Source organism: Psammomys obesus, unplaced genomic scaffold (genome assembly GCF_907164565.1).
Source record: "Psammomys obesus unplaced genomic scaffold, mPsaObe1.curated_primary_1811, whole genome shotgun sequence".
NCBI lineage: Eukaryota > Metazoa > Chordata > Mammalia > Rodentia > Muridae > Psammomys > Psammomys obesus.
This window is the reverse complement of record NW_026585895.1, coordinates 12,033,817-12,286,518: the sequence shown is the minus strand read 5'-3', so window position 1 is coordinate 12,286,518 and position 252,702 is coordinate 12,033,817. Positions and strand designations below refer to the sequence as shown.

Genomic DNA, 252,702 nt, shown 5'->3' with positions numbered 1-252,702 from the left:
ACACACACACACACACACACACACACACACACACACACACACACACAGTCACCTATAGGAAGCAAAGCAGGACACAGAGATGCCAGGTTCGCCTCATGCGCTTAGTTGGTCCAGGTGAGGAATTGATGCTTTGAGAGCAAATGCCGTTTCTAAGGAGACCTGATGAGGTCCAGAGGCAGTCTGCTGGGAAGGTCCATTCTTTGTGGGAGAAGCTGGTCATCTTCTTCTTTGTAGGTATCTTTCACTGATTACATGAGACACAACTACATCAGGATGCCTCTGTCTGCTTTACCCAGACTCCCCCGATTCAAAGATCAATCTTATTTCCAAAATACCCGTTGAGCTGGCACAATTAAACACCACAGAGTAGAGCAAACCACTTTAAACAGTGACTTTTAAAAACAGCCATGGATAATGGGTTGCCTGCTCAGCCAAGCCTCATCTCTGCCACGTGATCTCTTCCACTCCAGCGGGCCTGTTCAGGCTTAGCTTAGCCACATGGCTGAGAAAGTCTCACAAAAAGCAAGGAGGTAACTGAGGGCTCCGTAGGGCCCAGCTCCAAATGAGGGACCAACACTGTACAGCACCATGGGAGTCAAAGGGGATCGGGAGGCCAGCCAGAGACAGAAGGTGGAAAAATATTTGTCTCTGCCCCACTCTGAGCTTCAAGTTCATACTGCCCAAGTGGTAGAAGCAGGGAATGGAATGTCATTGCCATCTTGCAAACTATCTGCTAGAGTGAAGGCAGCATGTGGGAGAAACGGTTGGGGAATCTGCCACTCCTGTTTGTCGGGAGCTTTTCAGACCTGGTGTGGCCTGCCTGTTCAAAGTATTTGTCTCAGTTGGCTTTAGCAGTCCCAGGACAGGCAACAAAGGACAAAAAGAATCAAGCTTGTGTGTTGCTAGATCTGGGTTTAACTTAGAACCCCCCCAACACACACACACACACACACACACACACACACACACACACACACACACACCAGCACTTCATTTGCCCAGTTGGGGTGGGCTTCTTTCTGGCTACTACTACCTCACTGGAGTGTCCCTCAGGCAGACTTCCCTGTGAATGCTACAGTCTGCATTATAGGCTGAGGAGGAGAGAGCGGGGCTGCAAACTTTGCGTCATATATTCCAAAAAGATGGAAAAGAGAAACTTCTCTGAGAGCTTTGGGTCCTTAAATATGACTTGGGAATAAGGGGTGATTTGGGAATTGTGTCAAACACCTGCCCTTTGCACCCCAAATTTGTGTTTGTAACAGTTACACAGACCTTGCCGCCCCGGGACATCTCTATACTCACAGATACCTGTGTGTAGGTAAACATGGCTTAAACATTCTTTGCAGCTAATAGACAGCATTGTCTTAAAGTTACTGGGTGAAAAGGGGGAGAGGTGAAGACAGGATAAAAGGCTCGTGTTTCCTTTTAAAAATGATTCCAAAAAGTATGTGTTGATATGTATGCCTGCGTGAGCTTATGTGCAACACCTGCACGGAGATGCCTAAGAAGGCCAGAAGAAGATGGTGGGTCCCCCGGCAGGTGGCCATTGTGAGCCTCCTGATGTGGGTGCTGAGAACTGAGCCCTGGTCCTCTGCAAGGGCAGTGAGCACTATTACTCTCCGAATTGTCTCTCCATCCCCAAGACCCATACTTTCTACCTACAGATCAAATGATCAAAGATGAAAATAGGAAAGAGCTTAAATTAAAGCACAAGTCATACACGTGCAAATCATACTAGGCAACTAGGTTTTCCTGTGGCCTGGGTGTTCAGCCCACACAGTCTAGAATCAATTCGTCATGGTTATGAGATTTCGCCTAAAAAGCAATCTCTTCATCAGCAATCCTAACCTTCTCTTATCTAACACACACGGGCCATTATAAAAGCCATTTGTATTTCTGGCTTCAGAAATTAAATCCTAAGTACGAAGCAAAGTATACATTAAGTCAGGGATTATCGCTTGTGGCTCTCTATGTGAGCTGGGTGATGCTGGGCCGTTTTAATTAAGAATTCCTCCTCAATAACAGTACAAGCAAATGAATGACGTTAAGTCAACATGGAAACAGTTGCGAGTGGCGGGGGTGGTGGCAGCGCCTGAGATACACAGCCATATTACGGGGTTGTCGTGCACAGTTCGCTAACGCGTTTAAAGAGCATATCTTGCCGGGCATGGGGGTAGTGGTGCACGCCTTTAATCCCAGCATTCAGGAGAAAGAAGCAGGCAGATCTTCGTGAGTTCGAGGCCAGCCTGGTCTACAAAGTGAATCTGGGACAGCCAGAGCTATTACACAGAGAAACCCTGTCTTGAAAAAGAAAAACAAAAACCATAAAAAGCCTTTCTTGAGCAACGGGAAAGTCTAGAACATGAATAGGGAGCGGTTTGGCATGGCAAGAGATGCCTGCTAGACAGGAGGAAAGAAAATTCTTATCTTTTCCCTACTTAGGGAACAAGAAAGGCCACTAAGGAATTCAGAGCTTTAAATATGAAGGTTTTGGGGAAGAGAATTTGCTGGTTTAGGCTGACCCAGTCATCAGAGCTTCTTTCCCACCAGACCCAGCATTTATTGAACACGCACTCTGTGCCAGGTGCATATGTGTGGCATTTTACTCTCAGTAGATGAACAATGCCACTACCTACTGGTGAGGGGACACAGAAGTAAAATAGCTTGCCCGAGTTTGCGTGCTTAGATTATGACAGAGCTGGGGTGATCAGCCGATAGATCTGATTCTGCTGCACCCATTCACTTTGAGGGTGCCCTGTGTGCCTGTGTTTCTGCCCCAGAGGACTGAGTCTGTATACTTTTGATGCCACAAAGAAAAATCAATGGAGTGCAGTCAGGAGCTCGAGCCTGAGCCTCGGTCATTGGGATTTTGTGTACATATGTGCGCGTGTATGTATGCCTCTGTCGATTTCCAGGTGGGGGTCTGTCTGTGTTGCCCACTCTGGCCTCAAATGGTGCAGCTGTAATGGTACTCCTCCTGCCTCATCCTCCTCAATAGCTGGGACCACATGCAAGACTCCTCAGTGAGGTGTTTTAAGAAGTAATTTATCTGCTAGCCGGACAAGATTTTTTCTTCCTTTTTTTTATTATCATTTTTCCTTCTTTTCTTTTGTGAAAGAATATAATTACATCATTTCCTCATTCCCTTTCCTCCCTCCAAAAACTCCCATATACCTGCTCCTCCTTGCTCTTTCAAACTCATGACCTCTTTTTTTTCATCGTTGCTATATACACATAAATATACATATACATATATATCCCTGAATACAACCTGCTCAGTCTGTATAAGGTCACTTGTATATGTTTTTAGGGCAGACCAGTTGGGAAGAGCACACCTATTGACCGGTTATCCAATACCAAATGGTCAGTGAGGTTGAGTGAGCTGTAGTTATGCCCCTGGAATTTTACCTTTAAGATAGAAGTGTGCATGTGTGTGTGTGTGTGTGTGTGTGTGTGTGTGTGTGTACAGTAAAACTTCCATGTGTCCTACATTTATCATAAGCCAGCTTCAGACAAGATCAGAGAGCGCTCCGCATTCCCGGAAAAGGAAAGGGCTCCACGGCGCTTGCAGTACTTTCTCGTGGGCAGTGTGGTGGGTCCGCGTGTGCTTCCTGCTGTTCTCTCTGCTTTACTTGTTCATCGACGCCACTGAAACCACCGCATAACTGACCTGTGTGTGTGCCGGCCTCTGTGGAGAAGATGGACAAGGGGTTTCATTACACAGCCCCGGGGTATTTTATGTTGAGATGTCCTCATTGGACACAATCTTGTTTGGCAGTTATGGCTGCCAGTCATTTGGTTTCTTTCTCCTTTTCTGCATTCCATCTTACAGGCTGACATGTCATTCAAGATAAGTCAACATGAAACTTTCTGCCTTGCTAAAGACTGTTGTTCATGCTGCCAAACAGGAAACCCTCCTGTTATGAGGCTTCATTTGTTTGAAATGAGTATTAATGGCCACGAATAAGTAAACAAATGACTAAGTCACTAATGAGCTGTTATGAATCTGGTCATGGTGGTACATGGTTATAATCTCAGACATGTGTAAAATTGAGCCAGTGATCACAGGAAGGGCTGGGAGCAATTGCCAGTGTATAATCAGGACACTTCGGAAGCAGAAAGCAGAGAAACAAGGATGGCTAACGGAAGCCTGGTTTACATTGTGACTTCCAGGACAGCCAAGGCTACATAGCCAGGCACCTCCTCAGAAAAATGAGGGAGGAAAAATGAACAACATAGTGATGATAACTTGAGCCTATAGGGTGAGACCAGCCTGGGTAACAAGACCCCAACTCAGAACAAGCCAAGCAGTTCTGATCTGATATGAAATAGGGAAAACACACTTAAAACCCACTGTCTCCTCCTCTTCCTGCCTTGTTATTATTGTGGGGTGTGTGTGTGTGTGTGTGTGTGTGTGTGTGTGTGTGTGACAGACAGAGACAGAGACAGAGACAGAGAGATTAGGATTCCTGTTAGGAGCAGTAGATATCTTTCCTGTGTGCTTTATTCAGAGATTGGTGGAGAATAAAGAGTGAAGAGTCAAAACCCTCCTGAGCCAGGCTGTGCCCAGGCACATTCTCAGCCTGGGGACATGCTCGCAGAAATAGGAGCCTCACCAAATCACTGCCACTCTCCGCCTGGAGACAAACTCCCAGAATACACACTGAGGTCACTCTTCCTTTCTCTTTAAAGACACCAAGTCATAATGAGTTTTCATTAAGGGGTAGGTTGTTTCCCCCCTGCTATTTTTGGTAATTACTCAGAGGCAAGAGCGATATTTTTGTGCCCTTCATCAGGTCAAAATATTTGTGCCAACTCGGAATCTCCCCTGATCTTTACCTTCTTAATACACAGTCATTTTTGAAGCTGGAGAGATTGCTCAGTGGTTAAGAGCACACATTGTTCCTGCAGAGAACCCTATTCCGAGCCCCAGCACTTACACCAGGCAACTCGCAACACCCTGTAACTCCAGCTCCCGGGGGAGCCGACACCTCTCACTCATGCATGTGTACACATGCACACACACACATAGGCACACACACACACACACACACAAATAAATAAATAATTATTAAAAAAATGTTAGTCATTTTAATACAGGCTTCTCAACTCCCAGAGAAATCTTCACTTATTTATACAGTGAGATAACTGCCTGACACTGTTTTCTGTCACCTTCAGCACCACCTTGCACATGTTTTCATTGGCCATGTGGAGTATAACTCACAAAATGACCTTGAGTGGTATGAGGCGCAACAGGATTGACACAATCATACCAAGAAAAAAAATGTGTTTGTTAATGAATTAGTCAGCTTTCTTTTATTGTAAGAAAATACCTGAAGCAATCATCTTATGAAGAAAAAAGGTCACAGAATGTTTGTCTTTTCCTTTCCTTTCCTTTTTCCTTTCCTTTTTCCTTTCCTTTCCTTTCCTTTCCTTTCCTTTCCTTTCCTTTCCTTTCCTTTCCTTTCCTTTCCTTTCCTTTCCTTTCCTTTTCCCTTTCCTTTCCTTTCCTGACTTCCTGTAGCCCTGCTCTTGACCTCAGGTTTCCCGAGTTGTGGGATGCAGGTGGGCGCTACCCAGGTGGCTTTGCTCACTTTTGAAGGTGGGAGCGCACAGTTGGTTGGGCCATGGCTTTGGGCCTGTGGTGAAGCAGCAGAAACACATGGTACAGCAAAATTCCTCACCTGATGGCCAGGACAGGAAAGTGCAAGAAAGAAAAAGACGGGTCCCATGGACTCCTCCAAAGACACCCTGGTTATTAAACTAGAAACCCTTCTGCCGAGCCCCTCCAAGCCTTGGGCCTTTGGGAACTTCATGGCACAGCTCTAGCAGTTTTCCTAAAGTAAGCCTGTCAATCAGCATGCCCTACCACATACTAGACACTCTTAGGGAAGGGCCATAGGAGAAATCTACATCACAATAGCGAAGAAAATCCATGCCAACTCCCTAAATTGCCAGAATAGTAATTCCTTCTTATATAGGAACAATAACTAATAATCACTAGAGATATCTGAGAATGTAGTACTGTAAAATTGAAACAAAAAAAAAACCGACTCCTGGGAAAACAAGTAACAATGACAGCAAATGCTTAGCATGTGAACTACAGCCAGCCATAGCAGGAGCAGCTTCACCGAAGATGGACTGTGGACCAGGTCCTGTTGTAAGTGTTGTATGTGTATTGATTTATTAGCTGAAACAAAACCCAATTATTACCCTCAAATTATAGATGAAGAAATGAGCTCCAGAGAGGCTAAGTATAATAGGCAAGGTATTATAGAAAATTAAAATGGCTAATAATGTTTATTATTAAATTCCTGCAAATATTACGGCAGTTTTATTTAACCTGCTATTAAATCAATAAAAGACACAGACACCTGACAGATTTTAGATAACCTTTATTTTACCTGGGGCTGGGCAGATAGTAACCCCTTAAACTACCTTCATCTCCCAGCCCCACACCCCATGCCAATTGCTCTAATACTTTTTATCTGGGCTACCTTCCACCCATCATTCCATAAAAACTTGCTTTCGCTTTCCACCAGGACCACTTTTCTCTACACTCAGGAATAACTCAAGCCACGTGTTTTTTCTCCTATCTGTCTCTGCTTCTCTTTGTCCTTCTATCCCCGAGAAGCTTAGCTCCGCCTCTTACTTCTGCTCTGTCAGGCTTCAGCAATTTTTATTAACCAATCAACTTTAAATTATGTAGCACAAGGTTTACACAACAAGGACAGGTGTACATGAGAATGTGCTCACCCGGGCAGCAACCAGATCTCGGGAGCAAAATAATTAACAATCAGATAGAAAGCACCAGACCACGCTGCTACACCAAGGTCCTGGAGTTCAAACGAAGACGGCCTGGTACTTCTTCCAGTTTACCTAGTGCCACAGCCCTTCTTTAAAAGTCCCTATCCAACAATGCCTCCAACTATTAATTTTTGGTATGTGTGTATGTGTGAAAAGGTCAAAGGTCAATGTCAGATGTTGCGTTGTTCCTCCAGTCCTGTCCATCTTGGTTTTGGTTTCGTCTTACAATGGCCTGGAGCTTGCCACTGTATTGAGGCCCAAGGTCCCAGGAATCCACGCATCTCTATTGTGGTTACAAGTACATGCTACCACGCTTGGCTTTGCCATGCAGGTTCTGGAGAGAAAACTCAAGTCCTCATGCTTGCTCAGCAAGTATGTCACCAGTAGAGCCACCTCCGCAGCCCCCACGTTGTCATTAACATTTATCCTCAGGGATCCATTCAAGTCTCAAGTTCTCTTGTAGTAAGACCAACCAAGGTTCATCCTGACTTGCCTAACCTGGGAAAGAGGGAGAGCATGGATGTGTTTCCTACTGACATGTCTGTTTCAGATAATTGCACTAGAAGGCTGCAATCAGGCCCAGGATGTGAAGATGTCTAGGAATCCTGTTCTGTAATAGCATGTCAGCACTAAAACTGACCGTATCCTGATCCACCAGAACCAGACATGATGTCCACCATCGAGAGAAATGTCTAAGGCAACTTTCTCCAGAGATGAGAACGTTGGCCACATCCTCAAGCCATGTAATCTCACACTGAAACTTGTGGGAAGGTTTGTGTAACTAATTTTCATGGCAAAGGGACCTAGACAAACTGGTTATCTAGACAGTTGTAGACTGGCTAAGTGAGGGTGAGGTTTGATTACTCAGCTGAAATAACTCGCTGGAATTTTGTAAATCTGACTTAGGATGACTCTGAAATGGCTGCCACGAAGATTTAATAAGACTTGTTCTACCTTAATGGAGTGAGAAACTAAAACAATTATCCAGTTATTTCAACTCATTTGCAACTTTCTTGACCTCTGGCCACAAGAGAATCTTGAGTGAAATGTTTAAGAAATGGAGGCAAAAATGTATTTGCACACTTCAGTGTGTTGGGAAGGAAGTGTCTGTGCTCGCAGGAACATGCAGGATAATTAGCTGTGCTCTCTACTTCACTGTGAAGGAACAACAACAATGACAACCACACACACACACACACACACACACACACACACACACACAGCTGAAGTACCTTTGTATCAGTCGAGCCTCCTGGAACAAAATGCTTCCTGCTTACTTGCTATGTCCTAGCACGTGACACGTGTGTTTGATCTTTCTTCTTCCACCAGGAAATAGTGACTTTACCACTACCTAAGGCGAGTTCAAAGAAAAATCTGAAAATGGGGGTAATTACGTGAAGAATTACCATAAAGTACGATGGGAAATGAAGAGCAGACATGTCCAGAAGATGGATACTAAGCACAGCGGCCAGTCAAGTGTCTGCTGGAATCAACTGTCATCGCAGCTGGCAGCCCTCTCTTTTCAGTCCAGCATTCAGGAGGCTGAGGCAGCAAAACCATACACTTCAGGCCAGCCGAGGCTGTGTGTGGAGGCTGGGGCTGTGGGTGGGACCCCGTCCCAAACAAACATGATATAAGGCAAGTCGTTCTAAACAGAAAATGAAGCTAATAAATGGCCCAATCAATGCAAAGTTCAACTCTTCAAAGTTTCAAAACTTACCACACACACAGACACACACACACACACAAACACACACACGAAGAATTGAAAAAGAAAAGGAACAAGTTTCCTTGAGGGAACAAGACTTATTTATTTATTTATTTATTTATGAAAGAATCTTATTGTGTAGCTCTGGCTGGCCTAGAATTATGTAGATCATGCTAGCCTCTAACTCACAGAGATTCTCTTACTTCTGCATTCCAAGTGCTGGGATTAAAGAAATGTGCCATCAAACCAGGTTTCTACCTGGTTTATTATTTTATCTCTTTAATCTCCTGTGTCTACTATGAAATTGTTTTTAAATATGATGAATAAAATTATGTTAAGACATGGAAATTCCAAAATACTGAAAAATTTCTCTCCAAATCATAGCTTCAGTATTTGACTGTATCCAAAACCAGCTATGAAATGACTTTTGGCACTTACTGAGAAAATGGGCATTTTCTCTGGAAATGCTTGGAAACAAATCTAGAAATACAGCCTTACCTCTCAGTAAAAGCGATATAAGTATTTGTCTTTTAATGAAGACAAATGCATGTTATTTGCTTCTTACAAGACGAATAAGCCACTTTTTCAGCGAGATGGCTGAATAACCCAGAGCATTTACAGAGGACCAGGGCTCAGTTCCCAGCACCAATATCGGTGGCTCCCAGTTCCCTGTTCCCCAGCTCCAGGGGATCCAACACCTTCTTCTGGCCTCCACAGGCATCTGCAGTCAGGTGCACACACCCTCACACACGTACATAATGAAAACAATAAATCTTCAGGTTACGTGGAAACTTCACGACAGCACCCGAGGTGACCGGCACAGCTCTTAGGAGAACGGCTCACATCTGGAAGCTGCATTTTAGAAGTCAAAATAAAACTTCCAAGTTGTAAAATAAAAGGTCCCCCCGGGGGGATGGTGCCGTGAGGACACCACAGGAAGAAAGAAGAATAACGAGATGGAGAGAGAAAGGGAAGGTGTTTCCTAAAAAATAATTTGGAGGACACAAGGACTAATTGGGTGTGTAATGGTTTAACACTGCCTCATGTGACCAGAAGTCTGGTGTCACTGAAAGTGCAAGCTATAGTTGTAGAACACTAATAAACAGGGGGCTGTCTGACAAGAAGTGAACTGAAGGCCTAATAAATCTCACATGCTCCCTTGAAAGTGGGTTGCTGGAAAAAAAACCACGTCACTTCAGATTTTCTAGGAGTCAGCAGACATACTTAAAAAAATACATAAATATGTATGCATGCCCGTCTTTATTTATATAAATATACAGAATATTAAATGAATTTTATTAGATATATAAAGCATTATATGTACTGTTTCTTTGCTTACAAAAATATATCTACTTCATGTTAGAACACTGATACTATGCAGAGGAAAAACAAATATTATGATTATGAATTAGAGATCTTAATGTAGAACATTTCTCAAATCAATGGAAGATCATTCACTGAGGAAAAAAAAGGCTTAATTTCCCTTTATAAATAGATGTGGATTATAGTACAACAATGGCTAGCTCTGCTATTGCTGTGCATTTAAAGCCAAGATGATGACTGTATTGAAAAAGAGGGATGAGAAAATCAATAGATTATGGCTTCAATGGAGCTCACAACAGTGCTGATTAAAGAACACAAATGGATTGCATATTAGTAAAATAACTATAAACTGGGTATGGATTTAAGCCTATGTTAAGACCATTCTTAACTGCATTGTGTCTTTAGAAAACATGCATTGAAATTACAACAGCAAATTAAACCTATTCGACCGAAAAATTTAATACATAAGCAATTGCATTTTTTTTAATGATCTGGAAGAGGAAGTAAATAGCATGTTAATGAAATTTGCAGATGCCACTAAATTAGAAGGTGTTACAAACAACAGTGTGGATAGGGGCTCAATACAAATGGACTTTATAAAGTCAGAGAAGAGCCAATGGTGCCCCCCCCAAAGGGCAATTAGAACTTAACAAAAGTATTTGTTGGGTAAATTTTAACATGAGGAAGAATAATACAAAAGAAGTATAGAAAAAAAGAGTTTAATGTTTGGCCAGAATATTCTGATCATATAAGCTAATATGGTACGTCTATATCAGCAAGGTCCAGGCACAGGTTGTGAGGAGCAATCATTCCTTACAGCCTGAAGGGAAGCAGGTTAGAGGACCTATGTTTCTTACTTGTATACTTTTCTTGGGAGCAAGTGAAATGGAAACACACATGCAGACACAGATCAATCTTACCAGTAAAACATAAATGCAGATGAACATTGCAGAATATTTGATCCCCCTGTGAACCCTGAGATTGTGAACTGTAAAAACCTGTTTGTTGTGGCTCAGCCCTAACACACACCTTTAATCCTAGAGCTTTCTGTGCACCGGATTTAATAAAGTTAACCCTAGGTCAAGAGGTGGAGCAAGTAACCAGCCGACAGGGATTAACAGAAAGGAGAGACTTCGAGAGAAGAGTATTTAAGACAGTTTAGAGGAGGAGGAGGAAGCAGAAGGGTGCTTCAGCTCTTTAGCTCTTGGGCTCTTTAGCTCTTTGGCCTCGAGCTTTTGGTTTTCTCCTCCTGGGCTCTCCTCTTGGTGAGCTATCAGGCTTTTGGCTTTTTCCATCTGGGATGTGAGTTGAGTAAGAAAGGCTTTTTTGGGGGGTGGGGGTGGAATTGAGTTGAATAGTAAGGTCAGCTGCCTCTCTGAGCTAGCAGGTTTTCACCCCAGCAACTGGCTCCTGAGTCTTCATTGGTAAAATAGAATGGTTAGGATTTTCATTTTTTATAACAACAGATGAGAGAGAAAACAATTGTTATTGGTAATAAGTAATGATGAGCCAGCCTGTTTCCATCTTAGGCTTAAAAGTCATCTTACAGTAAAGACAAACTAGGTTCATTCCTGTTTATGATTAAATCTGTTTCTCAAGGATTGGGCTATGTACCACATGTAACCTTAACTACAAATGGTCTGTACTGCCTGTTCCAGGAGACAGCAACCATGACTTTGCCGATAACATTTATTTATTTTAACCATCTTGCAACCCTACCTTTGCCTCAAAAGGTTGTTATGACTACCTGTTGTTATGACTACCTGGTTATGAGCACCTTGCAACCATGTCTTTGTTTCAGAAGTTGTTATGACCAACTTGTTATGTATATGCTCTGCTGCTGTAACCCCGCTTATTTTGCCTGCCAACCTCCCCATTTGGAAACTCCTTACCCCTGAGCTATAAAATCATGTCTTCCTCACATCCAATGCTGACCTCTTGAATCCTGCCTTAGAGGAATACAGCCCATGTACATGAATAAAAATGCTTACTTTAATTACTTGCTTGCTTTAACTAATTTGTCCCCATGGTCTTTCTCTTTGCATATTTGGGACTAACAGCTATTATATGCTACTATTATTTAATGATGTATATAATGAAAAAAGGCCACGAGGTTGGGCATAGTTGGCTAACATCTGCAATCCCAGCACTTGCAAGTCTGATGCAAGAGCAGTACTCTGACCAGGTTGGCCTGGGCAACACAGTGAGTTTCAGGCCAACTTGACCTAAAGAGCAAGACTGTCTCAAAAAGAAAGAAAGGTATAAATGATGTATAGATGCCTGATTTTATATGAGGCTATTGATATCACTTGATTTATGCACAATTATTAAATGCATATGGAATTGGAATAGAATTTCTGTTTTTCTGATACCAACAAAAGAATTTTTTCCCCTACTCCTATGGAAAACATGACTCCAACTCCAAGAAACTGGTAATAAAACTCAATGTTATATGGGATTATACTGTTTGACTTTTTACAATATCTAGAAATTTGAATCTGAGAATTTACTTTATCCATGAAAATGGGGGAAAATTTCTGGTAGAAACGGATAGTACAAAACATATTAATGGGTCTTTCCAGCTCACCTGGGCTAAGAGATAGGCATCCAAGGATGAAACCTCATCTCTATTACAACTGTTGACACAGAATCCTCAATTTCAGAACTTGACTATTTTCACTATATTTTGGGTTTAGGTAATTATATTCTGCATGCTGCCCTTTTAGATTTCAATAACATTCTCTGTAAATAGAGTTTCCCACCACCATCTCTGTGGTGGAGGCAGAGTGTGTTTGGTTGTGAGGTACCGTGATGAGGCTGAGAACTGATACGGAAGGTGAAGATGCTGGCGGGGGGTGGTGGGGTGGTGGGTAGACAGTGGTAGAGGGACCCAAGGTGGTGAGCAGACATGCTGTGTGGGTGTTTCACTCTCTCGACTTCCTCAGTTGTGCTGAGGGTTCACATATAGGAAGATAATCTTTACAGAACTCTGGGACTCTGCTCCTGAATCATTACAGTGAGAAACTGTGGCAGTCACACTGAGAAACACCCTGCCAGATGGATGTCCAGGCCCTTTGCAGTTATGTTGATTAGTTGGTAAGTTTAATTTTAATAAGTGACACCAAAAAAGCTTCAAGTCTTTCAGAAAAATCTTGAAGGCAGGGAATATATGGATTTTTTTGTTTTCTGCTTATACACAAAAGCCTTTGGGTACACACACAACACGCCACTTTATCTGTTTTCATGTTCCCCCCACTTTGGGGAAAAAAAGTTGCACAAATGACAAATGCTGTTAGAGCAGTGGGTCTCAACCTTCCTAGCACCGTGACCCTTTAATAATGTTCCTCATCTGGTGACCACCAAGCATAAAATGATTCTCGTTGCTACTTCCTAACTGTAATTCTGCTACTGTTATGAATCATAATGTAGATATTTGTGTCTTCTGATGCTCTTAGATGACCCCTGTGGAAAGACTGGTTGGCAACCCCCAAAGGGGCCACAACCCACAGGTTGAGAACCACTGTGCTAAACTCTTCATTTTATGAGACATTTCTAAAAGTGCATTTCCTCTAATGTATAGTGCAATGTCAAGGAAATGAGCTCCAATATCAGGGTGACTGGAGTTTACTCAGAACTCAGTTTGACTCACAAGTTATGTGATCCTGAGAAAATTGGGTAGCATCATTTGGGCCTGTATCTCCTCTTTTATGGATTAAATTCATTCAACTTTCCATGTATTTGCAAAACGTCTAGTGATTTGCCTAAGATAATGATTGTTCATTTCCATCCTCCTCTAGTCTCTGATCACTAGAGATGTAACTCATTGACTCATAAACGCATTGTAATTCATTTTCTTTTCCTCATTACATATCTGAGTGCTTTCAAATGCTGCCTTGTGTCCTTTAGGGTAGGTATAGGACACAGACATAATCATGATATCCATGGATCTTGTTTTTAAGGTTCATGAAGAACAGGAAATGACAGGCAGGTAAATCATTAAGTGATTCTATTGTGGAGTAAAACCCTAGTGTAAAGTATCATGAGGACCCACAGATGAGGTGTGTTGGGGAGGGGGGGATGTTACTAATTCACAGAAGACTGGAAAAGGCCTTGGGGAAGCAGAGGCTTTAGCTGATCCTTAAAAATGGAAATACTAGAAGGGAAACAGAACAGAGAGGAGAAGCACACAGTTCAGGTTGGAACAGGTATGAAGCTCATGAACAGGGTAGATAATTTGGGGACAGGCAAATTTGGCTTAGGTGACTGAAAGTTTTGAATGTGCTCCCGGAAACTTGTACCTGATGTAGTAAGGTGTCCATAAAAGATTTCAATGGTTTTAGACATGTTGGTTTTTGAGACAAGATCTCACTGTGGAGCTCAAGCTGGTGTCAGACTCATGATTCCCAAATGCTGGAGTTATAAGCATGTGCCACCATGCCCAGAAGCTTTGGGATTTTGAAATGAGTATTTTAAAAAATATTTTTAATTAAATGTATGTGCCTGCACCCATGATTGCAGATTTCCGCAGATGACAAGGGCATCAGATGTCCTAGAGCTGGAGTTACAGATGGCTGTTGGCTGACTGAAGTGGGTGCTGGGAATTGAACTCAGATCTTCTGGAAGAGCAGTACTTGTGCTTAACCACTGAGCCATCTCGCCAGCCTCTGAAATGATTCTTCTATCAAATATGTTGGCTGTGCCTTCTAAACTCATGTTACTCCATCACTAAATGGGCATGTCACCCAGGGCTTCATACAAACTGCTAAGATGCTGAATGGGCAGATGGGTTCGAGGACTCCATCAGGGTACCTTGGTAAACCCCTCCATCCGCACTGGCGTTTCAGCACTTGTGGCTCAACTTAACTGCTCCTAGATCTTAGAGCAAGCCATTATGTTGTATTGTCACCAGCTAAAATCTCTCTGATTTATAAAATCATGTTTAAAACTCTGTCAAAGGGCTCACCGAAATTGAGCTACACCACTCTCCCCGATCCCAGGAAGGGAAAACAAAGCACATCCTGGCTTCATTGAGCGAGCGCTGGTGTTCACACACAAGGTATAACACGTAGCAACAACCCCAGGATTCCTGCAGGAAGCCACAGCAAGTCATATCTTTTGTGAGGAGATGATCAGTTTCTTACCATAAAGTAAGGCAGAGGGGGACCTGGAGATGACAAGGCTTGCCGCTGGAGGGCTGTGACAAACTCAGTTCTAGATCTCCCATCTGACTGGCTGGCATGGCAAACATCGGTAACGAGTAAGCCTGAGTAGGACTGAAGATACCAGTAAGTGGGCTTCTAGCGCCTCACGGGACCACTAGGTAGTATAGACCCCAGAGGGGGCAGCATCCCTAAGGACAAGGACGGGATGACATTCCATGCGCTCTAATGTCTAGCAAAGGCCTTTCTTCCCCTGCTCAGTGCAGCTGTGACATTGTCCCGGGATGGTCTGAACAACTAACTCCCTCCAGCTTAGGGAGCATCCCTGGCTCTACAGCAGTAGTCACAGCCCGTTCAGAGGCTTGACCAAGACTACCAGCATAGGGCTTTCCAGAGGGCACATGTTTGATGTTTGTAATATATTAAAATGCAGAAGCAGAACGAGAACCCATGTCTTCTACTTCAGCCAGGCATTCAGGAGATTTTCCAAAAGAGAAAGAGAGGGAGGCGGAGAAGAGATGCTTCTTCCGATTTTTGAAGGGGTTTGGACAGTGGTTATTTTCATTTGGTTCTGGTTTTTGAAACAGGGTCTCCCTCTGTAGCCTAGGCTGGCTGAACCTCACGAGAGCATCCCAGATGCTGGGATTACAGTCACGAGCCACTACACCTGGCTGCTTTTCAACAGAATCCATTACATAGGGCCACAAGATGGTGCAGCAGAGAAAAGTGCTACCAACCCTGTGATGGAGGAGCAGAAGCATCTCCGGCCATGATGTAGGCTCCATTTACGATGCTAAGGTAATGACTATGCTTACCCCAGACCATGTTAGGTTGTGCACCTTAATTTCCTAGGGACTCACATCTGTACGGCGCTGGCCTCTGTAGACAAGTTGGGTAATTCTTAGCTGGGACACTGTGATCCAGACATCGAAGACTTCTAGTCTGAGATGAAGAACGAAGATGGCTGGTGAAAATGCCCTAGGTACCAGCCTGGGTGGCAGATGTTATCACTTTGAGAGGAGGAGGAGGAGGAGGAGGAGGAGGAGGAGGAGGAGGAGGAGGAGGAGGAGGAGGAGGACTGCTCTCTTCTTTCTAAGCCACCTGCTTGTTCTTGCCCTGATAGCTTGTAGCATTTCCAGGATCTCTATTAAAGAGAGTTTAGTTGAATAAGGAGTTAGGTAACATTTTTGTTAAACTGTATTTTAACAGCACTTTATTATTATGATTTTACTTAGAATGCATGCTTACTTTGGAGGGTGTCCTTGGCTATAAGAGGGTGCTAAGAACTTCCAAGCCACCCCACAGCTGAGAGTACATCTATTTTTAGTGTGGAAGCCGTTGAAGTAAAAAAAAAAAAAAAAAAAAAAACAAGGTTTGATAGGGGTTTTGACTGGGACTCTCTTGTTATCACTGTTTACATTTGTAAATCTATTGTCTGCCCGATGAGGATTAACCAAGAAACAAACTTGCAAGAAGATTTTTTTTTTCTAAGTTGATTAAGTGAAAGGAGTAAGCACAGCAATAGACTATCTTAGCTCTGGGGCCTACAGAGATCAATACAGTCACAAGTAAACAAGCAGTTTGACTTAAAAAAAAAATCAAAAGTTGAAGCGATGGGACTAGAGAGATGGCTAGTGGGTTAAGAGCACTTTCTGCTCTTGCGATGGCCCTGGTTCAATTATAAACATATATAACTCCAGTCTAATGAATCTGACACCCTCTTCTGACCTCTGTGGGCACCAGGCATGCATATGGTGCATATACATACATGTGGGTGAAATACAGCCCTGGCCCCACACAATAAAGTATCGCCTTGAAAACCTTGCAATATAAATGGGAAGACAGGAGGATGTCTGCGAGGCGTTCCTTCAAGTGTGGATTTAAAAAAAAATATATTAATTTTTACATGTTCTGGTGTTTTGCCTGCATACATGTCTTTGTGAATGGGCCACATTCCCTGGAACTGGAGTTTCAGATCAGACAGTTGTGAGCTGCCGTGTAGGTGCCTGGAATTGAACCCCGGGTCCTCTGGAAGAGCAACCAATGCTCATAACCACCAAGCCATTGCTCCAGGCCCCTTCAAGTATGTTTTTTAAATTCCTTGCATTTATTGTTCCTGTTTGCTACTCTCTGAACCTAATTATAGAAGGAAATTAGAATGTAGGAAATGAAGAGGACAGGTAAGTATCTAAAAATCCTGAGGCTTTAAGGCTCCGTGCCCCCAGGACGAAGCAATGCACGGCTGTGCCGGTTGGCTAGCAAGCTCAGAGTCGGTAGCTACCTCTTTATTTTAGAGAGCAGGAAACTGAGGTCCGTCCCTGAGTGTTCCAGATGGTAAACCAGAGGACCAAGGGTAAAGCCCGGTTCTCCGACACCAGAATAAGGACACAACCAAAAGCTTAAAGCCATCTTAAAGCTAAGATGACTGCAGAAATGTTTCAGTGTGACAGTTTCCATGAGTCTTCTCAGTTACCAAGATGTAATTTATTAATCTAAAATCATCAGTTCTTGTAATAATGGACCAAAAAGTGTTTTTTTTCATTAATTTATATTTACTCACCTTTCATATGTCAAATACACACACACACACACACACACACACACATATGTGCATATGAATATATAGAACGGCTTTCAAAATTTCTAATTCTCTTTTGGCCTCTTTTCTGGTTTCCATTTCTTGTTTCATCTCTACCTGTTTTTCCTCTCATGACTTCAAAACTCAGCAGGAAGCCAGATTTCTATTTCTGTCACTGACACCATCATCCTTCCAGTCACCCAGGTCTCAGATCCTGGCACCATCGCTTTCTTCTTTCCCAACCGAATGGGTCACCAATTTCTGTGGCCTCTTTCTGAAACATGTCTCTCAATTCCAATTTACTTTTTTTTTTTAAAGAGATTCCGTGTTGTACCCTCTAACTTGGATCCTCGCGATTCTGTCTGTAACACTTATCCTGTTTCCATCCCTAGGCAGCTCTCTAAGTCACCACTAAAATGGATGGGGAGGAAAGAGAACGTGGCTTAAAAAATCTTAAGGCTTGTAAGCCATGTGCTCCAATATAACGCAATGCACTAAAACACAAACACTTGTTTTACTCGATTTCAAGTTTCCTCAATTTTTTCCACGTGTGTGCACGACTAAATTCTAATTCAGAATATGCCTCCCCTACTTTTGCGACCTCTTCTCTTTTTCTTCTCTAGCTCCATCCTCCCCAATCAATTCTTTTCTTCCTGAAGCCCGGTGCCACGTTTTGGTTTTGTTTGTTTGTTTGTTTGTTTGATTCATTTATTTTTCACACTTGCAATGGACTTCGGTCTCCTCCTTGTGAAATCACAGGCACTTCGTCTTAAAGTCACCAACCAGAGCAGCAGGCCTTAACAACTCCTCAAAATCCCCCAAAGTACCTGTGCATGTTCCCATCGAGGCATCTTGCAACCCTGAAATCGACTTCCCCGCTGTCCCCTTCCCAGCCAGAGCATCCAAGTCCCACAGGCGCCGACCAGCAGCCGGGGTCTCTGTGACCCCGCGCCCCGGCCTCCCCGCTGGGCGCCGGGCCGGGCGTGCCCGGGAGGCTGGCCGGCCCGCGGTTCCGCGCCCGGAGGTAGGTGGTGCTGTTGGCCCGACGTCTTCCCCATTGGCGCCGCGCGGAGAGGCGGAATGTTCAACTCCTGACTCCGGCGGAAGCGTGGGAGCCGCGCGGGCCGCCGTCCCCGACCCCCGCTGCCGCTCGCGCCCTGCCCGGGAGCCAGGTAAGGGTCGCGGGGGACCCGGGAGGCGGGAGGGAGCTCCACCGGAGGAGCGGCGGGGCCGGGGCCTGCGGGGGCCGGGACAGCGCGGGGGCGGGAGGCCGGGGCTCGGCGGGCGGCTGGCCTCGGCCCGGTGGTGCCCTGGCGTCCCGCAGCCCCCGGAGCCCGCAGTCCCCCGGGCCGCAGCCCCCTGCCGCCGGACCGAGGACAGCTTGGGCAAGTCCGGGCCAGTCCCGCCGGGCTCGCGGTGCCCGGAAGAGCCCGGCCTGGCACAGGCGATCGCGGGGAGCCCGAGGCGGCCGCCCTCCCCGGGCACCCTTCCCTTCCGTAGGAGCACGCGCGGGGGGCGCGGGGCGCGGGGGGTCTGTACCGGGCTTGGCGGCTGAGTGACCCCGGCCGCAGCCACGCCTCGCCCCGCGCGTGACAGCTCTCAAGACAAACTTTAATTCTAAACTGCCCAGATGACATGGAACTGCCTGAAAAACAATGGCACGTCACTGTTGGGTTGCTGAAAAATGTATGTTTCTCATGCGCCTGGAGATCCCGCATAAGCACTGTTTATGGAGAACATAATTACTATTTTTGTTAGTTTCGTTAATAATGAAAGCACACCATTTGGTGGCCCGTTCCAGCGATTTCACAATAAGCAGCCTTCATTAATGATGCGTGTGAGAACCGGCTTCCAGAATGGATTGGAGGACATCTGAGTTCGGATTGTTGTTCGACTGTGTTCCTGTTTTACCCCTAATGTTGTTGTAGGGAATCTTCTGGCTTTCTTGGCCGTAGATGAAACCAACTGCCAGCATTTAGTGGGTCCAAACTTACTAAAATATTTAACGATAAAAATAAACAATTGAGTCAAGACCAGACATATTTGCCGTAGGCCTGTGTCTACAGTGAAATTTCATTCCTTCTCTGATTGCTAAAAAAAGTGACGGCTGTGCTTTAATTATGGTTTTGGTCATTTGTAGAGTCTTTGTTTTAGATTTCTGCTACAATAGTGAGAAATTACAATAGTGAGATTGGAAATGAACATGAATTTAACTTGTTTGGAAAGAGAGAATTAAGATAGAGAAAAATGGTCTTTTGGAGCACTGTTTATACTTTCACAATATAATTTTTACAAGAACTTTGGGGGGTTGTTTTGAAGTTTTCTTTTCTTTTTTTTTTTTTTTTTAAACTGGAGAATGTGCAAGTCCAAAGTTTAAGTGGGAAACGTTTTGTTGTCTAGGAAAGCAAGTAGATGATTGTTCTTTTAAAACTTTTTTTGAGCGGGGGGGGGGGGGTAATACATAAGAACACATTAAGAGAAATAATAACCAAATATTAGGCACACAGATTTAGATCTAAAAATGGATGGTCAAAGATCTTGGGAACTGAGGGACCTTCTTGCCAAATAAGGAAACCTGGCAAGCTGCACTGTGTATTTTAAGTTAGTGCAGCGTGAGTGCGATCAGCAATACATTGGCTCAGTGCCTATCTGGGGTGAGCGGTGAAACTGAGTCTGAAAGGGCCGCAGAATGGTAATCAGGAGTTACAGAGGGTATGGGGCGAATAATCGACTCAACAAGGGAGACACTGGAGAAATTACAGGGACGTTTTCTGAAAGAGGCGAGATAAAACCCCTAGTGTGAGTCAACGGGCACTTTCTTCCGTTAACCTGGGAAAAGGTATTTGTGGTGAGACAGTATTGTTGGGACAAGGAGAGCCTCCGAGCCCCCCGATGTTGGAAGTAAAAGTTTGGATCATTTGCTTTCCATTTTATCCTGCCCAGGACAGATGGACAAGGTAGGAGATTGCTCTAGCTAAATAGAATAGCAACAGCTGAGACACCTTCCGTCTTAGTGTGGGTAAATTTAGGTTACTTCCTTTGTGGCTACTAACCTTGGCCCATTCCACGTTTACAAGCACAGTTACAGCTGCAGCCAGAAAGTTCTTACCTGTGCAAGGATGACAATGGCAGCCGTCAACACCAGAGCCTAATGGCTTGACTTCAGGGCCTTTTGTGTCAGACCCTCCGAGAGACAGCAGAACCACTGAGTATAACAGGAGGTAGATGACCCCAACCCAGTAAAAGACTGTGAGAACAAGGAGCTGCACATCTGACCCTTACTTAAACCCATTGATACCATTGCTGATGGGAAGTTAAATATGTGAGCAGTAAGCAGTCCACTCATTATGGTAACAAGAAATGGATCTTTAAAAAAAAAAAAGAAGGAAAATTAGGAGGCAGTAAGTGATGGAGTAGGAAAAAAAAAAAAAGTATTCTGTAGGAGAAGAGGAGGTGACCCAAATTGAATCCCAGTTGTGTCATTTGGAAAGCAGGCTTGGCCTACATTTATGACCTTGGGGGCCAGTAATACCTGCTTCCCAGGGAGAGGTCTGTGAGGCAGCATGTGCAAACGCTTGGGCTAGTCCCGGAAGCCCCAGCTACTGTGACTGGGTGCAGCGAGGGCTTCCTCCCGTTTCTCAAGCTGTGCACTTGTCTCACCTCTCCCAGCCAAGGCTTGCCCACGCTGTTTTGCCCTGTTGCTGTCATTCTGAAATGTGTATGCTGAGAGTAGATAGAGCTTTTCCTAACCCCTGTTCTCTGAGTGTAAGGGTTTCCAGAGCAGCTCTGTGTGTAGCTTTGTAAAACTGTGTGTTGGGGAAGAATCTGAAAAGCAGTACACCGAAGCATATGTAGGAAGAGTTGGGAAGTTAGGGAACCACGGGCAGGCTATGACCAAGAAGCCAGAACTAAGATCCCTGTGTACTGCCTATATGGGAATAAGCACATGGGAAGGTTTGTAGCCCCTGGTCTGATGGAAGAGGTAACGTGATTCCTTTTTGCTAGGAAAAGTCTCAGATTATGTCATCATCCCGAGAGCATGCATCGTCCGGGTTATCCTTATGGTCAAGAGCTCTTTGCTTTGGGCATGGGAGAGAAGTGTGTAGGACAGGCCTCGGAACATGGCCCTCCCCTAGCTGTGTGAGAGGAATGTCAAGAGGCCCTTCATGATTTTATTTTATTATTTCAAAGATGCAGGTCACCGAGCATCCCCTCACATTTGCTGTCAGGTAGGTGACTGCATCTCCTAGGAAAGGAAGATAGTCAGCACGTCACACTAGCTTGGTTAGTCATCAGGCTGGTGAGGCTGAGGCAGACCTTAGACACGTCCATTCCTGTCTCGCTGATGCAGGCTCTCCGCTCCTCACCCCCACCTCCTGTCAGGGATGTGCCACTCACTGCTGAGAGAGCAGAATGGCTTCGGGAGGGGGCGCTACACTGGTCACCGGAAATTCTGTAATTTGTATCCACAGATAATTTTGCCTCTCAGCAAAGCATGATACAGGTGTTGCTTCTGGCCGATTTTAATCTCCCCGTGTCTTTTTTATCTTTCACCTTCCTTCAGGTGACCCGGTTCTGACCCACACATTGACATTAGGAAACATTCCTTCTAGGTAACCAGTCTGAGGTTGCACCTTGTTTGGTTGGGTATTTCCTATTTGACCAGGACAGTTCTGCGGTAGAGAATGTACCTCAAAACCCCCAGGGTGAGTGGGAGGTTAGCTCAGGAAGTAGCCTCTTGCCCAGATGAGCACCACCCCCAGGCAGCTGTGCATTCTTTTAGGCAGCCCCAGAAATCTGCCCTCTTCATGGTCACCCTCTTTACTTGATGGCGGTCCCACCTCTTCTCTTTCCACAAGGAGCCCCTCCGGTGGCAGGACATGGGCATACTCACTTCTTGCTTCCTAGTTGGGCTCAGTTCGAGCACAGACTCTTTCTCTACCGACTGCTTTCCTGGTTCTTCCTTATTTCATTTCTGCTGACAGCATTTCTGGCACAGAAGCATGCCATGGAACTTGGTTTTCATTTATTGGGATATTAATGGATGGATAAGAATGTTTCATTTAACTAGCTTGTTTTTATTTTAACCTTTGCTCCAACTAGAGAGTCATATTACTTATATGGTAAAGCACAAACAGAGAGGGGAATCGTCTGTCCTCTCTTAGACTCCCATTTAAAGTTGGATTTTCTCAGATAGGGCTAGGCCGGAAGAAGTCCTGTTTCCTGGACCCACGATATTTTGTGTCAGGCCTGCTTTTATGAAAGCAGGTTTGATGAAAATAGCAAGGTAGACATGGTTCTAGTTAGTTTTATTCCTAAACCTGGTCTTGCAGCTTTTATCATTAATGATTTTCTCTTTAAGAGGAGGCAACAGTCTGTTTAGGAATTACTTTTTAAATCTCTGACCCTGACATTATGAAGAAATACATCAAATCAAAGCTTCCCCTTTCTTAAAAAGAAAGAAAGAAAGAAACACAGTTCTTAAAAGAATACAGGGCAGTGATTCCAAATAGCATTGTAAAGTACTTGAGGTTAAGTGGTTTTGATTAATTTATTTACTGATTTGCATGAAGACGTAAGCATCAGAGTAAGGTTTGTTAGAGGCTGAGGGTACCTTTGAGAATTGTCCTTAAATAGATTTTTTTGTTTTGTTTTTTAGTTTCTTTGTTGTTTCAGTTTTTCAAGACAGGGTTTCTCTGTGTAGCCTTGGCTGTCTTGGACTGGCTTTGTGTTGGCCTTGAACTCACATTGATCCTCCTGTCTCTGCCTCCCCATGTGTTGGGATTATGGGCCTGGCTAGTTTAGTGTGTGTGTGTGTGTGTGTGTGTGTGTGTGCGCATGCGTGCGTGCGTGCGTGCGTGCGTGTGTGTGTGTGTGTGTGTGTGTGTGTGTGTTTGGACATGCACAATGCACTGAGGTCAGAGGACAGCTTAAGGGAGTCAGTTCTTGTCTACCTACCCTGTAGGTTCCTGGTATCAAACCCGACACTGGGTACCATCTTGCTGGCCCCCAGATCCTTTCTTCTCTTTCTGCCCTCTCCTCCTTCCTTGTGCATGTGCAGCGTGGGTAAGTGGAGAGGCCGGGGAGATGTTGGAGGTCTTCTCTCTCTCCTCGTTAGCTTTTTGAGACAAGGTCTCTCTGTGAACGTAAAATTTGCCATTTTGGCTAGACTGGCTGGCCAGCAAGATCCCAGAATCCTCTTGTCTCTGCCCACCCTGGTCTTCCCGCCTCCCCCTTCCACAGTATTGGCATTACAGGCATACATTGCCATTCATGACTTTTGCATCGGTGCCAGGGATTTGAACCTAGGTCCTCTTGCTTACACAGCAAGTGATCTTACCTACTGAGCCATCTCCTCAGCCTGAGAAATCTCTTTAAAAGTTTATCTTTATCACAATGACACAAGTTAGTTTCTCTTTTTATGTTGTTCTAGAAATAAACTTACAACTGCTTTTGTAAAGAAAGACCAAAGGAAAGTATAAATTATGGGTGGAGAAATCAGAACTATCCAAAAGAGAAAAATCCAGAGAAATTCCAAAGACTTTATTTGTAAAATTAATTTTAAAAAATTACTTTCATTATGATGTGGAGGTTTTTAATAAAGCAGGATATAGTTTTCTTGAGTTAGGTGCCCATGCGATAAGAGTAGATAAGATCAGGAAGAAGACAGTGGCCCTGTGGAAGGGGGATACTCTAGGACCCTACCAAGATGAGTGCTGTCATTGAATAAATACAATTATTTTTATCTATTATAAAAATAGGTACTAGAAATACTATTATCTAAAAAGCACAAAGGAAAAAATATCTTTTAGTAACTTGAATAGGATCCATCTCTATGGAAAACAGTTGGAAAGGAAAAAAAAATTATAGTTACAGCTAGATATGCTGGTGTTGATCCTTAATTTTGGCACTTGGGAAGCTGAGGCAGAGAGATCTCAAGTTCAAGGCCACCTGGACGACATAACAAGACCTCATCTTGGAAATAAATGATCCTTGCTAGTAAGATAGATCTTACAAAATGACCCAACCCCAAAGGGAGAGCAAACAGAAGGGTGAGAAGAAATGAAGACAAATAAACACAGATGAAAAGGGCTTAGAAATCAATACGCCATTTATTTGCTAATGTTTGTGCCAGCAAAAGTGATTGAAGTATAAAAACGGGAAGAGGAAAACATCCCTGATGTGAGGGCTGAAAGGATAGATGGGTAAGCATGGCCTCAGAGCTTGTGACCCGAGGTGGAAAGCCACAGTTTCCACCTGTTATGTGTAAATTTCTTGCTGGGCTCTGGGCAAGGCCTTCCCACCCCTCATCTGCTTCCCCTTGCAGAGCAGGCATGGGGGAAGCCTGTGGGAAGTCTGAATTGCAGAGGGCACAGTCCTTTGCCTGAGTGCTGGCAGCTTGTACTTTGGCTCGACTTTCTCTCTCTCTGTCTGTCTCTCCCTGGTACTAATGATTTAACATTTTCTGGTGATGTCAGGCCAGACCCTGCACACATGATAACTTTGGGGCTATCAAATGAAAGTGATTTTAAAATTCTTATTTATGAGGTTTACAAGGGTCATAATTGGAGGAAAAGTGATTTTTTTGATAGAGGAGGAAGCAAAATTCAACTTAATGCCATCTAATTTTAAAACTTTACTTTTTAAATATTAGAAGTTTGAGTAGCCTTTTGTTGCTGTTTTAAATTTGTGACAAAAATAAAGTGGAGTATATAGACAGATGACTGACTGGAGATCAATACCATTTTGAAAAATCAAGAAACAAAATAAAGACCTGTGAGTTAAGTCCTGACTGCCCCCTTTTTGAAAAGATGAGAAACTTTAAAAAGTAAAATAGTGCTCCGATTAAGGTTTTTCTACCTTTATGTGTTCGGCTTTTATACTAACTATATTATATATGCTTTTATCAGTTTAGTTAATAGTTAAAATCATTTTTGTTTTTAATTTAGGGACATTTTTAAAATCACAAAGTTTTGGCTTCTGCTCAAATAAGCCGATGATTGAGTATAGCCAACTTTTTGTTTTCAAATTTTTGAGCCCTTATTACGTTTTGATTTTTGTGATATTCCTGTTCTGAGTCCATCTGCAGTGCTGTGTGATTGGCTGTAGGGGGTAAGAGCCAGTCTCCAGACATAGTGGGTTGAAAGCACTGTATGTGAACTTTGTAAGCAAATGGGTAAAAATGCTCCCCCCCCCCCCCCCGTTTTATGGATGGCTCCACTGGTCTAGACAGTAGAGAGACTTCTGAAAGACTGGAGCATAATTTGATCAGGTCTTGCTGCTGTAATTTGATCAGAATCTTTCCCAAGATGCTGTGGGCTTGATTAGCAGCAACTCATCATTCTTCTCCTACCTTGATCTTCTTCTAATAGTGACTTGAAATGAAAAGGGAAACAATACACATATGTAGCCTACGTAGACGCACACGCATACATGTGTGCACACACATGCACACACACACACAAACATATATTTCTATGTATATGGAGGAGGGAAGTTAAGCCAAGTTTCTCAGCTGAAGGGTGTGATGCTTTGCTGAGCTCGGTGTACTGAGACACTCTAAAATTATTAATCTCTTCAGAAAACAGAAGGGACTTAATTTTTTACAGTCTCAGTAAAATATCCGAGTAATAGCACCGTTCATTTATATAGAGCCAATTCCCAAATGGCAGAGTGTATAATAATGAGAATACTTAATCTGGAAGAATGTACCCTGTTGCCTCTCATTAGGGATGGCAATCATGGTTAAGGGTTATTTGTTTTGGAAAGTGTTTCTCCACCCCTCCCCTAACAACCCAAACTGAGAAGCACCCAGTACTAGAGGCACCAGGTTTCCCAAGAAGCCAGTGGAAACTTCTCGAAACAGGATTGGATTTAGAATTCTCTTTGGGCAGTTGGAAAAATGGCAAAGTAGAGTTTACTCAGTTGGACTGAAATCCTTGCAACTCCAGGAGTTATAATGGGAAAATTAACTAAAAACTATAATTCAACAATAGTTTGGAGTGGAAAAGGAACATACTGTATGTTTGGTTAAAAGTGAGGTGCTGAAAATCCAGGTATAGAGAGAAATGAATTTCGGGTTTAGGGAATTTGTGTTCCTGTGGGAATTTGATGGGAAAGATGAATAGGTAAAAGTGCTGTGGGAGAATGCAGTTTTATTTATGGGCTTCAAAACTGTGGTTAGGGACAGCTTTGCTGGGTCGAGATGGGTATTTGAAGCAGGCATGTTGCCTGCACCAAGCGTGGAGGTGTGAGGTCAGCACATAAGGGCTACTCTAAGCAGTGCTTCACGCCTGTGTGAGAAAGAAGACGGCACAGATTGGCCCCGGCAGGGAAAGAACACCACCAGACAATTGGGATCCAGGTTGAGAGTCAAAGATTGGAGCGGAGTGTCCTACCAGTGAATAAAAAGAAGAAAATCATCTCTAAGGACATCCTAACAAAAGGCAGAATCCTGCAGATGAAGAAATGATTCCAAAAGCTTTTAGAAAAAAAATGTGAAAAGGTTTAGAAATCAGAGTGGCATCAGACTGCCCTACAGTGTCATTAGAAATGAGAAGAGGGGCTACAGAGATGGCCCAGCGGTTAAGAGCATTTGCTGCTCTTTCAGAGAATGTGGGTTCAATTTCCTGCACCCACATGGCTGCTGACAGCTGACTAAACTAATTCCAGAGGATTTGATGCCTTCCTCAGAGTGCTGCAGGCCCCAGGCATGGATGTGGTACACATTCATACATACAGGCAAAACACTTATGCACATAAAACACACACACACACACACACACACACACACACACACACACACATACATCTTGTGTGGGGGGATGGAAAATCAGATGAGGGGGCTGGAGAGATGGCTCAGCAGTACTTGCTGCTCTTGGGAAGGACCCAGGTTCTGTTCTCAGCATTCAAATGTGATTCCATTTCCGGGAGATTTGATGACCCTTCTAAGCCTCTGTGTGCCGCAGGCACACTAGGAGTGCACATATATACATGTGGGCAAAACATTCACACTCAAAATGAGTGAATAAGTTATTTTTAAAATGATAAGGAAATGAAGTAATGCCCTCACAGTGACACAAAGGATAACATCCTTCCTAGACCAATGTATGCAGATGGTCAGGACTCAAACACCTACGTTCTGAGCCCTTTGCTCAGAGAGCCAGTGGGAGATGTGTGTTGTTAAGGTGAAGCAGCAAACCAAGAAAGGGAAGCTGAAGGTCCAGGGGCAGGGTTCTCCTCAGAGGGTGAAGGAGAGGGGATGTCTTTGAATGGAAGAGGAATTGAAATCCCAGTACAGTGAGGCCTGGCGAGCAGCCACTCCAACTAGATCAAATCAATTTCAAGTGTTTAGAAGGAATGTCTCCGTGAAAACCAGTCTCCTCCTTCCTTCAGGATACAAGATAATGAAGGAAGGAAGAACCTGTTTTGTTGTTGTTGTTTTGTTTTTTTAAACTTTGTTTGGAGTTTTGTAGTTCTTAGGGGAATTTGATGAGTTGGATAAATTTATCAATAGTATAAAAAGCTAAACAGGCAATAGAAGACAAAAACAGGGCAACTAATAATTCTAGGAGAAACAAAAAGTTGTCCAAGTAAAATATAGTAATTGCTGCACAGCAGTGCTGGGAATAATATTGACTTTGCAAGTCTACTATACACCATGACTGTTGACTTAGGCCAATGTTACAGTTGTAAACGGAGGGCTAGGCCAGTGTGGCCCTTGAATGTATGGAGGGTGTGTAGGGGCGAACCCCTTTCTCACCAGGGAATGGCCTATAACAAGATCTGAAAGTGGGAAAAGAAAAAAGTGACAGTGTTGAAACACATTATTTAGCAATACGATAAAAAAGAGAAGATGCTCAAGAGAGTTGTTTCTCAGCAGTGAGAGGGGAACAGCGAGGAAGCATTGTCTCAGAAGCTTTGTAGCCCTGCTTCAATTACTATACTTGGATAAAATCAATTATACAAACAGACTCAGCCGTCCTCCGCTATCCTGTGGCGATCTAGCACACAGTGTTTGACATTTGTTGTACCAGCCTTTTGCCTTGCACACTCTATCTTCACTTGTCTGGCACTTTCCCTACATTTTCTATAAACCTTCTTTTCTACGGTTAACTGTGAGTTGCAGTAAGTCTGCATGGAAAACCGCTGGATTAAATGTAGCCACAGAGTGTATCTGTGTTCCTCACAGCTGTCCTGCTCCTTCTGTTTTCTCGTCAACTCAGTCTTCTAAACATTACAAGGCTCTAAACATTAGAGGATAAACAAATCGCTTCATTTTTCTTCCTTGCCTTCTCCCCAAAGAGGAGCAGAAATAAGAAATCAACATTCTTCAGTGAGTTGACGTTCCTAAAATGGGATGGCTAAGCCAGCTGCGCCTGAGACCTCTGAGCTGCCTGCGTGCCGCATTCCGCCAAGCCTGGAGATGTCGATGGAGAAACTGTGAATTTATAGTGACACAGACAGACGGCTTCCTTCTGCCTTTTATTTTGGAAGAAAAGAAATCCAGACTCCATAGAAAATGGCCAGGATAGCAAAAATGCCCACTCAGCTTTCTGATTTGTCGCTCTTGGTTCTGTCATGTTGTTTTCCCCCTCCGACAACTGCGCTCCGATCCTCTCTCCTCGTGGGCTTCTGCGGGTGGGGTCAGGATCATCTTCAAGTAAGTTGCAGGCGCCATATTAAATATGTCTAAGTATTTATAGAGGATGAATGCAGAAAGTGGTCATATGTTGCATTTCATCAAAGTTCTCACGTAGATGTTTTACTTTTTCTTTGTTAAGTTTTTGATGATGGTGATCATTAGCAGGGAAAGCCAGCTGTTCTATAGAATGGCCTCAAATATAGGGCCATCTTTTTGCTCTGTGATTATAATATTCTGGCCTACAGTTACAGAAAGGATGTGGCGTACACATATTCTTTAATCCACCACCTGCAGCTTTTTACGTTTGCTCAAAAGCTTACTCCATCAGTTGCGTGTTGTGTGTTGTGTTTTCCCTGATAATTTATGGTTTGGCGTAGAGGATTAGGAACGGGCACTTACCTGGGGAAGAGTGAGAACCCTCCAATCATAGAGAATCTCACTGCAGTGATCTCGGGAGGGGTCATCTGTTCCTCTGGAAACAAGCATAATATTTTCTTAAACATCTTTGGCAGTGTTCCCCGGATGACTTAACATACTGTAATCAGGGACAATGTCTCTCAGAAAATCGGTTCTGCTCTGGCGTGCAGGCTGCTGGGACACGTTTGGAAGCGCTTGGCCAGCATTTCTCTCACCCCTAAGCGAAGGCTTGTTTGGAGTCTAAACACTGAACGTGTGTTTACTTTGCAGCGTTGGGGCTGCGCCGGTGCCAGGATGCGCGGGGTTTAGGCTGTGTATGCTTCCTGTGAAGCAAGGGCAGCATGGGGAGACGGCGTGCCACACATGCCAGAAGAGCTGTGTAAGCCTGCTGTTGAAAGCATGGCTCCTGTGTGTCAGGCCTTCCTGGTGGGAGACCTGGTGACACAGTAGCCTTTGAGGCAGAGCTCCTCGGGATGTGCAGGAAGTGCTGTGACAGGTCTCATAGGGTGGAAGTCTGAGCCCTTTCCAAGCCTGGACAAGTTGCTGTCGAATTTCGCGCTGGCTGGCAGGGTGAGCGTTTCCGTTCCGATTTGTTTGTCTTGCTTTTCTTTCTCAAGTCGTCACTGTCTTTCTGGACGTGTCACAGGACTTGTTATAAATATTTACAGCCAGACCCTAATGTATTTGTGATTCAGCACTTCTTCTTTCTCTCTGCAGATTTTGTGGACGTTTACTGCTTTGTCATTATGAGATGTCGTCTCTCGGTGCCTCCTTTGTGCAAATTAAATTTGATGACTTGCAGTTTTTTGAAAACTGCGGTGGAGGAAGTTTTGGGAGTGTTTATCGAGCCAAATGGATATCACAGGACAAGGAGGTGGCTGTAAAGAAGTTACTCAAAATAGAGAAAGAGGTAAGATCTGCTACCAGAGGCCCTCACAGCAGCTCTTATATAAGCCTTTTAGCCCAGAGTTAGAGGGTCACTGCGCTGTAAGGGACCTGGCTGGTCCCTTGGGGCTGGTCCATGAAGCTCCTTCCCAACTCCCATTCTGGGAACCCCATAAATAGAAAATATTGCAGTGTGTGCTTTAGGATTGAATTCTACTAGGGGTCATCTGAAGCTAGAGGATTTCTTTCCGTGTTATAAATGTGAGCTGGCTGTCCTACGGAAACAGGCGGGTTTGAGTTTTTCGCTTCTCCGGGGCAACGGAGAGGGGGCAGTAAAGAGCAACAGGTAACATTTTCACTGCTGTTTTCTCCCCTTGCGTTGGGGGTGGTCCCTAGATGTTGTCTTTAAAAGATAAGAGTGTTATTTTTCAGCTGAATTAAGCAACGCTAGCTTCTTAGGTTTCTTTCACCTCTACTGGCTCACAGCGGTGCGTTTGTGCAATAACGAATGAGGCGCTAGATGGAGTTGCCTTTCCTTGTAAAATCAGAATAAGGTCTTGGCTTTTAGAACTCTTGGAACTCTTGTTGAAGTCGATGGGCCCTGAACTGATTCTTCATCTTTCATAGGAGTGTCACACACACACACACACACACCACACACACACACACACACCACACACATACACACACCACACACACACACACACACACACACACACACACACACACACACACACCCTGCCACCGTCGCTGCCGCCAATACTATGTTCAGTTTGGTTCAAGAGTGAAATAATTTGTATAGCTGACCCATAGGAGTTAAACCTTGGTAACCTTCTCTTTAAAGTACTTTAAAAATTTTTAAATGTCCTTTTAACTGATTCTAAGAACATACAAAAAAAAAAAAAAAAAAAAAGAACATCTATGAGCCATGTTAATGTTTCAGTACATGTGTGCATTGTATGTATAAGTCATTATATCCATTGCCTTGTTTTGACGTTGTCTGTATGGTGCAAACATTCAAATGTTTGGCTTTTTGAAGCATGCAATGTATTACCACTGTCTGTAGTTGTCCTGCTGGTGGCTTGCAATACCTTATCTTGCCCATTTTCTTAATGTCTGCTTTCCACTAAGTACTGTTCCTCTCTGTAGACATGCTTTGTACTCCCCAAATGATCTTGCTGTTATCATTAATTGCCACCAGCGAACCACCCTGGCCATCCAAGATGAGAACCCAGGGTTAGCATTCCAGGCTCACCCGTCTGTAGGTTCTACATGAAGTACAAGGGTACGAAGTAAAGATCAGTACTTGCATTAGAACCATTTCTGATGCCAAACTCTTTGATCTAGTAAGTTTGCATTATTGTCTCCATTTTATAGATTGGGAAATAGAGCACTGAGAAATGTGTTGGCCGCTCCAGTCGGGGCCCATAGAATTCAGGAGGCCAGACTTCCTGTTCTTCAGTAGTTCACTCTGAGGCTTTGAGTAAGAACAGAAAACAAGCCAATTCCTCTATAGGAATGTTAAGTGGAAGGCGGTGGGACTTTGATACACAAAGCTTCTTATGTGGCTGTTGAATGGGAACAGGAAACTGTGAAGGGAAACGTTAGTTGGGGCCCAGTCGCTTCCTACCTCCCAGCATATGTGCGTACACTGCGCCTTTGCTACGGCTTGAGAGGCCAGGAAAATGACACAGGAAGCACAGGGTGAAAGCTGCCAGGTCCTGCTTTCCTATTGTAAGATCACAACCCATAAGGTTGGGAGTAGGAAAAAGCAGAAACTCCATTGCCACTCAGGAGCCTGTTGTCGTCAGAGACAGTCACTATCCGTCCCCATGCCAGGCACCGCACATTGCTACATCCGCAGGAGCCTGTGTGGATGTCTGACGAGGCGGTGGCGGTTACCAGAGAGGAAGTATTCGTCCCTCTCGGAGTTGAATTTTGTAAGCTGTGTATTGGCTGCTGATGCTTTGAAGTGTTAAGATAAAGGTGGTGAACTCTAGGGTCCCCCCGCCACCCATTTATACCCTCAGTCCTGTACTTTCGGGTCATTGTTTTTCCAGGGAGTTTTTGGAGGAACAGACCCCATAACAACGTGCCTGCCTCACTTCACAAGATGGTCTGAGAATTACCTGCTCTCTGATGAAACGTTTGTTTTGTGAACTTAGTCAAATGTGCAGAATGTGTGAGCCAAATTTTTAAACCCGGCTTATGTGACTAATTGCTTGTGCTACATGTGTGTCCTTAGCACAGTGAGGGCATGGTACATCCCTCTATTTTAGAAAGTGTGTGTTACCTTTCTACTAAAAAGAACAAAAAACACACTTAGTTAAAGTGTGTTTAAAAACTATTTAGAGCAAACACCAAGAAAAATTACAAGATCTCTATAATGCCAGGTAAGCCAACCACTTAGGGACAGTTTGTGGCGTCTGCCCTTTCTCTTTATTTCTATTACTGATTTATATGCAGTTATAATTATTTTTGCTGACGGTGAGAATAGATGACAGGTGCCAAATGTGTTTACTCAGAGTACTCAAGCATCTCTTAAACAGCCAGGTAACAAGGTCAGGAAATTGAGCGGTTCTATTACTGTATTGGTTAGTCCACCTTCAGATTTTTCCACTTGTCCCGAGCGACTTTTATGGGAACTTTTCCTTACACAGGGTGCACTCCAGGGAAACAAATGGCATCTAGCTGATGCGTCTGTTTAGTCTGTTTTGTTCTGGAACAGTTTCTCTGCCTTTCTTTGCCTTTTAAGACTTCGGCAGTTTGGAAGAGCTGAGAACACTTGTTTGTTTTGCAGACTACCCCTTGCCTGGGACTTACAGATTCAGTGGTTGTGTGGCCTTAGTGGCTCTTGGTGCTGTGTGAGGAGTATCCCGGGTCTGTATTGGTTTTGGTGATGTTACTTTTGAACCTCTGCTTAAGAGGTTAAGAGTTCACTCAGTTCCTCTACAGCGAAAATACCTGTTTTTCTTTTGTATTTAGCTGTTAGGACCTACTTTGAGGCTATGCAAATATCTTTCCTCAGCTTAAGCATCCCTTTGTGGTTCTGTCTTAGAACATTACCATGATAGTGTAGTGTGCAAAGAACAGAAGTTCCTTCCTTCTGAGCTTTTCTTCCCTATTCCTCCTTCTGTCCTCACTTTATTTATATACTGGCCAATTTATTTTTTTATAGACCCTAAACCCTTTTACAATTCAGAGTGATTTGATCCATTAAGTTATGTACTTTCGCGTTTTAAGTTACGCCCAGCTTGACAAGTAAGAGCTCCTTCAGGCTGGCATCTGTGTCTTTTGTCATGTTGATCTTTGGTGACTTCCTTACTTCCTGACACAGAAAGTCACCCCAAGCTCACTTAGCTCCGGCCAGCCATTTCTTCAGGGAGTCCTGAGTTAACACCCCTTGACTTGGTAGTTGGTATTTCAGAGCCACAGTGGGAGTCCTAGGGGTGCCTGTTTTAGGCTTTTTGTGAAAGAATCCTTGTTTGTTTTTGTTTTTTGTTTTTTTTTTTGTTTTTTGTTTTTTTGTAGAAATGAAATTCGCACATTTTGTTTTACTCATGAGAGTGTTTAAAGTTTAGAGTCAAACCTCTGGGTAGACAGGGTCTGTGAGACATTCCCTTCTGGAGAAGAGTTTAGAAAACTGTAGCACACGGAAGCAGGTCTCAAGACAGTAAGTAGCATTCCCTACGTCCCTACGTACATGGAAGCTGTACTTCCATGCCAGTTGTCAGAGGTATGGAGCAGGGATTCATGCCAAGTGGGTGACAGAGACACTCGGAGGCGATGCAGTGCCACTGGCGCGGGGATGTCGCGCGCTTTCGGAAAACGCTGTTACTGGAAGTGAGGCGGGAAGACGGACAGTAAAACACATGCGTGCGTGGCGTCTGTGTGTGCTGCTTCTGTTTTACCTGGATGTCTGTGGTTTTCTAGGATTTCATGTTTTCCTCCAATGTTTTATTATGAAAATTTTCAGACATAAAGTGAATTTTGCAGTGAACATACAGCATACAGAATTCATAATACATACAGAATGCAGAGTTAACAGAAGGTATCTTATCACACGTGGCCATCTCTCTACCCTGTCACCCTTCAACCCGTCTGATGCATTTCTCCCCAGCAGCCAGCGTCTGTACCCTTCCCCTTAAACACGTCATCATGGATGTTACTGCTCAAGCTCAGTTGGTGCTGCAGTTTAATTTTCTTCTGTGGTAGAAACACGTGCCACTAAGTTTTTGGAAATGTGGATTGACTGTGACACATATTTACATTTCTAATCAGGAAAATACAATTTTAAAAGCATAGTTTTGACAGTCTGTTGCACTGTCTTAGGAATATCAAGCGAACTGATTTTTATAAACTGTTAGCGGAACATACAACACTAAGTTTTCAGGTTCACTGAATGTCTCTGAAATGTGAGTGTGTGTGGGGGGGGTTTCTTTCGAGTTGCTGTCCCATAGCAGTACTCCCAGACCTCAGGACTCAACTGTTTACATATTTTTACAGATGTGCTTACAGTGTACTGTTTCTTTCTGTTTGAAATGTTTTCAATGGGGAAAAAAAATACCGTCTTAAGACTATGTACCAAAGGTAGGGAAAGAAGCCATGAGCATGTCCTCCTGGTACTTGCTCCTTGACTTGGGTGAAGCCGAGCTGCTCAGGCAGTTTAGCGAGGAGTGGAAGTGCCAGAGAAAGCCATTTGATCTCAGTGTCTTACTTAGAACCACTGGTCCAGAGAACCATCCCCAGACAAGCCAGGCTTCACCAGTCTCATGATGTGAACTTTGAAAAGGGATTAAACATGGCAGCTTAGATCTGGTGACTCGTTGACACAATCGTGTTTACATCTGTCTTGTCCCTCTGTCTGGTGCAGACGGCAGCCCGTCAGCTTTCGTGTTCATTGTTTGCTGCTCTTGGAAAATACCTGGGCTCACAACTTAACGGAGGAAGGACTTATAATGCTCACGGCTTCTAGTCCATAGTTCCCCATGGCAGAAAGGCCTGGTGGGACAGGACAACCCACAGTGAAGGAATGAAGGGATTGGGGAGAAGAGGGATGGGAAGGGGAGGAAGGAGAGAGAAGAAGGGGAAAGAAAGAGAGGGGGAGGAAGAGGGAGAAGGAAATATTGATTGAGAGTTTGGCCACGTTAGCTGGCTTTCCCATTTCCCTGTTGTAGCCCGGCCTGTAGGATGGGCTAATCTCCTGGGCAGGCCTCAGGACAACCAGAATGACACTAACCATGACATGACTGTCTTTATGATACCTTGAACTCTGTTGATACTCAACAATGTTCACACACTACAGATAAATATTAGGGATGGAGGAGACGTTGCTTTTATTCCACTGCCTCCCAAACTGAAAGAAGTCAGAATCCTCAAGGAAAATAGAAGGTCTTTTTTTTCCCTCTGGCCTTGGTTTATGCCAGTGTCCCCCCCCCCCTCCCCGAGGAAAATATGAATCCTACCAAGTTTTAGAAATGTTGAGAGCTGGGTAAGTTCACATTCAAAAATTGATCCATGTTGTACACATTTATGAGTCCAGGACATCTGAATGTCAACTGGTCATAATAATGGGAGTTATCAGTGATGTGTATGTAGAGAAAAGTTATCTGGATTAATTAGAAAGTAGAATATTGGAGCTGACATGACTCAGATCAAGATAAAAAGGCTTATTATGCTCAGTGTATCCACGTGTTGGTCCTTACACTTGGAAAAAAAAAAAAACTAGTTAAATATTATTGTTTATTAGCCCAAGGGGGCCTTGCTTCCTGTCTGTGCGATTCTGTAGCATCTTTATTAATGGATTCTGTTTGTGGTTTTAATATTTTCTCTGTACCTGAACGTAACAAAGAATAAGACCATACAAAGGACTCACTTCCTTTGTAAGTCTTTTCAATACTTAAATATGTTGCTAGGTCGAACAGAAATAAAACCTCAGTACTGCAGATAACCAGCAGTGCTGCTGAATGCTGGCAGAGTTTCTGTGACATCTTGTGTTGGGCACTTGTCACGTGGTATCATTAGACTCTGGGCTACCCTTAACTCTCCCTGCTCAGATGAGCTCCTGTGCCCAGGCCCTGCTGGGCAGCCTCATGCAGCATAGAGGCAACAAAGCCTCAGGGCCTTGCCCCTGCCCAGCCCCTCAACCTCGTGCTGCCCTGACTCCTCAGCTTTGCTTTCTATCTGCTGGCCTGAGCTCCCCAGCCTGTCAGCTAACCTTCTGTCCTGCTTTCTCATCTCTGGCTGCATTCTTTCCTTTACCTGTCATACCATTGTTGTCTCTACCTAGGCAGGCCTTACTCATTTTTCAGGTCTAATTTCTTCGTTTTTCATGAACATTCTCAGTCCCATAATAATTTCCTGTTTCTTCTTGAGTTAATACCATTTAGCATCCAAGCCTCTAATTTGACAGAGGATTAGAACTGCCCTGTGATGCTAACATTCCTGGAAGGAATGGTCACTTAGCTTTCCACCTGCACATGCTGTGGCTTCTCAGACGAAAAGTGGGGCTAATTATAGTGCCTATGTCCTAGGGCTGTTCGAAAGGATTAAATGAGATAATACGTGTCAAATAAGTGGAAGAGCACTGGACACAAGGGAAGGCTTGGGTAACTGGCAGCCATTGGTTTATCGATAACTGTACTCCAAAGTGAGAATAGCAGGGAGGGATCATCTTTTAGGAAGATTCTAACGACCTCGTACCTAGGATCTTATACTGGGCAGGGGACTGGGTGCTCCATTTACAACTAACAGGAAAGAGAGCCTTGGCAAGGCCCAGGTAACTAATTGTGTTTGGGAGGGCACGGGTGTTGTGGTCGTTGTGAGAGTGTCAGGAAGATGGGCTGCTGGGTGTATCTGTGGAGGGGCCATCTGGATGACGTCAGTTGAGATGGGAAGACCCGCCCACTGTGGATGGCACCATTCCCTAGGCAGGGCGTCTTGGATTGTAGAGAGCAGACCTGGGGCTACTCACTGCAACGTACACACGTGCTGCCGTCTGTTTCCTCAGAGTCACTTTGCAGGATTATACTCTCTAGGTGATGCCCTGCATGCAGGCCTCCAGAGGCCAGGCAGGCTGGCCAAGCCACCCAGCCAACACATGTAGCGTCCTTCATGTGGGTCTCTTTGCTAAGCCCCCTGGTGCAGAGCCCTGTGCTTGCTTGCAGTAAACTGAAATATTTGTGCAGATATTTGGAAGCTGCAGAGGACCCCCTCTCAGTGTTGCTCATCCTGAGGAGGCATCTGGTACTGATGTTCCTCCATGCTCCACACGGAAGCTCTGCTTTCAGCCCTGGCTGTGGTAGAACACACTCCTCCGCACTGGGTCACCGTGCGGGCCATAACACGCTTGCATTTAGCTACGTAGTGACCAGATTCCTGGTTGTGCCTTTGCTGTAGGGGACCTGACCTTTGAATCTGTAAGGGCTCTTGATTTTTACGCCTTTTACACTGACATGCCATTTCTGTTCAAGAACTTTGAAACACCCCATAATGTTTCTACTTCGACTACATGTAAAATCACTAATTTGGATTGAAAATTAAACAGCTTAAACTAACGGGTCGTTTTAGTGGTGATTGATATGGACATCTTCCAGAAGCACGGACCGAATAGCATCTCTCCCTCGGCTTTCCTTTGTGAGACAGCCCTGTTACTAGGAGCTTATAAGCAGAGCTGCTCCGAGGTGAACTGCAATAAAAGAGATAGTGAAAATTGGCCACGTGTTGAACAAATATAGAGACTAAATGAGTGACCAGTTATTGTCAATATGTCTGAAGATAACTTAAACCTTACGGGAGCAGTTGGTAAGGAAACACCACAGAATGGCCTTCCTGGGCCAAGACTTACAAAGTCCCCCACCACCGTCTGCGAAATGCCTGGAGACAAACACCACTCATTGCTACTTTGGAGATCATTGAGAGGACTGTAGAAGTGATTTATCTGCTAGCAAAAGCCCATTTCTTTATTTTGCTACTTACTCTCTTAAAAGTTTAAAAAGCCTTCCATCACTTTGTCAAGCTTTCACGTTTACTCATGTGGAGACTACTTTCATTTGTCACAGACGGAAAATGATTACGACTGTTATATCAGTTTCTCATTAAGGTATTATTGATCTTGCTATATTGAGCAATAAACATTTCGGTTAGTTAATGTTTATACTTCAGCCATGCTCTAAATATTGTGGTGAAATCAAATCAATTAATGTATCCCAGTAAAAATGTTATGTCCGGACTAACTGATTTGACATAAAGTCAGGCTCTTGCTACAGAAGAAAAATGGCATTCACTGTGACTCAAGAATCTGAGAAAGCTGAAGCTGAATAGAGAAGAGTAAGAAAGTTGAAAAACTGGAGGAGAAAAAGCAATACCTTCAAGTCTCTAAGAGCTTCAGAAAGCTCCCTGTGAGCATATCACAGTAGAGGTGATCAACCAGTAAGATGGCTCAGAAGGGAAAGACACTCTGACCACTGGGTCCCATGTGGGTCCTGGACCCACATGTAGAAGGGGAAAACAGACACTCCAAGTTGTCCTCTGACCTCCACACGGCACAAGTGTTAATGCATTCTCTTGCCTCTTCTCTCTTGATAATTAGATAGGCAGGTAGCTAAGTAGACAGACAGGCAGGCAGATAAAATTTTAAATAGATATGATTGCTTTTTATCTTCAAAAACAAAATTCTCTCACTTGGGCGTTAAAGGTGCCTGTGACTTCTTGGTCTGTGATGGAGACAGGAAGTCACTATCATCATGGTACCCACATTACCAAGTGTGTTTCACTGACGCCGGACTCCCACTCCTCAGCAGGACATACGGTTGCTTTTTGAACATGCTGTCAATGTTGCGTGCTGTCACTGCACACTTTTAGAGTATTTCCACCCCCCAACAGTTCTTCATAATGGATCTTCTGGGATTGGCACTGGCTCCTGCATTCGGGGCAACAGAGGCTTTGTTCAGACATCAGTTTCCTGAGGGCAGGAGCTGTGTCTTCATCATGGTATTCTGGACAGCACAGTGTGCCTGGCCCACCATAAAACAGTCAGTCGGCGCAGCGATGATTGAGTAGAGCTATGCACACAGGGGTCTCAGCTCAGCCTTGGCTTGTGAAGTTTATAGGAAGGTCGCGCTGGTTCTTACTCTCTAGCCCTCTGTCTACTCATGTCTCTATCCTTTCCACGTGTGGTTGAATTTTCCTTTTTGTAGCTCTTAGTGAATTACTTTGTCTTTGAATGAAAGGCTGTTTCTATAGCCAGGCGGAATAGTTTTCATGGCCACAGTTCTTTGTATGTTTGGGGTTTGGCTGTATTTGCAAAAAGAATCTAACATGTTCTTTCTCGGCCCCGTTAACATCAGATAGATGGTCGTTCATTCACGACCTGGGACAATGAGTGTCCCCATGACACGTGCCTGACAAGATTTTAGTGACTTGAGAAGTGTGAATTCTTTCCTCGATGAGTCGTTCAGGAAGAGAGTGCTTGACAACATTAGCAGCTTTAGATGAGCCACCCTGAAAAGAGTGGAACTTTGTGGCCAGCTTTTGTGCATTCTCAGTCAGAGAGGAAGGAGGCTGTAAAGCTATGGTCTGCTCCAGGGGTTGTACTCAGCCACTAATGCACAAAATCTGCTTAAATCACTACATTAACTTTTTGTTTACAGTTATTTAGTGTGTGTGTGTGTGTGTGTGTGTGTGTGTGTGTGTGTGTGTGTGTGTACAAGACAACTTTGGAGGTTCGACTCTTTCCTTCTCCTGACAGGTTCTGGGAACTGGACTCATGTGCTCAGGCTTGGCAGCAAGTGCCTTTACCCACTGAGTCATCTCGCTGGCCGTAACTCAGTACATTTTTAAAGTGTGCAGGGCAGTACGTCCTTTGGTGGGAACTGACTTGCTACTGTTATTGGAATGTAGAGCTTACTTTAAAAAATACATATTCATTTTCATCACTGGGTATGTATTTTTAAATATGAGTCAACATTTTATTAACATCTGCTGCTAGGCATTTTTTTTTTCTTTTTAAGGTGTGTTCTCCATGTGTTTCAGACTGACCTTGAGCTCAGCATCCTCCTGTGTCAGCCTCCTCAGTGCTGGGATTGCAGGCTTGTGTCTCTGTGCTGCCAGGAATAGTAATGAGGGATTGTGGCAGTGATTCAGGTTGATGGCAGAAGAGTCAGCTTCTAGGGAGAGGTGAAGACCACATCCGCAGTAGTGACGCTGATTCTGGTCCAGGGGAACAACTGCTAAGAGCCACAGTAGCTGGTGAGAGGCCAGCCTTGGGGACCAGCTTCTAGCTGAGGAGAGGTGGGAAGGTGAGAAGAAAGGTTCAAGCTGTGGGTGTGTAGCTGATGGTAGAGTGAGAGCAAGCAGTAGAAGGAAAATGGAAATGTGGGAGATTGGGACCACAGAAGAGTTCATGGGCTCAGGCCCCAGGGTTCGCTGGCCGTTCTGTCGTGGTTATGCAAGCAGGGAGAAAGAGGAACAGGGAGGTCGGCACTGGGCAGCCAGAGAGGGACAGTGTAGGGCAGTTTTAGGGCTCTCTGGCCTCAGGAACTGGACATGAGAGATCGGCCACGAGTGTATGGACTGAAAAAACTCTCCGAAGACAAGATTTCCCTAATTTCACATGCTGGGATTTGTGTGATCTGGGTTTTCAGTGACTCTTAGCAATAACCAAGAGCTAGACAATTAGTGAGAAACTAGGAAATTCGAACTCAACAAAACCTTGTCTATATGTTTATGAGAAATGACTCTGTTGGCAGAGATTGCAGACACATATTTGTGAAGACTACAGATTGATTGCCGCTTGCACATTTGAAAATAAAACATACATTCTAAATAGTCACTTCCATCTTCTGGTGAAAGCAGGCATTGGATCCCTAGGGCATTGAGAAGTGTGGTATTTAAGACAGAGCTCAGGCTCTGTCTGGCTTCATTCAGACAGTAGAGTTTGAAGTCCCAGCTCCCCAGCTTGTTTGGCATATTGTCAAGTTAAGCAAGCGTTGGTTTTCTCTGCCATAAAATGCAGATAATAATGGGGTTGGCTTCACAAAGTTGCTGTGAGGACCAGTTGAGGTAATCCGTGTGGGTACATGCACATGGTTTCTGGCACCTAGCCAGGGCTCATGTATGGGACAACTGTTAGTGCTCTTGTTTCAGCAGCCTCATGTCTGAACACACCCAGTGTTCCACTCTGTGACTTGTTAGCAGACATTGCTCTGGAGCTTTCCTTCTCAAGGCTTGTGAATAACCACCTGTTTACATCATTCTGCAGAACAGTATTCCCAAACTCTAAATCTCCATGTTCTCAAAGATGATTTTTTTTGATCCTATTTTTTTTTTTTTTACCAGCAAACAATATTTTGTTACTTACCGCCTTTTGTCTTATAAACTGGATTATTTTCAAGCACCTTAACTATACGTGTCCCTCGTCCACTGGAAATTGAGTCTCCTTCTACTTGAGAGTCAGTCATATAGCACATTCTGTGTCATAGAACATGTGAGCTGGGGGGGGATACTGGATAATGGATACTGGATAATGGATAATGGATACTGAATCTGAAATGGTGGGACCTTCTAGAAGGTAGCTTGAGAGACTGAGAAGTCAAAAAGAAATGCTCTTTGACCTATCAAGTCCCTGTAGGAACTTGTTGTTAGGGAAGAAAATGTTGGTAAGAATTATTGATTGATGCAAATTGGAAACAGTATGGATATTCTTTTTGAGTGTACACGTTCCTTGTCTACAGGTATGTGAAGGGTAAGGGGAGTATGCGGGTCAGAGGTAGATGCTGGATGTCTTTCTCAATCACTCTCCACTTTAATTTTTTGAGGCAGGGGTTCTCACTGAAGTAGAGCTCACTGATGGGCTAAACTGTGTGATGACAGAGCCCCTGGACCCTCCTATCTTTTCCTACCTGCTCGGATTATAGGCATGAGGCTCCACTCTTGGCTTTTCTTGTGAGTGTTGGTGGAAAGAAAGGAAGGAAGGAAGGAGGAAAGGAAAGAAAGATAGGAAAGAAAGTAAGAAAGAGAGGGGAAGGAGGGAAGGAGAGAGGGAAAGAAATCAAATGCACACTGTCTGGGGCAGAAACTACAAAAGGAAATTATATAATTCTGTTCCATATAGATGGACAGTCATTCTCCTGTTTAGTTTTAAATCATACAGAATGCCTCCAGAGTAGACTTCTGCGCTTTGAGTGTTTTCTCCTCCAGCTCTCCTAGAATGTCAGTGATGCCCTAGAGTTCTGCTCTCTGTTTCTCCCACCCCCTCCGGTCTCTTTGCCATCAGGAAGACCTGCACACGTGTAGTGGGAAGTCAGCATGGTCCATGAACGTTTCTGCTGGTCTTAGTGGATTGCTGAGGAAATGCTGGAGATTGTAGGCTGTATCATTAGCGTTGTCTGGGCACTGGGCGCTTCTCTTCTGTCTTTGGAGTGCAGCTTGAACAGCCAGCGCTTTTGGTTACTAGCAAGCAAGGCTTTGGAGTTTACCTTTGTTTATAGATTACTCCAGATCTGAATCCGTATTTGCTCTGTAAGTGAAACAGAAAAAAAATGTATAACCAGTACTTGGGTAGTATTTGCATCAATCTTTTTTCCCTTTTATTATGGCTCCTACCGCCCACACCCCCTGTTTGTTTTAGCAAACCGATAAAAAGCTTGGAGTGTTTACCCACAGCCACTTGTCAGGATGAGTAGGAAGAAATTTTCCTTTTGAAGAATTCAGTATAAAGAGAGAAAAGCGGGCACACCTGCTTATGGGAACATGGCCTACAGAGGAGGAGTCTCCATAAACGCCCGTGTTCAGAGAAGCCGAGGCCTGGGGCCTGACTGGGTAAGAGTGCGCAGACGCCGAGGGAAGGTTTCATCTAGGGACACAAGCCTTGACCCCCTCAGTGCCCCTCTGTTTGGCCGAGTCCACCTGTTCTGTTACCTCAATTCCCTATCAGAGGAGTAACGATCAGGTTCTTCCTAGAATGTACTTTCTGGGAATCGGGCTTTAGGATTTTTTTTAACCGGTTCTGGTGCCCACTGGACTCAGCCCTGATAGCTTAGGAAGTCCCTGAGGTTGGCTGCCAGGACTGTGCCTCAGGGGGTCGTTAAGATCTTCCCCTCTTTTAACTAGAGTTCAGCTCAGTAGAAAGTAGGATAAAAGTAAAATTGCTATGCTCTCGATTCTTAAAGAGAAGCAAAACTATTTTCATTGTGTTGGACAATTAAAAATAATTCTCTCCCGCTTTGAAACCCGTGCATCCCATAGAGCTAAATCAGCTGTTTCACATGGATGCCGCCTTACGTACCTATTTGTGGTGAGGGCATTTAAGAATAAGTTGACTGTGGTCGCCACGGCGTGCAGGAGGTGGTTTAGCACCTTCCAGGCAGAATCCTGAGCAGCAGCTTCCCATCCTCACCAGCGTTGGTTTTATGTAACTTCTAAAGGAAAATGAGTGGTGTCATCTTGGCTGAGTCAGGTCCTGAACCGTTAAGGAAGTAATCCGTTAAATGTTTCTCTTGTACCACCCCTCATTACTGTGTGCATACGTTTATGCCAGGGTACATAGTAGAGACCAGATGACAACTTATGGGAATCATTTCTCTCCTTCTACCATGTGAGTACCAGGGATCGAACTTAGATCCTCAGGCTTGGCAGCAGGTACTTTTAGCCACTGAGCTGTCTCTACAGCTCCCCTAAAGATTGTCAAAATACTTTGGCTGCAGTGTCTTTGATTTCAGTACCAAAATAGTTCTTTGTCGATAGCAGCATAGCGGTCCACTGTAATGACCTCTTGCCCACTGCAGGCTGTCACCGTCACCACTTGCAACTCCACCTACCTTCAGCCCCTTGACGGAAAGAGCTGTCACCCTCTACCTTCAAATGAGAAGCCTAGCTTCTGTACTCCGCCTGTATCAATCTACAGCTTCATCCTCATCATGGCCTCCAGCCGTGATTCCCAAGTTTGCCTTCCCTTCTGGATTTCCTCGCCTCCACACCTGTGTTTCCCATCATGCATTTGTTTCAGTGCTCACATACTACTTGTATGTATCTCCTTCAGCCTCTGTTCTCTCAGGGCAAACACAGGAACTTCATGTGCATCTCCTAGCTCAGTGTTCTCTCTCTCTTTTCAAAAGAAAAGTAAGTGTTAGCATGTTCACAAGTTCAGTTTCAGTAACTTTCCACTTAGGTCAAAAGCTAAACTCGCCATCTGACAAACGTTACAACATTGAGAAGTCCAAGAATTGGAATGCCATCTTAATCAGGGCTATAAACCACAGCGTCTCCACGCAGCAGTGTAAAGAGTAAGGCCCGCCGAGCGTTGCGCAATGAGGAGTGCTAGGAATTGTGGGAAAGTGCAGAGGGCGCCGCTACTGCACGCAGCTGTGTGCTGGCCCTTCGTTTAAACAGGACGAAGAGCGGTGCTACAGAGCACACCTCTGCTCCTCTCCATGTGTGTTCTGCTCTAAACGTGCATCACGGATCTTCAGAACGCAGATGATTCTGCAGACGATCCCAGGTTGCCAGCTTGAAGTGGAAGCAGGGCGAGTCCTTTTCTTGAGTGGTTCTGCCGAGATCACCATTGCTGGCAGCAAATACTGTCTAAAAGATTTCAGAAAGAGCAGCTCTAGTCTTTTAAGTACAGGTCATTTGATAGGGGATTTTTTTGTTAGTACTTAGCAATGTAGACAGGTCAAGAAAAGAGTTAGTTCCTTCAAAATTTATCTATAAAATATATCTGAAAGACTGAGAAATGTTTCAGTTGATCTTAAGAATGAAGCTGGCGAGATGGCTCACTGGGTAAAGGTGCTTGCCACCAAACCTGATGACCTCAGTTCAGTCTCCGGAGCCCCAACACTGAGAGGAGAAGACCAAAGCTCTACATGAGTGCTGTGGGTCCCTGCTCCTTCACAGTGCACACCCATCCACCCACTCCCACACAAATAGATATAATTTTAAAGTTAAATTAAAGTCAGGTGTGCTAGTGCACACCTTTAATCCCAGCACTCAGGAGGCAGAGACAGGCAAATATCTGTGAGTTCAAGGCCAGCCTGGTCTACAGAGTTCTGGGACAGCCAGCGCTACACAGAGAAACCCTGTTTCATATAAATAAATAAACTTTTAAAAAACCAAAAGAAAGCACATACAAAGCCCCGTGTTCCATTTATAGCACAGCCAAACAAAACAAAACAAAACAAAAACCTAAACAAGTTATGTCAGAAGTTCGTTTCTTATAAACTTTTAATCTCCCTCATTTATGTTTTCCTTAATAAATCATAATGAAGTTTACTCTTAATTGCAGGAGAATTGGCTAATAATTTCAAGACTCCACCACTCAGAAGTTGGGGTGCTCTAACAGAGAGCTCCTCCAGAGAGCATGTCTGAACGAGACAGACAGAAACCATGTTAGTGACTCATTCCTGGCACTTCCTAGCAGGGACGCTCTTCCGCCGTAGGTTAGGTAAAGGCACATAAGTTAGACAAAGGCCTTCCCCGTCTCAGGTGATGTGTCTGTCACTCTGCACACAGTGGAGGGAGGGCAGGGGCTAGTGGATGCCTGCAGGTGTTGTAAATGGAAAGACTCGGCCAGGCTCCTGCATCTAAATCTTTATGTTGGCAGAAGACCAACCCCAGGGGTTTTCAGGTCTTTGTACAATGAAAATTAGGAAATTCTGAGGCCAGATGCATGTCATCTGCAGCAGGCTGCTGCTTCTGTCATCTCACAGAGAACTGGAATATTTAGCAAGGCTGTGAGAATAGTTGTGTTTCATGGTAGCCTGCAGCAGGGCCTCAGGTCAATTCACACTGTAAGCCAAGGAGGACTTTGAACTCCCCATCCTCTGATGCTGTTTGTTTGGGGGGGGAGTGGTTGTTGTTGTTTTATTGGGTTTTTTGTTTGTTTGTTTGTTTGTATGTATGTTTTGTTTTCTGAGACAGTTTTTTTTTGTTTTGTTTTGTTTTTGTTTTTTGTTTTTTTCTGTGTATCCCTGGCTGTCCTGGAACTCACTCTGTAGACGAGGCCAGCCTTGAACTCACAGAGATCTGCCTGCCTCTGCCTCCCAAGTACCACCCCCACCCCACCCCCGCTCTCTGCTGCTGTTATCTAAGGAGATAAATATTATCTGCTTTTAGAACTTAGTAACATTAATGAATTAGTCATAGGAGCAAGAACTTGGTACAGGCGTTCATTCATGGGCCAGGTTAATATTTTGAGATGCTTCCCTGGTTTTTGTCTGTCTGTTCCAACTTTATCATAGAGAATCAACTTGGAGAAAAATCAACAGGTTTAAAAAATGCAACTATTTTATGTGTTGGCTACAGAGGACTTGAACGCTAGGGGGCCACAGTCATGTACATAGAGGGCTTTAAAGGGTTAGGTGGAGCATGGGCTGCAGAATATAATTGAGGATTTTTTGATGATGACAGAGCTCTTAATGACCAGGCTCAGTTTAGCAGTTAACGATAATTATGAGAGTTCACCAGCATTTTTGTATTTACATCATCATAGTGCATTGAACTCGATTGCTCTCATCTTTCATTCAAGGAGTTATATCCTCTCCTGCCCTTTCCTTAAAATATTTTAAAACGAAGACTCCTAGAAGTAACTGTAATTAAGCTTAGGGCATAAAGCGAGTGTCTCGGTCATATATTCTTCACGTGAATAGTACCATGACACAACAGACTGTTCAGTAGAGAAACAGTAGATTATATCACTCAGGGTCCAGTCAGGAAACAGCAAGATAGTTAAGTGCTAAAGACTGTTGAGATTGTGGGACTAGGAAAACCAGAGGGCAGTGCTTCCTGCACAGTGGAGGAAGTCTGTCTCACACTTATACCACATACACACCCATCCTGAAATCTGACTCTTATCTGGGAGGATGCGCTACAGCCCACTGGGTAGCAGGAAGCTTTGTTGTGGTGTCACCTTGACCTTCTCAGCTGCTGTTGGCATGTGGGATGTTACCTACTGGGAGGCGAGAGCTGGCCTACAAGAATCTCCCGTGAGGTGCTGACAGAGCTCACCAAAGGGTGTGTGTGGCAATGGGTCTTGCACATGTTTCTGGCCTCTGGAGGGAAACCTACCACACCAGAAATACTTCTCCCTTTGCCTGTGCCTTCCAATGTCTTTAGAGCCATGTATTGACACAAGCTAACAGGGTGCCATCTGGCAGAGAAAAATTATCTATAGAAATGTCACAGAGCAGGACGAAAGGTGATGTGTCTCACTACTCAGCTTCCACACAGGCCCCGCACGTACATTTGCACTTTTACATAAATAATTCTGGGCTTTCACCTACGGAGGTCAGCTGTCCTTTGTACACGTGAGGTTCTCATCACTCCCCCAAATGAGATGCACAGTCCTGAGAGTCATTTCATTACTATCAGCTTCTCCTCAGATTCCATTGCAGTGCCCTTGAATATCATTATTATCATGTCTGACTCCAGCTTATGTCTGGAGTTGTAAGGGAAAGAAAGAGTAATGAGAAGTCAATAGTATACACATATGTCCACGAACATACAAAGAACAAGCAAAGGAAGATGCCAGAAGCTAGTGAGGTTTTCACTCCTGAACTGACTTCTTTCAAGTGACTCTTTCAATACTCATTCCGTATTTCTGTTTTCCCTCAGCCTGAACCTCAGCTGGCTGGGAGGACTTTACCTGGTGAGGGGACCTGAACTTGTATTCTTGAAAGTTCTCAGTCCCTCTTACTCTTGTTTGTCTTTGACTCTTGTAGGTTTTATTAACACTTATTATTGAGTGTGGCGGTCCTAGAAGACTCCTGGAGAATTCCGTGGGTTTCAGACATAGATTTACTTCTCTTCTGCTTTGTGTCTTGGTTGTCCTCCAAAGGCCACACGCTAAGGCTTGGCCACTACCTTGTGCTGCTGCCTGGAGCAGGTGGAAACGTTCAGACTGGACCTCGCAGAAGGAAGTTAGTTAGGTCTCAGGGGTATGCCTTTCAAGGGAATCCTGGGGTCCTACCCCTTCCTTTCTTCCCTTTTTGTTTGCTGGCACCCAGGAGTTGAGTGGCTTTGTGTTGTCATGAGCTCCTGCCGTGATGTTCCCATCTGCCACAGTTCCCAAAACACCAGAGCCTACTGTAAAACCAAGAGCCAAAGCAAACATTTCTTTAGGTGAGTTCTCTTAGGGATTCTGTGCCAGGGACAAAGCTGATCTTGTAAAAGATCAGAAAAGAAAAGATCTTTAAAACAGCCAAGTGGCATTCTCATATTCTAATTCAGTAGTATCATTATGTCCTCTAGTAGGATTTACATTCTGTCCTTGGGGGCTACGGTCTCCAAACTAGCAGAGGTCACTGTTACTGGAATAGGGAGTAAAATCTGAGAGTGGGTCATTAAACATCATGGTGATAGGAACCACTGTCCCCTCCAGATCCATGTGCATAGAGGACACAGTGCTTGGGGCAGAGTGCATGTAGTTCACCCTGGAAATGAACTGGAAATGCTCTCAGATGCCCTTCCTCAGCTGCTTCTGAAACGGAGTCTCCAGTGAGCTGATCCACCTCTCTGCTACTCAGTGGCTGCTTGAGGGGAGGGCTGTGTGGTGAGTTTAGCTGAGTTAATCCCGCTGCTATGAGGCGATTGCGTCACTTCCTGTGTTGTGAGTGGTTCCCCTCAGCAGCAGCCTACAGTGGAATGTTGACATAGTGAATAAGGACTTCTGGGAGGCAGTGGGTGAAGAGGCTGTCAGCAGCATTACAGACAGGGATGGCAGATTCTTATCCAGGAGACGTGTTTATGCCAGGGAAGATAAATGCCTCCCCCGTGTCCAGTGCCCTCACTCTGTCCTCTTTGGAATGGTGACAGTTGGGCTTAGAGTCTCTTATGAACAGATCTGATACAAACTCACTGGAATCAGCAGACAGTTCAACCTTGTTAAGGGGAAGTTGCATTTATTAACCTTACATCTGGGCTCCAGCCTCTCATGGTCATTTTATTCATGGGCCCATTGAGTATGCCTTTGGGTAACTAGAAAAAAGGTTGAGTGGCATCCGCAGAACATACAATTTTGTTCACTTGCTGTCTGAACGCTCCTCTCTAATAGATGCCCATTCCTGAGCTTTCACATGGGACACAGTCTGCCCAAGGTGTCTGCACACATCTTCCCCAGGTTCTTTGTCCTGAGTCTTCTAACCCTTACCTACCAGAATGCCGTCCAGCCAAACTGTAAGCATTAAGCTGGGAGTTAGTATGAATTCATAGTCTGGGTCATTTCACATTCCAGACCAAGTGAGTCACCAAATAAATGGTCAAAGCATTTTTCCGAAATGCTCTTTTTTGGGGTCATCCCTAGCAGGGATAGAACACTTAAGATAAACACTTTGATCCATTTGGTATTAACATATTATATTGTCATTTGAGCTCACGTTTTATTCTTCCTCAGTCTGTTAACTTAGAGGTGATTCAAGGCTAGTGGTTAGTAATCCATGAAATTCTGAATAGTCCCCCTTCTTGCACTCTCTGTCAGATAGAGGGCAGCAAGTTTGTTTGCTGATGACCTGGAGGATTTGTGCTGTACCCCTGGATGACCTCACCAGCTCTTCCTCACGGCCTTCTGGCATTCCTTTCCATCAAAGGGTTCAAGATCTTGACACTGGCCTGTGCCTACATACTGAGCATTACACTGTGGTTCTCCACTGAGGTGACTCAGTGACCATCAGACATAACAGGCTTTTTTGTTTGTTTTCTATTATGTAGATATTACAACCTTCTAAAAGGTTCTGCACTGATTTTACTCCTGGGGAATCAGGATAAATTAACTCCCAGTGGAGATTCCTGTGGGCCAAAGCATTTGCTTAGTGTGTCCGTGCTGCCTTTGATGGTAAATGCACCAACCATGTCTTTAGTACCTAACTTCTGCTGTTCTGATATAGTCAATCGTACCAAGGGAAATAATGAAGCCACTGGAGTGTTTGTTGGAAACCCTTTTGGTCATATCTGGACTACAAAAGAGAATAACAGGAACTTTTAAGAGATCCAGTGACCCCTGATAAATGTGTTTTTCAGGGTCTTCATGCAGAGAGTGTCTCTGGTCTTTCTTAGAAGTATAATTTTGAGATGTTTGTTGAGATGTCAACTTAGTTTCATTTCCTGTTGCTGTCATGACATACCCTGACAAAACCAACCTGGGGAAAGCTTTAGCTCACAACTGCTCACAACTCCAGGCGATGGGCCATCATAACTGGAAAGTCATGGTGTTTGATGGAGTTGGTCATAGCATGTCCATCATCAGAGATGGCGAGCAATGAATGTGTGCATGTTTGCACTCAGCTCCCCCTTCCACGTTTTACAGTCTTCTGCTTAGGGAATGGTGGCACCTCAAGAATCGTAATCACGACAACCCACTACAGATATGCCCACAGGCCAACCTGATGTAGACAATCCCTCATTGAGACCCTCTTCCTCTGTGATTCTAGATTATGTCAAGTTAACAAAACTGACCGTAACAGGCAGGTACATATGTAGTTCACACATGATTAATGACGTCAACAGTCATACATTCCTAAGCCTTCAGATTTTTCTCCTCAGCTATGTCAGGGGAGGTCTGGCATCTCAATCTCATGACATGTTGGCTACACTGAGTTCAAGTTTCAGTCACTTAGACATATGGACTGTTAGAGACACTTCCAGTTCACATTTTCCATTAACTATGGAATTTGATACGCATTTTTTAGGTGTGAAAGCAGCTTAATCTAGTGTATATTCTAACACCACTCATATTTCCCAAACACACATCCAGATTTTTGGGTTTGGAGGTTTTTGGTGTTTGCTTGTTTGTTTTGGTGTCTGAGTTACATACTTCTAGGTAATACTGTGTGTGCCCCCTGGAGCATGTTGAGTTACAGGCAGTTGTGAGCAGCCCAGCATGAGTACTGAGTACCAAATGCAGACCTTCTGCAAAGAGTGACATGTGCTCTAACCACTGAGATATCTCCCCAACCCCACAGTTGTTTTCTTTAGGTAAATGCTCCTTTGTATGCAAAAGGATTCATACCAACTGTATTCCCAGTCATAATAATTCAGGACAGAAGCTTTTTGACTCTAGGACTTGATTTCAGATCATCAGAGGTGCTGACTTGATACATTTGATTCTACTTTGAAGCATCCCATTTTCCACCAGGAGGGAAGTGGTACTGCACTCTAGTCAAAGCTCACAGCCAACTAATCCCCAAGTTCTCTTGTTGAGGCCCTCTGGGATCATCTAATGGCCAGTCCGGCTTTGCTCCGCTTCAGTCAGGACAATTAGTACAGATAATTATCAACCCGTAAAGGTAAATAACTACCAAATAGAATAAAAGAGACCGAGCAGGACAGGGATGCCAGATACAGAGAACAGCTATAAACTGTAGCATTGATGAAATATATCCAAAGATGTTGGGGAGGACCCGGGCCCACATTGTGACCGAGACTCTTAAAGACGTCGTAGCTGTGAATGGATGGTACAGGAGTTTGTTAGGCGTTGGCTCACAGGCTACCTGCTAGGTTGCTAGGGACATTTGGTATATGGCCCGGATTGGATTTGAACACAGAGCCACGTCACTTGGGTACAGCAGTCCAGAGCTGGTAGAAAGAACACTCCCCATCGAGGCTGTGACATATAGCTGGTATCCAAGAATGCAGCAGCTAGGGAGTCAGGAACTTCCTGGAAGATTTGCTGGACCAGCTCTCTTTCACACCATTGGCAGCAATGCCAAAAGAGCAGAAAAAGGCAGCAGTGACAGGAGAGTCTCTGGGATGACCTCCCGTGCCTGTGGTAACAACGCCTGGAATTGCACTGACAGGAAGAAATGTTCGTGGGGTCCAGCTGAGGGACCACACAGGGAACAAGGCGTAGATTCACAACTAAGGGCAAATAATTCACCACTGGCACATTTTATAAAGTAGGAGAAGAAGTGAATATGTTGAAAAATCGCCACGTGGTCATCTTATACGTTCTGTGGAAGATAGATGTGTTTAATCCACTCTGAAAAATGCCTCTTGTGGACTGTCACATGCATTACTCTCTGAAGAAGAACACTTCCTTAGGGCAAGATAGTCTTGTCTGGCATTTCTGTTTCCATTAATGTGGCTACAAATCCTGAGAGTGAGCTCCTGCTGTGGGGGTCCCCCTTTTTACCCCAGCAGGGCGAGGAGCCCAGTCCCTCTGGCAGCCTCCCATGCTTGTGTCTCCTGCTCATCCCTCTTTATCCCTCAGTTAAATCTCATGCCTGCTCTGTGAAAACAGGACCTTATGCTGTGGAACACACTAGCATTTCCTGTCAAGCACTGAAAACATCAGTGCTCCAAGGGGTGGAAGGGGCGATGCATTTCATTCCAGAAGGGTTTCTCAGAAAGTCCTGTCTTTGTTTCCTTTTCTTATTAAATTGAAGGGCGTATGCTTCCCAAGACTGTTTCTCAGTACTCTGTCCATTATAAGAGCAGGAAATTATACCACTAGAATGATTTAGGACAAATGCTTTGAAGCAATGTAATTACATTTTTTATGCTTACTGCAAAGAAGGAGGCATTGTTTCAGAATATATATATTTAAAAAACACTTGGTGTGCTGATTTTGCCAGTGGCACTTAGTAGGATTTATATAAATCAGAGTGGGTGTAGGCATTTCAGAGTTTTGTGCTAGATAGCTGGGTCAGGAGAAAGAATGATAAACATAAGGTGAGAACATGACATGGTCATCCAGCTGTGACATGGGGAAGGTGGTATATAAGGTCACAAAGAATGGGGCAAAGGTGAGAATACTCATTTCTGGTTTTGTGGTCAGTTTCAAGCAAGGAGGTGTCGGGACAATTCGGGTTGCAGAATGCTCTCACAAGCTCTCTTGGCAGGCTTAAAAGAGCAGGATAGTTGTTTAGATAGGCAGTGCTTGCCTAGCTCAGGTCAGAGCTGACCTCAGCCACACCCCAGGCCATTCGGCTCCTCTAAACCTCAGATGCAGGAGCAGAGACAGCCGAACTGTGACCACCATGTGGTTGTAGAATGGACACTTATTTCCTTACCAAACCACAATCCTATTTGGTTTGGTTTTGTGGTTTTCTTCCAACACACAGCAGGAAGTAAGGACTAGCATTATGACCACTTCGTAAACATGAGGACTGTGGTTATAAAAAGAATAAAACGGTCATCAGAAAGCAACTTTCTACTGGAGAGGACCACCCAGTGGCCATCTGCCCCTCTGATTGATTACCTCGGGAAGGCTAGGTAGGCAGAGGCAGATGGACGGGCATGGGCTATGAAACCCTCTAGAGATTTCCTTTTCCACTTAAGAAATCTATTTAAAATTATTGATTTAGATCTTTAATTAACAATTTACTACTTTCTTGGGTCTTCATCTAAGATTTGCCAGGCTTCTCCTAACGAGGGAAAGAACCATCATGCCACTTCTCTGAGGCTTCAGAAACGGCAGTTTTGCTTTTCTGAGGATTCTGTTAAAAAGATGGCATTTCAAATTTAGGACCTCAGCTGAAAACAAACCTGGTTTCATTTTGAAGAGTTTTTGGTGGGGAAGGAAAACGATGAGAAGCAGCTGGTGTGTGAGATGAGAAAAAGCTGAAGTTCACTGCATTTCCAGTAAACCAGACCAGGTTTGGGGGAATTTTCTTTTTTAATATTCAAACCGCCTAATTCCTAAATGATACGGGAGTGGAGCTGGAAAGGAAAATGCTAATTTGAGAATTTGTGTGTTGGTCGGAAACATGTTGGTAAGATTTATTCTAAATTAGAGCAGAAATAGTAACAGATAAAATCAGTACCATACAGCATGCACATACAAACGAGTGTTAACATGATGGTCCCTTCAGCCCTTCGCTGATGGCTCGTGTTGAGTGTCTGTGCATAGGGGACACCCTCTGTGAGTTTGGGGGTTATTGCCAAGGCACAGATTACAAAATGCAGGGCAGTGAACTTGGAAGCCCGAACTATGGCCAATAGCATGATCAATCTAGAACTGCAGTGGGCTTGCTTGGCTTCTTGCGCATACATCTTCACTGTCTGCCTCAGCTGAAACACGCCTCGCCTTTGCTCCTTTCTCGCGCCGGTTGACGCCTCCCACACCCTGTTAACATATTTTTCTGTGACTAACAAGATAAATATAATGACTTTGTGTAGAGACAAAAGCATCGTGCAGATTATGAAATAAATTTATTTCCCCTATGTTACTTTCAACTCCTGTTCCTGCCAGATGCTATCGCTGTTATTTTCAGTGGTGGTTTTTCTATTCTGTCTCCCAAGAAATGATGTTGAGTTCTGCAGCTGCAGAAGATTGTATGACAGAGCAGCACATGGAAAACATTACGGTCGAGTCGACCTTAATCAAAAGTTCCCATGCTGTTCTTTGTGTTATTTCTCCCACAACTGCTGGGAGGCTGGGCCTCAGATCCTGGCGGTGGGATGCTGCAGGACAGGGCTTCTTTCCTGGAAGTGCAGAATAATAGATCACTTCCTGCTCAAACAGAATTCCCTCTAGGTTGCTTTAAATAATATCCTGTTGTATCTGTGGCTATCTGAAAATGAAATTTCAAACGTGTTAGATAAAACCCAGGAACTAAGTTTTGCGTATTTTAAACATTGAAATCAAATTGGAGAGTTTTATAAGAATAAGAACATGTGGGGCACGAGCTAAGCTCATTTCCTCCCAGCACAGTCCTGTGAGGTGAGCACTGCCCTATTCTGTCAAATCTGAGGGGGCTTTGGCTTAAAATGATCATTATTGTATGCACCACTAAGAAACCAAAATCTTGCCAGTGAAAACAGTATGATCTGTAGTTACCATGCACAACAATTTCAGTGACACCAGAAGAAACATGCATCATAGAATCTGCAATGCAGCTACAGTAAGTGGATTTTATATCCAAAGAACCCAGGACTGAAGATGTTGGTGACTCACCAAAGTTCTTGGGCAGCAGAGCTGGGCTGCAAGCCTAGTTCTCTGGCTACAACCAGAGAACTGAGGTCACTACATTTGTGCATTCAGAGACAAGAATCCCTTTAGTTAAAGTGAGGTTGAGATGTTTAGAAATGAAACTTCATTAGATAGTTATTTGTATTTGAAATATTAAAAGCATATAGAAATTGCCTTTTCTAGGACCTGAAGTTATAATGAAGACCCACTTAACTGAAGTGGAGATCAGAGTGATACAGGCACTGTTATAAAAATGGGAAAAGGATGTGGAGGAACATTTCACAAAAGAATAGATTATTCACTGTTAATAAAGAGGGAGCAAGTATAGCTACTATCGACCAGGCCTGGGAAACAGACACTCTTCATTTCGATATAATCACAAATTGACTTTTCTGGAGTCCTTGCATTAGCTATTGGAATGTTCATATTTTTGACCTTAACATTTCACAGTTAGTTATATATCATAGTTGTGAGCAAACAAGTCCACCTGGGAAATGTGGAGCAATGTTCATATAATTGTTTTATTGTAAGAAATATTCAACACAACCTAAATGTCTGTTCAGGATTAAGTATATAAATTCTGGTATCCTCTGTCAATGAAGAGTAACCAGGTACAGAAAATGGTGGTTTACACCAGAATCTGCTGCCGTGAAATGATGCCTGTTCAGTTTTTAAAATAGCAGGGTTGCTTTGAGATGTTATCTGCTTCAGTTCTCAGAAAGGACAGTGAGCATGGCAGTGTTTTTAAGCTGTCAGGGCACAGGAGCATTCACATGTTTATCCTAGACTTTGAGATGAGCCGCCTCTCCTGGCTGGTTGTTTTTCTTTCTTTCTTTTTTTTTTCTTGTGTAAAATTGGACAATTATGATTAAAATCCTTCCTTCCGGTTTGAAACATAAATGCAGATTTACAAAAGTGCAGCTTGAATATGACAGGAGAACGCTCGTCCTGTGAGTGCCAGGGAACGGCGGGTTCTGGGATGCTGAGGTATGGTCAGGGGAGAAGGAGCTCTGGAGGTCTCCCTAGGAAACTGCTCTCTAAAGGACTGGCTGTGTTCCTGCCCTGGCTGCTGGCTACTGCCATACGAGTATCACTATACCAGCAAAAAGTCAGGATCTTAAAAACATCAAGATTCAGACCGTGTCAAGGCTTTCAAACCTACCAAAAGTCTACAGGAACAAATAGTTTTAACCACACAAGTACAAAGCTTCTAAAATCACATTTGGATGGGTTTATGGGCACCTTGGAAAATGCGTACACGCAGCTGTGAGAGACTATAATTATTCCATGGAGTAGTAGCATTTATGTTTTATGCAGAGAAAAAACCTTGCCTCTGTCTTCTGACTCAGTGAAAACAGCAGAAACAGCAGCAGCCCCACATCTTAAATCATCCCGGGTGCATGCTCTCACTTTGTTTTTCTGCTCTGGCTTTTCTCCACTAGAGGGGATAATGCTTTGTCTCCAGGGAGTCCAAGGCTGCCTGTGGGCCTTTGAGAATATAAAGGAGATTAAGTAACACACACACACATAAAGTTATATGTATAGTAATTGACATTAGGTGCTCCATTAAACAATGAAATGCCACAGTATACCAGTTCTTCAAGCCTTGTTGCCATGGATACCCAGTGTGATGGAGATGGGGAAAGAGTTGCTTAGGAATTCGGCAATTTCATTTTGAGGTGATGCGAAAAATAAACTATCCAGAGGTAGGAGCCATTAAACCATTCCTGTATGCATGCAGTTTCCAAAATAGTCCAAAGGAAAACACGCTTCAAAATGAATATTAACTCATGTCAGTCACTTAATATCGTTTATTGTTTTATAAGCCAAAGCACTTGGACAGTTTTTACTTAGCTAGGAAATTATGTGGCATGTTAGATACGTTAGAAAGGAAATATTTTAATCAAAGATGAGTAAAATCTAGCAACTACTCTAGAAATACGGAAGGGTGGCAGTCAGTCAGGCAGCCAGGGGCTGTTAGGTACACTCAGTAGCCTCTGAACTGATGACAAAGCAAACGCTGGGAATAGAGCTGATTTAAGAGAGCTGTCATGTTACAGAGGCAGAGCGCCAGACGGCAGCTAGGGCTGGGGTGACGGCTGGTAAGGTGCCTGCCATGCCAGCATGAGGACCCAGGTTTGGGCTCCCCAGCCCCCACGTGGAAGAGCTGGGCATGAGCAGTATTTAACTGTGATCCTGAACTTGGAGGCGGGACAGCAGGATCCAGATGGCTGCGGCTTAGCCGAGTTGGTGAGTTCTGGGTTCACTGAGAGACTCTTTCCTGAAAACAAGATGGAGAATGATTGAGGAGGATAGCTGCCCTTGGCCCGGTGCGCACACCTGTGAGCCTGTACACGCATAGGCACACATGATGTCAGCCAGCTGTTTCGATGGGAGCTTATAACTTCCTAGTTCTGTGAGCAGTTAGCAACCAGTGTCAGGTGTCTAAGGCTTTGATTTATGGAAACAGCCCCGATCTCACCCCATACTGTTGCGGTGGGAATCCAGTGGGTTGTAGAACGCTGCCATTGGGATGTGAAAGGGACCGGGCTGGACTGTCTGTCACCCCTTTGATCACCAGGGTTAATTTGGATAACCGGGTTGGCTAGGTCATATCCCCTTCCCTCATTCCTCCATGTGTCCCTCTTGAAGCTGCATGCTTGGTTGAAAAGTTGGTCTTTCCTAAAAGAAGAGGACAGTTTCCTGGCCAAGGATATCTGTGTAGCTCATTCCTTTGCTAGAACCTTCAAACTACCAAAGAAAATCTGTAGAGACTAGAAGAACTTTATTTTCAGAGTCCTGAAGGCACGGGTGTTCACACAGCTGTATTCCCAACCAGGTAAGCTTTGTCAATAATGGAGACAGTTTTAAAAATTAGTGCTGTCCTACTTCTCTCCCTGCTAACCTTAACTCAAGCTACCATCACCAACTAACAGTTCTTCTCTGATCCGTCATGTGGACACCAAATGTAAGATAGAGGAAAGCCAGATCTGGTTATGTCAGTTCTGGACCAGACCTTTGATGACAATCCGTGTCTTCGACAAAAAGACAAAAAAAAAAAAGAAAGAAACACAAAAAACCCCTCATCCCTGCATCAGGCATTTATGCCCTCTTAAAAATCAAGCCCCAGGAAAATGTTTCTGCCTTTGCTCACCCCTCATCAGGGTGAAGATGAGCCTCAGGGCACAGCAGGACGTTCTCCAGATGGGCAGACTGTGTCTGCCTGCTCCTTGGCTGTCTGTAGGACATCCCTGCTTCATAGCTGTGCTGCTTGTTGTCAGAGAGGATCATCCGAAAAGAGAAAACCTCAGTCAAAAAAAAAAAAAAAAATTCCCCTATCATTGGCTTGTAGGCAAGTTTGTGGGGTGTGTTCTTCATTAATGATTGATTGGGAGATGGGGAGTGCAGCCCACTGGGCCATGCCTGGGCACACGGTCCTGGCTTGAGAAAGCAGGCTGAACGAGCAAAAAATGAGAGCAAGCCAGTAAGTAGCATTCCTCTATGGTCTCTGCGTAAGCTCCTCCAACCAGGTGCCTGCCTTCAGTTCCTGCCTTTAGGCTTTCCCTGATGATAGTTGTAACCTGTAAATCAAATAAACCCATTCTGCTCCAACTTGCTTTTGGTCATGGTGTATATATGAGAAATAGAAAGCAAGCTAAAACAACAACTGCCCTGCCCTCTCTCATCCCGAAGCAGAAAAACACCTGTGTGTTTTCATAGTGATTATTCCTCCACAAAGTCCTTGTCTTGGGGTGTGTTTGTACGCTTCTGACCCAACCTGTTCCTCCTTAGTTAGCACTGCAAGCCCAGGCTCCAAGGTGGCTGTCCTTGGCTTGAATCTGCCTCACCGAAACCACTTCATCAGCTTTGTGACCCACAGCCAGTTACAGAGCCATTAAATCTCACATTCTACAAAGTGGACAAGTTGATGTGATTGGATAGGCTTATTAATGGGACTAAGCTAGTAGCAAGAGGAATTTAACACAGTGTCTAGCACACGGAAGTAAAGCTCATGTATATATATGAGCTGTTTTCCCCCTCTTCTTTTTACTTCCAAACTCCCTACAGCATTATATTTTACAGATAGTAATAGAAGTATTTATTGACTTTGAAATTAGTGTCTGTCTGTCTGTCTTTCTAGGTAATCCTGAGTAAGTGTTTCTCTATTAAGTTGGTATTGGAGACAAATACAGTCTAGGGATTTTGTAGTTTTAAAGACTGTCTCTCTATCCAGCCCAGGGTGGCTTTCAAACCTTACTTCTCCTGCCTCTGCCTCTCAAGTACTGGAAGCATGGTCTTGTGCCACAATAACCATCTTAGGGATCAGTCTTTTTTAATGCTTTCTCTAGTCCCTACCCCCACCCCAACTGTGTATTTTAAGATGAAGAATTCATCATTTTTATTTCATTCTATAAGTTTATGAATCCAGCACAGTAGCAGAGTACTGTAAACTCTTAGGCTCTTTTACTGCCAGAAGCTAATATCCAGTGTTTTTATCCACGGTGATAAACACACGTATGTCCTGAAAGCTGACATGGTAATATAGGGAGAGGCGATGAGCAAACTGGGGACCACCGTCTCCAAACTGACCTCTGGAAGAGCTTCTCTCCTGATAACTGCAGCCAGATGGCTACAGTGAAGTGAGAGGAGAGGCCAGAGTTCAATGCAGAGGGTGAGTCCTTCAGGCTAGGGTTTGATGATTTGAAATATCATAAAATTAAGAGACAGCTGAGAACAAGCTTCATAGGCCATAGAATCTTATAGCCTAAAAGGACCTCAGCAGATCAGTTTCCCTAATTAACTCATATGACCCGGTGGGCTTATGAAAGTATGCTACAAAGATTCTGATTAACTACTCAGGCCAGAGTAGGAGAGAGAGAGAGCCATTTTCACCCTTTTGAACATTCACGTGTCACATGGCAGATGAAAGGACAGGCGTTTGAGGACCACCATGACGAGAGACTCAATATGACCGTGATGCTTTTTGCCATATTGTTTAGTTATCTGGACACTTGAATTATTTCTTGTTGTGGGAAGAAATAATTTCTGTGAGGACATCTTTTGAATTGTTCTCTTTTAATGGTCTTTGTTGGTTTAACTGTAGAATTTCCTTCAACTTAATTCTATTGGTTCTAGTCTATCCCTTGTACTACATAAATTAGCTCTGCTGCCTCTTGCAGCCATTAAATACTATCTTTGAAGGCAGCCATGGTATTCCTTTTTTATTTAGACTGCAGAGACCTCTGCATCCTTACTGTGCAAACTCCAACTTAATCCAGAAGGCAATCACTAAGTGCTGAATTCATTCTAGACCTGTGCTGAAGGCTGGGAGACTCACAGGGACCAGGCAGGTGAACTTGGCATATTTTAAAACATAGGCGAGGTTCTAAGATGTTGGCTCTAGACCTAACCGACCTATTTTGAACTCTCTGGATCGTCTGCTTGACTAGGTCGACATACAGGCAAGCTCTCTTACAGCTTCGCCTTGGATTTCTTGTTTTGAAGACACAGCTCATCTCAGCACAGCGTTTGGGTCATAATAAGTGTTCAATACATTTTATCAACTTTTTTAAAAAAAATGTTGAAGTATATGTTCATGATGAGAGCAAAGAGTCTGGCTTACTGTTTGAAAGACAATTTTTTTCTGGTCCTGTAATTCAAATCCTGAAATAAAGTTTCTATAGACAAATTAGCTGCTTTGTAAGTAAATTTTCTAGTGCATAAAGAACACTTATTTCTTGCATAGTAAGTAATTTCACTGTCTCCTGTTGAGTGCCTCCAATGATAAGTTAGTTAGTATATGCCTCTCTCTCTGCTGCTGTGATAGCAGGAGGACCAGTTGCTGTGTTCATAGATTCAGTATGAGCTCAAAAGGATGTCAACAGATCAGAGCAAGAGCCCAGTAGGTGGAAATAGGAAAAAAACAAGAAAACAAAACAACAACAACAAAACCAAACAAACCTCATGTAGATTCTGGAAAAGTGAGTATAAGTAGAATATGGGGAAGATGTGGTTTTATGGGACATTTTACACTTGGTTTATATGTTAAAATGTGAGCTGTTGGCCAGACAAGTGACTGTGACTTTCCCACTCTGGTGGACAGCTGGAGCCCAAAGCCAGGTCAACTGTGCCCCTTCATCTCTGTTCCAGGTCTGTCTCCACTTTCCCTCTGTGCTTGTTAGCTAGGATGTAGCTTGCTTGCCTGAACTCATACAATGGCTGTAATTCTGTCCAGTAAATCCCCTAAGCTGTGAGGCTATATTGTCACTCCAGCCAACTTCGTCACATTTACTCATTGGTTTTTAATGCACCTGGAATTTCATTTAACTGGAACTTCAAATAATTAAAACCCTAAGTATTGCAGCAGATAGATCATTGTTACATTCGCTTTGTGTTCTGTAGGAGTGTTGCCACTAGCATGGATGATCAGTAGTGAGTTCTCTTGCACATTCACTGACAGAGGTAATTGTGCTAAGCTGATCATGGTACTTTAGAAAGTTGTACTGGATACATTAGCAAAAGTATCTGTGCAAAATTAGCCGATACAAAAGCAGTGTAAGACCTGTGTTGAGTGTGCCTGTATTCCACATTTAGGGAGAAAGGATACCCCAGGAGGAAGGGGATCCAAATGGTATCTTCTTGCTCTATTTGCTGATGGTAGCATGTCTGTCTGTCTGCCTACCTGTCTGTCTATCTCTCTATCATCTATCTATCTCCCCTCATTCAGTGTCATAATGACAAAAATTCATACTACGGAGATCAATATCCCGCAGATGACTGTTTTTCTAACCATGTTTTGAAACCAAACACGAACATTAGAAGCCTTTGACACACAACATGACAGTCTCCACCAGCCTTAAATTGGAACCTTGGGATGGTGTGCTCTGCGGCACCTGAAGAGCCTTGCAGAGCAGGAAAGAGGCAGAGGGTGTGATGGACAGGGGGATTCTAATGACGATCTTTTGAATAGTGCCAGTTCAATCCCTAAAACAAAAAGCCGGATCTTTTTTTCCCCCAAATAATGTGCTCTCCAGCTTCACCTCTCATCCTGAGAAACATGAAAGAGGAAGTGAAAGAGGTGACCCAAATCACAGCGCGCCTTTGATAGGAGGGATTCGGCTGTTTTGAACACTTACAATCAAAGGAAGTGCTTTCCCTAATTACATGAACTATGTGAAATCTCTCAGAATAGCTCTTCCACCCCAGGATTCCTTGCACTTTAGAAGTTTGCATAAAAGCTCACATGGAGAATCAGATGCAAAGTGTTTGATTCAGATTTTATTAGGCAGAAGTGTGCCCACATCTCTCCTGCAGCTTGCCAGCTGCTTGGGTTTAGGACCACTCTACCTGGTTTTGATGTGGCTGGCTTTCAGACCTGCAGCACTAGGATCTTTGTTCCATCTTTTTCTTGCAGGAAGGGCTAGTTTTTAGGGATAGTGGCTACAGAAATACCCAGAGGGTTGCCGCCTTGCCAGTTTATCTCCCAACCTAAGAAGGGGTTAATAGGTCCGTGCGTGAACTTTGCCTGGGAGTGTATATTTTCTTGTGTTTGCTGCAGCTGAATGTCTGGATGCTTCACATTACGGGCCTTATTCTGTCTTTCATACATTTTAAATGTAGGAATGCTTTACCGTGAAATCTATATGCAGAATTCCTCATATACTGCCAGAATCTAGACTAGGAAATCTGCCAGCACCCTTAACCCAAAGGATAATAGAGGTTCTGGCTGTGTTAGCTTTCTGCATTGGGAAAGTGTCCTTGGCACTGAGGTAGAGTGTGATGCAAATACGAGGAGAAAATCGTAAATACCCTCAGCTCTCTGTTTGGGAAGGCGGGCATCCGCATCATAGCCTGAGGAAAGGAAGAAACGCTTGTTTCCACTAACCTGTCAGGCTGAGATGTATTTCTGTATAAGCAATTTTATATGTTAAGGAGATTGTCTGGTATTTATATTTAATAGTGAGAAGGAAGTGTTTTCCATCAATCACTGTGTGGCTGTTACTGTATTTTATAAACTAGTTGGGTGAAAGTCTGTGTGTCCTGAGGGAGAAAATCGCAACCCCTGAGCAAAAGCAGAAAGTTCTACTTCGTTTTGTCCAGTACTGAGAGTGCTGGCTGGAACTGTAGCCTGTATAGCGTTTCCTAACAGTTGGCTCTTGACCAACAAGATCTAAGTTAAGAGGAATTAAAAATGATCTTCAGCCAGCCACCCTACACAAACGTTATCAAGCAGTTTCCATCTGCTCTAATAATTCTCATTGATTTCAGGTAGGTGGCTTATTTTAAAGACATCTAGAAAGCTGAACGTGAATGACTACACCCTTAATCCAGCCTCAGGAAGCTAAGGCAGGAAGAGCCCTGCAGCTACCTACCTCTGCTTGTTACAAGAGAGAAACCTGAATAATATCGAGTGACAGGCATTTAGTAATACTCCAGCATTACCAGCTAAAAAGCACCTGGTTGCTTTCTGGTATTTCAAGCCCTTGGGGACCGAGTGCCCACAGGTCACAATTCAGCTCTTTGTTCTAGATCAGGATTCTATTTAATTCACCCTAGGTACTAAGAATTATATACTTTTTGCTACAGTTCCACAGGCTCTCTACAAAATGAATTTCATAGTCCTTACCATCCAGTTCTCCTTAGTGGCTGGCTGATGTGAATTCTGCTAAGACTCAAACCTGGCATGCCTCACATCATTCCCAATGCTGAGCGACATTATTCAGATAGTGTTTTCTCATTTAGAAAGCTCTGTAGTTACAGTCTCCCCTCGACAGATGATGGGGTGAGCTCTATTATGCCCAACATCACACTGGAAAAACCAGAACTTGATCTAAAGTCCTCTGGCCACAGGCCCGGTGCTCTTTGCCCTTGGTAGGCTCTTGGCATTGGAGAAGCCCTTTCTTAATGGCAGATCTCATTCCTGAATGTCCTCTCAAGCATTCCTGCCACAAATGGGCATTCTGTCTTGGTTGGAATTCTGGTGGCTAATGATGGGAACTCACTAACCTCCTGGGGCATCCATTTCATCCTTGGAAAACTCTAATGTTAGATAGTTCTCTGCCCTTCTGAGTTTCTGTACATGCTGCCTAACAGCTCTTTTTGGGTCAAGGAGAAAAGTATTGTAAAGCGATTTTTTTTTTTAACCAACATTAAAATTAGACTCCATGGAAACACTTATAAAAAGACACATGCTGTGTGTCCATTTCCCTTAATTCTTATTTGCAAGTAAAAAACCTACATTTACTTTAGCTTTTTAGCTTTTCTGCATATGTTTTTGGTCTTTTTGTTGCTTTTTAGAATCACTCTCAGAAACCAAGCCACTCTCAGCCAACTTCTTACTTAATAAAGGAAGTTAATGTGTGTGTGGCAGTTACAGCAAAGTAGATTCCTAAATAATGTATTTAATGCAGAGCATTAATAACCAGGGTCTTTTGGATGACTTGTTCATGGGCTGCACTGGTTACAATCATATATGTCCATATTATGTACATCTTCCAGGCTCTTATGTTAAAGGGTGACGTCATTGTGGCCAAAAGTCTTTGCAAACATACATGTTAAACTCACCAGCTTGTAACGTTTTTTTCACTGTGTTTTTAACTGTTACTGTCACCTCTCCCCATAAGAATGGATGCTTCGAAAAGAACACTACCATGCAACTGTGTGGTTCTGGTTTGTATCTTGACCATGGTGGTGGCCACCAAATACACACAGGTGACAAAGGGGACCTACACAGGTGCAGGAGACACACAGGTGCAGGGAAAGCGGGATGGACTCTGCTGCAGCTGGCAGGTTTCCTCAACCAGCTGAAAATACGGGACGCCTTTTTGCTATTTCTGACTACAGTAATCCACAGTCACCTTAAAAGACAAGATGAGAACATAGTATTTCATATACACAGACACTCTATCTGCATAGCTTTGAGTTTTAAACTTAGGATAGTTCAGCATCTTTTCACGTATCTACATGTAGAACTACCTCATTCCTTTTTAAACAACCTTCAGGTTTTTACTTAGTATCCGTTTGCCTTTATTTTACAAAATTATATTCCTGTCCCTTGTATAATAAATAATAGACACATGAAATTGCATTTATCATAGTCTTTAGAGCAGCTTCCATTAATGTTCAAGAACTTAAAGGAAATGTGGTTTAAAATGAGAGAACAATGTGGAATTCAACAGTCTGCAAATGAAACCTCTCAGACTATGCAGCTACCATATTTGAAATGTAACTTCTACCGAGTCAGGCTTAACAGCTGATTGAGGACCCCAAAAGGAAAGCTAAGTGCAGTGGAGGACAATAATAGAAATGGTCAGATCTGAGGAAGGAAAGGGAAAAGGTTGGGAGAAATATCCAACACTCAGTTTTGGCATACTCCTGTAATCCTGTAAAGGCTGAGGCAGGAGAATCATAGGTTGGAGGTCTAAGCTACATAGTGAAACCCATCTCAACAAAATAAAACAAGCAAACAAAAACAAAATATTCAGTTACGTGTTGGATGTAGAATCTAATTAATATGTGATTGGAGATACAGAAGGAAGAGGCAAGAAGGGAGGGGAAAGAGAAAAAGAAAAGATGGGCAGTAGAATATTGAAAATAAATAATAGCTTTTGATTCCCTCATTTTGGTGAAAAACACACAGCTAGCTCAAACAAGCTCAGCCAAGCCTAAGCAGGATAAGCTTAAAGCAAAAATAAAAATGCCATACCCAGTTACTGCCTAGTTAGAGTTAAGAGAAATAAATTTAAAAAGAAGTTAAACATAAAGAGAAAATAATATTGAAAGAGAAAAAAAATAATAGAAAAACCTGCTGGGACAGGGAGAGGGGATGACACATTACATCAAGGAAGAAGATGCAGAAGTGGTAGAAGCCAGAGGCAATGGAGGACCATTTGAGTGCTAGCAGACAGAAAAAGGCTGCCAGTCAGAATTCTGTATACAGCCAGGGTATCCTGGAAAAGGAGGGCGAGGTGTGTGACAGTGGCTCTTTTTTAGATAAAATCTAAAGTCTTCAGCACAAGTAGTGACAAAGTGTGGAAATGCAAATGACGGTAAATGCAAACGTATTTTTTATTGTATTAATTGCTTTGAAAAAAACCCAGTAACTAGTTGAAAGAATATTTGTAGCGTTATAGTATGGGCTATACATCCATCAGAATATACAACAAGAAGCCACAGCGTATGAAGAGGTCTTACATTTACAAAATTAAGCAGACTCTTTTACTGTTGGGAGTCTTAGAGCAGCTACTGAACAACCCCCCAAAGCAGGTAACAGAACTACAAAGCCAGTAAAATGTTTTTTTTTTAAATGTAATGTTAAAAAACAGAACAAAAGAAACAAACAAAAACAAAACAGGGAGAACAGGACAACAAGGAAACCCAGGTGAATCAGATGGAAAGACAAGATTATCAGCTTCAACCCAACAACACAGAACTGTGTCGAGCACGTTAATTGCACAGCAGAGATCATGGGCTGAATCCAGCTGTGTGCTGCCTATAGGAAAAGTTAAGTATAAGACACAGATCGCCTGAAAGCACAAAGGTACAGAGAGGGAAAACATGGTTAAGGGTCACACGTAGAACCTCAAAGCATGCACCGAAAGCCAAGAGTTTCATCAGAGATAGCGTGGGTGATGTAAGTGAGTCACTTACGAAATGTAACAATCATTCATGTCTAATAGCAGAGCTTCAAAACCGAGGGAAACAGATGTAATGGAACCCAGCAAGAAACAGACAAGCCCACACTTGTTATTTGTGAACCCTGTTCTTCTTTATTTACTTATTGTTATTAATTTGGACAGGCCCCTCTGTGTGACCCAGATCAGCCGATAGCTCCTAGACTCACGTGACATCCCTCCCCTCTCCTCAGGTTCCCCAGTACTGGGAACCACAGAGATACGACACCATGACTGGCTTATATTTGTAAACTTTAAATGTCTCCCTTTAAGCCACTTGGAACATTACCCCCAACACCTATAAAAATAAGTACACATTCTTGTCAGTTTCAATGATTTTCAATGACTTTGAAATTAATAATAATAATAATAATAATAATAATAATAATTTTCAATAATTTCCAGTCTTCTGCATGGCATGTACCACCAAACCTATAGTCAACATTTTCTCCTGACAGTGAGATTCTGGATGTTTTTCTCTCTAAGATCAAGAGTGAGACAAGGCCGTGTGTTCTCACCATTCCTGCTCAGGGTGGTAGAGGAGGCTTCTTTGATCCTCCGCTGAGATCAAAGAACTAAAAGGTGTAAAAGACTAGAGGGATCAAAATAAAATTTTATTTGCAGACTAACTCATTGAGCCTGTGTAGAGCACCTTGAGAGGTGTGTATAAACTGCTCTGTGGCTCCCCTTTTCCTTTCTCGGTGATACCTACTCGGGCTCGGCTCTTTTAAGTCCGTGAAAGTCCAATTTATCTTTCTCTTTTTTCTTATACTTTGTGTGACGTCTAAGAAGGTCATCAAAACTTAGTCTTAAATTTTCTTCAGAAGGTTTTACTGTTTTAGCTCCTACCTTTACACTTGTGATCCATTCAAGTTGAATTTTTGTTTATTCAAGGAAGGGGTCCAGGACCTCTCCTTTTCTGTATGTAGAAAGTAGCTTCAAAAAAGATTTGGGATGTGAACTTTAAAAAAAAAAAAGATTTATTAATTTTTGTGTTTTGTGTATGCATTTTGCTTGCATGTGTCTCTGTGCACTCTGTGTGTGTAGTGTCCAAAGAGGCCAGCAGAGGGCACTAGAACACCGGAACCAGAGTTACAGACTGGTTACGGCGTTACCACGTGGGTGCTGGGCACTGAAGCCACATCCTCTGGAAGAACAGAACTCTGAAATTCTTGTTTGGTGCTTTTCCTACCCCAGTCAGAACAGAATGAGCAGCACAGCATGTGAGACTAGGCGTCATGGGTTTTCTTAACCTTTCTGAAATACGAATCTGACCCAAAGGCATCTTCAATCATCAGCTTAAAAGGGACTACGGAATATCTAGTTAACATGATTTTACCGCAACCTCTAAAACTACGAGCTTGATCGAGGAGTATCCAGGGCTGCTGAGATGGCTCCGCAGATAAAGGTGCTTGCTTCCAAGCCAGACACCCTGAGTTCTTTGTCCTGGGCCCACAGAGTGGAAGGGGCCTGCAAATTGTCCCCTGACCTCTGACACTTACCCACAAAACAATAAATAAATATAGCAAAAATATTTTGAAGAAGTGGTATTCCTAAGTAGCCTCACAAAAAAAAGAAAAAAGAAAAAAGCCTTTGTAAGATTTTTTTTTTTCTTTGAGTCTAAGGATGTAACTGATGGGAAGGCCAGATTCTTGGCACGTACAGGCCGAGGCCCAGCTCTTAGGCACAGAAAATAGGTTTTTGTTCTTTTTATTGAATGCGCTTGTTCGCAAAGGTAATGCTGGAAACTAAACGAGAATGACATTTGCCATAATTTTGAAAATTTATTTCGCTGTTTCCTGTGTTCCACTCAACCATTTTCCCTTAACGCCCAGACCCGCTGCAGCCCTTGTCCATTTGCTGACATTGTTTAATGGGCTTGACAAACTTACCTTAAGCGGACATGCTGGCCTCTCTGCTCAGAAATGATTTAGTACTCTCCCTACCGCCTGGGTCTTAAAGACCTCCGAGAACTTTCAGTTAAAATGTTAGCTCTAAGAGGCAGGGCGCCGAGAGACCTCGGTGCAGGCTTCGCTGCACAGAGCCTTTCTGAGTTTTACTGCTCCAAAGGGATGAAGGCGGAGCTGACCACTCTGGTCCCCACGTTCAGGTGCCGAGAAAAGAGTAACCGGTGGCCCTCCCCTCCCTCCCATCTTTTCTGCCCTCCTGGCCGTGCTTGCGTGCTGAGTGTGGGCGGTGTGACGAGATGCCCCTTCGCCCTGCTGCTGTCTGTGGGTTATCCCCGCTTTTATGTCAAGCCCTGTCAAGCTTGCCCGAGTGCCCTGCGTCTTTGACCGGGTAACGCTGGGGCATAGACTGAGATGCGATGAAGCGGAGCCTAAGCGGCCTCTGAGGTCGGTCCTCACCGCACCCTGCGTTTCTCCTTCTCCCAGATTGCTCAAAGTGCTCAGAAAGGTCTGGTCGGGGGCTGACATTCCAAGACCGACTTCGTCAGGAAACAGAATCTGTGCTCACAGTTGACATTCTGAGCTCCAAAACATATTAGAGACACATGGAGGTCGCCACACTATAGGAATAAATATGCGCGTGTGTTCTTTGTGGAGCTGAGTGGCTCAACGTGTGCTTTGTGTGCCGGAACTCATTCAGTCTTTAGCAACAGGAAGTAGCATTCCAGGGTACGTCATATTTTACAAAGTGTCTTCACATCCATTTAAACTTATGAACACTTCTGATTACGAGAATAGAGGACACAAGGAACACGTGACAACTACTGGGATCCTGGAAAACAAAGAAGACATTAAGGAGACATCGTTAAAAATATCAATCAAGGGGTGGGAGTGGCAGCTCTGTGAGACAGCCCTCGCCTAACAAAAGGGCCTAGGAAGGCCCTGAGTTTGATTCCCAGAACTGCCAGAAAGTTTACATAAAGCCCTAACTTCAGTCTATAGTAATGTTCTGTTGTGGCAGAAGATGTAACAGTGTGAGAATCGGATGGCAAGGACGTGAGGACTGAACCTTCTACAAAACATAACGATTCTTTTTAAAATTATCAGCTAATGAAAACGTGTTATTCTCAGGTGGCTAGACTCTTCCAGTCCCATGGATCCTGCCTTAGTTAGACACATGCAGCCTGTGGGCAGTTTCATTGCACGTCCCTGTGGTTTCTGGGGGTTCGTGATACTTCCTGTGAGTCATCCATCTGTGTGCACATGTGTGTGTGCGGCCTGAGGGTGGCCTTGAACGAAATCACCACGTAGCTAAGGCTAACCCTGACTGAACTCTTGACCCTTCTGCCTTTCCCCCTCCAGGGCTTCTGCCTCCCCCTCTCAAGTATGCCACACTGTTTCCGGCCTGTTCTGTGCTTTCCTTTCTGTTACTTATGGACAAGGTGATCATCTCATACTCGTGTAATGAGCAAACTATGGTTAGCTTTCCGGCTCCTTACACGTTTGTCATTTCGTGGCAGATAAGAGCTCGTGATGAGAACATCACAAATGTTTCTTTTGCCGAGATCATTCAGCTAATGCTGTAACTTTACATATGACTGAATTGAAGACTGCCCACTGTGCTAATCAGGGTTCCCTGTTAGCAGTGGAGTCTACTAAAGGAGGCTGCAGGCAAAGACGAGGAAGGGGAAGAGCGGAGGCTGGCTATCTTCTTCATCCTCAAGATTCTGTCTTTCATTTCATTAAATGTCTAAAGTTAGCATATAAAACACCAGGCTTCATTACGACACCTTCCTACATGCCTCTCATTGCACTTTGCTCACATTCGCCGTCTTTTACCCTCTCCTTATTCTCAGTTCCTTTCTCCCCCAAAGCAATCGCCCTTCTGCTTTTGTAGATATATGCACACATGTTCTGTATGTGTAATGCGTGTACTGTGTGTAAGAGAAAACACAACACATTTGTCTTTCTTCCCCGCTAACTTTTTGTGTTCCTCCTTCCTTCCGCCAAACAATTGTTTTTCTATTTCATGTCGTATACTTTTAAAAATCTAGATTCTGCATATGAAACTGTGATTATTTGTCTTCTGAATCTGGCTTGTCTTATTTAACATGGTGTGCTTCTGTTCCATCCAGTTCTATTTAAATGTCAAAATTGTGTCTGCATCTGCTTCGATCCCCTGCTGGGTGGAGTCTTATGGAAGAAGGAGCATGGGGTGGGGGGAAATAGAAGGACCTGGAGAGGACAGGAGCCCCACAAGGAGACCAACAAAGCCAAAAAAAAAAAAAAAAAAGAAAAAAGGCTGGGCCTCGGGAGACTACAGAGACTGAGTCATCAACCAAAGACCATGCATAGAGAAGACCTAGATCCCCTGCTCAGATGTGGCCCATAGACAGCCCAGTCTCCATGTAGGTCCCCTAGTGAGGGGAGAAGAGCCAGTCTCTGAAATGAACTCAGTTGCCTGCTCCTTGATCACTTCTCCCTGGTAGGGCCACCTAGCCGGCCCACAGAGGAAGAGGATCCTGCTAGTCCTGATGGGCCCTGATAGGCTAGGGTCAGACACTAGGGGAGGAGGACCTCCCCAATCGGTGGACTAGGGGAGAGGAATAGGGGAGGAAAAAGGAGGGAGGGTGAGACCAAAAGGAGATGAGGGAGGGGGCCACAATCAGGATAAAAAGTGAATAAATTGTAATACAAAAAAAAAAAAAAAAAAAAGCGACGATAATAAAAAAAAAAGAAAAAGGAAAAAATGTCAAAATTGTTTTTTCTTTGGTTGAGTGAAAACTTCATTGTGTATGAATACACCTCCTTTTCTTTATCCGTTCACCTCTCTCCTTATGTATGTGTGCCCACGTGTGCAGGTGCACGTGAACACAGGCGGTGCAGGTGGAGTCCAGAAGGGGTGTTCCCTCAGGAGCCGTCCATCTTGTTGGTCTTCGTATTTTGTTTGTTTTGAGACTGAGGCAGGATTTCGCTCTTGGAACTGTCTGATACCCGATTAGGCCAGACCAACTAGCCAGTGAGCCCCGGGGAATCTGCCTGTTTGCCTCCTGAGTGCTGAGCACACCACTACACCCAGTTCATTTCGTGGGTTCTGCAGATCAAACCCAAGTTCTGAAGCTACAAGCACTTGACTGACCAAGACATCTCTCCACCCTGTATCCATTCACCTCTTTTCTCAAAGAGATTTATTTTTACTTTATGTGTATGTGTGCTTGCCTGCAGTATGTATGTGCACTGTAAGCCTGTGCCTGCAGAGGCTGGAGAAGGCTCTCAGATCCCAGGAACTAGAGTCGTAGGTGGTTGTGACTTGCCATGTGGGTGGTGGGGCTAGAACCCACGTCCTCGACAAGAGCAGCAAGTGCCCTTAACCACTGAACCGTCTCTCCCCCACCCCCATTCACCTCTTGATGGGTTTCCACATTACATATCTTGGCTGTTGTGAGCAGTGACACGGTAAACATGGGTTTGCAAGTGTGCGGCCGTGTTGACTTAGATTCCCTTGGAGCCACACCCTGGAGATACTCTGTATAGACCCGCATGGTGTGATTGCTCTATTTTTAGTTCTTGTGTGACCCTCCTCCGGACAGATTTCCATAGCCGCTGCACCAGCAGTGTGGAAAAGTTTCTTCTCCTGTAACCTCTCAAGCATTTCTTGTGATTAATTTTCTTAATGATAGTTATTCTGACTGAGGTGAGATGGAATCCCAATAAACTTCTGATATTCATTTCTCTGATGACTAAGGATGTTGTGCGTTTTCTCGAATATGGATTCTTTCTGCACCTTGATGTGGAGACCAGAGGTTAACACTGATGTCCTCCTCAGTCATTTCTTGAATTTAATTTTTGAGATAGGGTGTCTCGCTGAGCCTGGAGCTCACCAGTTTGTCTAGACTGCAAGTAAGCCCCAGAGATTCTCCTGCCTCGTGTCTTCCCAGCACTGAGATCACAGGCACACCCCTCCATCCTGGTCTTTCCTCTAGTCATAGTCATGACTATCCAAACTCAAGTCTTCAGCTTTGCATAAAAAGCACTTTACCCAGAAGCCATCTCCCCAGCACCTGAATTTCTTCTTTTGAGAACTGTTCAGTTTATTTGCCTATTGAGTGATTGATTAGATGCTTTGGGGGATGTTTTTCATGTTTAATTTTTTCAGTTCTTTATATATTCTAGATATTAATCCCCTGTCAGCTAGCTGCAGAAGTTTTCTCCTATTCTGTCGATTGTCTCTTCACTGTGTTAATTGTTCTCTCTGCTGTGTAGAAGCCTTTTGATCCCCCAGACTTCATTCTGCCAGTTCTTGCAAGTATTTCCTGAGCCATTGAAGCCCTTTTCTGAAAGCCTTTGCTTGTGCCTATGCCTATGCCGTGAAATATTTTCTTCTACAAGTTGCAAGGTTTGGGGCTTACATTAAGGTCTTCGATCTATTTTTAAGTTCAGTTGTGTGCAGCGTGAGAGGGAGGGCTCTCACTTTATTCTTCTACTGGTAGAAACCCACTTTTCCAAGCATTATTTGTTGAAGTTGTTGTCATTTCTCCAGTGTATGTTTTTGGCACCTTTATAGGAAACCAGTATTGGGATGTGTGTATTTCCGAGTCCTCTGTTAGTGTGCACATCTGTTTGTCTCTTGGTGTTCTATATAGCTCTTAAAATCCTGTGATTTCAAATTATATGTGTAAGGTTTGGTGCTGTTGATTTTCAGTCAATAAAGGCAGGTATCAAACATGTTTTTAACCTTTAGTTACTGAGTATGCTATCAGAACATCAAAAGAGTAAAATCGCTATTAATTTAGCTGAAATATCCAAGTATTCAAGATACTTTCTAATTGGAGTGTGAAAGATGTTAAGGGACTTCTCAGACTATTTTAAAATTAAATTTGCCTAAATTCTTCTAAGTGATTTCGTAGATTTCCATAATAAATGTGGCAAACATTTCTCTTATGGGATGTAAATAATCAAACTCTGTTGCACTGTAGAGTAATATTATAAAGCACTTAGCTAATCAGATTGTGAAGTTGCTCAAAATTCCAACCATGTAATTTTTGCATAGAGAGAGGCTGCCTCATGCTGTGCAATTAACGGGTTTTATTAGCTATAAATTCAGTTGTTGCTGGCTGGCCTTATGCCCCAGCCCCTGGGGAGAATTAGATCTTGCTTATCGACCGGATCTTGCACAGTGGAATGTCAAGAAGGTGTGGACACGTTGCAGTAGGGACAATGGCCCAGCCTCTGAGAGGAAGCCACTGAGAGGTTTCCTTAAGCTTTTGTAACTAGGAGCACTCTTGTAATGTAAACTCATGCTCCTTTCTGTTCTCAAATCAGGTTTGAGGGTAAAGCCCTGTGGTTTGCTGATGATAAGCAGGGCTCTGAGATCACATGACTTGTGTCAAAAGTCTGGCTTTGTCATTCACTGCGTCCTGTGTCCTTGTCACTGTGTCCACTGTGTCCTTGTCATTCATTGCATCCTTTCAACTTGCCTCCTTGTCTAGGCTTCTTCCCCTGTAGAACGTGTGATGCTAGACACTAGCCCATGGTTTGTTAGGGGAAAATGAAAGCATTGTCTAGTTCGTAATGGGCACTCAGTGATAGCCTGAGGTATGGGCACTCTACAAATTCACATCCATGTAAGCAAGGCAGTTCTTAATAAATATTTTATCTCAATAAAGTTTTAAATAGTTTATTCATTTTGGTTTTGTTGGGTTTTGTTTGTTTGTTTGTGAGGTAGGGTCTCATGTAGTCCAGCCTAACCTTGAACTGCCTACATAGCTCAGGATGACTTTGAACTTCTGCTCCTCCTACCTTACTGCAAGTAAGCCCCAGAGTGCCAGGATAGACAGATTTGCTGGATATTCTTTAAACAGAGCAAGGACCAGGAATATACTTAAAAGAGGCAGAAGTGGGAGAGCTGGGATCAGATTTTAGTCCTGATATTTAGTAGGCTCCCGACAAGCGAACTAAAAAACCTATCTAAAACAGTTTCCCCAACATTTAAATACAATAAAATATCTTCCTGGGAGAAAAGATAAAAGCTTTGGAAATGTTGTGTTGCGTCTAGGTAAAATCATAAGTAAATGTGGAAAAACAAATATAAGTATATGAAACTAAATCAAGCAACTCCTATCAGTGGAATCCACTGTTAGAAGAGATGAGTCAAGTGGCCTGGAGATGTGGATCGACTAACGATGAGTTATTGACGAATAATGACTAATAATGAGCAGCAGAGAGGCCAGGGAAGACTGGCCAAGCACCAGCGTTTGCTGGAACAGGGGTGACTTCCTGTCCCTGTGTTGCAAGTAAGAAGAATGAATCTCAGTCATAATTTCTTCAGGATCCTTGTGGGATTTGGGGCCCAGGCCCATCTCCAGGTGGTGAGTCAGCTGCTGTTCCCCCCCGGGAAAACCACTGAGCAACTAGAGACTGACTAGTTCTGCTGACCTGTCTGGTGAAAGCCTTGTGTGACTTCCTGGCAGCTTTCAAGAAACAAGGAGAACTTGTTTAGTTTTTCTTAGCATCCGTAGCCAGTTTCCTAGTCAGGGGGGGGGCTATTGTGTTAAATCTCTTTAGGAATATAGGATTCATATTATGGAGCCTGACTTCAATTCACTTAGCCTTCCTTACTTCCCTGAAAATCCGGGGTAGCATCACTGGAAAGAGAAGCTACAGAACTGTAGAGCTTACTGCTTGTCATGTGACTGGTCTCATTAAACCCAAAACGACTCAAAAGTGTGATCTGTACCCAATACTCTGGTGATTAAATCTCCCCTCCCCCCTTTTGGAAGGTGTTCTTGTAACAGCATTTTCAAAGTCAAGGGCTAATTTTCCTTTTTACTGTAGTATATGAATCACATTTTTAAAAAAGGTTTTCTTTTGGGAAAATGCTCAAAGCCATGAATGCAGTCAATCAAATGTGTTCCTGGGCTGGGTCCATTCGGGCCCCTGGGAACTCGATGCATGCAAACCTTATAACTGAGGTTGAGAACTTTGCCTCATTTGTCTCAGTGATCAGAATGTGATGTAATCAACAGAGAAGAGATTGGAAGGGAAGGTCTTATCTGTGGACATAAGGACAAATGCCTCTAAATTGTTGTTGGTGATTATGCTGGTTTAGTAAATTGGTGATTGATGACCCTCCTCCCATGGCCGTTACTTCACCAGCAGTGAGCAGTTAGGTTTTCTGTACAAGTGCCTGAAAGGTTCACTACTGGTGCAAGGCATGTTCAGAGAACGAAAGATGAGCAAGAACTCCCCAGTGGAGGTGCTTGTTTGTCTTGGACAGCAACTGAGCTGAAGCGCAGCCATCAAATCCTGTCTATCCAAGGTTTAAGTCAACAGTGAAGCGGTAGAGCATAAATTTCAACCTGCATGGCTAGACAGTCATTCTTTTGAAGTCTAGCCCAAGTTACCCTTCCAAGTACCTTAGGTAAAAGAAGAGATTGACTACTGAAGCCAATACCAGTTGTCTGGTATTTTATTCTTGTCTGTGTTAACTCCATGCCAGCCCCCAAACCTCTGTTTTCTGCCCCATTACTAGTTGCAGAGGGTGTTTTTAATGAGGTAGCAACTCTTACTTTATAAGAATAAATGTGTAGCAACCCTCCCCCCACTAATTCATGGGGCCTTTTCTGATGTTCTTCTTGGTATCCCCTTTCTGGGCTGGAGAACTAAAAGTCTATTTTCTGGTTGCCAACAGTATACCGTACACTTAAAATATTAAATCTTTTCTGTATATTTAACTTATGCCTCCTTATGTTTTAAATTTCTTGATTAGCCAGCTTATTCCTAGATAGTAATGAGATTTTAGTATATGTGGTTTATATACACAGTGTCCTAACCACAGCCAACCTCTCAGCCCCAGCTACTAGAATCACAGAATTCCAATGCAAAATACCAAATGGCCCTAGAAGTCTTTAAACTTTCCTTTGAGACTTCATAAGCCAGGCTGCCATCCTCCACATTGCCCTCAACACTTCCATCTTCCAAACTCTCACAAAACATTGAACACTTAATGGTTCCTCTTGCCCAAAGCTCCAGAGTCCCTCACACACATCCACAATATAGCATGGTCAGTTCTATCACAGAAATAACCCACAATCCTACTTGGGGTTACTTTTGCTGTGATTAAATGCCATGACCAAAACAACCTGGGAAGGAAAGAGTTTATTTCAGCTTCCATCACTGAGAGAAGTCAGGCAGGCAGGAACTCAAGCAGGACAGGAACCTGGTGGCAGGAACCGATACAGAGGCCGTGGAGGAGTGCTGCTTACTGGCTTGCTCCCATGACAAGTTTAATAAATATAACTTATTTTTTGTCATGCCATTCTTTTAAAGCTTTCTAGTATTAACATATTTCACACTGTACCAATATGGCCTCCAGGGGACATCAGGAATCTCCCTTTCTGTGTTTACATGGAAGGACAGGAATAATGTATTTCTAATTACTTATCAGAAAATCGCCATAAAGGGGGATGATATAAATAACAGAATGTAAGTGAATCTGTTCCATTAGTGCAGCGGTTCTCCACCTGGGGGTCACACATCAGATATCCTGCATATCAGATATTTATGTTATGATTCATAACAGTAGCAAAATTACACTTATGAAATAGCAGCAAACTAATTTTATGGTTGGGGTCACCACAGCACTGTGTTAAAGGGTTTGAGAACTGCTGACTTAGCGCTTCAGTACCTCTAGCTTAGCTTTGATTCGCTCAACTGATGACAGCCCAGGCTTGCTGCCCCGTCAGAGCTCTTATACAGAAAAAACATATGTGACTACCAAGAAGGGCTTTCACTGAAAGTAAATACACTGTCTACTTCATCCTCCACCGTCGCCACGTAGACTTATGAGTAGCTGAGACTTTTTAGAAAGTGTTAGACTTTCGAGCATGCGTCTGCAGGAAGTCTTGTCCCCGTCACATCCCGTTGAGCGTGCAAATGTCTTTGTAAATGTTAAGTGAAGGAGAAGTGACTGTGAGGCCTACGCAGTGAGACTCGTCTTACACGTGACACTTTACGAAGCTTTGCGTTTGATTTTCGTACAGGCAGAAATCCTGAGCGTGCTGAGTCACAGGAACATCATCCAGTTCTACGGAGTCATCCTGGAACCTCCCAACTATGGCATCGTCACAGGTAGGGACTCCCTGTTGGACTGCCGTCCTTCCCGGCGGCCTGGCTTCCCACTCCTTCCTAGGCTCAAAGGCTGCCTGTTCGGTTCTGCTGAGGTTTGTGCCCTACTGTCAGGCGTCACTTCTGTTGCCATAAAGCATTAATAAAACTGATTATATCAATATAATTAAGAATGGTGCTTCCACCTCTACCCATGTTTAATTGAGCTAATTAGACCCGTGTAGATGTTGCTCAAATGCACCTGCAGCTGCCATGCCAGTACTTAAGGTGCCGTTTAACTAAAATTTCATTTAATTAGTTGAAGTGAGAGATGTTTTTTGTAACTCTGTGACCTTTTATAAATTAAGATTTCTTGAGCCGTTCATGTTGTAACTCTTGCAGTGCGTTCTAATCCCATTAGAGCTCTCTATTCAGGTCTCTGATGCGAGAACCGTATTTTTCAGGTCTGGTCATTTGCACTAATAGCGACCTTGAGCTAATACCACGTAATTTTGAGCAGAACTTTTTAGCTGATGGAAATGGCCTTTTTGAAAAAAAATGAGCACATGGAAAATTTTGCCACAAGAAACTACAAAGACATATATTTTAAGACATTTTCTACTTACATTTGTACATCCTAGTGAGGCATGTTAGGCCCACTGTAACTGTAATGTTGGATTTTACAGTAAATAACTTTGATCAGGTCCCTTATCATGGCAACTCTTTGACTGCCACGAAACCCCAATAAGAAAACCTTAAGGCATTTACCCTGTTTTCTTGCACTATAATGAGAAGGAGTTGGATTGTTTTTAGAGAAAAACAACAGAACATCCAAAACAGAAAGAACTGTACTGGGTGCTTATAAATTTCTTATAAAAAACCCTGCAAAGTAAACAAAGTAATTCTAATTTTGTAAGACAGAAACTGAAACTCTAAGTTAAGTGCCTTTGGCACATGGCCACCCAGCTGGCAGCAGACCCAGAGGGGCACAAATCCCTTCCCAGGATTTTCCAGGGCTCCTCCTGCCTGCAAGCCAGGTTTTGGAAGGGTCACTGGTTCTCCACAGGGACAGGTGGCTCTTATGTCCTCCTCTGCTCTTGAATAGCAGTTTGTACATTCTTATTACATGGAGGGATTTGAATCCCTCAGTTTGCAATCTGTTGTCTTGGTAATATCTGTCTTGGACCTGTGTGCCCTATAATGTGCAAACTCCAGGATAAGTTCTACTATTATGAGTAAACCATGCCTCACCCTGGGTGTCATGTTTCTGATTCAATGTTAAGTTTTTCTCTGACTCAGTTACCCTTCAGCTCCCTTCCAAGGGCATCACATTTACTTTTGACTAGTTAAGTTCCTGGTACAGATCAGAATCCAGTTTCCTGAGCCTCGCTTGAACCAGGGCCAATGAATAGAAGGGTGCCCTTTGCTTTGGTCCTCGTTGCTTGCTCAGGTCACTTTCTTATACAGCCTGTGACAACCTGCCAAGGGTGGCACTGTCCCAGCTCTGAGCTAAGCCTGCCCACATCAGGCATTAAGAAAATTCCCTACAGATGTGCCTACCTGATTGGGGCATTTTCTCAATTGAGATTCCTCTTCCCAAATAACTCTAGGTTGTGACTAAACAAACAAACAAGCTAACTAACTAACCCAAGGTTACTCAGGGAGTTTTTCCAAGTTCCTGAGGTGAGGATAAAGAAAAGAGATGTGAATCACTTTCCAAGGTTTTACTGTCAGTGTCCAGGAAAGCAAGAAGTGTGGTAAGCTAGCATAGCAGCCTGAGCCATTGCATCCAATAGAAAGAATCCGAATCAGTTCGAGGCAGTTTGGTTTCATTTGCATGCTTCTCTGATTAGCCAGGAAAAATTCTGTCTCCCTTCAGCAGGAATTTCTTCTTATAGCCTTACCTAGACAAATTCTTTGGTTCCCTTATGTGTTTATGTCTGAAAGACAATAAGTAAGCAACAGCTAACATTAAATACTTCTTTAAGTTTGGAATTATGACAGAATAGCACACTGTACATTTCCAGCTGTCTTACTGAACCTGTGAGGTTGATCACTGAAAAGATTACTTAACCAGTTTTGTTGCTTGAAAGCATGTCACTCTAATATGCTTATCTTTATGCCCAGAGATTGAATTTGAGCTAATTATTTGTTTTTTCAAGCCAGTTAAGCCAAACTTCTGCAGTACTCGCTCAGTGTGTAGGTAACCAGTGCGTGTGCCAGCCACGCCATGTTGAGGGCCAACACATCAATTGTGTGAGGCTCATGATCTGTTTCAAATGTTGGAGACTCCGAGGGAAGAAGTTTGAATGGCCTGAGTTCATTCAGCTTGAGATTTTTTTTTTCCTTGAAAAGGGCAAGCAGCTGCTGTCACTCATACTTGAAAGAATGATTTATCAGTGGAGTGGCCAAGAGCTGGAATGCAAACTGGAAGGTGTGAGACCTTGTCCAGACTCTGCCAAAGCTCCATAGATACATCACTGCGACTCCTTCTGAGTTACCTGGCGCGTGAAGGGGTCCCAGTGATGCTGTCTGGGAGAGCGTGTGTGCATCTGTGCACGCTTCTGCGTGTATATTTGCGGGGAGTTCCATCATAGACTTACAGAACTCCTGATGAGGGAGCTCTGTAGAGCTTAGAAATTACCTAACAGGCAGCTGTCAATTGTTTCCTTTAAGGAGAAATGAACATCTTCCCCAGATCCATAAAGCAGTGGAATAGCTAGAAACTTGGATGCCAAGGTCAAAAGAAAAGACACAATAATGATTTTCTCTGGTCCTTAGAAACCTCTTAATACTCTGATATTTGTAAATCTCTGGGACAGGAAAACAGAATGATTCGATACTAGACCAAATGCCTCTTCTATAGCAAGCCGTATCAGAGGAACATCCCATTGAAGGGTCTAGTAGTTCAAGAGTGATGGAAGGGTGCCACACTTGGTCCCCGTGTTCCAGGGGAAGCATGATTTAGGATCCCAGAAGTATAGAGAGTTGCACCTTTGGGCTCAATGGCTGCTTCCACCCCTTGGTTATCATGTGTCTATGTTAATTCATCCTATTGCGGCAAGAGGATATGCTAGTTCTACTAGCTTATCACCAGGCCCAAGTCCTCATTCGATTCAACCAAAGCACACGCTAAGTACCAAACTCATCTCCTTCAACTTGATCCTGATTTACTTTAATTACAGACACATCTAATTTGCAGTTCTGATATTGGCTGGTCCTTCTTGCTAGCCAATTGAAGACAAGTGTCACATTTTATAACAGATTGCAGACATTTGCCCAAATTCATTTGTTCTGCTGGTCATAATCTAAACTAAGGTTTATATTGATGGTACTATATTATAAAGAAATCTCATGATAGTGATATGTGTTTCAACAATAGTGCGCTGGGCCGTCCATATGCAAATGTTCCCCATTCATGGATTTAACCAACTGAGGCTAGAAAGAGCAGATGGAAGGGGGTTGGTGATGGAAAGCAATATAATATAACTACTATCTACAGAGCGCCTACATTGTATTTGCTAGTAGGGCTGATTCTAAGTACAGATACTCCTCTACCTACAGTGGGCTCCTATCTCCATAAACCCACCATAAATTGCCAGGATCGAAAGCAAAAGTGCATTTAGTACACCAAACCTGTGGAACATCAGAGCTTAGCAACACAGGACACTGCAAACTTTGAGGGGCTCCTTCTGTGACCCTGGTAACTGACTGGAGCCCATGGCTTGCTGTTGCTGTTGTTCAGTGTGCCATATTGCATATGACCAGCGAGAAGAAACCATAATTCCAAATGGGTTTTCTAAGGAATGTGTGTCAGTTTTCACACCATCTGAAATTTTAAGATATATCAATTTAAAAAACACATTTGTTTACAGAACAGTGTGGGGAGGGACTACATACATATTTATACCCTGTGTTATTTTATAGAAGAGGCCTAAGCATCCGGAGATTTTAGTGCCGGGATGGGAGGACTCAATCACCTAAGGATTCCAAGGGATAACCGTCTGTATTTGCATTTTCAGCGCCTGCTATCATTACCATAAAACTCAGACAGGGGAAAAGCACCTTATAAATCAAAGGGCATATTTGCTTAATGTGTTAATGACTTTTTAGAAGGAATTAAAACAATGGTGTCTATGCTGCTATGGCTCCTGTGAACATGGTAGACGTTTCTAACTCCCACCAGACATTCTGTGGAACGCAGGGACCCCGCAAAGGGACACGGTACAAGAAGGGCAAGGAGTCTCCTTTTCCCCAGGGAAGAGGGAAGAGTGGCTGCCGAGGCCAGACTAAGCCTACTTTCCACAGAGAGGCTAAAGTTACAGAGACGATTGTGCTGAGCGTGTTGAGCCCAGCTGCAGATCTGAGAGAAGGCTGGCGAGTAAGAAATGTGAGCGTTCTGACCTGGGAGGCAATGAGATGAGAAAGGGCCACATGATCCAGTTCTGAGCTGATTTTTGTTATGAAGACAATGAAATCATGAACTTTACTCTCTTACACACAAAGAATTAAAACAAATACTTAGACTGAAGTTCTGTAAGCTTCTGGCTAGAGATACATTAAGTGATTTGACAGGCAGAGAACTATATGGACTTATGGTGAGTCTTTAGTTCCCAAGGAGACGCCCCAAAAGGTAGAAGAGGTCACTTCCTTGGTAGAGTAGTTAAGAATATTGGTCTTGCTACCACGGATTTAAAGCTATCTGATGTGAACTATAAAAGAGCTCATACCCAAACTATGTCAAACCATTGATTAGCCAAAGTGACAATTCTGGATGTAGTAAGGGGAAAACAACTCATGTACATATAAAGGACAGTATGATCAGTGGTGACTTTTCATCCTAACCAAAAGGTTAAGACTGCTCATATTTAGGAGGTCATGGGGGAGCAATGAAATGGTACTACTGAAATGGTATCTACTGAAAGAAAAGACTATATCAAGAAAAGGAATGGGGTTTTAATGATGAAATAACTAAAGATGTTCTTGGACAGAGAATGAGTGGATTTATAGCAGGTATATCTGCTTTACAAGAAACAGCCAGACTTAGGGAATAGCTTAGAACATGTAGTTAAGCACAAAGGCCGTCAGTGTGAGCCCTAGTATGAAAACAACCAACCAATGAAATCAATATTAAAGGGAGTCCTTTCAGCTTAAATAAGACACTCAGCAATAAAAAAACTTAAGGAAAATATTCACGAGTAGGAGAAATGGTAAAAATGTGACTTGATATAAAAGATTGTTTAACTACATTTTCATTTCTCTCCCATAACATGTTTAAAAACAAGTTTATAGAGCAATAAATGTTTTATTGAGATTTGTACAGATTTAGCATATTACAATAATACTATAAAGGATCAGGGAGAAATAGTCATAGTGGAAGCATATAAAGGACTTTATATTTTAGAGTAGCATTCTGAAATTGCTGCGCTATAAAATGTGTTTTATCATTGTTTGAGTCACCACAAAAAAAAGTCGTTCAAGAAATTAAAAACACGTTGATTGGGGGCGGCAGGAATCTATAAGCCTAGTGCACAGGAAACTGAGGCACACCATTGTAAATCTGGGACCAGCCCAAGCTGTATATGGGGAACTTATTTAAAGAAGAAAGCAAGAGGGCTGTAGAGCGGGTTCAGCGGCTAAGCGCTGGTCTGCTGACACACGCCTGTCACCCCAGCACTCAGGAGGCTAGGAGGCAGATCTCTATGAACTTGAAGCCAGCCTGTGAGCTGGGAGCCTGCCGAGGAAACATGATGGGAGCCTGGATAAAAAGACCATGCATACTGCTCTCACGGAGGGTGTGAGGTCAGCTCCCAGCACCTGCGACTGGCGGCTCATAACTGCCTGCAACTTCAGCTCCAGCTCCAGGGTTTGTCTCACACCTCTGGCCTCTTCGCGCATACATATCTACACACGGGTGCGCGTGCGCATACACACACGCAATCTTGAAAGTAAATCTCTAAAATATCACGGAGTTAAGATGATATATTAGGGTACAGTAAATAGGGAACATCTGACTGAGGACGGGCGACATACAGAAAAGAAGATGGCAGGCGTCAACCCAATTACGTCATTAATTACATTAAATGTGGGCATTCTTAATATTCCAATCAAAAGGCAGACATTTCTCAGGTAGGATGACACAGCAGGGCTAAAGTGTACACTGTCTACAATACACAAATCTTAGAGTCGAAGGCACAGGCTGAAAATAAGAGGAAAGCGAGGGATACTCTATGCTAATAATACCCATTAGAAAACTGGAACAGATGAAAGGGGAGGGGGTTCTCCCCAATCAGTGGACTTTGAAAGGGGCAGGGAGGAGATGAGGGAGGGAGGGTGGGATTGGGAGGGAATGAGGGAGCGGGATACAGCTGAGATACAGAGTTAATAAAATGTAACTAATAATAAAAATTAAAAAAAAAAACAACCTGGGGTTTTCTATACTGCCTTCACGAAAAATAGACTTGATATGATACTAGAAAAAAAGGAAGGCCATTTTGTAATGATAAAGGGGTCAGTATACTAGAGGTCTATAATAGCTGTACCAATTCAACACCAATTAATTTCAATCTTTCTTTCAATAAGTAGTAGAATAACTAAACAGAATTGGCAGAGGTAGAGACAAGTTGAAGACCATTCTCAACTAATTCTCCCTAACTCACATATGTATACCATCTGACAAGGGCATTTGTCAGAGTACAGCATACATGAGGCCATTAAATAATATTCATTGTGTCAAAAACAATTGATATAACTATTTTGTATATATTCCTTATGCCTATAAATATGTTCTCCGATGCATTATAATGCATGGTCTCCAACCCAGTTGAATTATATTAGAAGTGAGTGACCAAAGCCCTTGGTGAAAAGCACCAAGAATTTGCAAATAACATTCTTCTAGACCCAAAAGAAATCACAATGGACCCTTAAAGGTTTGAAGTAGAAGAAAATGAAATGAAAACATGCCAGAACATAGAACATAGCACTGAGCAGGGAGTGTGCATTCTCCTGAAGCTATACCATAAGAAAGCAAGTTTGATCTTAGTCATACAGCATCTTCATCCTGAAGACACAGTATTTAAAACACAGTATTTAAAAAAAAAAAAAGGAATCAAATAGGACCAAAGTAACCCATGGAAAAGAAAGGGTGAAATGTTAGAACAGGGGCAGTAAAAGAGAAGAGTGAAATGGCAGAGGAAAAAAAAATCTACAAAAGGCTTGGTTTTTAAACATTCAATAAGATTGATGAATCTTTAGCAAGGCTGGCTAAGAAAAAAGAAGATGGACATTGGCCAAGTCCCAGATGGAGAGAAGAAGTGCTGTGACTCCTAAAGGATCCTCAGAAGAGCTCAGTGTGTGGCGTGAGCAGCTGTGCTAATAAATTAGTTGGCATGTATGCAGTCAGCCATCTCCTAAAGTGACGCGCTGATCTAAACTGACTCAACAGCTGGACCTTTGTAATGATACCAGCCCTTAGAGGTGCAAGCAAGAGTGTCAGGAGTTCAAGGCCAGCTTCACATAGCAAGCCTGAGTCTAGCCTGGACTACCTGAGATCCTGTCTCAAATAGACAAAAGAAAACAACAAAATTCACTAAAAAAATCTGGCTCTCTGTATAAGAAAAACTTAATAGTTGAAAATATTTCCATATAGAAAAAATGTTTGTCAGATGTTTCTAGAGGAAATAATATCAACTCTTCTTTCCCATACTCTTTCTGAAGACAGAGGTCGGTTAGGCTGTAAAGCCAATTATCATTCCCACACTGAAGCCACACAAAGGCATGATCATGAAACTACAAGTCAGTTTCCCTCATGCATGCAGTACAAACTTTGTAACCATATTATCATACAGAATCCAGCCACAAATGAGGTGATTATACTCCACCACAGGGCTGTCTAAGCAAGACCTGAACAATTCCAACAACAATAGGCACCCCAAGGTAGAAATCTCACTGACCAAACCCATAGATGAAGAGCTACAGGCGGTTAACAACTGCCGATGGAGGGAGAATTCCTCTTGGATGAGCCAGCACAGAATGCTCAGCTCTAGGAATATAAACATGCAGGCAGCCCTGAAAGGACTCAGCAGCTTGTGTTTATATGTTTGTTCCTTTATACGTATATATAACAACAGTGGTTAAAGAAGAGAGAGCTAGGAGTTTGAGCAAGGCCAGAAGGGTGTAAGGGAGGTGAGAGATAAAATGATGTAATTTTATTTTAATTAAATTTAAAAAATAACAATATTAAAAGACTCTACTCCATGACAAATGGGATATTTTCCAGAAATGCAAGGTGTTGGCTTAACATCTGAAGTCGGTTAATATAAGGTACAATGACAGGTAATAGAACAAGAGACAAAAACTTAAAATATGACCATTTCAAAAGATGCAGAAGAAGGGTTTGATTGTTGTTTCGGTGTGACTGTTTTTGTTTGTTTTTTTTGTGGTATTAGGGATTGAACATAGGGCCTCAGGCAAGCTAACAGAGGACCCTGTCACCGAGCTATATCCCCAGTCCTTAGAGAAAGCACTTGAGCGCCTACGACATCTATTGATAATGATAAATCTCCTCAGGAAAAAAAAAAAAGGATTATTTCTTTGAATAAATAACATCTACAAAAGTCTGCAATTAACATCATTACTTAATGATTGAAAAGCTCAGTTTCCCTCAAGGCTGGGCACAAGATGAATTCTGTTCTTACCACATTTATCTAGCATCATACTAAGGCTCCAGACAGGCTACTCAGGCAAGAAAGAGATAAAAATACGTAAGTTGGAAAAAAAGAATAAAATTGCTTTAGTTGCTCTTCTATTAGTGTGAAGAGGAACCATGACCAAGGCGACTCTTACGCAATCTTAATATAATCTCTTGTGAGGCCCTTTGACATGTTTTCTCAGTGAAAATGCAGTCTCGTTTCTGAGGCAGAGCTTTAAGTGTTGCTTCTTCCTTTTAAAACAGAATATGCGTCCCTGGGATCCCTGTATGATTACATTAACAGCAACAGAAGTGAGGAAATGGACATGGCCCACATCATGACCTGGGCCACCGACGTCGCCAAAGGTAACGATGCTTGCTGGGCACCTGCAGAGGTGGCCAGTGTCTTCCCACCCTGACCTGGGGTATTAGGTTGCAAGGTTTCCATTCTACGTCCGTAGATACTCTTTTTTGCAGATCAAATAGAGCAAAGCCTTTCAACTCCCTGTACAGATGATATTGTAAGTCATTGCCTTTCCATTACTGAATCCCCTTTGTCTTTTTCTGTTTTCTTCATTTCTTTTTCCCCTAAAATCAGGTTTCACAAAGTCAGTAAGCTTCAGGGCAGAGATTTTTGCTCTGCTTTGTGACATGGTAATTAACAAACTCACTTGCCATATTAAGTGGAAAAATTGTGTTCCTGTGGTCTTGAAATTCTCTCTGGGTGTCTCTAAAAATGTAACTATGATAGGATTGGTCATATTTGTTTTGAAAACATAATAATGTGCTAAAATAGTAACCACTGACCTGCATGGAGAGTAGCTCAGATTTTATTTTATATGTAATGGAACCTGAATGTTACTCCGGAAACTAAAGTATTTTAAGCAGCTACAATCCCAAGCCAGTTTCCTGATTCTTTTCCCTCCCCAGAAATTCCTGCATAGATTAATGCTTTCTAAAGCATTTCAGGTTCTATTAACTTTCCTCCTGTTTTGCACTTTTCTACCGGAAAAGTTTGAGGTTTTCTTCAGAACTGTTGGAATTACCTTGGAAGCAGCTTTATCTAAATAATGGCTGCGGTCGTCATGGTGGTTTCTGGGATCCTCTAGGCAGTGTGTGCACTTTACCTGGGCAGTTAGCGCCTTTGCATCCCAACGCTCTCCTCCTGCAGACATCTCTTTACAAAGGAACTAGAGAGTGTTACCTAGTGTTCAGTAAGGGAGCAGCTTATGTTTTGTTTTCATGACAGAAGTGACTTCAGCAGGAGCCTGTTCTGTGGGGGGTTATCTCAAATGCTGGAAGTCCCGCCAGTGCCCGCCAAATTCCTCAAGCAGGAAAAGGGAAAGAGAGCAAATTGAGTTTTAAGCTAACGCTGCCACTCACTATCTATGAGCTAGCAATAAGCAGCCCTATGTTTGCTTGGGATGGTTAATTCTTGAGCTGTGGTGGTCAACTTCACGGTGTACTCATGCACTAGACACCTTAACCTTGTCTTAACACTCCATGTTTCTGAAGAAGCGTCACGTCACGTAATACATTGTCACTTCTCTGCGTACCCATAGTACACACGGAGCACCTGTGAGTGGGCATAGTGACGTGCTGAGGCTGGCACTTGTCTGCAGCACTGTGGAAACGCTTACCCGGATGGAAACACTGTCCTCACAGCACTTTACTGACGTTCTGTTTTGGGTGCTCTGCTAATTACACTCCTGCTATTACTTAATGGTGCTTAGGATGGATAGACAGCAAACAAATCAAGTAACAGACTCCAGCTGCGCCCTCTCCACCTTGGCGTTCCGGGTTCCTCGCTGCAGCACCCACTCTGCCCTCTGTCACATGGTCCTGTCTGAGGGCCAGATCTCTTGGCTCTCTCCACTTACTCAAGAGAGCTGCTTCTCCGCTCTAGAAGAATAGGGAGGCAAAGGAACAGAATTAAGAAGCAACATGGAAGCAGAGGCGCAGGCTAGGGAAGGTAGAAGAGTACATGCCCACAGCTGATAAGATAGATCCCTCTTCACGATTAGAGAATTAATTTGAAAGACAAATTCTCAAGTGTTTGTCCTCAGTAAATGAGGCCCTTTCACCCATAATCCTAGGTGGTGTATAATATGTAGGAATTATTTCAGATTGTCTGTAAAAGGAAAAAGGAATCAATACTTTAAGATTGACTTCAACCCTCTTCCCTGCAAGTGTAAACTTTCAATAGGAAAGCTTGACTCGTGTTGATTCTCTTTCAAATTCAGCCTGTGCATCTTTTGGTTTGACCATGATTGAAGCCACTGAAGCAATACTATGTTGAGACATTAGAGAATGAATAATTCATTCTGAGAGTTGACTCATGCATTTGGAAGTAGGCATTGCTCAACGTCCTTCTGTTGACAGCCCTCAGAGATTCGAGGATCCTCTTCCTCCGGGAAAGGAAGAGGGGCGGGAGTGTGTGAGCACGCACATCTGCCATTGTAAGCAAGGAACAATCAGAGTGCCTTAGTCTAACAATTAGAAATCTAGCCTCAGTCCAAAGCTCTCCCAGCCCTCCACCATGGTCCAGATCAGAGCTTATAAAGAATTCACATAGATAAACCCGATGAAAATATTTTTCAGCCCTTTTCAATGGCTTGCAATAAAAACAAAGATACTATACACTGTGTACCAATAATGTATGGGGCTTTTTTTCTGATGGGCTGACACAGTAGAAAAATGCCTGTATTTTAAGATTGTATAGTCAGATCTTCCCTTTTGAAGTCTTTGTCAGCAAGTATGAAAATGACCTATTCTTGCTTCTACTCATAGTCAGATAGACTATACCTGGAAATTATTCGGAAATTTGATTTTAATGCTAGGAAGCCATAACTATGAAAGTCAGTCATGTAGATTATTAAGTGCCACACACGTAACAGCTATTGAACTTTCCAGTTTGCATATGTAAAACTTGCTATTAAATGAGACCCTTTATCCCAGTTACATCGTGTAAGATCATCTAAGTTACTAATGCTTCTGTTAGCTTGACTCTTTTCAGTGATATCATTATGTGATGGGAGTTAAGACTTTTTTTCTTAACTTCTTTGTTCTTTTGATTTCTCGGCATATAATAACCAGAGTAGTAGAGGAAGACTAGCTATTAATAAATTCGCCTTTATAAAAATGTAATGTTCTATGTACTTTACAAAAAACAGGGTACTTAATAAATTACTTTCACGGGCATCTCATCAAAAAGGGGGAGTCCTGTTTGCTTTGATGCGAGGGAGGACGGTTTCTTCCACTCTTTGAAAAAGAAAAATACAAGAAATGAGAGGAAGGACTTGTAGAAAATGCATTTCCTCTATATTCTCTGCTTTTGCCTAAAACAGAAAAGACTGAACACTTTTAAGGTGGTAACCAAGAACTATATCTTAGACTATCATTTCTCATTTAAAATAATAAAATTACTTACATTTGATGCACCCAGTACATAGAGTGCCTTAAGTCATATTATCACTATATCAGAGTGAACGTGGGGTGTTGTTCTTGTGAGAGGAAACTGTTTTGTAAGCATTGCACATCTATTAGAGGATGGCAACCCCTTTGCTCACCAGCAAGGTGCCTGCCCCGTGCTATCCTCACTCCCAGGCCTTGGAGAAGAGTAATGGTGCCCAGTGGCTATCGCCCAGGAGCCTAGGCTTGGGTGGACAGCACACGGTTGATAGTGGGATGCTCGGTGACCGTTAACGGTCATTTTGCTGTCCTCTTCTCATGCATTTCAGAAAATCATGGCACTCTTGTTAGGCATGGTAAGAAACGAGGTCTCCCACAGGAAAGCTCTGTATCAGCTTAGCTGGAAAGAATGCTGCTAATGTAGACATATGAGGTTTTTCTTTGATCAAGGATGGAAGAGCAGAACATATAGATTTTCTTTTTTTTTTTTGGCTATAGATTTCTTTGCAAAATTGTGAATGGTCATACTGATGCAATATGGCAAACCATTAATGTAACTCTTTCCCTCTCGTACACAAGGAATGCACTACTTACACATGGAGGCTCCGGTCAAGGTGATCCACAGAGATCTCAAGTCAAGAAATGGTAAGTGGTCAGCCTTTCAGCCTCACTATTTTACTGCTGTGTACAGGCACCCACAAATAAAATCAGCATAGCGCTTTCCATTGCTTTTGTAATTCGGTTCATGCTCTACAGTGAGCACATTTTCACTGTCAGTAAATACTAAAATCTGTATGTTAGTCGAGGAAGTTGCATAGCTTTCTACCATGTGACTCTAACACAGGATGGAGACAACTGGATTGCTTACATTTTTTTTTTCTAAAATAAGAAATGTTTAGTTTAATGCCTTTTGGCCAAGTTTTTTAACACACCTCTAATTATTTCCTTAGAATCTCTTTCTAAAATTGGCATTGCCAGGTCAAAGTGTGTAGTCATGTATTTTAAGCATCTTATTTTTAGATGCTTCCTTCTGCCAGCAATTTTGAATTTTATTTCTGAATTACATGGTATGCATCTTTTGGTCAGTTGTGCCCATATTACCTGGAGTAGGGCCAGAAGACGAACAGCGTGCTTGAGGGTTCAGAACACAAAAGCCTTCTGGTTTGTTTCCCCTCTTCTGTACTTTCTATACTTTATGAGCCTATATTTATCATTTGGAAAGTACGTGTTTTAAAATAGCATGCAGGATTAGACGCTACCTTCTTCCATTACATCACGCCAGAGCTATCAGAAAGGCAGTGGGGCTGGTCAGCTTTAGTAGGGCTCTCGAAGTAAGCACAGACTTTGCCACTGAAGAGAAGGTTGGGAGGAGAGCAGCCCTTGTGATCACTTATCTCTCCACTTTTCAGTGGTACTCAGGAGGGAGAAGGAGAAGCATTTATTTTTAGAAATCTTAAGATCACAGCAGCTAAAACTTGAATTTACCAAGAGTGTGGTCCTTAGAATGGCTGGCAATGGTGAGAGGAGCTTGGGCAGGGCCTTGTGTGCCCTGCTCATACCCAGGCCCTCCAGGCTGAGCTCTGACAGGTGGAGAACAGGAAGGGCAGGAAGGTGTAGGCAGCTGCCACCGTCGGAATCCAGGCTGTCCCCTCCTGAACCTGGTCAGCTGGCTCTGCTCACTGCCCCACCCTCTCCTCTGTCCTCTCTTACTCTTTGGCGCTTCCGAGACAGACACTTCCGGGAACTAAAATCATGTGACGTATAGCTGGCTAATAGGAAGTCCTTAGAAAATAATCTCTAATCAGGTAGGAAGTAGCAGCTTTGTAACTAACATGTCAGTTCATGCTATTAATTTCAAGTTATTTGATTTTTTTTTTAAACCCACATAGTTAGCATGAAAACTATGTGACAATGGAGAATTCCTCATTTAAAAAATATTGCAAGTTATGTAGTTAATAGGAAGGAGAGTATAATTAACATCAAAAGAATATTAGATTAATAATAATAAAAAAAACAAGGAAAAAAAAGAATATTAGCCTGACTTTGGCAATTTGTTTTTACTGGGAGACTTTGTTTTCTGTAATATTTTTGGAAACGTTAGTTATGGGCTGGCAAGATGGCTCAGTAGAGGAAGGCACCAAACTTGATAACCTGAGTTCAGTCTCCAGAGACCACATGATTGGAGGGCAGCACCGACTTCCACAAGCTGTCCTGACTCCCACGTGCACACCATGGCCTGGGGGCACCCACACACAAACACACACACACACACTAAATAAATAAATATACGGGATCTTTTTTAAAACCTGTATTAGTGTGTACGTGTGTCTGTTGTGTATTTGTGTGCATGCATGTGCTATGATGTGCTTCTAAAAGTCAGAGGACAACTTGGTGGAGTCAGTTTTCTCCTTCCACCTTTATATGGTCTCCGGGATCCAGCCCTAGACACCAGGCTTTCCTGACAAGTTCTACCCACTGAACCATCTCCCCAGCCCACATATTAAGTGAAGTTTGTAATGTTACTATTAGCACTTGCTAATATTACATCAAGAAAGAGGGATAGGGAAGTGTTTTAAGAACAACTGAATACAACTATAATATTTATTCACATTTTTATTTGCAAAAGCGTGTTGCTCATTACTCCCAACCCCATGTTTGCTTTGAGGCTATTTTATGTATCAGATCACACAGGGTACTTTCTCCAGTCACCAAAACCACTAGTGACAGCTACTATACTGGTGATCTACCATGCTCAAGGCACTGCGTAGCTTACTAAACAAACTTCCTCTTTCGTCTTCCCACTCCCATAAAAAGCCTACATTCATGTCAGCACTCCCAAGCTGATGTCCACTTTGAAACTGTCTGTTAGACATACCTGCATAGATACTTTCCATGAGCTTAAAATGTATTCTGTCCAAACTGATCTCTTCATCTTCTCCCCCCTGCCTGCATTTTCTTTCTGGGTGAAATACCAGTTGCCGAAGCCAGAAGTTTCTGGATTGCGTCTGTGAGTCCTCCTCGCCGACATACAGCTACTCATCAGGCCCGCTGATCTGTGGCCCGCACATTTCTCAATTCATCCCGCTGGACTCCCATTCTTTCTCACGGTCTGAGCACTGACAGCCCATGTCTCTCTCAGACCACAATCGCTGGCGTGCACAGCCCCCTCCTTGCCTCGCATTCCGCTCTGTGATACAGCCCCTGGCCATGATCTTGCTCCTGTCGTTCCTCTACATCCAATTCTTTGCAGCCTTTCATTTCTCACAAGGCCTCTTCTTGGATTCCTGCCTTCCAGAATCCCTGTGCCTTCACCCTGCACCTGAATGTTTCATAGGCAAACTGCTTCCCTCCTTCCCTCACCCCCCCCAGATCTCCTCTCCCTGTCATCAGGTCTTAGTATAAGCACCGATTCCTGCCAGAACCCTCACCCAACCTCCGCAGACTTAGATGTTCCTCTTGGTTGGTTCTTAATAACTCTCCTTCTCTCATCATGGCTTTGCCCCCACTTCACTGCAGATGCTTAATGGTCTCTCTGAGCGACTACAAACCTCATGAGAGGAGAGCCCATGGCAACCTTTGACCCCAGCAGAGGCGCAACACATTGTATATGAATAAAAGAATGAATGCTGTCTTCACTTTTCAAGAAATGGTTCCTCAACTGGGAAGAAAAAACATACACACACACACACTCATACACACATATACACACAGTCATGCACTCACACACTCACACACACTCATACATACACACACATCGTGAAGTAATAATTCAGTGACTTCCTCAATGTTGTATTGGCGCTCAGCCTGAAGAATCCAGGTCAAAGTTTTGTTTTCTTAACTACCCTAGTGCAGCATTTTTTGCTTCCCTCATTGCATTTGTACAAAGTAAGGATCTTAAAAGCCATTTTGAGCAATATCTCATTAGTGAAGCTTTTTTTTAAAATGGTATCTCTGTTATACAAACTCTCCAATTCAATAAATATTTTTTAGCTTTTATAATATAAAATTCTCTCTCTGTGTGTGTGTGTGTGTGTGTGTGTGTGTGTGTGTGTGTGTGTGTGTTTGGAACAGGATCATTATTTATCCCTGACATGTTTAGCTCTTGCTATATAGCCTGGTCCTGACTCAAACTCATGGTAGTCCTCCTGCCTCAGGCTGGGGTTATGGGTGAAGTTAGAAATGTAGTAATATCAAAATTGGAAACACAAAGCTGTGCTTTTCTTCAATGTGATGCAATTCAAACAAAAATGATTATCCTAATTCCTTTCTGTTTCCCTTTAGTCGTCATTGCCGCTGACGGAGTACTGAAGGTAAGACTGTTTTCGTTTGAAGAAAGTTGTTCATTTCTGATAAACGTCTGTGACTGACAGCCTTCCTTCAGCACTGGGTAGAAAGCTGATGTCGGTTCCTGTGTCCTCAGATCTGTGACTTCGGTGCCTCTCGCTTCCATAACCACACCACACACATGTCCCTGGTGGGAACGTTCCCGTGGATGGCTCCAGAAGTTATCCAGAGCCTCCCTGTGTCTGAGACCTGTGACACGTATTCCTATGGTGTGGTGAGTAGCTTCCTCGATTTTTGTTTACCAAAGGACTTATGAAGGGCAGACAGCCTAGGCAAAAATAAAAAATAAAAAGTGGCCACAGATTAGCCTGCTCGTGCCTGAGTGGGGAGGATCACCAACAGGCAAAGGGAAAGGGCTTTCTAGCTGTCATGCGTGCTTTCATCACTTAGATATTAATCTGTCCTGCATTGAGAAGAACCATCACCACTTCCAAGAAGCCAAGAATACAGAGCCTGCTAGGCTACAGGAATTCCTGCTACAGGAATGCTGTTGTGACCACCAGTAGCTCCCAGTAGCACAAGTGAGCCAAACTTGTGCATTTCCAAACTACAGCAGAGCGCGCAGTTAAACCAGCCAGCCTTGCCCGCGTCTGCTGCAAGACTGGCAGAAACAAGTGGTGAGGTTAAGGTGTTACACAAGAACGACAGCTGATGGGACCTCGGGGAGAGTTGGGGAAGGAACCAGCTAAGGCAGGAAGAAGCCTCGGTAGGGAAGTTCCTGCTACAGGAAGGACTTCCCTGTGGCCCTCTGTTTGAAGATGTTTTTCCCTAAAGTGTTGTTATATCCTTTAGAAAGCGCAGAGCATCATGGGGAATGGTGCCTCTCTGGGCCTTGTTGCCATCACTGCTGTGTACACTACCTTCCATTTACATATTACCATGTAAAAAGAACGCTGTCACTGTGAAACAGCTCAAACCCCCTCCACACGTCCTTATTCCTGAGGTGGGAGGCAGCGGCCCTAGGGGCCCACGTGTCAGGCACACCCCTTTCCCTTATCAGTCTGCTGGCTTCCGTATGTGTGCTCTGTGTCAGGAGCTAGTCAGTCTAATCACCACACACTCATCCAGAAATTCTGAAAACAGGAGATTCCTTACAACTTAAGACTTTTTGTGCTGGGGCTTCGCTGCATGGTGGAGCACTTCCCTGGCCCTGGGTTCAATCCCCAGCACTACACAAGAAGACAGTTAAGCCTTTTGTGAAAGTGTTTTCTTTTACCAAGTTATGTCCCTTCACTTCAGGAAAATGTTCACTTCTAGTCTCTGGGCTAGACTCAAACGCAGGTTGACATAAATTTTACATGTTTGATGATGCCAGTACCTCATTTCACTCTGCTGAACAGGAGCCAGTGTGCTTTTTCTATAAGGAACCAGGCAGCACATGGCTTTGGCCTTGAAGACTCCTTATATTCTCTGGCAGCTGAGGCTGCCTCCTAGCTCTTGACAGATCCTCCTGTGGAACAAGGGGGGTCCAGGAAGACAGCGACAAAGCTGGAACACATGGGTCATTTGGCCACGGTCCAGCTGATCAGGTGCCTGAGCAGGGCGCCAGCTCTCCTTGAATATACAGGTGTACATAAAAATAGAGACATGTTTAGATAGCCACGCTTTGGGGTTAGCTGGCACAGCCTGGCTGACCAGATGGCTTCTGAGGCTTATTCTCTGCTCCACAAGTCCATGTGTTAGTTTTACTTTGACAATTCTCCCCACGTCTTGGAATTTCCCTGTTAGAAATTTTTGACCTAAAGTCATAGCTATGAGTTGTGCACAGATTGAACTTTCAGTTTCAATATTATTACATTTGTGAAAATGAACTCCATAGTACTTTCTTTAAAAGGCTTCCCAATGCCTGGGACTTTGTGTGAAATACACTGGTCAGCAACCCTCTTGGTGTCTGTAACGGAGAACTGAAGCCTTCTCCAAGGAGAGCTTAGCTGCTGGGCATGGCTTCTGGGAGCGAGCTAAGGATCACTCCTATGGGGTTAAATCCCTTTGGCAGTCCTCTCTGGTCACTTCCTAAAGCACAGCCTGAGTCCATCTTTCTGGATCTGTAAAATTTCCACTTGTTTATAATAAAAACCTTGCACTTTCCCAGAGCCTATGCCGCTTTTGAGAGTGGGGCCTGTACATGGGAACCACCAACCTTTGCTTACTTTGATTGGCTTACTTGGGGGAAAGGATGGTCTGTTAGGTTTGGGTTTTTTTGTTTTCTTTGTTTGTTTGTTTTAATTCAAGGGCTCACTATGTAGCCGTGGCTGACCTGGAGTTTCCTATGTAGGCTAGCCTCACCCACACCCACCCCACTCTGGATCCTGGGTCACACAGAGATCTGTCAGTCATCTGGCCTCTGGTATTAAAGATGTGGGCCGTCCTGCTGGCTGGGAAGGGATTTAACAGGCACCTAACAAACCACTTCCTAAACCAAATCAACGCTGCCAGAACCACAGGTGTTGCTCAGAACCTAACTGTCCAGTGCCCTGATGGTATCAGTCTCAATTCTGAGTCCATTCGAGATCCTTCTTGCCCTTGAGTAGCAGAAAGAGAAGGTGTTTCTGAAACAGCTTATAGGGGGCTGAAGAGATGGCTGCTGCTCCAGAGGGCCTCATTCAGTTCCCAGTACCCACACAGGGGCCTGCAACTGTCTGTGGTTCACAGTCCCAGGGATCTGACGCCCTCCTCTGGCCTCTCCAGACACTGCACATGTGTCGTGCACAGACATACATGCAAGCAAACGTATCATAAAACAAGTAAAAATCTCAAAACAACAACAAAGCCAGCATCTGGGCCTGATAAATGGCTCAGTGTGGATAAAGGTGCTTGCTAGCAGGCCTGACAGTCTTGAGTTTAATCCCTAGGAGGACCCACATGGTAGAAGAGAACAGGCTCTCAAAAGTGGCCATCTGACCCCCACTTGCATGTCATGCACAAAAGAGATAAACGTAAAACCATCTTCTGTTACTAGTTTCTCCTTAAGTGAAGTTTGAGTGAGAATGCTGGCTTGCCTCACTCAGAGAACTCTGTCCGCACAACTCCAGAGAAGTGCGTTCATGCTGATTTCACGAGAAGAATTCAGGATTGCATTTAACACCATCCCTTCTCATTCTGTCCATTCTAAATAAGCATCATCAGTGAAAGGAAAATTACAAGTCTAGCTCTCCAGAACCCTTTTTTAAAAACAACCATCTATACAAACAAAAAACAAAAAGCCATTATGAGTTCCAGTAGGTTGGGCATCAGAGAAAGCTAATAGAAAGTAGATAGCTGTTCCAATTGAGGTCATGTTTTACGTTTAGACATTTGTGACCCTCAGACTTCAAAATTGGCACTAACTTAAGAAAACAATGCAGTCATACAGAATCGTAGTGTCCCTTGAGAAGGGAGAGCATTGTTCTAACATGAAGCTTCCCATAGCTCATTAAGGTTGAGAGAACAGGACCATCAAAAAGTTGGGTTTTGAAAGTCATTCAAAAAATATTTTTTGCTTTTGGTCTTTCTTGACTTGATAAACTTGCTGGCCTCTTGCTGACTTCAAAGAAACTTCTTGTTTCTAAGCAGATTGACGGTGCTAGGCAGGTGTCCTTTTCCCACTTTACAGAAGGGAGACGTTTGTACACCCCAAGGGCAGCTTCTCGTGAAGTATGGTTAGTGTATGATATGCTAAAAAGAAGGTCAGCCTTGTGAGAACACACAGCCTGTCTCCCTCCACAAACCAAGCTCTCCCAGTGACAGCACCTAAGGGTTCCCTTCCCAGGAGCTTCGAGCCAAAGCCAGCTTGGACTGCGGTAGCTGCAGAGGCAGCCTCTGTGATTTGTCTGGAGCTGTCTGTGTTCCAGAACCAGGCAGTGTCAGGTAATGGCTTCTCATTGTTTGTGAGAGAAAAGGCAGAAATACACAGCCTCCAACTTTCTGTTCTGTAAACTGAAAATAGAAATTTTCCTTGTGAGTGCAGTTTAACTGGGAGGACGTCTCGATATACAATGAGCTGGAAAATATTTTTAAGGTGAAAGATCAAAGCAGTATTTGGCCTGTGTCCTCGGAGCTGGTATTTTAAGGCATCGACTTAATGTATTTTTAGACCTCCGAGTGACTTCCTCAACAAACTTACTTTTTGTGCCAAATGTCGTTTTTGTTGAATGTAGGAAAAAGCCACCCTAGCTCATTCTGCTTTGATTTGGGTACATTCCCAAGTAGGGGGACATAAAGGGAAATCATGGGAGGTGCTGAGACAGGAACCAAATCGGGGACCTTGTTTGGGTTCCCGAACCTCAGGCTTCTGGTGGCGGGTGCCTCTGTTCCCACAGTCTCCAAACCCCTCAAGCCCTCCCTTGACTGTCGTAGCTATTCAGAGACACAGGCGGAGTGGTACTGTCCAGTTTCAGGGTCACACCTCTTAACTTACTAGACTTTTGATATTTTCCAGCCAACTATCTGGGTCTTTAAAAAAAATGAAGAATACCTTTCTGATGTTGTTTCCTGAGACTCCTGGGGGCTGCGTTTTACTCTGTAGAATCCAGGCAGATCCGTCCTGCGGGCACATATTTCTGTGGGTGTCGTGCTTGTCCCCAGACTAAGAAAAGGGGAAGCATGAGTTGTCCACCTTAATGTGTGGGGGCCTGGAGCATTTGATTTCTTTGAGGCTGCCTCCTTATCTTCGTTTTCCTCAGGAATGCCAAATAGAACGATGTTCCCACTCTTCATCTCCTTTCTCCTTCTGTCCCCAGCACCAACAGAGGGTGGTAATCACAGCAAAATGAGGGACTTCATTTCCTGCTCAGCCTAGAGCCGCCCCCTCCCTGCACAGGCCGGGTGGCGGGTGACTGCGTACCTGTACTGACTCCTCCCCTCCCTCGCTTACAGCCGGCACTGGAACCCTCTCCTTCTGGGATGCCCCTTACCTTTTCCTAATCACTTGTGCAAGTCAAATGGAATTATTCAGCAGCCCTTCTGAAGAGGTATCTTACACACTTGATTAAAAGCCCAAAGAGGCTACAGGGATTTTTTTTTTTTTCCTTCCCCTCCTACTTGAGTTGCATCTGCCAATTTCCCTGATTTTCTTGCTAATTATCTTTGTATTAGCCAGCATTCACCTAACAAGTTATGGCTTGAACAAGACAGCAGGCTGGCTGAGGACATAATGACTCTACAGTTAAAGGCTTACAGGACTTACTCAGACAGAGTCATGCCTTCCTCCAGACTCCTATTTAGAAATGGGCTTTTGGGCTTGCAGCAGGAAAGAGCAAAATGTACCTTGCAGAGCTGTCACCCCAAGTCTGCCTTGGCTCCACACCTACGACAGAGCCCGTTCTATTCTCCTCAGCCCTGGAGTGTCCTCATCCCTAGAATTACATAGCGTGAGCACACAGCTGCCGAGGAAGAAAGCCGTTGTCCCTGCCGTCCCACTTGATGGCCGAGTGCGGGTGGGCAGGCTTATCTGACCAAATACCATTGGCCTCGTCTGTAAACTGTGCATGACATCTAAGGGCTTCAGAACGGTCAAGGCCAGACACGCGATGGGGATTCGGAGCACACTAGGCACTCAAATTAGAGTGGATGCCATCGTATGATTATTAGCAAAATTAACACTGCTCTTATGCTTTGCAAAGTACTGGTAGACTACACTTTGTGATGTCAGGCTGACTGTAATGCTAGCACTTGGGAGGCTGAGGCAGGAGGATCATGAATTCAAGGCTAGCCTGAGCTACAAAGCGAGACTCTGCCTCAAAAAAAAATTATTTTGGATGCCTATTAAAACAACTCTTCAAATCCCCAGTACACAGTGTTTAAGAAGGAACCAAGATCACCATTCCAGCACTAGTTCACTTTTCTTGTTGGTCGATGTTCATTTCCATGCTTACCTTGACTTTTGCACAAAGTTGGGTGCACGTATTCTCTCACGCACACAGTCAGCTTACATGTGTATCAAGTGTGCGCTACGCTTTAGAACATGGCATAACCTATGTATGTAGGAATGGATCCCTTAGGCTGACTCACTCTGAGGGAAATTTGCCCAAATCACAAAATCTAAATGTCATCATCTCACAGACATCCATCAGTATGTGGCAGATGAGTTCGCTGGTGATGTGAACTGGGGACTTGGCTGCTTTAATGTGGCCATTATAGAACTTTAAAAAAATGCTGTCCAAAAATTACTATCTAATAAAAAACTGTGTCTGAGATTCAAGGCAGAAAAGATTGTTCTCTAACAAAATATAAAACCCAGTTTATGGGAATATGTGAAAATACCAGTGAGCCATAAGATCAAGTTTAATTGCTGATATAAAATTTTAAATGTAGATACTCCAATTTCTAAAACAAGTTTTTTTTCTTTATATACAAAGAATATAAAAGTATATAACATATGGTAAAAGTCCGATGTATGAATATATACATATATTGTCGAAGTTTCTATAGATGGTTGACTATGTCTAGTAACTGGATACAATTAAATGCTAGCTACATTTTCAGTAATATACCAATATGAAGAACCAGAATAAAAATTCCATTTTTCTTTTTGTTATAGGTTCTCTGGGAGATGCTAACAAGGGAGGTCCCCTTTAAAGGTTTGGAAGGATTACAAGTAGCTTGGCTTGTAGTGGAAAAAAACGAGGTAAGACTCCGTTTCTCCATTCAGGTGCATAGATCAGAAAACAGTATTGGGGTTTTGCAAAAGACTTTTTCATCTTCTTCAAATTGAAAGTAAGTTCACGCTTATGGAAAGATTAGCAGTAGGAGCTAACACAAAGGGTCAAAGTGATGTTATTCCTCATGAATGGACCCTTTACATCTAATTGTTGCAGCCTCACGTCGTGATGCTGTAGATCAAAAATTGTACAAGTACTGTACTAGTTTCTCAGTCTCAATTGTAAAACCTGGGGGTTTGTTCTTAGTGATGAAAGAAGCCATTGCGTCCAAGGTAGGGGAACAGTTTAACTGCATCTCCTGCGTTTAGGACATCTTTTTTACTGGCCGGGAGTTGATATATCTGTAAGAGACCTTCAGCTACTTCAACTTACCTCTCCCAGCAGGAGTCACTGTAGTACAAGAAACTGTCGCTTAGATGAGAATTTCAAAAATAAAAGAAGAAAAAATAGTTTCAAAAAGGGGAAAAATTACAGTTTTGCCACCTACGTTGAACACTACATTGAAGATGAGCCCCTCACTGGAATTGGCGAGGCAGTGGCACGAGTGCCGGCTTCCTCATGCAGAGTCGTTCCATTTCAAAGGGACTTCAGTGGCGTAAACACCGTTTGTGCTTCGTCCCCAGCCTCGCTTTTCTTCCTCCCACAAATTGAGGCTTTCAGCTAGTTGGACCTATGAGCCTACATCAGAGACCATGGCACATCCATATCAAAGAGAGCAACTACATTTTGAAAGGTTTCAAATTGTCACTGAACCGCACAGCCATGGAAATCTCTCAGCATACGGATGAAGCCTCCACTCTCACGGCCTTAGGAGAACTTAGATGGCACTGCGGCCTGGGCACGCTTGTGTCTGCAGGGCAAAGCAACTTATTCCCCAGAACTTCTTCATTTTCCCGTCCGTATACAAAGCCTGAGTGTAACCTTAAAGCAAAATAATCTCCAGGAGACCATATAAAGAGAGCCCCGCTTAGCGCTTTAGCAGACCTGAATTGACCTGGCCTCGGCAGAGTACAGAACAAGCCAGGTTAATCAGAAAGCCAGTGTTGACCAGGAGAAACCAAGATTCTGTCTCCCAGATCCCAGTAACCCAGAGCCACCTGACTGGTTTGTCTTCCTGACTCATTGGGGATGGGTGGCATGTAGCGGTGGCTGGATTTGATGGGAGAGGGCTGCCCAGCCTAAGAGATGAAAGGGGGCTCCGTGCAAGGCCAGGCCCCACTCATTGCTCCACAAGAGCTGTTAGGTTTTAATCAGATGGTAGTCACTCCCCATGCACTGTTCAGTGAGGCCTCGCACGGGGTGGCTGATCATTTTGCACAGGAGGCCCCACTTGTTTCTGTTCTGTATCTTTTGCCAGTCAGATGATTGGATGCTTAGCTCAGGTTTTAACAAAGCCAAGTGAAGACAGCATGGACCTTCAGCTGACCCAGAAGCAGGGCACCCCGTGCAATCTCTACACTACAAGGACTGGACCAGGCAAAGTGTCTAGAAAGCTGCCCAGATCCTCCAGAGTTGACAGAATAATTGCTATTATTTTGCAATAATGTTTTTTTTTCTAGAGAAAGGCAGAGTAGGTGCGATCCAGAGCATTTTCAAAGCCTTGGGTATTTAAACACAAAGAGAGTGATGGGCTCCCCTCCTGCCTGAGGGCTGGGGAGCTCCCACCAACACCCCTCAGAACTGAACATCACACACAAGGAAGCCATCTCCTGCCCCGAGAGCCCACAGGACACACTGTGGTGTGCCGTGATGAGCTGCTAAAAGGCTTCCTGAACTGTTCAGTTAAAGAAGGAGAAAGTTGAGAGAACCCACATGGTGACATAAGTTCTCTGAGCTTGCCAATGAACTGAAGCAGAACTGGTTAATTTAAGGAGAATTATCTGCCATTCCCATTCTGCACAGTTACTTGTCAAAAAAAAAAAAAAAGTGGAAATTAAGCCTGGATAGGATTTCCAGTGTTACTATTCAAGAATTTTTTTTTTTCATTTTTGCCACATTAGAGGCACTGGTTTTCCAAACATGTCTCGCTCACATTGTGTTCAGGCAATTGCCAAAGATTGAGTTCACTTAATAACAAAACTAAGACTTCAGGAAACATAACCCATAAAACCTCTTCAACTTCCATTCTTTTATTTCTCTTCATTGTTGAATACTTTCGGTTATTGGGTTGGAGAAAGGTTTCCATATTTCCAACAGTCTTCTTTTAAATAAGAATGATGTCTTTAAACTGCCAAGACAGATTGTTAATGTGTTCTACCTGGCCATTCTCTAACATCCATACCCAGTTTCTAGGGCTGCATTTCAGAAAAGCTTTTTATTTTGAAATAATTACGGGCTCCTAGGAGTCTGTAAAAATATTACAGAGAACCCTGTGTCCCCAGCTTTCCCGCTGCGGAAACCTTATCTAGCTGCAGAGGCGTCCGAGCTGGGCGGTTCGGGGTGCCCAGCACCCCTAAACTAGGCGGGAGCCCTTCTACACACAGCAGCCCATCTGAGCCACAGGAAAAGCGTGCTTTCTAGCACTGCATCTGGGACCTTTGCCTCTAAGCGCTTACTCTGAAGGCTTTTCACTAGCTGCTTTCTGACATTAACTTCTATTAAAAATAGATCCATAAACGCTGTCACACTTCACCAAGTGACCAGTGAGCCTGTATGGAAGGCAATAGCATAAAAGGGCATTACTAAACACCTTTTTTTTTTTAATATAAAAGGTACATATATTCGCCTTTTTTTATTTCCATAAAAATCAGTGAGCCTTCCGAATGTTCTAGAGTTTAATTTCTACTTTTATAAATACTTGGATTCGTATGTAAAATGTGTTTCGTTGTAAATACCAAATTAATTAATTTAAAAAATCTTCATGAAATTTAAATCTTCATTGGGACCAGTGAGATGGCCCAGCAGGTGAAGGCACTTGCTACCAAGCCTGACAACCAGAGTTCACTTCCCAGGACCCACATGGCAGAAGGAGAGAACCAGCCTTCTTGAATTGTCTTCTCCCTTCCACACGCACACCACAGCACAGGTGCGCGCACACACACACACACACACACACACACACACACTTACATAACAAATAAAACATAATACCAAGTTTTTAAACTTAAACTTAATCTACTATTTTAACTTTAGAAAGAGAAAAACATTTTTTATAAAAATGCGTATGTGGTATAAAAACTATTTTTTTAAAAATACACTAAAATTAAAAATTAAAAAAAATAAATACACTACCTAATTAAGTTATTGGGAGATACTGTACTTTTCTATGTGAAGACTTTATTCGTGTAAGCTGGAAGTAGTGCTACCACAGAGTACAAAGATCGGGCTGTTTCGGGGTGTTTGGGTGCATCGAGACTGCACTAAAGTTGAATAATCGGGACACACCTACTTCAGGTCCTATCTTGAGGTACTTTGTAATGCACTAAAGAAATCCCTTACACAAAGTGTCTGAGTCCGTGCTTACCTAATTCTTGACAAGATTATATATTTAAGATTATTTTCCTTGAAATGTTGTATCCAGAAAGGTTTCTCAGTAAGAGGAGACAAGGGATAGGTATGTGGCCTCTTGACAGTGGTAAACCCTGGGATAAGGCTCTGGGCTCTGCTTATCTTCTGACACGCATCCTTCGGAAACCCACCCTGCTAATGTGCGCAGAGTACACACAGGCGTGTGTGTGCGTGTGACTATAGCGTGCCCTTATTCATTCTCCCTCCCAACCATCTTCTTGCATTTTAAGCAAACAACCGACTTCTTTAGATCTCCATCAAAAAGGTGCAGTTCCCAGTATAGTAGAGCAACAGCTGAAGACATATTGTTCTGCTCTCTGAGGTCAAAAGCCTAGAGGTTCGAAAGCCTTGGCCCAGCTTTAATTTGGAGAGGCTGCTCGTTTGTTGACCCCACTTTGACTTGAAGATTACCTGTAATTCTAGCTGTAATCGATCAGCTTTCCTGCCCAGACACCTATTTCTCTAGCTCTCTTTGTAGTCTCACCCAACCCCAGCCAAATTCCATTTTAAATCTTCTATTCATAAAATTTCCTTTGCAGACAGTTTTAGGGACTTAAACCTTAGTGCTTTTAGCTTCACAGTTCTCCACTCCAGTACACCCAACACTCACTCACACACACACACACACACACACACACGCACACACACGCACACACACACCCTCCGCACTGGCGATGCAGCCCAGAGCTGCTTCTTGTGTGCCCGTTGCTTGACCACTGCTCTGTCTCCAACCCCAGTGCTCTCTTTGTAACAACTACACTGACCACTGTGGCCCTGCGGAAAGGAAAACCAGAAACCCTCAGCTCACCTCGTGCGTCATGCTTCAAGTCCGTGTAACCCTGTAATGTGACGAATAAATGAAAACACGACAGTACACACGTGTTCAAACGTGGCCTTACTATACAAGGTGACGAGGCCCTGTAAGGCACTTCGCCTTGTGGCTGCAAATACCACCTGATAGACGTAAGCCAGGTTAACAACTTGATTCCAAGACCAGTACAGTTGCGAGTAACAGTCCTTAGAATCATAGCTAGCTTAGGAATAGTGACACACACCTGAAACCCCAGTACTCTGGGAAGCAGAATCTCCATGAGTGTGAGGCCAGCCTGGTCTACAAAGCGAGTTCAGGACAGCCAACGCTACACAGAGAAACCCTGTCTCCAAAAAATCTAAAGAATAATGTAAAAAGCAGTCCTCTCTCATTTCTGCAGTGGCTGTTGCACTCTTAGAAGTTTGGTGGCTTTGGAAACTGTTACACATTTTTCCTGTTTATTTGTAACTCATTTAGATGCTAAGGCCAGAAAGTTACAAACTTCACTTTGTTGACTTGGCTTACATAAATAAATATGCATGGAACATTCGAGATTTTGTGGCTTGCAGGAGAGTTCTTGGCTGTATGACACTTGGTGGCATATTGAAGGTTGTCCGGCCATCATTTATCTTTACAGTGCTGAGCGCCAACCCATCGCCTCATACATACCAGGCCATTCTGTTGCTGCCTATAAGCTGTTCGCTGGCCCAGCAAGCCTTTTAAAACAAAATTCCTCCTCGAGATAAAGGCGTGTCAAGTTCTATGAGAACCAGAACTACAGAATGTGCAAGTAGGATTGATCGTCATGAGCTACTTTGTTTTGTATCAAGTCTGTTTCGGTACACAGGTGTAACCAAAAGTAACATAAGGATGAGTCATGCGCTCTGAATGGCACGTTCAGAATTGCCAACGAGAACATGCAGAGTGCTCTTCTGGGCCAAAGACATCTTCAGAACTGCACACCCATTGCCAACACTCGCCCTGTCTCCTAGTTACCTGGCTGGCATGCAGAAACCTTATGTTGCCTATAGAAACAGTCATAAATCTGCGGTTTTGAATCCAGCAGTCTGTCTCGGCTTGCCCTCCTGTCACTGTGGTTCTTTGTAGACAGGACTGCTCCGTCGCATTTGTCATAACGAACCTGCTTTCCATCCACCATGATTCCCATGTGAGAAAGCCCAATCCTTTGGAGAACAGATGGGATAAACCGGAATGTGAATTTCTGCCGTCATATATTCATCCACAGGAGCTTTAACTTCCATGTCTTGCTTAGGCTCCTGAATGAAGTTTTTGATGATCCTTCACAGCGCGTTTCCTGGTCTCAAAGAGTAAACCCTTGTTTTTTCTTCTGCTTTCCTCCCTGTTGCAGAGATTAACCATTCCCAGCAGCTGCCCCAGAAGCTTTGCTGAACTGTTACATCAGTGCTGGGAAGCTGATGCCAAGGTACGTTTGTTACTGTTCAGATTTCTGAAATTTCACCTCTTCATTTTTAAACCCTGGGGTAGCAAGTGAATTGTCAAGCCCTTGAGCCCCAGGGTGATTGCTAAGACCCCATGTTGATACCTCCGTATCTTGACCAAGTAACGATTAGCAACATTTTTTTTTTTTTCAGCATTCTTTGGGATTCTTGTTTCAAAAGCAATTTTCTTCTTTTGCTTTTAATCATGATCATTGTGCCTTGTAAAGAACAGCTAACATGGTACACACTATCTGTGAGGCTGTTTCAAGCACTTTCTATGAAGTCTTGGATATAGGGGCTGATCTTACCCTTGACTCACTGATGGAGACGAGGCAGACACAGGTTAAATGCTGAGCCAAGGCCACATGGCCAGTGCTAATGGGATGCATGCGGTCCCAGACAGTCTGCTGTGGCTCCCTGCTCCAAGCATCTTCATTGCCTCTCTCTAACGGAGGAACAACAGGAGCCATACCTCAGTAGAATCACAGCGTGTCCTTCCTGGACAGTTCCAGTGGTGGTTTTGAGCTGTGACAATAAAACTGAAGAAGTTCCAATCCTAGGCTTTCGTGTATTTATCACATGAAAGCATGGATAGCCCGTCTCCTTTCCCCACAAAGATCAGCTTTAAGAAAATACTCTTGGCTAAATGGTGTTGGCACAGCGCTCAGGAGGTAGAGGCAGGTGGATCTCCGTGAGTTCGAGGCCAGCCTGGTCCACAGAGCGAGTTCCAGGACAGCCAGGGCTACACAGAGAAACCCTGTCTCTGGAAAAAAAAGAAAAAGAAAATATTCTTGGATACATATGGAAATAGTTATGGATACAATGATAGCTAGTCTTGGATTTGCTCCACAGTAAAGTGAAGGGCAACAGACAGCTATACAAATTAAGCACTATTGGCAGAGACAAGTTTTTAAGTCCATCATAGGCTATAGAGACACACCATGTTGTTTTGTGTATGCTGAGGTTTTCATAGTAAAGATTACAATTTTAAAATGAGCATTGTAGGTTAAACCTTGAAACAACTGAGCAGTCAAACTCAAGAAACAAAATTCACAACCCAAATTTGTGTAGGCTTTTTTTTTTCCCATGGAATTTGAGGTCTTACTACTGACTCAAAAGTAGAGGCCCTAAAAAAATAACAAACCTAGAAAAATACGGAATTCTTCCATAATTTACACCCATCTCCAGTGAGAGCCCTGAGAATGGATGGTGATGACGCAAGTCTGTCCTTGGGTGGCGTGCTTCTTTCGTGGAAAGGGCTTTAGAGACAGAGGGGTCATCTGGACAGAATTCTTGTTGGTTCGTGCAGAATCTTTGTGACACATTGTCCCAGTCTGAGGGCAAAATACAGTGGCATGGCAGCAGGAGCCCACTGGGAAGCCTCCCTCACAGCCATGCGCCTTACTTCTGCAGCTGGGAAGACTCACTCCCCGGCTCCCCGGCCACTGGTTCCCCCGCCACCAGCTCCCCTGCCATGGTTTTAAGCATTAAAAGAGATGTACATTTTACCACTGATTAGGTTAAATTATAAGCAGATGTTTGTAAGTTTATTGTCAAACATGTCCTGTTTAAATGCTGTCATGACCCCTCTACTTTTGTGTCTGTTGCAACATAGACAATGATACAATAGTGTTCTCTCTCTTGTGTTTAGAAATTTCACTTGAAATTATTGACATTGAACTAGATTCCTGCAACCAGATCTCTAGAACTATAATTATATTTCAGTATGATTTAATTCCTTGGTGAAAATCTTGCTACTGCTTTAGTTAAAATCCTAAGAGTGTGCACTCAAATGATATTATGATCATGTCATGCAACAAGGAATTTAAGCCCAGAGCAATAGCCATGAAACTGTCATGTCTTTAACATGTAGGAAGATGAACACTTTTTAGAACCAAAACATCTTGTGTTCCAGCCACATGAAGTAGAAAGAAAGTCTGAAACTGATTTTTGTTTCCTACGTTCATGACATTTTATTCTGATAAAAGTATCCCAGGCCACTGTGTTTGATTTGATTGGACAGCGGCTGCAGCCCACACTTGAATCCTCATGGCTAATCCGCAGGCACACCTCACAGGCTCCGTTTCCCAAGCGTGCACTCTCTCCGCTAATACACTACTGAGCCCTGACACCCTGTGAGCCCCTGCCCAGACCCAGAGTTGACCTGGGTTACTGCCCTAGCTTGTAAAGCGATGTCTTTTCTCGCTAAATGGATTGCAGGTTCTGCGAGGGAGTATCTGCAGTTGCTATAGCACTTTTCAGCAATGGAAAGTAGATGCGGAAGCCGTAACACAGTAAAGCTTCTGAGAGGTACCTTTTCTTTCCATGGCTCGGAGTTGGTGCCAGTCCTGTGCTGTATGGAGAGCAGTAGTTGAAGTATTTTATTTCCTTCTTCAGTCCTTAGACTTTAGAGTATTAACACTTAGACCGAAATATTCAGCTTCCCTGTAGGGCTGCTGTTCTGCAGCGAGGAAGGGAGACATACAAGAAAAACCTAGCACTGTGCAAGTGACAGAGCACTCTGGTGGCCTAAATCATATGTTCAAATAGTTTCTTGGAGTTGGAAGTGTGGCTTAGTTGGTAGAGTTCTTGCCTAGTATGTATAAAGCCCCAGGTTCAACCCCCAGCCCTGTATAAACCAAGTATGGCTGGGCATGTCTGTAATCCCAGCCCTAGGGAAGCAGAGGCTGAGAATTAGAAGTCTACAAAGTAAATTCAAGACCAGCCTGGAATATTCAAAACCCTGTGTCCAAAGTAAAATTTTATATATATGTATATATATGTGTGTGTGTGTGTGTGTGTGTGTGTGTGTGTGTGTATATATATATGTGTGTGTGTGTGTGTGTGTGTGTGTGTATATACACATATATATACATATACACATATATATACATATATACATATATATACATATATGTATGTATAGATATACATATGTATACATTTATACACAATATCTATACACCTATATGAATGAAAATTTAGTATTGCTTTGTCTTAAATGGCATCTCTGAAGCTGAGAATTGGAAGGAATTAGTATCATGTTCTATGAGATAAAGGATTTGACGTTTAAAAACACAACCTAGCAGATTTCTATGTAATGCTGGATAACATATACCTTTCTAAACTAGTTGTCCTATGTATAAAATGGAGATAGAAAATAGATACAGAAGATAGGAAGATGCTTAATAGGCTGTGACTTCTTTTCGTGATAAGCAATCTGTACATGACACTCCAAAGGCCTGTCAGAGGAGCGCCCACAGTTCCTAGCCCAGCGCCATGTTCTGCAGCCAGCACACCTAAGAGCATTGCTGAAGAATTCTGCATTGTTGGGGGGAAAGGGGAGTGTCCATTTTTCCCGGGCTGGTTTTGGACTACTGACTCCAGTAGCTGAGACCACTGAAATTTACCACCTCAGGCACAGCACGTGGGAGGGAGAAGGAGGATTGGGAGTTCAGGGTGATCCTCATCCACACAGAGTTGGAGGCTAGCCTGGGATCCATGAGACCAGGTCTTTAAAAAAGAAAAAAATCATTAGCCCTTCTTGCTGCTTTTCCTTGCAAAATGAAAATTCTGCATTTTTTGAATAATCAGTCCCTGTGCAAAGTTGCACCTTTTTTTATTATTATTTAAAACCTGACACATGGTGGGAGACATGAAGATGGGAACGAAGTTTTAAAACTCAGGTTCATGTTCATGTGCCCTATTTAAAGCTTTTTCCTTTGTTGATTAGTAATGTTTAAATGGGATTTCTTTTACACACATACACACACACACACACACACTATCTGTATATGCACACACATGTGTGTTTGCCCTTGAAATAAATGAAGACAGAAGTCAATAAATAGCCTAGATTTGTGTTTCTGAGATATGGATAAAGTGCTTTTTTTTTTTTTTCCTTAATAATGTCAAAAGCACCAGGTCCTGAGAGCATGACACCTCAACATTGTTCCTTCCTGTTTTTGTGCTCCTAAATTAAAATGCGTGTTTTAATTGCTGTAGCTGTAATTTGTTCTTAAATGGTGTAATTAGGAGACACGATGAGGAGAGAGCGTGCGGCTCCTTTATTATCTTCCTCCATTTTTGTTTTCACCTTTTGTCTCAGCCTTGGCTGGAGTGAAAGGAGGTGAGCATAGAGAGTGGCTGCTAGACACCAACCAAGCGAGCTTTTTTCAGTAGCTGCCTTCAGAGCCCTCCGGAGTCCCAGAACCAGAGCTGGCTTCCATGTGGGGCAGAGAACAATGACGTTATCCTGGCTTAAAATTCAACCCCCCCCCCCCATATACACACACATCCCCGCCTCGGGCCAACTGATTTGGGAAATTTTCTTATTTCCAGTAGGTTGGTAAGCAGATATTGCCGGCCCACACACATTTTATAAAAACAGAAAAGAGGAAACGTTTAGTGAATAGCAGAATGCTCCGAGTGTGCATAGTCTGCTGAAGTTTTCACTCGGTCTACCACACAGGGCGGTCCCTAAGGACTTAAGATTTCTCATAGGAGTTCCTGGCTGTACCTCAAGGTAGGGCTTGGAATCTCTCTCCTTACCCACAGAAGAGTAGGCCCAACCTGACGCCTTGTGGTTAAAAGTCAACAGGTAAAGAATAAGACTCCCAGACCCGCATAATCCGATGCTTCCACGCCAAGTCAGACCCCTGTCACGTTTTTTCATCTGTTGTGGCTGCACTTTCTCCTGTCGCTTCGTTTCTTAAGTCTCACAGTGGTTCCTCTTTGTCTTCTTCAGAAGCGGCCATCGTTCAAGCAGATCATTTCAATCCTGGAGTCGATGTCAAATGACACGAACCTTCCTGACCAGTGTAATTCATTCTTACACAACAAAGCGGAATGGAGGTGGGTAGCCACAGCCTGAGTGCCAGCCCGAGGCTTCATTGGTGGGAGCCAGACACCAGGACAGTCCTGGCCTCTAAGCACAGCTTGGAGGAGGTGGCAAGCCTGAGATCCAGAGCCCTGCATTCATACAAGAGTTTCTCTACACTTGCTGTCTTTGCGCTGTCTAAGCATTTGGGAAGAGTATTGAACGCATATTTTCTGAAACAGAGGCCATGTCCATTTCTGCTCTGTACACACACTCTGTTTTAGGAAGCGTTGGCCTCTGTCCAGAAAAGGAAGTTGTTTTGAAAAATAGATTCGTACAGTGTCAGCCCTGCCACTTGGAGCGCTCTGTCTGCTGGAGCAAGGGCCGGGGAACCTATGAAAACTCCTTACATGTTATCAATGCTAGGGAAACAGATCGGTAAAGAGAGCATTGTATTGTGTGAGTGGAAAAAGTCAGTCCGAGATGAAACAGTTGGACCAGGTCGAATGACGCAGGGAATATAAATAGCATGTTTGGGAGCTGGACACCATTCCTCCCCTGACTCAGCAGAGATTTGAAGTAACTTCATCCCTGCTTGTGATAGCCCTGGCAGTAACGTGATGCCCTCCGCCACCTGCTGGTGATAAGTCAGTACTGCATGCGCTTGGAGCCCCTCTTGTTCTCAACTCCTTTCTGATTTTTACAGTGACCTTGTTTATTTTCATTCCTTTGAAATAGCTATCTAGTGCCAATGACGTTCACGAATTTTTCTTAGCAATACAAGATTGATGTAGTGGGCTCAAATCTAGATCCAAGGGCTTTTGTTTTCTGGTCTAAAATAACTAAGAAAAGCCTGGTGTGCCATTGTCTCCTACAGTGCACATGTAATCAGATCATTCCCCTCAAACTCTGTGTGTGGGTAGAAGACCTGCCTTGTCTTGAGCATGCCCTGAGCTTTCCGTTCCCCATGGAGCCTCTGCAATGCAGTCTCCTTTTTATAGCCTCCCTGTTTCAGCTGCACACTCCTGCCCCACCTCCCCCAGCTCCCAGCCAGCATACAGCTGCTGTCCTAGCACATCTGCAAGGGCACAGCCTCCACTCCCTGGCCAGGTCAGTTCCACAGCACTCTGGGGTCACAAAGTGAAAGGGTCTCACTGATGGAGTGTTGGAAAAGCAAACAGCCATTTGGAGTATCTCTGTCTCCATCACTTCCAACAGCAATTGCTCAGTAAACATATGGGGAAGGAAGGAGAGGAGAAGGAAGGAGGGAAAAGAAGAAGGAAGGAAGGGAAGGAGGGAGGGAGGAAGGGAAGGAGGAAGGCAGGCGGGCAGCATGATGGTAGTGATATAAACAACAGCGCTCTTATCCTGGAAGGTAAATGCTTTTGCCCAAGCAGAAGGCTTCTAGTCACATTCCTGAGCTGTCCCCTGGTGAGGAAGAGGCCGCTGCTCCTCTGGCACTGGGCGGCAGCAGTTAGTACAATGTCCCCACATGTGGGACACGCCAGCAGCCTCGGAACATCCATGTTAAAGTGCTAAATATGAGCACACAAATTACCATCCGCATTCTGTCCTGACAAGCCGTATGACAGAGAAAAGCAGTGGCTAACAGAGCACTGACAATCAAATCGGATCCGATCTAAGTATATAATGCAGGGGTTCCCTGAGGAAATGCTATTTGATCTATTATCCAACGGATTAGAGGGATTTTAAAATTGTAAGTATCAACGTGTTTGAGATAGCGCTCTTTAAGTGTGCCAACAAAGAAAACAAAGTTTGTACATTTTCTGCAAAAAAAAAAAAAAAAAGAAATTTCCTAAAGCCAAAACCAACACTCATCCTAAATAAGTTTACAAACGAAATGGCATGCATGCAGTTATAACTCTCTTCCCCAGTGTGGTAAACTAGAGCTTGTACCTAGGACTCCAGTTCACTTCTCATGTGTGTGTGTGCATGGCGGTGTTAGAGATGGTGCGTGCGTGTGCACGGGGAGTTGTGTGCATGTGTGTGTTCAAGTGCCGCTGTGCATGTGTGTGCAGAAACAGAAGGAGGGTGTTGAGGAACCTGCTCTGTCACACTCTTTCCTTGCTCCTTGGAGCAGGAGCTGGCTGTGGCCAGCAAGGCCCAGTGGGCTCTCGACAAGCACTGCCACGCCCAGCTTTGTGTGTGTGCCAGGACCCCAACCCAGGTCCTTGTGCTTGCACAGCCCATACCCCTACCCAGAGAGCCAGCTCGCCAACGTCTCTCCTTCACTCTTAAAAATTACTGGGGATCCCCAGAAAAACTTTTGTTTGAATCAATTGTACCTGATAATATTTATTATGTTAAAATTAGATCTGAGAAAAAAATTAAAATGTATTTTTCAGTTTGTTAAAAAAAAAAATAGTAAACTCATGTTGCTGAAAAGATGGCTCAGCAGCTGAGAGCACTTGCTGCTCATTCAGATGACTGCAGTTAGCTCGCAGCACCGGAATCAGGAGGCTCAGACACACAGTAACTGCAGCTTCAGGCTTCCCACTGCCCTCGGTCTCTTTGGGCACCCACACACATGCATGCATGAACAGACACACATACATACAGGTAGGTAGGTAGGTAGGTAGATAGATAGATAGATAGATAGATAGATAGATAGATAGATAGATAGATAGAAATCTTTTAAGCTGGTTATAAATTCTGCCTCTGCCTTCATCCCATGGCCCATATACCATAAAACATGTGAAAAAATTATACATTCTTCTGAAGAATGAGAGTAGAAAAGCCAGTTCTGTCGTGGTGCCATCTTGCAAACCAGTTAGGCCTCAAGAATCCTCTGAGAAGCTCTCCTAGGTTCCCAAGCATGCTACAGTTACTGCCTTTCCAGGAACATTTTAATTAAAACAACTGTAATGAGCAGACCTGTCACAAGAAGAAATCGAATACTACCAACAAGTAAGATGATGGTGCTGCTGAGGATGTGGGGTATGAGGATACCCACTCACTGCACTGGGCACTGAACGTGTGTGGCCGCTGTGGAAACCAGTACAGAGATTCCTCCAAAGGACAAAATTAGAACTTCCATGTGACCGAGCTGTTTCTACACGTGTATGCACTGCCCTAGTGTTCTATTGGTATGAAGAGACACCGTGACCACAGCAACTCTTTTAAAAGAAAGCCTTTAACTGGGGCTGCCTTACAGTTCAGAGGTCCAGTCCATTTTCATCATGGCGGGAGGAAGGCGGCACACAGGCAGACACCGTGCTGGAGAAGAAGCTCAGAGCTCTCCATCCACATCCACAGGCAGCAGGAAGAGAGAGCCATTTGACCTGGCTTGGGCTTTTGAAGTGTCAGAACCCACTCCCAGTGACACACTTCCTCCAGCAAGGCCACACCTCCTAATCCTTTCAAATAGTGCCACTCCCGGATGACTAAACATTCAGATGTCTGAATGGGGTCCTTCTTACTCAGACCACCACAACAGCCGAAGGACAAAGCAGGCACGTCACTAAGATACTTGCGCATCCACCTGTATCACTGCCATATACACGTGTCCAGGAAATGGAGCCCACGCAGGTGTTCATCAGCAGGTAAGGAAAACGTGACACAATGGAATTTCACGTAGTTATAAAGAAAAATGAAATCATGGCTTTTTCAGGAAGTTGAATAGAACTGAGTATCATTATGTTAAGTGACACATGACTGACAGACACCACTGTCTGTCATATATGGAGAACGTGTGTGTGTATGTGTGTGTGTGTGTGTGTGTGTGTGTATGTGTGTGTGTGAGTGTGTGAAGATGGCTCAGTGTGATGTGTGTGACATCCGCCTGCTGGGGAGGCAGAGACAGGCAGATCTCTGCTGCTCACTGGCCAGGCAGCCTCATCAAATCAGTGGGAGGCTCTCTCTCAGAAAATAGTGGAGAGGGATTGAGGGACATCCCTGACATCAACCTCCTGTTTACACACACACCCACATGCACACACACACACACACACACACACACACACCTGTGTACACCCACTAGAACAGATGGTAAACCACAATACCACACACACACACACACACACACACACACACACACACACAAATAAAATTATATGTGTATCTTTATATGTGCATATGAGTGGGTGGTGGAAAAAGCTTCCTGGCGGAGTGGAAGAATTTTCTAGTAGGATGGGAAACAGAGAAGGCAGTGGAGTTTGTGGGAGAAGGGAGCACAAGCAGGGATGAGCTGGGCGGTTTAGGGCATGGAGGAGGGCACAGAGAGAGGAAGGAGCAAGTGAGAACAAAGAACAGTGATTCGTGTGTGAAGACACCATGAGAAAACTCATTGTTTTGCATGCTAACCTGACAAATTAATTTAAAAGGAGGTCAAATGGATAATAAGCACACGGAAAATATTCAACTTCATTTGCAAACAAGTAAGTAAAAGGGAGAATAACTCGTCTATGAGATTTTCAAATTTTCACATTATAAAATCAAGTGGTGCTGATAGGTTTCTCATACATTCGTTTATTTTTTATAGAACAATTAGATGACCTCAAAATGTGCATACACTTTGCCCCTGACGTCCTTCTTCTACGACTTTATTAGAGAGCAAACCAATGGGAAGGCTTTGACAGAATCTTGTTCAGACAGCCCCATTTAGAATGCCAAATCTAGAAACAGAGCCTTGTGTAATAAAAAAATAAAAAAGAATGGCTTTCAAAAACAGTGTCCTCGCATCTAGTATGATGCAGCCCTACCCGTGAGCTCTGATCGATGGATCTGAGAAATGAGCTTAGGATGGAGGCTACAGGCCCATTTATTCAAAATGGTCGGCTCCTAAGCATAAAACACTGCATTAATGTGGAGGCATATGCACGCTAGAAAATGCAGCAGCGTCTGTGGGCCACTGAGTAATGACATTTTTCTCCTTGAAAACGTCTACATTAAGTCTGGATTAATTGAATGATAAATGTAATGTTTAAAATACTTCAAGGCGAAAGCTGGGTAGAGTAGTACATGCCTGTAGGCCCACCTACTCAGAGGCTGAGGTCAGAGGACCACAAGTTCAAGCCCAGCCTGGACGACAGAACAGAACTCCATCTCAGCAGCAAACACAGAAACCCCACATCTTCAAGGTGGGGAATTAAGAGAACTGATGCTGAAGAATTGCGGGGAGGGTGCCTTGATCGGTAAGAGGGCACCATTTCTCGAGGCCTCTCAGGAGCTGTTAGCTCTGCTCTGACAGCGTATGTGTCTCACCCGAGCCACCTGACTGGTTCGAGGCGGCAGAGCTGTGGTAACTGAATGTGACCACTGGGTAAGCCACAGGGGGTGACGGGAATAATACTTGTAACCCCCGTTGTTCATTAGGTTCCTCCAGGTGCCCGTGCTCCATCTGGGTTTTCTTTCTCAGTCCCCTCAGCACTCCAGTCACATCCCAGGAGCTAGCCTGAAGCCTCAGCAGCTTGGGGAACTTGCCGGAGCTCACACCGCACTGCAGTGGAGCCAGAAGGAGGCCCAGGCAGACTGTGGCCATCCGGTCATGACAGCTGCCCGTTAGCATACAGTATGCTTTTTACCTCAGAAGCGAATTGCAGGGTGTGATCACTTTATGTTATCAATCAAGTCAAAAAGCTGGCATTCAGTGTGCCGCATGCCAGAAAGAATGGTGTGGGTTCAAAGGACAGGACATCTGTGCCACTACTTCCTTTGCCCTTACTTTTTCCAGAGTCCAGAGACTTTGAGCGAATGGAAGTGTGAAGTGTGAGTCCAGGCAGCTGGGCTACTTGCAAATGATGGCCTCCTGCCCAGGCTTTCTCTCCACACACGCAGAAGAAGCACCCAATTCAGAAAGTCCATGATTCTGAGACTCTTCTGTAAGCCTAGCATACTTACAGCCACTCAAACTGGAAGGAAAGGGAGTCAGTATCCAATTCGGCTTCTCAAACCACCCGCTGCTCCTCCCTTTGACCTATGAGCAGAACCTGCATCCTGGCGCTCCTGCTGTGAGCTCTTGTTTCCTCTTGGGGCCCTGCAGACCTGCAGCAGTGTATGTGAACGAGCTACACGGGCCGAAACGGAGCATTCAGGCTTCGCCTGTTAGCAAAGCACCTGGTTGGTTGTCTCTCCCCGGCGGACAAAGTACTGTCACAGTGACACGCCTTCTGGGGACACAAAGTAGAGATCAATAATGTAATCTTTGCAGATTGGGTGGTTAGGACCGTCACGGGTTCATACCACACCTTTACCACGTGTCTACTTACAATGTAATACGAAAAGCCGTATGGCTATATATTTTTTTCAGTTTGACCTATGATTTCACAGTGAATCTGTTTAAGGAAAGAATAATAATTATAGTTTATTTCCTAGAAAGGGAAAATCGATATGATTGAAATCAACCTTGGCTGGATTTGGTTTGAGAGAGTTTTAGAATGGGAAGGTTTTCTAAATGCATCAACAAATGCATGGAAGGTGATGCAGCCATATCAAAAACAAACAAACAAACAAAAGGAACAACAAGGAGCGATGTCTTTTCATGTCCTTGGGTTTGAGTCACTCTCTCTTGGAGCTTAAGAGCGCTGGGACGCTGGGCCTCAGGACCAATCAAGGGAAGGCTATCTTCCCAGTTGGTATGTGTTTCTCTCACAGCTTTCCGCTTACTTAACTGTTGATCTGTTCTCCACAAGGGCTCAAAATCACAGTGGGCTGCCTGAGCCAGAATTTGAGATGAGGCCTTGGATTTAATTACAAGGAAAACAGACTGTGTTTTCATCCTGACTGACAGGAGCAAGCTGTCATCCCACTGGCAGGGGAGTTAGGACTTATCTGGTGTCACACAGACAAGTGGCCCAGGCTATCCCATCACTAAGTACACCTAGCTGACACCTAGCTGACACCTAGCATCCTGCTGACCGCCCTCACACCCTCTCAGTGGCTCAAAGTGGCTCCTCACCTTTTGTTTGGATGATTACTGTAAGGTTTTCCACACTGAGTTTTTCTCTTCAATCCTCTATATGAAAAGTTAAAACAAACTTGCTCATTAATTGGCATATTTCTGTCAAATATTAAGGATTAAGCTTAGATTTGATGATAAAGTCGTAATTCTAAAAGATTCTGCTTTTGTGACTTTAGTGTCCCTTCATGCTCTGTCACACGGCCCCAGTGAAAGGGACCATGGGACACAGAGCTACCCTGGAAGTCTCACATGTGAGGGACTTTTCATACAGACCCCCCTGCAAACTGTTCCGTGAGTTAAGCAACAGATCCTTCGTCCGTAACAAGTAGAATGAGCTGGCCACTTACCCTGACTTTCCCCTGGAAACACAAGGGCAGGTTTTGCTTAGACGTCTCTATTAACTGAGCTCCAGGGCTCATGCCTTCTTTCCACTCACAAGGTCTCCCCGTGACGCTCTAATATGTGTGTAGTGCGGGCTTGTCTCAGCAGAAAGTCCTTTCAGGACAGCAGAGGTGCTGACCTCCAGCCTTCCTGTCTTCCTTTGCCTCTCTCACGCCCCGCCCCGCCCCGCCCCAGACCTTCTCATCTCTTTATCTGTGTGGCAGCTCTTCAGAAACTCAAGGCGGAGAACTTCCAGTTCTCAGAGCATAAATTTAGACAGGAAAGTTTGTGTGCCCAGCCATCTTGCCAGTTTCAGTGTCTGTAGGGAACAGTCTCTGCTACTGGGCAGAGTGTTCTGAGTGGCCTAGACAGGAGGAAAAGCGCTTCCTTTAAAAGTATAGATGCTAAAAGAAACTCGGGATTTCTCTGGGCAAGTATCCCAGATTATAAAAATCATGTGTCGGGATCCCTGTGTGTACAAATGTGTGTGTGCATCTTTCTGTGTTTCTTGTGCTTTTTCTTTGGCTTTTTTCCCTTCTGTTTGAGTGTCATATTCCAGTTATCATGTTTTTGTTTTTAATCTCATGTTATTTTACAATTATTCTTTGGATGCCTGTTTGTTTTCTAAGGATAGGCAGAAGGGGTGTGGATTTGGATGAGGAGGGGGGATCTCAGAGGAGTTAGGGGAGGAGAAACCATAATCAAAATATATTGCTGGAAAATGTCTATTTTCATTCAATAAAAGAAAAACAGAGAAAAAAACAATTACCTGTGTTTGTTACATAGTGGAAACAGCCTCACCACCCAGCAATCCATGTGCTTTCTCTAAAGTTTTAGGTATGTGTGTTTCACTGTTTTCAACAAGCAGGCCCAGGAATTCTTAGGATGAAGCCCATTTTCGAACCCTGGCATGTGATGACTACCACCCCTACAGGCAAAGAAATCCCAGGTTGCTCATGGTCGCTGAGCCACTCCGTGGGCAGGAGCGCCAGCTCGGTAGCGCCAACCTGGTGCCATTTTCACATCCACAGCACAGACCCCTGCCATTTCGTGGGGCTGTGGTGGGAGTCGGATAAGAGGCCAGGCAGCGGTGCTCTGTGAGCTTCATAAACCCTGAGCAGGGACTAAATGGCTAGCCCACGAGGCCAGCTCCCGACGCGTACCACGTGGGTCACTCTTCAGTGCTTTGCCGAAATGCTCTGAGTTTGTTTTTTTTTTTTTCCCCAACTAGAAACCATCTGTTGATTTTGAAGGGTAAGAAAGAGTCCTGCTGCTGCGGTCGGTTCCTGGCCAGTTTCAAAGCCCACACGTCAGCTTGGAGTCTGGTTAGGACTCCCGTGGACCCACCGAGCGTCTGCAGCCCAGGCAGGAGCGCAGACTCACAGAGTTCTCTCTCTGCAGGTGTGAAATTGAGGCGACCCTTGAGAGGCTGAAGAAACTGGAGCGCGATCTCAGCTTTAAAGAGCAGGAGCTCAAAGAACGGGAGAGACGTTTGAAGATGTGGGAGCAGAAGCTGACGGAGCAGTCCAACACCCCGGTGAGTACCCCACCTAGCGGCTTCCTGCGGCACTTCCTGAGCATGGCGGCATGGCTACGCTCCTCCCCGGCCCTGCTCCCCACCCTTCAAGGCCTGCGTTGGTAGAGAGGAGGCCATGCGAACCACCAAAACGCCAGAGATTTAAAGAAACAAAACAAAACAAAACAAAAAAACCATTTAAAGGAAAATTCCTCCTTCTAGATCTTTCCTTTAGAACTGTCGTTTCCTGGAGAACCGCAATTGTCTGTTAAGGTTACAAGAGTAAAATCTGATGTATTTTTAGGCATCTGTTAGGTCCTCAGAACACTGCGAGGATGCCGCAGTTCAGCTGCACCTAGAGGCCACCCGTAATTAATAACTGTAACTGCAAGGCAGCCAGGAATGTCTTGGGTGGGTCAGAGCTTAACCACGTTTTCTTTCTAAGATTGAGCTGGCCTGCTGACATGGTGATGACAAGCATTAATATTCCTTATTAATTTAGTGCCAAGATTATGAGCAGCATAAAATGGGGCGAAGGCTTCTCCTGGGACAGGCAGCCTGCTTGCTCTACCTCTGGGAAGACCCTTGCTCTTTCCCAGGTCTAGAAGAGCACTGGCTGTTTCTCTTTTAACCTTGAACTTAAGCTGTATATTAAATTTTACATCGTGGTTTGGCATTCTCCTAGATTTTAGATAAGAGTTACTTTTAGGAAGCAAGTAAGAGCTTAGGCTCGGTTTTTCTAGGATTTCCAGTGGACAGTATTTGTCCACTTAGAATCACGAGGAATGAAAGATTTAAAAATAAAGTTATTGACAAACATACCAAGACAAAAGTTAAACGCCCTTCATTTTGTGTTCCTCAAAGACCTTTCCTATCTAGTCTTAATCTCCACTGTGCAGCCAATGAGTGACAGGTTGCAAAAGGTCTTCCAGTGTCTAAAGAATAAGGGAGTCCGTCTCTTATTTTCAGTTCCTCTGGACACCCAATCTAGCACCCCCCTCACCTCAGAAAGGAGGATGAATTTAAGTGTTACTCATTTACCCTTTTCAAAAATGACTTTGGTAATCCCAGGAATGCTAAGGTAAGAACTGAATAGCTGTCCATAATTCTGTCATGAGATATTAAAAGGGCACCTCCCCTTTGCTAGCGAGTACCAGGAAGTTAACCAGACTCTCAAAGAAGGGATAAAAGAGAGAGTTTCCTGTTTAGACTGAGTCGGTGCCAGCGGGCTGCAGCGCCCAGGGCTCCCTGGAAGAGCCCTGTTCTGGCAGGCAGGTGGGAGCAGGAGCTAGAACGCAGCCTTGTCCCACAGCCCATCTGCGGAGGGCCAGGAGGCTCTTTTTTTTTTGCTTTTTAAGTACTTTCAAACCCTAACTGTAAAGCACTGCATGGCTTGACTCCTTTTAAATGTGGTATTGTCAGGAAAACTTTCAGCCGTCTATTACAGTACACTTCAGAACCTTGCCTTGGTTTATTGGCATCAGTTTTGCTAAGAAATTATGGGCTGCCTTGCGCATATGATTGCCGCTGGTAACACAGTTGTGTGATAAAGAATAAAACGCTACGGGTGCTTAGTAGGTTGTACGCTTGCGTTTTAACTCCAGAAAACTTGGTTTAAAGAAAGTGCTTTGCAGGCCACCAGCTAACACTGGACAGCATGGCGCAATCCACGAGGTTTCCTCCCTTTTCGTATATGAGGCCCAAATTTTCTCTGTTTATAATACTTGCTTTCAGTGTTTCCCCTGCCTGGAGCTGGTATTTCTAAGGAACAGGGTTTATGCTCAGGTATTTTATAAGTAGCTGTTTTCTTTCATCCTCTCTTCAGTTTCTAGCTGGTTTTAAACTAGACTGCTGAGAAAAAGAGAAATCTTTTTTTTTTTAAAGTAGCAAAACTGGGCTTTTTTATAGGCAGTTTCATCTTAAATATAAGAGTCAAACATTTACACAACGGCATAAAAATACTATCAGATCTATTTCAAGGATGCCATTTTCCTTTCTAAAACTAAAATATTAATGATGCTTGGAAAGATGGGCTCTCTGTGCTTAAATAGGGGTAATGTTTATTCTTAATTCTTAGTTCAGCTTGTTGTAAAAAATTTAGAGATAAACTTTTATTTGAGAAATATTTGTGGAACTCTTTAGAGTCTAACATAACGTGAGAAGGGAACTTGGCAATGATGAGATAAATGAGCAACAAAGTGGAAAACCACTTTGAGGATGTGAGAAGGGGGACCTCCGTGAGTGAGGCCCTGCTCCATGAGTGAGGCTCTCAAGCTGGCTGGACCACATGACCTTGAGAGTGAGCCCACAGTGCCAAAATTCTCTCCTAATAGAATGAGCTGGCTTCTGAAAACTGAGCTCCAGCAGTAACTGAAATTAGGAAATGGGACCATCAAGATGGCTAGTCGCCAAGAGCACTTGCCAGTACAAGCCTGAAAACCTGAGCTGAGTCCCCAGAACCTACAGGGTTGGGAGAGAACTGACCTCAGAAGTTGTCCTCTGACCTCCACACATACACACACACACATCTGCCAGCAACAATAGTAGATACGTTTGTTTGCTTGTTTTTTAATCTTAAAATTTTTTTAAAGTAGTAAATACTCAGTATCTTCACACCCAGAATGCAAAGTTCATCTAAGAGTTCCATTATTTGTGCATTATACTTGCGAAAAGCATGAACCTTTATTTGCGTTGTTCTCAGAAGAAGATGTAAAAACATTGTTTTTGCACCCGGACAGTTGTAGCATGAAAGAATTAGAACCAAACATTATAGATTAGGTTGGCTGTGGAAAATAATTGCAGAAGGAAGAGGATAAATGTTTGTCTGCACTGTGACACTATGAGAAAGGCCTCACAGACAGGAATCCCATTGAAAGGAGACTTGGGTGTTAGTGGCTACAGGAAGGAGACTTTCTCAGTGGATGCTGAGCAGTGTCCGCACAGCTTCCATGTGTTCCTGCAATTGACTTAAAGCTTGGAGACAGGACCTCGAATTTATTCCCATGTGACTTATACAGTAACTTGAATATATTAAACAGCGCCAGATCTGGCCAAAGTCAGTCATAAATGGAAGCAAGCAAAGTTGTCTTCAGAGTGTGTGCAGGCACTGGCCCAGTGGGAGAGTAGGGTCACCCCGTTCCTCAGCCGCACGCACAGCCAAACTGCTTTTATCCTTCTTCTGCACTCTTCCTTGGAACAGGGTTTCTGAATTTCTTTTTTTTTTTTTTTAACTTGAGATTTAATCTCCACTTAATTCTTCCTTTTTTAAATTAATATAATGGTTACTCAAATGTTTCTGTATGGAAGTGAAATTGGGAAAAATTAAGAGACATCCTAAAAACTATTTTATTTTAAGCAAAGTGAGGACTTGAAACTGGTACCTTCCTGTCCATTTGAAATCCGGCTCAGTGTGGTGCTTTGCAAGCTTTTGGTTTTGATTTACCCTATCACTTATAAACTATGGCCAATACACCAGCGCCAAATCTGCCGTTAAATAAGTCCTCATCATTCACCTCTTGCATGATACCAAATCATTTTGTGGTATCTGTCCCCTGATTTAAATTGGTACTAATTTCTCTTTTCACTTCTGTCCTTTCTTCCCCTTTGATAGCTTCTTTTGCCTCTCTCTGCAAGAATGTCTGAGGAGTCTTACTTTGAATCTAAAACAGAGGAATCAAACAGTGCAGAGATGTCATGTCAGATCACAGCAGCAAGTAACGGGGAGGGCCATGGCATGAACCCAAGTCTGCAGGCCATGATGCTCATGGGCTTTGGGGATGTCTTCTCAATGAACAAAGCAGGAGCTGTGCTGCATTCTGGGATGCAGATAAACATGCAAGCCAAGCAGAATTCATCCAAAACCACGTGTAAGAGGAGGGGCAAGAAGGTCAACATGGCCCTGGGGTTCAGTGATTTTGACTTGTCAGAAGGTGATGATGATGATGATGATGACGGTGAGGAGGAGGAGAATGATGTGGATAATAGCGAATGACAGTGGAAAGGAATAAAATTTAAAATGTTTAAAAAAAAAACAGAAAAAAAAATGTATTATCTCGGTCTGTGCAAAAAAGCAGCATAGGGAGGCAGAGCACTGAGCAGTGCACCGTAGGCTGAACTCATTTGGGGTGGTTTCCTCATCCGTCTGACTTTACTTTTGCATTCAGAAAAGCAAGGCAGGCAATTAAGCTAAAGGCATATTTATCAGCGAGTGTGGTGCCTGGTTATAGAAATATGTGATTACATGCATATCATGTGCTTAAGCTAACGGTATCGGGCCTTTTCTTTCAAAAGTGTGTCTTTGTATTTTGTATTTGGCTGTATTTAAACCCCTTCATTCAGTTGATTTTGACCATGTCCATTTGGAACAAGCATTCTACTGCCGGCTCCATCTGACCCTTGATTCTTCCCCAGCATGCCAAGGTCTCTTTCTTGTACACACACACACACACACACACACACACACACACACACACACACACACCAAGTGAGGTGAAAGAAGATTATAACACAATGCTTCTTCAGAAATACCTAAACACCAAGAGATTTTAATGCCAAATAGCACACAGCCCCTCAAAGTAAAACCCAAGTTGGTGTTCTCAGTAGCAGCATTTGAAGGAGACATGCTCTGGTCGCAAGCTTGCATCCCCATGCTGGCTGGAAGCATCCTGACAAGAACACACTGTCACTGTCGCCCTAGGCTTAGCTCAGCCCTTACACGGAAGCACAAGCTCCCAAAGGGGCGTGTCTAGGTGTGAGCAGGCTGAGCGTGCGCTTTACAGCCAATAAAGGCACTCTGTTTCTTTGTTTCCCAGAGGTACATAATAATAGCAATAGATTTTAATCTGTGTGTAGAAAAAAAAATAAACATTGTAGGTAGGAAAGACAAATTATACTTCTTAAACACAAGTGCATTCTAAAGGGGTCTTCCTGTTAAATGTGGCTGTGTGCCATCGCCTCCCCCCACCACACACACAAACACACTTTCTCTTCTTTTTACTGTGCTCTGTGATGCTGGCTTGACAAGTAGATTCAGGTGGTACTTACTATGAAGGCCAGGGTCCCCAGAGACACGCCCAGAAGATGAGCATATCAGTCCAAACCCATCTAAACTATAAACTATTATAAAAATTACAACTAGATAAAGGCAAAACAAAATAAAACAAAACACTTTATCATACTAGCTCAGAAATTGGCATCATGCATTTGACAATGAAAGTGAAAGACTTTTGGTGGGCTTTTTATTTAGAAGGTCTACCATCACATGGGCAAGGTGGCTTAGTGCATAATCCTGGCCCTCGGAGGCTGAGGCAGGAGAATAGCAAGTTTAGTATTAGCCTGTAGGAGCTATGTAGCAAGACTGTGTCCCAGTGGTATAGGTGGTTTTACATCATCTGCTAGCGTTTCCAAGTATGTTTGGTCATATAGTCTTTTGGAATCTGAGATAGGACGTGCTTCTACTCCTCAGTGAGAATTGAAAAGTGCCATGAAAAATGAAAAGCACGTGCCACCACTTTATTTGGTGAGAAATAGCTAGTAGGGTGTTCTGGGTGTCTGTTTGCTGTGCAGTCTTGGGTAGACCGTTTAATCTCTGAGCCTGTTTGCCCTTGGTTACCGTGACAGGAATGCTAGCCTACTTCAAAGAGAAAGGTTCGGAACAGAGTGTGTGACCGTGTGGCATAGTGCCAGGCCATGGCAGGTGCCACGTAGCACCAGCTGCAGTTAACTGCCAAGCAAAAGAGACACTGAGAGGAAAGTGGGTTCCATAGCCTTCCAGAACACCACCCTGTCTATTGCAGGTGACACTTGCTCAGAGGTGTGAGGTTCAGAGTGGATAGATTTCAAGAAAAAATAAAGAGAGCAATTCTTAGAGTGTAAAGTATACAACCACATTGAACTCAGTTGCTCTTGAAGCCCATGTGCCACGGCCAGACTCACCTGCAGTGGGTGTTTATAGACAGGTAAACTGTGCTTGAGAAGATGGGTTCCCCCCTCGTGCCCATCCTGTTATAATCCTCTGCACATGCGTACTCTAGGTATGTAGCCAGGCTGCTCAAACACGTCTTGGGAGGGGAGAGAGGCAGAAGGGCTGCTTGGCAACTCCTGATTTCCCAGCATGTCCTGGGTACCTAAAGGAGACAGTGGGAGGGCACAGGCTCTTAGAGCTTCTCGCACAGCTGCCCGGGCACAACTGAAGTCAAGCATTCAGTGGGACCCTGGTGTCGACCGAGTTCCAGAGAACAGCTGGATGACAGTTTTGTGGAGCGTGCATGCTAGTGAGCAGGAGTGAACAACCAGGAAGTTATGCATCACAGAATGTTAGGGTCTGCTGAGGGCCTGCTGGAAAGTGAAGCAGGGGAGGAAGATGAGGCTGGTGGGAGAGGTCTTCAATGGTCAAGAAAGGCCTGGCTGCATTTGCAGCAAGACAAATGTTACATGAGCATGTGCCATTTGCAGAGCCGAACAAGGTAAAGGGGTCTGTGCGGGTGGCGAGTTCTGCCCTATATGTAGGAACACAGACCTTACCGCCCCCTTGTCAGGAGTTGCTTTAGACATAATGTATTGCCTAATTCATACCTCAATTCATATTCTGTATAAAAATTTCAGTGTGTCAAAATAAGCCAGCTAGTGCCAGTAGGGAAAAGTTACTAGATTGATTCTCCACCCAGGCCTAGGTTGACCATCTCCCTGGCACGTTTCTCCCATCTCCTCACTGCTGCCTTTTCCAAGAGTGCAGCCACGCTCACATCTCAGTATCCCGAAACCACAGGACTCAGGATAGAGCAGAAGCAGCCTCAGCCAAGAGCTTCCAACTGCTCTACCTAGAACCACATAAGACACCATTGGCCGTTTTACTTCTGCTCCAAATTAGTGACTTTAAAAATGCTCAAACGCACCTGAAGTCTGACTCATATAAAGTCCTACAGAGTTCTCCCCCATCTGTAAAAATTGCTAGAAGGCCTTAGATCCAATTACTTTTATAAAGAAATGTCTACTAGCTGCATGCAAGATTGCTAATGATGCTGATGTAGAAAGTCTAGCTCACTTCTTAGACCAGTTTTTGAAATGGCCAAGTATCACTGTTTGATTTTGTTCCAATGACCTGACTCAAAGGAACACAAGTCAAAAGTTAAACCCTGAAAAATGGAGAGGTTCAGAATGAGAATTAGAACTGTGGGCTGTGGTCATAAGTAGCAGCCAGACACCCAAGAACATTGCTTTTTACCTTTTCTTCTTGTTCGTAAAGCGAACATGAAGAATTTGAGGCTATCTGTAGTGGTTCTCAGCAGAGAGGTTACCTCCACCAGCCAGCACTCACTGTAGGCTCGGGCCATCCTGCCTGCCAGGGACAGTCCTACCTTGCAAAGATTTCAATCCAAAATCCCCATAGCATCGTCCTTTCCCCAAACAAAATTATGCACGCCTTTTCAGAACAATACTGACACCCTCTGCATGTTGGGAAGGTGTAGCTTTTTCTCAGATCACTGTTTGTGGAAATGATTCCCCTCCACACACACACACAGACCCTTAATGTTGGTGACAGGAACACAATGAAATAACTGTGTCCACCTTAGGGAAGGGCGATACCCCGTTAGATAACTCCACCATAGTACAGCTCTGGTGAACATGCCATTTTGCAGAGTCGTTTAAAAGGAATTTTTCCTAACCTTTTTTTTTAAAGCAAAAATCGCATTTTAATGTTTCACAAATAGCCAGTGGGATAAGGCTGAAGACACACAGCACACTGCTTTTGATGCTCTGAAAATACCGAAGACTGTTTTTTTTTTTTAAACCACTGACTTTTTTTTTTTTTAAACATTCAGTGAATTTGTTAGACTTTAAACACTAGTTGAGGTATTCACACTTGATCCCTATTAAAGTCAAAGGGACTAGGGGTGGGGGTGGTGTTTAGAAGGGACCCAGGCCCATTTCCCTTCAAGCTATATATGTATATAACTATGTGTGTATATAACTCTAGTTTTCATTAGAGTGCCAAGAATTTGATGAACGATGGTCTTAGAACCCAGCCTGAGTTAAATACAGAAACGATTTTTGACCCACTAGACTTGGGCGGCCTTGTGGAGCTAGTCAGGTCTCAAGGACCACAGACACACGGCGAAGCCTAACTCTTTCTATAATCAGGCACCTTCTGCTGCTTTCAATAAGAAATTTCAGTAAGAAATTTCCAGTGCAGACTGTAAGCATGGGAGCGGAGGCTCCACCCTGCCGATTGGAGCACAGCCCACCAGCTCCTGGTGTCTCAGTCTGTGACTGAAAAATGAATGTCTCTCAGGAATTCAGGGACAGGCCACGTTTTCTGAGACCCCCCAACTTTGTGGGCACTCGGTTGCTTGTGTGAGAAACTTTCTGGTGTGTGGTTAATTATCTCAAAGTAGAGTTCCGGCACCAAGGCAACTGTTCTGTAGCGTGTGCAGGGCACTCTGAATTCCAGCGCGACACCCTGCTTTCGCACTCCGAAAAGCTGCCCTTAGGAAACATGGCTATCCTCCGAGTATGAGCTTTAGGTAGGTGGCTTCAATACTGTGTTCATGACAGACTTCTCCCCCTCACTATATTACAATGTTATTCTGAGCAAGTCGTATGCCAAATGCCATGTATAATGTTTCTGCGCCTGTGTGGTGAGACTGGTTGCCGAATCCATGGTTGGAATTTGATATTCCTGCACCGAGTCTGCGATGTGTTCAGAAATCCAAGTTGGTGTTATACATTTCATTCTGATGTGAACTTTTCTCCGCTTTTCTTTGTTCTAAGACTCCATTTTGCAATAAACGTTTTGACAGTAAATCCCTTTGTTATGTGTCGCTGTGTACATAAGATCTTTGTCAGACTGCATTCCCAACATCCTTTGAAGAAATCAGTGTCACACGCGTGCACACAAGTGCTGTCTTTTCTCTCCTGACGTCTGGTGGAGTATAAATAACGAATTACTAAAGTGATGGGCAGTCATGAGGGATTTTTTTTTCTTATCCCTAAAGAAAACAGAAAGGCTTAGAACTCACCTCCAGCACATGCGCTGATATGTTAACAAGGTGCAGAAAACATGCAGGAGACGGTGAGCCTCCGTGAGGCTGGAGATCATTAACTCTCATCCCCCGTCTTGCCAAATTCAAACCGTCTTGCTGCAGCGCCTGGTTCCAGCCCTCCTCTCACTGATCTTTGCAAGCATCTGCTGGAGGGAGGTCCAGGCCGAGTTCAGGCTCTTCCCTGTGGCACGTTGATGAGCCAGCCACAGAGCGAAAAAACTGCAAAAACAGTAAAACTGAATGAAGCTCTTGGTTATCTCACCTGCAGTCTTTTTTTCAAGGAATACTTATTTCTCAGTTTTGTTTCGCACAACATTTGGAAATTAGATAGAAGTCAAAACACCACACACACATACACACACACACCACATCCCGTAAAGACCAGCCTTTACGCAGGGGAACACTTCCGTATGGAGTCTTGCTGACTCATCCTTCACATTGTGTCCCTGAGGGGCACCAGGGTGGCATGTTTCTGCAGCTGTACCCAGCTGCCCTGTGAAGAAGCCAAGCTTGCTGCGCATTCCCTTTGTTTGAGAGCATCTTCAGACACGCCTCCTTGAGTCAGTCATCCACATTATTAAAGCAGGTGAGTGTGCGGTGACTCCTCGTGGTCCGTGTGTTCCCGAGGAAGGAGGCACATGAGGAGCAGAGTATGTGGCGAATGGAATTCGACTTGAGTATATGCTTTATGACCTTGCAACCTCCGTGTACTAAAAGCCAGCACATCCACATTGATTTTAAGCAGTGGGGTCTAAAATAATTAACGATGCCCTGCCAAGCCTGCAATCGGCTTCTTTCTCTTCCTCTTCCAACACCAGCTCACTTCATCCTGTGCTCCAACTAAGTGAACGCGTCACCCCACTCTATCCCCGTGGCTGGTGTCTGACCTAGCTGTTCTTCCTCCCCCACTCAACCCCCACCTCCGGCCTGCAATCCCCAACTCAAGCCGCTTCCTTTCCATTCCCCTGCCGCACCCTATGGAACATGGCTCTTTGTATGCCTCTCGACACCGAGAAGACTACCAAATAACTTGGCAACTGAAATCATGCATCCTTCAGTTTTATTCATTCGATAAGACAGTGTGATAAAAATCAAACAGGCGGTGCTAGAGAGGGAATGTGATTGGAAAAGTGCTTGCTTCGCGTATATGAGGACCCATGGCTTGAGTTCAACCCCAGAATAGGCACAAAAAGCCAACTGTTGTAGTATGCTGGGGGCAGGCAGGCAGACAGGCAGACAGGTCTCCGGAGCTCACTGTCAGCCAGCCCAGCCTAGTTGTTGGGTTCCAGGCCCGGGAGTAGTACCCGAAGAATGGCACCCACCGTTGTCCTTTGACCCCCATCTGCATACATGCTTGTCCCCACACACATATAAATATGCATGTGCGCACACAAATATACCAAGTATTGTGCATTAGGAACTAAAAAAAATTGACAAAAGTGGCCTCTCCCAAATATAATCCATATATGTTTCACTCATTCATTGTTTTATTCATTCTAGTAAAATTCCTTATAGGAGCTATGCCTTTTCTAACAGTTTGAGCATGTGATTATTCAATAAATGCACTTAAGTTACAAAGATTAATTTAGCCACCGTCAGATTGTCACACTAGCAGTAAAAGCAATGAAATTCAACTTCTTCTTTTCTTTTCTTTTTTGTTGTTCTTTGAAAAGTTCAGACGGTGTGTTTAGATCATACCCACTCCCATCAAATCTTTTTTCCCAATTTGCCCACAAAAGAAAGAAAGAAAGAAGGAAAGAGAGAGAGAGAGAGAGAAAGAAAGAAAGAAAGAAAGAAAGAAAGAAAGAAAGAAAGAAAGAAAGAAAAGACAAGACTGTTTGCACCAGAGGTTGGGTGATACTTTCCATATTCTTTCATGAATCGCTTAAAAATTTTGACAGCTCCGGCTAGTTGAAACAGCTATCCCACACTCTAGCCCATAGAGTGCGGACACAGGCCTTTTCAAGTTACCAAAGTATTTGCTACTTAGCCCATAACCATGGGATGCCCTGATAGAAAATTTCTCTGACACAGGCTGATGTGCACTGCAAGTCTCCATCCCCTGTGGGTCCCTGGCAGGAGCTGTTTTAGTCTGTGGTAGAGTAACTCTGAACCCAGATGCCTGAGGACAGTTCCAAATTCACAAGTCCCACTTCCTCCATGTGAGGCAGATATTTAAGCCCCTGTGAGAGCAGGAAAGATAAGTCACCTGGTTACTTACGGTTGTTCTGGAATTTCCAAAGGTAAATTATCTTATTATCCTACCGCTGGTCAAGAATTGTAAGGCTGCTCTGATAGCTGGAGAATGGCAGAGAGGCCTTGATTCCAAGGCCCTGTTGTGGGATGTACAGCCATTTCTGCCAAGGCCCGTGCCAAAGACTACACCAAGTTGTACCAAGCCCCCCTTAAAACGGCTTGTAAGGTAGAATGGATTGCTGCTGCAGGGCTCACGATCCTTGGACACCGATAACTTCCTCTGAAGGTTGAGGGAACTGTTTTCCACTCAGCCTAACCTGCAAGAGGAAGCAGGCAAGAGCAGCAGGAGAGCTGAGATGAGAAGACAAACCAAAAAGGCAAGGGTAATATTGCTTCCCTTTTTCATTTCCTTCATATCTCCCACGCAGCTGCTGCCTTCCTTTGAGATTGGTGCATGGACTGAAGACGATGTGGTAAGCTGCTTCTGTTAATGCCTCTTTGGATCTGGGCAGGAAGCCGACAGAATTGCCCACAGGTTTAGAAATGCAGTTAGAGAGATCTGTGCCTAACTAGCAGAAATTAACAAATTCCTCTTTTTGCATAAATAAATAATACAATAGAGACTGAAAATAGGGACTCCATAGCAAAAAGAACTAGCTCTTCAAACCGTACGAGGGTTCCATCTTCCTAAATACTATGAAAATACGCAGAGTGCAGAATAGCAAGGTAAAGCTATGCTCCAAGATGTCAGATACTCAGACTTGAAAAGATACTCAGTTCTTCAACTTCCCTACAATGCCGGCTGGAGACTTAAGCATGGAGGAGAGAGACTGTGACAGGCTGGAGTTCCCCGCACAAGCTCCCTTCCCACCTCAGGCCTGCTTAGTAAAGGACACAATGCCTGACTGCCTCCCTTCTTTGCTCTGGCCTTCCCCAGAAAGGAATGGGCAGAGTGTGCCTCATAACCTCACATCTCAGGAGGCAGAATACTTAAGTCCACAGGAAGGCCCCATGCAGCTCCGAGCACTCCCTGAGGAACAATCCTACAGAGCCAGCTCTGTCTTCCTATCTCCTTCCTTAATGGTTTTGAGAACTGCTGATGAGAGAGAGAGACCTCAGGGACCGTGCCTGTCCAGGTCCATTTTACAAGCTCAAGGGCATCATTAAACGAAGAAGAAAATAAAGATGGAATGCTAGCCAGCCCTGGCAAGGATGGCTCCACCCTAGGGAGACAGCCTTCCCAACGCATCTCAAGGAAAAGACTCATGACTAGGGCTTCCAGGAGAGCTGTTTTCCAGCTCAGCTGGTGTGAGGCCAGGACACATCCCTCTGCCCATTGTATTTTTTTGTGAAGTAAGCTTCCTTTAGCAGTAGGTAGGACCATGGGCCCCACAAAGTAGAGCATCTGGTTACCGGCTTCCTGTTTCTCCCCATTACCTGAGCCCTCACAGCTGAGCCTCTTGCCAGCTCCGTACATAATTACTTTCTCCACAGCTACAGGGTTGGTTCATCCCCCTTTGAAAATAAAGTGATTGGAAAGGTCTGAGTTCTAGAAGCTCTTTTCAGTCTTTGCTGCCAGGTTGAGCGGTTCCCATAGCCATTTAGCTCAACGTCCATTGTCAAGGGACCCAGCATATCAGAGTGACAGAGAGTGGCCTCTCCTCTGTGTGTCTTCACCAAGGTAGTGTTAGGCCACCAGTAAGCAGGCGTCAGATGTTATTCAAGGACAAGGGACCCCTGGGTGTAACCGCCTCGCTCAGGAAGTACCATGTTTTTTCCTGCCTGCCACGGGACTGCCATGGCCTGACAGGCTTAGCAGGGGCCACATTCAGTCAGTCTCTCTGTCCACTGCTGCGTGGTCCTTGTTATTCGTACAGTTTCTGAAATAAGAACCATGGCAATCGCCACCTGCCCACGGAAGTGGAAAAGTCATGATAGGGGAGATGTAAACTCTCTAGGGGAGAGGTAAACTCTCTCCCGAGGCCAGCCCCTTTTACAGGAGGAATAGCTCCAACTGGAAAGCTGGAGGCTTTAAAATTACAAAGAGAACCGTTTGGTCTTTCCTCTGTGGCTAAGTTAGAGGCGTGTGAATCTGTTGTTAAGAATGACTGCTGCCCCTGTGTGAACCTCCCAAACCATGTGTGTCCTCTCTCTGCAGTATTTTTGGGTTCAGCAGCTCGTCAGAAAAGGCAAGTAGAATACATCACCCTCTTGCTAATGGAGCTAACTTTGTCTCCAGGGACGGTTTGGCCTCATTTCCCGCCCTCTCCCCCCCCCCCCCCCCAGGTGACTCTTCGGTGGAGATGAGCGGATATGCCAGCCTGTTCAAGGAAAACAACATCACGGGCAAGCGCCTGCTGCTCCTGGACGAGGAGGATCTGAAAGACATGGGCATCGTCTCCAAGGGGCACATCATTCATTTTAAGGTAGCTGGCGGGACAACATCAGTAAATCAACTGAGCGGGGGGCCGTGTAAGCAGGTAGAGACGGGAGCACCACAGCAATGGGCATTAGGTGCTGAAATGCCTCCAGGCTCATCCCTAACTGTCCGCCACACCTGTGCTGCCCTGTTCCCACCTCCAAACCCCACAGCAAACAGGTTAACCTGGCACAGTGGTAACAGTTCTGTGCCGCCAGGAAGCCCCTGCACAATGATGCCTCTCTCAGAAGAGAGGGGTCTGGGATGAGAGAGGACTTCTGGAAGGACGTCATGAAGAGCTGAATGCTCAGGACAGGTGACGCTAGCCAGGTGAAGGGTTAGCACTGGAGGTATGTGTGGGAGGCGCCCGACAGGGGAAGGACCAGGGCTAGGAGGAAGCTTTGTGGGCCAGAGGGACTGGATCGAAGGTAGGATGACAACTAGGGAACCACCACCATCCTCAGGACTAGCAGGAGGCCACTTGGCCCATGAAGAGCTGAAGAGGAATGGATGAGGAATCCGTAAGGGGCCTGGAACTTGTGCCCTGCCGGAATGAACTCAGAGAGCTGCTGCCAACATGTAAGTCACAGGAGTAAAGCTTACATGTGTACTCTTTGTCATAGGACAGACACTGTGTGTGCTCCTGAAGCCTGTGTGTGCTCCTGAAGCCTGAAGTAATTCCAGAAATCCTAACATCCCCTCCAAACTTCAGTCTCGAAATGTTTTTGTTGATGTTGCCAATTCATCCAAAATTTAGCCCAGATCAGGGCTGGGACTGGAGCCCAGTGGTACAGCACTGAGGTAGTGGATTGACTGACTGACTGATTGATTGATTGATTGATTGATTGATTGATTGAACAGCTACCTAGGAACCAGAACTCTTTGGCTTTTCAGATAGCTACTCAAATGCAGTAACAAGGGCAGACATCTAGGGATAATGTTATTAGAGATCTGTTTCAAGAGACCTTGCAAAGATAAGATCAACTTTATGCCTGGAAGTCTGGCAGGAGAATTACAAGTTCAAAGCCAACCTGAGCTATCTAGTAAGACTGTTCTCTGTCTCTCCGACAAAATCAAATTGTTCCCCAAATCCCATTCCTAGTATGGCTGGATGGAGGCCTGTATACAGATTAGATGGGACAAAGGATGGAAAGAACATAGCTCTTCCTCAAATCCACACCTCCCAAGACTATGCCAACAAATCCCCTTTACTCGGAGTACCTTTTCTAGCGTTTCTTTGGCTCTCCCATTAAAGTCCAAAGAGAACCGTTCATGCACATTGTTCCCAGAGACCAGATCCATGTGAGAGCCATGTCTGCTCTCAGCAATCTTGGGACAGTAGCTGGGCACCAACCCACCAGAAGCTCTGCAAGATGAAGCGACACTGTGAATTCTTCCCCCTCCAAGGTGGACAAGAAGACACATGTACAAACATCCATTGAAAAACAACCGGCAGAGAACGTAATCTCTCCTGGCCCAGGTGTGCTACTGCAGGAACAATTACTTCCTCAGTACAGGGGTGTCTCAGCTCCAAGAGAGAAGTTTTGTAAATCTTGTCCTGTGTAGCAGATCCCGATCAAGGACTCCCACCCGCCCTTACCCTCTTTCCGCCTTTACCAACTTTCTTGGAGAATCAGCCACAGGGAACGGGAGCTGCAGGCTGCAATGCTTTACCAAACCGGAAGTGCTTTAAATATTCCTGTGCTGGGTAGTGTCATTGGACAAGCAACATCCCAGCTTGCCTCGTATGGCTCATCAAAGGCAGTGCATATCTGCGTGACTGGGCCTGTGGAAGTTCAAAGGATCACTCTGCCCTTAAGAAATGTATGTCCTAGAGAAGAGACAGAATACACACACATACAACTTTTTACAAGCAGTTGGAAGAAAAGTGGCAGTCTGTTACCTTGACCAGAGGCTTCCTGAGAGGGGGTGAGGGGAACTTTGAGCCGGACCTGGGGAGAAGGACAGATCAGAAGGGGAGTAGTGGGTGGCTCACTGTGTGGGAGAGTGAGGCTGGAGCAGATCTGGGGATGGCTGAGGTACAGTGAAGGGAGCCCAGCTCCTGACCGCTTCCACCCTCAGGCTGGGTGTCTGGAATGTGTCCAGAGCTGGAGAGCATCAAGGACTGACAAGCTTAAACTTGGCTTCTGGGAGTTTTACAGTGGACTCGGGAGGAAAGGCTGGGTTTAAAACTCCAGATAGGCAGTTAAAGTGGCAAGAAATAAGGCCTGCCTGGCTCCATGGCAGGAATGGGAATGGAGAAAAGAGGCCAGATGATCTGTTGATGAAGGAAAACAAAGTAAGATTCAGGCTGGATGAGCCTGGAAATGATGCTCATGGGAAAAGCCAGACACAGAGGGCCACACTGGTATTCCATGTATGTCATGTGTCCAGAATAGCATGCCACAGAGACAGAATATAGGTGGTGGTTGCCAGTGAGTAGGACAGGAGGGAAGGGGTTGTTTAATGAGTGTCACAGTTTCTTGGGGTAATGTTTGAAACATAGTGAAGAAAAAAGGGCTGCTGTGAAGACAGCAGATGCCGCTGGAGGAAGCACTTGGAAATGGTTGCTTATATGGTATGTGAATTTCACCCCATTAAAAAAAATACATGCTAGAGGAAACAGCTCAGATGGTGAAGTGCTTACCATACAAGTCTGAGGACGTGGGTTCAATTCCCAGACCCTGAGTAAAAAACTGCAAACACCCAGGCATGGTCTATGTGTGTGTGATCCTACAGCTAGGGAAGCAGAGACAGACGGGCCCCTGAAGCAAGCTCCAGAGCCAACCAGCCTGGCCCTACTGGGTGAGCACCAGGCAGGGAGAGACCCTGACTCAAGAAAACAAACTTCCATGGGAGGGAGAGATGAAGGGAAAGGTGGTGGGAACTTGTTCCAACTGGTTCCGTGTGTACTCCAGAGGTAACTGGCAAAGGGCCTTTGACCTGGGCCTTTGGAATGAGCGGGCCATGGGCATTCCAAACCAGAGGCGCTCTCCTGGTCCCTGCCAGGGGTGTGCTGCACACGCTGCCAGTGTGAAGCTGTCCTCCTTCCCTTTCTGTCACTGAAGGGCGCAGTCATCCTGTGACTGAGTCTCTCAACCTTAGGTGCTGATAAAACTGCAAGCTGGTGCAGGATCTCCACTTTCCCTTTACCACTCCGGGTCCCTCCCTCTAAGCCTGTGGGCTGCCTTCTTCCCTGAGCCTCCTGGGAAGGAGCTGGGTGTCCATATGAAAGCTAAGCATCCCATAAGTGTTCGCTACATTGTTGGAAGTTTCCTTTTGCTTAAAAAAAAAAAAAAAATGTATCTAGTTTTCTTTCCTGGGTTAGTTTTCTTCTCTACACCAGATCAGTCCACAGAAAAGCTGAATAATGGCTGGCAAATACTCCAAGCCGCATCATCTAAACCACTGGTTCTCCACCTTCCAAATGCTGCGACCCTTTAATAGAGTTCCTCATGTTGTGGTGGCCCATTAATTCATAACTACTTCATAACTGTAATTTTGCTACTGTTATGAATCTTAATGTAGATATCTGATATACAGGGTATATATGTAAATATCTGGTATGCGACCCCTGTGAAAGGATTAGTTTGCTGCCCCCAAAGGGGTCATGGCCCACGGGTTGAGAACTGCTAATCTAAATTGCCCTCTGTCCTCTGTGACTCTCTTGCAGTTAACTGTGCATGCTAAGGCTGCAGCCTTCCTGCTGCTTCACACTCCTGTGCTCCCCCAGAACAGCCATATGCTAAACCTGCAGCCTTAACTTGCCCTACCCAGCCTAGGTTGGAAGGACAGCGCTATTCATTGCTTACCCTGATGTTTAACATCCCTATCTGGTTTAACTAGGCAATTCATTTCCAGCATCATTTCTGTTTGGCATTTCCTAATTGAATTCTGTTTTCCTATCTTATATTGACTTCCTTATTTCATTCATCTCCTGGCTTTTGTCTTGAGTTGTCTGAACATAGTTTTTATCATTCTCTTGAATTCTTAGGGCATTCTTGAGGTCATTCCCCTGGGGTCCTTTATTATGGGATAAGTAATTTGGGGAGGAGAAATGCTCTTTGCATAGATTTGTGCATTTGGAATTAGTTGGTAGAGTAGGAGGGCAGGCTCCATTCTGTCAGTCAGGAGACTGCTTCCCTGCTAGCACCAGAAATCAGGGGACCTGGAGAAATATGGGCCAAGCAGGCCTGGCAGGTCTTACCTATCCATGGTTTATGCTCAACCAATGGTAAACATTAACGTCCCCAAGATATTCTGTGAACTACATAAAGAATCCTTCGCATGTGCAATAACTTTAATCATCTTTGGTATCTTCAAATCATTAATAGTCATTTGGCTTTCTCCTTACAGTCAGCTATTGAGAAGCTAACGCATGATTACCTGAACCTGTTTCACTTCCCACCACTAATTAAGGTAAGTGAGGGTTCCTTACTGAAGGCTCGCTGCTTTTATTGGCCTAGGCACCTGCCACATCCACACCCAAATTTGCTAATGTCTGGAACTGTTGTTTGAAGTGAAATTTAATTACATCCGTCCAACAAAAGGCCCTTTGAAGACGATGATGTGTATAAATTACACACATTTGTCCCCCACACTTTGAAATATTAACAATATATTCAAGATAAGAGCAGTACACCTCACTAACATTGTAGGTGAAGGCTTCTGGCCTCGTGCCTGGTTCTAGAGGCCTTTCTCTACCCCTTAAGTTACTAGAGGAAGTCACACACCAGAGCTCTAGGTTACCACTTGCCCAGGGCTGGAGGGGTGGACAGTTATTATTTAAATAAAACATTAAACAGCAGCCCCTCCTTCCCCCGTGGGAATACATCCCAACACCTCTTGCAGATTCCTGCAACTGAGATTAGCACCAAAACCTATATACACTGCTTTTTCTTATGCAAACATGCCTGTGATAGAGTTTAGTAGATAAACTGGGTGCAGTGAGAGATTAATAATAACAAGTAATAAAATAAGTGTAACCGTTTACTTATTAAGAAGTTATTTTCAAACTTGTGAAGTGTTTATTTCTACAACTTTTATATAACATTTTTTGGACCAAAGTTGACTGCAGGCACCTGAAACCACAGGAAACAAAACAATGAATAAAGAGAGACTACTGTCTTTCACATACTGTTGTGAATCTAGCCTCAGGGTGCATGACACACTTGTTTCTAAAACTGACACTTGTAGTTAGTATCCAGAGCTGGGCTGATTCACGCATAGCCACGGCTCTCCATCTCTCAGCCCTTGGGTCTCTCAGTCCACACACCCTGGGAAGCTGCAGAGTTCCTGTCTGGAAGGAGTGGAGAAATACCTGAGTAATTTGAAGCTCTAGGCCTGAACTCTCACCGTGCACCTAGCACAAAATGCGCTTGCAGAATGAAGCGCACGGGGCTAGGCACATCCAGAAAACCGCGCCTGACGGGAAGAGCATCAGATAAATCTCTCAGCAAAATTCTCAAAGCTGGGTCATTTCTCTTGCTTTCAGCCTTTAGTTACAATTTGCATCTTAATAATAAAAGTTCAATAACAGATTAGAATGGAAAACTTAGCACCAGGAGCTAAGAGAAATGCCGAAATGTGGGCAGGGGTTATAGGTCCAGGGACCAGGAGCTGAGCTAACCAGGGAGTGTGGGATTAGTACTAGGGGCCTGTGGGCCCTTTCCTGTGGTAGGCATTTAAAAAAAAAATTACCTGCTGAGTGAAAACACCATCTCTAATAATAAAATCTGCTTTTCTGTTTTAGGATTCAGGGGGGGAACCTGAAGAAAATGAGGAAAAAATAGTGAACCTTGAACTCGTTTTTGGTTTTCACTTGAAGCCAGGAACTGGCCCACAGGTAACACGTTTCAAATCCTCTGGGTATTTTCAATCTGCAACCCCGTGGTTTTATACAGCAGCCCCAGCCACGTGGTAACATGACTGTGAATAAAAGTGTAGACTGAACACCTCACGAAACAGAACTTAGCTGCCAGCTGCCTCTGGAATCCAATCTAAGAATATATAATCTCCGTCAGAAAAACAAAGCTGGGGGAGACAGCCCAAACTCTGAAGGTCGCAAAAAGCAAAACAAAGGCAGCATGAGTTTTGGCTATTGCCTACTCTGTTCTCCAGCCCCTGGCTCTTGAGGAAATAAAGCCAGACCCAGAATGAAAAGGGGGACAAAGTGGAGGTCTGGGTTATCAGCTCCAGATGGAGCAGAGAGCATGAGTATTTGTATGAGTTACCTTTTCTCATTGCTGTGAGGAGATCCTGACAGAAGCAACTTAAGGAAGAAGGATTATTTGGGCTCGTGGTTTAAGAAGGGATACAGTCCACCACAGTGGCAAGACACGGTGGTGTGACACAGCTAGCTGTGTGACAGCCACACTCGGGAAGCAGTCTGGGAGCCCTACCATCAGGGTGGGTTTCCCCTCCACAGTTAAATCTCTCTGGAAATGCCTTCCTAGACATACCCAGAGAACCAGACTGGTGTCTGTTCGGGTGAGTCTAAATCTAGTCAAGTTGACAAGAAAATGAGTCATCATGGTGCTGGTATATAAATGTGGCTCCTCCTCAATTTGCAAATGTGGACACAGAGGCTCTTAGGGGTTAAATACCCTGCCCTTCAAGGGTTGTGTAGCCAGAAAGTAGTTGAATTAAGAATTTGTTTGGTTTAGGGTTTTGTTTGTTTTCAGTTTGTGTGTGTGTGTGTGTGTGTGTGTGTGTGTGTGTGTGTGTGTGTGTGTGTGAATGCAGGTGCCTTAGAGTCTAGAAGAGAGTATAGGATCCCCAGAGCTGAAGTTACAATGGTTGTGAACCATCTGATGTGAATTGAACTCAGGTCCTCTGGAAAAACGGCAAATGCTGATAACCGCTGAGCCATTTCTCTAGCTCCAGCCCCAGCTTTTAACTACTACATTACTTGTACTTTTGCCTTGAGGAGCCAAGGGACTTACATTTTAACTTCTCGAATCTGCAGCCTGTGTCTGGGGAGGGGTTGAACCGACCTGGCCAGTCTCCAGGCTGTTGCTTACCAAAACCTTGCTTTCTGCAAGCCACTCCCTGGACCTAGTGCTTGGGAGCTAGGAATGACAGGGAATGTTGTGAGGGTTGAGTTTCACACGGGACTTCAGAAGCTGCTCTTTGTGACACCTGTGGGGAAGTGTTCCGTCTACCCTACTGCAGGCAGATTGGCCCACTGATGCTTGGGCAAGGGAGTGCTTTACGTCCTCTGCTTTACGTCCTCTGCTTGGACCAGAAATGTGATTAAAGGAAAGCTGCTCTTTTGCAGATTCATCACTGTCCACTCATTCGTGCTAGAAGCAGAAAGAATGAGGGTAGACGATTAAGGTCCTCCCTCTCTGGCAACAAGGAAGGCCCTTCTAATCCTGCTGCACACTCAAGTCCATCCAGTAGCAAACAAGGCATAGGTTCCAATCTGCCTTTAGTGTTCTCAGCCATGATGACTCACAAGCTTTCTTTACTGTTAACTTTTTTGTGTGATTTAGAGGAAGGGAGGGAGAAGGAGAGAGAGAGAAGAGAGAATTTCCACAGGAGACTTGTCAGAGAAGTTTCAAACAAGAAAATGCTTTCAATTAGTAAAAGTATGTACTTGTTAATGTGGAAATCAGAAAAATATTTTTAGTAAGCACCAGAAGATATTTGAGAATAAATACAGTGACTTTTTTTTTTTTTTTTTTTTACCATAATAATATGGACCTCTTAAGCTGTGGGTTACGTACAAGTTCCCAACAACTTTTGCTAGTCCCTGAGTTACCATCCGGAATGAGTATCTCACGCATTCATTTGGCTTACATCTACTCAGGGCCTACTATGTGCCTGGATTTATGTTAGGTGCTCACAACACAAAGTCAGAAAGTACAGTCTCCGCTTACAAGAACACATAGCATCTTGAGAGGAAGATCAGTGAGTGGCTGCGGCTCAGAATGATGACACTTTCCAATGCCGTGTACATCAGTCTATGCACACCCGCTGAGGACTTGTAGACAAGAATGAGTGAGGGATGATCTTAAAGTCTCCCTGGTAACGTGATGTTAAGATTCATAGTTCAGAACTGTTGGGATGTGCTTAGTAGGAATGGGATGCCGTAGGTACTGCATCAGTCTATGTGAAGCAAGGCAAACACAGGAATCTTCTCTTGGGCTCATTTCCATGGACCTGAGTCAAGCATTTTCCCCTGGGGAAGACTTAACAAAGAGCAGGGACGTGCCGTGCTGAGAGCTAAGGCCCAGAGACGGGGGCAGTGTACACAAAAGAACCATCTGCTGTGCCAAGCCAAGGGTCTGGAGGGTTTCAAACAGCGTAGGTAGGGTCTGGTTTAGGTTTTTGAACCATTGCAGAAGCAGAGGAGGGTGAATCGGGGGAAGGGCCAGGCCAGTGTGGGGAAGAACTGTGCATCAAGTGGAAAGGGAAGTTAAAAGTGACAAGAAGAGGGCGGGACTGCTGTGGGTCCCAGGACACACTGAGATGGAATTGAAAGCCCTGGAGAAGGGCTGAGGGAGAGCCAGGAATGGGACAAAGGTTTCTAACCGAGCAGCTGAATAGATTTTAAAGTAACAGGTCAAAAGGGAGCTCTGCTGTTGTGGGTGCTATGCCAAGGTGCTAAAAGCATAAGGAAGTAACCTGTGTGGAGTTAACCAGGAAATGCTTTCTGGAAGGGATAAGCTTTGAACTAGAGCTGGAAGAGGTTGATAAGCCACTGCAAAATAATTACCTGAAAATAATGAATAAAACCCGTCTTTAAAGACTTTCTGAAAATCTGAAGCATTTTGTGAATGCCATCTTATCAGTCCCCTGGAATTTATGTCAGATGCAGGAGACACTATATTGTCATCATTGATTAAGAAACAGATAACAAGACAAAGTATGTGACTAGTCTGAGACGAGGTGACAAAGCCAGGGCCAAGCATTATGGCCTGTGTTTTGCTTTTATTGAACATGTGCTAACTCATTTAAGCCATCTCTAAAACCCACATAAAATACGGTCACAGAATAGATTACTGTCCAGTTCTAAAGTACCCAATTAACTCACTTTACATCCTACATAACAAAATACTTCTTCATAAGCATGCTTTGAATGGAAATTACAGTTCATATGAGTCTTATTACCTTGACCCTTAAACATAGAACCTATTTTTAAAAAAAGAACAGACTACCTCAAAATCCTAGTTAACTGAGTTCTCAAAAACCTACCTTTACAAACCCCTCTATGACTAGAAAAAAAAAAACCTCTCAACACACACTGAAGTACTTAAATCCTTCCCAAACGTTTTGCTCAATGTCACCTTTTCTTTTACAAGTAAAATGAGGATGTCCCAACAGGGGCCTCTCACGAGACTAGTGACAACCTTTTCTCTTTGCCTTTGAGACTGTTTGGCAACTGTACCCTAGAAATGAGTGGCATTGGCTCCCTTTGCATTGCTGTAACAAAATGTCCGACGGAAATAACTCAGGGGAAGACCGGTGCAGTTTGGACCTCGGTTCCGGAGGACTTCAGCCCATTACGACAACATGTGCAGCAGTTCAGTTCAGGGATTCAGCAATTCAGGGAGCCCATAGTAGAGGCTGCTCACCTCACGGTAGACCAGGAAGCAGGAGCATGATAGGAACAAGAGGCCAGATGTAGCCTTCAAAGGCCCACCCCTAGTGACCTCCTTCTACCAGTCAGACCCCACCTTCTGAACATTCCACAGCTTTCAAAATTTAAAAATTAAGGAAACTAGGAAACAGTACTCAAAACATCAATCTGTGGAGGTCGTTTCAAATGCAATGCTATCTCAATAGCTTGAAACCTACCAAGAACAGAACTGAAAATACGATTTTATATACAAATAGCTGCAGCGGGGGAGAGACCCCTTCATTGTAAGAGATCAACCTTTGTCCTATGAATTCAGATTAGATTGCTTTTCTTAGCTTCATTTTCCAACCAGATGGTTTATGGCATGAGCCATCCATGTCTATGCACGTGTCTCTTCTCCAAGAGCCAAGATGGCTGCGTGACACCTAGTCCATGCTCTCTGTCTTTACTACTACATCCTTCTGGAGACCCAGGATCTCCAGCGCTACGCATACCACAGGCCTTCTCCCACAAGCAAAATGTCCTTTTTTTATTTCTGTCCAGAAACAACCTAGCAAGGAGGGGGCAAAAAACATGTTTATGCCAATGGCGATATGGACAATTTAATAAATGAGAATGGACCTGACTCTATTTGACCATTTCTAAAGAGCAAAGTTAATTAGTTATTTAAATAGCACACACACACACACACACACACACACAAGAAAGTTATGACAGTTAAGTTGGGAGAAATTGGGTCTTCTTAAGCTTGACAGTCTCCCATGTGAGAGGCAGGGGATGCCTCTAATGCCTCTGGGAACCATTACCTCATCATACTTCTAGCAGACACTTTGCAAACATTTTAATGCCTTCTTTTTCAACCCAATATGATAGCGATCAACAGCTCTGTATTAGACTACCCAGAAGGAAACCAAGGAGAGAGATAAAGTGCCTTGTCCAGAACCCCCTCTTGGTAAGGGGCAGCTTCAGGCATCGCCTCCTTCTGGAAAGTACCATCATCCCCTCCGAGCACACGCATTGGTGATCAGTTGGGTTTTGATCAGTTAATGCAGCACTCTGGCAATTCTTGTTTTATGTGAAAACTGCTTTGTGTTTTGTGCTGTAAAGCCTTTGGCTTGGTACAAAAGAAAGCAGCTTCTAGAAGCTCAGGCAGCTTCCTGCACTCCCCAGGGCAGTAACCAGGCTTTCTATTGAAATATTCAGCTACATAGAGTTTATTATTATTTCTCTTATCAGCTCACCAGTCAGGAATATTGACTCTCAGTTTGCCAAGGGATAAACTGTGAAACCACCCAGTACTTTTCTCACCAAGCTCTTCTGAGACTTTGTGTCATAAAAATTCAAAAGCAGAGGGAGGCAGGAACTACTGTGATGCCATCCATTGCTTGGGAGTGCCAACGTGCAGAGTCCTCATCTGTCCCTGTCTCCAGTAAGACAGAAGCAACCTGACAGAGGCTGTGTTCCTGCAGAAGTATCACCTCACTCTCCTCTCATTTCCCAACAGGGAACTCTTAAACAGGGAACTGGGTCCAGGCCAAGGAACCCCTTCCAAAAGGGCATTGTTTTGGATTTACTTTTAAGGGATTTTTCTCAGGAGTCAGAAGGAGAAAATGAGGAGGACTTTGAAGCAGGTTGGCAGTGTCCCTCAGGAGGCTGGTTGTCTCTGGAAGACTCTCCCTGGATGCTTTATTCCTCTTCCTCCCCATGCCTTTTCCTGGTAGCACCTGGCTGCTTCCCTGCCACCTCAGAAGCAGGTCAATCTCTTACTGTCCGGCTGTTAGCTATTGGTCAAAACCATCTAGACCTCTCTCTGCCTCGCACTTTGTTGTCCTGAGACCTTTATTAAATTACTTATAAAACATTGCATTTAATAAACAGAATGGAATCACCAGGCCCCTCCTCAGAGTACTATAAATATCAGGAACTATCAAATAAGGATTTTTTTTTTTTTTTTTACTATTGTGTAATTTTTGTAAATGGATACATGAAATGGCTAAAATAACAGGGCCCCAAGACAAGGATTCTGCAAGCAGGCATAAAGCCAGTGCCTTCTGTCAGTTTCAGAACAACTGAAAGCAGAGCTTTTCTCTCCTCTGACGGATATTGGATTTATTATAAATTCAGTATAGGGAAGTTCATGCTCCGTGATCAGCTATGGGGGAGGGGATGTGCACACTGGCATGTCTTTGTGCTCGCACCTAAGTACTGAAGCCGTGGTGGAGTTCTAGAAGACATACAGGATTTAGGGAGGAATAAAGAGGGAGGGATTAGCCAAACCCTCCAAGGCTTGATTTGCAAAGGGAGAGCTACGGCAGAGCACAAACACTGCTGGACGAGGGAACTTACAATTTCACAGGGAAGGGAAATCTAAGTGTCCGCACGTCACAAAATTGACAAGCAGGAAGTGGGAGGGAACTTCGGAGGTGGTGGCTAGGATGCCACAAACGGTGACGGCTTTTAGCATGTCCAGCTTGTACATGTCAATCACGCCTCCGGAAAGTTGTCTCAAAAAAAAAAAAAAAAACACGGAGCAGTTGTATAACTCACCACTGATCTCTGATGACAGAGTGTGGCAGTGTGCTCTGTCCAATGGGTTGGACGGCCTCCTATGGCGCCAGAGCTGAACTGGGTGAGGTGCTCAGCACGCGCTTGCTGATGGATTGACAGCCGCTTATCCGTGCCCGGGTGCCAGGGACTGTCTAACAACCACAGGAAGCAGCCGTGCTATGCAGCATTCCCAGATTTTGTTAGTGTAAATATTTCTGCTGTGACCGATTTTGAGTTATCGACCTGACATCATTATTGAACTTAGATGTGTGAGTCGGCTTGGGAGAGAGTCCTCTGTCACCATTGGACCATTCTTAGTCTCCATCGGGATTACAAATCCCTGTAGAAGTGGTGGATGGCCATGTAGCCCATGTGAGCATACACAGGCTCAAATAAACGACACATGTGTTCATGCTGGTTTTCACACTACTGTTATTTCAGCGATAGCTCTAGTCTTTTCAGGAAGCCATGTTCTCCTGACTCCTGAGTCAACCCTGGCTGACATTGTCGAACATTGACCATGTTGCGTGAATCAAAAGGCAGGATTTAAATTGGTGAAAAGTAAAAACAGAGTCATGGAGACGGGGAAACAAAATATAAATTTGTGCCTGTCTCTTGAAACCCTCTGGAGTCGCCAGGGCCGGGGATTCCTGGGCGGCAGGTGCAGTTGTGGGCCTGGCCAGATTTCTTTGCTTTTGGAAGCCTCCGGGTATTGAGAAGGCCGCTCACAGGTCTCAAGAGTAATGAACTCCAAAACAGGCAGGTTAGTTACAGTAAAATTAAAGCGCTGGAATGCCAAGGACACAAGACAGCTCTGGCAGTCCTGGAATTCGGGTTGAAAATGGCTCAAATGGTGGACAGTGCCTATTCCTCAAGGCAGGGCTTTTTCAGAAAGCTACTGCTTATCACCACCCCCTTGAGTCATAGCGCAGGAGAACAACTTTACAGGGAGCTATGTTTATATTCTCAGAGACCTGAGTAAAAGCTTAAAGGCAACAAATGTCTCAGTATTGAAAGATTTTGACAAGTGCCCAGGTTAGCTAGTTCACTGTCTATATTTATTTATGGGACCTAATCAGACACAGAATATTTCTAATGAATGGTAAATCAATTATTATTTGAAAACTAATTATTCTTTCTTAAAATGTAACTACCTTCCAATTCCAAATGCAAACTTCTCAGAGCTCCTTTAAAACCATTACCTAACACCCAAATCACCTTAGATACTCGAGCATGGCGTGTCCTATGGAAGTGTGGCTCACTCGATTTGCTTCACTTTCCCACCATCCCTAAGCCCCTTTTTCATACATAACGCCAATAACAAGCCCCCAAAAGACGATATAACAACCTTATCTCCACTGGTGTCTACTTGGCACCAGTCTGCCCTGACCTTAGACACAAGCCATTGTTAAGGGTATAACACATTTACATATTTTGCAATAAAACATCAGTTATTTGCATTACTGTGTCAAGTTTTATTTGATTCTTTCACCTAAAAATGACTCATTTTCCTTTCTTGTATTTTAAAAACCAACTACTCTAAGCTTGTTTGAGAATAATCAAAAATTGCCCATTTAGCTAGAAGTCATTTTCTTTTCAAAAGGCAAATGTTATTTAATCTTTCAGCTGTTCATTGTGCCATCATAAATACTTTCTTTTCAGCACAGTTGTGGGGACTGAAATGAGCCCACTAATTGCCTCCCATTTCGACTGACATGTGGTGGTTTAGTGGAAAGAGAACACAGCAGGGAGAAGGAAATAGGAGGCTGAGAAAATGAGAGCTAATTATTTTCACTGCCTCATGTCAGGCTCTGTGTCAGCCTTGTTTTTACAAACTGGAAGGTTTAGCACTAAATAAAACAAACTGGCGTCATGTTTTTATATACTGGCAGTGTCATGGAAGCAGCTGCACATCTCAAAGACAATATAATGCCTGCGTTATACGGACACCATCTGACAGACACTGTGAGCCGCGGCTAATGAGGATATCACAGTGGTGCCAAAGTGAAAGGTGCTGAATTATGTATGACTCTTCATCAGCGCGGCAATAGTCCTGTACATCATTATGAGACATTGTTTTGCTGAAGAGATTAAAACATTCTTAGTTCCAGACCCTGCAACCTATACGCGCTGAAAGAGGTTATTAATGGAATTTTTAGGGAGACTTTCTTGTGGATTTCTTTTGGGTTGAAAAACCAATTTCATGGGACAAAGCCATAATGGGTCATGACACTGGAGAGATAAAGAAGAGAAGCAAATTAACCATACTTGTATTATCTTCCTTCTAAAGGCAGCATAATAAAATATAGTGTAGCAGGGTTTATACTTAATGATAAATAACCCAGGTGCCATCGCAGGCCACGCCACTTCCCTGCCTTTAACACAGCAGGTTCCGGCAGCTGAGCTGGATAATGGCGACACACGTAAAGGCGCCTTCAGCAGCAGCATCACCCTACTTCTTATACAGCTGTGACCAATATTTTTGTGGGGTTTGTGTTTTTTATCTGGGACCACTTCTTACGCTCCACAGACGTCAGTCAGCTGCCTGTGACTGCATCTCTCTCTCCTCGCTCTGCTTTCTCAGAAAGTTCATTTTGACCCCTCGAGTTTATATTTTAAAGTACTTCCATGGTGGGTGGTTTTTATATTTCTCCATTTATGCAGAGGAGCAGGTGAGGGTTTTGGAAGCCGGTGCCTCTAAGATTAGACTTGATGTATCTAGTTCCAGGAGGCTGGCTGTATCTGCCCAATACCTAAGCCTCAGTTTCTCCATCTATAAAATGGGAACTGTGTTCTCTAGAACAGAGTAAGACTATAAGGGGTAGATAACACATACAGTTCTCAAAACCATGATGGTAGACATATACAAGTATCCACGTGACGTTTAATCTGAGTGACATAAATGAGAACAGGGCAGCCTCAGATTGCTGTGAAGGGCGCTTGCCTGGTAATGGGTTCTTCTAGAGGACTGCAAATGTCTTGCCTGCTTAGTTGGCTACACAGGTATAGACACTAGTCAAACTCAGTGACCTGTGTAGTGAAAGATCTGTTTTTATTACGTCAGATTGGTCCTCAGTGTGAAAGCACGTTGTTTTTAGATGTCCGTATTCTTCAGGAAAAGGTGATCTAGAAAAGCTGATTTGAGCACCCCTTCCCTTCTGAAGGATCCTGAATGGTCCTGGACTTAGATTTTCATTTTGAAGATTAATATATGGTGGTGCCAATTAATTTGGTAGGGAAAAGCTGTATATCTAGAAACAAAAACAAACAAACCACAACAAAAAAGCATATTGTCTCTGAATTCCCCACACTTTAAAGTTTGATATATTTTATGCTATTTTAATATGTGGGGTTTCCCCCCTCCATTTGGAAGATCTACCATTATCTCAACTCTTCTCTTTATGTTCTTCTCTTCCATTCCTTCTTCCCTCCCTCTTTTTCTCTAGGGAAAAGGTGTCACCAGGTGTGGCATCATTTCAGCTAGTTTGGAAGTCCAAGGAATTTTAAGCAGCTCACAAAGATGTACTAGTGAGATCTCACAAAGAAATACTTAATTTAGCATTAACTGTGTGTTGTTTAGGATTTTATCCCCACAGGAAAAGAATTCCTGTTTGACTTGGTCCATATTCATAATTCATAAAATGCTTCCACGCAATTGGTAGTCCCAAGGCAGTTGGGATGCCTTCTCATCCTCCATCGGGCACACACTTGCTCCTAGAATTGCCCAGGTTTCTCAGCAGTTGATCAGAGAAGTGTTCATGTCCTGGGCAGCTGGAATTCCCCTACTTTCCACAGTGCAAATTCAAAACTTGTCCTCTCCCCCAGCAAAGTGTCATGTGTCTCCTGCAGACTGCAGAGCATCTGCTAGTTAACGGGTAATTTCAAGTGTGATGGTTTTGCTGCCCCAAGCCCCAGTAACAGCAGTTCCCGGGCTCAGCCCTTCTGCAGAGCTCAGGGTCCCCCCCCCCCCAAGGGTCAGGAGGTGATGCTCTCTGGAAGAGTACATCAGGATAATTCTTGCAGCCATGTGCCTGCCTTCCTGGGTGGGAATCTAGGTTTGAAATGAAACTCCAGGGTAATCAGGACCTGCCTTGATTTTGCATCTGCCACAAGACAAAAGCTGTTGTCTCCAGCTTGGATGATACAGCGCCAGCTGGGCTGGAGCTAGGTGGTTCCAGTGGTGCTGTTTGTACTTCCAACAATGACCTGCTGCCGTAAGAGAAGAAAACATGGCTGTGTTGAACCTCATGGAGATGGGGTTTTATCCTTGATCTTGGCTCTTTACAGATGGACTCAACAGGAGAATCTGGACTATTTGCAGGTTTTGCTTCCCACTTGATCTTTGTAAAATGGGACCTCCTGATACTGTTGCTTGTCTTTCCATAACCTGTAACAAGGAAAAGTTCTCTGTGAGGGCTCCAAGAGGAAATGCTATGCTTAAACCTACAATGAACCCAGGCCATGTCTTGAGGGATTGATCCTCAGCTTAGACCTATTTGGGATGTGGTAGAACTTTTAAAGAGTTGAAACCAGTGGAAGAATTTCTAGTCCCTGGAGGCACACTCTCAAAGTGGACCCTTGGGTCCCAATCTCTTGTACTTCTTGGCCATGACATGAAGGTTTTGCTATACCACAGCTCTCACTGTGATGACTGCCCTACTATTGGCCCCAAGGCAATAGCCAAATGATCATTAATAGAGACCCTCCAATTCCATGGCCCAAAATAAACCTTTTCCCCCTCATAAGTTGACTTTATATTTATTACACTGATGGAAAGGAACATGGGAAACCTGCTTTTCAGAGCACTGTGAGAAACTACACTGGTTCAAATCTAAACTCAACTCACTGTTTGCTACCTGTGTGATCTCAGTCAAATTACCTCATCTTTCTGTGCATCAATTACCTTGACCAAAATAAGGCTCTCTGGCTGTCAATCACATTTAATAGCCACTGGACTTCCAGACATCTGGCTCTTATTAGCAAGGCTGTATTGAGACACGTTGAAGCAGGGGAGGACCAAATTAGCTTTATTTGTGGAAGAAGATAAAAATGTATTCCTTCTATTTAATAAAACCAGCCATTGTGATGCTGCCAACAATAGGTCTGAGGCCAGCCTGGGATACATGAATCCTTTTCTTGGAGGAAAAAAAAAAAAAAAACCCAATCTGTTTGTTGGGCTAAACATGGTGGTATAAACCTAATACCAGCCCTTGGGATACAGGGACAAGGATTGCCACAAGTCTAAGGACTGCTTGTTCTACATAGAAGTGTGATGCCAACCAGGGCCTTTCCAAAACCAGAACCAAATAAGAACAAAGATTACATCAGTTGGCTTTGATTAGGTAGGAAAAAAAAAAAAAAGATAAAAACTAGAAGTCAGTACCAGGAGGTGAAGCTTTACACTCACAATCTTCTACCCCCACCCCTTCCTCCCTGTCTCCATAGCAACAGCTTAATATATAACTTTCTTCCCTTTGTCCCTGTGGTGGTCATAGCAAGTAGAGTTCACAAAGGCAGGGCTGAGGTGGCTCTAGGAAAGGAGTCTTTTTCAGAGTCCCACCACAGGGCTGACTCCATAGCTGTCAGCATCTGTCTGCTGTAGGCCTGTCAAGACTGCGAGTTGTTCAGAGTGTCACAGTCCCTCGCAGTCAGCATCCATCCTCAAGTTTGTATTACTTGAGTTTGTATCCGCTTAAGCCAGTCAGTCATCCTGGTGAAGTGAATGGTTTTCAAATCAGAACATGCTTCCTATCAGGACCAAGATAGAGATAGGTGACAGAGACACAGAAGACCCTGCAGGAGGCTTGGGAATATGTGGGACTGTTTATTTTATTTTATTATTATTATTTTTTTAATATTTAATCTAGCCTCACCCTCCTGAGTGTGACGATTACAGATGTGTAGTATCACACCAGCTGATACCACTTAGCTCTTACTTAAGAAAACCTCAGCAGCCATTGGTGAACACCCTGTTACTTATCATCTCAGCATCTGTGTTTGTGTCCTGTGGAGCTCAGCAACCACTAGTGACAGCCTGGAAGTTGTGGAACATAGTCAGGGACACTTTAGGGCAATTTGAAAACACGCAGGACTTGGAGACTTCTCTTGCTGTTTGTGAGTCACTTTTCTTAACTAAGTGACAATGACATCTTAGCCTCCGCTCAACTCTAGGAGTTATGTCAGGGGACAAGCAAGTTAGGATCAGCGCCTCAGTTAAACTGCACCTGTTCTTTCTCACCCAGCTTTGTCACAAGCAGTAGCCACCTTTTATTGGGACAGCCAATGTCCTCCTTTCTTCATGCCTCCCTGATTAGAATTCTGTTGCCTCTGAAGCTGTCCTCTTTTATGAATCAGTTAAGGGTCTTTCCAATAAATGACAAATACAGTTTACAGACTAGAAGGTGTAGTGCTTTGGAGAACAGTGGGCAGTAGCTGGAGGATGCCAGCCTCTGGCTCTTGGGTTGTATGGGTGAAGTCTCTAGGCTTAAGCTTTACCACCTGTGTTGTCAACAGCTTATTTGATCTGTGGGATTCGGCAGGCCCACCCCATCTTTGCTGCCTTCTCCATCCCCACTGGTGTCTCCCCAGCCACCTCTCCTAGTTCAAATCCTATCTCTACCATCGTTGGTCAACAAATACCAGGAAAGCTCCTGAATCTGTCTGAGCCTTGTTTTCCTCATTCGTTTAAAGGGAAAATAGGCCTAGTCTGCAGGATTATTGTGAGCAGCAATAAAATAACATGGTTTAAGCAGCCAACAGCATGCCCTGCACAGAGTAAGAAGAGCAAGTGGCAACATCGGTGTGACAAGATGGAGGCTGGAGCATGTGTTAGTTTCCTGTTTTGATGCTGTAGCAAAAATACTTGACCCTTCCCCAGAGGAAAAACAACCCTAAGGGAGGGTTTCCTTTGGCTCATGGTTCAAGAATACAACCCATCATGGTAAGAAATTCATGGTGCCAGGAGCTTGAGGCAGCTGGACACAGCTGACCCACTGCCCCTGCAGTCAGGAAGCAGAGGGGTGAATGCTGTCTTTCAGCTCTTTCTGCTTTTTCTTCAGTCCACGACCCCAGCCCAGAATGGCAGTGCCCATAGTTAAAGTGGGTTTTCCCATCTCAATCAACACATCTAAACGATCTCTCCCAGGCATACCCTAAGGCTTGTGTTAACCAGAGCACAAGGTGTCACAGGGGCACCGCGTCAAAAGGGAACACTGGGGCTGAGACAAGAGTGAAGCAGAGGGAGGGCCCCATTGCGTGTGGGCCAATGTCTGCTGACAGTGCCTTTGACTTGCACAATTCCCAAACTTGACAGGCAAAAGAAACAAAAAAGCAGTAAAAGCAGTTCCATCTTTTTAAGTGTTTTGTTCGGGCACTGCTCTGGGGAGGTTCTATTTTAGAGACGGGCAGTCATGACAACAGTCATTATCCTACCCAGCCAGCCCAGGGCCTTCATGCTCCCATAGTAGTAGCTGCAAAACAAAGAAATACAAAGGATGTGCCAGTTCTCATTTGTGGCTGTGACCGAGAACGCCGGTTCGTTTTACTGCCTGGACCGTTTCTTCCTCTAACTGGCACCCTGTGAATGTAGCTGGGCAATGAGGCCCTCCCACAGGCACCAGCCCTGCGTGGCTCTGGAGGCCCTCCAGAGGCTCTCCCAAGCCCCATTCCCGGCTTCTCACGGAAGCTGATGGAGTTTCTGCAACCTCCTTGCTGATCTGCTTGTCCAGAACTGTTTCTGAACTTGCTCCAGGAAATGGTCCAAGGTCCACTGCCAGGAACGTGCTTTCTGGTCTCAAAATGTGTGTGCTTGGTGTGATACAGTTGACCCTTCAACCCTTGGTTCTTCAAAAAATGTAAGAGACAATATCAATTTACCTGAATTGACTGCACAGGTAATGTTTTATTACTAAGTTCTTTATACAACAGTAGTTTTTTTTTTTCTTCACACCTCATATCCACACGTTGATCTCACCATTAACAGTTTACTCTGCTGACTTCATTTATCATTCACCTATCTCTCTAGCCATCTAAGTAAGAGATACTTATTTCATATTACAGCTCAGAGAAATTCATGAATGTCAGAATATGTCTTTCTAAACATTTCAGTACACTAGGATTCAGTAAGAAATGTATAGATTTTATGTATACCTTCACTGGTTTTAATGAGTACATATGTTTTTGTTACCCCAAGCACTGTCAATAGAGCCCTACCACTTCCAGAAAGTTCTCTCATACTCCTTCCATCTGAAGAAGCTATTCGTCCTCTAAAATTTTTTCCAAAGGGGTATTGTTGAGTGTCAGAAAAATGCACTCATTTTCTTCTGCATAATACTTATTTCATTCACTGTGTTTTCCAGATGCACACATTTCTAAACGTATCAGTAACTTTTGTATTGACCATTCCATGAATATACAGTAATTCTATTCCCCTTTTTATTAATATTAATCACTTTTTCGGTGATTAAGATAAAGCTTCCAAGAATATACCCGGACAAATATTTTTTTTTCCATTTCTTCTGTATAAATACAAATAAAATTGCTCACTAATGGGTGTAGGTTTATTCTGTAATAAATTGCCAAAGGGTTTTCTGACGTAATTATGCCATTTATATTTGGAGCATGGGAGTTCCAGTAGCTCCAAATCCTAACCAACATTTGATGGTATCAGCCTTAGGCGCTCTGCTGGTGTGTAAAGGAACTAACTGTGGTTTGAATTAACGTTACCCTGGTGACCAATGATATGCAGAAGTACGTAGTATTGCTGCTGTAAATTTATATACCGTTATTAAAAATCGAGTAGTTTCACACAAGAATCAAAATGTCTATCTTTCATGAAACATTGAAGGCCCTAGCAAAACTGCACTCATATTCCTACATGGGAACAGTCACTAGAAGCTGGGCAGTGGCTTCTAGTGACTTTCAAGGCAGCTGCTCAGCTCCCCAGGACTCCGATGCCTCCCATAACTGTTCAGCTGTCAGTTACCAGATGTTATCACATCTGCAGTGTCCTCTCTGTTAAGAGGACAGTGAACTGTGTCTTTAGCACATGCCACTATCAGTTCTGGAAAATGGAGGTAGGTAGATCAAGTGGGCTATATGGTAAAAGAAAAGAAAAAGGAGAAATATGACTGTGTTGTACCAGGAATGAAATATCCTTGTAATGTTTCATTTGTGCATTAAATGGATCTATTGTGAAAGATTACACCTTAAGGTTCCATAATGTAACTGCCTAGGTTTACTCATTTTTATTTTCTGCCTAGCCCCTTTCGAATTTTGAGTTTGCAACTCCTATAACAAAACACTTCAACTGATAAATTATTTCTCAAGGCTGTACTAACTGGGGGCTATTAGACACACAAAGAGATCTAATTTCATGTCCTCTTTTGAAAAAGGAAAAATAAAACACTCCCACACTGCTTCATTTAGAAAACTGTGTGTGTTATAAAACACTGAAATGAGGGAAAAAATTGTTTCACTCTCTCAATTCCATAATTTTGCTTTAATTCCAGGATTGTAAGTGGAAAATGTATATGGAGATGGATGGGGATGAAATTGCAATAACCTACATAAAAGATGTAACTTTCAACACAAGCCTCCCTGATGCAGAGATTTTAAAGATGACAAAGGTAAGGTTCTATTTACAGCTTAAAAGCTTTTTTGAATTCACAGATATCAAACAAAGACATTAGAATACCCCAGCAGTGGGCTTTTGTGCTCTGGGATGCTCACATCAGCTCAGCCTCAAGCTGGCTCTTAAAAGGCACATTTTATTTAGCAGATTGAGAGGATAATTTTTTGTTAAAATTCCACTTGTGCTGGATAAACTAAAAAGCACTGCAAACAAAAAAAGTATCATTTTAAGTTTCTCTTTATTCCTACACTTCTTCCTACTTTCTCTATCATTTATTAAAGTAAAAAAAATGTTATCAATGAAAATATTTACTTCAATTGACATAAACTTTGAGAAAACTTGTGATGGTGAGAACTTCCTCTTTCCCCTCGAGGCTGGTGATCAGCGCAGGGCCTCAGGAGCACAGGGCCTCAGGAGCATGGGGCAATGTCTCTATGCCTGAGCTGCACCCCCAGCCTGCACTATTCAGTTTCTAGAAGGACTGAGACAAGGCTACGGGGAGGGCGCCTGTTGCTGCTCTGTAGCTTCTGTAAATTCACACCAGAAATTCCTAGAGTGGTTGGAAAGCATGTGACTAGTCCAGAGTCGCCGGGAACCCTGAAGAAAAATCCAATAGAAATGCTTAACTTGCTCTCAGAATGGAATAAATTCAAATTTTTCCCAACCCATACTAGGAAAAAAAAAAGTGAGATTTCAGTGGAAGAAGGTGTACCGCTCAGACACAGCGTGTCAGCAGGAGGGTTGTCCTGACCACTGGTAACCGCCAGCCCTGGTGTGTTACTAACCTAAGTGTGCAACGAGTTTTAGTGAAGGAAATGAAGGTCTTTGCAAAGAACTAGGGGACAGACACAAGGAGGAGACAAGATGGGTCTGCAGACCTGTGGCATTTGACTGGTGTGGTCTCCACATAGACATAAGATGGCTGAATGCCCAAGCCCTCGTAACTTACAAGTAGATTCATCAAAAGACTGGTTTGGTATTCATAGTTGGAGCCTTATACATAACTCTCACTATGGCATTACTTAGCTGGAAGGCTATGATTTGGTTTGACGTTTCCTTATGTCGTAGGAACATGCCATATTTTGATGTCTGGAGGACTAGAAAGGATGGGTGCTTTCCCCTAGGTCCCTGCTCTGGCCTCTCCAGTTGCCACAATTGTTCCCTTTCTTCTATGTCCTTAAGAACACGCAGGCATTGCTTGCCTTAAGAAGGAAGTTGCTCACTGCAAGAATAATACAATACAACTGTAGAAGTGAATATAGATTTTTCTGCTATCATGCGCCAGTCAAAACCACACACCAACATTAATGGGACTTTCAGGAAAAATAGAACTGGGAAGGCCATTCAAAATTTTCAGAATCTTATGAAAACAGACAGTACAATCTTAATTTATATAAAACCAGCCCAATTAAATCTCCCTTCTATTCTATGCCCAACTTATACACAGTAATAGTTTTGCAGCCACAACCTGGAAGGATAAGGGAATGAGAATAAAATGTAAATTCTTTTTACTAGAGTTAGCGTAAGGTCTGAGGTATGGGCTTCGTTGAACCTTTGTCTTAACACAGTGGGAACACAGTGCCCTCATGCCATTATTGGCACACATCTCTTGGCATGCTAGCCTGACAGACTGGAAAGCTGAGTGATTATCAAAGTCTCTGCATTAGCCACTGTTTGCCTCTCGTGATGTCATGACTTTTATCTTAATACTGCGAAACTTTGGGCTGCTGCTTCAAACAGCATGAGTTAACAACCCACAGAGAGGACTGAGTGATATGTCATGTTTTATCACCTCAGAGAGGACTGAGGACCTACATGCTGGTATGTCTATGATCCCAATACTTGAGAGGCTGAGGCAGGAGGATCATCAACCAGTTCTAAGCCAGGACTACACAGCCAGACCCTATCTCAAAAAGACAGAGACTACTGTAGGAGACCAGGGCTACCGTCTCTATCACTAGGACATGCCCATAATTCACTCAGTCATTCAGGGATATTGTTTGCAAATGCACACAAACAACAAAGCCCAAAATACAGGTACGTGGTAAGTCAACAAGATTCTATGATGAACTGATAGTCTGTCCCTATTTGCAAACTGGGTGTGGCACAGCTGGCCTCAGTGAAACATGGCAGCACAGGCTGAGCTCTGACACTGTGCCACCCTTCCTTCTGCGTTTCAGCCACCGTTTGTAATGGAGAAGTGGATCGTAGGAATAGTGGACGATCAGACTGTGGAGTGCACAGTCATGTATGAGGTAAGCCCCTGAGAACAGAGGCGCTGCCTCTCAGCCCACCGGTGAGCAGGGATTGGTCGGGTCTCTCTGGGCATTCACTGCTTGGTACGTGGGCTTATTGGAAAAGAAGTTACATACCAGCAGGCACATGCAAAGATAAATGCAGTTCCCCTAACAAGAGTGAGGAAGGAAAGGGTACACAGTAGAAGTCAGGGTAACACCTTGTCTAAGCTTCCGTCAGATTTTGATTGAACACTTTGCACACCCTACCAATAACGTAAAAAGTGAGTGGAACTCACTTGGAAGTGAGACTTGAGGGATTCAGAAGACCAGCACACACCCCTAGGACCACCTGGGGAGCTTACTGTTAGAGGCAGATTAACAGATCCCATAAAGTTCTATTTGAAAAGGAAAACTTACATTTTAGAAAAATGCCATTGAAGTGTACACATGTGGCACTGCCTGACAATGGAGTAAAGAATATCCCAGTCGCAAATAAATCGTGTCTGAGAGTGACGAGTGGAAGCGAACACTAGCTTGGGGTGGTAGATTGTGTGGTCAGAGATCGGAGAACGGCCGGCCAAGTGCAAGTCCCTAGGACACAGAGAATAACGATGGGCCAGACAGATGGGCAAAGCTGGATCTGAGGACCCCAGTGAGGAGTCACTGTAGGCGTGGAAGGAAGTCAGTGTTCCAAGCTTCAGAGAGAGCCTGATGCTGTTGTGAAAACCACCAAATCCTTTGTGCAATAAGCTGCTAATACCTTCCACTTAATTTTTTTTTACCATTTTAAAAGTTCCTATTTACTGTTATAAAAGTATCTCTCTGAAAATATACTTCAGTTCTGTATTCAAAATGTATATCATGAGCTGAGCGCCGTGGCACACACCTGTTATTCCAGAACTCTGGGAGGCTGAGGGCAGATCTTGGTGAATTTGAGGCCAGCCTGGTCTACAAAGTGAGTGCAGGACAGCCAAGGCTGCACAGAGAAACCCTGTCTCAAAAAACAAACAAACATAAGTATATAATGCTAATAACGGTGTAAAAGTCAACAAGGTCTTTATGGCTGGTGGGACACTGACCCTGGAAAGGCAGGCCCCTCACATGGTGCAGGCTGGAGGGGCGCTGTCATAGCAGAGTCTGGGGATGCGTAAAGACATCAGTATGTAGCTTCCACCGGTAGGGCATGCACAACTTCATTTCAGACAATTTTATTAAGGAGTGAGCATAAACCAGGAACTGTAAGAGGCAAGTACAGGTCTCACAAACCTCAGGTAAATACTCAAGGTGGGTAACGGTTTTCTTCATTTGGCAGATACAGAAACAGGCAGGGAGAGAAAAAAGCCTGGGGCTCTGGGGTACTCAGTGGCAGAGTCAGTGTCCTTGTGTCTCCTCTCCAGGAACACTGTCTCCTCCTAGTCCCCGTACCTGGTTGGCTCACCAAGGCTGCAGGAAGATGCAGGAAGTCTCCCTTGGACTGTGTGTGCTGCTGCACTGAGATGGTTTCCTGAGCTATCACAGTGTAGCCTTTTAGAATCAAGAGACCCAGACCTTTTCCACCTTAATCCACAGCCTGCACAGCACCAAGTGTGACAGCAATACTGGCACCTGTTAACTGGCCTTTTAACCGGACAGTTAGAGCAGCCCAATGCCAGCTCTGCAAACATGCCTCGCCTGCTTCTTGCTGCCTCTGCCTCCTCCTCCTCCTCCTATTCTTTCTGCCCCTCCTGACTTCTCCTCCCTCCCCTCCCCTCTCCCTTCTTCTTCCCCTTCCTCCCTCTCATTTTCTTCCCTCCTACTCCTCCTTCTCCTTCTCTACTTTAAAATGATAAGCCACTTCTCACTTTCCAGTTTTTAAATTCATATGTCTGTTTGCCTGTTTTTCTTGCTTGCTTGCTCTTTTTTTTTTTTTTTTTTTTTTTTTGCTTGCTTGCTTTTTCTTTCTTTCTCTTCACCTCCTCTTCCTCTCTTTTTTGAGACAGATCTTTCTATGTAGTTCTGGCTGGTCTCCAACTTGCTATTAGACCAGGGTTGGCCTTGAACTCTCAGTGATCCACCTACCTCTGTCTCCTAAGTGTGAGATTAAAGGTGTGTACACCACAACCTACTAGGTTCCATTTTGTAGGATCCCAAGGGCATTTACAGGCCAAGCCAATGTCACACTGAGCTACACCCACAGCCCTAGAGAGACTGTAATCTGCAGGTGTTCCTGGTGATGAGGACCCTTTCAGGACAAGGACTGTCTGTCGTCTTGGCCCAGCATCCTCTCCTGACCCTGATTTCTTCACTCTCAATCCTGTCTCACCGTGGGCCTGCTCACCTTTACTTATCCAGGGGCAGGCTTATTTCATTCTGCCCCCTGTGTGTATCCCAAGTGCCCTTGGCCCTTAAGCAAAACAGTGGTCAGTGTCCATTTGTTCAACAAAGTATCTTTTCCCATATATGAAAAACATTTCTTATCAAAGAGGTAGACTGAGCTCTGTCAAATGTTAAAAATTCTGGAAGAAGACAACCTTCTTTTTCAGTAATCTAATAAGTAGAAAGGGGCATAGGATGAGAAAAGAGAGGAAAGAAGGGAGGGGAGAAGTACTAGAGTCCATTAAGGGAAAGGTGGTTAAAATGTTCCTCTTATTTAAATTCACTAATTTGAGCAAATGGCATAATTATGTGCATTTCCCTTCCCATTTTATAAATGTATATATGCATGATTATTTTTAACAGAGTGACGTTAGAACGCCAAAACTCACTAAACATGTGCACGCGATTCACTGGAGCAGAACGAAGCCTCAGGATGAAGTGAAAGCAGTACAGCTTGCTATCCAGACTGTATTCTCCAGCTCAGAGGGCAACCCCGGCAGCAGGTCTGACTCAAGTAAGTTAGTGTCCGTGCCGCACCTCACATGAGCCTGAGTCCAGAACATTAGTTATGACAATCCCTTCACCCAGGTGAGTGCCAGGCAGTGGGCGACACAGATGTCTGTCACAGTACTTCCCTCTTACAGTTTTTAATTTTTTTCAAAGTTTTCCCTGCTTCTTTGAGAATTTTCATACATGTGTACAATGTATTTTGATCACTTTCACCCTGTAATATCGATTTTATAAGCAGGTTACAGAGTACTATATAGAGATAAATATGAACACACTGAACACAATTAATATCCAGATAACTATAACGATGAAAAGTAGTTACATTGCATTGCAATGACAAAAATGTCTGCTTATTTAGTTTCTAAAAATGTACCTGTAAGCAAAGATATGAATCTTCTAGCAAACATTTCTGCAAAGCCACGTCAGTCCACAGTACTTCTTATTCTCCCCCCCCCCCCTTTAGCAGGGTCTTGTGTATCTCTGGCTGGCCTGTAACTACTTTCATATAGCTGAGGATGACCTTGAGCTTCTGATACTCTAGCCTCCACCTCTAAAGTGCCAGAATTATAGGCATGGGCCACCACACCCTGCTTAATGGGATGCCAGGGATGGAATCAGGGCTTTTCATATGCTAGGCAAGCACTCTGCCTCCCTAGCACGAGGACTTCTTGAGTCCCGAAAACCAGTGATAATGCATGATGGAGGCTGAGATAGGGAAAGGAAGGAGAAGGATGAACAAAACAAGAGTGAAGTAGGAAAGGACCTGATGGAAAGGCTCAGCATGATGGCATATAAAGACAAGTCTGAAAATGTGAGTTCAATCCCCAGACCCCACAGGCTAGAAGGAGAGGACTGACTCACTGTTACACACACACACACACACACACACACACACACGTATGCACTAAAACAAAGAAACACATACATAAATGAATGTTTTAAAAGTTTAAGAGAGCAGTAGAGAGAAAAACTTTAATGGTGATAGTAATTTTTTTTTTTTTTTTAAATTTAGAAAGGCAGGGCCAGCTGATAGGCTATGAGATTGGTCATTAAATTATCTGGTAAACCCAAGCAAACGTTCTGACCCCCTGCTTGCAGGCTGAGGAACTCTAATAAGCGGAGAGCTGAGGCAAACTCCCAAGTATGTCAAGGGGGGGGGGGGTGTGTACAAATCCATGTGCCGTTCCTTCCTAACCATGACACCTATACCAACCAGGCGCAGCAGAAATGCGTGTTTTCTCAGCTGCCCTTCTTTTTCCCCAAGAGAAAAGTATTTTTCTGACAGTATACCAGAAGGTCCTTTGGCAGGCCTGGAGACAAAGGTGGGACTCTTACTGCCCGCAAGGGCAAACGTCACTGACACAGCCTGTCCCCTATGTTGGCCACTATATGGTCTGACTTGCCAAGGAGAACAAATATTCTTAAAAGACCACCAGCCAGAGTGGCCAGAATCCTGAAGAACATTCAGAGGCCATCAACAAAGTATCTGGCAGCATACCAGGCCTTCATCTTTGTCAACAGTCGATCTGCTGATATTCTTTTGCAAATAACCATCAGGGACATTTTACCAACATGACTAGGCTTGGGATTTTGTCAAGACTCTTGAGCTACAAGCACAAGATCTGTCACACCCCTTTTCACCTGCTGGTAGTAGAAAACCCAGTTTCATCTGGCTTACCTCGATGGGTCTCAGAGTTTGGTCTTGCAGGATCCTCTGTGAACCTGTCAGAGATGCATACTCTCCTAGCCATCCCCAGACTTACCAAATCAGATATTCGGGGTCTAGGACCAGCGGTTGGCATTTGAAGGGACCCTCAAATATTGATTTAATAAAATGTATTCTCTTCCATTACTAAAAGTCCAAAGGTGATGTAGGCTCTGGACGAAGTACGACAAATACATTGGCTTTGGTATCTTGCTGGATAGCCTCTTCCTTCCTTCGAGGCCGTACTCACTGTGCTGGCTTTGCTGCCCGTGGCCTGGCTGCGATTCCTGGAAAGCGCCTCGTGGCGATTCCCTGAAAGTCCCAGGCTTCAGTCCTGACCTGGTCTCATGTTTAGAGAAAAAATCTTTCAGAAATCCAGCAGACTACCCCACACCAATTCTGCTTTGGGCAGGAGAGAAACATGCCCTTTGCTGGCATCAGCATGTCAGCGATGGGCCAGAAGAGGCCCAGCTTCCCCTGACACAGATGGCTGCCGAGCCTCAGGCCTCTTGGTGGAAGTGTAGAGAAGTGGCAGTTTAGGAAGATGGTGCTGAGTACTGTATGGCTCCATGTGTGTCGTTCCTGGTACAGTCAGTTTATGGCAGGAGAAATGGAAAACTGCCAATGACATCGAACCTTTCTCACCAAGGATTCGTGGTGGTAAAGAAAAAGGTCCATGTGCCTAACCTGGAAGTTCCATGAAAGGTAATGCTTGGCACACACACACACACACCCCTCCCCAAGCAGCCTTGAGATGGCTTTCCTGAGCCAGGCTAGTGAATTAGGCATGCACCTTGGTGGCGTGGAAGACGCTCATTTCCATTTCCCTGCAGGTGCGGACTGCCAGTGGTTAGACACTCTGCGCATGCGGCAGATTGCATCCCACACGTCTCTCCCGCGTTCCCAGAGCAACCCCATCCTGGGGTCCCCGTTCTTCCCGTACTATGGCAACCAGGATTCCTACGCTGCCGCGGTGAGGCGGACCCAGACGCCGGTGAAGTACCAGCAGATCACACCCATCAACCCTTCCCGGAGCTCCTCCCCGACCCAGTACGGGCTGACCAAAAACTTCTCCTCCCTGCACCTCAACTCCAGGGACAGCGGCTTCTCCAGCAGCGTCAACACCGACAGCTCCTCCGAGAGGGGCCGCTACTCCAACCGAAGCAGAAATAAATACGACCGCGGCAGTGTATCCCTCAACTCTTCCCCGAAAGGACGGTACGGTGGGAAGAGTCAGCATTCCACACCTTCCAGGGAAAGGTATTCTGGAAAGTTCTACAGGCTGCCCCAGTCAGCCCTGAACACGCATCAGTCCCTTGACTTCAAGAGGAGCCCCAGTGACCGGCGTGTGCCCAGGACCATCCCCGGCATGCCTCTGCACCCCGAGACTACCTCCAAAGCAGGTGAAGAGGAGAGCAGGGTAAGCGAAGGGGGCTGGACTAAAGTGGAGTACCGGAAGAAGACACACAGACAACTTCCGGCCAAGACTGGCAAGGAGAGAACCCGGGCCACCTACCGCGGCAAGAGGAACTTTTGACGGATTGAAGCAGGGGGCGGGCTCTTTTCGAGGCGGGTTCTGTGGTGGTTTGTGCAATGGACTTTTGGTAACAAGACATCTTCAGATTCCAGGAACCAAAAAGACTAGTTTGGGAGTTGGGAAGCACCTTTGAATCGACTACAAAAGCAGGGCCAGATTGTGGCTGTTGGTTGACTAATGGTGGCAATTAGACTTGACAATAACTGCCCGTGTTTCAGCCCCTGAGTTAATATTGAAGCAGAAAGGGCTGTGGCATTTTTTTCCATGCTGGGCACATTCTCCTTAGCAGGCTTGGGACTTTGATAAAGCTAGTGAGAGCCACAGAAAAATCAAATTTCTAGATGAAACAGAATTCATCTTTTCTCTTTCACCTAATGTTCCAAGATGGCTCCAGCAAGGCACGGTGGCCAATCCTTTATTTAAAATCTGGGTATATTGTTCATCATGAAGTTTAGCATTTTTTTTTAACTACTGTGATAAAGTATCATTTATTTTGATTGCTGAGGAATTTTTTTAAATGCCTCCCTAAATTTTGTACCCAAGGCAAGTGCCTCATCTCAACCCTGTTAGTATTTATTTTAGTGAGATATTTGTGTTTCTGTCATGGTCAAAATTGAACTGATTTGGCTTGTCATTTTAGGTAATAAAAAAGATTGTTGAAGTTAATGTTGATTGCATGGTGCTTATCCATTAATGTTCATCAGACAAAAGGTCTGAATGTCCTGGAGATTTGTGGCTGGCTTCCTTCCTGAACTCCCAGGAATCTAGCTCACTGGTACTTTCCACCTTCACCGTAGAAGGAGCAAAGGAGGGTGGGGAGGCACAGGACGATGAAGAGCAGGACAGACTGGATACATACAAGGACATAGTCCATACAGCAGCCTCAGGATGTCAGAACTCTAAAATCTAGAAACAGGTGGAGCAGGATAATAGCATCTCAAGCTACGAGCCAGAGCAATTAAAGTCCCATTAGCCTTGTTAGAGCAAGACAGTAAACACCAGCCTTTGAGCAGGAGCTGGGAGTTAAGAGGAGGCTGCTTACAGTCTAGAGCGGGGAGCCTGTGACACACTACGATTTGAAGATGGAAGATGAAGCATTGTGAGATGCTTCCTACTTTGACAGAAAGTCGGGTGGCAACAAACCCATCGATAGAGCAGATAGATAAGCACTCAGGATGCTGAGATTCTGTTCAGCAGTCACTAATACTGAACATTCAGTGCCCTTTGGGCTGTCCAGGATTTTCAATGCCTTACAGGAATCCAGATGATTCATGGGTTCCATAGTGTCGAATTCTCTTTTTATATTGTAGAAAGTAGGCTTCACCGTATGTATACATGTTCTCATGCAGTATGTGGGGTCTGCTGGGATCATCAAGGATTTTGTAGCATTAAAGTCAAGATGGTAAGAAATGACTTTTGGTTTGCAAGGGAAGCTGTCATGGCCTAAACATGGATTCAGCAACTTAATTTTATTTACCATCTGAACTTATTAAGAAACAAAGCAATGGGTGTGTAAATCCAGATCAATTTGGTGGGTATGAGGTATTCATTTCCATCATGGCTGACTAACTTGTAAAGGTCCTTATTCTTTCTCTCCTCCACTAGAATCCTTTATATCTGTTTCTAGGTATTTTTTTTTTCCTTTTTGGCCTTTCTTCATGTTTAAACAATAACAAACAAAAGGCTTATGCAAAGTTTGCTATCTTAATATGCTGTTTCCAAATAGGCAGTACATTCTTTGAGAAATTTTGGATAAATAGCTAAATGCAGTCTTGAATCAGTCACTCTGAAAGAAGTATAAAGTATAGTGTGAATCAATACAACAAATACACAGTATGGGGAATTATTGACAGCTCCAATTTAAAAGGCCCTATGCAAGAGCCAGGGAGGTGGTACATGCCTTTAGTCCCAGCACTCAGGGAAGCAGAGGCAGGTGGATCTCTGTGAGTTGGAGGCCAGCCTGGTCTACAAACTGAGTCCAGGAAAGCCAAGTCTATGCAAAGAAACCCTGTCTCAAACCTCCCCCCCCCAAAAAAAAAGGGCACTGCGCAAATGACCCTTGAGTCATGCTACTTGACACCATCTTGTGGATCTTGAGTTAGAGAACCCTGGCCTTAAAGTGACTGCATGTTCTCAGTCTTCTTTTGTACAGTTACTGCATCAGCACCAAACTGACCACTTTGTAATGTCTCATGGAAAAATACTTGTCAGCAGTGATGCTTCCAGTCAAAATCAAAACAAGAACAGCTGCAGTCTGGTTTTAGGTTGTAAAGAAGTAATAAGAGTTGCATGTGATTTTCTGGCTTGTTTCTCTCTCTCTCTCTCTCTCTCTCTCTCTCTCTTTTTTAAAGGATACTTAGTCATCAGACATCTCTAAGGTCAGAAGATGAATGTAAGTCAAGAGCAGAGCAAGAATTAACAGGACATGCATCATCAAAATAATCAATTGCCAAAACAGAAATTGAAAAAATAGCAGCCTGGGGTTTAGTTACGTGCTTAGCATTCATAAGGCTCAATTCTCAACACCAGAAAACAAAGTAAATCATTTTCCAACAGCTAGGAAGTATACTGGTTGGGAGAAGCTGAGGTTAAGACAAAGAGGAAAACCTTTAGGTAAGAACTTAAGGGTGTGGTTTATTAGCAGAGCACAGGACACAAATGCACTCACAAGTGAGCAGACAACAATTGCTTTCTAACTTCCTACAGCGAATCTAGCTTATGGAGAAAAATCAAACTACAACGTGCTTAAAATGATTGACAGTGAAACTGAGGTCAGCAGGATCTACCTGGGAACTCTGTCTTCCCTGTGCTTGTCCAGTGCGTTGGTACCACAGTAGTCTATAAGCTTCCTGAGACCCTTCTCTGCAATGCATGCTACCCGAGCCAGTTGGCACAGAGGTGGAATGCTTCTGGGGGAAATTGGGTTAAGGGTCTTGCTGCAAGCGCTAGCTCACAGTGAGAACAAGTTATAGTTGGGCAAAACCAAAGCTGAACTATCAATGAAAAGGAATTTTCTGATACGGCTATTCCGTGTAAAGTTTCAATTATATATTAAATGCATGGGGAACAGCACTCTGGGGGGAAATTCAACATAAAAGAGCCAAGGGAATGGCTCAGTGGACAACGTACTAGCTGCTCAAGACTTAAAAGCAGTGATCAGATCCCTAGAATCCATGTCAGAAGCCAGATGGGACAGCGCTGTAAACCCGGTGTTCCTACTGTAAGGTGGGAAGCAGAGAATGGCCCAAGAGAGACTCTGCTTCAAAATAAGGTAGAAGGTGAGGACTGACCCTTGAATGTTATACCCCTGACCTCCACGTTCAAGTCATATCATGTACATGCCCTCACTCATACACATGCAGCATACACAACACACACACATGTTACCATAAATATGGTCAGTGTTAGGCTACATAGAAAAATATATAGAAAATATTTACTTGTGTTGACAAAAGCATTTCTCAATATTACTATAACTGGCCTAATTATTTATCTATAAATACAGAATCAGAATATCCTGGGGTCAGGCTAGAGTGGCCAGATTATCCAATAGTTCCACATGGCAAGGTCAGAACATCTTAAACATACCTCAAGGCCCTCTGACTTCCCTGTGCCTCTTCCAATGGAGAGGTCCCAAGATAGTTCATAAGCTCTCCAGGGCCCATCTCTGTAACACATCCTCAACAAATTGGGACAGATGTGGTGTGCTCTGCAGCTCTGGCTCCAGAAACTACTGTTGGGAGCTACTATGATTTGGCTGTGTGAACTTGTCCAGGATGCAGCATTACTTAATTTTGAGGTTACCTGACTACACTCTAGGAGCCTTAGAACAATCTCTTGCTGTTGTTGGATTTGAGAGCTACCTTGAAGGCTGGCTGTCGTGAGGAGATGAAATCATGGGACTCAGGGCCTAGCTCTTCCTGTCCAACTGCCATTTCTGTACTTGCCTTATAAGATGACTGGGACAGTAGAGAGCCAAATCTATCTGGGTGAGGTGGTGCATGCCTATAATCCCAGCATTCAGGGAGGCAGAGGTAGGCGGATCTCTGTGAGTTCAAAGCCAACCTGGTCTACTGAGCAAGTCAGGACAGCCAAGTAACTCTGTCTTGAGAAAAAAACTAAATAAATAAATCAGAGCCAAATCCATGGTGGAGAGTTTCCAAATATTAGTTGCTCATGACACTGGCTTCTTTCTCACTTCTTGCCCCTGCCTATTGCCTAATACCAATGGCCATCCCAGGCCAAGCCCACAAAGTCAAAACCTGGAGTCTTCTCTGGCCTTACAGTTCATTCACAGCTAAAACTGAGACCCAACACTGCTAACCAGTGTTTCTTACTCAACCCTCCCATTGAAGTCCCGTCCCTAACAACAACAACTGTGTTTCTCTCAGCCCTCAAGCTCTGGCTGGGTAAAAGGATCTAAGCAAAACCTCCACACAGGCCACCTTTTGCCCCCGCTCACATAAGCAGAACAGTACTAACCAGCAAGGCTCTCCTAACATGACACATGATCTGCAAAGCACACCGCCGTGGTGGTGATGGTCACGTGATCAAGCTCATGCACCTCCTCTTCGTTGCACTTCACCCGGCCCTCAGGGAATCACCCAGGCATCACATTCAGCCACACAAAGTAGTCGCCCTTTTGTCTGTTAACTTCAAAACTTTGTATGCCCCCAACCTGTTTCCGTCGTCAACCTTTCCTGCAGCTAAAATGATGTGCCCTGTAGGGAATGTTCCATAATCTCTAGCTGCCGCTCTGTCCTGCCTTGTACATTCACATAGAGCCCCTTACCTACTCACTCACGTTGATCAGCCTCTCTATTGAATTATCCCCAAGTTTGTCTGCAATTGCTTGCATGGCTAGGCTATTAGCTGAATGGAACAAGGATTATACCTGGTCATATTATATTATATTATATTATATTATATTATATTATATTATATTATTTATTATATATATTTTTAATACCCTGGTCACCAGGATAGCTTTTAAACAGTATTCATTCTACTTATAAAGTGAATGGAATGATCAACTAATGAGGCTACCAAACATTCAAATCCTTTAAATTCTTGTTTGAATTACACTCAGTGCCATTAATAGGAGTCTACAAACAAACAAACAAACATAGATCTAGTGTTAAAATAGTTGCCTTTCTGACGTTAGACATCTATCTCTTGTGAGCCTTGCAATGTGAGTTAGTCCCAAGCCAAACTCCAAGATGAGACACCACTTATATTCTGGGACATATACTAGGAGCCAGTTCTGGGTGTCCTGAGACCCTTCAAAGGAAAGGCCAGCCTGGATTTTTCCAGACGCTTCCCCTCATCTTGTAGGAAATTGGGCTTATTTTCTGTTTTGAGTTTGTATGCTTAGCATCGTACCCCGAGTGCAGGCTTTCCGTTACTGCCCATCACAGGAGTGACAAAGAAGACGTGTGGCGTATGCTGGTACACAAGGCTGTGCACAAAACCTGCCCTAGAAGTTCCGCCCTCTCCTGTCCCAGGTCCTAAGCCCACTCACTACTGGCCTCACCATGTCCATTCTGGCTGAGGCTGGGCGAGGTTTTGTGTTGATCAGGACAAGTCAAGATTTGTCAGCTGGTTGTAGCTGCTTACCAAGATGTCCAAACCGGCTCCTTTGCTATGTGTAAGCAATTTAATTGTGAGCCTAATTTTAATCTGCGGTACACTGTATGTCTGCATCTGCTGTGTCAAAGCCATCATTAGCATTTAAAGGGAAAACTGACTCTATCAATCAGTCTCGCTAAAACCCAGCAATTGTACAGCCTCGGGATGAGCAAGCTGCCCAGGCACTGTAGGCCCAGCCAAAGCTGATGTTCTCAGAGCATCACACGGATGGAAAATGTGGCATGAAAGCAGGTACTTAGAGCTTGCCACCCACCTCAGATCCCCAGATTCTTGAAAACAGCCAACTCTATTTGCTTCTGAACTTCTTGCATTTCTTTCAGCTAGCTCAAAATGGCTTCTCAATAAGGTTCCTGGGAACCAATAGTGTAAAGAAGAAAGACCCAGAACCCCCTATGTGCCAGGCGTGGTGGCACATACTTGTAACCCCAGCACTCTGGGAGACAGAAACAGACGTATCTCTGTGAGTTCGAGACCAGCATGGTCTACAAACCAAGTCCAGGACAGCCAAGGCCATACAGAGAAACACTATCTCGAAAAACAAAACAACAACAACAAAAGAACTCCCCTGCGTTATACAAGTGTTCTTCAGAACCAATTGCATCTTTATTATAAATTTGCAATAGCCATGGTTTGCTGTGTAACAAATGGCCCCAAGAATTAAAATAAAGAATAGCTTAAAATAAAGAATAACTCTATGATCTTATCTGATTTCTATGGGTCAAGAATTCAGGAGTGGTCTTTAGGCTAGCCCCATTTCTCAGACAGGGTCTTGTTCCTACACTCCTGGAACTTAATATTTAGTCCAGGTTTCCTTGAACTTGTGACCCTGCTGCCTCAGCCTCTGTAATAGTGACACTGCACATGTGTCTCTTCGTGCCAGGCTGGTCTGATTTTTTAATGAAGTGCCAATCAGAGGGTTGAATGAACTGCATTCATATGAAGGAGGCAGGAGGCCCTGCTTTCACTATTGTCCATCTAATGGTACTGGCTATTGGCAAAATGTCTCAGTTTCTCCCTATGTATGCCTTTCCACACATTCTAAAACCCTCATGACAGGGTGGCTGGATTCCTCAGAAAGAGTTATCCAAGAGGATAAGGAAAGCCGCAGTGTCTCCTTTGCCTGGCTTCAGATGTCTTGCCCAGTCCTTTCTGGAACACCTCAGTGCTTGCACAGGTTAACCCTGTTGAGTCCAAACAAAAGAAAACACCAGGCAATGCATCTCCTCAGAGGGTCATCTTGTAAGCTAACTACCATGGACACCCAAAGTCTCTCTCTACTCCCCTTTGTAATTTATAATCTTTTCTGGGTTTGGCCTCTTCTGTTTGTTTAATATTCTCCCACAGTCTGTAATTTGGATGTGAGCATAGTTCAGTTGAACAAAGAGCAGAAAGGGCTGGCACCCTGGTCTTGGACTTCTCAGCCTCCAGAACTATGAGAAACTAAAGAACCAACCTGTCTCTATTTTAGGCTTAAAAGCCATCTTATAGTAAAGACAAAGACAAACATCATTCCTGTTTATGGCTAAACCTTTGTTTCTCAAGAATTGGGTGATGCACCACCTGTAACCTTAACTACAAATGATTCTCTACTGCCTGTTCCAGGAACTGGCAACCATGTCTTTGTTTCAGAAAGCTAATAACCACCGTGCAACCCTACCTTTGCTTCAAAAGGTTGTTATGACTAACTGTTATTACAACCACCTTGTAATCATGTCTTTGTTTCAGGAGCTCTTTATGACTAACTTGTTATGCTGTGTTCTGCTCCTGTAACTCCACCCATTTTGCCTGCAAAATCCCCCATTTGGGAACTTTTTACCCCTGAGTTATAAAAACTTTGTCTTCCTCACATCTAATGCTGACCTCTCAAGCTCCACCTTAGAAGGAAGTAGCCCATATACACAGATTTTTTTTTTAAGTTTGCTTTAATTAACTAATTACTTCAATAAACTTGGCCATGATGACTTGTGTCAGTGGTCTTTCTCCTTCCATTTTTGGGATTAACAAAATGAGTCTTCCTTTATAGCAACCCAATCTATGACAACTCATTAGAGTAGCCTGACCTGTCCTACATAGTGCTCACCTCTTTATAAATTCTTTGCCAACACAGATGGATCTAGGGAACCTCAAAAGGAATGCCCACCACCACCCCTGCCAAGTGGTTTGCCTGAGTATTCACTGTAAGAGGGAGGCAAAGGAATACCCATGAGAGACTCATGGGCCTCTCCTATCAGTTATTAGACTATTGACACAACAGGCCACAGAGAATAAGATCTTCCCAGGAAACTCATCGTTGAGAAAAAGAAATGCTAACTCTCTTGTGCCAGCTAAAGGAGGAACTTGTCTCTCAGGAAAACCATCTTACACAATCTGATAACTTCTCAGACTACCTCTAAGAACAGACCAGAGCCGAGACGTGGTGATGAGCAGGACCACACCTTGACTGGGAATGTTGAGCTGCATATACTTCCTGCCCTTGGTTTGCTTATTTGTTTTTACATTTATCTCTTTGTTTGTTTCCTAAGTGTGTGCTTGTGCCCCACACGTGCATGTGGATGTCAGAGGACAACTTTGGGAAGCATGTTCTCTCCCTCCACCATGTGGATTCTAGCTATCAAAGTCAGCTCGTCTGGTTTGGCAGTAAGTACATTTACCCACTGAGCCATTTTGCCAGCCCTAGCCTTCTACTTAAAAACAAACTCCACGTTTGGACTTTGGGAGAACATCTTTATTTGTAGCTCTTCCAGATGTAGCCGCAGTGCATACATCTCTTTTTTTCTGCTTCTCTCTATTTGGTGTATCAGAACAGATGTCCAAGCATAGCTTGTTGGTGCTCCTAGGGTACAAAGTTTTACCCTAAAACTCCTTTGACATTGAACTGAGGTGTGACTCATGGTAAAGAATTCGCCTGGCATGTGCCCGGCCCTGGGCTGCATCATTGGCAGTGAAAGGGACACAGTACCGTTCTGGCCTGTTCAGACTCATGGAAACAGATTTCCAATTAGCAGTTACTCACTGTGTACATGCCAAGCCTAATTCTAAGTTTCTTCCTGTTTAAACACCACCCAATCTATGAAGTAGATGCTACCGTTGTCTCTAATTTTCACTTGAGGAGGTTAGTTATTTGCCCAACGTAATAAAAAGAAAAATGAAACCATATGAGGGTAGGAAGGACCCACAAAGGCTAGTGGGTAGTAGAGGATGCCTCAGATCTGAGGCGGGGTGGCTGGGCCTTTGCCCTGCTGTTTCTCCATTAAGGTGGTTAAGTTTTCAGTTGTGGCCGATAGACAAAGGACAAGAGGGTTGTGTGGGATATGAAGAATGATCCTTTCAATTAAGAGAACCGGTAGGGGAAATGACTTCCCGAGAAGAGGGTATAAACATAATTAATTGATTGATTGATTTTTTTCTTTTTAGAATATTGTTATTCTCTGGCATTTAGTTTGTTACAAGGGCAGATTTAAACAAGTTGTGGTTTAATATTTTATTTTTATATGGAATTTAGAAGAACCATACCAGGAAAGTCGTGTAGATAAAAATCTGTATAATGTTTTTATTTCTGAGTTCATTGTAATAAAGAGGTTTTTACTTAATTCTTAAAAACACACACACACACACACACACACACACACACACACAAAAAAAAAAAACTTTAAAATTGCCAGGCATGGCAACATATAGACCTAATCCCAGGAAGCAGAGGCAGGTGGATGACTGTGAGCTCAGGGTCAAACCCATCTACATAGCAAGTTCCAAGCTAGCCATGGCTACATAATGAGAATTTTTATAAATAAATAAATAAACAAACTTTAAAAGCTTTTAAAAGTCTTTTTTTTAAAAAAGCAATGCATTGCAAAATTTTATAAACCAGGGCATAATTCATTTCAATCTTTTTTGTTTTATTTTGTATTATTTTGTTTTTCAGGACAGGGCTTCTCTGTGTAGCCTTGGCTGTCCTGGATCTCACTTTGTAGACCAGGCTGGCTTCAAGCTCATCGAGATCCACCTGCCTCTGTCACCCAAGTGCTGGGATTAAAGGTGCATGCCATCAGGACTAGCTAGTCAATTAAATCTTTTTAGTACTCCAGTTGTGTGAGGTCCCATCAAAGACAGAGTTTCTAAAAACATGGCCAGAAGGAATGGGGATCAGAAAATCAGTCAACATTCCCTCGTAGGGGTCAGACACATACTAAAGGTCACACAGTCTTGAAGATATTTCTGTAAACCACCACGTATGGTGGATATAATCTCACCATGGAGACTGAGGCAGGAGGAGCTCAAATTCAAGGTCAGTTTGGGTTCCATAATGAACTCAAGGTCAGCCTGGGCTACACTATATGGTAAGACTTTGTCTCGAAAACATAATGAGGCCAGGCTTGGTGGCACACGCCTGTGATCCCAGTACTCTGGGAGGCAGAGGCAGACAGATCTCTTTGAGTCTGTGGCCAGCCTGGTCTATAAATCGAGTCTAGGACAGCCAGGGCTACACAGAGAAACCCTGTCTTAAAAAACCAAAAACCAACCAACCAAACAAACAAAAAAACATAATGAGATGGGATTGATTTTGTTTACATTTAGTTTATGAATTCATTGAGGTTGTATGGATACATTGAAAGACAACTGTAAATTAACTTAAGAAATTTATATTTTTCCCCCCTGTGGTAGTGTTTAAGGAATGTTATAACCAGAGTAGTGTTACTTGAAGAATGAAATAACCCCTTCCCTCTAAGTACTCTTTAAATTTTTTTATTACATTTATTAATTTGTTTATGTGAAGGTGGGGGCAGGTTGTTCACGCCATGCAAGTCTCTTCTTCAGCAGGTAAGTCCTGGGGACTGAACTCTGAGTATTGGATCTGGTTGCAAACACCTTTACCTGCTCAACCAGCTGGCCAGCCCAGGTTCTCCCTTTTGTAAGAAAATAAATTGTGCCAGGCGTGGTGGCACATGCCTTTAATCCCAGCACTTATGGAGGCAGAGGCAGGCGGATCTCTATGCGTTTAAGGCCAGCCTGGTCTACAACACGAGTCCAGGACAGCCAAGACACAGAGAAACCCTGTTGCAAAAAACCAATATGTGTGTCCGTGTTTGTGTGTGTGTGTGTGTGTGTTTGACTTAAACAACAGTGATTTAGCTCAGCCCTTCAGATGATGGACAGGATCCTGAGCTGTAAAGAAAGCAACAAGCTACCTAAGACCCCCCCCCCACTATTGTATTTGTCTACACCTGCTGGGTGCTTGGGTCCCTGTGAACTATGGTAGGACTCAGAGCCACAGGAAGATGGTGGCAGACCAGGGCTAGGTTGCTTAAACCTGTATTGTTGTGGAGATTCAGCCTCGAGAGCTTTTTCTCTTTGCCTCCCTGAATCACCAAACTGGAGCCATTTGTGATGTCTCTGCCTTTATTCTCTTCCGGCCTCAGAAGCACAATACTCAGAACCAGCCGAGGTGTGTCAAATGCTTTCTAAGTGTGTCCTCCGACCTCACAAACCCTGCGCTGTTTCCAGTTCTGTTTTGTTGACCATTTTGTTTTCCTGTGTCTTTGTCTGGCTGAAGTTTCTCGTGCAGGGCAGCTTTTCATGCAGAATAGCTCCTGAGTGCTCCTGCAGGGGAGCCCCCTTAGCAGACCATTGTGCCAGTTACAGAAAATCAGGAATTAACGATACTTGTTCGATCATTATCTTGAGAGCTTGTTGTTGTCCTTAAAGAGAGACAGTTCATTTTCCTTGGTATATGACTGTGGTGATCTGGTTCTCAATAAAAGCCAGTTTGCATGCTTGTGAAACCATTGTATTTCACAGTGTTCTGCTGCGAGCTGTGCTTTCCTCAGTCAGGTCCTCTAAATGAAACCAGTCTGCCCTTGTCCCCTCATCCATCACTTTTCCCCCAACAGGTTTCTCAGACAAACAGGAAAACCGCTGGATGGAATGATACCTGGCCTCCACCGGGTGCTCTATAAGCAAGCCACAGATGCTGGGAGTCCCAGGGGGAGGGGGAACTGCCTGCGTTAACACCTTACCTATGGTTTACAGATGTGGAAAGAACTCCATGGAGAGAAAAATCACAAAAGCCATCCAAGTCAGGATGCAGAGGAACCTGACTTCCGTCTTGTCTGGTTCAGCCACTGCGTTCTCATTCACCAGCAAGGCAAGGCTGAAATATAACCTACAGGAGCTGGGCCACACAGTGCTCACCCTTCCTGGTACTATGAAGAGGAGGCCCATGGCTTCCTCAAAAAAGAACTGGGCCCAGGGGTGGGTAAGTGGTACAGAGCTTGCGTTACTTGTACCAGGCTGAGATTCCATTCCCAGCACTACAAAAGCAACAGATGATTAAGAACATAAAAATACCGGAAAAAAAAAGAGAGGAAAAAAAAAAAACAAAACAAGTCACTACAACACACACTCTCTCATTCTTAGTTTTAATAAGAATGCTGAGATGTCCTTCCTAAAGGAAGTTAGTTCAGCCAGAAGATGAAAGAAAGGAGAAGATAAAAATGAGTTTATTTACATGCTACTAAAGCTTTGGACTAAAGGAACAAAGAAAAGGGGAACTGCACCACAGTTCTTTTCCTAAACACTAGAGATTAGCCATGAGGGTGATTGCATTCTGCTTGTAGACTCAGGGAGCCAGAGAACAAATACTTCGTCCTAGGAACTGTCCGCTTGTCCCAGGACTTCACCCCTCGGTAGGTTCAATGTGAACAGTCTATACTTTCTCCCCCAGGTTTCCTTATAAAATACCTGGGCTTTTTAATCAGGTGGACACTTCCCTATTGCTCTGGAGTCTCCGGTGAATTAACTCAGAAACTCATCCCCTTTCCTTTTTGGCTGGCATCTGTCACTGCTCAATAAAAATCCTTTTGTCTCAGAGATTTCTTAGTTGCTATCATGTTAACAATTTCCCGACTGCAGCATTTGGAAGCCAGAACATTGCCACTACCTGGCAAGGGAAGGGAAGAAGACACCAAGACTTACTTTCTGAACTTTCAGGGCTTGGCCTGTGACCTCGGCTTGGAACTGGCCAACCTTAGTGTCAGTGTAAGTAAACAGGCTTTTCTAAAGACCCTCAGGCTGGCTCGCAGAGATTGAAAGCAAGCAAATTCAAGATCTCTGGCAAGCAGAGACCTCAGCCCGTACTCCACCAAGATGTGCTCCCAAATGAGCACTGAGACAGGCATCTTCAACAGAGACACATCCTGGCGAATGGTCTGACTCAGTGGTAGAGCTCTTGCCTAACACATGTGGGCCCTGAGTTAGACTCCCAGAACCAATTAAGAAATAAATAAACGATCAAAAGTATACATGTAAAGTATTCACTTCATACTTGGCCTCCACGTGGGCTCAATAAAACAGCTGTTAGCACCATGGTTGTTATTATTCTACCTTAAAATTCAAATGAAAAAGCTGGGTGTGGCGCACGCCTTTGATCCCACGTACTCAGTACTCAGGGAGCAGAGGCAGGCAGATCGCTGTGAGTTCAAGACCAGCCTGGTCTACAAAGTGATTCCAGGTCAGCCAAGGCTCCACAGAGAAACCCTGTCTCAGGGGAAAAAACAAAACAAAAACACACACACACACACACACACACACACACACACACACACACACACATCAAATGAAAATAGCCAAGACTGAAGTAGAAAACCAGTATCACCCACTTTAGTGGTTTCATTTATTTGCTTAAACCACTCAGATTTCTTGGCCTTGCTTTTGTTTTAGGCTTTATTTATTTTTATCTTATGTTTGAAGGTATTTTGCTTGCATGTATGGCTGTGCATGCCTTTAGAGGCCAGAAGAGGACATCGGATTCCCTGGCGCTGGAGTTACAGAGGGTTGTGGGTTGCTGTGTGAGTGCCAGGAATTGAACCTGGGTCCTCTGGCACAGCAGCTAGTGCTTTTCACCACTGAGCTCTCTCTCTAGCACCCTCTTGGCTTTGTTTTAAGGGTTACAATGTTAGCAGTAGATTGATGTCAAAGGAGTTTCATCTACTGCTCCAGGTTCTGGCTGTTGGACATGTTAGACCTACCTATGTAGGTTTGTCTGTCTCCAAATGGTAAATGCCGTGGCGGCTCAGTAAACTTAAAGTTCTATAAATGTTTAACGGATGTACATGATTTCAGTCTGATAATATTATGTAAAAAAGTCAAGCTAAAAATAATATTTATTGGGGGAGGGGGAATTGGAGAGATGGTTAAGAGCACTGACTGCTTTTCCAGAGGACCCGGGTTCAATTCCCAACACCCACATGGCAGTTCATCTGTCTGCAACTCCAGTTTCTAGGGGATCTGATGCCATGACACAGACATATGTGCAGGAAAAACTCCAATGCACATAAAAACATTAAAAAATTAATAACCATAATAATAATATTTCTGTTTAAAATTGGGCTTAGGAAGTTGTCTCAGTGGGTAAAAATGCCAGCTATGCAAACCAGATAACCTGAATTTGATCCCCAAAACCCAGGGAAAAAGCCAGATGTGAATCTGGAATACTCTGAGCAGAAACAGCTGATCTTTTCTCAGCATAGATTGGACTCCAGTGAGTCATCCTCTGACTGCAACACCTTATTGTGAGCTGAGAACACCATCCATGGGAGTGGAAGAGTGCACGCGCGCGCGCACACACACACACACACACACACACACAGAAAGAGAGAGAGAGAGAATAAATAAAATTTTTAAAAAATCATGGGGTTGAGAGTGTAGCTTGCTGGCAGAGCTCTCACCAAGTACAGGTCCTAAATAAGTGGTTCTCAGCCTGTGGGTTGAGACCCCTTTAGACCTCCTATAGGAAGGGTATTTACATTACAATTCGTAACAGTAACAAAATTGCCATTATGAAGTAGCAAGAAAATAACGTTATGGCTGGGAGTCACCACAGGAGCTGTTTTAAAGGGTCACAGCAATAGGAAGGTTTAGAACCGCTGCCTTAAATTCAATCTCCAGCCCCCACAAAACAAAGCAACAAGACTTCCTGGGTGTCATTCACCGAGAGTCCTTAAGACCTGAGAATCTTTTGGGGGTTGTCCCTAGTTTGTTTAAAGTCTATCTTTAAGATTTCCAAGGGCTGAGGTGATGGCTCCCTCCACAGGGAAAACGAGGACTTGAGTTTGAATGCCCAGAAACCACACACAGCCAGGGCTGGTGAAGCACATCTGTAATCCCAGTGCACCCCAGGTGAGGTGGAGGGCACAGGCGGGACTCTCCAAAAGTTCAGGCCAACTAGCCTGGAGCACATGGTGTGGAACACCAAAGAGAAAGCCTGCCTCAAACAAGATGGCAAGCAAGGACTGACGGCAGTGCTTGTCTTGCACACACATGCAAAAAGAGAGAAAACTCTCGGGCTGGCAGCTGTAGCTCAGTGGTAGAAGGTGAACTTTGCATGCCCGAGGCTCTGAGTTTGATCCCCACCAGCACAAAGAAAGCAAAACTCTCAAGATGGGGGGTGGGCCAGGGTGGCTGGGGTCACAGGTTCGAGGGCAAACCAGATTGCCTGAGCTCCGGTTCCAACTTACCACTTTCAAAGCGTGATCAATTACTTACCCGAACTGTGTCTCAGTTTCCTCACAGAGCATAATAAGATAATAGCAGTACCTACCTCATCTCATAAGCTAAACTGCTTAGAGCCGTGAGAGCCCCGCATACAAGTAGCTATTATGATAAACGATCAATATTATAAAAGTGAGGTAGACGCACTCCGACATCAGCCTATCGGTCCATCAGAATCGCGTACTGCCGTCATGCATGGCCCCGCTTCATGAAAACCACTGTCAGAAAATCAGTAAAAGGCACATACAGTTGTCATAGTGAGGGGAGTGGGCTGCACACAGTCTCCAGAGTAATTTCTGCCATTCGGGCGCATCTGGATACTAACTGGCCGTTGGCCTCCCAGTCCACAAACATGACTGGGTTTCCGGTAAACTAGAGTGCTGGCCCGAGAGTTCCAAGGCCGGAAAGACTAGTCAGGTCCAGGAATGCAGATGCCATTATTTTCAGCCCGGGATTTCACTGCCTTCATTCTAGCCTCACCCAGTAGATGTCCCTGCATATGTGGAGGTTGCTAAAACAAACAAACCAAAACCTCAACTTGCTGAAACCCGCACTCCACGAGAAACTTGTCAAAGCTTCTCTCTTATAGGAACTTGCACAAATTTCCCCAACTTCATTCTTGCGCCTTTTCTTCCTGGGCACAATCAACCTGGAACAAAGTTGTCTGCATGGACCAACACATGAGGGTTTGAGAGCTATGGCTGAAGACCAAACCTTCGCCTCTGAAATCTATTCCATCAGCCGGACTCCCACATAGACCAAGAGGACATGCTTCAAAAACATGCTTCAGTTTTACTTCCCCAGTGAAATGCCTTGGGGTCTGATCTTGCTGGTATGTTGACCCACAAAAGACAAAGCTGCTTCATTTAGTCACTGAGAGGAGAAGAACCGGAGCCAGAAGATCTCCTGCCACTTGTGTCAACAAATCGGAATAAAATGATCGCACTCCCCAAACTGTGGAGACAAGCATACTTTGTCAAAGGCGGCATGGGGTAATGGAGCATTGTCCTCGGATTTTCTATTCGATTAACGTTCCAGAACCATATCCTTGCCCCCTTACAGGCTGGAGACTGTGTAGGAGGCGTTTTATAGATCTAAAATTAATAATAGCCTGAGCAGATTATGTTTAATCATATGTAAACATCATGTATGAAAAAAAAAAAAAAAACAGAATGCAAGCAATGCTAAACCCAGCTGGGAAGTGCCAGAGCATTTGGGACACCTTCAGGGACAGCATGTGTCCACTGTCATCTCTTCTGGGGAGTTATTAATGAGGGCATATCACCTGGGTTACTTTCTGAGCATCCATTTGCATCCAGGACCACAGAAGGTTTGCTTTTCCCTTCTAGAGAAATGCTAGGCTACTTACGGTTTATAACTTCTGGTTATACTTCTGGTTTTACTTACAGACTACATGATCACACTTCGCTTTACTACAGAACATTTAACTGTATTAGGCAGATTCCCCAGAGGAGCAGAATAGATAAAATGTTTGTGGCTACATTTGGAATAGATGGAGATTCAGTAGACTGGCTTACCTGACTAGGTAGTCTAGTGATAGCTGGAGATCCTGGGAACCTGGCTGCCGCTCAGTCTGAGAAACTGGTGGCTCAGCATTCTCGGCTTGGTGTGAAAGCCTGGAAGATTCCTGGAGCAGTAGTAAGCTTCATTCACATCAGAGAGCTGAAAAAGCTGGAGTCTAATGTCAGCAGAGGATGTTGGTGCAGCAGCAAGAGGGACAGACACACCAGCAAGAAGCACAGATAGGCAAGCAAGCAGCACTGGTTCTCTTCAGCCTGCTTCCACATAGTACTGCAACTCTGCCCGGGGGAGGGGGTGTCTTCTCCCCTCTGTAATTCTTTCTAAAAATCTCCTTCCAGATCCTCCTAGTATGGTTTCCTTAGTTCACACCAGACTCCATCAAATTGACAAAGTTAACCAGGCTGGTAACCAAGGGTCAAATGCCTAAAATGATTCAGCTATTTATTTTTTTTCCTCACTGCACCATAGCCTCTGATGATAGCCCGTGCCTATCCACTAAAGTCACAAAAATAATAGACTATGTTATAACTGAATTTTATATGTTGACATCCTAATGTAAGGACATGGGGGTAGGAGGAGCTGGGAACTCTGGGAGGTGACTAGATCACACACTAGGGCTTGTAGGAATGAGATCTGTGGCTGAGATGTTCCTGCTAATTGTCAGCCTGGCAGAATCTAGAAGGGTCTGGGAGATGGGCCTCCGAGCCATGCCTAAATGTCTTCGCTAAGGTCCTCTTGCTTGTTCAGCTGAGTCATCTTCCCAGGCCCTTGGGCTGTTTTCTTGAGGGCTTCCTAGCCAAATGTCTCTCTCAGGATTATCAAACAACTGCCAGGAGATCTGTTCTTTTCTTCCTTCCTAGAAAAGACATGGCTGGTGGCCAGAAGTCTGGAAGCCAAAGAAGGCCAGAAAAAGGGCGCCTTATTTGACCTATGAACTGTCAACATGCAGCATCTTTGGCAGGGGGGGAGTCCCTTGCTTCAGGAACCCTTCTCAGACATCTAGTCTTCAGTCCTCTAAAGAGCAGGGGAGGGGGCACTCAGCGGCTCCTATGGGGAGCAGCTCTGGGGCCATGATTCTCCTCAAACTAGATTTGAACAGTCCTTCCTGTTTGTGGGTCATCTGTACCTCTGCTTGGAAAGTATTCAACATCACTGGCTCTCAAGGCCTTGGGAAGCTTTGTCCTCTGAAGCTTCTGTTTCACACCGATATCCTCCGCTGGGTTTTGCTCAGCTTACTCACCTTTCCACCATCATCTTCTAAATGCTGGTGTTGGTGTTTCTTGCCCAACAGTGGTCACTGCTGATTTTCAAGATGGTTGGATTGAGAAGTACATACATAATCTGCAAAGCATTCCTTGGGTGCATCTGTGAGGATGTTTCCTAAGAGGGAAACTAAGAAAGGGAAGACCCGGCCAGGATGCGGAAGGCTCGCTCCCGGCCATCCCCAGACGCCAGAGGAGCTCCTCAGAGACTCTGAAGGCATCTTGACTCAGGGCAAACTAGGACTTAGGGGGTCAACACTGAAGAGTCTCAGGACTAGCTGGTGTAATGAAACACAGGAGTAAGTGAGGGTCAGGAGACAAAAGGTGCCCAGAGAAAGTAATGTATGCAAGTGTGAGCAAGTATTTCCCAAGGGAGAGTAGAGAAAGGTAGACACACCCAATGGACTGGGCTCAAGGAAGAGGAACCATTACTTCAGTCATGTCTTAGCATTAAACATATATGCCTTTTTGATGTCTTTCAAGTTATATATCAAGGTTGCAAGGAAGCTTGCTTGCTTCCTCTCTTTTGATAAGATTACAGGGAGGCTCTGAAGACGTGTTGGACAAAGTCACCACCTGATAAGGTACAAACAGAAGCCGCTAGTGTTGCACAAGGGTTTTAGTGCATGTCCTGTCCCAGTAAAAAGAGGTCTCTGGTGAGAGTCCTAGAAAATTGCAGGGTTGTGACTGGGAAGAAAGGCCTTAAGCAGTTAAGTGTGCTGGAATTCTTGTTTCTCCCTGGCAAGTGGCTTCAACCAGATCCAGGGTGAGGCCTCCTCTCCTTTCTCGTGCCTGCAATAAACTATCATGACTCAGTATTAACATCAGTATTTTTGTGTGTTTGTCTGTTTGTTTGTTGTTTGTTTGAGACAGGGTTACTCTGAGTGGCCCTGGATATCCTGAAACTTGCTCTGTAAACCAGGCTGGCCTCAGACTCAAAGAGATCCCCCTGCCTCTGCTTCCTGCGCACTGCCATGCTTGGCCTTGAACTCTTCTGTTTAATTATCATACTCATTTCCTTTTGTGGTCGAAAACTGAACAGACATTTTCACTGCTAGTTACAGTACATTGTTTGTCTTTAACGGTTTCCCCCTGTCCTGAACACTGGGATTGTTACTTAATTTTCCAGGTTATAAAAGATGCTATAACGAACATCTTTTACGTACAAAAATCATGTGCTCTCTTTGTCTATTATTCTCAGAAGGCATGAATTCCCAGATCGGGTAAAAGAGAGAGAAGGAAAGCAGGCAAAAGTGTTATAGGTAAAAGTGGCAGGTTTGGGAACGGGGATAACAAAATTACAAAAATTACAGGTACGTTGGTTTGCTTGGTGGTGCAAGAGATATGATTCAAGATTTTGAGCAATCTGTCTTATTTTTAAAGTTACTGTCATTAAAATCTATTGTACACACTAATAAGATCCACTGTGATATTTGCATATACTATGCCTTGCTCATGCAGATAGACTAATTTACATTGCTCTGTCTTCAAGTTTGCTGACTGTTTAGCTGGCTGAAATCTAGTCCTAAATCCATCCTGTCAATGATTCTTTTTGACAACTGTGCCTTCCAATTTAGACTTTCCAGCCTATTCTTTCTTACGGGTTCGTTTCTCTGCCGAGATCCCCAATCTATTTGCTCACTGTGACTCTTGTGGGATCCATGTTTACTCGGCCTCTTTAACTTGGCAGACTTCAAACATCAGGCTCTGCTCTGCAATAGACAGCAGCTCATGTACCTGCTCAGTTCTCCCCAGACCAGAGGTGAACCAAGTATTTGACAGTTAGGTGCAGATGGAAGGCCTCCTTACTCTGGGGCTCCTTCTTTTCTGAGATTTCGCCCCTCTGGTTTCTAATCACCCTTGCAGCTCTGAGGCCTCAGATGGTAATAGCTCAAAATGGGTTTTCAGTGGTCCTGCCCTGGCCTGCCCTGCCCTGCCCACGAGAGGAGTCTGGGTAAATGCGGCACTCACCTGGCAAGTGTGATTCCTGCCTCCAGGTACGCTGAAAGCCCCTCCATCTTCTGCCCCTCATTCCCTCTCTGGGTTCTTTAAAGACTGATAAGATTTTGCCTAGAACTGACTCTTGTTTTCTGTGGGAATTTATTATAGTTTTAAGTACTTGCACATTATCAATCCCAAAACTCACTTGTCTCCCCGCCAACAGGACTGCATGTTTTTCCTGGTCCCCTGACTCCTGCCCTTCCTTCTTTCATCTGTTTCTAAAGCCTTATCTGTTGAAAGATAAAAGACCGGCATAAAATAACTTTTGGATTGTTTTTTCTTATTATTGTTGCTGTTCCAGTTTTTGGACAGTGTCTCACCCTGTAGCCTCACCCTGACCTCAGACTTGACACAACCCTCTAGCTTAAGCCATCCATAGTTCTGGAATATCAGACTTGAGCCACCATGCCCAGTGGTCTTTAGAGTTTAAAGACAGCACAAAACTCACTCTAAAGTTAAATAGGTATCTGATTTTTGTTTAAGCCAGGCACACTGGCGCACGCTGGCAATGGCAATGCCTAGCAATCTGAAAGCGCTTAGGCACACACCTTTAATCCCAGCCCTCAAAGGCAGAGGCAGGGGGATCTATGTGAGTTCAAGACCAGCCTGGTCTACAGAGTGAGTTCCAGGATAACCAAGGCTACACAGAGAAGCCCTGTCTTGAAAAAAAAAAAAAAAAAAAAAACAAAGGAGGAAGAGGAAAAAGTCTGACATAGGAGGTTTGCGCAGCAAAGTCAAAGCTGGCCCAGGCTACGTAGCCTGTCCTGGAAGCACCCCCCATGACAAACAAATAAAAACTTAAAGGTTACCAGTTATTCAAAGAACACTTGCCAGCAGGCATTAGTGTAAGCTTTAGCCTCAAGGCTACAAGGAACATGTCCTACTCAAAATGTAAAAGGAGCCTTCAAACTGTCTTGCCTCAATAAGATGAACACATTGAGGGAACCTTAGATTTGGTAGATCGTTGGCCAAATTCACAAAATCAAACTTATCCAGGAGACTATCTTCTACATAGGAATCTTTCTGACTGCTCTCGTCCTAATTTATACTGTCACTGTTTTGACCATTTTAACTTCCTCCTTATCATTAATGGCAAATATATTTTCTGTCCAAAGCTTCCCCAAAGGCAACACGAGATCAAGACAGCATGATTCAGGAGGCAAACTCATTTTAGCCACGCCTCTATTTTCTCCAATATTATGTTGGGTTGATGTTGAAGTATACAAGTCTGGGCTTTTCTCATTTTCATACTCTGTTTTAAAAGTATCGTTTCTGTCTTAGTAAGGGTTACTGCTGCTGTGATGACGCACCATGATTAAAAAGCAAGTTGAGGAGGAAAGGGTTTGTTTGGCTTATACTTCCATATCACTGTTCATAACCAAAGGAAATCAGGACAGGAACTCAAACAGGGCAGGAACCTGGAGGCAGGAATTCATGCAGAGGCCATGGAGGGGTGCTGCTTACTGATTTGCTCCTTATGGCTTGCTCAGCCTGATTTCTTATAGAACCCAGGATCACTAACTCACAATGGGCTACACTCACCAATTAAGAAAGTGTCCTACAGGATAGCTGACAGCTGGATCTTATGGAGCCATTTTTTAAATTGGCACTCCTTCCCATTAAATGAGTTGTTTAGTATCAAGTTGACATAAAAAAAAAAAGCTACCCACCATAATTTCTCTTCTAATCTTACAGAAGTCTTCCTAAGTATCTGAAGAAAGTCTCAAATCTGATGTTAATGTTATTTATCAGTTGATATTTTTTGCTTATCAACAACTCTGGGTTTTAGAAGACAGTAACATCTCATTAACCTGTAGTCATGTTCTGTGCATTTATCCACCATTTTTAGTACTGGAAAATTATATACATTTAAAAATTTTAGCTATGACCTCAAAAGCTTGTCTATGCAAAGGTATGTCACCTAAAACTAAACACACACTAGTCTAAGGGTTACACGGTTACAGCAAGGCATGAGTGAATGAGTGAAGCAAGGAAAACAATGTTCAAAACCATTCTTCCCCCCAACCAGCAAAGAGGGGTGAATGGCAATCTAGAGTTCGGAAGAGAAGTCAGGACAAGAAATGTGGACTTGAGAATTCAAAGGCTTGAGACCTTCAGTCCAGGGCCATTGTTAGAACTGGATCTTAAAGCTTTAATGTAAAGGTTGTTGAGAATACAGCCGTTCTTAGAGGATCTATCTTTGGTCCCCTGAGATGTTTTTAATCCTTACAGGTTGTTACATTTTTTTTTGTAAGAATCAGTATAAAATGCTCAATTCCACATCTGATTTATGTTTTTTTTATTTGATTCTTGCTTTGTATTTCTGACCATTGTGAGAATAACTTTCAAATACCCCTCTAAGTTCATTTGTATGAATGTCTCTGATGAAAACTTCTTCAATTTTAGAAGTATCCATTGTTACCTTTCTCTCTCTCTCTCTCTTTTTTGCTACATTGATCTTGAGTCTGAAAGAGTTGTAAAATTTTCTTTTAAGCCATTTGACTTTAGTCCTGGATCAGGTCAATATCACCTGAAAAATGAACACTCCGTTAACCAAAGAATATAAAGAAAATAAACCCCTAGAGAGACAGCATTGACTGGAGATTAGAAGAAGAGGCTCTCAGGATGATAATCCAATTTAATCAGCTATATATTTTTTTTCTTATCTCTCTGTTACCTGTCTTCCCTACCTTGGCTTTTCAAGGGTTGATATGACAACCCAGCGCTAATATTTATTCAACAAAGGCACACCTTTATTTTCTTAAGCAACTTGGTTTTTTGTTAGTCTCCATGGAGCAACGGGTTCTTTGATCTATTTCAGAGGATGGGATGGCGGAAAAAAAAAATCCTGCTAAGGGCCTGCTATCATGCATACATACACACCTACCTTTTCTGGCTGGCGGCATGCTAAAGTTGAGTGACACCTACAACCTGAACTCCGGAGTCCTTGAGAGACAAGGGATTTTGAGATGTTAGTAGCCATCTGTAGTGTAACCTCTGGTTATGTAATGTATTAGTTTATTAAAATTGCTTAAATTTTAGTTTCTATCAAATTTCCTGCTTGGGTTTGGTAAGCCTCCCTCCATTTGTAAATTTGGGAAACTTTAGTTACTATTTCCTCAAATATGTCCTTTGTCCCATTCACTGTCCTTTCTTCTTGGGACACTAATTACTCACATGTTTTTATGGTTGAAGAGGACACAAAGCTACCATGACATTCTGTCTTCTTTCCTGTAGTCCTAAATGCTTTGCCTCTGCTCTGCAGGTTGGAGAATCTCTAACACTCTGCCTTTAGGATCCCTCACTTTTATATCCTCTCCTGACACCTGATGAGCCCTTCTGTTAAATGTTATTTTAGGTACTTTATGTTTTCGGTTACAGAAATTTTTAAACTTTTGGTCTCTGTGCTGATGTCTCATTTTTGCTTATTTATTTTATTTTCCTTTCTTCTCTTAAGCATGATTTTAATGGCTGTTTTAAAAATCCTTTGTTCTTACTTTCAACATGTAAGGAGACTTCAAGTCAGTCTGCATTGACTAAGGTGAATTTTCTTTTTCCTTTTTCAGTATCTAGGAATTTGGGGGTTTCATTAAAGACACTGTAGAGATTCTGGGTTGTGTTCTATTCTCCTAAAGAATCTCAGCTGTTTGCTTTAACAGGAAGGTAACTAGGCTTGACTCAAACTGCAACATTCCTGCTGTTGGCAACAACTAGAATCTGTTTGTTCTACATGTTCTGACCTGTTGGTTTACATGTCAGCTAAGAGCTGCAAAAACACTGGCCTGGCTTTTCCTTTAGTCTTGAATTGAGTGTTAGCTTCATTTAAAAAACAGTAATGAGGCTAGAAAAGTGACTCGGTAGTGAGAAGCACAAATTGTTCTTGTACGGAACCCAACTTCAGTTCCCAGTATGCATATTGGTGGCCCATAACAGCCTCTAACAGGTACTGGGGAATACATATATTGCTTGGGAATGGAAATGATAGGCAAACACCATACCACTGAGCTATATCCGAACTTGCTTCATTTTTAAAAATTAAACTTTTTCATTTTGAGATGACTGTAGTCTATGCAGTTGGAAGAAACAATAGAGATCCCACTCCTATTTATACTGACATTGACAGAGCAGAGCGTTCCTCAAGTTTCATGTTTATACTTGCATCTGTTTTCTTCTGCCTGAAGCAGCTCCTTAAACCTTGGCAACCGTCAGTCTCTCTTCTGTTTCCATTATTTTGTTACTGCAAAAACATCACATGCAGAATCATATAGACTGTCACTTTTGGGTTTGATTTTTTGAGATAGTCCCATTCATATAGCTAAGACTGGACTGGAGCGCAGCATCTCCTGGCTCCAGCTGTATCTGGCCATTTTACTTGCCATCATTTTAGTATATTGTCGTAAGGCAGAATTTTCCTGGGGAGACATGGCACCTCTCTCTCACACACACACAGCTGCACACATGCATCCGTGCATGCACACAGTTTAGTCACCCCAGAGTGGGATCCCACTACAGAACAAAGTACAGATACCAACAAGGTCCAGCTTGGTGAACCTATGAGTTTTATTGGGATTACTTGCAGGGATATGGGTGAGGGGTTACTTACAGGAACAGAAATGGCTCAAGGACAGCTGCATCAGCAAAGCCCACGGCAGCACAGCGACTGCTCACTGCACAGCGTGCAGACAGCCCAACAGGTTGGAGAATGTCCTTCCCAGGTGGCTCAGTTGGTCTGAGCCTCTTCCAGGCAGGCAGCGTGGCTGACTTCTGCTTCTTGCAGGCAGCGACTCCGGTCTCAGAGCCTTTGCAGCTGGACAATCTGAGAGTGACTCCGTAGTTTTTTACTATTTACTTTTGGGGAGGAGGGGCCCAGTGAATATGGTCAGTTTCAGGGACTTCCTGAAGCTATTTTGAGTTGTTTGCTTCGTGTCTTAGGAGCTGAGGGCAGGATGGAATGTTTAAATCTGAGAGGAAACTGGTACACATTATATATCCAGGTTGAGATACATATGTAGTTAATCGAAGAGTATTTAATTGTCAAAAAGCTGGTGAAGGTGCAAGATGGTGATGGCACATCCCTCTAATTCCAGCACTCAGGAGGCAGAGATGAAGGTGGATCTCTGAGTATGAGGCCAGCCTGGTCTACAGAGTTCCAGGACAGCCAGGACTACACATAGAAACCATTTTTGTTTGTTTGTTTTATGTATGAGTCCTCTATCTGCATGTATACTTGCATGCCAGAAGAGGGCATCAGGTCCCAGTATAGATGTCTGTGAGCCACCATGTGGTTGCCAGGAATTGAACTCAGGACCTCTGGAAAAAGCAGGCAGTGCTCTTAACCCTTGAGCTATCTCTCCAGCCTTGAAACCCTTTCTTAAAAAAAAAAAAGGAAAAGGCATGGACAGGAAATCTTTATTTGACAGTGAATCTGATGGTAGCAAATTGAAAAAAAAAAAAAAAAAAAAAAAAGACATGCTGCTGACAACTAAGAATTTGCTAGAGGTCACGATCTTGAAAAAATAATTGGTGCCACAGACAACAGTGGAGAACTGATGTTTCTCATGATTTGTAAGGATTCAAATGAGGCCAACTTGACGCTGGCGAACACAACTATAAAATTTCCTTAAATTGCAATTGCTTTTTATAAAAACAAACTGACTAGAATTCCTGACCCAAAGATGGATATCAATACTTGTTTGTATTTTCATATGTATTTACACACACACACACACAAAGGATTTATTAGACTGACTTAGAGGCTGAGGTCCAGCTAATTTAGCAATGGCTGCCTATGCATGGACAGCCCAAGAATCCAGTAATTGTTCAGAAGTCTATGATTCTGGATATCTCAGCTGGTCTTCAATTAACACTGGAATCCTGAAGAAGTAGGTTTTAATGCCAGTGAAGGATTGGACTTGCTAGCATGGTGAGAGCAAGCAGACAAAGAGCAAAAATTTTCTCTTTTCATATCCTTATACAGACTTCCAGCAGAAAGCATGGCCCAGACGAGAGATAGGAAACCACCTTAAAAGATTAAAGATTTGTCTTCCCACCTCAAAGATACAGATTAGAAGTGGATCGTTCCACATCAAATGAAGCAAAAGTCCTTAAGAGGTATACCCCTCCATTTTGGGATTTTAGTTAATTCCAGTTGTACTCAAGTTGACAATCAAGAACAGCTATCATACCGACAGCCTGGTCTTGTGGAGGCATTTTCTCAACTGCAGTTCCTCCTCTCTGATGACTCCAGCTTGTGTCAAATTGACGTAAAACCAGCCTGCACATCTGGGAGAAGGAACCCCAGTGGAGAAAATGCTTCCTTCAGATTGACCTGTAGGTACAGCATTTTCTTAATTAGTGATTGATAAGGGAGGGACCAGCCCACTGTGGGTGGGGCCATCCCCGGGCTGGTGGTCCTAGGTGCTATAAGAAGGCAAATGGAGCAAGCCATGAGGAGCAAGCCAGTAAGCAGCACTCCTCCATGACCTCTGCATCAGCTCCTGCCTCCAGGTTCCTGCCCAGTTTGAGTTCCTGTCCTGCGTTCCTTCAGTACTGGGGTATGACCTGAGAGTTTTAATATCGAAATGTCATTCAACCTTATATTGTTTATTGTGAATAATGTCAGTGATCAATAAATAGTTTATTTCTTTAGAAAAACATAGTTCAAGATGTTATATTTTCAAAGGGAAGTCTCAATTGCAAATGAGTTCCTCTTTAGATGGTTCCTCTCATTAGATTGTAGTACCGACAGATGGGGAGGGTGATCTGGTCTGTGGTTTTTTTGGTTTGTTTTTTTTTTTTTCTCTTGAAAGAAACAGCCTCTAGGGCAGAGGCTGGGGTTGCCTCAAGTAGCCTCCCTAGTACCAATGCCAGACTCTTCTCTCCCACAAAGCTGGAAGAGGAAAGACGGTCTCTAAGCCTCTGAGTATGAATTGATCTACTGTGTGGGATTAGAAGAGTGCCAAACCTGAGAAACTCCAGTAGGGATGTGAAAGGATGTTTACCAGGGCAACAAAGGAGGAAGGAGGCAGCATCACACCATACCAAGCCTGCTCCAGGTTAGCTGGAAGGTGGCAGTTCAGGAGCATACAAGCCACTGTCCCTACGACGTTGGTTTTAGGAGGCATTCCACAAAAGGAGTTGACGCGAAGTCCAGTTGTTGCTAACCACTGCTAACACTGAACGAGTGGGTCCATGAAGTAAAAACAAAAGCTTGGGCAAGTGAAAAAATAAGGGAGGGTTACTGTGTGAGCACATGCCTTTGATCCTAGAACTTGGAGGGCAGAAGACCTCTGTGAGTTTGAGGCCATCCTGGTCTACATAGTAAAACTGAGGCTAGCTAGGCTATGCAGTGAAATCGTATCTGAAAAGAGAAAACAAAACAACAAACCAGATTTTTTAGAAATCCTCTTTCTCTGAGAGGCAGAATTATGTTTGAGTTATAATTGAAGTTCCATAATGTTGAAACTGACTCAGTAGAACTGTTCAGAGCTTAGCTTTATTCAATATACTTAAATATACACACACACAATAAAAATGTAAAAAGCAGAATGCTCTAACATCAGCAGTTCATGATAGAAAATGTTCATCAAGAAGATGTATTGTTGACCTTGATTTTTAAACAAACCTACTTTATTTAGGGTTATTAAACACTTCTACCTCCCTTTCAACCCCCAAGGGAGGGAAAGAAGGTTAGTGGGGACATGGAGCAGAGTTCTCTCTGCTACTTCCTGCTGAGTAGGAGCTTAGGATTCTTGGTGGGGGGGAGGGCACTATCAATATCAGTTGCCCAGAAATCCATAAGTCCAGGTAACCGGCAAATGAGCAAACAGCAAATGCAGCAGCAGGACGAACCGGCAGCAAACAGTCCTCCTCCAAGCAGTGGCACCTTCTTCCTCTGGGCTGTCATATTTATACCCTTCAAAGTCCTCAGAATTCAACCAATTCCACCTGGCAAAGGCCACACTCCAAATGAGACACTTAACAGGTGTAGGCAAACGAAAACTCCCCCAATTTGGGATTTTAACAAAAACATGTTTACGTATCATAAACCAAAAACATCCACAACAATGTATTTCCTTTTTTATAAAAATGAACACCCACATCTTTTCATTCATTTCTTCACTTTTCTGTAATCAGGTACCTGATGTCAGCAAACTGACCTACTAAGGCAATGTTGACACAGAATGACTAGCAAGCATTCCAGTACGATTGGACTCTCTTACTGTGAACTACCAGAGCCCTTGGGTAGCGAGAGGCTGGGCCCTCCCACTGAGCTACCATTCTACAGCCAGAGGTCTATTATAAGTTTTTCTTTTTATGCCTCCTGAAAACAGACACAGGGGAGATAAATCTGTAATTAAAGGGTTATTGAAAAATAGAGATTTGTGACCTGACAGCCTCACCAACACAGTAAAACCTGTTGGGTCCTTTGTCTCCAGGTGTGTCAAAGCTTTGCTTGCTAATGCCTGGGTTCATGTTACTGTCTGAGGGCTAAGTAGGTAGACCCAACATTCATTCAGACATCGGCACTATTTAGAAACCTCATCTGAAAATGAGATATTTTACTCCTTGTTGTATTCTTTGTTTAAAATCCAATCACTCTAAGTTGAAGTCTGACTCTGGTTCACCTCATTGTAAAAGTAACTGAATGCTTAGAATCCCACTATCAAGTTTCAAACAAGAGGCAATGGAATTCTTTGTGCAAGGTGAACACAAGCAATCCTTAAAGTTCATACAAACCCAAGGAATTCAAAGCCCTGTACAGGAGGCTGGTCATTTAGAAGGCATCACAGATTTAAGAGTCCACTCTAATCATTTCAGTTAATAATAAGTATTTACTGAGGCTGTTTTCCAACCCTCTGATGATGTCCATATGCACCAGGCTTAGGAAATGACATTTCTTTCCACTGCTGTGGAAGCCAGAGTCCTCATCTTTCCCTGCATGCTGTATTTCCACACTTGTTCCTTTGTGTCGTCTTCACACTGGTATGAAAACATACTCAGTGACCCTACACTGAATTCCCATTCATCAGACTTAATGCCTACTTAAGTCTATCCATATCTGTATCGACATATGGCACATACATTTTTTTTCAAAACCTGAAACTTTAATATTTTGAAATGATTCATATTTTTAAAGAGCACAGAAATTAAAAGTACAAAGCTGTTCATGTGCTCTTACTCATCTCATTTACTAATCCGCCATATTTGCTTCATGTCGTTTGTCTTTATGACCTAGGCCCGTCTGGAACTGTAGACCCCCTGACCTCTCCCTCCCAAGTGCTGGGATAATGGCACATGCCACCATACCTGAAGACGCGCCTTCTCCTTCTCCTCCCTCCCCTACCCCTTCTTTTTAGAAAGCATGAAGGACACAAAAGTCCCGTCCTCCCCCTCTTCCACTCCTTCCTTTCTCTCTCTCTTCAGATGTAATGTGTATCTTATTCCACCAGTTGGGATTTTTATTCTTTCATAGTTTGTCTGTTTTGTGCTTTAAGGGATATCCTTCTTGGATCTATTTGCAGTTTGATTTTTTTTTTTTTTTTTACTCAACATCCTGTTAGGAGCCAACTATGTTGATGCAAGAAAATGCTCGATTTCTTTGAACTATTGTTTAAATTCTATTGCATGTCTGTGCCACTATTCTCTTCCTGTGGTCTTGGCATTTTTGAAGGGTGGTGATGGTTAATTTTGTCAATTTGGTGACACAGAGAAGTGCCTGGGGGATTATTAAAATGCATGTTTGGGTGTGTCCTCAGGGTGTTTCCAGAGGGGATTAAATTTAGCAGGGTGCTTTAATGAAACAAAGGAGAGTACAGTAAACAGGCATACCCTTTCACATACCCTCTTGCCAAGACAGACTGATCTTCTGACATACCCTCTTGTCAAGACAGACTGATCTTCTGACATACCCTCTTGTCAAGACAGACTAGATCTTCTGAAAGCCCAAGCCAAATAAATCTCTCCTCCTTCATCTCCCCTGCCTCCATGTTTATGTCAGAGACTTTTATATCAGTGATGGAACACAAACATGAGCGTCACTTAGCTGGTTTGCAATATTTTGCCCTGATATACTTTACTAATAGGAATGAGCCAACGACCCTTCCAACCCAATTGGCTCCAACTTCAAGTCTCAAATCCGAACACTTCTCCAAGCTCTACAACGACCATCAGTATCTTATGCATCCCCAGTTTTCATCCCCTGCCGGCTGCTCCCCAGTCTCTACCATCCCTGGGGTCAGACTGGGGCACCCTAGCCTGACAAATCCTTCACCATCTTTCCATCATGCCTGGAATAAATGCAGAGACCTTTCATAGCTAGGAAGGTATTTTCTCTTTTCCTAACTTTCAGCAGTACAGATGAGACTCCTGGCTGTATACTGGCATGGAACCCGATGCACACTGCCTGAAAGCCGAACTTCCTCTCTTCCTATAGCTTTCTCCTTGATCCCGTCAGATTTCTGATCCTGTATCACCTGCTTGTAAAACTTCTGTAGAGGTATGCATCCTTCCTTCCTAATGCTTTCCACTGCTCTTCTTGTTTTTCTTCTTGCAAGTTATCATACTAAAAACTCTCCTTTGTGCTTCTGCTCCTCCATCAGAAGGCAAACTCTCTGGACCTTGCATCCTCAGTACTCAGAATAACACACCTGCTTGCTTCCCTAGCCCTGTATCAGCCCTCGCAACTGTTAGGGGGCAGGACCTTGAAAGCCCCTGATGGTGAAGTCCAGTGGGAGATATGTTTTCTACAGTACACACACAAGCACAGAAGTGAAAACTTTTAAGGAAACAATATTCACACTTCCTGTGCTCACGCTCTATTTCATTGAGAAAGAAATGCAGGAGTACAGAAAGATAAATGCTGCATGATCCTACATAGTTGAGTTTGTAGGAGTCAGAGTGGGACTGTTGCCCGGGCTTGGAGGGAGGAGTAAATGGGGAGTCCATAATGCCTGTGAACACCCAGGAAAACAAGCTGAATGGATTTTCAGAAGTTGACTGTACGCTCAGTCAACAACGCTATGTACTTTCAGATTCTTAGTAGAGTTTGTATTAATCAGTCTCGCCAGTCACAAGTGAATTACTAAGTTAATGTACCCACACGCTCACACACACACCGAAATAGAAATATGCTAGTTGAAGCCTAATGAATTGATTTCATAATCTACAGGTTTGAACCTGCAATACTCCCTGCCTGAAATCTACCCTACTTCTTTTTAATAGGAACCGACCCTATTCTTATCACTTAAACTTGTTCTCAGCAGACTTTTCAAGTTTTTGCCTTTTGTAGCCAAATCGTACTTCCAGGTCTACTGTGTATTTTCCTGATCACTAAAAAGATGAGCTGTCTTAGGAAGGGGTGGGCAGAGATCTTATCCTAAAAACCATGTAAACTAAATTATTTTTTTCATGTCCCAAGAAGACTAAGACTGCTCTTATCAGAACTTTACACGGGCAAAGTGGCCTGAATGTTCCCTTTGTTCTGGGACAAAACTATATTCACAACCACACAGTACTAAGGACAATTTTAGGTCAGCATTCACTTAGTTGTTTATTCATCCAACAAGTGTTGATGGAGGAGCTGGCTGCACTCAGGAATTTTGCCAAACAAACCAATAGTTGCTTCTCTCAATTCCTACTTCGGGCACTGGAGTTCTTTGTCTCTGGCACAGAGGGAGGGTGACCCTTGGGCAGCTCCTTCCAATCCATTGTCTTCGCGCGAGTTATTTATTTATGTCTCTATGGTCAATATCCAGAGAAGGGTGTGAGTGTCTGTGTGACTGTGGCGACCTCAATATCAAGAGGAAAGTTTTAAAATGAGGAGAAATGTGAGTGCATGCACTTCAAAGACTTTTAAATCCGTGATTATAATTAAAGGGGTTTTTTTTAACCTCAGTGATTTCGGTGGTGTTTTTTCTTTTTTTTCCTTCTGTAAGCAAGTTTTTTTTTTTGTTTGTTTGTTTGGTTTTTTTTGCTCTTTAAAAAGAGTGGAGCCTTATTTCCTCAGTGTGCTGGGTTTGAAGAGAAAAGCTAGGAAAAACACGTCTTTCTAACTCACTCGGGTAGTTCCCAATTATGCCTGGAGGGGGAAAAAAAAAAAAAAAAGGACGGTTCTCTTTGTAACCGTCTGTAGCTTTTATCTCCGAAAGATAAATCTCTAAAGACTTTTTACCCTCCAGCTAAGTTTTTACTGACCTGAAGGGACTGTTTGTTACTTTAAAACAGTCGACTTCGGAATCTTTCTGGAAGCTCCAGGATTTAACACATGTAATGACTTCAGATAGATAATGGTGTGGTTGCCAGATAAGAGGTGCGGTGCGCGGGATAAATCAGCTGGTTGTGGGTGGTATCGCCGCTGGGTTCTTAGACATCTACCCACTTTCTAAAGAGATTAAGCTACAGCCACGGCAGAAATGAGAACGCTGGCACAGGCTCTCCACGTCGTCTCGGCTACCCTAACCCGCCCCCGTTTTGTATGCAAATCAGGCGGCCAGTCCCGGGACCTCGGCAGCCACTTTCGCGCCACTTTCCCAGGACCGCGCAGCTTCATAAAAAGCCGGCGGCACCAAGTCTCCCAGACGCCACTATTTCGAAGATCATTCAGCGTTTGCCAAGGACATTCAAGTGTACTTCGACGATCAGAACCGCTTCGATTTTTTTTTTTTTCCAGGGCTGGGGCGCTTCGGACGCCGCTGAAGCGGTCCTGTCAGCTGGCAGGACCTGCGGCTCGGCGCGGGAAAGCCGGCGGCCCCGCCCCTCCGGCGGCGGAGTGCGCGCCCCGCCTCTGCCCCGGCTCTCCGGTTGCTCCGGCTTTGGGTGCCTGTGGGCTCCGGCTAGCTGTCCCCGCTCCGAGTGCCTACCTTCCCGTCGCCAGCATGGAAGCTCGCCGCGCGCGGGTAAGATCCGGCCCGGTGCATCGGGGCAGCGTTGGTGGGTGCTAGACGCGGGCGGGCTGGGGCCGCGGCCCTCGGGCTCGGCGGGTGAGCGCCACTTCCTTGTCCTGGGGCGCTCCCGAGCGTCGCCGTGGTGGGGGGAGTCACGGATTGGTTTTCTTACAGTCTTTGCACCCGGGATAACTCGGGGCTAAGGCGATGCGCCCGCTGGGGCGCCGGGGGAGCCTGCGGTCCGTGCGCTCGTGCTGCACGTGCGCGCCGGAGGCCGGGGGCTGGACTCTGGCCAAGGTGTGCAGCGGGTGCGTGGCTATCCACGCGTGCTCTGGTGGCCCCGGGGACCCACTTCCTCTGCTCTGCGGCCCCTTCTGACCACTCTGGATCCGCAGGTCTGGCGTAGGAGGCCCTGCAAACATCTCTCGGGAACTTGGGTTGTGCACGTGGAGCAGGGTATTGTTTTAGTTCCAGGCTGTGGCTAAGCGCGGTTTAGGGACCCAGCGATGCAAGCCGTGCGCCAGGGCCCATGAGTGAGCTTTCTCTGCCTCTCCCCCGTTTCCTACACCCCTTCTCCACCTCGTTTGCAGCTGCGAGTTGCAGCGAATGGAACGTTACTCTTTTGCTCCAACGGAAGCCAGAACTGAGGTCCTGCCCTGGAGAGGGTTGAAGAGTAGGTGGGGGATGGGCCGAAAGGAAGAGTGACGTGCCTCAAATAGATTTAGGAGGTTCTGAGCCCAAGCTGGGAGGTCTGGGTGGGTAGGCGGGGTCGTGGTTGATACCGATCTCCGCCCGTGGGAAAGTGAGCTTGGAATTTGACCTGCCTAGGTGCAGTTTTGAGCACCTGACAGGAGGAATCGACTTAACCTCTCTGGGCTTTAGTTTTGGTTTTTTTTGTTTTGTTTTTTCCATTTTCATTTAAATGATAGTAACGATAATAACCTTTGCTGCAAAGAATTAAGCAAACATCGCTAGCAAATCGGCCCCCAACAACAACAACAAAAAAAAGAGTCGCCATAAATATAATGAGAATTATGTCTGCCAAGAAAGTTCACTTCAGGCATGACCGTTTGCTCTGTTTTTCTGTGTCTTTTCCGTCAGGGATATATTTATTTGCCTAGTGAATGACTCTTGGTCTGTCCTAGCTTGTTAAAGATTAGCCTCTTTCCTGGCGACTTTCAATGGAATACCTTCCCCGAGGCTGACATGGAAGTAGATTGCTTAGCAACAGGAGAATCATTTGAGGAGCTGTGCCGTTTTAACGGAGCTCTTGGCTCTTTGGCTTGTGTTGCACCTTGGTGCCTTGGGTTTCCTCCTCTGGAAAGGGGGCAGAGACTTTTGAGATCCCATTTAGCTCCTAACAACACTCCACCCATGGGCCGGAACACGTATTGTGAATGCAACCTTTACGCTTTGTAGCTGCCCGTTACCACCGGTTTCTGCCTTCTTTAGGATATCAGAAACATCCCAAGGTGGTTGAATGGTGTCTTCTTAGGAACACGAGGGGACTTGGGCTGCCATCAACTAGGAAATAACTTTATTGGACGTGAGAGTCTGAGCTGCAAAATGTTAGGCAGAGAAGGAAGTTTAACACCCCACGTCAAGGCGTTCTCTGCCATCCTGACACCTCTGGAGGCTCTTGTGGGGCTGGCAGAACGGGCCCCTTGAGGTTCTCAGTGCAGAGACAGACTGCTATTCCTAGACTCCATTTAAGAATGTAGAGCTGATGCAATCCTTCGGGAATGTCATCATGTCCTAAGAGATGTAAAACAGGCTGTCCCTTTTACATTTGCTGGTGGACATTTGCAGGCTGTAAATGGAAACGAATGGAGCTTTTTTTAAATATCTTCAGGTAATCTGACGTTATGAAAGGCTTAAAAAAAAAACCTCCCCTTGTGCTGGAGATTGACCCCCAGGACTTTGCTTGCTAGGCAGATGCTTACCACTGAGCTCTGCCCCCGGTCTTGAATTTCTCACTCAAGTCTTGAGGGGTCGGTGGGAAAGCTGCAAGGAGACCATGGTCATAGAGAGCTCCTGTGGTGGCAGGTAGTCCACCTGGGCTGGGAGTGTTAATTGACCAGGAACTTAGCTTCTTGTACCATGTGTTTACGGGGCTGATGACACTTGATTTGTAAGGACTCTGCAGCACCTCTGTACCCCTCCTCATTGGAACAGGGCCTGCTTGGATGGCTGCCATCTTAAAGCACAGGACCTGCCCAATTTTTGTAGTTTGGGAAATTAGCATCACAGTGCAGAGCCCAAAGCTTACATAAAAAGACCTCATTAGCTTGATTTTTGGCTGAGGGAGAAAAATTGCTCTGTCATTTTGTACTTTTGAGATCTCCTTTTAGAAGTACAGTTCAATTAGAAAAAATGAGGTTGGATTTTAGGAGCTGGCATTAAACTCTGTGGAGTTAAATATAATGCTGAGTTCTTAGGACTGGAAGGTGGGAAGAGAAGTAACTGCAGATGTTTGGATAAATTGATAAATATCATTAAAATGCTCTCCAAAAGAGATCCTTTGTTAGAATTCGATCTGACTTGATCTGTTATGGGGGGGGGGGGCAGCAATTGCCAATCTCTTTTGCTCTGTAAGGTCTGAAAAAAACATGTTTATCTACTGCTCTGCTGTTTGAACCTACCAAACTGAGAAATGACGACTCTAGTAATCCTGTACTGCAGGAAGCTTCCTACTTAATAGTGTTGCCTTTTCTCTTTGCAGCAAAAGGCTCTCAAAGTAAAGAACTTAAAGAATGTCAGATATATGAAGATGATTTCCATGGAAACGTCGTCATCCTCTGATGACAGTTGTGACAGCTTTGCTTCTGATAATTTTGCAAACACAGTAAGTGCTGCCTGGGAATAAACAGGATTGAGTCTGCACTGCTCCAAATGCCCCAGAATGCTTTGTGCACGATTAAAACGGCTTGCTTTTTGCCTGCATTTCTCTACAGCCTTTAGGGAAATATGGCATGCACTGTAATTTCGTTTCACTCTTTGCTGTGGTTCTAGGTAGTAATTGTGGGAGGTAGATTAGCTGCTTATTGTATCCTTTTGAAATGTCGCCTAACCTAACGCGACTGATGACTTGCTATAACAACTCAGAAATCATTTGTAAACCTCTGAACCATTTTTCTTTGTAACAAAAGCCATTCTCTTGTAGTGCACTTGTAAATGTGATTTGCTCTCTGCACAGTTTATGGAAAATTGGTTCTTGAAAAGGAAAAAAAAAACCCACAACCACATTTATTTATTTATTTATTTTACAGAAACCTAAATTCAGGTCAGATATCAGGTGAAGAACTGGCTAATGTTTTTTATGAGGACTCTGATAATGAATCTTTCTGCGGCTTTTCAAAGGGTGAGGTGCAAGAAGCATTAAGCCATTGTGGATTTTTACAGAAACCAAGGCCAGATGTCACTAACGAATTGGCCAGCATTTTTCATGCCGACTCTGATGATGAGCCATTTTGCAGTTTTTCAGAGAGTGAGATACAAGATGGAATGGTGAGTTTGAGGATTTCACCAGGATCAAGAAGTGAGGTATACTGAGAGGCAGGAGAGATTTGCTTTTTTGTGCCTCCTCCTCCTTTCATGCCTGATAACTCTCCTTTTGGTCCATCTAGATTTTGTTGACCTGACTAAATGTGTTCTTTATTTCTTAAAGCCATTTTTATCAGGACCTGCTTGTCAGTCTTACACATTTTGCTTTTTCTTTTAGGTTCTGAAAAATCTTGGAAACTTGTTCAGTAAAGTTGGCTAGCCTCCAGGTTACCGTTAGCTGCAGATCTGGCCTAATCACAGAATCACTATGTCCTAAACACTAGCTAGCCACATTGGCACTATGTGCAGGTGCCCAGCCCAGTGCTGGCATGGAGCTGGCTTCCATGGTTCTAGTTGTGCCGCATCTCAAGAACCTTTTAGGACCGTGTAGATCATAACAAGCAGGGCTCTCCTTGCATCTGTTTGCTTCCTCTCTGGTCTGCTTTTCCTGTGTGTGCTTGCCTCCCCGCTCAGCTGTCACCTGTGCTGTGTCCCATCCTGTGAGCATAGCATGCTTAGACTTTCTCCTAAGGAAGTGTCTGTTACGAGTCACCTGTGTGTTGTTCATGTCACCGTACCTGAAGCATTCCCTGTTGGCCGTCACCTGAATGGCACTGCTGCGGCTGCACTTGACCCAGAACTATTTATCACCATCTATGCGAGTGCCTGTTTCCCCTAGTAAAAGACTTGGGTCCACATTGGTGTTGACTGCATTTGTTAGCCGTTAGCCGGGACCAGTCTACAGATCTGGATGTGACCCATTGTTTGTGGCTTGACTATTCCAGGCAGTCTCCTAGTTCTGTGTAGGTATTACTTGTGATGAATACGGTGCCAGCTGATTGAAAGAGCCAAGCATTCATGAAAGTTTTGTTTTGTGATCTCCACCCATGTATACTAGAAGTACATGAAGTAACAACTGCTGTCCATGGAGATCAAACTCGGGATATTAGGCATGCTAAACAGAGACTCTTCCGTTGAAGGAGATCCTCAGCCTGTTCAGCTTTTTTGAGGCATTGGGGAAGATGGCCCAGCTTACCCTGCCAAGTATAAGGACTCAGGAGTTCCGAATCTAGAAACCCACATAAATGCCTAGTGGGCTTGGTGGCCTGTCTGTAATTCCAGCCTTTCAGAAGGCAGGCAGGGATGAGATCTCTAGAGCAAACTGGCTAGCAAGATGAATCACATCACTGAGCTCTGGGTTTGAGTGAGAGATCCTGTCTCAATTAGTAAGGTCAAGGACTAAACCCCACATGCATGTGAACATTCACATCCGAAGCTTTTATGTAGACACAGATTTGAGTTACAAAAGTTCGTTTGAGTGGTACCCAGAGTAGTTAGATTTAGAGACAGACAGATGGTGGTTGCCAGGGGCTGGCTGGTGGAAGCTTTGGGAGTTTTTGCTTATTCCATTGTTTGTTTGCTTTTGTGACAGGATCTGGCAGTGTTAGCTCAAGCTAGCCCAGAACTTGCTGTGGAGCCTATGCTAGCTCGGGATTCCTATGTCTGGGACTTAACTTACTGTTGAATGGACCTGAAGTTTCAGTTAAGGATGATAAACCTCTTGAGATGTGTGAGGGCTGCACAATATTGAGAAATAATTTGGTGCCATTTAGCCACACAGTTAAAAAGTATTTAAATAGTAATTTTTATGTATATTTTGATCCCAATTAAAATTAAATTGGACCCAGCACTAAAGGAGGCAGAGGCAGGTAGATTTCTGAGTTTGAGGACAGTCTGGTCTACAAAGAGAGTCCCGGACAACCAAGGCTACACAGAGAAACCCTGTCTCAAAAAAAAAAAAAAACACTTTATATATATTTATATATAAAATTTAAGTAATATATATATTTATATATATGAATAATAATGAATGGAAATCGACAGTTTAGGATATTATTTGATACTATCATAACCATTGAAACCATGTTTATGGATGACCATAGAGGATATTCTGAAAATATCTAAGGATTCTTTTTAAGGAAGAAGAAGGGTGCAGGAGTTTCCATGTTTAAAAAAATTACCTAGAAGCATAGGTCTCAGGACTGTGAGGGTGGCCGGGACAGTGAGGGAGACAGCAGCAGAGAGGGTGGAGCTAGTCTCCCATTGTGCTCATTTGCAAGTCTTGACTTTGTTACGCATGCTCCTTGCTGTCCAGTTAAGACTGATTTGCTGTCCTGTTTCCCAAAGGGAGTCTGTAGTAGTCATTGGTGCCACTTGTCTGCCAATCGGCAGGTCGTTAATGACTCTCTCGCTCTGGTCTAACCGGAAACTGCAGTTTGACAGGGTAGGCTGCAGGACCCGAAGTCAGTGTCGGCACTCCGGGCCTCTCAGGGCAGCAATGCAGTTCCCGGCACGACGCACCCGGAGACCAGCCAACAAAAATGCAGTCCCCGCAGAGCCCCCCGAGAACTCTGCAGTCGACTCCCATTCTGACTCCGAAGAAGAAGATGGCGTGAACTTCCTGGAGAAAAGGGCTTTAAATATAAAGCAAAACAAAGCCATGGTGGGTATCTAGACGTATCACAACCTGTGATTTCTTTTGCTTCTCTTTTGAGAACTGTTTTCACGTAGTTGTGAAGACTTGGTGATGTGTTTCAAAGGTTTTTATTTATGTGGGGTAGAGGGCTATGTGGGCGCTCTTCAGGGCCGGAAGGGGCCGTTGTGTATCCCTTGGAACTGGAGTTATGGATGGTTGTAAGGTACCGTGTTGGTGCTGGGAACTGAACCAGGGTCTTCAAGAGCAGCAAGAACTTTTAACTGCTGAGCTGCCTCTCAGCTCCTCCAGCTGCTTTTTAAAACTCAAGAGTTAGGATAAGCACAGTAGGGAAATCAGAGACTTGACTGTACCAGCTTATTAAACAGAATGTTAAGGGGTAGCCTAGCACTGTTTCCACAAATGGCCCACTGTCACCAGTTATAATTTCTGTTTACTTTCTTCCCCCTTTTAGCTTGCAAAACTCATGTCAGAACTAGAAAGCTTTCCTGGCGTATTCTCAGGAAGACATTCCCTCCCAGGCCACAGATCCAAGGATGTAAGTGCTTTTTGTACACTCTTGTTTTGGACAAGCCCAGAGCAGTTGTTTTTATCTTGGGGGTTTGGCAGTGGGGTGGCCAGGAACAGCCTCCTCGGAGCTCTGGATGACCTTCTTTGCATCTTGGACTCTGGCTCTGCTACACTGGCCAGAGTACTGCTTTCTCTGTAATGGAGTAAGTGGATCTGTCTGTGTGTTTCATTCCCCAGTCAAAGGCACCTAGGAGACGCACATTCCCTGGCGTGGCTTCCAGGAGGAACCCTGAGCGCAGGGCCCGACCTCTTACCAGGTCAAGGTCTCGTATCCTGGGGAGCTCAGGTGCTCTGCCCATGGAGGAGGAGGAAGAAGAGGAAGAGGATAAGTACATGCTTGTGAGAAAGAGGAAGCCTGTGGACGGCTACATGAATGTGAGTCCTCACGGGACCTCTTTTAGCTGCCTCTGTCCATCTTCCAGAAGCTTAGCATCAGGAACACACAGTCCCAGACCACTCCAAGTCACTACTGCTGCACTGTCTTAGCAGACAAGAGTCAGATTTTCCACTTCTCAACATCTTGGGAATTTTTTTCATACATTTGGCCAGCTCCCCTTAAACTCATGGCCTGCCCCCTCTCTCCGTAAGCAAGAGGCATTTCCCAGGTTGGGTTTTCTGTGAAATGTTTCAGAAAAGCACCTGGAGATTTAGGGCTGCAGGGAGCTGGAGGGGAGCTCAGTTCACCCCTCTAATTCAGGATGATGACGCGCCCAGAGGTCGACGCCCTGGGTCCATGACCCTTCCACACGTCATTCGCCCAGTAGAGGAAGTCACAGAGGAGGAGATCAGGAACATCTGCAGCAACTCTCGGGAGAAGATCTATAGCCGCTCGCTGGTGAGTGAGTGCCCCAAGGAAACCCTCCAGAGGACAGGGCATCTGTCCCCAGAGTGCTGCGCCGGATCATGGTCTGGGCCTTCATTTGTGCCTATGCACTTTTTTCATCGCGGAAAAAGTTTTAACAGTATGTCTAGAATTAAATTATGTGCCCAGGAGGCCTGCACTAGGGTTATATCTTCTTTCTTAATTTAGAGGTTGAATCATCCCAACTGGGATTTACTGTGTATCGTTAGGGTGCCTGTATTTTTTCAATAACTGCTGCTGTGGTGAGCCAAAGGTGGGAAATGGATTTGGAAGAGACAAAAAAAAAAAAAAAAAAAAAAAAAAAGTGGATTTGGATGGGGTTTTCTTTTTCCCCTGCTGGGGATCAAACTCAGGATCTTGAATGGGTTAAATAAGTATTCTGGCACTGAGCCCCCCAACCCCAGTAGGTGTGATGAAATGTACACCCACAGAGTGTACATTTGCCTGAGATACTTTTCATACTTGATCCCTACGTGCCAAATGACCCTTCAAAGACCTTTTTGACCATTGTAGATGTTCTTTGTGCCATTTGTTGGCTTGCTTGTTTTCCTCCACAAAAAGCATTGTTTGCTGTTTCTCTCATCGGGTCCTTCTTTTAGGGTTCTACTTGTCATCAGTGTCGACAGAAAACCATCGATACCAAAACAAACTGCAGAAACTCAGACTGCTGGGGCATCCGTGGCCAGTTCTGTGGTCCCTGCCTTCGAAACCGCTATGGGGAAGAGGTCAAGGATGCGCTGCTGGACCCGGTAGGTACCTTGGGTGGTTGGGGAGGGACTTGAGTTCTTGGTGCCAGGAGGCCAAGGTGGACATAGCTCTGTCCAGAGAGCTTGGGGCTGCTGCTCAGAGAAGTTGATTCTCTCCATCCCTGCTGATGGTTGTGTAATTTTCTTGAATTATATTTTATAATTTTCTGCGTGTGTGTTGTCAGGGCTCAAACCCAGGGCCTTATGCTAGGCAGATGCTCTCACAGGGCCAAAAACTCCGACCTATTTTATGATTAGTTATTTTTAAGAAAAAAAAAATCACAGATATTTAGTCAATACTAAGCACTTTAAAGGCTAAAAAGTGGGTGGGGGCAGATGCATGGACTGGAAGCAAGGCTTAGTCTCAGGGTGCTTTCCCACAATTCTTCAGAACTGGCACTGCCCGCCCTGCCGAGGGATTTGCAACTGCAGCTTCTGCCGCCAGCGTGACGGGCGGTGTGCCACCGGAGTCCTCGTGTACTTAGCCAAGTATCATGGCTTTGGGAACGTGCATGCTTACTTGAAAAGGTAATACTCTTTTTTTCATATCCGAGTCTTACATTCATTTATGTGCCTTGATAAAAGATGGTGTAAGTCCGGCAGGGGAATGCATCTTCATTTGGACGGAGTGGGAGCGTAAAATTCAGGTTGTGTGTCTGAGACGTGCGTGTTGACGTTATGTTAGCGCTCCATAAAAACAGTTTTTAAAGAAACGAACAAATGGTTGAAAACCGACTTGACCTCTTCGCCTTTGTCTTTCACAGCCTGAAGCAGGAATTTGAGATGCAAGCATAGAGCCTGAAGATTCCCGCTGCCCGCCTTCGGCTTCTCAAGGCTCCTGCTCTTGATGTTGTCACTGATGGAGGCCCGAGTAAGAATCTTGGCGCTCAGTCTGTCTTAGAACTCAGTGCGGTTAATCTCGTTAGACTCACACTTGTTTCTGAAACGTCACGGAAGACATACTGCTAGCTACGCTCCGGCTACGTGTAGTTTTCAGAGCTTGCCCTGTCTCCCTCGTCCCATGGTCCTTTGACACCGTTTAGTTTCCAAGATCCTTCTAAGCGGCAGTGTGAAAAAGCGTTGGTCTGTTTGGTGTTGGAAGAGTCTCGGGACATACCCAGCGCTTGGGTACAGTAGTAGTGCCATCCAACAGTTGTGATGAATTTCAGAGAACGCCCTTTAACTCGTTTACACAGAACCCACGTAGGCGCTTCGGGGTCTGGTGTTCATGCCGGCTGGTGTTTTAAATGGAAAAGAGCAAAGCACACAGGGCTGGAAATGAGTACGTTTTGGGAGGTGGAATTAGCACATGAGTGGCCTTTTGGAGAAATAAAACTCCTGTGTGTTGTGACTGGGTTGCTGCTGAGACCGTCTTTAAAGTTAGAGTGGTTAAGTCATCGTCTTATACAGTCACCCAGAGCTTAAATTGCTGTACGAAGGGCATTCTGGAAAATTAAGATGATGAGACTGGAACGGGCTGATTTGAAATCTTAGTGTCATGCTTCAGAAACTTGATTTTAATAACTTCGCTTTGGTCCTGGCAGTTTGCTGAAGAAGTTACCCTGAGGGTGGCATCTGGGGTTTCTGCTTAGGTTTTAGACACTTTTGTAACAATGAGACGTGACCTTTTAGAGATGGGTAGCTTTGAACCACTTGTTAATGAGTTGTTTGCCAATTCAGCTGCTGGGTAGGTACCAAGTCATTCTCTTGCCCCTTTTTCCTTTATTTCTGTTCGTTGCGTGTGGGTGGTCTCTTAAGTATGGAACCTGTTGCTGTGCCCATGGTCTGTGATACTCAGTTGGATCTTGAATCATTCAGTGTAAATACAGCTTTTGCTCTTAATGCTTCTATACAAAGGTTTTTATTTTAATAATAAAACATTTTGTTCTAACTTACGAGTTTATTTTTTGTATTTATTTATTTATATTACTTGTATGATTGCTCTATCTGCAGGTCACCTGCATGCCAAAAGAGGGCATCAGATCCAGTTTAGATGGTTGTGAGCTACCATGTGGTTGCTTGGAATTGAACAAAGGACCATTGGAAGAATAGACAGTGCTCTTAACTGTTGAGCCATTTCTGCAGGCTGCCTATCTATCTATCTATCTATCTATCTATCTATCTATCTATCTATCTATCTAATTTCAATATTACTACTTACCCTTTTCTCCTCTTGTGTTTTGAAAGGGCATTTCTGCCTCTTCTAGAACTTTCTTTTAGAATAAGTTTTTGAGGTCACAGCAGCTGTGTACAGGGTCTAATTTGATGATATGACTCGGCTGGAATCAAAGTGGGCTATGACAGCCAACCTGACAGAACACAGCATGTGCTCAGGAAGTTCTTGAGATGTTTTCCTTTATCATTTGCATACCTTTATCATTTGCATACCTACTGTTCACAATACTTGGCCACTCTTATCCACTCTTCAAATACTTAATGTGTGCCATGCCTTGGGGTTGCAAAGCTGAGAACTAGAGACACAAAAAGCAATAACTTTAGAACTGGGCATGGTGATGCGTGGAATCCTTGTCAAAAGACACTGAAGCAGGAGGATTGCAAGTTTGAGGCAAGCCTCAAAAAAGCTCTTTATTAAAAACGATTGGACTTACGTGTTTGCATGGGTGTCATTGTGCACGTTACATGCATGTGTCCTCAGGAGGCCAGAAGCAAGCACTGCTCATTGTTGAGCCACGCAGCCCCCACCCCCACCCCGCACGAAGCTCAGAACTAAATTTCTGGCCACAGCTGGCAGGTTACAGTCTGCGTGTACCTTTTTACATTTGTAAAGTTTTATCATTTGTGTTATTTTCCTCTTAAAAGCATGTGACAGGCTGGAGAGATGACTCAGTCCTCTTTGGAGGACCCACGGAGCATGCATATTGGCAGTATACCACATCCATAACCAGATATAGTGCCTTCTTGGCCTTGGGCACTAGGAAGCATGCGGTGCTCAAGGATGTGACAATATGGCCACTATAAGCCACAAACTTAAATTATGTCCAGCTTGGCACTTCAGAGGAAAAAAAGCCCGTGTCCTGTATATACCAAGCTTTGTTGGGAAGCCATGATTATCTTGTACACACTTGGGGAGGACCAAGCTGAAGGTTGTTGGCCTGGTAAATGGATTCAAAAAAAGTTGTTAGAAATCAAGTTTTAGATTCTTAAACCAAATTGTATCAACCTGGTTGAGTATGTTAATCAGGGAGCTTAAATGTTAGAATTCATGTAAATTGGTTTGTTAGGAATTTGTGACTGGTAATTGTTTGAACCCTGTGTCTTCCACACTCTCCTCTGAGCTAGACCCCCAATTGATCTGTGTAATTTTTGATGTTGGTATAAGTGATACGGTTTTCCTTTAAAATAACTGCAACAGCTAATTGTGACGTCTTACCCTTAAAGGAGCCATGTGGTCTGGCAGAGGAACCATTGGGATAAAAACAAAAAATGTCCTCTATGAGGAAGACAGCAATTTCTCATTACCAATTTCAATCATAGCTGCACCCCTCCTGTTCTTTGAGATAGGCACCTGGTCTCTAATTGCCCAGTCTGGTCCTAAACCCCAGGAAAGGGTTCTAAGTTTTATTTATTTACCTTAGCAGGAACAAGAGGAGACTGGGAGGGTAATTAGGTTCTGTCTGGAGAGGAGGCTAGGTGCTGGGTCTAACATGGCTGAGAAAATGCTGGGTGGAAGTGCAGATGTGGGGTGATGCCAGTCCAGTATGTTGGGTTAGCTGTGTGGATGTTGGAAACCAGAAGCTTTAGCTCCATGGATGGACATCCTGTAAATAGGCTTGGGGAAAGAGAAGCGAAACCAAAGGCATTAGGCCCTGGCCATGAATCAAAAGCTTGGGGACTTGGAGGGAGACAGTAGCAGGGAAGTGGGAAGATGGCCAAGGAATGAAAAGGGCTCAACAGGTTTAGGGATAGACTTATTCATACGGTTCTAGGTGCTGAAAGCCTCTGAGGAAGCAAGGAACAAAGGTGACAAAAGCAAAGAGCTTTTATTCAGTATCTTTGGAAACTTTTGGGGTTTTGCAATGCCAGGGTGTCAAATTGAGATATCCAGCAGCAACTGCCTCGTGGGGAGGTTGAGGCAGTCAGTGGAACTCCCAGTTGAGCTTGCTGTCCATGGATGAGTTTCCAGGGTGCAGCTTCCCAGTCCACTGTAGGTGTTCTTACGCCTTGGGGAAACAACAGTCAGGTTGCTGGGAATGGCTTATTGTCTAGCTGTTGTCAAGGACACACGTTAAGAATTCTGTTTTACCTGTGTCCTGCCAGCCGCTTCTCTGCTGTTCCTGTAAGCCCAGGGAGAAAACTCTATCCCTTACCAGGAGCTCCTCCAAGCCAAAAAACATCTAGAGTTCTATCAAAGATCCAGTTGCTTATATAAGATGTCTCTAGCTTCTTCCCTACAACCTTGGTGGGCTGAACCAGGTCACTGGCATATCTGCTTAGGCTCTTAAATTTTGCTAATAATTAGGTTTTCTTATTTTGTTGTTGTTTTGTTGTCTCCCCCATCTCCCCTCCTCAGACAGTTTCTTTGTGTAATCCTGTCTGGCCTGGAACTCTAGACCAGGCTGGCCTCAAATTCAGAGATCTATTTTGCTTCTGCCTGTGAGTGCTGTGGTCAAGGCGTGCGCTACTACCGCCGGCTAACAATTAGGTGTTCTATGTACGATAATCAAATATCCTGTAACACTTGTTTGTTTTGCTTTGCTTTGCTCTTTGTTAAACAAAGTTGATCTTCATGTCCTGATCCTTCTGCTCCTACCTGGGATTACAGATATTCGCTGCCTTGCCTGCCCACATGTCTGTTTCTGTAGCCTCTTACAGTGTGTACTTGCCCGGCCCTCTCACTGTGCCTTCCTCATTTGTATGGAGGAGATGAGCATAATTCCTTGTCTGTCCTCCTAAGGGTCAGAGGCACCGTATCTTCACTCAGAAGTCGGGTGAATGGGGATGCAGACTGCTCGTGCCAGAGGAGAGAGCACATTATATATTATATAGCTTTGGGTGACCAATCAGGCTCCTCCACACCATCTCAGAGCCTGCCATTGGTTGTTACATCTCTGGGCGAACTCTCCATCGTAAGGTCACCAGGTCACGTACTTCTGCCCACCCAACTACTTCCATGGTCATGTCAGTGGAAGCTGCCCAGGCAGTGAGCCCTGATGGCCCTTTTCAAGGGATGCTTACAATTCATTTTATTCAAAGAATAAAATGGAAAAGAAGAAAAGAAGGCTCAGCAGGTCACGGCACTTGCCACCAAAACTGACAACCTGAATTTGAGCCCTGGAACCCACGTGGTGGAAAGACCCCTCCAAGTTGTTCTCTGAACCTCCATATGTGTGCTGTGGCGTACATTCTCTCTTTCTCTCTCAGACACACACACACTTAATCCAAAATACTATAGAAAGAGGCCTGAAGAATACTTTAGTGTATGAGCATGAAATTAAATAGAAAGTTCCAGAGAGCTAGCCACTGAGTTCATGTCAGAGACAGTCCCTGTTCCCCTTACTACGAAACCCACTTGGATACTGAGCTGCCATGGGCTACATCTGAGCAGGGGTTCTAGGTTATATCCATGAATGGTTGTTGGTTGGAGTATCAGTCTCAGAAAAAAACCCTGTGCCCAGATATTTTGGTTCTGTTGCTCTCCTTGTGGAGCTCCTCTCCCCTCCAGGTCTTACTATCTTCTCCCTTCTTTCCTAAGATTCCCTGCACTCTGCTCAAAGTTTGTTTATGAGTCTCAGTATCTGCTTTGATACACTGCTGGGTAGGGTCTTTCAGGGGCCCTTTATGGTAGGCTACAGTCCTGTTTCCTGTTTTCTCCTTCTTCCAATATCTGCCCTGTTTACCTTTCTGAGTGAGGATTGATCATCTTACCCAGGGTCCTCCTTCTAGCTTAGCTTGAACGCCTTGCCAGGGGAAGCAGCCTTGCCAGGCCACAGAGGAGGATAATGCAGCCAGTTCTGATGAGACCGGATAAGCTAGGGTCAGATGGAAGGGGAGGAGGACCTTCCCTATCAGTGGACTTGGAGAGGAACATAGGAGGAGATGAGGGAGGGGACTACAGCTGGGATACAACGTGAATAAATAATTAATATAAAAAAATAAAAATTTAATTAAAAAAAAGAAAGTTCCAGAGAACTATGGAGAATGCTTTCCTTGGCTGCATAGAAGACTTTTGGATAAGTTTAGGATAAACAAGCCAAGTTCGCATCCTTCACACAATGACAGGAATCTTTCATCTTTTTCTTGTTTTGGGTTGGTTGCCCATATTTTAATAGACCAGCCCTCATCGAGTTCATCTTCTGAACTGAGTAGCTGTAAATTCTTCTCCTCTTCCTCCTCCTCCTCTTTTTCTCCCTCTCCTTCTCCTCCATCCAGTGTGGCTTTAGGAAAGTAATAGCTACCCCTGGAGCTTGCCTGGGCTCCCCAGACATGACCATTTTGAGTGTTCTGGTGCTTAAGGAGGAAAATATGTAAATAAAATTCCTTTATGCAAATGCTTTCAGCAGCTCTCATTGCCAGCCAAATTCTTGTAAATCATGATAAACAGATGCTACTGAACTAAATGACTAAGTGAAATTATGGAGATAGATCTATTTATCTTATTTTTCAGTGTTGGGGAGGGAGAAAAAGATATCAACTAAATTTCCTCTGCCTGGATGATGATCAGGGCAGACACCAAGAACTCTATTAATTGATTTCAGCAGGCACCATGAGGGTGACTAACCCGCTGGCGAGCAGGGCTTCTGTAGCAATTCAGTTTGTTTTATCGTGGAACTAGGCTTTGTAAGCAATCTAGCATCTGGCTTACCAGGTCTTCGGTTAGTGTTTAGCATTTTGTAACTTTTCTTTTTTCTTAACAACAACAACAACAACAAAACCGAAGTAAAATTTGCCATTTCAAAATGTACAGTTAATTGGCTCCCGGTGCGTTGGTGGTGCTGTATAACCATCCTCACGGCATTCTCGTGTCCCTCCCACAAACCTCTGAAGACTGACATCTCTAACCCCAGACCCAGCTCTCCCTCCCCTGAACCCATCTGCTCTCTTTCTCTAGAGTTGCCTATTTTGGATGTCTGAAAGGCACAACATTTAGTGTCCCACTAGCCCCACTACACTTGGGTTTCTGTTGCTGGGGTAAACATCATGATGAAAGAGAACTTGGGGCAGAAAGGGTTTATTTGGCTTCCACATCTAGCTCCTTTATAGTCTGTCCTGGAGGGAGATAAATGAGGCCCGAGGAGGAAAGGAATGCTCAATGGTTTCCCTGGGGCAGCTTGCTCCCGCTTGCTTTCTTGCAGGAATACCTGTCCCGGGGTGTCATTGTCCTGCAGACCTGTTCACAAGCCAATCTGATGGAAACAATTCCTCAGTTAAATTCCTGCTTCCCAGAGGAAAATAGCCGATACCAAGTTGACAACTAAACAGTGTGTGTGTGTGTGTGTGTGTGTGTGTGTGTGTGTGGTGGGTGTTTGTTTCTTTCACCTAGCATGCTTCTCTGGCTTTCCAGTGCTACTAGCTATACATGCCCGTAGTATGTATCAGTACACATTTCCTACTTCTGCTTAAATAATATTCTTGGCCTGGTGTTTAATCCCACCGCTTTGGAAGCAGAGGCAGGTGATGTCTGTGAGTTCAGGACCAGCCTGGTCTAGATAGTTCCAGGACAGCCAGAGCCACATAGTGATACCCTGTCTCACCGAAACATAAACAGGCAAAAATATTATTATCCTGTCATAAGGATATACTACAGTTACACACACCAGTTGGTAGATATTGTGGTTGTTTGGAGCATGAGTGAATAAAACGGCCTGGCAGCATTTGTTTTTGCCTAAGCACCGGATTTTGTTCCTCTTGGTAGAGAAAAGTAGAATTGCTAGGTTATTAGGCAACTCTTATAAAAATCATTTGGGGACTCGCTCGTGTTAGGTTTCAGACCTGGGACAAATGGCTGAGGTGCCTTTTTAACATACCAAAGCAGATGCCAACCAGGTTCTCCCTGTAATCCTTCAGTCCCTACCTGTTACAGGGCCCTCCTGGCTGGCATAGTCCCATCCCTGAACTCTCTGGCCCAGTGCTCTGGGCTGCTCTTCTCTGTATAGCCCAACCATTTTGGTTACCTGTTGTCTTTGTACCTTTGGACTTCCTGGCTGTGGCACCTGGTTTGCTCTACCCCCCGCCCCCCCGCCCCCCCACATACACACACGGCACAGCTCAGTCTGGTCATGTCCACTCTGGACTCTCCCAGATGTCCCTGCCTATAACTGTCTCCCTCCATCATACCAAGGAACAGTCATGTTCTATTCTATCTTTTTTTTTGTTGTTGTTTCATTTCACTAGATTGCCTTTATCATAGGCTTGTTGTGTTCCCCTGTGTGCCTGTGTTTGTGTGTGTTTCTGTGGAAACAACTCAGACTTGCACATAGAGTTAGCAAGCACTTTACCACTGAGCTACGTCTCCAGGCAAAAGTATTAATTTTAGTGAAGTCTGCTTTATCTATTTAAAAAATATATTTTTCATAGATTAAAAAAATTATGTGTTTGCATGCGTGAATGTAAGTGCTCTGTGTGTTCGATGTTTATGACAACAGAGACCCTGTCTAGCATATAAGCCTATCCTCACATGTAAGTTATATTTTTTAAATTTTCCCTTTGTTCCATTTATTTTGAAGGCCATAAATATCTTTAATTCCTTATTGAGGGGGCTAGAGAGATGGCTCAGAGGTTAAGAGCTCTGGCTGCTCTTCCTAAAGGTCCTGAGTTCAACTCCCAGCAACCATATGGTGGCTCACAACCATCTACAATGAGATCTGGTGCCCTCCTAGTCATACATGCAGGCAGAACACTGTATACATAATAAATAAATAAGTCTTTAAAAAATACGCTATAAAATAAGAGGCAATAATAATTTATTTGTATTTTCCTGGATTCCTTTTTTAATTAATTTATTTACAAAAATATATGTGCTTAGTTAAAATAATCAAATATTTCTGAACCACAACTCTGTTCTTCAAAGAATGGGTGCTTTGTTTTTGTTTTTGTTTTTGCTTTTGTTTTTGTTTTTGTTTTTCTTTGCTGGAGACCAAATCTGGCACCTGGAAAACACTTAATAGTAGTTGTTTAGTTATTAAATTAGTTAACCAGTTAAACCAATTAATAAATTAATTAAGTTTTGCAACAGAGGCTTGAGTACTCCAGGCTGTACTCTAACTTGCTGTGTACTCAATGGTGGCATTGAACCTCAGATCCTCTTCATTCTACCTCCTGAGCGCGGGGTTACAGGTGTGTATCACCATGCCCAGATTTTCAAACCTTAGTTTTCAGTGGTGTTGAGGAAAAAAAGAAAAAAAAAAAAAACAAAAACCAAAAACAACCCCCAAACCTCTATATTTCAAATCATATTTCTTCCTAAACATGCTTTGGGTTACTACCGTGAGATGCATTGACCTCTTGACCTCGCCTTATGTGACCAACTTTTGATTCCTCATCTTTTGTTTTTTTCTGTGATCAAAGGTGATGAGATTGGAATTTTGATTACGGGCTGTTTTGTGGCAAGCGCCTTTCCTCACCGAGCCATCTCTTCATGCGTGTGTGTAGTGGTTGGGAGCACCGTCTCATACAGGTGAGGCAGGTGTTTCTCACTGAGCTACACCGACAACTTGGGAATTTAAATTTTCTCTCCCCATCTTAGAAGCGTCAGCATTTCTCCCAGGTTTGCACCTTCCTTTACTAACCTACCGCTCTCCTTGCCCTTCAATCCAGCTCTTTTCACTGCTTATTGCTTCTTGTTCTTCCGCCTTGCTGGCATCCTCTTCTTCAGAGTGCACCCTGCCATCCCTCTTCCGTGCTGCACATTTGTCATGGGTAATATGCACTGTCAACCCGACAGGATCCAGACTCACCTAGGAGGTGGTAAGCGTCTGGGCATGCTTGTGAGGGATTACCTAGATTAGATCCTCAGAGGGCCGCGCTGCTGTTGGATTGAATGTAAAGGAGAATGCTGGCTGAGCGCAAACACCGATCAGGTTCCTCCATTTCCTGCCCATGTCTTCCCTGACACAGCGGCCTCCACCCTGGGACTGCGAGCTTCCTGTAGCTGCTTTATCACAGCAGCAGGAAAAGTAACTAAACACACGGGTAAGAGTCTTCCTTCTCTGACTTTTCTTTTCCCCTCTTCTAGTTTCCCCTCTTGTTTTCCTGAACACATCCTCAGGCAGTTTCCCCAGAAAGAGTAGGAGGGATATCCTTGCATGCATTGAAAATCATTTTGTCTACAAACCTGATTAGTAGCTTGGATGGACAGAGGAGCTAAAGTCGAATGGTTTCTCTTGGTTTTCCTGCTTGCCGTCCTTTGCTACCCAGCACCTGTTGTGCTAACAAAACAGGTTTCTGGTGCGAGCCTATGTTTTTCTCTTGACTCCTTCGACGTTTGATTTTTCTGGGTGCTGAAATTTCACATGCATCTTGGTGTCTTTTGCTTTGCTGCCCCCCTCCCCCATTTTTTCTGACTGACTCTCTTCAGTTAAAATTATCCTATTTTGTCTGGGCATGACAGTACACACCTTTAATCCTAGCGCTCAGAGAGGCAGAGGCCAGCCTGGTCTACAAAGCAAGTCCCAGGACAGCCAGGGCTATGGAGAGAAATCCTGTCTCGAAACAAAGCAAAACAAAAATAGCTGGGCAGTTGTGGCTCATGCCTTTGATCTCAGCACTCCAGAGACAGAGGCAGGTGAATCGTGTGTGTTCGAGGCCAGCATGGTCTACAGAATGAATTCCAGGATAGCCAGGGCTATCCTATATATATACAGGATTTCTCGGTGTATATATGTATATGTATGTATATATGTATATATATGTATATATATGTATATGTATATATGTATATATATATATATATATATATATATATATATATATATACACACACACACACACACATATATGTATATATATCCTATTTCACTAGGGAAAACTTTGTTATTAAATATAATTTGCTTCCCTCAATTTTGTTACCAACTACTCTCTGTGAGTCCCTATGGCCCAGGTTAGAGTGTGTAGGTTTTCTTGTGGTGTCCTTAACCCTTTTGGCTCCTACAATCCTTCTTCCCCTTCTTCTGCAGGACTCCCCAAGCTCAGTGTAATGTTTGGCTGTGGGTCTCTGCATCTGTTTCCATCAGTTGCTGGAGAAGCCTCTCTGATGACAGTTATGTTAGGCTCCTATCTTCAACCATAGAAGAATATCATTAATAGTGCCAGGGGCGGGCTCCCTCTCATGGCATGGATCTCAAGCTGGGCCAGTCATCGGTTGCCCATTCCCTCAATTTCTGCTCCATCTTTACCCCAGCACATCTTGAAGTCTGGGCAAATTTTAGGTCAAAGGTTTTGTGGCCGGGGTGATGTCCTAATCCTTCCATTGGTTACAGGAAAGGGCTGGCTCAGGCTCCATAGCCCCCATTGCCAGGAGTCTTAGCTCGAGTCACCCTCATAGATTCCTGGGAGTTTCCATTGCCCTAGGTTTCTAGTTTGTCCTGGAGATCTTCCCTGCCCCATTCTAATTGTCTCTCCCATACTTTCTCTCTCTACCCAATCTGCACCTGATCCCTCCTGTTCCTATCCCCACCCCGTCCTGTTTACTCACTCCACCCTGCCCCCACAATGCCTATTCTGTTCTCCTTTTCCGTCCTTCTTTCCATCCATGCATCCCCCCCTTGACTCCTCCTCATAACTTAGCTTCTTTGGGTCTGTAGTTTCTGTGGAGTGTAGCATGGTTATCCTGTACTATATGGCCAACATCCACATACAAGCAAGTACAGACCATGTGTGTCTTTTTTACTCTGGAACTCCTTATTATGTACCAGATCTTATGCATGGATCTTCAGTATTTCATCGTTTTCTTTTATGGAGTCTATGTCTACACCAAGTGAGGCTGAAAATCCTTACCCTACCTGCAATCATGTAGAATTGCTCTTTATATACAACATGGTCAAATAGCAGCAATTTCCTATAGTTCAATGGACACTTTTTTTTTTTTAAACCATATTTTTAACTTTCAAGAGTCCATTCTTAGGCGCAGTGGTGCATGCCTGTGATCCTAGCACTTGGGGAGGTAGAGGCAGGCAGATTTCTGTGAGTTTGAGGCCAGCCTAGTCTACAAAGCAAGTCCAGGATAGCCAATGCTACACGGAGAAACCCTGTCTGAGATAATAGATAGATAGTTAGATAGATAGATAGATAGATAGATAGATAGATAGATAGATAGATAAAAAGATAAAAAGAATCCATCTTATCCTGTGATTTTCTTTTTTCATAGCATCAATCTATTCATAGAATGTATTTCAAATTTCTTTAAGAATGCCCTTTTCTTCAGCAACTTCAGTTCAGTTCATTTTTAACCGGTTGCAAACTCCAGGTTTTCTTTCAGCATCTGCTGGTTTCTCAGAGTCAGCATGTCTTTAGGAATGGGGCCATTGGAAAGCTGACCTTGGCTAGCTTACCAGGCTGGCCATGGGGCAGACTTGACCTCAGGATAAAGGCTAGGAACTGAGTCTGTCCCTTAGAGACCTCACCTCCAAGTTCTAGCCTGAGATGGGCTTTACCAGGAAGGCTCAGAACATATGTTAATTCACTAGTTCTCTGTGAACAGTTCATATCTGCTTCTCGTGGGTGAGGGCAGGGGAAACTAAACAAACTCTCTCCGTTCTGTCTGTGGGAGACTCCCAGTCTGCCCTGCATTTCACACAAGGGTTGGAGGCATTGTCTCACATCACACTGGCTTTGCCCTGGCTTTCTGGGTACTAACAAATTATGTGCTAATTCTCTTTTCCTAACCTGCTTAAAATTAGATTCTCCAGGACTATGACCTGCTAATGGTGTGGCAGCAAATATATGCAAGGAGCACACCATGCTCCATCATGAGACCCGAATACCAAGTATTCAGCTATGATGAAAGAGCAAAAGGGTTGTTTTTGTTTTTGTTTTTGTTTTTGTTTTTGTTTTTGTTTTTCTTCCCCTTTTGTTTTTTCAAAACAGGGTTTCCCTGTGTAGCCTTGGCTGTCCTGGACAGCGTGAGTGCTTGATATATATATATATATATATATATATATATATATATATATATATATATATTTAAACCGGGAGAAGATGATCAGATGTCAGTGATCTTCAGTGAGTCACTTACAGAGGAGAACTGATGACCTCGAGAGGTCTCCCTGCATCACAGCGTCAGTCCTACCATCTATTACTTTGTGGAAATGACCATCCTTAAAAAATAAAATCCATCAGTGTGGCGTTTTCTGGTTCTGACTACAAAGTTACTCTGTATTTATTATAAGAAATGTGGGAATACTAAGCACAAAGGAGAACTCTGATCTCATCACCCTGAGATAAACAGTCTTACGATCCAACAGAAATTAAAAATTTCTGTATCTGGGAATATATTCATTTTATCCTATCATCTCTCTGTCTCCCCATCAGGTATCTATCTATTTGCTTAACAAAATAGTGGGGCTACTGTTTTGCAATGCACTTTTCCAAATTAGGTTTCTGCCCAACCAGAATCAGTTTTCTGTTTTGAACAAGCAAATACCCCTAAGAGGGCTCAGGCAAGAGAAGAAGTGAATTAATTAATAGTGACTGTTAATAGGAGTCCCAACTTCCTATTCCTGAATGACTTGCTGTGGAGACAATTGGGTTCTGAGAGATGGAAGGGGCTGGGTTTTGAGCAAGGAGGCTCTCACTGATTGTGACTGGAGAGAGGCAAGGGGATGAAGGGGATGTCATTCTAGCTAGGTGGGAGCAGCCTTAGGCTCATGATCTTTCCTCTTAGGCATGCCCAGAATAAAGAGCTTGGTGCCAAGTATAAGAGTGCATAACTAGAGTTTCCTCGGTCCTTGCTGGGCACTGGGCACACTGTGCTCTGCAGCTGTTTCTTTAACCCTCTCAACAACCAAACAGGTGAGTGTGCACCATTCCACTTTAAGAACAAGGAAATGAAACTGAAATTTCTTCCAAGGGGGGCAGATGGCATTTTCTGTCATTCATCCCTTTTGCCACAAAAACTGACACAGGTCCCCACCCCTACCCCGAAGGTGGGTGTTATGATTTCATTTCTGTTGCTGTGATGACATATCCTGACAAAAAGCACTTTGAGGGAGAAAGGGATTATTTTGACTTACAGTTCCAGTTACAATCCATCATGGCAGGGAGTCAAGATGTAAGGACCTGGAAACAGGGTATTTAGGGCAGAGGGAAATGAAGGCATGCACACTAGCACACAGTTGGCTACCTAAGGGCCCCCAAACCAGGGAATGGGGCTGCCTTTCATGCTGGCTCTTGTCACATCAAAAAGGACCATCACGATAATCCTCCCAGCCAGGCATGGTGGCATATACTATTTAATCCCAGCACTATGGGAGGCAGAAGCAGGAAGGTTTCTGTGATGTCAAGGCCAGCTGGGTCTAAATAGTGAGTTCCAGGACAGACAGAGCTACATATTGAGACCTTGTCACAAAAACAAAAACAAACACAAACAAACAAAAGCCTAAATCAGGAAATCTCTCTAGGCTCTAGGCATGTCCACAAGCTGACCTGATCTAGGCTACCCTTCGCTAAATACTGTCTGCATAGGTGAGCCTCAGTTGTGTCAAACTGATCAACAAAGGTGTCTTGATTGATAGGACATTGTGGAAATGTCAGTGTTTGACCTGTAAGGTTGGGTTTGAAAGGGTGATGTGGCGTCTTACTCTCTCCCTGCTCTGAGAAGCCAACCGCCATGTAGTTTCCTAACTACATGGAAACCCATACTCCAGGAAGAGGCCACACTGTGAATGGGAGAGGATGAGCCTTCTGATGATTCTGGACCTTAGCTGCTAGGCTCTCAGCCTTCCTGCTTCTAGATGAGGTGTATAGTCCAGTCCCTGTCTCCACCCCATGTGGGGAGAGTTGCTTCATGCTGCTGTGTTCTGACGTAATCTGATTACACAGGCATTGTCTTCTTCCTGACTCTGTTCTTAGCCATGGTACAAACTTGGTACATGACTATGGTACAAACTTCCTGGGGCATCTGTGATGACCCTGATTTCATCACTCCATAAAATACACATATATATCAACGTACAATTATGTATCAGTTAAAAATATACACAGTACCGCATACTGCCTTAAACTGATTTTTGTTTTGTTTTGCTTTTCTCCATTTAGGAGTCTAGAAGTCTGAGGTGGAGGTCAATAGGGTTGCTTCAGGAACCTGTCCTTGTTTTGTAAATGCTGTCAGCAGGTGACTTTGCTCTGTTCTTGTGTCCACATTTCGGCTTTATAAGATTGTCAGTCCTATTGCTTGGAGTCTACCCCATATGACCCCACTTTACCTTAATCATGCCTTGAACACCAAGAAAGCAATGGTCATCTGCAGTGGCAGATGTCTGCTTTGGTTAGAGGATGAGAACGAAAAGCCCCATCAAATCCCAGCACACGTCACAGTGGCTATATTTAAAAGGTGGCGTTAAGCGGAATAGACATTAAAAGCGGTAGGGAAATGCAGATTCCAGTAGTTAAGATGTGAAATTCCGTAACACAGCATCAGAAAAGGAAAAGAAAGAAAAGGAATTAGGAAAGAAATCGAAGAAAAGGAAGCACAAGATAGCCAGGTGTGGCGGCACACGCCTTTAGTCCCGATACATAGGAAGCAGAGGCAGGTGGATCTCTTGAGTTGGAGGACAGCCTGATCTTCCAGGAGAGCCAGGGCCACCTGGAGGAATGGTGTCTCAAAAAAACAAACAGAAGGCACAGGATAGTCACTGGAAGAAGGCAGCATATAAATGATGTGAGCCTCCCACTGTGCCGTGTTGTTGAAGCTTTCACTTTGGAAATTTTCAAGTGAGGCAAATTTATTGACTCTTTTATTTATTTTATGTTATTTTATTTTATTTTATTTTTTTAATCCAAAGATTCAGCTTCCAGCTCTGTGTTCAGACCGTATCCTTGCCTCTCCTTCAGGGACAGGAACCCATCATCAGCGGGGACTAATACTGGTGGCACCAGGCTGTCCACGCACACATGGACCCGACCCTCAGACACTGGGCTCTCTTCTCCCCCTATTTTCCTACCTCTCAACCCTTTCACATCACTGTTTCTGGGGCTCGGAGATGCTTGCGAATTGACACAGGGATGGTGCCTATTTCTGAAGTCATTTATATTGGTATATTACTACAGTAAATTCTTTATGAAATAAAAATCAATAGTCACCAACATCCTGAGTACTGAGGAAAATAATTGTTTATGGCACTCAGCTTAAGCTGTTCTGGTAATCACGTTGAAAAATACAATATTTATTCATTAGATCAAATTTAATGAGGCCTCCTGGCAGTAATTATAAAAATTACTGTAGCAGTAAATTACTAATGAGTTGTGATGTGCTTCCTACCTGTGAGGAAGGACTGGGGGTTGAAAAAGCCTGCTTCCAGATGAGGGCGGAGGGAAGGAGCCCCGTGGCCGGGCCACTCGCTCTCTCACCCGGGCAAGAAAGGATCAGGGTAGCCAGGCAAGAAAAAAAAGACTAGGGCCACACAACCAGGGCCGTTCTTGCAGCGGTGGGAACAGGATCAAGATTAGAGGCTTCTTTTCCCCAAAGGTGAGCATCCCCGCAGCAGCCCGCGTGCCGGGGTCACAGGGGGGCACTTATCCGCTGCCTCGGAAGGACAGAGCTTCTGATTAAGCCTGGGACACGATTCCAGATACACGCAGCCCCGCCAGTGTCAGGCCCTGACTCTGACTGCCGAGGTGTGAGTTCTGTCTGCCCTTTGAAAGCCAGCGGCGCAGCAACGCGCCGGCATAAATGCAAGAGCAGTGGAGGGTTTTTTTCTTTCTTTCTTCTTTCTTTTTTTTTTTTTTTTTTTTTTTTTCCTTCTTCGTTGTACACCTTGGGGCTTTTCCTCTTCTAGAGGATCAGCACCAGCTAGAATTTTCCTCCTTCGTTTAGAGCATGGGCTAAGTTTCTTGAGAATGCAAGTAATTGATTTTGATTGAGAGTCTGTATTTTAAACGGCGTAGGGGCAAAAACAAAAAACAAACAAACAAACAAATACCCGGAGTGACTGAGGGCAGGTGTGTTCTATGGAACCGTGAGTCTTAGGGAGGAGAGAGCGGCTTGATGTGCGGCTTTCTGGGTGAATGTGCCCTTACCACATGACCCGCCTCTCTCGGTTCAGCCAGGCTTTGTTTTCCACACACAGAGTAGTGACCTGAGATGAGTAACACCCGGACCCGGCAACCCCCAGACACACACGCCAGGTGGAGATCTCCCGCCGGGAATGTGGTACCCAGGGGAGCGTTAGCACCCCTCAAAAGCCAGTTCTGAGTTGCCGGCAGGCTGTCTTCTGGAGTGGCAGCTGTCTATTCAGGTAGCGGCTGCTATTGTCTTCTCCCTTCTAACACCAAGAGGGTTTTGTTTAATTCTAAGAATTCTGACAGCATTTCAGCACGTCGTACTCCAGTCGGGTCCAACCCCTCCTCTTTAGGGGAGGGCACGGTGACATTAGAGTGTACATTTTTTCCCCCTTTAAATTGCAGATGCCTTAAAATGAGATTGTCAGGTTTGTTGGCTTGTCAGACGAAAGTATCGAGATTGTCACAGTGTATTATATCACTATAATATGATCATTGTACATGAAACTAATGAGTAATATTGTACTTAGTGGTGGTGGGACCCAGTCACAGGAACACGAGAAGCCGTGAGAAGCCCCGCGTTTTACCCAGAGTGTCTCGGGATGATGTCTACCCCGCCAGATGAGAGGCCTGAATCTCTCCATTCAGTTAAGGTCCAGGGTCTTTTTTTTTTTTTTTTTTTTTGCAGAAGAGGAGGGAGGCTGGAGGCTCCTCAGCGAAGTTGGCGGAGGTATTCGAACCCTAACAGGCACACAGAAAATCATTCCAGGGAGGGCACAAATGCTGACTGTGAGTTTGCTTTACAAGGAGAATCCTAAGGGTCAGGCAAGAAGCAATTTCAAGACACCACATCGGAAGCTGCAGTCACCTTATAAAGGCCCTCATCATTCATTCATTCATTCATTCACTCATTCATTTCTTCATTCAATCAGACACTCATAAGCTCAACTACATGCTAGGCAATAGGTAACCAGTGGTCCATGCAACAGGCACAGCTCTGCCTTTGTAAGGTTCATGGTGCTTCAGTGTGGATGCTGAATTGGGACATACATGAACAATGCACAGAGCCATGGCAAGAGGGAACAGAGAAGGGAGGTCTAGAATAGTTGGAGGAAGTGTCAAAAAGCTGAGAGTGCACAGAGGAGGTGCCAGGCTGGGGAGACAGCTCGCTCATTAAAAATGCTCCTTTTGCAAACATGAGGCCTGTAAGTTTGATCTCTAGAACCCATGCTATAAAGAGTCAGGCATGGTGGTGTATGCTTGTAATCCCAGCGCTGGGCAGACAGAAATAGATTCTGGAGGCTCATGTCCAATCAGATTAGCCTATGTTGTGAGTTCCAGGCCAGGAAGAGGTTCTGTCTTAAGAAAAAGGAGGAGGGACAGAGAGAGACAGAAAGAGAAAGAGAGAGAGAGAAACAGACAGAAAGACAGACAGGCAGAGACAGAGAGATGGAAAGACACAGAAAGAAAGAGCCTGGTTGTGGTGGTGGCGGTAGCTGCGGTGGCTGCAGTGGCAGCTGCCACACAGTCCTTTAATCCCAGCACTTGGGAGCCAGAGGCAGGTGGATCTCTGAGGCCAGCTTGGTCTAGAAAGAAAAAGGAAGAAGGAAGGAAGAAAGGAAGAAAGGAAGGAAGGAAGGAAAGAAAGAAGGAAAAAATGTTTAGTTTCTGAGGAAAGACACACACACACACACACACACACACACACTCCTATGCATAAAGGACAGTTAAGACGAAACAACAAAACAGCCAAACCGTTAAGATGGAGCAAGCAAAACTCAGGCAGAGTGTCTGGGAACTCACAGAGCCTGGCCAGAAGTGGTGGTCCCCGGGTTCAGGCGGAGCTGAGTTTGTCTTTGTGTCACTTTAGCACAGTGAATGGGAAGAGATTGAACAATCCTGTCTGTCAGACCCTGCCTCACAGTAGAAATTTAAAACATGGGAGGTTGTTATCAACGAGGTAGGATGGTGAGCTTATTGCTACATGTCTTGGTAAGGTTGCTCACATCCTGGTTTGGTTATAGACGGGCTTTGGGGGAGAGCAGACACAAAGAGCAGGCACGCGCAGGCCTGGCACTGCCGTGTTCCCTGAGTTCCCTGAGTCGAAGTGGGCACAGGGACATGGATTCAGGATACTAATACTCCACAATACACTTCCCTTTGCCTTGGCTGCACCAAGTAACAGGCCTCACACTGTAGGCTGCTGATGTGGATCTATTTGAGAATTTCTCCAAGGTATGTTTAAGACATACACTGTACAGCCCTGCTCACAAGCTCCAAGTCCAATACAACACAGCATGGCTGTTTGTTTGTTTGTGTTTTTTAAGTGGCACATTTGAAGTCTATGTTTTTCTTCCAAGGCAGGAATCTTTCCTTAGGGTTCCAGAAAGTCTGTCTCCTTAAATGGACAGAATTCACAGTGTTTATCTTTTCCGAAAGATGCAAATACATTCCTCTCACTTACATGAGTGCCAGCTGCACTCTTCATTTTGAAGATGTGGCCACGGACTGCAGGAGAAGTTAAACATTAGCACTCCGAGGCTGAAGAGCTGACTGTGTGCCATTCGGGGCTCTCCTGCTCCAAACTCTACAGCAGCATAAAGCAAGGCTCTGGGTCCCCCGACCCCCTCCATCACAATAGATCATGGGAGGCTGGTCCAGATTCATTTGCTGTGAATATCTTTGTTTTTGTTTGTTTGTTTGTTTTGTTTTTGTTTTTTTGTTTGTTTGTTTGTTTGTTTGTTTTTTGAGGCAGGGTTTCTCTGTATAGCCCTGGGCTGTCCTGGAACACGTTCTTGTGGACCAGGCTGGCTTCGAACTTACAGAGATCCCTTGCCTCTTCCTTCTGAGTGCTGGGACTACCACGGACTGGCTGTTGTGAACATCTTGAGAGGGGTTAATTGATCTGGGCCTGGTATTCAGGAGAACGACTGGGTTAAAGCGTATGTACGCTCCACTTGCCATCACTTACACCTTCGTGGGGGGTGGGGGGCGGGGAGGTCAGACGATGTTGACTGTCTTCTTCAGTCATTCTCTGTCTCTCACTGGGTCTGAAGCTCACATCTGGGCTAGACTGACTCATGAACCAGCCTCACGTCGCTGTCACTATAAGCCATCATTTTTACATGTGTTATGGGCATCAAACTCAGGCACTGCACTGACTCAGCCAGCTCCCGAGCTACTCTCTCTAGTCATTCCTAATATTAGTCGTTGGCATCAGGGGTACAATGTACATTACAGGGTCCTGGGAGCTATGACACAGCCTTTTCTAACCTGCTCTTTCAAGTCATAGCCCTTGTTTTCTAAAAAAGAAAAAAAAAAACAAAAAACGTTTTTTGAGAGCGAAAGCACGGGTTGAGTAATCTTTGGGATCAAAATGGCTAAACAAATGATATGTGGGAATTCTAAACTGGCTTATCACTTCAAAATGCGTAAACCAGGGAGTGCTGGGCACGCTAGAGCAGGAAGATGAAGAAGAGAGCAGAAGCAGGCTGGAGGCCCTCCAGCCCTGCCAGGTAAGGCTTTGTTTGGTCCACACTGTCTGTGGTACATGAGGGCACACGCACATCCTCACGCAGCTCCACACTCCCTTGCCTGCAAGCCTGCTGCCCCCGAACTCTTTTTAGAGTGCCAGCTCTGAGTGGGCCTTAAAGGGCCTTCTGCGGTTCCTGCTCCGGGCACATGGTCAGCGCTTTGTGGAGGCTGCTTATGGGGGAGCTTTAGAACTCAGCCTCTTTGTCCGGCAGGCTGCACACTTCTGTGAGTTTTTTTTTTCCCCTAAATTGAACCACTCCTGTCCCTAATTGTGTCACTCCTGCTGTCCCCTCTAGCCATCAGAGCCCGTGGCATGGTTCTGATTGTGTTGCAATGCGTCCTTGAAGCATCCTTTTTGTTTGTGTTCAATGGCTCTCCTTCAGCTCACAACACAGTGGTGGCAGTGGTTTCCTAGGGTCACCCATTCTCCTCTGAGGACCAGCCCAGAAAAGCCCCGTCGTAATGAACGGGGCTTCAGACGGATGGACACACACACGGGCTTGATAGCCCTCCTGGCTTCGGCCACTCTTAACAAGATTTTGTCATTTGTGGCTTTTGCACGTTGGAAAAACTTTCATCTCCGAGTTTCTATGGGCTATAAATACTTGGTAGGTTAAAAAGGAATCATTCAGAACATGAAATAAACAGAGCCTGGCAAGGACGCAGCAACGCACCTCAACGGAGCCCTTCAACTTCTAGGCCAGAACGGCAGGAATCTGAGACAGGCCTTTCCTTCATGCCTTCTCCCATTCAGTTCCCTCCAGGGCTGGACACTGCTCTGTTGTGTGACCTCTTTGGGCTGGGAATTTTCCTAATGAGGCAGGAGGATTAGGTCTCTGCGTTCCTTAAACCTTTAACCACAGAGGGAAAACCTGATTTCATTTGGGGTTGGGAGACTTTTTTCTTTTAATTTTTTTTTTTAAGAAGGTGTGGAAAACATACATGGGTGTTTTAAAAGTCATTATGGTTCCAACCTTTACGGCTTGAATTTTTTTTTTTTTTTGTAAATAATTGCTTTTTTCAGGTTATTAAATTATTAAATATATATGAGAAAATTTTTATATATATGAGAAACTATATATGGTAAAAATTTTAAAACAGACAACCACTTTATTTAAAAATTAAAGTGTAACATGCTTACAGAAAGCTATATAAATCACAAGAAGCTATCTCCACATTTAAAATAGCTTTAAAAAAAATCATAGAACCCATATCATTATTACCTAGAGCAAAGGCTCCTTGAACTGTAACAAAGTGTCTTTCCCCTGTTACTCATGCCTTGGCAGAGGTCCCTCCTCAAGAGGTGGTCACTTTCTGCTCGTTATTTTGTACCTTACGATGACACAGAGGTAGTGTAAAAGAGATCTATCAATTGTATTTTTGTTCTCTATCTTACCATTTGTACTTGGTTTTATGTACGTCACATATTTTTACAAGAATGGGTCACATTCTCTCTTTTTTTAATCTAACACTAGACATATACATTTTAATTATGTCAGCTCTATATAGCACTAAATTTCCATTTACATGGCTGTAAGTATGTAGTTATTGAATTACCCTTTTTACTGAGGAAAACTAAGCTATCTCGTGTGGGAGAGTGCTAAGGGATGGTCTCAGAACCTCGGTGCATACTAGGCAAGTATTTTACCTCTGAGCTTCATCCCCTAACTGTCACTTGTCACGACTGTCTGGATTCCACTGTTAGGTAGAGCACACTTCATAAGCCACTCTAACTAATGATGGGCATTTAGCATTGTGCTGTCTTAATTATGTTTAAAAATCGCCCTTAGGATACCATTATGAGGAAACACATTCCAAGATCTTATAACCACATCATAATCTTGCTATTGCTAACTATGAGATGTTTGTTTGTGTTTCTTTTTTTGTGTTGTTTCTGCTTTGTTTATTGCAGTGGAGTCTCACAAATTGGTAGGCCTTGAACTCTTGGCTTCAAGAAACAGCTTTCTTAATAGCGAGGACAATAGAATCCTTGCCAGTTAATTATAAATACTCATGGTATGTGTGTGTGTGTGTGTGTGTGTTTATTCCTAGTAGCTGCAGCGCTGTGGTTGAGTGGAGTTCCTGTACCGTGGCCTCTTCCATTTGGCTGGAAAGCGCCCCATGAACACACACGGTGTGTCTCTTCCTGATCTCACCCATGAATACCACTGCCCTTGCTTCTCGGCCCTAACCCCAGGCTTTTTGTGTAACACACCATGCTTCTGATTAGGAGCTAGATTCTCTTACAACACTCCGCGGCTGTGGCTGGCATGTTTGCTGAATTTTCAGTCGGGGTTTATTCTCCTGGTCAGTCATTTATGTTTATGAAGGCTTTAAAAATATTGCAGTCAGAAAGACCAGTAAAAATAAGTTTCAGGGATCTGTATAGATGTGTTTTTATTAGGATGCTTGTTTACATCAATGCTACAGAGTTCTTTTCAGTCCAAAAGCCATAAGGATTACTATCTCTTTGTTGTGGAATACCTAGACCTTTGTGGGAGTAGAGGCACCAATTTCTCTTTTATTTAAACAAACTCGATTCAGTTCTCTTGCATTGGCAGGGCACACCAAAATCCTAATTTTCTCAGCCAAAGGGAGCAAAGTTGGCCTGGTAGCTTTTTAAAGATAGATTTCCCCCCATCCTAACACTCCTCCCTCCCAAATAGACCCAGACACACACGCCACATCCTCCACGCACCCCTCTTTCTCTGAAGCACTTAAGGCATACGGGGCTCTTCTCCGCCAGGAAATCATGTGTGAGTGAAAGCAAGTAAGTGGCTCTTACTCTCTTCAAACATTTGCCAGGCAAATATCTGTTTGTTTGTTTGTTTGTTTGTTAGATTGTTTGTTTTAAATTCACATAAACACTTGAAAACAATTGGAAATGGAAGCACAGGTCTCCTCACACCACCACCTAAAAGTCGGTCGAGAACAGCCGGCATTACCCTCAGCCTTTAGAGAGAAAAGCTGGGCTGCAGCATCTGTGTCTTAGCCCAGCAAGCTGGCCATCTCCACGTTGTGGTGGACACTTCTACAAGGCAAAGCACAAAGATCTACCCTGATTTTGAGTGGCTGCAGGGGGTCCTATGATCTGCTTCCCTGTCGTTCATTAACCCTTTCTGCCATTGGGCAACTTGCTTTCTCCTGATCTCTCTCTTTCGAAGCCTAGATTCAGGATGTAAATACGTCATGGGTCTCCGGTCACTCTATGAGCCACAGACCTTAGGCTGCGGAAGAGTCACAATTGGTATTCGGAATGTTATGCTGTGCAGGCAATTCAACTGGCCTGACCTTTAGAGTCCTGGCACCATCCCATGTCACTACCTGTGTCCTATGACATCACCTGGGTCAGGAACTCCAGACTATAATCCATCTATATCATTCCCACAATGGAGTTCTCTCTCTCTGCTTTGGTTTCTTTCCCCTTTTCTCCTCTCTGACTTTTCTCTCTGGGAACAGGAGTTGGGGGAACAGCACGACACCATCTTCCTCTTCCTCCTCTGCTCTAACTCCTCTCCCTTTTTCCTTCCCAAATAAACCTCTTCATATCCAGATCTGTTGAGTGTGTGGCATTTTAAAACTTATCCTAACATGGAGGCTGCTTTATCCATCTCTCTTTCCTTAGAGGAAGGAACAGGGTTATTCAGAGCTAGTGACCAGCCTGCCCACCTCACACACAAATATATGTGTGTTATTTTTCTCCCTAAATTTCAGTGCTTGGGAAGATGGGGAAGGATTGTGAGTTTGAAGCCAGCTTGGGCTACACAGCAAGTAAGTTCTGGGACAGCTATGAAACTGTTTCAAAATAAATAAGTAAGTAAATAAGTAAATAAACAAATAAAAGAAAATTAGTAAAATCTCTTCTTCACTTTCTCGCACAAAATAAACCTCATGTATGATGATTCTCTTTTCTCTGAGATGAGAAATGCATCTGAGAGAATTTGCCAGACCTGGACAAGGGTAGCTTCCACAAAATTGTTTGCTGAGATGACTTTGTTATATTTTTCTGGCTCTATATTCCTCCACCAGTTCTTTAGATCATTTCCATTTGGAAAATGAGGACTTCGGGAGATGGGAAGATCTCTGAAGGCTGAGAGGTCCTGGCTGGTGAGGCTGAGAAACAGTTCCCACCAAGCCCAGCATTCCTAATTCCAACAGGGAATCTGAACTTGCAGCATATTGAGTCTCTGTGCTTGGGGTCCCTTCACTCTCTTTATCACGGAAAACAACAGAGTACATTGGCACGCTGAAAACTGCACAAAGGACAGCTTTCAGACTCGTGTGCTAAAAGGGCACAATCCTGTGTGTTGTGTTTGTACTGTCAATCCACAAAACACAGACAAGGTTTAGGAAGAAAGGAAGGCTATTTACTAGAACAAAATACATGATAGTTCACATTACGTATTTCCTTGATGGACACAAAGTGACATCCACACTGATTGACTGTCTGTCGGACATGTTTGCTCTCCCTGGAGTGGGGCGCTCTTGTGTGATGGATAAACCAGTCTCCCGCAAGTGTGGGGAAGATTATCAAAAGAAAGAGCTGTCTGTAGTTGTTCGCTCTCTCTCGGAGGAGATTGACAACTCACCCTAACAAAAGGAAACATTAGTGTGCTATTTGCGTCTCCCGAAGAGACTGTGATAAGATGACGCGATAAACGGTGGGGTAAGGGTGGGAGGGAGGCTGCTGGTAAAAACACATAAGGTAGCTGAATCGTGAAATGCAAAGAAAAGCTCAGCCAGCACGACTGACGAGGCTTGTTTATTTCAGAAAGGTGAGCCGGTTTGAACAATGCAAGTGCCTGTGTTGTCTTGGGTGACAGGCTGCTTCTTTCTAAGCCGTGCTGCTAACACTCTCAAGATACATCTGAAATATCAGAATTTTCCTCCTGGTCTTACCTCGTTGCCTTGACCTGACAGCTTATACAAGAAACACAGTCCAGCAAGAAACAGATTTCTTTCCTTTTACATGTAGCGAGGAGTGGGGTCTGCACCAGGCAATGCCCCAATAAGAGTTTGTGTGCTGTGGCCACTGGGGATGTTTATTAAGATTTGGAAACAAGCAGAAGGAACTTGAATGTATCCAAATAGGAACTTGTCCCCCAGAGAGGCTTTACTCATGGTCGAAAGCCGCTGTCAGCCCTCACTAATCGCATAGAAGGCAATTTTAAGTGATTTCAAGTGATCTCAGGTCATCTTGGCAGACTTGCTTCCTAAACTGTGTCACAGATGGCTAAAGTTCTTGGACATCTTTAGGAGCCTCTCCTTCTCTCTTTGCATCGTTCCTGGTCCACTGATGCCACTGGGGAGTCTGGACAGGAGGGAAGGTTCCTGTGACCTAAATTGAAGTGGTACTGGACCTTAAGGCTCTCTAGAACCTGGCTTTCAGGCAGCAGTCTCTCCTGCGTATTTTTGTAGTTTGACTTAAAATTGGCCCCCAGTGATGTCAGTGAGCGCTTGGTGACCTCAGTGAATGCTCACTGGCCTTTATTGGTTCATCGGCGTTGGGCTTGCAAAAGCAGCTTTGTTTAACCGTGGATCTCAAGATCAGCATCTCCGTCAGTCAAGTTCAGGGATCTTAACCATTACCCCTCACTGGCCTCAGCTGACTTTGGCTTTTGGAGATTACCAAGGTGTTTTTAGATGCATTAAGTGCAGCAAGTGTAGCATCGCTGTGACAAATACCAGAGAAAAATGACTTAAAGTGAAGGATTACTTGGCTCCTGGTTTCAAAGGTTCTACTCCATAGTCTGGCAGGGTGGGGCTTTGCTGTTTCTGGGCACCGTGCAGAAGCTTCATCATGGTCATGACAACACGTGGTGGAGGCTACTTGCTTCATGGAGGACAGGAAGAGGGGGGCAGGAAGCAGAGGAAGGTGGAAGCAGAGAGAGAGAGAGAGAGAGAGAGAGAGAGAGAGGCTATGCTAGTAGGTTTCCTCCTTCCTCGTGTATTCCATCTATGTACCTAGCTATCATACATTACCACCAATCACGCCTAGGCCTGATCTTAATCTTTCCTGCAGTTAACCACTCACAGGCCACCACACTGCGTTTTCCTAAACTGCCAGTGTCTCTCAACAAAATCAGCCCCAACTATCCTGAAACTTAAAATGTAGACCAGGCTGACCTCAAACTCACAGGACTCCTCCTGCCTCTATCTCCCTGAGTGCTGGAATTAAAAACGTACACCACCACCACCCAGCTACAGGAGCTGGTTTTAAGTCTAGCTCTTATTCAAGTCTTCTGGATTGGCCAAGTTCAACATGTACTTGCTGAAAACAAGTGCTTGATCCTACCCTGAGAATTTCCAGAAGGGACAATTCAATCCAAGATTCTGTTAAGAGTTGTTGAGGTAGTGAGGAGAATGATTTTTAATAAGCCAGTCTGACTCCATGACAGGCTTCAAAACTGTTTTCAGGCTGAACAGGCCGGAATTTCTATATCTTGGAACAGGAAACTACAGTCTATGGAAACCAGAAACAATAACTTAGTAAAGTCCCCAAGCACTGGACCAATCAAATTAAAGGTCAGTTAGAAACACTTTGTCTAGCTAGTAAAAATGATACTTTGTTACCTGGATATTCCAAAAAGTCTCCCAGCTGCAGAACCAATCATAAATTCCCCGGTACCCCTAGATCAGCGCCAACCAATCAATGTAAAGATTACCTAACCACACTGGGAAACCCTCTAACTATCTTGAAATTGAGCCCAAGTGCTCACTTCAGGGTCACCAGTCTATGGAATGGTGGCCCCTGCATGCTGGAAATTTCTGCAGAATAAACTCTCTTTTCTTGTGCATACTACCAGAGTTTGGGGTCTTCCTTTAGCGATTCTCAGACCTAACAGTAGGTCCAAGACAACCTTGGCTCAGGCCCTAAGAGCCCCCCCCCCCCACCTGCAAGAATGAAGACAGACTCGTCCGTGTGCGAGGAAAAGCCAGGGACTGGCGGAAGTGGACAAGAATTTGTCGAGTTTTATAAAAACAGCAGGCAGGGGAATCTCATGTTCTGCCTGCACTTACGTGTTGATAGAAAATGTGGTCAGTAAAGCACCCGAGTAGTGTTTTTCCTGCTCTGTGGATAGCAGCCTCTTCTGTTCCATCCTTTAGGTGGCCAGCTTCAGCTTTGGTTTTAAATGCCTTACTTTCCACTGAGACTTAAACCAGTTTGAATCTTCATGTGCTTGGTCTTTACCTCCATGGTGCTTTGCATTTCACTGAAAGCTGATTACTTAAGGGTGACTGGATAGGAGAATGCTGTGACCTTTCCTGTCATTTTTACTGGTGATGAATCACCACACTGAGCAATAAGACAAGCCTTACTGGCTAATGGGAAAGATATAATCAAGGGATTCCAGCCACAAGGGCACTTCAGTGCCTTCAAAGGCAGTGTGATGTTCTACGTGGCCCACGGGAGAAGGCCACACTCATTTAGGTGCACACCACAAGAAACTGACTTTCTCCTTTATCAGAAGGCATATTTTTGTTTGTTTGTTTGTTTGTTTTGTTTTTCAGGACACGGTTTCTCTGTATAGACTTGGCTGTCCTACACTCTCTTTGCAGATCAGGCTGGCCTCCAGCTCAGAGAGATCTACCTGTGTCAGCCTCCCCAAGTGCTGGGATGATAGGTGTGGTACACTGAACCCAGCTTTTTGATGGCATCTTAGATACCCCTGAGTTCTCAGGGAACCCAGATCACTGACAAAAGTCTTCTCTTGATCTTCTTTCTCTTCATGTCTATGATCAACCATATTCTTTATTTATTTTTTAATTTCATGTGCATTGGTGTTTTGCCTGCATGCCTGTTTGAGGGTGTCAGATCCCCTGGAACTGGAATTACAGACAGTTGTGAGCTGCTATGTGGAGGCTGGAAATTGAACCTTGGTCCTGTGGAAGAGCAGCCAGTGCTCTTAACCACTGAGCCACCTCTCTAGCCCAAAAACCATATTCTTTAAATAAGACAAACCTGAAAGCTAGGTTGTAGTCAGTGGTAGAACAATTGCCTAGCATGCACAAACCTTTGGGTCCATCCTTAGCCTGGAAGAAAAAAAGAAGACAAAGAAGGGGGAAAAGGAAGGAGGAGGAGGACAAGAAGAAGTAGCTAAGGCAATTGTAGATTTTGGAGCCCTCATTTTTAGGAACATGGAGGTAAACTCAATTTTATTTGTTTGTTTGTTTGTTTATTTATATTCTTGAGACAGGGTCTCACTTGGCTGGCCTAGAACTTGCTGTAGACCAGCCTGGCCTCAAACTCAGAGATCCTTCTGCCTCTGGGATTAAAGGCATGCACCACCATGCCTGGCCAAACTCATTTTATTTTATTGTATTTTGATTTTTTTCAAGACAGGGTTTCTTTGTATAGCCTTGGCTGTCCTCGACTTGCTTTGAAGACCAGGGTGTCCACAGAGATCTGCCAGCCTCTGCCTCCCTGAGTGCTGGGATTACAGGTGTGTGCCACTGCGCCGGGCAAAAACTCAACTTTAAAGAAGGCTTAGATGTCAAAAGCCTTAGAAATATGAAGCTGAGAGGAAGAGCAAAATGAGCTACAGTCAGAGAAGGAAATGCTTGCAAGGGTTGGGGAGAAGGTAGAGAAATCAGGGGCATCAGAATCAGGACCCAGAGAAGACAGACAGAGCCCTTCATTTTACCCAAGTCCACAGCTCCAGCTTTGTGTCTAATCTTAAAAAGCAAAGTCTTCCTTTGCGTTAGTTGCTTCTTAGAGTCATCTGTCTACCACGGGCAGCTAATATTAAAATACAAACTGTTGTGGGAGGGGCATTCTGTGTGACTGATCGTCTGTTCCTCATTAATTACTATGGAAACTTAATCGTGGGATAGACTGGCTATGGCAATGTACAGCGCCTGTTTACTTAAAATAGATCATTGAAGAGGCAGTGTAATTTGATCAGCAATGTTCCTTCTCCATATTCTTGCAAGCACAACGAAAACTCCTGGGAACCATTTGCTACTGTAGGATTAATAGCTGATAGTCATCAGACGTTTTTAGTTTCTGAGGGAAAGCTTGCACTAGGATCGTTGTGTGTAAGCGACAACCAAGGACTTTTTTGACGTTTTATACAGTAAAACAGAACGCAGCAGTCTTTCCCCCTAGTTATGTCTGAATATAGTTAATCTAAGTTATGCACCCAAAGAAGTCTTGGAATTAAAAAAAAACAATTCAATCTTAGTATGTGAACCAGCAAATATTGAGCATGAGAAATATTATCTTAGATCTTGGACAGGAGAAAAAAATTCTCACAGGGAGGAAAATGAAGTGAAAATATTTGGAGACTTTTAAACCTGATGATGGCATTCTAAGATCTGACTCTGCTGCTTAAACAGTCATCTTCCTGTTTTGCCTTAAATTAGAAGGAAAAGAAAAATCATAAAACAAGACAATAACTGTGTTAAATGAATCGGTGACTGTCCAGTGCATGCTTGTCGCTTTTAGGAACAAATTTCTTCCTCTGTCTATGAATGACCCTCTCCCTTGGAGCACCTCAGTGTGTTTCCTCAGCACTGGCGATGGCCCACTCATCAATGATGATTCTTAGGCTTCCCGAAGTCAAAGACAGTAAATTATATACTTTATGTACTGAGTTTGTGACCTTCAGGATGGGAGGCACACAGGGGCAGGCTTTTAGGGGGTGTCTTTCAGCCCTGCACCTAGGTCAGCCCTGAAAACCAGGGTGTTTGGCTTGCCCATCCCTCCTGACGAAACTCCAGTTCTTCTCATTGTAGCTCACAGCTGGTCCTTGCTCAGATAGGCCATGTCCTGTTGAGAAGGATCCAACATTGATAACACATTCGTGTTGAATCACAGAACTAACCCGCACAAACATAAGCACAGGTTCTCCACTGACAAACATTGAAAAGGGCTGGTGCCAAGCCTCAGAAGAGTCTTTTTGGCTGAATCATGAATTAAGAATATCATTTTAGGGTGGTGGTGGTGGCCGTGCATGCCTTTAGTCTCCGTACTCAGGGGACAGGGGCACGTGGATCTGTAAGTCTGAGGCCAGCCTGTTCTACAAAACTAGTCTAGGACAGCACAGAGAACCCTATCTCAGAGAGAAAAAAAAAGTTACCTTAGAAGCATACATTCTCTCTCTAATTTTTGAGGTACACTCTCCTGGGAAAATATTATTATTCCATTATTAAACAATTTAATAATTTGGGAAAATCCTTTTTCTTATTTAAATGAAAACAAGTACTATAGTTTGCAAAGTGAAAGGCAGGGTTTTATTTTTCAGACAAAAAAAAAAGAATTTAAAAGGCAGAGGCAGAAAGTCATGTATTGTCTAGCAATCAAAGAGTTACAATAAAATAAAATAAAATAAAATCATGGTAGGTAATAATGAGTTATTTTTCAAATGGTTTCCTTTGAACTAAATCGTCTTCTTTATGTAATAGAATGACAAACCATTTAATTCGGTATCAAATATTCATGAGCCGTGACTGTGCCAGTCTCGCTAGAGAGGGTGCAGGGTCATCAACAAACACACCAAGGCTGGAAGCTCTGGGGCGTGGTGGCAGTGGTGAACAGCTTCTTCATGTTGGTGAGTCTCGTGGTCTGTGGGGTGAGAGAAGGTAGCTAGGACACTTCCCTCTCTGGACATCCGCGAATGTGGCTGTAGGTGTGTGTGAGGGGCAGAGGGCGAGGATGAAGTAAGAAGGGAACCTGGATGTGGATTCCCGAAGCTCCTGCTCCCTTGTGCTTCAGAAGGCTCACAGCAAACCGGTGTGACGAAATGCCCAGACATTGGTGCAGGGTAGGACTTCTTTACGAAAAGAGGGTGTATAGGAACAGCTTTTCTTCTTCCTCTTCCAAGTTTATGATGGCTGATTACCCTGAGTTTCTGTTTAAAGCAAAGCTGAATTTGACCATTCGAGGACAGTAACATAAGTTACCATACGCATTATCTGCATGATTGTTTGTTCGCTGTGTACATGGCAGAGCTTCATGGGGGGGGGAGGGGAGAAGACAAGTCTGGAAAGAGTGGAAATTGCAACCAGAAGCCCGGTTCAATAACTTGCACAATAGTGTGGCTTCTGAAAGCCTTCTTAGAATTCTCTGGAATGAATACATTAATTCTCTGTCTTGGCTTCCTTCTTAGTCTCAGCCAAAGGCTCTCTTGCCACCTGGAGCTCCTTTCTTTCTTTCTTTCTTTCTTTCTTTCTTTCTTTCTTTCTTTCTTTCTTTCTTTCTCTCTCTCTCTCTCTCTCTCTCTTTCTTTCTTTCTTTCTTTCTCACACACTCTCTCTTTTCTTTCTCTTAATGGCCTCACACTGGTGGTGATAGAAGCTGTGTCTTTCTGGGTCCCTTTTTCATATAGGGAATAGACCAGACCAATGGTGCTCTGCATCACTGGCAAGTTTCTGACGGTTGACGAGGACCTGTTTCTTGAAGCATCCCATGTCAGGAGTTCCAATGCCAGCAATTATTCAGCCTCACCCAAGACATCTCCAGGAACTTAACAGAACCGACATCAGCTAACTCTACTATCGCCATCTGTGAAGCCCCAGGGGAGCTTCTATCACATCTAATCACACCTAATCTTTCAGCAAAGATTTTTTTTTAACCCGTGTAAATCAAGTTTTTGTAAATCTAATCATATGTTTTATGCATCAGGGGAACTTGGAATGTAAAGGAATCCCATAGCTCAGCCTGCTGTAAAATGAAGATCGGCTCCTTTTAATATTCATTTCTGTAAATGTGAATAATTATTCATGGGGATGAAAGAGGCATGCCTTCATTTGGGGTTTTGGATTTGCTGTCTTTATATTTCTTCTTCCGAAAAAGGTCTCATACATCCCAGTAGCCTCCAAGTACTGGGTGGCTGACGCTGACCTTGAACCTTTCCTCCTCCTATCTGTCATCACCTCCCAAGTGCTAGAATCACGGGGCCTCAGCCGCCACTACACCTGGTGTCTGAGGAGCTGGGGATCAAACCCAGAGCTGCCTCAACCAACTGAGCCACCGCTCCTAGACCTCCGTGTCTTCTTTTCAGTGAGCCCGCGAGTGTGGACGGATTCCACTGGTAGAAAGCACAGCAAACAGGCCCCGACTTCTCCGGTTTTAAGGAGCCTGCAGTTCCTGGCAGTGCGTCCTAATGGGTCGTCACCTGACAGGGAGCAGACAGAAGCCTTGCTGCCCTCTGCATGATAAAGCCGGATTTCCATTTCAATATGGCACAGCCTTCCTCCTTTCCCCTCGTCTTAGACAAATGAAAAGAGACGCAGACTTCTCAATTACAAATAGTGGCATCCCGGGGCTGGGGTTTGGGGGTAGGGGCTGGGGGGTGGGGATGGAGCTTCTTCATGGCGGGTAGGCAATTTCTCAGCCACCGGGAATTCTGAGACTCAGAAGCTAGAGGGAGGAAGCTACAGCTCAGCAAGATTAACTGTTTATCCTCCTAGTCCACACAGGCAAGGTTTGACGGCAAGAACGGGCCTAGCAACCAGAGCAGAATAAAGCTAGATTCCTTCTCAGGTTTGTTCCACAGACCTCACTCCGAAGAGGGAGCTTCCTGGAGGCATTTCTCAACTTCTACCCCCCACCCCCACCCCCCCGGAACCCACAAGCCAAGCCCCCTTCACATTCAGGCGTGCAATACAAAAGGATCCGATAGTTAAATATTTGAAAAATAGAGTCCTTGTTGCGGGGTGTGTGTGTGTGTGGGGGGGGGACTTGTCCTGTAAAGATCTGCTTTGGGGAAAAGTTAGGAAACTTCTCAGTCCTAAGTTCCCAGCCTCGCGAAGACCTACATGACCCGGGCAGGGCAACCCTTTAGGACAGAGAGCACAGGCGAGGAGCGGGGAATCTCACAGGTGGCTGGAGAGAGCGGCCGGTCAGGTTCTGGGGTGAAGCTTTGTGTGGCTGAAGGCAAGCTCTATGAAGGCTTCCGGGCGGAGACCAACACACCCGGGCCTGGCTCCGGATTCCAGCAGGGGGAGCCCTAACTCTGGGAACCCGATATTGGCCACTGACCGCTCGTTCTCCGGGCCGAGCCCTTTCCGAGATGAGCCTTCTCTGCCGCCGAGGCTGCTAACGGGGTCTGTAGATGAAGTCGCTGAACCAGAAGCAGAGGTCTCGGTCTGCGCGGTCCTTGGATGAGGAAAGTGGTTAATACCTTCACAGAAACAGCAGAACAGACATTTCAGGAACAAGTGAACAGAAGCAGCAAGGGAAACCACACACACACACACACACACACACACACACACACACACACACACACCTGAGAAAATAGAAGGTGCCCCTCTCCAGCTTGTCCTTCCTTCCCCGCACAGCTCTGTCACCGCAGAGAACGCGCTCCGGTGCTTGCAGGGAGCGAACTCCAGGCAGTAAAAACTTGGGGTTTGGCGGGACTGGGGGCACGGACTGGGCTGCCAGTCAGTGCCGGGTACCTGCCGCTCTCTCTTGGGATTCTAGAAGGAGAAACAAGCAGACAGACTCACGCTGTAGCTACAAGGGATTAAGGGCCTCTCCGCCTGTCTCCCGAGTTCCATCCACTCTGCGGGGATGAGCAGGGAGATGTTGGAAGTCTAACAAAACGCGGGCGAGTCATGTAAAAAAAAACAAAACAAAACAGTCCAGCCCGTCATGAGTTCAAAGCTGCGCTGCGTGGAGCGTTGTCCTCCCAGGAGTCCTAACAACTTCTGTGGTCACAGGTGTGTGTGGGAGGCTTAACACAGCTTCCATTGTCCCTGGTTCTGTGGAAAGAAAGCAGGCTGCGGCTAGAAGCTCTATAGTTTAAACAAACTAATGAACCCCACACACACTCAACTGTCCAAATCACAATTTCTAAAAAGCATCTGCTCATGACCCGACCCCCTTTCCAGAGAGTGCCCATATCCAAGACACCGGTGTTCCGTGCAGCCGGTGTCTCTGAGCTTCTGTTTTCTCCCTTGGAAGGTGTCATTCCTCTATTCTGTGTGTCCTGGAGACTGGTAGGTCTCAAAAACACACTCAGAGTTTCTAAAACACGTGCTTGTGAACACACAGAGACTGGGTCACACACTCAACTCTCAAAGTGGATTGTAGGCTTTGGTGCACACAACGATAAAATCACGGGGACAAGACGATTTCCTTGTGTTCAGCTTGTAAATCACAGGGCACGCAAGTCGGGCGGTGGCAACCTTTGAACCCAACTTTGCTCTCTCTGTGGAATGTTGCTGCGTTTGTGGTTCTTGGCTTTTCACAGTGCAAGACCGCAAGAGGTTTCATTTTGACTTACGCTGCGAGTGAGTGAATGTTATTGTGAGGAGACATCTTCAGGACCTCCTCAGACTCTCCGCAGATGGCAAGCACCTACCATGTCCTCTAAGGGAGCAGTGGGACCATAGCACGTGAGTGGTTACTGCCAGGCATGAAATGGCACAGACTGCAAAGTGGCACCCCACGCTTCTTCCGGAGAGATTCTGAAGTCCAGCGGCAGCTGTGGTCAGGTCATGTGCAGCGGCCAGAGACATACTCTCTCCTTCACACGGGGTGGAAATGGTGATGGGAGATGAAGTCTTGTTGGTGCTGTCCCCTGGGGATGCTGATGAGCTGCCAGAGAAGGAAGCCGGGGGACCGTGGGTTTGCAGTGTGATGCTGGCCATGCTCACTGCTCACATCCACTGAATGTCCCTGTTCAGGGATGTTTGCCCAGTAAGTGTCGGCTGCACATCCCCTCGTGCCAGATGCTTGTGCCTATCAAGCGGAGAGTCATCTTCCCAAACTCTTGCTCACATTCTGGCTCTTCTATAGAGCTTCCCCTCATGTTTCTAACCGTAGTTGCTTATCTGCCAAATTCCACATTGCTCTAGCTGGAGTTTCCACACGTTTAGCACTGCCCTGTTGCTGTGGCTCCTGTGACTGCATAGCTAGGATGCTGGTCTTAGGACAGCAAGGGCTACACCCTTATGATCTTGCCCATGACGCCTCTATAAATACAATCACCCAATAAAAGCACGTGACCGCAGAGTCTGGGGACTCCTCCAGACTCAGATCTCTATACTTGGAAACACTGCTGTTTCTGAGTGAATTGTCTATGTGCCACTGGACGCATCTTGACAGCTATCTCAGAAGCCTATTGTCTTGGTTTCAGTTGTTCCCCAACTGTTTCAGAAGCAGAGGCTCTATTTTGTTATTGATAATGTTGCGACTGAGGGTTAGTTGAACTTGACAGAATTAAGTGCCTTTCTGGGTGGTCTGAATTCATCTCGGTTTCCACTGATGTGGTCTTACCCCCTGGCTTTCTGTCTCACCACTTTGGATAATTATGAGGGCTTTGGTCCATTGCTGCAGCCACAGATGGCACCAGCTTTCCAGGTGGCCCAGGGAAGATCTGTGGGTTGTGGTGTCTGGGCCCTTAAGAGGGGCCCATGGGAAAAAAAGCAGCGGACTTTGTGGACTTTGTCTCTGCCCCTTTCAGGCCTCTCCCATGAGCATCCTCCTCCCACCTCTGGATGCTTTACCTCTGCTTATCCTGGGATCTCATCTTGGGAACCTCAGCCACGGGTAGTGCGTACACAGCTCCAGGAAAAGGGGGGGGGGGAAGATATCCATGGCTCCTTCACAAAGCTGAATCTGACTGCTTTCCCCCGACTCACTCAAATTGTAACCTTTGTGCATGATTTTTATCTACAAGTCATTCATGATATGTCAAGGGAAGTATTAAGCCACCCAGGAAGTGGAGACAATCAAGAGGCAAGGAGCCAGAACTTGAATCAAGTGTGGAAGAGATGGCAGGGCTGGATCCCACTGGGCTCCTCTGACTCCCCTTTGTTTTGACTTGAGCTGTGGTTCTTAAGCGTAAGGATTTACAGGCTGTATCTGTGTGGCAGAACAGTAGTCTGAAGATCTGGGTCACCCTCTCACAGTCATGGTAGCATAGCCCTCCCTGTATATGAGGGTTTTCTCTCATCTCTTTTTTGTTTTGTTTGTTTGTTGTTTGAGACAGTGTTTCTCTGTGTAGCCTTGGCTGTCCTTGACTCACTTTGTAGACCATCTCTAAAAATAAAGAGAAGAAGAAGAAGAAGAAGAAGAAGAAGAAGAAGAAGAAGAAGAAGACAAAGTTGCATACAAAGAGGAAGATGAGAAGAAGAACTATGGTCAAAAATAAAGAGAAGCCGTGAGGTAAACAGAAGGTTTGAATCCTCAGAGGTGGATCAGCCTGTCAGTGGGACAGATCTGACAGGACAGCCGAGTCAGGCCAGTGATGGCAACCAGCCTTAACGCATGGGCCTAGCTCAGTTTGTCCTTCCTTGTCCTGCTCATTGTTTTTGTGTCTGTGCAACCAGCTTGTCTTGCCCTCAGCTCTCACGTGAAGGTTGCTGAGCGAAGAGTCTGTGCGATACTGAGCGCATCTTGATTTTCACAGCTCACATGGAAGAGCATCAGATTGCCTGGCCCATCTTTCTGGCCAAACCACAACACTGGTTGCTGGCCAGCATCCGGATTGGTGATCCTTTGCTTGAGGACACACTGATCCTGACTGCTGGTTATGGCTAAGGGTAGGACCCAGGACTGCCTTTCTCAAGAAAGTTTCACTGACTCTAATGTCCTGTGCAAAATGAAACCATCAGGTTGTATGATACACTCTCATTCATAGGAGATGCCTAGGACAGGTAAATCTATCTATAGGAAAAAGATGAATGGTTGTGTGAGGCTAAGAGTGCCTGTGGGGGATGGGAGTGAAAACAAAGGAGTGTAGACTTTTCTGGGGGTCAGTGATGGAGGCAGTGAATTGTATCTTGAGAAAGCTACTTTAACAAGTTGTGTAGGAGCAAGTTGTATCTCAGCTGGGGCTGTGGCCACAGCAGAAGCTACATCTTTCTTGTCGGTGTTGTTAAGTGTGTTTGCTTCTGAGCCAATTTCTAAACCAATCTCCCTGAATTCAGTCTCACATTGTCTGGTTTTCTATTCAATGGCCACCCCCTTCCGTGATGCTAAACATTAGCGTACCAGTTTGGAACAGCCATCTCTCCCATGTGTTCCAGGACATCTCACCCCACACCTGAGCCGAGCCTATTACTTTGCATTATAGCTGGTGCTATTGGCAGGTCTCTGCTCCTGGACTCTAAACCACACAGAGGCCTTTCCTGGCATATCTGCCAGCCACTGTAAGGACCTAAGAATATTTCTTGCGGGGCTAGGGTAAATGGCTGGATGGTAACTAGAAAAAAGGAAAAGGACAATTATCATTTATGTTCCTGTCGATTGCCTGCTCTGAGAAACCTTAGCAACTGGATAAAACTATGTGTTTAGGGCAGGATGGCTGAGGACTGGATGGCAGCTACAGCTTCCCCCTCATCGGCAGAGAATCCCAAGCCACGCTCTGCCAATGGGCTTTTTAGCCCACGGCTGTTGGAACATTATGTGACAGACACAGCCTTCAGGCACCACGATTCAAGTAGTTTCTGATGTGAGGACACAGCCCGAAGTCACCATGATTCAAGTTGTTTCTGACAAGTTCCTTAGGGTTTTTACCTTACGGTAGAAACCAGAGGCCTTTGGTTACCAGCCTTCACAGACTTGTTCCCAGCTCTTTCTGTTCTAGCCATTTCTTCTTTCAAGCCCTTTGGCTACAAGATGCGGAGTGGGCAGAAGGGTAGAAGGAGAAGACAGAGAGAACAGCCTTCTTGTCTCAGAACAGTGATTTATTTGGAATACGAAGCATCGAGTTGCTAAGCAAAGCCCAGACAGAAGGAAGCAGTTTGATGCAGCACACTGTGTGAGAGAGACCGTGTGCATCTGTTGAGCACTGTACAGCTTGATAACAGCGATCTTCCCTGCACTTGGCAATTCATCTGATTATGCAGAGTAACCATTCTTTTAGTCACACACATGTATTTACCCAGGGATTTTTTTTTTTAATGGACAATAAGTTAGTAAATCAGATAGTGTGTGTTCCGGATGATACCTCAGTAAACTGTCTACCCCACAAGAGAGCTTCCATTCACATTTTACACCGTATGTGATGTTCTATTAACGTACACAGCTCAGTGTGGAGCTGGGAGCAGTTTTTCATGGAGGAGAAGGTAGCTCTTAATGATTTTTTAAAATCTTGTTTGATCTAGACACATATCACAGCAAGAAACTAGATTTCGGTCCTGCGATGTACCACAGATGTGACTTAGCCGAGAGAGAACCCAGTGAGGGTCCTTTTGATGCACTTGCTGTGGCTATTTGTGTTGAAGGTCATTTTCTACTCGTGGTGCTTGGGATCAGACGTAGGGTCTTCCGCATTCTGGGCAAGCAATTTACCGCTGAGCTAAATTCCTAGCCCATGCTTTTTTGGTTTGGACCCCACGACACAATATATATAACCCTGAGGAATGTGTTCAGCTTAGGTATGATAAAGTACAAACAATTCTTTTCACCCCTTCTGCAGTAAAGCTAGAAGTTCACAAAATTCCCGATCCCTTTTGGTCTTCTAAGTAGGTCAGGAAGTCTTTTGGTTCGAGACCTGTGGTGAAGACGGAAGGAGAGCCGTGTGGAGGGGAAGGTGTAATATCAAAGTTTGACTTCTCACACTTCTCTGGCTTAAGCCACGGGGAGTGTGCTCGCTGCTGTGCGTGGTTACCACACGTGCCAGCAGTCTGTGCCTGGTCCAGCACTGCTGGCCATCAGCATAGCCTCAGGCCCTCCCAGTTCTGCTGTGGGCTCAAGATCAGATTTTGTGGAGCTTATTTTAAGGAGGACAGCTCTGTCAGATTCCTGCTGGCCTGTCACGTTTGTGAGATACTGTTAAGGGGAAAATGTTCAACCCGGGATATTTATCTGTTTGGGAAAAGGTCACACGTATCTCAAGATTGGCCAGGTGTCTGAGGGTGACCTTGACCTTCTAATTTTCCTGCCTCTACCTACCGAGTGCTGTGAGTCACCATACCTGGGCATGTGAGCCGGGGGTGAAACCTGGGCTTTATGTGTGCTAGTCAGTCATCCGCAGCCCACGGTTCTTAGTGAGTTAGGCTGTGGGCTGCTTCACGGCAGGATTGGGTCAGCCACAAACGACAGTGAGGACCTCCCACTTGTGGTGAGGTGAGGTGCGCTGCAGTGGTGCTGACCCGGGGGTGGGGTTGAGGGTGGGGGTGGGGTGGGAGGTCACTGCTGCCTCATGCTGCGCCAGACTTGGCATATACTTGAGCAGTGCCATCAGACAACACTTAGCCAGATTCCACAGTTCTTGGGAAGTCAATTCTTTGGGATGGGAGGAAAAGACATAGGTGAATTGGGTAACTTCCCTAAAATGGTTTGGTACAATTAGATTTGTTTCAGAGTACAAAAACATTAAGGGATGAAGGGAAGGAAACTGCACTTAATACCTATAGTAATGAACATTTTCCGTGGATTTTTTTTTCTAATAGTTACAGTTATCTTGATTTTGGTTTTTGTTTGGTTTTTTGAGGCAGGGTTTCTCTGTGTAACGCTGGCTGTCCCAGAACTCACTTTGTAGACCAGGCTGGCTTTGAACTCAGAAATCTGCCTGCCTCTGCTGGGATTAAAGGCGTGCACCATCATTGTCTGGCCCTACCATTATCTTTAAAGGAGGATTTCACCTCTCCTTTTCCCAGACACAACAGCAAGCCTCAAGTTTGTGCAATTCACATCCCACAGAGCTGTGATCTGAGCCCAGTGTCAGGGGATTCTAAAGACTGAATTGTTTGTACCAAACAGTGCATCTAAAATGGCACTGGGGCACGCCCACAGGGAAAGCACCCCACTGTCCTTGATCCACAACCAGAGATGCTTCAGCAGCTGGTCTGGGCAGCACCAAGGTATCGGTGTAAGAAGCCTACGCAATGATACCAACAAATAGCCTGCTTTAGACGCGCTGGGGACAACACACCAGCTGCGAAGTTTCAAATCTATTGCTGACTCACTGTGATTTCATGCAGGCTTTTAGACTTCACGATGGTGCGAAAGCAGTACGAGTTCAGTGGTAACCGTGCCTCAGATTTTGATCTCGCCCTCAGGCTGGTGATAGACAGTAAATAATACAATAATCACGATGCTTTGCAGTAACAGTGAGCCGGTGCTCTCAGTCACCAGGGGACACAATGATGCCCTGCAGAGGACTACTTTGCCAAGCTGGCGTGGCCAGGGAATCAGGTGCATCAAATGTATTTTGTCTTGTGATATTTTCAGCCTCCTGGAGGTTTGTCAGCCTTGACTCCAACTTACATTGAGGAACATATGTCTAAGTCTTGGGACTTATCTTGTACTGTGTCATAGGCCCACAGGAAAAAGTAGCTGTTCCCAAACACCGTTCTCTCTTCCCTCCCCTCCTGAGTTTTCCAAGCTGGTCTTGAACTTGCTATCTTCCTGCTTTAGTCTCCCAAGTTTCCCCACACCTGGATTCAATTATTGTCCTTTCCTTACTGTGTGCTTCTCACGCTTTAGCCACAGTGGCTGTGCAGGCCTCTTTTTAAATTTTTTTTTTTTTTTTTTGCTTTCTCACTCCATCTTCAGATGTTTTATTTTATTCTATTATTATTTTTCATCTTCAGATGTTTTAAAGAAAAGCTCATTGAGTTATATCCGGGAGTGGTTATATATGCCAAGCACATTAAAGAAACTTGGGAGAGGAAATGATCAAATGAAACTGCATCTTGACAGGGTCAAAACGTGGGTTAAGTGTGTAAAACGTAGATGTTTCCAATGGTTAATTTCCTTTGCTCCCTTTCATAACCTTTTTCCGATGAGGTTGTTGTTTGGTTTTATAGCCAGGATCTAGGTCTTTGCTTGGCAACTTGTTCTGATGCCACAGATGTCTATGGTAGGAAGAGACAGTGTGAAACCCAAGCCAGAGATATTAAATGTGGGCTTCAATCAGAGCTAACTTCTTCAAGGGACTTTCTCTTTGGATACCATGTGTATTCTCTTTCAGCACAGTTTTTTTTTTCTTTTTACATGTTAACGAAATCACTTTCCCCTATGACTGTGGGGTCATTTCTTTTTCTTCTTTTGTTCCCCCTCCCTCCCTTTCATTCTCCTCACCTCTACCCTTGCTCCCTCTTTCCCTCTCTTCCTTCTCTTCCTCTCCTTCCCTCCCTCCCTCTCTCTCCCACTCTTCCCTTCCTTCCTTCTTTTATTCCTTCTTTCCTTCTTTCCTTCCTTCCTTCCTTCCTTCCTTCCTTCCTTCCTTCCTTCCTTCCTCTTCTCTCTCCCCACCTCCTAACATGCTGGTTGTAATCCATGGCTACTTCCTCACTAGAGGAGCGCTAAGTAGAACTGCAGGCCACAGCCAACGAGGGATATTGATTTGGCACTAAGTCCTGAAAACAAAGCAAAGTAGCTGCACTTGCTCCTTCCTGCGTCTGTAGTCTAAGACTTAAAGTGGCCAAGCACTGTGGCTCTGGTTGGGAGCACTAGTACTTCCTGGAGGTAGGGCATCAAACTAACGCTGGGACGATGGCTCTCCCTGTTGAGCAGAAGACCCAAACAACACCTCAAACCTTCCATCGAGATGAAAACAAAACAAAACTGCAGCTTCTGTCTATGTCCTGTTTGTCATTCTCTTCCAGGAAAATGGCTCCGGGTCATTTTCAGAACTATTTTGTGTGTGTGTGTGAAAATCATTCAATGCCTTGCTTTAGTAAAAGCCTTTTATTTTAAACATATGGGGTAGAGATTAAAAACACCAGCATTTTTGCTGTAAAAATAATTCAAGATGAACAAATATGTTTCCACCACTTTCTCAGACTTGAATTTCTTTGAACTACTATGTCTTCTTTCTCTATTCACACACACATACATACATACACACACATCTTTTTAACTATATTCTAATTACAAATTTCATTGAAGAAATGAGAGTAGAGGCATTACAGATGGTTCACAAGGAAGAAGATAAACTAAAACAAAGAAGTGTCGTTCTCACAAATTGCTTTCATCCTTGTGGAGAGCAATGACTCAGAAGACAAGTGCTGGGCTGAGGAGATGGCTCAATGGGTAAACGGTTTGGTGTCCTGATTTAGGATTCCCAGCACCCATGTAAAAAGATGAGCATAATGGCCCTTGCCTGAACCCCAGATGCTGGGAGTCACAGACAGGAGGAACCTGAGAGCATGATAATTCTGAAAATTCGGGGAGAAAGACCACTGACCCAAATCATCATGGTGAAATTAATTAAAGCAAGCAATTAATTGAAGCAAGTTTTTTCCCCCCTCTACATGGGCTGCCTCTCACTAAGGCAGGGTTCAAGAGGTCAGCTTTGGATGTGAGGAAGACAAGATTCGTATAGCTAAGGGGTAGGGGTTTCCAAATGGGGGATTTGCTGGTCAAAAATAGGTGGGGTTACAGGAGCAAAACATAAGCATAACAAATGAGTCATAATGACCTTCTAAGACAAGGACATGATTTTAAGGTGGTTGTGACAAGATAGTCATAACAATGGGTAGTCATAACAATCTTTTGAAACAAAGATAGGGTTGCAAGATGGTTATAAACAACTTTTTGAAACAAAGGCATGGTTGCTGTTTCCTGAAATGGGCAGTACAGAACCATTTGTAGTTAAGGTTAGAGATGGGGCATAACCCAATCCTTGAGAAACAGATTTAATCATAAACAGGAATGAACCTAGTTTGTCTTTACTTTAAGAGGGCTTGTAAGCCTAAGATGGAGACAGGCTGGTTCATCAAGCTCATGGGCCAGTTAGCCCGTCTAGCTGAAATAACAAGATCCAAGTTCAGTAAGAGGTCCTGTCTCAAAAATAAGGTTAAGAGCAATAGAAGAAGACATGATCTCTGTTACCTCCAAGTGTATTCTCACGCATAGTTGTACACACTCACTTAAAAACCAAAATAAGAAAATATGCTGGGGCTAGAATACTTGTGGTCGATGTGGGCCATGTGACCTGGGTAGGTCATTCAATCTCTTTGCTTTATTTGGAAAAAGGAGGGCTAATGACAACTTCCTAATGGGACCATGAAGCTACATCAATCTACATGGAGTGATTAGACCACAACTACCTGAATGTGCTCAATCCATGACAGCTGATATTCTAGCTGGAAAAGATGCTTAGGTCTGTGGCAGAGCTAGGACAGCTGTGTGTCTAATGTGAAAATTCTGTTTCTTCCTTTCTTTTCTTTTCTCTTTCTTTCTTCCTTTCTTCCTTTCTTTCTTTCTTTCTTTCTTTCTTTCTTTCTTTCTTTCTTTCTTTCTTTCTTCTTTTAAGAACCAAGAGGATGCATGGGGCCTTGGTGAGGGGAAGCAGAATTCCCATTCTTATTGTATTTCAGTGTTAATCCATTTACTTTGCTCCATTTAGGGATGCTGTACCAGGAACCTTAGATGCTGAAGACAGCGGGTCATCAATTAGCTCACTTGGTTGGGACCCGAGGAGACTGTGCTTCCAGAAAATATAAAAATTTTATAAAGGATGGCAGGGTACATAGTCTTGCCCTTCTTCACTTCCTTCTTTCTTTTCATGTTTTCTTTCATCCTCAACTTCCCCACCCCTCCCCCTTCTTTATTTTCTGGAACCCACTCTGTAAATCACACTGACCTTGAACTTTCTGTCATCCTCCTGCCTCAGTCCCCTAAGTTCTGAGATTGCTGAGACTGCAGGTGTATATCGCCATGACAAGATCTCTTCTAATTATTAAAGGGGTCAGCTCTTTAAGAAAATGTCTTAATTAATTAATCTATCTATTTTAAGGCAGTGTCTCATGCCCAGGCTGGCCCGGAACTCCATATGCCAGGTTAGTCAAGGTTAATTTTGATTTCCGATATCCCTGCCTAGATCTGAAATTACAGGCAGGCACTACCATGCCTGGGTGTGTGGCGCTGCGGATCAGGCTTGTTTAGGGAAGTTCTCTACCAATGGAGCCACAGCTACGACTAAGAGGTGGGTTTCTCGTTTCTCTGTCAGCTTTTACTTAACTGTGGCTTGGTATAGTGATACTCTTTCCAGCAAAATTAAATACGAGAATCAGGAGTGTTTTCCAAATCTCTCCTTCTGTCCTCTAAGCTGGACCACATTTTGAATGCGTGCAGATAAGTACAAGGCATTCTTTCTGTAGCTATACGTTCACGTCTTTTCTTCATTATAAAACAGCCCTGTGCAGGCTCATATTTCACTTTCACATTTTTGTTCACTTAATCTTTTATTCTTAAATCATTTATTTGAATTCTTAGCTAAATTTCATTTAATACTAGCCTCTTGTGCCTTGGTATCCCCTGGCCCAAGGTTAACAAGTCTTTCTCCAGAAAAGGAATGCAATAAGCCTAAACACTTTCATGCCTTGAGTGATTTCTGTGGTCTGGCTGCTTTCATAGGGTAGAGACATTTAAGTTCCATCATTCATGTTTGCTCAGGGAAGTGGTCAACCTGACCAGGAGGCAGGGAAAAGTACCATGGAGCACTTGATGGAGTGGTCTCTTATTAGGTGATACATTTTGGGATCTGGATACATTTTAGAAATAAGTGTTTCAACACAATGGAATGTGGTGGCACATGTCTGTAATCCTAGCACTTGGGAGGCAGATACAAGTGGATCTCTGTGAGTTCAAGGCAAGCTTGGTTCACACTGTGAGTTCTAGGACAGCCAACAAAGGGAAAGAGATCCTGTCTCAAAAAAAAATTGTCTGAACACTTTCTTTTTTTTAAAGATTTATTTATTTTATTATGTATACAATGTTCTGCCTGCATGTACACCTGAAAGCCAGAAGAGGGCACCAGATCTCATGTAAAGATGGTTGTGAGCCACCACGTGGTTGCTGGGAATTGAACTCAGGACCTTTGGAAAAGGAACCAGCGCTCTTAACCCCTGACCCATCTCTCCAGCCCTCTCTGGACATTTTCTAGATGAAAAAGCCAAGACTGAGAAGCCAACTTTTCTTGGACAATAGTCATGTGACCAGATAATGGAGAAATTGAAACACCAGCCTTGATCATCTGACTGCCTGGTTCCTCCCTCCCCTCTTACCTCTGCTCAGTATTTATGCACGCCTTCTCTGCTCATTTCACAACAACAAAGGATCTTTACAGACTTATTTCTGGCTTCGGAAACGCCTGTGACATATGGCCCAACCAGAAGGCGGGTACTAATAGACTTCCATAGAAACAGAACACTTGCAATGGCCACTCCTATGGAAAATGTAATTTGTGTGTTCCTTGTCACCAGGGCCCATCGCGGACATTTTGACACCCAGCACATTGCTTGTGCTGGAAAGCTGTAGAACCCTGATTCCAAACAAGGCAGGCGGGACCAGGGGAAACCCAAATACATCTCCCACCTCAGACCTACGTAGAGACGGAGCTGCCTCAGAAGTGCAGACAATCAGAGCACTGACGCTTTTTGGCAAAATTTCCAGGCATTTCCATAAATCCCTTTTAGACTCCTCTTCCCTTCAGCTCAGCAAGACAGTCGCATTTTTCTGGGCCTCTGACATACAATAGCATCCAAATGATATTTAAAACCAAACCCCCCAGCATGACAACTGAGGCTCTACCCATCAGAGAAAGGAAGGTCACCAGATGCCCCATGCTCTTTGTGTCCGCTCTGCTGCCATTTTACAGCTGCCCCGGGCCTCTTTATTTGACTTGGGGAGACAAGAGCTCTACTAACGCGCACAAAGGGGATTTAGGATTAAGCGTTGTCTCCTACTTCTCCAACCTACAGCATCTTTCATCCTCACAAAGGTGGGAGGGGCTGAGGAGAAAGACCCGGCTCGCAGGAGGAGGCTGGGGAGGAAGCCAGGCGATGAGGGGGGCAGGGGAAGAGAGCGATCTTTTCTAAAAAGCGCTGTCCCCTCTCACCCTCATTTTGTCTTCGTCACACAGAAGCGCCATCTGTCCTCAGTCTCGGTGTGTTTGCATGTGTTTGCCGCTCAACAGCAGCCTGCGGAGGAAGCAGATTACGAGGCGAGTAAATATGCCGCCGACTGGATCGGCCACTCTCCTCGGTCCAGCCTGGAAACTTTGTGGTTCGTTTTAGCCAGCCCTGCTGGATCCTGCCACCTGCTCCTGTAGTCCTGGGCCACCTCACCTCGCTGCCTGTGCGCCCTGTTCACGGTACACTGAAAACAAAACAACACAAACCCCTCAAAAACCCAGTAAGTTTTCTAGCACTCCAGCCTGGCCAGAGTCAAGAATGGCAAGTTGGTGCTGCTGGTCATTACCCTTTTCTTTGACCGAGCAGAGTCGCCTTTGGGCAGAACATCCAGGCGTTCTCTTGAAATATGTAGAACCGTTTGCTCAAACCTCCCTCGGTTTAATTAAATTTAAGTTAGCATTCGAAGTAATGAGTTTCATTGCGCTATTTTGTTTTGTTTTGTTTTTAGATTTATTTAATTTAATGTGCATGAGTTTTTGCCCGCAAGTGTGTCTGTATACCTCCTGAGCTCCTTATGTCAGAAGAGGGTGACAGCTGTCCTGGAAACCCTCCAGCTGCAGATGGGGTGAGCCACCTTGTGAGTCCTGGGAACAGAACCCTGGTCCTTTGCAAGAGTAGCAAGTGCTCTTAACTGCTAAGACATCTCTCCAGCCCCAATACTTTCTTCTTCTTCTTCTTCTTCTTCTTCTTCTTCTTCTTCTTCTTCTT

At 44.3% G+C, this 252,702-nt stretch overlaps 2 protein-coding genes across 4 annotated transcripts; both read left to right on the top strand.

Moving 5' to 3' along the window:
• The first annotated feature begins 18,658 nt into the window (after positions 1-18,658).
• Positions 18,659-165,028, top strand: Map3k20 (mitogen-activated protein kinase kinase kinase 20). Of its 3 annotated transcripts, none has more exons than XM_055600301.1 (20): positions 18,659-18,747; positions 30,354-30,546; positions 78,040-78,127; positions 87,057-87,158; positions 90,783-90,848; positions 94,485-94,513; positions 94,624-94,761; positions 101,065-101,151; positions 106,873-106,947; positions 111,711-111,817; positions 120,484-120,619; positions 132,264-132,308; positions 133,994-134,024; positions 134,122-134,261; positions 138,611-138,673; positions 140,007-140,099; positions 155,897-156,013; positions 158,199-158,273; positions 160,974-161,124; positions 163,659-165,028. In XM_055600301.1, the coding sequence occupies exons 2-20, from the start codon at positions 30,388-30,390 to the stop codon at positions 164,360-164,362; spliced, it is 2,406 nt and encodes an 801-aa protein (XP_055456276.1). In that variant the 5' UTR covers positions 18,659-18,747; positions 30,354-30,387; the 3' UTR covers positions 164,363-165,028. The 3 variants fall into 3 exon arrangements, with proteins under 3 accessions (XP_055456276.1, XP_055456278.1, XP_055456277.1); XM_055600302.1 differs by lacking the exon at positions 18,659-18,747 and adding an exon at positions 29,850-30,206; XM_055600303.1 differs by lacking the exons at positions 132,264-132,308; positions 133,994-134,024; positions 134,122-134,261; ... (4 more) ...; positions 160,974-161,124; positions 163,659-165,028 and adding an exon at positions 124,209-129,400.
• A 32,119-nt stretch (positions 165,029-197,147) lies between these two features.
• Positions 197,148-207,356, top strand: Cdca7 (cell division cycle associated 7). Its single transcript, XM_055600976.1, has 9 exons — positions 197,148-197,258; positions 199,969-200,091; positions 203,065-203,292; positions 203,738-203,821; positions 204,031-204,228; positions 204,551-204,688; positions 205,315-205,464; positions 205,853-205,989; positions 206,226-207,356. Exons 1-9 carry the CDS (start codon positions 197,238-197,240, stop codon positions 206,254-206,256), a joined length of 1,110 nt encoding a protein of 369 aa, XP_055456951.1. The 5' UTR covers positions 197,148-197,237; the 3' UTR covers positions 206,257-207,356.
• Positions 207,357-252,702: the final 45,346 nt, after the last annotated feature.

Excerpts from the sequence above, each read along its gene's own strand:
- Map3k20 (XM_055600301.1), top strand. The coding sequence starts at position 30,388 with ATGTCGTCTCTCGGTGCCTCCTTTGTGCAAATTAAATTTGATGACTTG. Across the intron at positions 78,128-87,056 it reads CAACTATGGCATCGTCACAG|AATATGCGTCCCTGGGATCC; the intron begins GTAGGGACTCCC and ends CTTTTAAAACAG. Across the intron at positions 158,274-160,973 it reads AGTGCACAGTCATGTATGAG|AGTGACGTTAGAACGCCAAA; the intron begins GTAAGCCCCTGA and ends TATTTTTAACAG.
- Cdca7 (XM_055600976.1), top strand. The coding sequence starts at position 197,238 with ATGGAAGCTCGCCGCGCGCGG. Across the intron at positions 204,229-204,550 it reads CTGTGGACGGCTACATGAAT|GATGATGACGCGCCCAGAGG; the intron begins GTGAGTCCTCAC and ends CCTCTAATTCAG. Across the intron at positions 205,990-206,225 it reads GTGCATGCTTACTTGAAAAG|CCTGAAGCAGGAATTTGAGA; the intron begins GTAATACTCTTT and ends TGTCTTTCACAG.